At 46.0% G+C, this 237,743-nt stretch overlaps 1 protein-coding gene and 3 non-coding genes across 4 annotated transcripts; 2 read left to right on the top strand and 2 right to left on the bottom strand.

Moving 5' to 3' along the window:
• The first annotated feature begins 49,339 nt into the window (after window positions 1-49,339).
• Window positions 49,340-179,553, top strand: LOC144169258 (calcitonin gene-related peptide type 1 receptor-like). The gene is made up of 17 exons (XM_077698321.1): window positions 49,340-49,661; window positions 141,913-141,967; window positions 145,490-145,625; window positions 149,108-149,218; window positions 153,301-153,386; window positions 154,468-154,630; window positions 154,721-154,840; window positions 156,846-156,952; window positions 158,228-158,319; window positions 165,278-165,404; window positions 165,498-165,651; window positions 166,319-166,385; window positions 167,066-167,132; window positions 167,737-167,822; window positions 168,114-168,246; window positions 173,947-173,988; window positions 177,775-179,553. The coding sequence occupies exons 1-17, from the start codon at window positions 49,648-49,650 to the stop codon at window positions 177,916-177,918; spliced, it is 1,704 nt and encodes a 567-aa protein (XP_077554447.1). The 5' UTR covers window positions 49,340-49,647; the 3' UTR covers window positions 177,919-179,553.
• Trnat-ggu (transfer RNA threonine (anticodon GGU)) lies at window positions 175,951-176,023 on the bottom strand. The gene has a single exon. It is a non-coding gene; the product is annotated as a tRNA-Thr (tRNA).
• Window positions 176,415-176,487, bottom strand: Trnat-ggu (transfer RNA threonine (anticodon GGU)). The gene has a single exon. It is a non-coding gene; the product is annotated as a tRNA-Thr (tRNA).
• On the top strand, window positions 176,968-177,040 carry Trnat-ggu (transfer RNA threonine (anticodon GGU)). The gene has a single exon. It is a non-coding gene; the product is annotated as a tRNA-Thr (tRNA).
• Window positions 179,554-237,743: the final 58,190 nt, after the last annotated feature.

The raw sequence follows: 237,743 nt of genomic DNA, 5'->3' as shown, positions 1-237,743 counted from the left end.
TGTGTGTGTGTGTGTGTGTGTGTGTGAATGTGTGGCAACCGTCTCCCCCTCCTTGTGGATTTGATGCAAATTAGCGGAAAAAGTATTGTGCAGACCGAATAATTTGGGCGAGCAATCAGCGACTCGCTTTTTCCCGGCGACACCGCCGCGTTTAGGTAGTATCACGACCCACAACTCTTACGCAGCCAGCTAACGCCAAGCACGATGCAACTGATGCCGAGAAAAGCCCGCTGTAAATTTATTATGAAAAACTTGTGACGCGAGATGTACGAGACTGTGTGTGCGAGGAAACACCTTGTAAGTGCGATGGCAGTGCGTCGCCCACTTGTAATCTCACCGCGCGTACTGGTCGCCTTGCCTGCTAAGTAAATGACTACGTGAGAACGGCGATCGTATTGCTTCGTAGGACACGCTTGAAAGTGCTGCTATGATGTGCAGTTTGGCTCAAGCTGTTCCTATTACCCGCACAATGTTTTTCATACTTATTTCCGGATTTAATTATTCATCACTGCCGTAGCCTGTGCTCTGCAGGGCTGATATGTTCACTTCTCGCGACAACTTGTCCGCAATGTATGAATGGTATGAACGCGAGGTTTCAATGGCTTCGACGGGGTTTGTACATGGCTAAATTTAGTTTTCATTACGACCTCGGCGTGGCAATGTATAATTGCAACGTGGGCTCTTGTCGGTTTACAATGAGCCTGCGTTTCTCTAGCATCAATTTTGAAACTCACGATTGCTCACAGAAGGCGAGGCTGCGTAAGAGGCAAAACATGTCGTTAATTATATGAGATAATTTGCAGTTTTAGAATCGGAGAACCGAGCGTTGGGGGCCCCCAATAAGTTACGGAAACCCAAACGCAACACGCGAGCGCGTGACGAGAGGGTCTTCTCCTCCAACAGCTCGCCGCCGGCTTCGGATTCACGTAATCGAATGTTTAGAACTTTGGGCTTAGCGTCACGGAAGATATTTAATCACCGTTATCGTTACAGTTGCGAATGACAGTCCCTCATACAAATTTTGTATCACCCCTTTTCTTGTATGTGTAACTTCGTATCCGCGGTGATTTCCGTTTAAGAGATCGATGATCAAGATACCTGTCATGGCATTGGCCGATACTTGCGCGCAGGCATCGCCATCCTTCGACCGCTCGCCGCACCGCGCGTGAACGGACCGGCGGTGCCGGGACCGACTTCCGGGGCCGGTCGGCGTAGATCGCGGCAGATATTTGAGCATCGCAAACGACAGCTGCTGACACTACCTAGCACATTTTTTCACCACATTAACGGCCACCTTCAACAATCGGGAATTGCTTTTCCACGACTAGTGGGATTTAAAAAAGCTGCGACAAGCTGTTGATGCCGCGACCCACGTCGGTTCCAGCTGCTCCGTCGGCCGTGCGGGCAGGCACAGCGGGTGTCTGTGCGGAGTGTTTCTGCGAGCAGTAAACGCTTCATGATTTCCTGCTTTATACATTTGTTGCAAACAAGGGAAATCTAGAAAATTAGCTCGGCGATCTTCGTAGCCTACATTGTTGGTCGGGGAAGCGAGCCACAGCTTACTCTTCGGTCGCATACGTCATACACCGCCAGGCTCAAGTTGTTTGCAGAGAATGTACCACAGTTGATACAGTTATAAAGTACCCATAAGGTCAAACTGCGTTTGACGCACTGAGAATTAACTTCAAACGATGGAAATTAACACGAAAATACTTTTAGAACGCGCTTCCTAACCGAAGTGTCACGCGCTGCAAGCCAACTGTGCAGCAAGATAGGAACGGTGATGCTACAAGTGACGTCAAAACGATCGCAGTGCCGGCGTCTGCAGTGGTGGGCCTCGCCGCCAATACCTCTTAAAACACAACCGAACTGGTATTCACCAATTTAGAAAACGGAGTCCCACTCGTGGCAAGCAGTGCGCAAGAGGTAGCATTTCTCTAGTGGCCAGATGTCTGTCTGTGGTTTGTACATTTTGGTTTCCCGCCCTGTAATCCAATCCTTAACGTATGTTTGCCGTACGACCACTTAATTCCGTCGAGTGCGGGTTATTCTGAAGGTGCTGTCGATCAAGTTAATCAACCCGTGCGAAGGCAGCGCGCAATAGACGCGACGCAGCGCCAAAACAGGCCCAAAACAACCGTCGCTAACACATACGACAAAGACATACCGCCGACGCCGCCGCCGTCGAGCAGGCACTTCCGCACGGGGAACGCAGGGTAAATTCGCCGCGCTATCTACAGTGGGCTCCGCGAGTGAAACCTCTGCCCCACTCCCCCCGCCGCCGCCTCCGCCGCGTCGGGAGTTTGTTGTTCCGCACGCCACGAAGAAACCGTCGGCTGGTAGAGCTAGAAAGCTTTGCTTTGAAAAAGACAATTCCCCACCGATCTACAAAAAATTCGATACCCTTCTCTAAGCGAAATCCTTTGACGTTTCATTAAAAGCGAAAGCGGACCGTAGTTGCTGGCGACTGTACGAATGAAACCAAATTGCGGCTGCTGTAAAAAGACAATAACAGAAGAATATACACGTAAACTTATTTGGGTTTGAATGGGTATGAATTCTGGTCGCCAAGAGCCGCAGCCAGGTGGCCCTACCCTACACCGTGCCTGGATGGAACGAGAATTATCCGGGTGCCTGTCGTGCGACAGGTGAACGGGACCGCCCCGCAAACACGATGCAGCAGTGAGGAAGTCTTCGATAATCGCTGGCTTTCACTTTCAAATCACTTAAGAGACTTAAGTGTCCGATAAACTTTTCCGTTAATACTTAGATGAATATAATTGTGACATGCTGCATCACATAAGTCCCAGAAGAGCTTCCTTTTTTCCCGGAATTTTCCCGGGATTTCGCGTCAAGGCATTGATATCAGGAAGCGTTTCCCTCTCTGCAGATTGCTCGCATCACATCAAATTTCCCATCAGAAGCTGTGTTTGCTTTTTTCAATATTATTCTGGTAGAAAAAAATGTTTTTTCTAGATACTTTTCGTTTTTTTTAACCGCCCACATCTTTGATCTACGCTGTGCAGAGTGGGACTATAGTGCGTGTTTTATGCTTTTCTAAGCGTATGGATGAAGTCGGAGGTGAGAAAGACGCCGGGGAGAACATACGTGACCACACGTACACAGTCATGAATAGATGAGGAATAGGTGAGAATGGTCGTAGCCTCCTGTGGCGGTAATAAAGGAGGCTACGGTACGGTCACTTATACACGTTCGTGCGTGCATGATCATACCTTCACCATCAGGCACAGAGCGTTCTTGCGTACATGCATGCGCACGTCCTTGAGCACGCGTAAGTATGCGAAATTACACGCGTACTGTCAAAGTCGAAAGTCTGGGTGGTCTTTTTTTACAAGGGAAGGCCAGCTTCCCCTCCCCCTCCCCCGGCGGAGGTGCCGTAGCCAGTTTTATTTTTTAGTTGTTGTTTCCGTTCGGCTCAAGACGAAGGAAAAGTCTTAAGAAATCACCTTAAAGACCGACCCCCCACCACGGTCTTCTGCAGCGACCTCTCCTTAACTGCGGAGGAAGCCATGTTGTGGACAAATGATGTATGGAGAGAAGGGTGAAAGCTCATCAATTCAAACTTCAATAATTCCAATCCGAACTGTACGACTTGGACCGTACAAGTCCACGTAGGAGTCTATGTACAAAGAAGGCCGCTAATTGGAACCTCAGTGCGTTCCGCCGCGGATAATTCGAAGTACACATCACCGCGGTGGCGCCTTTGCCCTGGCACACGGCCACAGAAACGCACACTGCGCTTTCCCACGTGGCTGCGTAGAACGGAGGAGGTAAAATACGGTAACGCCAATACAATTGAACATGGCGGACGTTTTTGAAGGTGTATTAGAAGATGTATTGGAAGATGCATTCTTTACGAACTAGGTAAATGAGCACGCGAGTGCAGTGGTGTGTGGTGCGCGGAGAGATAAGAGCATCATACCTCGTGTGAGAGGAGGAGAACCAATGACATTCCAATGACGGCAAGGATACCGAGGACGAAGCATATTGCCGCGACTTTATTATTGTGGGAGCAATCCCCGACCGGCTAACGGGGCTGTTCCTAGTAATGGGTATGTGCTGACTGGTGGACGGAGGAGAAAGAAGTCCAAGCTCGCTTGCTCTAGCTTGCTTGTGGATCGCCAGTGTTTGCCGGCACAAGTTCGCCCTGTTAATAAACGCTTTTACTCTCCTTACTGGAGCTCATCGCTACAATATTGCTTCCGTTGGCTAAGAAACTGGCGTGACAAAATGCCGCCTGTCTCTTCTTCAGTTTTCAAGAAGCGAAGAGGAGGCATTCCTCTACATTCGTTTGTTAGACGAAGAAGTTCTGACTGTCCCCTTTAGGGACAAAAGGCAGGGTGCAGTCACGGAATTTTTTCAAGCATCTAAGTGTTGACATGGCATACGGCTTCGCAATTACAGTGCACTGTTGATATTGTTCCCTTTCATTAGTTTGAACCTTCATTATTTCGAACTTAGATAATTCCCCCTTGTGGTTTGAATTAACGTGCTGTTACTGTATATGAAAAGAAGTAAGACTGAAAAAGTAGAAATCGGGAATCGTACGTCGGCTTTTAACAAGTTTTGCTTTTAGATAATGTTTTATAAAGAAATAAAGTAACCGTAACGGAATTTCCTGTTACAGTTACCGTGTAAGAAGTAACAGTGCTACAGTAACAAGTTCCTGTAACTTAAAAGTAACTAGTTACAGTTACAAAATACCGAAAAAAGTAACTAGTTACAGGTTACGCGTTACTAGTAACTAGTTACTGCGGAAGACTGTCCAAATGTATACCGATATGTGGTTTATGTGATAAACGTATACTATTCTACCACGTCTTCACGATCCAGGCGTGCATTGTCTTGTCTGGAGCGGTTACTTTTTCGCGATTTTCAAGTAACAATTTTGACGCAATCCCGGTTTCACGCACCCGACGTATATACAGAGATCCTATCAGTGCTTTTCGGTCGACCAGTCACTATATAAGGAAATGCATTTGAATAAGAGGCGAAGCCCCTTAAAGGGACCCTGCAACACTCTTCGTGCAGTGCAAGTAAACCTGCGCGACGTTTAGATTAGACTTCCAGGAACCCCCGAGCCAAATATTACACGTGCACGTGAAGCGGTAAGCGCGCAAATCGCCGTGAAAGACGCGGAAAAACCAACCGCCCTCTCTTCAATTCTCCTCATTATGCACCCCTGGCATGGCCTGTGCGACGTCAATCGGGCCATGGCTGTCCTGGCTGTCCTAATTGGCTGGTCAACTTCGCAGCTAAAATCTGGCATTTCCTGTGACGATCAGCCGTCGTCGGCGCTGTGTATGAACCTCTTCTATGTCTGAACCTGCCCGCATGCTTTTGGTGTTTCTTTTGTCTTGAGTGCGCGCGGAGTTTAGTGACATAATAAATATTCCACTTTCAACGAGCCGACTCGACAACAAACGTTTATTGCTCCAAAAACGCCCGTCCAGCCTGAGCGCTTGCTTGCGAGCAGACCACCATGCCTGCTTTTTTGTGGCACCAGACCGGAAATAGACCAGTTCACGTTGCGGGGAAATGGGCAAAACTCCCCGGCCTGTGACATATCGAAGGCCGCCGAACAGAACGCCGCGTGCCGCCCCCCTCTCCGTGAGAGAGTGCCCAGCTTTCGTCGTGTTGTCCGAGGTTGAGTTGAGAGGGAACATTATTGCGCGATTTTTCATCGCGCGTAGTTTCGGTGATAGTGAACGGATTTTCATAATTCTTGCGGGAGGAGATTGCTGGGACAATAGACTTTACCCCAAAATACATTTCGAGTAGTTGATGGTAAGTGTTGCAAGGTCCCTTTAAGGGCTGGGGCTGTTGGCGTCTCCTGTCGCCGTCGTCGTCGCCATCGACGTACGTCCCATGTAATCACGGTACTAAAACACCGGGAAACTCGCCTACTCCACGCGCTAGAACGTAACGCGTACTAAAAAGACACCGGGGCACTCGTTTACGCCTCGCGCTTGAGAGCTTCGTGCTTCAAAGACAGGAGACTTTTACAGCAAAGATGTATACCTGTACCCCCCCAACGCTTTCATCTACGTTGGCAAAAACGCCAAGACGACAAGAATACACTTATACACCGCATGCTTCCCCCGTCACCAGGTTTAAGGTTAGTGGATATACCCGGGATTTTTTTTTAACAGGACAAAATCGGTCCCACTAAGAAAGCTTTCGCTTTAAAAACAACGGATGGTACACTGGACTAGAGGATGGAAACACATCGCTTTGTCTTCTTTTCGTGTCCAAGTCCCAAAGCTCTTGCTGGGAAATTCCAGAGCGAAAATGTACCAATTCACCCCGTATTGCATCTTGCTCCGAGTACGATTCCGCGCCACATGTCTCCTCCGGAATGAACAGAAAAGCCCTGCCGCCATTATCGACCGTCCGGGGCAGATAGCACCAATGCCCTTCCTCTTTTCTCCTTTTTTGTCTTCACAGCTTTATCTGGAATCCAGGCAACGTCAGGTCACACAGGCCCGTATACCGCGTGGTTGCGTCACTTTTCCAGACACAGGAGCGGGCGTGTGTCGGTTAACCATTGACAAGTGGCACGAAAAGAATGGCTCCAAGAGTGCAGCCGCGGTGCTGGGTGGCTGGGCTGTCGCGACCTCGCTATCATGCACTAGCTAATAAAAAGAGAAAAGGAAGCTGCAGGCATCGACCTTGGTTATTTACTGCAACGGTCATCGGAAAAAAATCCCTGCACCCGGCCGGAACAAAACTCGCAAGGCTTCCATTACGATCCAGATGCTGCCGCGCTGAGTGCTTGTGGTGGTTTGTATGGAAGGCACAAAGAAGAGATAACCCGAAAACAAAAAGAAGGCGTAAAGAAAAACGCATTCTTCCAATATGTGTTGCACTAGCCCTGCTGGCGCCGGTATCTGTTTATAATAATTTTTATAAGACCGTATTCTTGATTATTCTATTGGGCGAAGTATATGAGACGGGCAAGAGGTGTACAGGGATAACACTGTTCATTGTGCGGCGCTTGTGGTCTCAGTATTTTCTTCGACTAGCCGAGCTTTCGGTCGGGTGGCTTTCTTCCCAGAATTGCTTAGGCAGGGTGGGAGTTAAGTCAGTTTCATGTAAAAGTATTAACCCGTTTATTACGAGCTGGATAAATACTGTTTTGTAAACGCTGGCCGCTGGAATACAGCATATCTACAGGTTTTTCCGCTCAATTTAATCCAATAGCCATCCACATCCAATTTAATCAAGGCGCCAGCCAATTTAAGTTTAGCGCCATCTAATTTAATCCAAAGTTCATTAATTTAATACAGGCGCGAGCGAATTTAAGCCAGGTGCCAACCAATTTATTCCGGTAGCCAACCAAATTAATCCAGTTCTCAGGAGGTTGTTCAGGAGCGTTTTGTGCGAAATGAGGCGCAGCTTCGATGATTTTATTGCGTGTGGTGTGGTAAAAACGTTGTGTCTGTTGATCCATTATGTTCAGAATATCTTAAACGCACAGCTTAATGGACATTTACTAACACGCGCAGACCAGGACGGCGGTCTTGTTTGATCCATTGGTGCCCTGTTTTGATCAACTGCGAGATCGTCAGAAGTATCGTCGGCTCGTGTACTGTTACGCCAGAAGAATTGCCAGCGTATTCTTACGCGAGCTGACGATACTGTAGACGCGAGCATGCTATATTTCTGACTTGAACAGACGATATTGTAATGTCGAAGTAATACTCAACACTGCAGAAAAACATTCATTTATTGAAAGCCACAATGCAAATGGAATTTATGTAGTGTGTTTTTATTAAAGAAATTTCAGAAGGCATTGTAACGCGAGGAGCAGACAATGCTTTTGACGTGAGTAATCGACGGCGCTCTAGAAAACGATCAGCTCACAGCACGCGGCACCAACTGATCAAAAATGACCGCTCTCTTGGTCTGCGCGTATTAGTGCTTTCTGCGCTAGGTCTGCGCGTATTAGTCCGTTTAGCTGTGCGCATAAGATAGTTTGTACATAATGGATGAAGAACCACCGCGTTTTTACCACACCACGCGCAATAAAGTCCGCATAACGGCGCCTGATTTCGTACAAAGCCTTCCTGAACAAGCTTTTGGCAGATGAATTAATTTGGTTGGCGACAGGATTAAATTGGTTGAGAGAGAGAGAGAACAACATCTTTATTGGCCGACTAAATTAGTCGCAGATACCAGCCTCCTCTCAGTTTGGTTTAATTCGCTAGCACCTGGATTAAATTAGATGGTGCTTGGATTAAATTGGGTGGCCCCTGGTTATATTGTATGGCAATTGGATTAAATTGAATGGGAAAACCTGGGTTTTCCCGCTCAATTTAATCCATACGCCAACGAATTTCATCCAAGCGCGAGCTGATTTAATCCAAGTGCCATCGAAATTAATTTATGGGCCAACGAATTTAATTCACATGCCAGCGAATTTAATCTGGTCGCCAACCAAATTAAACGTGGTGTGGTGAAAAAGTGGTGTTTCTTGATCCGTTATGGGCAAAATATCTTAAGCGCACAGCTTAGGACATTTACTAACACGCGCACCAAGAAAGCGGACCTTTTTGATCTGTTGGTGCCGCGTGCTGTGAGCTGATCGTCTGCGAAAGCTATGTCGATAACTCACGTCAGAAGTATCATCTGCTCCTCGCATAACAATACCTTCAAAAGTTTCTTTGATAAAAAAAAAACATTACTTAAGTGCCCTTGCATTATCATTCTCACTCAATGAATTCTATTATGCAGTATAAGTATTATTTCCAAACTATATTATCGTCTGCTCGCGTCAGAAATACCGCCTGCTTGCGTAACAATGCGCTGGCAATTCTTCAGGCGTAACAATACGTGAGCAGACGATCAACATACGGCACCAACAGACCTAACAAGACCGCTCTCCTGCTCTGTGCGTGTTAGTAAATATTTATTAAGCTTTGTGCATAAGATATTTTGTATATAATGGATTAAGAAACACCAAGTTTTTACCACACCACACGCAGCAAAGTCCCGAAAGCTGCGCCTATTTTCGCGCAGGGCAATCCTGAACAACCCTCTGACAGCGGGATTAATTTGGTTGGCGACCAGATTGAACTTGCTGGAAATTTTAATAAAATCGCTGGCTCCTAGAATAACTTACATGGTACTTGGATTAAATCAGATGGCGTTTGAATTAAAATCGCTGGCGCCTGGATTAAATTGCATGGCGATTGGATTGAATTGAGCCGGAAAACCTGTAGTCTGCTTGTGTGCGTAATCGTATCTTCCAAGGAATCACATGCATCCTCATCCTACGTCTTGGGGAATTAATTGCTTTAAAAGAGAAACTTCACAAAGTTGAAGAAAATTGAAGGAAATTGAAGAAGAAACGAAAACGATGTCGACAAATACACAGGGCCTCAGCATACCGGTTGGTGCCACTCGAGGTTTCGGACGAATTTACCAGCGGAGAAAAGTGGAAAGTTTCGGACCATAAAAAAAAATAATTCAACGGCAGAGCAATATATCTACCGATGCGGAAAAAAGCGAAAGGTGATAGGATCCGTGCCCTGCATCGCAGCACTCCATTAGTCAAGCTACGACAAACCGGGGTATCATTTCCGACAGCTGTTTTCTTTATGTTTCGACTCACCCGCTTACTCACTCGGCTCCTATCACTAAAGTAGGCGAGAAGCTATCTTCCAGGAAAATGATAAGTAGCCCGGAATAAGGCGGTTCCAACCGCACTTTCTAACGCATAAATTCTACTCCGTAAAATAGAATCAACGTGTTTCGCGAAGATGCTTCAGACACAAAAATGGCGATATCTGAACAAGATCCCGCAATATATTCCCATTTCACGTTTTCAAGAAAGTAAAATGTTTTGCATGTCATTCTGAATAAGATTGTGTCTGCTTGCATGCATGCCTGGTACGCACCCTTGAATTTGCGCGCGGTTATTTAAATGTTTGAAGAAGTTTTCATAGATCGATGTTTTTCAGCGGGAAATGACGGACCATGCCTACTGCCATTTCCAATCCGTGTTCTCCTAGGCCTTTCTCTCTCTCTTAGTGATGCGTACGTTATGGAAAGGCGAGTGTCACATTTTCGAAACGGGTCCGACCTAACATCATTAAGGTTTAAACGCTCCATTACGTACAGCGGTGACTCCGCGTTTAAACCATCCGGTTCCCAGAACGGCCACTGTATATTTTCGGCTGACGTTGACATTACAGGCTACAAATCTGACTGTCGTTTTCTAAAATAAATAATGTAAAATGTGTGAAACGGCATGAAGAACGACTTTGGCTTCTCGGCTAAGGCATCAGAAAAAAATGGCGCGTCTTGCATTAGTGCTGCAAGGCTGTAGAAATAGAGGAGCTAGGGGTCGGCCTAGCTTCTTCCGGTTTTGCTAAGTGTTGCTAGGTTTTGCTAAGCTTTGCTAAATTTTGTTAGGTTTTTCGAAGTTCCTGCTAGGCTATGATAAGTGTTGAGGTGTGAGCGCGGTACTTGGAATCTTCCGCTCTTCGTTACCGTTTCAGGCGGGGCGGCTTCGGCGCAGTACTCGGGGTGGGATCGTATACCTGGCGCATATGTTCTCGAGCAGCGACACGACGGCGTTCTTCCTCTGGAGTTAGAAGCTTCCTCGGCCAATCCATGCTGTGCGGGAGTCTAGGCGATGTGCTCGGCGCTTAGTCACGACGCGCTGTATGTCGCGACGCGCGCCACGACGGCGCAGAGACGTCATAGTTAGGAAGGGTTAACTCCGCCTTCGCAGCTGCGCGAAGGTCGTGCCGGGCGCCTCACGCCGGAGGAGTTTTATTAAGCAGAGCTTTCTACCTCTACCAGCCAACGGTTCTTTCGTGGCGTGCGGGACGAGAAACTCCCAACGCGGCTGCGGAGGGAAGGGCGGTTTTCACTCACGCAGCACACTGTAGATGGCGCGGAGAGTTTACCCAGCGTTTCCCGCGCGCTCACGCTGGCGGGCGCATCGGCGCGACCCGGCTTTGTCGTCTCCTTTAGCGACGGTTGTTTTGGGCCTCTTTAGGCGTAGCTTCGCGTCCATTGCGCGCTTCCTTTGCACGGCTTGATTAAATTGTTCGACAGCACCTCGTGAGTAACCCGGACACGACGGCATGAAGTGGTCGTTCGGCAAAGATACGCTAAAGATTGGTTTGCACGGAACGAAAGCAAAATGTAGAGACCCTATACAGACATCTGGCCGCTAAACAAGCCCTACCTTTTGGCACTGCTTGCCTGTAATGCGACTCCGTTTTCTAAGTTGGTGAATACCAATTCGGTGTGTTTTAACAGGTACTGCAAAAGCCGAAAGGAGCAACTAGTTCTGATAAATGGCGATTATAAGAGTTCCCTCAGATTTCTCGCAATTCTGAAACTTACTATACTAACTAGTTTATATCGGCAATAAACTACTTTATATCACTAAGTTTATATATACTAGTTTATATAACTAGTTTATATCAGTAAGCTCACATGCCGAATTGTTTCGGTGTCCGCCCTTGTGTCGCGCGGTGATGCAGCCCTAAGCAAGCAGATAGGATGGCTAGGTTCTGTTGTCTCCCCCTTCGAATGACGCTCCTGACCAGAAATAAAGTTCTCTCTCTCTCTCTCTCTCTCTCTCTCTCTCTCTCTCTCTCTCTCTCTCTCTCTCTCTCTCTCTCTCTCTCGCAGTTTTCTTTCTACGCGGCGGCGTCCGGCTCTCCAGCCCGGCCGTGGCCGACGCTTCTGCGTTCGGGACGCCGCCCCTGCGGATTCTAGGTAACGGCAGGCAGAATCTCAGGTTTCACTCTTTTTAGAACCACGTGTGTGAATTCAAGTGACTTCGCAAGGGCAATTGTTGTGGGTGCCGTTTACAGCTTTGCTTTGCAACCACCTTCACAGCCTGGATTGGAGCCATTTTTTTATTGGTATTTTGTTTGCTAACAACTGCGGACCAAGCTCAAGCTTAAGCACCTCCGCTGTTAAAATTATGGTCTCCTGACGCTGTCGCACTGGGGAAAAATGTAGCGAAACCAGCCTGTAACATTTTTAAATCTCCCATTACGCGCAACTATTATTTGGGGCGTGTTCACACCATACCTTTAAGCACCGGCATTTCTACTCAGCTTGCCAGCGCTTTGTGAAGCTCGTACGCCGAGTTACGGGAGTTGCGTAAACCCCAACGTGGCGGCTGCGGCGGCGCTTACGCAATGTCTACATTGAAATACATAATAAATAAGACGCCGACCACAAGAGAAAATAAAACAATGACGTTTCGGCACCCCGAACGGGAGCCTTGTTCACACTCCCGTTCGGGGTGCCGAAATGTCATTGTTTTATTTTCTGTTGTGGTCGGCGTCCTCTTTATTGTGTATTTCAATGTCATTACCGACCAGGCAGGCGTTCGTCGAAGCCTCGATTGCAATATTTATATATCCACAAGTCCAGATGAGCGATGTTAAGTAGGAAACATGCAACATTGACCCTAAATTGTGCTAAATACGGGAAATCACCCCTCTATTTACGCTACCTGATCAAATTGAAGGATATGCTAAGCTGTAAACAACTCAAACATTGCGTATTACACTTACATCGATGCATACGGGGCTGTCCGGGCAGCTTGCCTCCTCAAGATCAGCATCAGCTGATGCTGGGGCTCTGGAGTTTGGGTCCCACCCTTGGGGTGTACCTTCCAGTGGCGCGATACGGGAGGGGTTTTGGGAGTTGTAATCCCGCCCCCCCCCCCCCCCCCGCAGAAGTGCGTTGACCCAACCCTCCTCTCCCTCTTCCTCCTAACCGAAAACCGAAGTAGACCGTGCGATGTTTGTAGTCCCGGAATCTTCCATGGTTGGACATTCCTAGTTAAACTCTAAAAAGAATATTGTTTTACAGGTACTAAAAAACAAGAGAAAGAAACGGGAGCAGGAGCTTGAATTAATACTATGTGCACTTAAGAGTATGCGGATCAACTTGCGCATAAGTTGAAGTAGTTTAAGAAAAATAACGGGAAAATTTCTTAGTCACAAAAAAAGCGTCCGTGGGTAGGAAATTCCTGAATGCGCAAAAATCCCTGGGGGGGTTTCCATTATTCCGTACCCCCCACCCCCCATCCCCACCCGTACTGCGCGCCTCATAGCCCACGTTAAACGGCAATTACACTTTTTGTAGGGCCACATGATATCACTTTCTGAACTTTTGTGCGCATGTGCAGTCATGAGATTTGAATCGTTCGTCCACTTCAAAAAGGACGCTAAAATTTTCCGTAGGTATTGTCGAGCTCGCCTTTTGACTTCAAAGCAAATCTAACAAGTTCAGATCAAATTTGCATTATTTTATTTGAAAGCTCAAACATCTGTTTTTTAATACTAAGCAGTGTACGAACTGAAATAAGCCTTCCTCTCCCGTTAAATAAAAAGAAGGTTAGGTTTTCCTCTCCATATATCGCCTAAGTTTATAACATCCTACCGTGGAGGCAATGTTTTGTGTGCAGTTAGGAAGACCAGTGACCACGGATAAGAATGATGTGCTGCATATGCTTGCAGAAATATGGGTTAATTCGTCTACCCAGCGCAAATAGTGCCAACGTATACTAACAGACTTGTTTCACTTGCAGGTAGACCGAATTTGCATAAACTTTCCCATTTGGACGCATATTTCATGTTTCGGCTCTATCTTTGTTCCTGAAAACTGGCTTCGCCATGCAAATAATATTTTGCAGTTGTAGAGAGGTGACAGCCTTTTTCTGTTGTACCAAGTATAGCAGCGAACAATAGTAAACGGTACAGCAAAGTCATTCTTTTTCTTTCGGCATTTTTGAAAAAAATAAGGGTCACGAGGAGACTGCACGTGCTTTACGCTTTGCTCGACTTCATCAGAAAAGAAGGAATTCAGGAATGCTTTAAAGGTATTTCTTTCCAAGCTTGATCTGCTATCATGCTTGCGTTCTCACGGAAGCCTATGTACGCATACCCTTTGACAGTTAATGGCGAAAGGGTATCTAATGTGAAGCATCACAAGTTTCTCGGCGTGGTCGTCGACAGAGATCTTTCTTGGAGCCCCCATGTTCGTTTTTTGAAGAAGAGGCTGTCTGCAGTGGCCCACATTCTCCAGTTCATCGGCGGCAAGACGTGGGGAGCATCTATGAAGTCAATGTTTGAGCTGTACGACGCACTATTCTTGGGCTCCCTATGGTACAGCCTGCCTGTACTTTCGGGTACGTGCCGTACCAATATTCAGCAACTGCAAGGCATACAAGCGCAGGCCCTCCGAACTTGCCTTGACCGACCACGGTGCACCTCAACAGCTGCAACCATTGCTGTGGCTCGTGATCACCCCTTACCCACTTACCTGACAATTGAAACACTCAAGGCGCATATTAGGCACCTAACCAGGCTGCCGGATCATCACCTTGCTAGTCTACCATCTAAACGCCCCCATGCGTCTTTCGCAAAGGTTGTAGCTTCCAACATGACCAGCATGCCATCCAACTACACGCCTGCGATGAGGCCGCCACTCCCACTTTGGTGTACGACGCAGCCTCGAGCATGCCTGCATCCTCACTATCCCAGGCTTAACAAAGAAGCAAGATCTTCCAACGCTGGCAGTACAACAGCTAAGTCTCATTTATTTACACGAGCGATACAGTGACTGCACCCATATTTACACCGATGGCTCCGTAACAACATCTAGTTCTGCCGGCGCCGTCGTTATACCACGAATGTCCATGTCCACAGGATTTAAAATAGCCCATCTCACCACTTCCACGGCTGCAGAACTTGCCGCCATCCGTTGTGCCCTTTATACCGTTGAACAAACTTCATGCCGAAGATGGGCGATCTTCTGCGACTCAAAACCTGCGCTTCAATCGCTCCAGTCAGCCCTGTGCCGTGGACCTCATGAACAGCTGCTGGCCGAGATAAGACTATTGTACGACCGTGCCACCCAAACGGGTCATGACATTGCCTTTCAGTGGCTTCCCAGTCATTGCGGCATTGTCGGGAACGAAAGTGCGGACGCTGCCGCACGCTTGGCACACCCAAAAACGGAGACCATATCTATTCCGTTATCCAGGACGGACACCGCTAGGACTCTCCGAAAACTTGCTCGGGAGACCACGCTATCGAAATGGAGCACCCAAGAGTTCACGAGCGCTCGTATCCATGCCCTGGACCCCCATCTTCAGCGCCCACTCCCATTAGGCCTCCCACGATCTGATGCAACCATTCTTTGTCGCCTCTGGCTTGGAGTCGCATTCACAAATGCTTACTCCTATTTGATTGGAATGGCAGCCAGTGAGGCGTGCGAAGTCTGTGGAACACCAGAGACCATATGACATGTCCTCTGCGATTGTCCACGGTTTTCAAGCGAACGCCGCCAGCTCTCTGCGACTGTACGAAAGTTAGACTCTCGGCGCCCGTTCTCTGAGGAGACAATCCTGGGCCACTGGCCTTCTCCGTCGTCTGCGGACAAGGCGACAAAAGCGCTCCTGTGTTTCCTCAAAACGACGGAATTGCACAACAGACTGTAGCGCAAGACTACTCTCTACGAACTGTCTGAACTTTAGACAATGTCTTTAGTGTCCTACCGCTGGGCACACCACTCCACGCTCTGTCCGTACCTTTCCCCTTCTTTTTCTGTTTTCCTCTTTTTCCTCATTGTTCCCCTTTCCCCCGTGCAGGATAGCATACTAGGCCGTAGCCTGGTTAACATTCCTGCCTTTCCTTTACTTTTTCTCTCTCTCTCCCTTCTTTCCCATTCTACTGATAAACTCGGTCGGAGGCTTAGGGCAATGGCTGACTTCCTGTGTATTTTCTTTTTTTGTTATGCACAGGTGTGTCCATTATTATATTTTTCCTGTAGGCGAATTTTATATGTTATGGCGGCGGTTTCGCGTTTAAATTTTTCGTGTGAAAAAAAAGAAAAATTCGACGACTACTCTTCTATAATTTATATCTTTTTATCCTTTAGAATTGTTTTAATGTTTATTGATATTATTTATTGACAGTTACATTTATTTCGCTATATTTTTATTTATATACTATATATATTATATTTCTTGTCGAAATTTGAATCGCCCTCCCCCTTTCTCAGACAAAATTTCTGGGTGCGTTAATGCTACCTTGTTATTACTCTCTTTCCCCAAACTTCTCTCAAATCTTTCTCAGCGAAGGTCTCGCTGTGTCTGTTATATATATAAAAAAATAAATGCGTTCAGTGAGGCCACGACGCTTGATAATGAGCAGTTTGAAACACTAACAATGTTTCCTTCTTGCTCAAGTTGACAAACGCACCACAGCTGCCACCTTTCACGCCCCATCTTTAGACACAAAAAAATCAATGACCTCTGGCTTTGCCGCAGTGATTAAAAAATTGTGTCTCCTGCTCTGGCACGCGTCGCTGAACTGAAGTTCTTTCGGAGTCCAACGGGTAAATGCACGAACTCCAATCCACAACGCCCCTTCCACTCCGAAGTAACGCTATCGCGTCATACATCTTAAAATCTAAACGTAGATGTCACCTGCTATCTTTTAGAATTGAATGCATGTTTGCGTACATGTATATATATATATATACATGTACGCAAGGAGCCTAACAACTAACAAGGAGCCTAACCACACCCCTATGCCTCCTTTGGCGTTGTAGACTGCTGAGCTATCTTTCTGTATTTCCTCAACGAGCCCCTCATTTCCTTACTATATTATTCTGCGAAAGCCTAGCGAGGGTCTCGGTTCTGGCAGCCTTGATGCCTAGGTAGCATAAGAGGGCTTCCCGCCAGTTACCCGCTCATGACAGGCTGTAGACGTTCGAGTCACGCCCCGGGGGTTGAAAAGAAGGTTCCCTTCTCCCCGTGTAGTCAGAGTGGCGCTGGCTACCACCCTCAAGCGTCAGATACAATTCTAGTAAATATAACTAGCCCAGAAAGTGAAGGAGAACACAGTCGCCCAGATAGCCGAATTGGTAAGGCATTCGACATGTAATCGAAAGACGTGGGTTCGGTCCCCACTCTGGGCGCGTGTTTTTCTTTCTTTCTTTCTCACGTAATTAATAATAAAAATAAAAACTAATGTAACGTCACTAACGGTAATAAATCGTCTAACTGTTCCCCTATGCCTTCTTTGGCGTTGTAGACTGCCGGCATTTCTTTCTGTATATATATATATATATATATATATATATATATATATATATATATTTATCTATATATATATATATATATATATATATATATATATATATATATATATATATATATATATATACATGTACGCAACCATGCATTCAATACTAAAAGATAGCAGGTGACATCTACGTTTAGATTTTAAGATGTATGACGCGATAGCGTTATTTCGGCATGGAAGGGGCGTTGTGAATTGGAGTTCGTGCATTTACCCGTTGTGCTCCAGAAGAACTTCAGTTCAGCGACGAGTGCCAGAGCAGGAGACACGATTTTTTAATCACTGCGAAATATATATATATATATATATATATATATATATATATATATATATATATATATATATATATATATATATATATATATATATATATATTTATTTATTTATTTATTTATTTATATATATATAGATCTATATATATCGAATTCGATGAGTTTTGCAACGGGCCAGAGGAAACGTTCAGGTAAAAGATATAAACAACTTTGCGGTTAACTTGTTTCTTATAAATTAGTCCAACAGTTGCGGAAATGGAACTTGCTTCTTCAGGGACAATCTTAGAATGCATTCTAAGATTGACCCTGAAGAAGGAAGTTCCACTTACGAAACTGTTAGACTAATCTATAATAAACAAGTTAACCGCAAAGTTGTTCATATCTTTTACCTATATATATATATATATATATATATATATATATATATATATATATATATATATATATATATATATATATATATATATATATATATATATATATATATATATATATATATATATAGTTTGTCATTATATTTTTATCTTTTGCCTGTATTACATTGCATTGTTTGGGTTTAGTTGTGTGCGTGCACAAATTGTGCACATATTCAGGCGTGCACGATTATGTCAGCGCTTTTATGCTTATATGTTAATACAAGGATTTTGTAACCCCCTCCCCCCCTCTATCAGCCTCACCGGCCAACCGTATGAGTATATCAAAAATTAAAAAAAAAAACACTGACACCGCCCGAAGTCTTCTCGAGTGTTGTGATACCATGCAAGGTGTTGTAGCAATGCTCCATATAGATTTGGAGAAAGGGTTTGAGCAGGTGTCATACGCACTGTGTTTGAAATGTTACAGCACGTAAATGTAGGGGCTGTTATTTTCAAGGGTACACGCATGGCCTATAGTGGGTATGCCACAAAGTCTGCCGTTAATAAGGCGCTGAGTATATGCATTTAAGTTTAACGAGAAGTTCTTCAAGGATGCCCGTTGTCTCGTCTGCTTTTGTGTGTATATATTGAGGCGTTGTGTGTGAGTATGGTTCGGAATGAAAGCGACAATGGCTTTCGCCTAGAGTCATGCAAGGTGCGAGTTTTATAACTTCTTTTTTGGCATTAATCGAAGTAGCATAACAGTGACAATTTAAACACCTTCAAGTAATTTTTCAAATACAATTCCAGTGGGGCTAACTGGCATACATGCTTGGGTTCTTGACATGGCCACTCAGACAATGCTCCAGATGTGTTGGAGTGTGTCAGCTCCAGACGACGCCAGTGAAGTACTTGGGAGTGCATTTAGAAAATAGTAGTGGCAGTGATCCTTACTGGAGCAGGCATGCTGTACAACTGCGAGAAAAGGCCGAAAAATGGAAAGATACGGGCCTTTAATGTTTGCAAGAGCGTCACTGTGCAATGTGCTTTTTAAGAGTAAACTACGGTATATTTTAAGATGTTGTACTGTTCGCGGAAGAACATACAGGCTCTGTAGCGTATTTTTACAGTGTTTATTTGGGAATCAACGTGGGGACAAAGGAGCCGCGCGAACCTGTTTCGGCATGTGTGCCTCGGAGTCTTTTCACTCTCGCGTTTGCTTTTGCAAAAAGTCGTCAGTCGTTTTTTGTTTCTGCGTTTCGTACATGATTCTTTCTTGCGCACTGTGTGTCACATGTGCGCATTAGATGTGCGTGCGCACTGTGTCCCTACCTAACACGCACGCTGTGTGTGTGCTACGTATGGCGCTTCCGGATTTTGTTGGTTGACTTGCGTGTTTTTCATTTGGTGCTCCCAGAGGATTCCGTGAAGTGGATCTGGCAGTCCAGTTTTTACGGGCCCACTTCACGCTCGCATACTTGTCCAGTGTGACGCTGAAAATTCTGTACCAAGCCAGTGCGGATATTGCATTACGTGTTCCGTTGTACAAATCAATGTACCAGGCAGGAGCAGTCCAGGGTGTGCTTAATCATGTCAAAACAATGGCGCTACCGCCATAAGTGAAGACTTCCTTCTTCAGAATTCGCCCTGGTGTGCTAACCGGAAAAACGTGGCAGAAAGGGTTTGTACCTTCAAAAGGCGTTCAGCGTTTCCCGTTCCAGAAGCCGGGGTCAATCGAAGATGTGTTTTTAGAGTGTTGGGATGGGGTGTTTTTCAGGGACGTGCTTCAGCGCACATGAAAGGAGATTTCCTCCCTCTAGACGCACGCGGGATCTGGTTGTTTCCAATCGAGGGTGATGACAATGTACCGTACGACCTCGTCATTCTTCTGGCCCTGAATGGCATTTGGAAGTTTCGTATTGCCATACGCAATCATGATGTTGATGCAAAACGCTCTAAGGAGTATTCTTCTCAGTCCATTAGGCTGATTATCGAAGTATGAAGTACTCAGCCAGGGTCTCCAGAATGGTTGCCTGTAATGGAGCCATTAAGAAGCATGTAACAATCTTAGCCGGTTTTCTTCTACCCAAGTGTCGGATAGCAGTTTTATCAATGTAGTATTTTGTTTGTGGGTGTTTGCATTGTCAAAGTAAGGTAATAAATACAGACTATGATAGTGCAACAGGATGGACGCCGGTTGCATAACGCCACGATCCCAGGTTCGATTCCGACCGCGAGAAGCGTTTTTGAAGGAAAGCTTTCATAATCTCTTTGAGTGGTTTCGCCGTGCCGGAGGATTTGACCTTCATTTGACCGAGGCTGCGCCGTACGTTTCAAAACGCATCACGTGACTCGCCCGGCCGAACTCCGCAAACAACCCGGTTCGCTAGCCGCTGTCGTCGCCGCCCCCGATGTTGGCTTGGTGCATGCGCTCTCCGCAGCTGGGTCACCGCCTGACCACGTGACTCACCGCGTGCATGCGAGCTTGGCCATGAATGAGAGCGGAGCATGGCCGTCTTCTCTTCTCTGAGCGTTGCGCCCTGGCTGGAGGCTTTGAGCCATCGTGTAGAAGCGGCTTCTGAACCCCCATCGGATATCGCCTGCGAGCTGCTTCGCTCGAGAGGCTTCGGAATGCCAAACGCGCGAACTAGCGTTGTAGACGCTAGTTCGATTTATTTATAAAGGGTGTCCGATTTATTTATAACAGCTACGGGCGTACTTCTGTTTCAACCTTGTTATCCAGAGCCAACTTACCACAAATAGCTGAAAGAAACCGTTTAGCCAGGCTAAAATTTCTCTATCAAATAGTCAAAAGCCACTATAAATTAGACATCTCCAACATAATAACATTCTCCTCCGGGTATGGCACACGGCAAAGGCATCAAATGACAATTACTCCTTTTCGTACACGCAACAATACCTTCAAATATTCCTTCTTTCCGCGGACCATTACTGAATGGAACCAGATTACTAGCACCCAAGTACAACAGCCTTCACTTTCCTTGTTTACATCATCTTTTACTTAGTGCTGAAATTATGTCATTTATTCTTTCTTATGCCCCTATGTATGTGTTGTTTGCCTTTTTTTGTGATCTCCTCATCATTTGTACCCTCCTGCCAAATTCCAATGTGGGATTGCAGTATCAATAAATAAAAATAAAATAAAAAAGACTGAGAAAGAGCGAGCCGTTCGGCTCGAAAAACGGATGAAGTGGTACCATTACCGTGGACAAAGGCAGACTTTGGACGAATAGTAAAATAATTACAACTAAATGTGAACCAAGTGAAACCAAGGCTTCAGCAGGCCAAGCCAAGCTTTCTTTTTGCATATCCAGAGTTATCTGAGCTAAGCCGCAGCCATTGTTTTTCTTTACGATTGCGTGCACATGTTATTGTTCCCTGCCGCAGCTAATCCCATGCACCTCGGGCCGTTCGGGTGGCCCAGTGGTTAGGTTCCCGGTTTTCACGGTGTAAAAATCTTGGGTTCGATTGCCGGGACCTCCGGACCCACACATTTTTTCCGCACTTCCAACACTTGCTCGTGGGATCCTTTTCTCCCCTGACACTTCTTGGCCCAGCATTTTTCCCCGCTCCCACTTCGCCGAGCAAAATTTCCTTTAAACGATCCACACGGTCACTAGAAAGCGTCAATAGATCCGCTGTTAAAACTCCGAGGTGGACACGCGGAGCCTGTGGTCAAAAACCACTTTAGAGTCATTTAAAGAAACAGCGCGACATACGGGACAAAGGGAGGAATGATGTACCAACTCGCCCAACTACAAACCCTGCTGCACTATTTTAGATCTTTTAGAGCGGCGCATCTTAAAGAATGGCTTCGTAAAGAACGGTAATATATTTTTAATTGAGTGGACAAGGCCCCTTAAATCAGAACTTTTGTTGTCATTAAAAACAGCAAAATACCGTTCGTTCCTGAAAAATAGGATTTGCTTTTCGTGAAAATTAGCCGCGTGAAACGAAATGACCAACGGCGGAATTCTTTGACCAACAGAGAATTCCGTCTCAAAGGGTTTAATTCATTTGAAAAGTAAAAATTTAATGAAAAAAATGCAACGGGAATTCAATCTAGCATATCTTCGATTTTTCGATACTCAAACCTTCAGTTCTCGGTCAGAGCGTAACAGTTCAGCAGTGAATACAGTTTATGTAGTTTGTTAAGCACTAAACTAGAACATGAACAGAAAAAAGCGTGAGAGGCACTTTAATTAAAGTAGTCCGCAGTTTATGTCGTTTGTTAAGTTTGTTAAGCACTAAACTAGAGCGCGAACAAAAAGAGCGTGAGAGGCACTTTAATTAAAGTAGTCCGAGGTACAAGAAAAGTGTTTGTAGATGAAATTACACCCATATCCGGAGAAAGACATAACTCAGCCTTCTTGTGCCACAACTAAAAGCGGTTTTCGATGCAGCCTGAACGATGGCTCACATTTGGAGCATCCGAACGTCAAAAGAGATTAGCCGGCGAGAAGGCTTCCAGACATCGAGGGACAAGACTGATGAGACATAACGCCAGTGGTGACAGGGCCCTTCGGCATAGAAGCTGCATCGAGCGAAATGCTTGCGTTCAGCAGAGCAAGACAGGGCTGTTATGAACGGCACTGAACGAAGGGCAAACTTTTTCGCCACGAAAGGCGTTAGACGTCTGCCTCGTACGTCTAAGCCCGTGTCAAGTATGTCTGTGAAAATTATTTCGAAGGCTGCGACGTGTACTTAAAAATTTGTATTCGTAATCCTTTTAAAAACGGGGATGTATTTTCTCAGAGATAGCAAAAGAAGTTGGATGACGCCCTCGTAGAAGTGCGCCAGTTGCAGCATTTGCAGGAGCTGCTTGTGATTGATATTTGATATCACTGTTTGATTGAGATGACTTTTTACTTAGGTGTACGTAACGAGACACTGCCGCTTGTTGGACGAAAAACTAAAACAATCATGTAGAAGCCAAGCGTCTTGATAACACAGGTGAAGTAGTTCAAGTGCACAACCCGAGTCCACACACAGTCGTTATGGAGTTCGAGAAGCTACAAAATGCAAATAAATGTAGTAACAAAGCACCTATGCTACGCTTCATAGATATAATACAAGTCATACTAGCTAGAAACGTGTTAGCAATAGCACAATCGCAACAAAACGACGGCTTGGAACATCACAGCGGTAACAATGGCAACGGTAATTAATCCCTGCGATTTAAATATTCAACATCTATTGTATCAAAGCTTCCTTAATAAGGGAAGGGTTGAATAAACAAATAATTGACATTACACATATTTTATCCAACTTTGATTTATTCCAGTAAGCGATTTTGTTCTACAGTGTGGAAATACCAATGTTATGTAGGGATTCAGTGCACGATTGTGTCACAATTGATCGTATATGAATTGAGCAACCTCTTTATTAAAGCGAAACTATCTGGGTCTTCTGATGGCGCGCTCGTAACAAAAACTCACTCCCGGAAAACCAATTTTACACAATGGGTGGACACGTGATGATGATGATGATGATTATGATGATGTCGAAACAAAAAAAAAACGCTTCCCGTGGTAGGAATCGAACCTGGGTACCTCGCGTTGAGAAGCCGACGTTTCTGCGATTGCGCAATCAGCATTTCCTTTGGGTTCGTTGCGCAGGCGTTGGTTTCGGACCTTGGCCGAGTTGAAGTGGACTTTGGCTTTGGACGTTTGCTAAGTTGGAGTGAACTTTGGCTTTGGAGTTTGATCATTGACGCTTCGACTGTCATTTCAGCGGCTTTGACTTTGGCACTCCGCCATTTGATTTCCGCACGCAGGAAAGCTTGGCGTTTTCACCATCGCCCTCTTTAGGAGGAGGGCATTTCGCCGAGAGCCTTATCGGACCCCTGGAGAGAGCCCGAAACCTTTTGGTTTTATAAAGAACATCTCCATACCGTCTCCACACCATAATGGTCGATATCCTCGACCATTGACAATCGCCAGGATTGTGCCTGTTTTCCGCCACCGCATCCATTGCTCTGTCGCAGGCATGCAGTTCTTCTCGGGTACCTTCAAACGCTATGATTCCCCACTCTACACCTTAATATGTCCATCATATATACTGCAGAGTATACAGACGATTGTACCTTCTGTTCCGTAGAACGAGCCTCGCTTCACCACACCATTTGGTCATGCCCAGACATAGCGGTACCGCCAAAAAGAACTCATCCCATCCTTCATAACCTATCATTTTTCACAGAGTGGGATGCTGCCATCTCTAGCCCAACTCCCCTCGTGCTAAAGGCCCTTGCCCAGTTGGCGGGGGACACCGAGCTCCCAAAACGTCGGGAGCCCCGGTGAGTGAATAACTCAGTGGGACAATCACCACAACTTTTGGGCAAAATAAAGTTTTTACTACTACTCTTCGAGCTTCTGTGCCCGCTTCGTCAAGCCCTGGGAGATCCGTTTGGTGGTAAGTGCGGCTTTACTTGTATGTATAAAAAAATTAAACCCGTTCCTCGCAATGTGAAAGCTGTCGGAAGTGCAGAGCAGTGATTCGCCCTAATGGGCCATGGCGCCATTATCCGCGTCCTCTTACACACATCACACTCTTCGCCGCCCTGTCTCATTCCTGTCCTGACTAATTCAACTGTCCTGACTAATTTAATGTCCTGACTGACTAATTCTCATTCCTGTCCTGACTAATTCAACGTCTCATTCCTGTCCTGACTAATTCCTGACTAATGTCCAACGCATTTCAAACTTCCCGCCTTCGTAGTGCTCGCGCGCCCCCTGCCTGAAACTATGCCAGCTGGAGTTCTGTTCTTTTCGCGCTTGCTTTTCCTCCCGCACGTGACGGCGTTGCACTACCACTTTTTGTTCGCTTACTATCGTAAAAACCAACCCACTGAGCGTTCCTAACTCAATGAACGCGGGAGTTGGTGGTTAATTACGTATATTTTGCCTCAAATGCACCGGCAGTTTTCTTTGTTCTGAACATAGGGAAGATGTATGACAAGCGCCACCCGCCGCGGTGGCTCAGTGGCTGAGGCGTTGCGCTGCTGAGCACGAGGTCGCGGGTTCGATTCCCGGCCGCGGCGGCCGCTTTTCTGATGGAGGCGAAAAGCAAAAACGCCCGTGTGTACGAGATTTCGGCGCACGTTAAAGATCCCCAGGTGGTCAAAATTAATCCGGAGCCCTCCACTACGGCGCGCCTCATCATCTGCGTTGCGTCGGCGCGTTAAACCCTACAATCAATCAATCAAATCAATCAATGACAAGCGCCAGCGGTTCAGGAGTTTCGAAGGCTTATGACTATATAAACCGCTTGGATTTCGAAGCCTCTGCGCGACGACAGCCACTACGACGGAACGCCGTGGGGCTTTACTTGGGTCCAGCGAGTGAGCTACGACGACAAGGCGAGCCCATAGAGTGCTCTGCACTTAAAAAATAGGACTACTGTGATACTGTGCGCTGACGCCACACGGTTAAACGGAACGGTGCGCAGTGGGCACATAAAACCCTATTAGGTGGTATTACGGGCACGCTTATGCGCAAAGGACGTTTCCGTGGAAAGCTACGTTGAAAACTACGATTGAATTAAAGCCTAAGAAGGATCTTTTTTTCGCGCTGGGTTACTCATTCATGGAGGGCGAGAAGAGGGTGAGGAAATGTCACCGCATTGTTCATTAGTAAACAAGGCGCCAAGCAAAAAAAGTGGCACTTCTGGCAGTTGTTGCCTTATCAACGTAAATTATAAGGCAGGATGGAAAGAAACCCGTTTGCGTGCAGAAATGTATTACCAGACGCAAAAGGAATAAATAGAGCCACGTATAAATCGTTAGGAAATGATGGTCACGTTTACGATAGCGTGTTTACAATTAGGACATAACCTAGTTGATTAACTACTTCTGATATCGAGTTGTTTATGGTTTTTAACTTTAAGTGAAATATTAGTTATCTAAAACATACACAGGCAGTTTCAAATTTTTCTTACGGCTAGATCCTAATTCGTGCCGCAAAGGTCTAGACTCGAGTGTGGTTGTATGTTTCTACTAGTTTATAAAGTAAGCGTTTTCTTTATCTGCAATGTCTATTGGCAAAACAAAGTAAGTAAAGCTATATACAAGAAGACCGTCCGCGTGAGCCTTTTGAATAAGTGGTGGACGAGTGAAGTAATATAAGTTATATGTAAAAAAACGCCTTTGTTAGCCGCTTATTCTCGTTGGCAACAGTGACGTCAATACAACGAGGTTCTTAAGGTTCCAAGTATCTTGAAGCAGTTCGGAACCAGACTGTCGTCCCTCGCTCGCTTCGTCTTGTTTTAAGAGAATTATTTGTCCTTAACTATCAGTTTCGCCCTCAAGTGGCAACATTGCCGTACGACAGGCAGCAGTAATTTTTCACAACCTTTGGCATTGGATCGTTAAAGTTGGAAATAAAATTTTTGAAGCGAATGACACAACTTGCCCAACGAAGTACCAAATTTTCTTGATTCTAGGTACCTTGAGGGGAGGGGTGCTGTGAAGAGGGATTCTTAGAGACAAAGAACAAGCACCGTAACATGCCAACTATATTTACAACATCTCTTCTAGAGAAAGAAGGTAAGGGGTCTTAAGGGGGGGGGGGGGACGCTTAGCATCGTAAAGCTAAGGTATTTTACGGGTGTAATGTTAGTGCTACTTTCGGAAAACCGACCTAGTTTTGAGAGTTACGCTGAGATTAAACATCGTTCAATAGCAGTGGCAAAAGTAAGGTGGGGCGACAATTGGTTAGAGAGATCCTGCAACACACTTTGAGTAGTGCAAATCTACCTGCGCGATGTTCAGATAACACTGCCCGGAACACATGAGTGAAATATGACACGTGCACAAGAAATGGTGACCCTGCAAATCGCTGTGAAAAACGCAGAGAAACCAACCCGGCTCTCTTCAATTTCCCTCATTATGAACCACTGTAATTTCGTCATTACAGCGGTGGGTGCCCTAATGGCTGCTGCTGGTCAATGTCACGGTTTATTTCTCGCATTTCGTGTGACTATCCGCCGTCGTCGGCGCTGTGCACCAACCTCTTCTATGCCTGAACCTGTACAAAGTGTCTTGGCGTTTTTTTTGTGTGTTTTGAGTGGGCGCAGAGTTTGAGCGACAAGCTCAATACTTCCCTTTCCGGCAGACCACTCCTCAACAAAAGTTTATTGCTTCTAAAACGCCCTGAAAGCCTGAGCTTTCGCTTGCGAGCAGGCATCAATGCCTGCTTTTTTTGCGCCAAGCCGGAAATACACCCTTCTACGTTGCGGCGAAAACGAGGTAATTTCCCGGCCCGTGATATATCAAAGGCCGCAAACAGAACGCCACGAGCCGCCCCCCGCTCCAGGAGAGAGCGCGCAGCTTTCGTCGCGTAGTCCGCGGTCGAGTTGAGAGATAACGATTATGCGCGATTTTTCATCTCGCCCAGCTTCGGAGATTGTGAAGGGATTTCTAAAATTATTGCGGGAGTAGATGGATGGTACAGGGGACTTTACTGAAAAATACCGTATTTTCGCGATTTTAAGCATTCCCCGATTCTAAGCACCCCCTCCCCCGTCTAATTTCAGAAAAGAAATTGGAACAAAAGTTCGCATGTGAATCTAAGCACCCCCTTTTTTGCGAGGAAGCGCGTCGTGCGCAGGCTATAAATTTATACAGCACAGGCCACCAATCGCGCTTTCTTGCTCTATTTTTGAGCCTTTCACTGCACTTGAGTGATTTAAAAGAAATGTTCGACGGACCAAAAGACAACATGGTGTGGGATACTGAGAGCAGCGGCTCAAGCGCTGCTACACATTTGAGTGATATTGAGAGTGACTGACGTCAACGGTGAGTTCATTCTCTGTGCCTACCTTTTTAATGTTTGATGTATAAAACATTATTCTTTGCGCCTGTCTCACCTAGCTACTGCGCGAAAAGTGTGTGTGTATGTGGGAAGCGGGGGGGGGGGGGGGGGGCTCATTTTAGGTTTTTCGAATCTAGGACCAACCCCTCCCCCGCCAGCCTGACTTTGTGCATTTCGATGTTCGAAAAAAGGGGGTGCTTAGTATCAAGTAAATACGGTACAATACGAGCAGTCGGTGATAAGTGCTGCTAGGCCTTTTTAACACACTCGACGATCGATAAATTAATAAAAAGAATTATACATGGCCTGCGCATGCAATGCGAAGAACTGAAAATAGGTGCACCGTCAAGGTAACACATTGTCTACCGAGATACGGTGCTAAAGTAGAGGAAGACCAGTAGGTCGATGGAGAGGGATAGCATCGGAAACTTCGGAGGCAAAGAGCCAAGGGGGAACGGTTGGAGGAATACGGGAGATACCTTTGTCCTGCTGTAGATCTAAACAGGCTGATGATGATGGGGATGATGGTAATGATGATAATATTGCTAGGCCTTCAGGAAGAGACGTCGCTCGCTGAAAGAGCATGAAAGACGGACGCCCTGTATTTGTCGTTCACGCAGTCAAGAGAGCCTAGCGTCAGTAATGATGATAATTATGTACAGGTGAAGATGAAGCGTTGCTAAAGAGGATGACGGGTGATGATGATTACATATAAGCTGGAAATGAGTAAAATATTGTGACGCGGAGAACAACAATGATTACTATATACACATATATATACAGAGGTTGCTCATAGACACCGATAAGGGTGATGTCCCATGTACAGATATTGTTCATAGACACCGTCGTTGCAGGGCGTCTTTTTGCATCTGTGCCGACATGGTGAGCTGTAATCAGGTTCCAAGAGGCAGCGCGAAAGCACAGTTCGGGGTTCCCCGCGATACGTTAGAAAAAAATTGATTTTAGGCGGCGGCGCTACATCTGGGCCATTGAAGCGTCGAAGTGAAAGCTACAGATTGTTTCACACCTCCTTGGAATCATTACCGTACACCAAAATGTGAACTCAGCGATGATTTCCTTTCTAGCCATCGCAAGAAAAATATTTAGTGCCCTTCCACTCTGTGCAGAAGGATGACCTGCAAAGCAGCCCTTCCTCCACGTAGTGCATGAAACAAAACACGTTTGTTTTTAATTTACCACTGAACATACTTCCTAACCAATTACCTGAATGAAATTTGGAAGGACCCGAGCTTTGGCCTAGCGGACAAACGTAGAGCTGTCTCTTTCCCTCCCGTGTCGTACGCATCTTACTGTTTGTGGAACACGCCAACCCAATCCACTCCACCACAGATGACACCGGACCGGTCGCATTGGGCTGTTTGACAGCCACGTTGAGCCTCACGCCAACACAACGCACATGACATAAGTAAGGGTACGAAACCGATATCTGCGCGTGCCCGTCACCCCTTACCACCCTCCCTTCCTAACCCGCGCGCGCATAAACCGGCAACCGGTCATGAGCAGGTGCTTAGAATTGAAAGATGCTGTCGAACATGTCCCTCTGAAAGCGATTTAAGCTGAACGAGTGATATTGGCCCACGTCGGTGTTCCAAGCGGGCCAGTTGCTGTCCATCCGGGAGGGATTCGCAGCTACACGACCAGCTGGAACTTGAGGCTGCAATGACGGTGGCAGCGGCTTTCCGTGGTTTTCGCGCCCATGCACGGTTCTGTTCGCGCTGACGGTTCTGAAGCTTCCGCTCTTCTTCCTCCGAGCGAGCGACATGCGTCCGTTCCATAGCGAGTTAACACCTCGACGGCTTTGACCTCTATACTAGTGGACACACCCGTGGGTGTCCCTCTCGCTGCCCAGTCGTAGGAATCTCATTGTCTGTGCAGCACACCAACCCAGACCCAAACCGCTAGATTGCGTAGGGCAGCTGACTGGACGCATTGAGCCATGAGACTGCCGCGTTTAAATCTCCCACCACCCCAACGGGTAGTCACCGGTAGCGGCATTAAGCCCTGCTGTGCGTGCGTGCCCCCCTCTCCCCCCCCCCCCCCCCAACTCGTCCACGCCTAAACCGGCAACGGGGGAAAGTCGCCTAATTAAACGAGAAATACACCGGCGAATGGAGAGAGATTTTATATCCGACCAGATTAAGATCTATTATTATTGTTCCGCCAGGAGAACTATGACCAGCTGGTCAACGAGGGCCGCCGACGCGACAATGTTGCTCGGAATCGCCTTTAAGCTAAAGAAAGTGATGTGTTCACACCGGCGTTCCAACGGGCAAGTTGCTCTCAACCGGCAGGGGCGCGCAGCTAGTAGGCGAGGTGGAATTTGAAGCGGCAACGGCCAGGGCGACATTCTCGGCGGCGGCGGCGGCGGCTTTCGGGCGTCTTTACACCCATTTGCGCTGGTGTTGATTCTCCGCAGTCATCTGATAACGGCGTTACGGCCGCTGTCAGCCGACTGGGGAAATTGCGAAAGAGGCAGCAGTGGTGGCGAGGGGAACAATGGTTGTGATAACCGTTGTAAAAGAGGGGTCGGCGGTGGCGAGCGGAGCGGCGCCGAGTAAATATGCTTCACCGGAATGAAAACTAAAGTGGTGGAGGTGAGGGGGGAGGGGGTGAGACATACACTGCTTTGCATTAAAACGCCAGCCGCGGTTGGTAATTGCATCCACAAGCTTGCGCGGTGGCAATTAGTTACAATAACCAAAGTTTGGAATGGGGCTAGGGCTGAGAATGGAGCTAAGAATTACACACACAAGTGCGCTTCACTTGTGTAATTCTTCGTCGTTGTCCCGTTAGGCTCCAACAATGTTCCTAGTTAAAATAGTTTAGAAAAAGCCGACTTCAGATGGCCTCAATCTCTGTGCACAAAAAGTCCTTTCCCGTTCCCCAGCTCTCCTGTATCGATTCTTTCATTTGCAGACCAGTCGTGGTTTGCCGTTTCGCTTCCGACGATTTCACATTTACGGGGGGGGGCGACTGCCGGTTGTGCCAGCTACACGATCTCTGCGTTTTCCAGCTCTCGAACAGCTTTCATGTGGCAGAGTGTTGCTTGTGCGCATATACAAGTGCAATGCAAGGAAATCCGCGCATGCACCACACAAACTGTCTGGAAGGATATCACCACCTGATGCATAGCACCAACAATGACAAAGTCGAAAATCTACTAGCTTCTGAGCGCTTTCGAATTTTCTTAGTGCGGAAGGAGGAACACAGACACATACTTCGTCTTCCGAAGGTTTCATGGTTAGGAATAGTGGGGATGGTGGGGAGGGGGGGGGGGGTGTCAGTGGCCTCAAACTCTGGTAAATGCACACGTGCTCGTACCTTGAGATTGGTGTCACGGTTATCAATTGTAACATATTCAGCGCCTTATATTTAGTGCAACGCTTTCCCGAAATCTGAATCATATAGTAAATTTTAAAATTTTGTAAAAATTATTCAAGGACAGGTTGACGTCATTCGAACGAACTATTGTAATCGGAGACGACCCGCCGTAGAAAATAAAACCCGCATAATAGAGCCACTTCCTCCAGGGCGGATAAGTTACAATCGAGGACGGTACATTACACGCGACGAGTCATCTAATCCCGTAATACTTGGCTGGCTGCTATAATAGGAAAGATTCTTCACCAAACACGTCACGGCTCGTGTCCGACAGGAGCAACAAACAAGCATGATCGGTGACACGAAATAAAAGGGAGTCGTCCAACAACTGCAGAGATATTGATTCCGGCAGAGGGGACACTAGTCACGGTACTAATGCAGTGGCCGCGGGATCAGCACGTATACATTCGCACAAGGAGACACGCTTCGCCGCGTGGCTGCCGGTGACAGTCCACAATAAGAGGCTTACACCAAGAGCTACGCTCGGTTTGCTCGGAACAACAGCTTAGCCCTTGTCCGGACTTGGGGCGCCTCTCGAGCAAACACTTATTTCCCAACCTCGTCCCGTCTCGTCGAAAATGCGGTGGTTCCCTAAGCCACCAACGCGACGTTCTATATGCGTGGCCGGCTTCCACTTTGTCTTGCTGTATACCCACAGTGACTGGGACGAAGGGCGCCGGAGACCTTAATTTGCGGCGAGGCGCCCGAAGACGGGCGTGGATAATCTGAAACTGGTCAAACCTTTAGCGAAGATGCGTATATGCGGGCACGTGCATGCCAAGTGAAGTGACGAACATTTGCATAACAAATGCCGGATGTCCGCACAAGGGGTTGCAAATTTCAGCGTTAGTTGAACCTAATTGATTTATTGAAAAAATATGTTGTTATTCATCGACATTTATTCATAGAAGTTTATAATTCAGTGAACAAATCGGTGAAACCCTTGGCGAAGATGCGGATATGCAGCTACGTGCATGCTCAGTGAAGATGACGAACATTTGCTTAACAAATGCCCCATGTCCGCAAAGTTGGTTGCGAATTTTAGTGCCAGTTGAAGTTCATTTGTTTATGGAAATAGTATGTCGTTATTTGTCGCCACATGTTCATCGAAGTTTATAATTCAGTGAACAAATTAATTAATTCGTTGAAATCTATGAATTAATGCGATGATTCTTTTTGCGACAGAGACCTCAGTATTCTATTATAAAGTTCAATTCCATGCTGATACTGTAGCTCTAACGAGATCAAAATTTTCGCTTTCACGTCTGACCGCCAAGCAGGGTGGATGGCTTCCCAGCAATGATTGAATTTAAGCGCGGAAGGAGGGCCCCACTTTAGGGCCTGACCTTGTCATAGCTCGCTATCACAATGTCATGCGACTGCCGGATTCAGGTGGCGCGGTGAGATAACAGACCCAAGTAGAGCCCCAGGGCGTGCCGTAACGGCGTAACACAGAGTCATCAAATGTAGCGCAGCAGAAACACACGGGACGGAAAGAATACACACGGACGAGCGCTATGAATTACCAACTAGCCCAGTCTACAGGTTTACTTAGTAACACAGAGGCTTCGAAAACCGAGTGGTTTACAGAGTCATAACCGTTTAAACTTCTGAACTGCTGGCGCTTGTCATACATTTCCCCGTGTTTAGCGCAGATCAGATCAGATTAAACTTTATTATTGCCACGGGTGGGACCGTTTTCAGGTCGACTTTAGTGTCCTTCCGGCGACGGCAGGATTCATGTAGATCTCTGCGGCGTCTTCGGCCACCTGGGCTAGTGAGACCTGGGTCATAGGGTCTGTGCTGAGCAGCGCGGCCTCCCACTGCTCCTCGTTCGTAATTTGTAATAAAATGGGGTGCTTTTTATGAGTTCGAAGGGGTTTTAAATGCGAATGCATTTTTTAGTCGAGCCATGTCAGGCGCCGTGCGGCGTCCACGCGCCCGCAGGTGTTATCTCTCCGCTCTCACCCCCCCCCTCCCATAGCAACAGCTGCGAGCGCGCGCGTTCCTCCTCTCCCGTAGCAACCGGAGCAGGTGGTGTGGGCGGATCAGCGGCGAGTGAGTGGAGAGGAGGAGCGCGCTCGGGCGTGTGAGGGCGCTCGCATCGCGGGAGCTCGCCGGAGCTCCCGCGTGTGTGGGAAAGTGTAGGCGAGGGTAGGCGCGGTGCTTTGGTGCTTCTCCTCTCGACGCTCGCCCCACTCTCCCGTTCGCTCGGTCGCAAGTATATATAAATGGAATGTCTGCCGGCAACGGTACCTCGAGCAAGAAGTGTAATACAATCCAGTTCGAGCATTACACCTCTCGCTGGAGGTGACGTCACTGTAGTGGCTTCAACGTCATCTTCAACCGGAGGAGAAGAAGAAGCAGAAGACAAGGCTGCGAAGCGAAGAGCGCGTGATGCCGAACGCAAGCGCTTGAAGCGAGCTGCTGACGCCGAACTCCGTGCTCGGGAAGCCGCTGCGAAACGCCAACGCCGAGCCGAAGACTCCGAAATACGTGTTCGACATGTGCATTCGCATTTCCTCACGATTCCCTTCGGGGAGGTGGGGTGAATTTTTTTCTTCACAGTACCAAATCACGTGTGGTAGGTCTGCGTATTGATTGCAAAGAGGGCATCGGTTAGAGTGCGATTCGGGGTAGTAGAGTGATAGGAGGGCAGGGGTGGGAAATGTGGATGTTTGAAGTTGGCGCCATACAACAGCGTGGCGGCGGGAGAGGGAGGGGTCGGGCGGTCGCGCAAAAAAAAAAAAAAAACTGCAGGTACATTTCAGGCAAAATCTGCGTATATAACCAGCAGCCCCAGCGTATATTTAGTTAAGAACGCCCGTTTGGTAGGTTTTTACCATAGCTCGGCAGGCTCACTCACGAGTGCACTCACCCCCCCCCCCAACTCACCACTCATGAGTGAGTGGTGAGTGAGCCTCGCCATCGTTTTGGACTCGCGAGTGTGAGCGCGAGTCAGTGCGAGCCCCACGCGCAGTGAGCCCCGCTCCCCACTCGCGAGTGCGAGCGCCACTCGTAACGAGCCCGACTTACCACTCGCGAGTGCGAGAGTAACTCGCGGAGAGCCTTGCTCACCACTCGCGAGTGCACTCACGCGACTCGCCCCATTTGCGTGGTTTACCGCGGTGAGCGCCACTATTGCGCTTGTACTCGCTGTTGGCTATTCGTCGCAGGACCATAATTCTTTGGTGGCGTGTTGATTTGGGAATATGATTTGGATGGCCTTCTGTCGCCGTAAAGCACTAATACTGTTCGGTTTCATGACTCATAGAGGGTCTGCTGCACACACTCACGCGCGAGGGGAGACGACGAGTGGTGAGCGCGAGCGTGAGTGAGTGCGAGTGGGTGTGAGTGGTGGAAAGCGCGTAGTGAGCGTGAATGCGAAGGAGGGCGAGTGTTGATGGTGACTGGTGAACGTGAGTGTGAGTGAGTGCACGAGGAAAAATTAATTTGCCTGTTTGACTGTGACTGAGTGGCGCCCAGTTTTGCCGAGGTATGGATTTTACGTAAGCGAAAAAAGTGGCCGCCAAGAACGATGCGTTCTATTCTGCGCCGTAAGGCCCAGCCCGTGCGACATAAAAGCAAGCCAAAAAAAAAAGTCAACCCCCGCTTGCGCTGTTCCAGGCACGGTGCGCAGGAGCTCTGTGAAGCCGGAAAATTTTAGTTGCATTGGACAAACTTCTGTTCAATTCATCGTGATTGGAGTGAGATTGGGAGGGCGGGGGGGGGGGGGGTGAAAAGCGCGATGGGTGGTAGCAGTGAGCGGATAACGGCGCCACAGCCCATCATGGCGAATCACTGTTCTGCACTTCCGATAGTTTTCACGTTGAGTGAAACGGCTTTAATTTTTCCTAATAGCCGTTTTAATTTACGTATAGAAATCTCGCTGCGTGGGTTTTGTTCAACGCGGTCGGTATGTTAAATTTCAGCAGTGTGCTGAAGCAGAGAGAAACCATCACACGATCCAGCAATTCGAGCCGAGATAAGCTGCTGCGACGCGATGTTGCCTGCGCCCTCGCACTCTCTATAGTACAGCAAGATAAGGCTGTGGGCACTCACGTAGGCTTTGAAAGAGAGAGAGAGAGAGAGAGAGAGAGAGAGAGAGAGAGAGAGAGAGAGAGAGAGAGAGAGAGAGAGAGAGAGAGAGAGAGGGTGAGAAATAGAATAAGCTCTATTAAATGAAAGCAGCCAAGTGGTCGGTTTCCTCTGTTCAGGACGCCGTTAGAGCGTCCGGCCACGGCTGCTCGATGGAAACATTGTTTCCATCGAGCTGCCGTGGTCCAGCCGTCTCGCACGGTGGATCAGCCCGAACTGTCCAGTTCTCTCTCCAACTGCCCAACCGACGGTTTAGAAATCACGGAAAGCAAAGGGTTGAGCCGGCACTACCATTCAATGTTATACAGAGTGCAGGGCGTTTTGCAGAAACGCCACTGCGAGTCGTATTGGATAGGACAGAGGAAGTGCCGCTTGGTCGGACGGGGAAACGGCGTTCGTTTGTAGGAGACTCCAGATGCGCTCCTCTTTCTTGTGTAGAGAGGGGTGTCCCTTGAGGAACGTAAGCCAGGCTATCGTGTAGTATTGCGTCACCTCCTAAAATAACCTCTCTAGCCAACTCTCTAGCGGCGCTCGGCTAATTAGACCTCGAGCGTCCTCTCCACATTTCCGTCATTTTTACCTCTTGACGTCTCCGTCTAAGCTATGACACAACATACCCTGCTACTTCCCTCATTGCTACTTCTGTAACGAGCACGCACAAATTACTAATTCGCGTATGCCTGAACGCATGCTACTAACACACGTCTGTAAGACGAAATATTAAGTAAAAAAAGCCTTACCAGGGTTAGTTGGTTGAACATACTGAATAATTTGAGGCGCTAAACAACGGGGACCAGGAGAAACAAAAAAAAACTTGTCTGTGTCTACGTGTTTCTTCTGGTACCCGCTGTTTAGAGCCTGAAATTTTTAGGTATTCTCTAAGGCGAAGGCCACAAAGCAATTACTACGTCCACGTTTCGTCCCGTAGAACCACCGAGCTGGGGTGTTGTTGGACCTGTATCTTGTGATTACCGGGGAAGTGTGCGCACAGCGATGACAGTCGCGAACTCTTTCTGCAAATTGGCTGGCGCTGTCATAAAATGGGATAAGACCCTGGGATTTTGGCACAAAAAATTGAGCAACGAGCCAGCCGATTTTCAAAATAAGTGGTTCGAGTCGCCAAACAGATGTGCCGCTTGAGCACTATCGTGAAAATTCAGTTTTGGGAAGAAGAAATACAAAAGGTGAAGGGGAAAGTCAACAAATGGCAAGGTCGGGATCTATCTATGTTCGCACGAGCTACTGTGTGCAATGCTTTTTTGACACTGAAGGTGTGGTATGCTTTGCAGATATCAAGTATGTCGCATGTCAATGTGAAAAGCTGCACAGGTTATTCACGATTTTTATTTCTTCGTCTAGCTTGGAGCAAACTAGTCGAACAAACTTGTTTCGCTCGGTGAAAAGCGGACGTCTGGGGTTGTGTCATTTATTTATAAGACAAGTTGTGTCTATTCCATTCTTGCGCACACTGGTACAAGTCAGAATGAAAATTAACTTGCCTGAGTTTGTTGTATCCTCATGTGATGTATTCTGTCCTGCTGTTCGAGGATACCTTCCGGAAGTTGTACTTGCGTTTCATTTTCTTGAAGTACGTTTTCTAATAAATATTTGCGTTCAGTCACTAAGAAACAATTTTATAAGCATCAACTTGACGCTGTTCTCCCTATCCCACTGTGCAGTTCACTGTACTCGAAATGGTCTGGGTCGGACTTCTTTAAAAATATAAAAAATGCCATAAAACAAAACATTTTTTATTGTTTGTTTTTCATTGTTTTTTCATGGTTTTCATTGTAGAGCACCATTGCAACACTATAATTTGCAAGCTGGTTAGAAAGAAGGCCATGCTTGTGCCATGAACCACGAACTGTAGGCTATGTAAGGTAGGTGAAACCATTGATCATGTATTCATTCATTGCTGGTCCCATATGCTTCATTGGGATATATTAAATCAAACATTGAGAAATTAATTACCAGTCACGCTCCCCGGAATGCGCTTTCTGCCAGTGCTGAATGATGGGGGCGTCCCGTACGACATGATCATGGTTCCAGGTCTCCATAGTATAAGAAAAATAAGAATGGCTGTGAACCATGCTGATGTGAAAGCACCCCCTGTGCGCGAGAACTTAATTGAAAGTGTTGTGTTTCTGCGGGATGTGTATCGCACTCAGGCGGAGCCGCCCGAGTGGTTGCCAGTTCTTCATGAGTTAGTTTCTTTTAAAAAATCATGTATACGCGTCGGTGGAAAAATCACTGATGCGTTCTTTTAGTATTGTGTTGGATACCATCAGTCGTGCCTAATCAACGCCGTCGAATCAGTACAGAACCGCGCAGCCCGCTTCATTACTTCTAAATATGACTGGCATCTCAGCGTCACCGACATAAAAGCGTCCCTCTCCCTCCCCTCCCTGAGAATTAGACGTGAAATTGGACAGATATGCCTCTTCCACAAACTATATTATCACTTTCACCATCTCCGCGCTTCCCTCCTGCTCACACCATCCCGTTACTCACGCGGTCTGTTCAATTCCATGAGCATAGAACGATTGCATGGTTCATCTAATGCATTCAATATGCTATTCCTACCACGTGCCGTCGAAGAATGGAACAAGCTGCCACACTCTGTTGTCCGTGAATGCAATCCGGCCAAATTCAAAAAATTATTGTTATCTCACCTTAGCCAGAGCTGGAAATGGGGCTAGTTGGTTTTTTACTCGGAACATTGCTGGCGCTAGGCGGGACAAGGACGAGGATCTACACACACAAATGAAGCGCACTTTAGCCTTTAATGTATTCCTTAATTAATGTCACCTTAGCCTTTAATTTTATATAATTCCCATGACTTGCTCCTGCTGCCTTTTCCATTTTATTATTATTTTTGGTTGTTAAATTCTCAACTTAATTTTGTTGTAGCATAAATTTTCTAATGAACCATGTATTGCACCGTATTTTTCTTGTACCACATATGTACTACGATGACTCTGCCCCCCCCCCCCCCCTTATGTAATACCCATCTGATGTCTTTCAGGGCTTAATAAATGATGATGATGATGTTGATGTGCACGCGCTAGACCGCGGCAACCGGCTTCGCGAACTCGGCGTCTGTAGCGTGAACTAGGCGTCTGTATTCCACACTTCAGGCGCGAACGCGCGTGAAGTGGCGAGTAGAAGAGAACGCGAGAGGTCATGCCACGAACGCTGGGCAGAGTGTTCTCGAAGGTCGAGCTGGCCATAGAGTTTCATACTAATATATACTAGAGGGAAATCTGGCGCTGCAATCGCAAGCCGCCGTGGGTGGCGCCATTGCAGCTAGCGACGTTCTTCGCCTACTTGGCTTAGCTAGCCGTACGGCTTCTTTTTTGTCTCGAAGCCAGAAAGGTAACATTTTTTTCTTCTGCATCGTGCATAAGGCTTTTAAATAGTTACTGACAGGTAAATCTTTCTGGAAGTTCAATTTTGTAATAACGAAACAAATTTCAATAATCTTCTAGAGTAATATTGTCGCTTTTTTGCAGCCAGAGGCAACTTTTCAGCCTTTTCTGGAGCCATGCTAAGGACAAGTGGAACTTGCCGGCCCGGTACATGACGGCACGCTCGCTGAAGCGCGGCTCCCCTAAACAGTGGCGCCAGATTTCCCTCTAGTGTATATTAGTATGAAACTCTATGGAGCTGGCCGACGCCGGGCGTTCCTCACGAGACGCACGCTCACGTGCGCTGGGGTTGTTTTCTTGTTATTTTTCCTGGTACCGATACGGCGGAACGAAAAGCTTAAATAGCCCTGCTGTCTGTTAACCGGGTGTTTGGAGGTCTTTTCCACCCCTTTTATTACGTTACAACACCCAAATTTGTAGCTTTGCACTCTTTTTGCGTGGCGAAAAACGGTATTGGCCGGCGGCAAGACCCTGGGTTTTCTGTATGGTGTTGAAAATGTGTGGAATGGGTGTTTTGTATTTGATTGCAGTGCTTATTAATACGGTTGTATACGTAGTTTCAAACATTCCCACCTCACCAATTGTGGAAGATATTCAAGTCCACCCCCGTATATCCTTTCGAAAAAGCAAAGCTCCTTTCATATTTTGAACAAAATATTGTTACGTCATCAACAGTTGTTGCGTGATCACTATACAGTACAACATGCAATCGGTGGTAGTCCTCGAAAGTTATATTCTTGTTAGTGCTGATGCAACTTACTAGCGGTGTTATGCGTCAAGCAGAAAATAATGCCGCGAATGCACAAACTAAACTCTTCGCACCTTCTAATACTGTCCAAAAGCCGGTGAAATTGTTGTAATTGGGTTGCAACATTTTTTTATGTTGCTGAACATGCTTGTGCGCATTCCCTAGGTACACCCTAATTCTCTAATAGGTGTGATAGCGTGTTGGGAGGGGGTACATTCTTTTTCTTCCCCAAAACCCTTATTTTAGTTATGGGTGTAATAATGCCCATTCTGTGCAGCCAAACGGGTGGTGGCCGACTTAATACTAAGTTTTTGTTTGGTGATGAAAAACAGGGTGTGATATGGGTGTTCAGCTGTAAATAAATTAGGCACATATGCATCGTTTGAAACATCGTGACGTACAAAGCATTTCCCGCTCGTCGAAAATCTCCAAGTCCCCCCCTGTAGCTCCTCACTCAGAAGTAGTACGGCTCCCTAGAAATCTGGATGAAGTAATCGTTTGCTATGAACAGTTGCTGCGAGATAATCAAACAGCCCACCAATCAGTGTTTCCTCTCCAAAAGGTGCTAGATTCCGCATATTGTGGTCACTTGCGAGTCTCCATCTCGGCTCAGGGGTAGAAAACTCGCCATGCAGCTGCGTCAGAGACCCGTGTAGGCAATCTTTTATAGCGGCAAGCAGACACTCTGAGGTGGGCCCCTGAAACATTCGGTAAAACTTTATTCGTAAGTTCCTGTCCACAGACGATCGAACAACTCAGGACGGTGCCTTTCATTGTCGCTAACGACGGAAGGAGACAATTACGCAACTTCCGGTTAAGTGTGCCAAGTCTGGTCTAAATGCACAAGCAACAAGGGCTTAAATAGGCCCCACAAAAAAAGTAGCATTTCGTCTTTCCTTTGCAACTTATCCCGGGATGATAGAAGATGGCTCAGTGGTATCGTCCACAGGACATGATCAGTTTTAATGTGTGTGTACTTAAGCTCAATTTCCTCGTCCGAGAAAAGGCGAAAAAATGTCACAGTCACAAAACGCTGTTGCTCAAGCCAATGGAGAAGTAAATACGAGTCTTCACTGCACACACAATTGACACGCTGGCAGACGGTTCAAGCGTGAAATTGCTCTCTTGCATATTTTATAAGAAGCTATATGCCTTGGTCTAGCTTTTTTCAACCTGTATTTTCTGGTATTCACTCGGCAAGTTACGGGGTCAATATTTTAATTTCAAGTTATCCGTCTCCAATTTCGGTGCACGTGGCATGAATGTTGAAGTGTGGCTATTCATTTATTACCGTTTACTTCCTCCACACAAAGTATCACAGTGTAATTACAGCAGTTTATATTAAAGTTTTGCCCATTGCGGTAGGCGTTTGCATACACTCGAGCTCGATAAATTATTCCGCTGGAAGTCAGATATTTGTAAATGATATCAAAATCAACCACTTCCTATTACCGCCACTTCAAGCAGTGACTTCTGCGCTAATTATGGCGGCCGCATAAAGTAATGATACGATCAAATGTTTCCTATTGCCGATTAGTACTTTTTCCGTGAAAAAGCTGGTGCGGTCATTTTCATACTAATCTCGCTATTCTACCCAGACAATTTTTCCTTGCCCACAGCGCTGAAGCATGGTGTCGTAGCACGTTGGTACCCCCATAAGCGGCTGAAAAGCATTTTGTACCCATTCTTTTGTAACCAGGGCAACTATTTGCGCAGGACATAATTTAGGTAACTGATCTAATTGCACCTTACTGCATAGAATACTAAGCAGTTAAATCTAGGTACATACGGAATAAACTACATTTTTTTTGAAACGGAACAGTACATCATCAGAGAAAAAGAAAACAATAAAGAATGTGAAACAATTGCTCAACTGCCATGTGTTCAATAGCCCTCATTCCGGTTGTAAAAGAATTGCACAACCACTCTGTACAGCACTAAATAGTTAGGTAATGCATCTCTTCACAGGGCTGGCGTCGCGTTTACTATCCGAAGGCCCTAAAAGTCCTTAAGTGAGGTGTTGCAACAGGATACAGAATCGTTGAAGCGTATTTTACGTGCTCTTGCTTAAGCAGCTCCTTTTATAAAGCAGTCTGTTAATGGTTCAGGGCTTCGGCTTCTATTTCGATCACTTCAGACCCACCATGCATCCTTACACAGCACTTCGGTTGTTTGCGGAATACAATACGTGTGTCAAGCTTCGCAGCTCGCCGGCGAAGCTTCGTAGACGTAAAACGGAAGTTAGCCTCCGCAACCCCGTTTTTAGGTGCCATTACCTCACACTTTTTTTTCGGCTCGTATGGTCAACGTAGGGAGATGGGGAAAGAGAGAGTGGAGTGCAAATTCAGTAAAGAGAGAAGAAAGAATTCAGGCGCGTACTGTTCAAACAGAATTGCGTATTCTGTTCGCTCGCGTTTGCATAATCGACTGGCGTGAACGCGTTAACTTATGCAAAATTGAGCGCGCTTGGAAGTGGATACTTATAATCCTTGCGCAGAATTCTGCAACATGTATCGAAGCTTCGTCGGTTACATCCCCTGTGTTCATAGGCACTCTGCTTTGTGTTACATCGTATCATTATCGCTATCTGTACAAACCGAATACGGTTGAATGACCTCTGAAGTCATCTGGAGTGACCTAATGTGGGGAAGCAGCTCTAACTTGTACGTGTCTAAAAGCTTCATAAGGGGTTGTTTTGAAGTTATGGAACTAACCCAATGTTTTTTCTTTGTTGAAAAGATACAGATGTGCTAGCGCTTTAAAAGAAGGGCTATGTGTGTTTTTAAAAAATCCGAAGAAAATTGCTGTATTGAGGCCGCAAAATTCCGGTTTTCGATTTCAAGCAAAACGTAGGTCTGCCAGGTTGAAAACACGGCCAAACAACTTACGATTGCACCTAAACACTACATTCACTATCTGTAGCAGAGTGATAATGTCTCTCAGGGGGGACATCAGCGGGTAAAGTGGCTTGAGAGTCGCGCCTGTATCCGCTACGCAACATTATAAAACAAATAATTTGAAAAAGCGGCTTTATTTATACCAATGTAGGTGTTGGCTCATAATAAGTAGGCGCGATAGGTCTTGGCCCCATGTTTATATTAAAGGGGATCACTTTTCTCCATCTCTTACCGTGTTTCGTTAAAAATGGGTGCGAAAATAACAAAACATGAATATAACCTACCGAAGTTACGTTTGAAACCCAAAAGCAATCCTCAGGCTTCTCCTTCAAAGTGATTTTCAGATAGAAAGAGACAGAAAGAGAGATATTTTTTTATATGGCTGGCGATTTCATCCCAGCAAAGCAACATAGGTTGTAACGAGAGATGAATGCGGTGACAATGTGATTATAATAGTGCTGATGATGATGAGGGTACACACACTTATTTCAGAGGTCTTATCATGAAGTACGTTTCGTAGGTGTGCCATAAGCGTTTTTGTCGTGCAAGAGGAACGGTTGGGATCCGACCATATGCCTAGTATGGCCCCCATTTGCATCCCACGAAAACGAGGCTAGCCCGAAGACTCTGGGAGGAACACTCGTGGGCTCTGAGAATAGCGTGCATTCACAGATTAGATGCTGAAGGTGTTCGTGTACAACACGATGGGGGCAGAGTGGCGAAAATAACTCATTTAACTTGGAGCGGGATACCAGTGTCGGCGAACTTCAGCAACGTACGAAGTGGCAATACTTCCTCACGCTTGTAGAGCCCATACGGTATCTTTATGTTGCAAATGAGGGTCGATAGATTAAAGGAGCGCGTACAAATGGGGTGCATCTGTGCAGGTTGACGGCTGGGTGCCCCATGCGACGCTGAATGCAAGGACTGACTCATATTACATCAGTACTGGCATTGCTATCACTGCTATCATTGCATCATCGACCTACATGTACCAGAAAATTGTCAGACATTCGAACTGACCAACTTTCTGCTAATATACTCTGCTCTATAGAGAACGTCCTTGTAAGCGCCGTGAAAGGTCTACGAAAGGGTGAAGATTTTAAAAAGCTCGGTTGCTTAATTTGCCCCTTGGACTGTTTCGAAAACTCCTTGAACAAAAGACAACCTCTTCACAGTAACCTGCATTTTGCTTCCAGTTTGCGCATTAATGACGCAACAAACTGGGAACGCCGCTTCGTGAATATTGCGTTCTATCTAGCTTCTTTGACCGAGGAAGCCGACTGTTAAGTCCGGGCCCCTCACTTAGTAATTAAAACCGCCCGGCAACCATATATCTTTCGCAGGGTTTAGCTCGTTTACCTGAAGGCTGTTAGTTTTCACGCCGGCCGAGCGGACTTGGCGTGGGGGGCGTAGGGAGAAACTGCGGAGGCTTTTGTTATTCGCCCCGCTTTTGTGTCCACCAGACGAGCGGGCCCGGAGACGACACATAGAAACGCGTCTCCATTATAGCTGAAAGCACTCCATTATTGCTGAAAGCTATGTAAGCTTTCGAAGAAGGATTTCCTTGCGAGAATCCCCGAAGCGGACGGGAGCTGAAGGTTCATCAAGGGGTGAAACATTGGGTCAGAGTTAGGAAGAGGTAACCAGACGTTCTGTTTGTGATAGTTGCACTGCTCGAAGTGACGGGGTGAAATTTCCGTTAGTCACGCGTCTGAAACTGGTGACGCGGCGGCTGGTATGCGTCAATAGGTAGGCGACCAAGCTTTGTTAGGCGCGCCGCGTGTTAACAAAGGAAGAGAATTCTGGCGGCGCGGAGAACAAACATAGGCGTGCACGGTGTGACAATACTTTAAGACGTCTCGCCCGAGAGCCGATTCCGGGAGTTGGGTCTGCTTTATGTTGGTTGGTTTCCATTTCTGTTGTATTTGTGTTTCGCGGAATACCTTTGGGTTACTGTACGAGAGTGATAGAGGTGGGTCACGTGACTATTTTGAACCCATCTAGCTTTGTCTGTCACGGTGGCCAATCAGTGGCCTAGTTTGGACTAATGAATGAGCCATCCTCACTCTCAAGTAGTGTCGTCCCTTTTGTGGGCGGGGTCTTGTTGGTAAAACCGAGAGTTTGGTGTTTTCAGGGGGGGGATTGAACAGCAGAAACAGAGGAGACGGAGAGGTGGAGAGCGGCGAGCTCCCGCTCGACGCGCGCCTTGCCCGACGTCTTGTTTGCGATCACGAGCGATGAGTTGTAAATACGTAATGTAAATAAAGTGTACGTATTGTACAGTTTGAGTTTACTTGGAGTAGACCGCCGTCGGCTATGTGCCGTCGGCCAACGAGCCAACGAGTCGTCGTTTCATCGCATTGATCATCGATCATCGACATCGGCGACCGATCCACCGACTTGAAGTTTAACTCTGACCAAAACTGCAATTGCCGTTTTTAAATAACTGTTTATTCCATCTGCTCTTGGCATGCTCAAGGCAGCGTGTTTTATTTATTTATTCATAGAAACCTTACAGGCCCTATTGGAGGGCATGGAGTAAGGGGGGCGTGTGAAAACGTAATAACAATACAAAGCATAAATTGAAGACAGGAACATCGTAACAACAAAATGTAAGTGCATTATACATATTTTGAAAGAACAAGGCGATCACTTTTTCACCGTGCATGAACACTTGTGGCCTACAATTTGTGAGAAAAAAAAACACAGACCCACAACATACACGAAAATCCTGGTAATGAGCGTTACACAAAAATATTTTAACAGCATTAAATTGTGTAATTCAGGAGTAGCTGACCGCAAATGCAAGTGTGGGGAGTAATGTTGATATTTGAGAGGGAAGTGAGCAAGTCCCCGATGTAGGAAACGGGTCTAGGTCTTTTCGGTACAGGGCGGTTCGGTACAGGGCGTTTCGGCACGAAAACGAATTCCAGCGAGCGTTGAGGCAGCAAAATTCGCGTGCGTTTTTAACATGGGAGTTGCAACCACGCAAATCAAACCTGTTTCTTAAAGCGGTTGTTGCTCATATTTCCGCGTTATTTTAGGCCACTAAAATTTGTGGCCATGCCAAAAAATGCCTATCTATTTGCGTAACAGTAGTCAGAAAACGTATAGCTCGTTCATTACTTCGTCTCTTTAGCGACAGTATCATCAGGTATTTTCCCTCGCTCATTTTATCAATAATCAGCTACAGTAACTATTTTTTTGCACTTTCCAGAAATTACAATAACAACATGCGAAATTAAGCGCCACCGCAGGGCCAATAGAACCTGTATCTTTCCAACGTAATGACGAAGAAGATTTTAGAATATTTTGGCATTCTGTATTTGTTGGCGTTGCTATCTCCTGATAACGGAATGCACATACCGAGTCATTATCAATTCATTACCGAAGGCACCTGTTGTACACTGTCGCACCCTTCCCACCCGGCCTTATCATCGTTAGCAGTTAATATGCTGGGTTTACTGTTTTTCTGAACTGGAAGTTGAAAAAGCTCTTGTATAATATTCAAAGTTATCTGCAATGTTTTCTGCAACCTATATAGATATATTTTTTGCAAGGACTGGTGGCTTGTGATTTTCAGACGGTTCTGCCCGAAATAATACTTGTCATAATTTGGTCGGGTTTTATTCCTATCAGAGATAAATGGCACTTGAAGCTCCCCACCATCAGTATTTTTTAAAGATGATAGTGTTTCTTGGGCTCATTAAACGCTCCATGCACGATACTTCCCTACTCCACGTGCGTCGAGCGGAATTCGGGGAAGACAGGTGGCTGGCCCCTAGGGCGATGTTCCATCCGGACTCAGCAGCCGCTTCGGTCCAAAATCTCGGTCCGGAATAAAAAATAACGGGTTGTCAGTAAGCGAAAATATAACTTTGTTTTTGTTTTGATTTGCCTTTTGATAGGATATTTAGGATCTATTTTATTAAAGACGGCATCTGCGCTCTTATTTGTGAATATTTAACGCCTACTTGCGAAAGCGATTTCTCCTCAAAACATTTGTTAAGGATAGTTCCTCGATCCCCTTTCATTTGTTTACTTTCGCATAAATGTTTTTTGAATCGATTATTCAATTACTTAGATATTTTGTTAAATTTTTTGGGAGTAGCGAAGTTCTTTTTCACAAAAGTACCGAATGTGAACTTCTGAGGTACCAATGAGCCGCGATCCAATGTCGGTACTATTCGAGGACGCTGCTTTGATGTGCATGATTGCTGTGGAAAATATTGCTTACGTACTAAGCGCTCTCACGTGCTGTTGGACTAAGTAAACACCTATCTTTTAAATAACAAGGAAATGGTTTACAGTGCAGTTAGAAACAGATTATCTGTCGGAATAGTAGCGGTAAAGTTTTACACTGGATTTTTTACTGACATCATCCTACGCGATTTGACTTGCAGCGGCTCATTACAACCTGCAGCATGACTGTTGCTGTCGGCACTTGTTTTTTTTTATATACCATATATAATGGCGCGCCGCCACCTGCTTCTGCGAACATTATTTTACTGGTGTGCGGCTCGAAAAAGTACTGATGATGGTGAGCTGCTGGTGACACTGGTCTCATATCATGACCATAATATGGGAATTATGCTCTGCGGCAAAACGCCAAGAATTACAGATGAGCAGTACTTGCGAAGATGAATAACTCTAAGTATGCTGCAGAAAACTTTGCAGAGTGCTTTCAGCGTCGTTACACAACATTTCCAACTTTTGATTCCCCAACACAATAAATCCGCCTCAGTCCCTGCTAACTACGAATAAGTCGGGACGGAAGCGTGCGGCAAGTTACAATAGCTGCCTTCCGTGATGCATTGCTAATAACGCGTCAAGTACTTGCGTTATCAGAAGAAAGCAACACACACAAATGCAGAATGGCAAGAAATTGGAACCCCTTCATCATTATAAAATCGTCATTTATAAAGTCACAGGTTCCTTTCCCGGTGACGTAGCACTCATTTACGCAGCCGTTATCGTAGGGACTCCCCAAAGTGCAAAAAGTACTCTCACTGATGTTCGAAAAAAAAGCAATTGATAAGAAGTCGTCAAAAAACGAGTGAGAAACACTATACTGTCACTAATTTTTTATATAAAGTACTGGTGATAATAAGTCGCTAAAAACAAAATAATGAACAACTAGGTTTGATAAATGCTAAAAATATCTCAGCTAATATATAACACATAAGCCGACGTTTTCTCGGGCAAGGCCGTATAACCATCTCCTTTCCTAAAATAACGCACAATTGCGTAGAAGAACATATTGCGCGCAGCCTAAAGCGCTCGCCCGAATTCGTCTTTGTACCGAAACACCCGTGTCCCGGAAGGTCCGTGTCCCGAAACGCCCGTGTCCCGAAACACCCATGTTACGAAAGGTCCGTACACCGAAAAAACCGTACCGAAACGCCCTGTACCGAAACCTCCTGTACCGAAAAGACCGGAGCCGGTAGGAAACAACTTACCACAATTCGTTAATTAGGTCATGGTTCTCAGGTCTCAATCAGAATTACTCAGACTTACTCTGTCGACATTATTTCCGCACGAAAAAGAATTCCAAAACGGAAGGAATTACTTACGAAATAGGTTTAAAGTGGTGAACAAGTTTTATGGCATTTTTGTTTGAGAAAAATTGTTGAAACATGATTGAGTTCTACCTGCCAGCTACTTGGAATATGGCGTAGGATCCTCCACTGCCCTTCCACTAAATCATTTTCATTGCCTACTGCTGAAGTTTCTGCTTCAAGCAAAGCTCGCAACAGGTTTCCAAACCGTGTTGTGTGGAGTTAAACTAGGTGTAGCAAGATATGGGTCTGGCTTGCTGCAACAGCCCACAACAAACAACTCCGGCGTTTCTTACGCAAAGAAAGGGCGTGCTCTAAGTGTATTCGCTCCCAATCCTGACGAGGCACAAAAATAAAGTAGCAGAATAAATTCCGTCATTTGGGTTTTGAGATGGACCATGAGCAGCCGGTGGTTCTGCCAGCCTGCCCGCATTACAGCTGGAGTATATTTGGAGCGGAGCAGCGCTAAAGAACAGAAAGCAATTATTTTTGTTAAACTATTTTCGTGCATTGCATTCCGTCAAAGTAAAAAAGCTCGCACACCCAACTGGGAACATGAGGCCTGCATCAATAATTTACCTGCCGTGACGGAAGAGCGATAGTTGTAATTGCAGATGGATGAATAAATTACTGACCTTTATTGGACACCAAGCAGCTTGAATGCGTAATTCATCTATGCTTCGTGTAGCTTTCTTACTCTTGTGCCGAAGTATAAAGGAAAATAAAATTTTTCTGATTTGATTTGAAGTGAATCTCGCTACTTGGCGCATCTGATGCTAAGGCAAGAAGGCTTCAACTATCATGACTGTCAATGAATAGCTCGTGGTTGAATGACGGGAAAATATAACAGAGCAGTCATTTTTGACGTTAAATCCTTTCAATACAGCACGTGAGTCCATTTTCTTAGCAGCATGTAGTGAACCGCTTTGATACAACACCTGGACGGAAGGGTATTCCATGTTGTTAGTTTTCAATTCCAAGTTGTTGCAGTAGGCGTGTTACCTAACGCCTACCAAGCACGTAAGCAGCCGGGAGTGTTCGGGTGTCAACACACCCTCTGCAAATTTCACGGCCTTTCCCAGCGTACACAAGGGGTGGTCGTGGTAGAACCCTCCTACGTCCCCAGCTTCGTCTCTTTTTCGCTGCGTGCCCCTCTGGCGCGTCTCACACCTCCAACAAAGTAATTCCGGATGTGTTAACGCGGCAGATGCTGAAATGTAAAAGCTTCGGTGCCGTGCGGCCTAGGAGAATAGCGCAAGAAGTTCTTTTTGGACAAGCAGCGGCGTCAACGATCTAGGGAGCATCTGCGGACGCCTCGGACTTGCATTCTTTGGCGGCTGGCCTCTCCGCCGCCAGTTGTCGCTGGGGTAGTGACGCCAACGGGGGCGGTCCCAGCCACCGATCGGAGTCGGCGGACACGCGGAGAGAGTTTTAGTTCGCGAGCACCGGTCGAACTAAGTCGAAGGCAGAGTCGAAGAGCGCTAGCGCCCAGCCTGTTTGAGTCCGGATCTGCGCTCTCCGCACTTTGTTTCATTTTTGTCGTTATCGTTTTGTTCTTTTGATGCGATCTCGCTCGTTTTAGGCGACGAGTACACAAAACGGCGGCCCCCGTTATGCCCGGAACTTCGAAAGAAAAACGTACGGATTGAAGGAATTTTTTGTTGCTTGAGTTGCACCCTCTGAGAGGGTCACGGAGCAACGCCAAAGTGTAGCGCTTTGCAGTGAGGTGCGGTTATAACTCTGTTTGTCGAATTACAATTGTTGTTCCTGTTTTAGGAAAAGAAAAGCGCGCGTCTGAGATGTCGTGCGTCTAAGAGTTCGCCGCGTGTTCCCAACAAGGACGGTTGTGCCGGATATGTGAATTTCGACTTTCTACACGACAATGGACACTTGTGGATGACCAGGAAGCTGTAAGTTTCTCTTCATCTTCAACAGCCTATTTTAGTAGACAGCTCCTTAAAACATGAATATGAATAAATCAGGCAATACCTAACAGTGTGTGCTTCCACTTCAAATGCACCACGATTCTTTGCTGTGCCGTGACCCGAAGTTCTCACATGGCCAAACCTAATTAATCAGAAGTTCGCACGCCTAAACCACTTCGCAATTAGGCTGCCTGAACTGCTGTGTTTGTTGACCGATACGTATGAATAGCAGCCTAATGGTTGTTGCCGTAAGAAAATTTAAAATAAGCGTATCGAAAACATTTGTTTTACCCTAACGCTGATTCGAGGCACCCTTTTTCTATTCTGTATAAAATATTTCTCGGTTTCTGCTAGAAACTCACGACCACTTAGTAGACGTATTGCGCTTATTAACCGAGATCTTGTAATTGTACAGACAAAACCTAAACATTAAAAATAAATGTGTGATGCGCAGACAGCGTTGTGCTGCTCGTTGCGCAAAATGACAACAAAGCCTGGTGCGGAGAGAGTACCATACTTGTGGATACTGTTGGCATGCGCTATCAGTGTTAGGTGGATAGTAGTGGCATGTAGGAAGATTAGATAGAGGAATCTTGCTGTAGTTTCGATATTGCTTTAGTCATGTAAGTACGTATGTTGGGCCGCTATTGGTAAGTTTTTCGCACGAAGGGAAGCCAACACGAGAGGAACTGGAATATGAAGGCCGCTAGAGCAACCTTGTGAACAAATCAATTTATGGTATTTGTACATAGTACGTTTGCATGCAGCCAGAAAATACGAGAATGGAATTGTGCAAACTCATTAGCTCTGCCTTTAAAGCGCTATATGGTGTGCCTTGATCATTTCCATCACGCAAAATAGCCTACCAGCAGGCTTCCGCTATCATGTGCGGAATTCAACTGGGTAAGAAAGTATTGCGTTAAGACATCGGCTTTTTTGTGGCATTTTGAACTCGTCAGGTGTTACACTGTGGTATTTTGCGGAATGCTGGCATAATATATATTGGGTACTCTAATTTTTAAAGATTACGTATGTGCTTCTTGCTGCCGTAACGACTAATGTGGCGACTTCCTTGGCTTCTGCGGTATGCCTTGTCCAACCAAAACAGAAAGACCACGTCACCTAGTTGTTGCGATAAAGTAGCAAGAGTAGCTTAAATAGCACGCACCTTCACGGGACAATGTATGATTGATGAATTTAATGCTCCAGTAAAGCCTGCATCGAAGAACGCAAAGATCCGGGTGGATGGTCGCACCGTACATACAACCCTTGCATGTTTGCTCCCACAAAATGATCATGAATGATCCATCACGCGGAAAACGATGTCAGTCTTCTGAATCCTGTGCCACACACACGCGCGTACATACACACCAGAAAGAGCTTGGCCGCGGGTGTCGCACCTCAAAGCGTTCGATTCGTTCGGTGGTATTAGATTAGACAGGCTTCGAGGCAGCTGCCCAGACGTTATTCTCCAGCGAACGACCATCGCCCTATCACAGTTACTTTGTGCGTGAAATAACTCTTCACAGGCGGCTGTTTGGAGACACGTATTTTGGTGCAGGACACTGGGTCAGCTGAGGAACATTTAAAAACTTGGTATCCGTTTGTTGATTCATGATCTGTCATGTTGATGTCACGGATACGTGGAGTCGCTGAGCGGCGGAGTGACAGCACATTCTCTTTACCTTATCTTGACTTTCTTTGGGAATTGCAGTAGCTACCCGCTATTTCTTAAGGTGACGCTGGCGCGAACACAATCACACTAAAACTTGAATTTTCGCTAGTTGGTTGCATGACATCTTGGTGACAGCGCAGGTACTGTGTTATATTTACAGCAGCCCGTAGAAACAGCAATTTTGTTCCCGTTTGCAGGTGGAAATTTCTATGCGGCTGGAGCAACACAAGGTTTTGGAGCAGTGTATATGTCACCTAGATTTACTCGTCTAAACGAGAACCTCCTACAGTTGCGAGTTGATAACGTTGCAAAGACTCGGTAAAGGACACACATCAATCACACAGTTTGAAACTCTCCAGGTTTAGACAACGACACCACTTCAGGAACCTTGGCGATTTTCCAGTGAAAAGAACGCTAAAATTGATAGAAGTTGGTCATTTGTTTTAGCATTTGTGGAACCGTAAACGATACTGTAGGCCTGATAAATTAGGCTGCCGAATCTCCCCAGGCTCTTTTTGTGAAGAGTAACGACTGTTTCGTCCTTTTATCGTGAAATATTTTGGTTGCATCATTCACACGATGATAGCATACGCGTAGGAGTGAGTATATGGTAAAGTTTATGTGTGGGGAGCCTCAATTTTCCAGAGAATGGGCAAATTTGCCCGGGTGAAACCCTGTTTACCATATATGTTTGGCAGCATCTGGAAAACAGAACGTACAAAAAAATCGTGCTTTTATAAAAGGGCGGGAACAACTTGTTTTTGTATTGTCCCTGCTTACTTTAAAGTGAAGGCTTTCTTAGTGGGACCATTGGCGTTCTGTCAGAAAACTAATGCATTTCCCCATAGACCAGTTGGTCGACCGAAAACTGTGATAATATTTCTGGACACTCGGCGCGTGCGTGAAACCGGGCGTCCAGTGTGTGAAAACGGTTACTTGCAACTCGCTAAAAGAACGGTTCCAAATAAGGCAGATCGTTGAGAAGTAGTACTATAGTAAACCTTCATCTCATAAATCACGTATCGGTACTTCTAGCTTTCGCGCTTCTCTTAACTTGCTTCGTAAAGGGACGGTAAATGCTTTGTTGACGCAATTTTTTCCCGTACAGGAAAGTTCAAATAATCGCCCCTTGTCCTGTCAATAAACGAATGGAACGTAAAATAAACGTAATTTAAAACAGGCTCCATCACAGTTAAAAAAGATTGCTTTGACCACTTTAATTCGCCCTAAATTGGAGTATGCTAGCGCCATTTGAGACCCTCATCAAGCCTACATCGTATCAAATATTGAATCCGTGCAAAACCGTGCTGCTCGGTTTATTTACTCTGATTATTCTTCCTTTTCCAGCGTCACTAACTTGAAAAACCGTGCTGAACTAGTTGATTTGGCTCTGCGCCGGAAACATGCGCGCTTATCACTTTTTCACAAGCTTTATAACCACCCGTCACTGCGTGAAAGTTTTTTTGAAAGCCCCTCTGCTCTCTTTCCACGACTCCATCACCCCAATAAAGTTAAACGCCCACAATGTCATTCACTTCGTTTCGCACAATCATTCATACCGCGCACCATTGTTGAGTGGAATGACTTGCCAGCACATGTTGCCACCGAAAAAGATTCTAATAAATTCTTGCAGCTCTTGCACACTACGGTCACTAACTAGCATTTTTTTTTCTGCAGTTTTTACCTCTAGCATAAATTGTGGCAGTAACTTGCATACGTTGCTCTTGCTGCAGGCTATTTCTGCATACGCTGCCACTTGTTATGTTCTCTGTTCTTTGTTTTTGCGTTATATTGTTTTCTTTTTCAGCCAATATTATGGGCGCAATAGTGTCAAGCAAATTCTTGAGGTCTTGCGAGCCATGTTCCCAATTTATCTGATTGTTTAACGATTATACAACGCGGTATGGCTGTAGGTTGTATTTATTGTTTCTTCCCTTCGTTGCGACTAATTACTGGTTATAATGCGTTTTGTATTTTTGTTAGTAATTTCGTATAATGTTGTCTTGCCCCCCTCCCCCCTATGTAATACCCTCGCCAGAGGGCCTTTAGGGGTACACTGAATGAATGAATGAATGAACCAGTTACCAGGTAGTATTGTATCTGTGAGAAATCCATCTTTATTTGAACCCGCTTTACTCAGATACCTTCACGCGGAAAGTGTTGCATAATTTCTTTTATTTTTTTTTCTGAGATGGTTCTTTCCGAAAAATTTGGTCGTACTGTGTTGTTCGCCTTGTTACTGCTTTTGCCCTCTTACTTGCCCATATTTGCATGTACAAATTTGTATGTAGACATTTGTTCCTTTTTTTAAACCTTGCAATTTTGGTTGTATAATCACATCCCCCCCCCCCCTAAGTAATGCCCTGACGGGCATTTAAGGTACTTAAATAAATAAATAAATAAATAAATAAATAAATAAATAAATAAATAATGCTTTGTACGTCGTGTGAAGTTGTCAAAAAGATGAAAGAAACCTTACAGTGTTTTGGGGGATAAAATATAGAACAGGAATGCAATGACCCTATACCAAAATAGCACTGTCCTATGGTGGTTTAAATCATCTCATATCTGAGATTAGGAACACCGACACATACGACCTTCATCGCACTGAGAAGCGTTGTAGAGCGCGTAACTTTTAGCTTTTGGCCCTGCTGTAAATCAGCGCTAATGAGAAAAAATGATTAGCTCTCGCATTATATCACAGATGCGCTCACTCGGTGACTGTGGTTCTCGTCGTCGGCATGTATTGCGTACTTCGTGGAAGCGACCGGACAACGCCGCAGAATTTTATGTGTACTGGTCACTACAAATGCATCAAAAATTTTGTGATGGCTTGCCATGTACACATTTACGTTACGGATCTCCTGCTATGGTACTTCCAAGCCTTAAAAGACCCTTAATATGAGCCGCCAGTCATCTGGCTTTGCTTTGTCGCCACTCGCCGCCCTTCGCGTCGGTTCATCGCCCCAAACAGGTAGAACGTTACTTCTGATCATTTTGTTCGGGCTAAGGAAAGAGTTTCGTAACAAGCGGCAATCGTGAATATTTTCAAGAAGAGGCCCTGGGGAGCTGAATGCTAGTTGTAACACTCGCCGCGCGCGCAAACACAGCTTCCGTCTCTCTCCTTTTGTTAGCTAGCAGAGCTCATTCGTCCTGTAAGACCACGCATTATCTCAAAGTGATACCACGAATTCGTATGGATCATTTTTAGGAGAACGCGAAACCGTCAGCGTAAAAGAGTGTGAAATGCCGTCTAGTATTTATCTTATGAACACGATACGGGAAGTTAAAATTGCACCTCGCTTTGGTATCGGACAACATCCCACGGTGGCTGTTTTTTACATGATCGCAGAGCTCCACGTGCTGTGAGATAGCGTACAGACTTAAATCGATACGGCCAATTCATACAAAATTTGCTTGAGATATATTATCAAGTCGCTTGTATACAAGGAGCTACACAAACCGTCTACTAATCTTTCAGTATAAAATATATACCCATGGCGCTTATAGTTCGCTAGGTTTGCCGGCACCAACCCCCAGTCGACAATAATATGGCCCCTTGAACATCAACTATGGCAGCTCTAAGGCCCCGCAGGGTCTTAAGACGACACCACTACCAGACCTGCAGCTCTTCTTAGCTTACCGCGAAACCACCCGTATATAAAAGCGAGAAGAAAATTCTGAGTTTTGAACTGGTCAACTAGGAATACATTAGAGAGTTTTAGAATAGGGGGCCCGGCACTCTGGGTTCCCCAAGCACCTAGGGGCCTCCAAAATGCGCATGCGCAGAACCCCAGCCGTTCTTGGGGTTTGGGATTTGCGTTTATCGCGGACGATATTTCTCCGAATAGCGGGCGCCCAAGAGAAGCTTGCAGTTCCTTGCGTCCCTCTTACCGCCAGCGAGACAGTGCGTCACCATGGCTGGAGCGAAACGTCCGCCTCGTTTCCCGATACACCCGATCAACCACGACGATCGCTAAGATAAATTTGTAGATTCCATGTGTCATTCGCAAAAAAAACGGATAAAGCAAGAAATCGTGAAGCGTTTTCTGGTGTCGGGCACGGTCCGTGCACACCCCGGCGGCGTCTGCCCGCACGGCCTACGCAGCGGCTCGAACCGGCGCAGTCCACGGTAACGGCAGCTTGTCACTGCTCTGCCAAATCAATCTGATCAATAAAAAGAAGCTCCACATGCGAGGTAGTAGATGTTAGTGCTGTGAAAATTGTGCTAGGGATTGTTATCAATGCTGATTTAAAAGCGGCGATCAGATATCTGCCGCGATGCTAAGCCGTCGCACCCGCTGCGGTGGCTCAGTGGCTAAGGCGTTGCGCTCCTGAGCACGAGGTCGCGGGTTCGATTCCCGGCCGCGGTGGCCGCTTTTCTGATGGAGGCGAAAAGCAAAAACGCCCGTGTGTACGAGATTTCGGCGCACGATAAAGATCCCCAGGTGGTCAAAATTAATCCGGAGCCCTCCACTACGGCGCGCCTCATCGCCTGCGTTGCGTCGGCGCGTTAAACCCTACAATCAATCATGCTAAGCCGTCGCTGAACTGCCGCGGAGATCCGACGGCCGAAACGGCACCGCGGTGCGCGGAGCGGCGAGAAACCGAAGGATGGCGCTATATGCGCGGAAGATAACAGAACACTGCCGACGTCTTCGTCACGGAATGCTCAAATGGCAGTTATCGCGAAAATGAAGTTCCGCATACGAGGTGTGATGAAAAGTGTGATGAGGCCTGATGGTGTGATTAAAAGTTCTGTTAGACAGTCTGATTCGCAGTTGCACAGATAGCAGTGATCAAATATCCGCCACGATGCTAAGCCTAAAGTTCCCAACAACCTAGCCGACCCGAGCAACAGAAGCCCGTTGTGGGCTGTTGGGGAAGCTCCTCTTCTAAAACTGGCCGCGCGCGAGCGCGTTGCGTTTGCGTTCCTCTAAATTCTTAGGGGAGGGGGGGGGGGAGCAACTCCGGGCTCCCTTATTCTAAATCTGCCTGTTTAGTGTAAAAATTAATGCGCAACGCTTTGTTTTTGTGGCGTCCCGAAGATAACCCATGCAGGTACGGAGTGCTGCCTGCTGCCTGCACCGGAGCTAACTATCATCCTGGATACCTAAGAGGCTGAACTTGATACGTGCACCCAACCTAAGAAAGCTCTTTGGAACACAAATAGCAGTCTGTCACCGGAAAAGAATCTGACCACCCTGGTGTAGCAGTTAGCCGCCACCTCCCATGACTGACCAACTAAACTCTCGACCCTCAGTCCCATCAGCTGTAGGGCGCCTGCCCATGGCGGTGGTCAGAACAGCGATACATCACACTGTGCTCAAGAACCTTTGGGTCTGGAGAGGCCACCTTTGGAACATGAACCGGGCAACGTTCAACGCACGGACCCTGTCTAGAGAGGGAAGCTTTGCGGTACTATTTGAAGAGTTCGCGGACATTAGGTGTATATTATAGGGCTAAGCGAGGCTAAACGAACAGGAGAAGGCTTCATAGAGCTGACTAGCAGGCATATTTCGTGCTTACAGAGGAGCTCAAAAAAAAAAGAAAACAAAGAGCGCGGGGTGGGATTCTTAATACACAGAGAAATAGCAGAGAACGCGGTGGAATTCTTCAGCATTGACAAAAGAGTCGCAGCCGTTTGGATCAAGAACACGTATAGTCAATTGCTAAATATGAAAAAAACATATTTTACCTTGAAAGTGTTTAGGCTGCTTGCGAAGAGACTGGTGCCTGTGGGTGTGGTCTTCGCAAAAGTAAAAGAGGATTAGAGCCACCTATGAACAAGCGAAAGAAGTCCCTCGTTCGTGGATGGGCACGATATGCTTTCACACGCCTGATGAAGTCGGTAGATTCACAAGTTTCAACGGTACCTGCGAACCAGCAACTCAGAAAAAACTCCCACCTCCCCTCGCGGGAACCCCTGTGTAGATGCAACGCATAGGCGGAGCGGCGAAGGGATCGCGTTTTATAGCGCGCATAACGTTGAGCGGACTGCGTAAGCCGGTCCCAGTCGATGGCGACGTTGGCGTACTTGTAAAGCGGCGTGGACTGTAGGTGTTTGAGCCAAACGTGGATGTTGCTTCGCCGGAGAACGGCACACCGGTTATATGCGCAGCGCGCCCTAAGGAGAGGAAATCGCGGAAGGAAACATGCGCCGGCCCCAGCGCGTCTGCCGCGGCTATGACGCAACGTGCCGCGGCTATGACGCAACACAATCCAACACAATCCAACACAATTCACTTAAATCCAATCCAATCCAAGCCAATCCAATCCAAGCCAATCCAATCCAATGCCCCTCAAGAGAGAGTGTTCGCTATCGGAGAGGAGAGGGGGTGAGCGGCGGAGAGCGCAGCTGGCGCGGCGAGGAGAATGGGGGAGGGGCGGACAACGCCGACGACGACGACGACGACGACGACGACGCCGGAGGGACAAGGCGAGTGAATACGATGCTCTGCATCTAAAAAGTATGCGTCGCGTAGCCAGCGTCTAACCATTACCGCTTGTTCGTGAAACTAGCATGCTATCTTTTGTGGCTTGGAAAAACAATGTTTGCCGTGTCCAAAGCGTTTGAAGTGATGGCTGCGCGTTGCCAGGACCGCCACGGTAGCAAGGGCGCAGTGCATGCTGGGAGATACGAGAGCAACTTTAAATCCCAACGATAAATGCGCAAGGGGGGTTGTATGCACCTTTCTTGCTAGGTTTCGGGATATCACGCGTTGCTGTGGATGCCGTGGTTTATAGGACGTCCTTTAGGCTATGCCATGACAGCCTTGTTTTCTTTGGTGAAATTTCATTTATTGGTGCAACAGGTGCTATTGTGTCACAGGTGGTATTGTGTGTTCAGGGCAGTTTAACCGCCACTTGTTATCGCGATTAGTCTGCGTGTGTACCTTTCATGTAAGAAGGGGTGAAAAAAGCGCACAAAAGAGAGCTTTACTTTTTCTTTGAACGAAATTCCGGGTCATTTTCGGAATGCTTTGTATGTATTAAAGGTAACCTGCAACACTTACCATCGACTACTGGGAATGTATTTTGGGAGACGTCTCTTGTCCCAGCAGCAACCTCCTCCTGCAAGAATTATGCAAATCCCTTCACTATCACCGAAACTACGCGCCATGAGAAATCGCGCATAATTGCTCCATCTCAACTCGACCGCGGTCAACGCGACGAAAGCTGCGCGCTCTCTCGCGGAGAGGGGGCGGCTCGCGTCATTCTCTTCGGCTGCCTTCGATATATCACACGCCGGGGAGTTTTCTCCTGTTCTCCGCAACGTGGAGGGTCTGGTCTGGTGTGGTGCCACAAAAAAGCAGACATGGCTGCCTGCTCGCAAGCGTGCGCTCAGGCTGGTAGGGTGTTTTTGGAGCAATAAGCGTTTGTTGTCGAGTGGTCTCATTGAAAGGGGGTGTGGAGTTCGTCGCTGAAACTCCACGCGCACTCAAAACACAAACGAAACGCGAAAAGCAAGCGTACAGGCATAGAAGAGGTTGCTACACAGCGCCGACGACGGTGGATAGTCACAGAAAATCCGAGAAATAAGCCGGGAAGTTGACCAGCTCCAGCCAATACGACTGCCATGGTACAAATGATGTCGTTTAGGCCATACCAAAGGTGCACAATGAGGAGAACTGAAGAGAGCGCGGTTGGTTTTTCCGCGTCTTTCACAGCGATTTGCGTGCTTACCGCTTCACGTGCACGTGTAGTATTTGGCTCAGGTATTCCTGGCAGTGTAAGCTAAACGTGGCGCAGGGTTTCTTGCACTGCACCAAGAGTGTTGCAGAGTTCCTTTAAGTTGGAAGGAAGTGGTGATGAGGGATGTAATTACAAGTTGGCCGCGTAACTGCTTGCTTCGTTGCAAATGTCGTTGAAAGACGACGGTACTGTGCCGGTACTGCTACCTTAATTCCTCTTACCGTTTCCTTACCTTTTCTTGGCCTGTGCTGACAAGTATGAATATTGCCTCCAGATTTAGATTTTTAAAAATGGCTTTGCCTATAAAAACGTCTCGTTGAACAACTTCGTTAACTTTGACCGGTTAGCTGCATCAAGGGGCAGACCGACAAGCCTACAGCCAGACCAAAATTTCCGCGCCTAAGTAGTCCAAGAAAGACTATCGTCTTTAAAATAGGTACGCTCATTTCGTCGGGTACTTTTTATTTCAGCTGCGATCCTGTGATGTGCAGGGAAATATTTCGCTCAGCCACAAATGTATAGCCGTGGGCCGGCATTAACTAGGTTTATTTCAGAGTTACTGGAGTTATACTTGAAAACAGAAACATTGTTCACTTGTTTCAAAAGCAAGTAAGATAACTCTCTCGACATCCAACTCGTGGTAGTCTGGGGAAATAAGCAGTCAATGGCGGTGTCTTGCTGTCAAAATTTATTCGGCAGTAAAGGACCCTATATGTAAAAAAACTGGTTGATTCCTCTGTCATTAGAATCGGTAAAACACGAACGTGAAATGTGCAGCAAAATCTGCAGCTGAGCATGATTTGTGGGTCGGCGGTTGTCTTGTGGGTGTGCTTAGCCAGCGATGCCCTGCTGGCGGGCCACTTCGGCAAAGGTGTGCTGACGTCATTTCCATGACGCATATTACATCAGGGAAATCTTGGGGTATCGCGGCATAAAACACCGTCGTGTTAAATATAACAACTGAAAACGAACAACCCTAAGTATAACGCACTGATGATGATGATGATGATGATTGCTATTGGTTTCCCCTTTGAAGCGGGGTGATGACATGTCATGTTACCAAAAAGGACTAATGTAACCATGTTTTACACTATTGGTTTAATACTAGCGCTGCTTAGGGCAGGTACTAAAGCTTATTAGGCCCGAAATACTTTCTTTTCCCTGTTACAGGTGGTAACTGTCCTAGGCAATATTCCCCTCTCTGCTTTTCGTCCACCAGCATTCTAATCTTCTTTCCGTCCCCTCAACAGCCTTGAAGTTAACTTCCTCTCTGATACCCTTAAATCCTAGGGCTTCAGGAAGCCCAATATTCCGTTCATGAAGATTTGGATGGATACCCTCACATTCTAACACTGTGCCGCATAGTTTCTGTTTCTTTTCCGCAGACCACACATACCCCATCATTTTGTGAATACTTCCCCACAAAACTATTAGTTCGCAGGCAACCTGCTCTAGCCTCAAAAAGCAAAGCACTGCCCTGGGAATTATCGTAGAAATTTTCATTTCTGATGTTCATTTTCTCAGCACTGTACATCTCTAACGACGTTTTAGCTTCCATTTTTTCCCTCCATTTATTTGTTTCAATCTGCTTTGCCTCTTTTTTGGTTACCTTTGCTGTTTTGGATTCTCCACTGTTCTTTCCGTATTTCATCGTTAGCCTTCTAGTCTTTCTTAACCACTGCGTGTCCACGCTTTTCAATTATAGGTACCTAAAAACCTTAGCTGCCCACCTTCGTTGATCCATTGCCCTCAACCTCATCTCAAAGCATATTTTACTCTGAGCTTCTCTAACTTCAAACGACGGCCAGCCCATGTCTCCCTGAACTGCTTCGTTAGTTGTTTTTCCATGCGCGCCTAAGGCCAAACGTCCTACCGTTCTCTGGTTTACTTCAAGGCCTGATAGAACGTCTGATTTTAGGCAGAGTACAGCATTCGCAAACGTGAGACCCGCCACCATTACTCCTTTCCACATTCCTCTTACTACTTTATATTTGTTATACCCCCACAGAGCTCTATGCTTCATTATAGCTGCGTTTCGCTTTCCCTTAACCTTAAAGTGCTCCTCGTGAGTTCTTAAGTAGTTATCTCCTTCGTTTATCCACACTCCCAAATATTTATATTCCTTCACACTAGGTAATTCGCCTTGCTGGATAGACACTACGTCGGTGGTAGCGTCATTGAAAACCATTATTCCTGATTTTTCTGCACTGAAATTTAACCCGAGGTCAGTGGCTTCCTGGCCGCTAATGTTTATTAGCCGCTGCATATCGGTTTGGTGATCAGCTAAAAGAACAATGTCGTCTGCGTATAACATTCCCGGAATATGCTGTTGTACCACTTCGCCTTGCAGCATATGGGTTAGGATAAACCCTAAACACTGATGATGATGATGATTCCTATTGGTTTCCCCTTTGAAGCGGGGTGATGACATGTCATCTTACCAAAAAGGACTAATATAACCATGTTTTACACTCTTGGTTTAATACTAGCGCTGCTTAGGGCAGGCACTAACGCTTATTAGGCCCGAAATACTTTATTTTCCCTGTTACAGGTGGTAACTGTCCTAGGCAATATTCCCCTCTCTGCTTTTCGTCCACCAGCATTCTAATCTTCTTTTCGTCCCCTCGACAGCCTTGAAGTTAACTTCCTCTGTGATACCCTTAAATCCTAGGGCTTCTGGAAGCCCAATATTCCCTTCATGTAGATTTGGATGGATACCGTCACATTCTAACACTATGTGCCTCATAGTTTCTGTTTCTTTTCCGCAGACCACACATACCCCATCATTTTGTGAATACTTCCCCACAAAACTCTTAGTTCGCAGGAAACCTGCTCTAGCCTCAAAAAGCAAAGCACTGCCCTGGGAATTATCGTAGAAATTTTCCTTTCTGATGTTCATCTTCTCAGCCCTGTAAATCTCTAATGACGTTTTAGCTTCCATTTTTTCCCTCCATTTATTCGTTTCAATCTGCCTTGCCTCTTTTTTGGTTACCTTGGCTGTTTTGAATTCCCCACTGTTCTTTCCGTATTTCATCGTTAGCCTTCTAGTCTTTCTTAACCACTGCGTGTCCACGCTTTTCAAGTATAGGTACCTAAAAACCTTAGCTGCCCACCTTCGTTGATCCATTGCCCTCAACCTCATCTCAAAGCATATTTTACTCTGAGCTTCTCTAACTTCAAACGAAGCCCAGCCCATATCTCCCTGAACTGCTTCGTTAGTTGTTTTTCCATGCGCGCCTAAGGCCAAACGTCCTACCGTTCTCTGGTTTACTTCAAGGCCTGATAGAACGTCTGATTTTAAGCAGAGTACAGCATTCGCAAACGTGAGACCCGGAACCATTACTCCTTTCCACATTCCTCTTACTACTTCATATTTGTTATACCCCCACAGAGCTCTATGCTTCACACTGTTGATGACTAAAGGTTGCTTCCCCGCAAGAAGGCACTGTGTGCAGGGGTGCACTCTTTACAGGCCTCTTGCGTTGTTGTACTTGCGTCACTTCCGTGACGTATATGACATTAGGGAAATCTTCGTGTATCCGGGAATAAAACACTTTGGTGTTAAAAAATAAACAAAAATTGATCAGCGTGTGTCTGTGCGACTTAGTTTTCAAAAGGACATATTCAAATATGTACTGCATTCTTTCATATGTTTACGTAACATGCGGTATCACACGACTGGCTTGACTGCGATTTCTATTTGTTAAAATTTTTTTCTTGCAGTGTGAAAGTGCGCACGATCGCTTTACCAAGAGTCAAGGTTTATACCCTAAACTTCATCCAACAAAACGTAAGTTAAGGCTCTGTTTTAAACAATAATGTTTTTGAAGCTGTGCACGTTCTTTTTCTTGGCATGCCTAAGTAAATGGAGATAAAAGTTGGCCGTGTTTGGCGTAGCATTGATAGGGTATGGTGCCCTGTACGGGCGTTCAAGATCTGCCCCTGGGCTGTGGCAATGTGTCTTTAACGGCGGCTTCATACGCGTAAACGTCAGCGCAAGCAGCACGCGAATTCCCTAAAGGAAGCTACCGTTGGCTTTTATACAGCATAACTCGAGGCCTTTTAACACGCGTGTCGACGCAAACTATGTATCCGAGCAGCGATCAGGACTCGTGAGTCTGGATAGCTTCAGCGTGATGGCGGAGAAAACCTTTTTTGATGTACAAGAAAAAAAAATATCCTTTTTCTGCATGAGAAGCAGGAGATTAAAGTCAAGTGGCAATAACTACCCGTGGCTGGAGCTAATAGCTGTTCTCCAGCTTTGCAATAAAAATTATTTGCAGAGAAAACCAACAGGCGCAATATAATGTATCCATAATATATGTTTGTATTGAACGAAGGCTGCAGGGGAATTCAAGGTATCATCGGGAGGGGAGGAAAGCGTATTGCGAAAGGGTGAGCAAAGCTTTGGGCTCCACTGATTTTCTCTCGAAATTTCGAACACACGGCTGTTTCCTGTAGTTTAATATTTTGTCTATTCACGGTCGCTTGAGATATAAGTAAGGGGTAAATCAGAGATAAACCAGAAATTTTCTACGGCCGTATATTTCTCCAGTATAATTTCTGAAGGCGTAGACACTGTGCGCGTGTACAAATACCCTCTAGTAAGGGATTTGCAAGTGTTACAGTAAGTGTTTTGGCCCATTCTATCGTGATGACCTGCACAATTTCCATCACAATTTCCGAAAGACTGTTGTCGGCGTATTACATAAGGGACGTTTATACGATAGACCGCAGGCGTTACCAAGGTATGCTTGTTTTTCACATTGGCAACGGCGAAAAGTTTGATTCAACTCAAACGTATTAAAAAACGCCGTTTGAGGCGTGAGAAACATTCTCAGATTACTTTTGAAAAGAGGTACATACCATAATAGAAAGCTTTAAGCTATCAATAAAAAAGTCACTAACTGAAATGATTCTTTGACGCGTAAAATCTGGCCCAGATACACGTTTTCATCAAAGTACACTGATATGACATCACGGTGCCCGCGAAATTGCTTTGTTCCACATTTAGAAGCTGTATGTATGCTGTCTGGTTCGTGTTCACCACTTGTTAATGTTTTCGGCTCTACGTATGGCATGATCGCAGGCTTGCGGTAGTTAGGTGTTGAGCAATGACCTTGGCTCCTCCGGTGCCCATGCCAAAATGTTAATAACCTTGGTTAGCTCAATGCTTACGGAAACACTCATACCTCTGGACGATAAGCACTGCATGAGGTACGTTTGCATTAGAAAACAGAAAACTTGTTCGAGCCACCAAATAGAGATTTCTGCCTTATTTACTGGCACCAGTCAGTATCTTTTTCACTGGAAATCTCATTAGCGTCAACATCCTTACACCTGCAGATTTGGGGTTTTTACTGAAAGCACCCAAACTTTATAGGTTGAATCCTTTCATTCCAAGTGGAGGAGCTCGACATCAGCAAGTTCTCATTGTCGACATTTTAGGCTGTGCGGCGTAGGTCTAAGCATGGAATTTTGGGGTTTATGTGCAGCGGTGAAAATTCGTAGTAGTTTCAGAAAGGCGTTTTAATAAATAGGATGACCGGGTTATGCTTGGAGGCTATTCTTTTGGGAACGCGAAGAAGGTGTCTTTGCGGGGATAGCCGCTGCCATGGCCTTTTGTATTTGGTTCAACGAATTAAGCATTGAAAATGACTTTGAAAATGACTTGTGTCATGCTTTAATACAGAAAACAAACGATCTAAATACCTAAAGCCATTCCAGTCTGTGAAGGGGGGCACCAGTGAAGTTTTGTGGGCCACGACGTAGACTACGGAATTTGGTTAAAATGTATGAGAAAATTTTCACCTGAAAGGAGTAGGTACCAATTAGGAGAACATGCGGAGACCCGCGTCGGTGTAACAAAAAAAAAATGACAGACAGCGCAAAAATGAAAAAGAACAAACAAACAAAACAACATTCAGTAGATGCTTAATCCAAACCAGGCTTCTACAGAATCAGTGTTCAGCCTTGACTTTATTAAACAAAAATGACTCCAGTGAATGCGTTGTCCCGTTCGACAAGTTTGTTAGAGATATGTACTTAGTGATATAGGAGCAATTTAACCATGCTAATTGCAGAAATTGTAATTAGCAAAGCAGGTTTACGCTAGTAGCGCATATCTAGGATTAACAATGGCGAAGAAAAAAAAGCAGACGACAACAATCCTCCAACGTGGGTACTCGCCCGTGACCTACAAGAGATAAAATCGAGAGGCAAAGCGAAAGGCTTTTTAATTGCGAGGACACAATCACAACTTAAAAGGTCTACAGGGGCACACGGATCACGAAAGTAGTAAAGCGTGCCTATCTAAGGTCGGATATGCCGGGCTAGCCAGGATGATCGGCCAAGCCTTTCAGAAATAACGGCAGTGACGAAGGAAATAACGCTAAAAGAAAAAAGATCATAAGAACGGTAATATGACACAATCTCACCTCTAGAGGCCTACATGAGTAATGGGAGCATGCTAATTACAAAAGCAGCAAGGCACGTGTAACATAATACCAAATGTATGCTGCTAAAAGTGTCCATAGCCCAAGCCACTCAGTCATAGCTACACGGAGACAAAATGACGCAACCTAGAAGGGGTAATAACGAAAGAAATGAAAGGACAATCGCAACACCTGATCCGCTTCTGTATATCTGTGCTCTCTCTACGGCCGTGGGCTCTGAATCGTCTACCTCAAGAGCCTATATCAAACGTGTTCGACCACGAATTCATGCCATACTGGGACCAGAGAGGCTCGCTCCAGTTAAAACCATCACCCGCCGACCCAACCGCAACCATTGTGACCCCAAGACTGCACCAAAGATGTAATCTTAGTGTAATCCGAGGTATACCTTGAGGGACGAAGAATTGTCGCGACAGGAGGGGATGCGTAAGCGCGAAAGACCAGCCAATACACACAGAGGATCGCACGTCCTGAAATAAAGCGTAATGCTTTTGCAATACTGAACCTAGCAGTCGTAAGTAAGGCTCTTGTTTCTCTTGCTCATTTACAGCGGTCATTCCTTCCAAACGCGCACACGCATACACGCACACACTTTCATTCTTGCTGTACTGGACTTGAAAACGGCAACTCCTGATAACTGATCGACTCAGAATGCATACTCAAGTGATGACACTATAAGCCTGTGGTTTGAGTTAAGTTTTGATATTGCAAATAGTTTCTGTTATTAACTAAACCTAGCCAAGGTGCACATCTACGTGACTTTGCCGCGTTTGTGCGTGGCCGTCGCCAAAAGGATCTGCCTCGTAAAACGAAGTCTAAATACCGAACGTGGTTTGGAGGCAAGGTAAATTTAAATACCATAGCCGTTTGGCGTGTCGCAAAAGTGGCGATGGCGCCACAGCTGCTATGTAAGCATATAGTCTAGTTTAACAAACAGGTTGCGGAGTGGGACGTCACTGGAAGGGCGTGCGAGAGGACGTCCATCGAGGCAGTCGAGCCAAGACGACGCATAAACTCCTGAAATAAGGGACCACCGGGCACTTTATGCTGAATAACAAAGTCTCTCTCCGGCGCGCCTCATCGCCTGCGTTTCGCCGGCGCGTTAAACCCTGCAATCAATCAAACAAAAAGTATCTCTGTCTCACGCTCTCTCTCAAGTCACCGCGTCAATGAGGCGCTGGACACGCAAAGGTAATACGCCACGTGCTGAGTAACATGAGGAGGAACAGCACGACCGTCGATGACAGGCTGAGGGAGTGTAAGAGACAGGCTAGTCCGGAAGCAAAAAGAGGGAGCGACGCGCCCCAACCGATAGTGCCTATACCTGGTGAATCCCCTACTCATGGGAATAACGAGTCGTCACTGTTTAATAAAATTACATGCGTAATTGGCCCCAAGTGTGGTCAGAGTTAAGTGTAACAAATGTTTCACGTTCGCTGCGCCACTGCCTAGCAATCTGTCATAAAATGTTTTCACCTTAAAGTTCGGTAACAGCGCTAAGACCGGACAAAGAAAAGGCGAGACGAGACTGGGCGCTGACTAACAACGTCTCACCTTCTCTTCGTCCTGTCTTAGAGCTGTTATCTAACATGACACTATATCACCTCTAGATGCCTACATGAGTAATTGGAGCATGCTAATTACAAAAGCAGCAAGGCACGTGTAATATAATACCAAATATATGCTGCTAAAAGTGTCGATAGCCCAAGCCACTCAGTCATAGCTACACGGAGACAAAATGACGCAACCTAGAAGGGGTAATAACAAAAGAAATGACGTGCTCTCAAACAAGCCCGCATTAACATCGTTTTTCAGTTCATATTTTCACCCGCGTGTCCACATAAGAGTGCTTCCTTAAAGGGATCCTGCAACCCTTGAGATTAACGCTTTGCCTCTTTCCTTCGAGTCTGGAAGCATTGTGAAAGCTGTAATTATCAACAGTACGGCACGGCACTGCGTGATTTGTTCGTCGTAGCAGAACTGTCCTCCTTCCGTTTCTGCTTTGCTTTGTGGCTTTTTTCTAAAGTGGCTATCGAATGCGTTTATTGCTGCAACAGACAGGAAGCGACGAATAGCCGCAATATCTCAGTTATGAAAAAAATTAAAGCGCTCAATAAACGCCAAGACTCGGGAAATAGAGAAAAATCTTTTGAGCAGGTTCTTAAGTTATGTGTTGGGCATGGAGCAGAAATTTTTGGCTTAGGTAGATTGTAACGCCATACTCGAAGTACTGCATGTGTTTGTTGACTACGTTCTCAAAGCATTTACATTTAGAAAAACATTGAAAAAAAAGTGTTGCAAGGTTTATGCGGGGTCCCCAATGCGCCTGCCTTCTGCTGAGCCTGCAGGTATAGCGTGGATAGTAACCGGCGTGCCCGCGTACTGGCGGTCAGTCGTGCCAGCGTGCCGGCTGCCTGTAATGGCTCTCTTTCGCACAGGGTACCCCCGAGTATCGAGAAGAGCGAAAAGCGAAGAGCGAAGAATGGCGACCGCGGCCGCCGTGGTTTTATTATTGCTTCGCATTGATGTGGTTGTCCAGGTATTCGTACACTAGACCCATATGCAGGCTGGAGCATTGCATAGCCTGCCTTTATATATATCCTTAGGAAAGTAAAACGGAACAAATTCTCGTAAGCGAAGGGTGGGGGCGATTAAAGCTAAAGCCTGCAGTGCCCCAATGTGCGGAAAACCGGCATTGTTTGTATCGTCCAGTAGAGGATGCGACCGCCGTTGTAAAGAGGAAATAAAAACACATTTAAGTTTGCAAGGGACTTGAACCAGGTATTCAGAGCAGGAGCCATGGGCGCTACCACTACCCCTCTTCAAGACGTTTCCCGCGGCGAAACCAGTGTTAGCCGTGTGCGCGCAGCACGAACGTCTTATCACGTGACAGGTAAACTCTGCGGCTTGTGCGTTGGACAGGTACACCCCAGTCACGGAGAGACCTGATTCTAGGGTAACTGCGGCGGGAAGTGTTGCAAACGACCTCTCCAAGAAATAAGCGCCAAAAGGCGAAGAAACGAAAGCGAAGGATTAGAGAAGCAAACACGATGTACTAGTTAAAAAGTCGTTAATAAGTATGGCTACGAGAAGCCAAAACGCCATAGCACTTAAAGCATGTAAGCTGACTGCGGCGGCAGGGGTTAGAACACTCCGCAGGCACTACATGACAAACCACCAATTGTATAATTGTAGATATCCGCTTCGCTCATATGTGTGTCTCGAACGACTTGTATCGGGTTTACGCTTTACCCGTCTTTTCACAGGATGGCACCTCCGACTCTACTACTAAACTTTTAAATAGTGTTTGGTAATTGCGATTCAACTCAGCCTCCGAGAGTGTAGCCTCATGTTGCCTTGAGAGCCCCAGAAACTCTCTATTGGTATACTGGGGGAAGACGTGACATGTTGAACAAACCGTTGTAGTGCCCACTTCGTTCATCCTCTATCGATTGCCATCTCGCCCGCCCTCGGTTCCCGCGCAGTTCTTACACCATACCGTTGGGACTTTCTACAGATGTACTCGAGCGGTTCGTTGGAGAATGTGAGAATTGGTATTCGTCCCACCGACCTGCTCTCCCACGTCTTCTGCAGCTATCTGAGAACGGTGTAGAAGCAGTATGTTCGGGGGAGACCTAAAAACATTAAAAAAAAATTGGGTATAACGCTCTTCAGCGTACAAATAAGTCCGAACAGGTACGCTGCCTGGTTTCTCTAAGCAAAGCAACGTTTTGTGCTGTGTGAAGAGACGTTCTGGCAATCTTCCTCTCGATGTGACTTCTTTAGCTGAATATTCCATATGAGTTATTGTGCCAACCAGAAAAATGCCAGAATGAGAAAACCCTATCGGTGGAGGAATGAGGTAAAGACGAAACTAAATTCAGTAATGTTAATGATGCGATACAGTGGGTACCCAAATTAGCATAAAAGAAATACTCGCAAATACACCCATCCGGAAAGACAAGTACAATTTCACGGATAACTAATTTGAACCAATCGCAAACAGAAGCATCACATTTATTAGGGGGCTTCGGAAGAAATGAATGAATCTGGCGAACAATATTGGCGTGAAAAGTGGATAAGTTTAGCGAATTTTCGCCGCAACTGCACCCAGCAACATTGCCCTGTTACCCGAGAATGGCTGTACTGTTCTGGAGGTGTGCCTGAGAAGACTTATTCCGCTCCAAGACAGGCACAATCCTGGCACTCTCGGCTAGAGGAAAACTGTCAATTAAACGTGCTTATCGTATTCGCACGATTCTAGCCGACCTCGATTGTAACACACAGGAAAGTTTACTTATAAAAATTCGAAAACAAGTTGGACGCCTATTTTACCACGCAGATGTAAAAGACCGGACACCACGTATACCTTGCAGAATAAATTAAATTTCGCATACGCAACTGTGACATTACTAATTTCTTGTGCTTCATAAAGTAACTTATCCACCTCCTGCGAGCATCAAACCTGAAGCGGGGAACATTTAAAGTTGGTTTAAGCTTTGAGCCTGATTGAACTTACGCGGAAGCAAATTTTTAAGGCTACTTTTAGTGAAAAGAAATTCAGGGAATCTTGCACTTACGCGCAATACTTGAATGGCTAAGATGTTGTAGGTGAGCATTGCCTGACACATAGTTAAGTTTCAGTATCATTCTTTATTTGCCCAGTTGCGGTGCTAGTAATAGTCGTCATGCGCATCGAAGAGGACGTCGTCTTTTCGCGGTGAGTGGTGGATGCAAAGTCCTTCTCAGCATTGTAGACCTCCAGCAGCTCAACTGGGGAAGCTTTCACTAAGTCACCCAAGGCTTGAACCGTAGCGAAGCAGCAGGATTTCTTGAGACGTCAGCACTGAAGGACACATCACCGTGCATCTATAGAAGTTTGAAATTGTTTGTTTACATGTTCTGTGGTTGCTTTCGCTGTGCTAGTATATAGAATTCATTGTCAAATGCATCGATATTGTCGTGTTCCTCATACCAAGCCTTACACTCGCGGTAGCGCTGGACGACAGCGCTGCAGTTTTTCTTTTTTTTTTTTTTGCTAAAGCCACTGCGTGAGCTGACCTGGGACTCGTCGGGTGCAGCGAGGCACGCGCTCACGAGCGCTCCGCATTTGATTAGTATTTTTTTCTTGCGACGCCAACCTCACGGCTTGTACGTACAACAGCTCCACTGCTAAAGCCCGTTCTACATGGAGCGAATTTCGCCTGCGAATCCGCTGGAACGAACATTCGCACTTGCGAAGTTCGCAATGCCTGGAATTGTCGTCTACATGGGGCCTGCGAACGCCGCGATTTTCGCATTTCAGATGCGCTTTGTTGGCAGACTGAATTAAGTTTGCCACCAGCAAAGGTTGTTGTGATTTAACAAGGGTGGTTTTATTTTACTTTCTTTGCAAGTTGTTTCTGCCTGGTTTGCGGTAAATATAAGTTTATTTGCGGTTTTATAGAAATGTGCGCGTTAGAATCGTGCAAATAAGGTATACGCCGCACTCCACGTCCAAACCGACATAACAGATACCAAACCACTCTTACCTACGAAAACATTGCGCAGGATTGAGCTAGCAGAACATGGTAATTTAAAAATCGCCAGTCTAGGAAGAAATACCGGCATTGCTTGCCCTTGAGCCCGAGGCGTTCGCTTCAAAACCTACGACTCTTCCCCTACGCTATTCAGGCGCGAGAGCAGGGCAATTTTTAGCAGTTCCATAAAATAATGGCAGCAGCGTACTAAGCGAAGCACTAGATGGCGCTTAATGCGCTCAAGAAATGCCGGGCTTGTACCCACAACGGAACAGACTCTAACTCCTGATGATTACCAGAGCAAGGCAGAAAATCGACGCATATCTACTTTTCGATATCAGACAGAAGTACCGAATATGCGAACAAGGGACTACAATGAGCGCAAGGATCAGACGGAGAAATAAGGCTACTTGGAAGATAATATTGAGTCCAAGATGCCATCGAAATTCCATTCTTCTTCTTTCCTACCATATTGTTGACGTTAGTGTTGCGTGCAATGCGAAATAGGTACGTTGTGCCGCTATCAGTTATAAAGTAAAGGAAAGTAGGCACAGGTAAAAAAAAAAAAAAATTGACCGTGTATCTGCTTCCTTCGCTGCAGATGTTGAAAGACGATAGTCGTCTGCCGCTCCTGCCACGTAATGCCCCTGTTCTCTTTCCCGCCCACATCTCGCGCTCTTCTCCACCCACCAGTTTCGCTACTCCCGCAATAAACACAGTGGAAGTTTGCTCAAGACAATCCAATTTTGCCGCCTTCCACTGCTCGCCGGCTATCTACCATAACATTCTCTTATTTTTCGACGGCCATGAGAGGGTGCCTCTAGCGCTTTTTGTAGTTTGAGGGGAAGACATATTTCCCAAAGGAAATTTTTTTATTTCCTCTCGCAAAAAGCAAGCAGCCATGTACTTTTAATTAAAGCAACAATACAAATGTCGCTTATACATTGATGCCTTGCCTCAAATGTGCCTAATGTTTTCATTTTGCTCAAAAAATGTTGACAAGTATGAACATTGCCACCAGATTTAGTAGTTTAGGAATCTTTTGCCTGTGTAAACGTCTCGTTCAAGAATCTTTTTTTCAGTTTAGTCCAGGTGGCTACGTTGAGGGACAGACAGACAGATAGACATACATACATATACAACAAATTTTCTCGTTTTAGTAGCCCAAAGAAGAGCGTCGTCTTTGAAAATGCCCCATAGATGTCGTTTTTGGATTAGTAAACGAAATCTGTTTGAACGCTTCATCACTGCTTGGTTATTGGTCTAGTCTCAAATGCACAGTAGAGATATTGCTCCACCCTGCGGTGATCACTCTTGTCTCGGTGGCTCGAGTATGGGTATGGAAGGCATTCAGCGGTGATATGAAGTTGCATTCTAGTTCACTGCTTGACGCTAACGACGTTATAGCAGAACGCGAGCACTGAAACGATGTCTACACACACTGCGATTTCTGGGGAAAACATGCAGCCCGCAGCAATGCGTCATCGTAGTTGTTAAGCGGCAGATGGACGTTGCAAAACCGACGTTTCTGTAGATGCGTCGCCACCGCTGTTGTGCTACATCACCGAAATACCACCCATTTTCTGTACTGCTCAAATTTCTTGTCTCCTCATTTCAAACAATCTACTTCTACGATGCTCAAACCCAGACATCCATTCGTTACTCCCGTTGCCCACATGGCCATCCTCTATCTGGCTCATCAGCCAGCAATTAAGCGCAGGCTAAGTCACAGACCCTCCCATCTTTGTGTGACTGCAAGACTGGAAACGTGCCTACATGGGGGTAATTCCACTAAGTGTCGTACACATCATTATGTACGATGCGGGCGCCATGCTGCTGACAACCACGAAACCCTTTTTGCACTCTCGTAATTGCCCCCATACTTAAAGACGATATCCTAGGAGCCCCGCTAATACGCTCGACTGCGACGGTTTCGTGTTCATCCCCGATTCGGCCCTTGTCACATCGTGTACGAAAGTAGCCGGGTACGTTTTCGCATCTATGACAGCCTACGACGGTTCGTTTCGTCGCGATCACGCCTTGCTCTGCCGGAGTGTCTGCCATGGATTCGCTGTCTGCTGGTCATAGAGACATCTTGTAACGAGATCGCATCGCCAACGCTGGTCTCCCTATCAGTCAAGCTCACAGCGGTAACATGCGGACTAGCGAAACTTTCGTTAACACTAACCGACTTTTTCGCTCGTCACATACCACGGCTCTAGAAAATTACGCTTTGCTACCGATACCAATACCAACTCACTATCAGTTGTATTGCTGCTGCCTTTATGGTATAATTCCTGGCACTTTATTGCGACACTAGACTAGACGAATAAGTCGACTGGCAAGCTCTGTCCTCAAAGAATCGCCCGAAATAGCGGTCATCTGTGCAATCTAGCACCGGTGTTGTTAATCGGAAAGTTGCACCTATTTAAGGTGGCTCAGCGTGCATTTCCTATGCAAGCAGATTTAGTCGTTACGGGGTGTAAGTAAAGGTTATTGGTCGGAGAAAATTAGAGAAAAGATGCCCTAACGGAAACAAAATGTCTATCTTATACATTGCCGTCACGCAACTAAGGAAAACAATAACGGGAAGAAACCGAAACACGAACAGGAAATTCTGAAATGCATCAACCGTGCAGTGGCAGTATTTACAAAAAAAAAAAATTTCGGCGACACCAGCACATTAGATGGGTATAATAGGGAGAAATAGAGATTTGGGGTTCATGACAATCAAGAAGGCAAGAATATTACGTACCGAATGAATTCCAAGGATTGAAATACTGAATCAAAAATGCATAATCCACGGCCCTGAAATAAGGATGACAAGTAAAAATAAACATCAAAACAAGCCAAAACGCGAAATAAAATCGTGAACAATGCACCAACCATGTATACACTCTGTATCTACCGAAAAATGCATAATTGTAAAAATTGACATTCTCACACTTATAATTGTGCAAATACAGATTATTGTTTGAATGACATCTAAAAAAAATCGAAAGAACGACGTCAATGTACACTTACAGAAACTTTACACTTCGATCAACTCCAGGTCCAATCATCGTAACGATGTATTGCTTGAAAATGTGAAGTCTAAAACTAAGAGGTTTTGCATCCGCCTCAGTTTAAAAGAACTGATTCAGCAGCTCAATAAACCAGAAGCACGTGGTCTGAGAAGGACTTACTATGCCACTCGTAAACATCAGTGGCCCTTTCACATTACCACCTCAGAGCGAGGTACATATAGCAGAAATCTGTTGTCTTAATTTTGCAAGGCCGCTTGAAGTTGACGACCGGTTCTTGGCTAGAGACTCCGAAGAGGTTATTAATTTTGGAAGAAACATAGCGGGCGCGCTTTCGGTGGTGTTATGTTTGATGTCAAATATTTATACCATCCCGCCCCCTCCAAAGAAAAAAAATTACGCCCACCTCCCCTCGCGGTAACCCTGGTGTGATGCGACGCTGAGGGGGGTTCAAGCGCAAGCGGAGAGCAACCGTCGACCGAAAGGCCGCCGGAGAGCGGCACACCGGTTATATGCGCAGCACGCCCGAAGGAGCGAGGAGAGAGAGTACTGCACATGCGCAGCACCGCGCGAAGCGCCGCCCACCGGCGGAGTGAGAGCGCGCTGGGCCGCACACCCGCAGATGTTGAGAGAGAGTGTTCGCTCTCACCTGGGCACGCGCCGGCGCCAGTGCGTCTGCCACGGCTATGACGCAACAGAATCCAACACAATCCACTTTAATCCAATCCAATCCAAATCCAAGCCAAGCCAAGCCAAGCCAAGCCAATCCAATCCTATCGAATCCAATACAATGCCCCTCGCGAGAGAGTGTTCGCTATCGGAGAGGAGAGGGGGTGAGCGGAGGAAAGTGCAGACGCCGACGACGACGGACTCACGCAGGAAGGACAGGGCCGCCGACAAGAGATGCTCTCAGCGTCGCATCTAAAAAAAACTACATAGGCGGTGAAGAGAACATCGACATCTTTGGAGCAGTGGCCTTTCAAAACAATGTGAGTGGGGCTACAGGTGGTCTCTTCGAATTGGTTCCTTTAAGCGAAGCTTTTATGGCTGGAATCCACCAATATATGGCGTCCGCGCGCGCCAAGAAAAACGCTTTGGGGGAAAGCCAGCTTACAATAACTAAGTGAGTGAGAGAGAGAAAGAGAAAGAGAGAAAAAAGAGAGCGAAGTACAGAGAGAGGGAGAGAAAAGGGAGGGAGGGAGGGAGGGAGGGAGGGAGGGAGGGAGGAAGAGTTCCTAATTCTGAACAGCACCCGGCAGGCCTTGCTACGCTAGATGGCAATGACTGCGGTGATCTGGGGTGAATGTAGGACATTGCGAAGACAGCAGTGACAGGACAAACAAAAAAGACACAGGGAAATGAGATACAAAACGAAATTGGTAGAGTAATCTGCAGTGTAAAGGTAAATGCTGAATAGAAATACACAGAAAATGGCGCAGAAAAATGGAAGAAGACCAAGCATATCGCCAAAGCAAACGAATATCACCGTTCGCGACGTAGTGTTCGCCTAATAAGAGGACCAAACGCACGGCTTTGGAAGATGAACGTCCCGGTGTGTGCGTAATTAGGATGCGGTCACCGCCAAAGTAGGACCCCGTTGAAAACTTGATTTAGGTTTCAAGCTTATACGCCTTACCATTTGAATGTGCATTTGGAAAGGATGAGTTATTAACAGGCACCATGCAAGGCAAGTAGAATCAAGTAAAAATTCCCCGCATTTCCCCGAGGGGAAGAATGTGAAAGTGCGAATGCACGAGTTGAATTTGCGCGGTTCGGTAAAGTTCGCGAAAGAGAGATCACACACACACACACAACTACAAAGAAAGAAAGATGCATTTATTCACAGACACCTATTTGCGTTGTCGTTGTACTTGATTGCTAGAGCGGATCTCAGCTTTGAAATTTCGTGTCAGTACTCCTTTAAGCGGGTGCATTAGCCCTTCTCACGCCCGATTCCTGGCCAATCCCCCACGTGGGTATGTGCCATGTCAGCGGCCAGGCAGCGCGCGCCCATCTCCCCCCGTTGCTAAGGAAGACGAGGAGCGCGCGCACCCGCAGCTGTTGCTATGCGGACTACGGCGGCGGACGATTCAGGCTCGCTTAAGAAGTGCATTCGCACTTAAAAACCGTGTTTATATACGCATGTGTCTTTCATAGAAATGACCACCTTCCAGGCTCATAGAAATAAAATTTCCTCGTACTGTTCCCGTAAATGTCGTGTCGCATTTTTATGTCGTGTGCAAAGAGCACCTCAGGGCCGGAAACGGCAAGTGGTTTTGTTATTCCATACGGGACGAGGACATGTTCATTTAGAAATGGTGTGCCCACGGAGTAATGCATCTCTGCCATTATAGGCGACTTCGGCATCCAAAAAATAAGAAGGCGCTTTGCTCTTGGAGGCATAAAAAGCCAACATATTCGACTACGTGGATGATTTTGTAATACTTGTAATACTGGAATCGGAGTGAATAGAGCGGTGTCAACCGCACTAACAGTGTTCACAATAACTTTATACTTTGTAATCGCACACGAGATTCCCAGATGTAACAACTTCTTGTTTCTTTCCCACCCGCATGTCTGCTCGGAATAAGAGCGTCGAGCAGACACGTGCCTATTTCAACACTCCTCAGACCGCTATAAACTAATGACACGTGGCATCGCTAAGCCTTTCCTGAAAAATGCGCTTTCAGAAAAGCGCGAGCAGTCTTAGTGCGGCGGCGGACCGTCTTAACAGGCTTGATATACTTCGCCTCACGTTAACTTCGTGGCGAGTAAGTTTCTGGGGGCCTTGAAAAGTTGTCTCACAAATTAGCCACATGATGTTAATGCAGGGACAAGGCGGCAGGAAAAGTTGCACTCTGTTCCGTACAGACCGCACATGCCACACAAACTCATTCAGATCGGAGCACGTAGCAACGTGAAATGGGAATTTTTAGGTCCCGAAAAGCCTTCGAAGCCTTCCAAACGAGCTTCCCCGGGAAAGCTGAAGAGCTCCAAGACAAACCGCAGAAACAAGCTAATGGCGTGTTCCGAAAATGTAGTGCGCGTAATCCCTCGCCCGTTTGGTCGTAAATACGTAGGCCAGACCTCGTTATCTCTAAATCTGCGATTGCCCAAGCACCATTCGAACGTAAAATGCAGACTGTTGTTTTATTATATTTTGTGGCCTTCATTATGTTATTCCGTTAATATCCCGTCGCTATTTCTTGTTCTAAAGCGAGGCTTTAGAACCTTACACTGATGCGCGTGTAACGCGAAACCGCCCTACAGGAAAGCCAACTTTCTCTTACATTGATGATCGTGGGTGAAGTGAAAGAAAAAACTAAAGTCGTTCGACTCAATGTGAAAGCTGCCGAAAGTGCAGAGCAGTGATTCTCCATAATGGGCTGTACAGCTGTTATCCGCTTACATCCGACCACCTCATGCAAATCAAATTTCCCGCCTTCCCACTGCTCGCGCGCCCCCTGCCTGAAACTGCGCCAGTGGGAGTTCTGTTCTCTTTGTGCTTTTCTCCCCGCACGTGCCGGCGTTGCACTGCCCCATTTTGCGCAAGCGCGAGTATTGGCTTGGCTTTGCTTGGCTTCGCTTGGCTTCGCTTGGCTTGGTTTGGCTTGGATTAGTTTGGATTCGATCGGATTGAATTGGATTGAATTTGGATTAGATTTAGAATGGATGATAAGCAGCAGTAAGCACAATAATTAGCTAATCCTAGACTACCAGGAAAGCTAAGAATAACCAGCTGAACCTTAGCTCACGCCAAATATATCCTGATATAGCCGAGCTAAGCCACTGCTAAGCGCCAGCGGTTCACGAGTTTCGAGCGCTTATGACTATATAAACAGCTTGTCTTTCGAAGCCTCTGGGTTACGCCGCGGCGAAGGGACCGTAACAGGCTACACCGTAACGCCGTGGCGATATGCTTGGTTCCAGCTAGCGAGCTAGGACGAAAAGGCGAGCGCCTAAAGTGCTCTGCACTTAAAACGCTTGCGGTGGTCGGACTCGAACCTGAGTCCCCGGTGTTCTGAAGCCGCCGTCTACCCGATTAGTCCATTTTGACATGGTGTAAGCGGTTTGGAAAACTCAGACGACAACCAAGAAATCCGTCACGAGAAAGCTACGCATTCAACCATCGTCGTCGTTAGATGGAGGGGTGCATAGTTTTTCTACATTCAAGCAGAAATTCCTTGTTGTCTCTGTTGTCCGTTGAGCTATCCAACTGTTTTTTTTCTGGTGCATGTAACCTGTAGAAATTATTTAAAGAGCAGCCTCAGAGCCCGCCCTAAGCAACCCTAATGCGGTGAATGTGGATTTGGGAATAAATAGGGTGTTTTTTTCCCAGATTCGTCTCTTTCCTACACCAAAGTGATTTTCGCTCAGAGAAGCTACCCACAAAAAGATCCAGAAACAACTTTAAAATTAGTCTGCGTTAAATAGGAAATTCGCGGGGTAATTTTCTGATATGACCACGTGACCGGACTGATAGAGCCTAAGAGGAGATTACAATGGCCAGCCAAACGGCTGCTTATAGAGGCTTGGAATTTTTGGAGTACATTCCTATTCGACAGTAATTTTAAGAGGGCAACATGTGTTCTAAAAGTCTTATTATACTCTGGGGCTTCCCACGCGTGTACTTTGACCTTGGCAGGGAAGTAGTTATAATTGCAGAAATAAGCGCCCCTGTACCGCAGAGGCGCAGCTGGAATAGCACTCTCTGGCTGTCTCTCCTGTCGCGTTACGCTTCGTCTTGCTTGTCGCCTTCCACGGAAGCAGTGCTAACTGGCACAGTGAGTCACTGGTATGGTGGCACAGCATTCCAGCAGCTGCGGGACTGTTGTCATGTCTTAGTTCGTCCCTTACATAAAAAGAAAGGACACTCAATGTCAACATAAAATTTGGCTTCGCACAATAGTAACACTGAGACTAAACTTGCGGATGAGCCGCGTTTTTAATGTTTAAAATAGGTCTATCACGTATCACGAATAATGTAGGGTTATTTTCAAAAAAACCTTACCATGACTGCGCTTTGCAAAGTGAATACTGTTGTCGATATTTTATATTCGAATTCGCGGCCTTAGACAAGCAACAAGACAAAAATACAAGGTAATTTGAGCCGGATGTGTTAGATATATTGAGATGGCTGTTAGTTGTTTGGTATCTATGTGGTATCTAAAGTGGTCTATGTATCTATGTGGTATCTAAAGTTTAGTATCTAAAGTGGTCGCTGATTGATCCGTTCGGGGACAAGTTTGACTGCGTTGCAATGATATGTGCCGTGGTCGCCTCGAGTGTCGGAAGTCTTTCTTCCTAGTATAAAATCGGTGATTTTAAACGAAACCAAGGATGGCCGTGTCTTAATGAAGCCTAAAAGACATTTGAAGGCCATGTCAGGGCCTGGATAAAGAAACCACGAATACAAAAAGAAGTTTGGTTTATTACCGATACTGTTTTGTCCCAGCGAAAATGATGCCAATTTTATTTAAAACTCGAAGAAATAGTCGACACATGAAGCGGCGGCAACTCCCCAGCCCCCGTCGTGCAATGTCTGAGAAATCGGAAGAGGAGCGGGAGTAATAAATGTGTGTTTGACGAGCGTCGACAATCTTGTTTGTGCGATTGGCACTGGCCTACCAAAGCCACTGCCGAGAACATTGACTGGGCGATTGTGGCGCCTCTATAGCTCCGTCCGCTCGTATAACATGAATGGCATGTTTTCAGTGCTGGCCAATCTACGTCACTCCCAGCAACATTTCTGCACAGCTGCACTGAATTTGATTGTTTTTGAATTTTCCTTGCATTTTTTCCGTTAAACAAAACGTCTTCTAGACAGGAATACGGCGTAACTAGTTACGAAAGGCTCGCTCTTCCGAACTGAACGATGTTGTATTTTGTCTTCATGGCCTCTTTAAATAACAAAGGGCTCAAAATCAACCGTGAGGCCATGACAGCAGCGCGATAAAAAGCCCGCGGGAATCTTGTCTACGTTTAATCCCACGTAATATAATTGAACTGGCGAAGGCGAAAGTTTATGTTGAGCCTAGGTTTTTCCAAATAGTTGCGTGAAGCGGCGGCAAAGATAAACGCAGACTCCGAACGGTTTACTCCCACCTGTGGTTTGTTCCGGGCAGTTCGTGTCGGTCATTAATCATGGCGAGGCTTCCTACATCGCGAACGCTCTGGGTTCACCCAGGAAACAATCCATCGTTGGCGTGTTTCAAAGCTGCACCGACACCGGTCGGCTGTCCATCTATTTCGTGAACACGGCGAGTTCGGACGTGCGCAGTTCGACAGGCTGGATGAGTGTTCTGCGCAAGTTTCACCGGATAAAATTGATCCGTTGTCAACGCTACGGATAAGTTTATTCCAGAAACTAAACTTGGAGCTGTTTCGTTTCTCTAGCGGTAATCGAATGCGACGCTGGAAGAGTGATGACGCTTTGCATTGAACGACACCAAAGTAGTGCTAGAGCTTTGAATTGGCCTCATACCCACCGCGGTGGCTCAATGGCTAATGCGTTGTACTGCCCAGCCCAAGGACGCGGGTTCAATTCCTGGCCGCGGCGGCCAATTCTCTAATGGAGGCAAAAGAGGTAACACCGTGGGTACGAGATTTTGTCGCACGTTAAACATCCCCAGGTGGTTAAAATAAATCTGGAGCCCTCCACTACGGCGCGCCTCATCGCCTGTGAAGCGTCAGCGTGTTAAACCTCATAATCAATCAATCCATTGACTTCTTTGTTTGGAAGAACTAGCTGCCTGCGAAATCAAAGAATATACCGGGTGTTGAAAATTAGGTTTATGGTCTCCTTAAAATTACGCACTAGGAGGCACGCGGCGACCACCTGCGCACATAGCTTATGCGGCCAGAGGGACACAAAGTAAGATAAAAACTATCGCTGTCAGCAGCCCAATTAACTAAAATTGAATAATTAACTTGTTAACAGCAAAGCTGTTTAGCAATTCGTTGATTAGGGCGTTTCGCGAGCGCGCCCAGACCAGCAATAATTCAGCATAACAGTATAAAAAAAATTTCACCATTTTCCCGTAGGCGAACCCTGAGTAGTATGCGAAGCAGCCATGGTGTCGACTCAAGTTCCCATTAATTTTCAGTTCGATCGCGGCGTTGTGGGAAGAGAATGAGGGGAGCGGAGCGCGCGCGCGCGTCATTTATAACGCGGAGCTACAGTAGCGCCCCCAGCGGAGTATGCAGCGGCTACCGTCGCGTCTCTAACCCTAAGCTGCTTCGCATTATCGCGGGCGGAGCCGCAGGTGTTGCCATTCGTTGCGCAATTCCGGAGGGGAGAGGAGCTTTGGAGAGGAGAGGAGGAATGCCGGAGAGGAGAGGAGTGTCGGAGGTGGTTGAACACGAAGCTATCTCGTGAGGGATTCTTTGGTTGGCCAATCCCTAGGGGTATCCTGCCACAATAATCATCAGCGGCGCCTGGCCAGGCATGCGCAGTGGGGGTGCGGACGGCAGACGACAACGACAAGGGAGGGAGGGACACAGCCCCGAGCATGAGGTGCTCCGCATCTAAAAAAAAAAAAAAATCGCCGGCACCGGCAAGACTTGAACCTGTTTCCGGTAGATCAACGGATTAAAGTCAGTCGTCTTACCCACTCGGCTACCACCGTGAGTTAGTATCCGTGAGTCAAACGGCTTACTCATTCGACTGTAACTGTAGAGAGTGTTATCACGCCACCTGCTGGATGCGGACCACGTGATAGGGTACACGTTGCACTGGCGGGCCCCTAGTTTAGGTGTGCGTGCTCCGTTCGCTCGTTCTGCTTCTTCGATTTGCTTCTTCGTCTTCATAGCAACAAAAATGGAGTAAAGGTCGTTGCGGCAGCGCAGAAGCAGCAAATCGGCTGCAGTCCTGGACTTAAACCGTCGTGATGGTCGTTGAGGTTGCGTACAGCTTCGCCACCTTTAAGTCTTACACGTTAGTGGGAACTTCTTTAGTTTTTTTAATTGTCTGCAGCAAGTTGGTATGTTTGTATTGAAAAATTAGAGGCAGTTGTATTTCTACACAGTACGAGCTGGAAAATTTCTTCTGTCCTGTCTGTGCTCTGAGATATCCCGCTCCAACTTTTAATTGTAGTTCGCATGATTATGCATGCAATAAAATTAGGATCGGCGCATACCACCTTTCTGATGTGACGCGGCTGTTGCGTGCGGCGAATTTGCCTCACAACGAAGCGGAGGCATTGGCAAAGATAATTGACACGCTTCTCCTTTCGTCTGGTGAAATCAATACATGACAGTGAAAGAGCAGCCAGAGCCGCGCCACATCACGGAGGAGCTTTGCGCAGATCGTAACTCTCTTACATGCGTAATCATGCGAACAGCCACTAAAATTTGGAATCGGATATCTCAGAGCACAGACACGATAGAAGAATTTTTTCAACTGATACTCAGTAGAAACACCACTGCCTCTAACTTTTCAATACCAACGTATTCCCACTGCAGGCACGGAACCTGCAACACGCGGCACTTGCAACACGCGGCACTTGCACAAAACGGCTGAATTGGCGAATACAACCAGTTGAGTAGCGTACAGGGCGATATTTCGCCAGAGTTATGAAAAATCCAAAATAAGAATACCAGAAATACAAAAAATCAAATTTTACAAAAATGAAAAAAGAACCAAAAACACGCAAAAACCAAAGACTACAGTTTAATGAAATCCTTGAAAAGAACGTTGGAAACAGGAATCAAAATAGCGAAAACTAGAAAGCCTGTAACGCCCTCCATTTTCGGTACGAGGTACTAACTCGATATTACTCCTGCAACCAGTTCAAAGTTCCTGTTGGGAAAAGTAGAACGCTGAGAAAAACAGAAAGGTTCGTGAAGCCGCGAGTGTTCACAAACTACGGGGAAAAAAAAAAGCGAAAGCATTACGTGCCAGAATTTTTAATGCTCCCCGAAACGATTTGTATAATATAAAAACACGGAGGAAAATGTTTAAGAAAATTCGCTGATATTGTGTCTCAGGTAACTCAAATGGGTGAAAAGTGGGATACATTTGTGCTGTCCACAAGTACGTTATTGTTGCTTATATTGTTTTGCAATGCAAAATTCTGCTATGTGATTTTCGAGTAAGAAACATTTTCCATGTTCAAACTTGAGAGTGTGCTTATTCTATTTTGTGTATGTTTACACCAACTGCCTGGAAAGCCAACAAGCATTCGGTGCTTAGGCAGACCGGACAAAAATAACTATGTAAAACAAAGTGAATGAAGAATGAATGAATGAATGAATGAATTCGCCCAAAAATGCAGAATTGATGTCGGTAACACATATTCCTTATAATAGGGCACTTGGAGATGATAGTTCGAATGGAATTTTCAAGGACCAAACAATATAAAAATAAAATAAAATAAACTGTACAAAAATGAACTAAAAAATCACTATTCTGCATCTTGTAGATCTCCTTTTAAAGTGAAACGAAGGATATACTAAAAAGCGGGAAATAACGTTGGAAACAGGAATACAAATAGCGAAAATGAGCCAACATTTTAGACCCCTGCATTTGAACAAAAATGGAGAATTGGCGGAATAACACATTTAATCGCAATAAGAGCGTACTAGTGGCGAAGAGAATTTGAAAAACCAAAAGATACAAAGTATAGAAAATAGAGAAAATCAAAAGTTGCCAGAGATGAAGTAACCAAATACATATTAATCTTAAACACTATCGAAAAACGCCATACAAACATAAAAATGGCGGGAAATAAACCACAGAAATACGAATAAAAACCCTGAAAACCAACAAATCATGAACTGTCTGCCCAAAAACATCCCATTGGTGACGTTAGGTAGTTGCGTAAATGTCAACCACGGGCAACAAGAAACAAAGGAATGCTTTAAAACAATAAAACAACTCAAGGTATTTCGATACTCGTAACGAAATTTGGCTGTAATAGTAGCCCGCAATGGAGATTAGCAGAGCAAAAATGATGCACGTTAGTGATCAAAGTCTGGATTTGTGCACATTTTTTTGTGTTTACTTTTAGGTGGGAGGGGGCAGGAACGTGTTTTGCCACCTCATTTTTTCCGGCAATCATCATCATCATCATCATAATCATCAGCCTATCTACGCCCAATGCAGGGCAAAGGCCTCTCCCATTATTCTCCAATTACCTCGGTCCTGTGCCAACTGTGACCAATTTATTCCTGCAAACTTCTTGATCTCATCTGCCCATCTAACTTTCTGCCGCCCCCTGCAACGCTTGCCTTCTCTAGGGATCCACTCTGTTGCCCTTAATGACCAGCGGTTATCTTGCTTCGCATTACATGCCCTGCCCACGTCCATTTCTTTTTCTTAATCTCTACTAATATGTCTTTAACACGTGTTTGTTCCCTGACCCACGCCGCTCTCTTCTTGTCCCTTAATGTTACACCTATCATTTTCCGCTCCATTGCACGCTGAGTCGTTCTCAATTTAACTTGAACCCTCTTAGTGAGCCTCCAGGTTTCTGCCCCGTAGGTAAGTACCGGTAGAATGCAGCTGTCATACACTTTCTTCTTCAGCGACAATGGTAGGCTGCTATTCATTATCTCAGAATGCCCGAGGAATGCACATGGGAGACGGTCTCCCATGTGCACCCCACCCCATTCTTATCCTTCTAATTATCTCTGCCTCATGGTTGGGATCTGGGGTCACAACTTGGCCTAAGTAGATATATTCGCTTACCAGTTCCGCTGCCTCGCCACCTATCTCAAACCGCCGTGCTGTCCCGAGGTTATTGATCATTACTTTAGTTTTCTGCATATTAATTTCCAGGCCCACGGTTCTACTTTGTTCGTCCAGTGCGGAAAGCATGCTTTGCAATTCGTCACCCGAGTTACTTAGTAAGGCAACGTCATCAGCAAATCTGAGGTTACTGAGGTATTCTCCATTAACCCTTACTCCCACCTGTTCCCAATCCAACGTTCTGAATACTTCTTGTAAACATGCTGTGAATAACATTGGAGAGATTGTGTCTCCTTGTATGACACCCTTCCTTATAGGTATTTTACTGCTCTCCTTATGGAGGATGGTGGTAGCTGTGGACCCAGGCACGCCTCATCGCCTGCGTTGCGTCGGCGCGTTAAACCCTACAAACAACAACAAAAGCTGTGGACCCAGTGTAGATATCCTCTAGTATTCTTACATAATGCTCATCTACCCCCTGGTTCCGTAATGCCTGAATGACTGCTAGGGTTTCGACCGAGTCAAATGCTTTCTCATAATCTATGAAGGCTATATATAGGGGTTCAGTATACTAAGCGCACTTCTCTATCACCTGATTGATCGTGTGAATATGGTCCATTGTTGAATAACCTTTACGGAACCCTGCTTGTTCTTTAGGTTGACTGAAATCTAAGGTTGCAGAAATTCTGTTAGCGATTACCTCCCATGAATACGCCAATTTCCGGCAATATTCCATTACAAAATCGTAGAGTTTTTGGCGCCCAAATACACAGAAAACCCTAGGCGCTGTCCACATGGAGCTTAGTTACAAAGCAGGCTGTTACTGGCTAAAATCATGAGGGTGGGCTATTGTCAGGAAAAAACACATCTCAAGTAATACCCGCCGGACGGCATTCGATAAGCTCTGCGAACCACTTCGACCCCTATGTAACACCCGTAAGGGGCTTTAGTGTAAATTAATAAAAAAAAGTATCGTTTATTACCATTATATTTCCGAGTAAGAGCTACATGCGGCCTACCACCTTCAGCGCATTCCTGTACGGTAATGGTCTTGCCCAGTAACAGAACGAACGAGACATGCTACAAGTCAAGGCCGCATGCACTGCCGATGCCAAGGCCTGGTCACTGCAGGTTTCCTTGAAACAGACACCTAGCACTCAGGTCTTAACGTAAACTCTATTGGCATGGAAACATAATTGGCACGGTCAGCTCATGAATGTCTGTACTGTATGGGCAAGGCCGGTGGTTATTCTCCGTGCCCCAACCTCTCTTTCAACCTTCAGTTTGGCGCCGAACTATTCTGCCGCTGAGGACTCCGTTAACAACACATCCATATAATAGTGATGTTGGCCGCCAGGAAAATCGAGTTCTTCTAATTTTATCGCTGCTAGACCACTGAGTTGAGTCGGACAGTTGTTACAGTTTTTGAGCACATGACACTCCTCGTTCTCTTGGGATGTACAACAGTGGAGGGAAGACAGATCTGACAGTAGCCCTCTAAAGACCACAGGACTTGATACCTGTTTAGAGAACATCATCGCCTGGCCAACTACGATGTTTCCACTGACCAACACGTGTGGCCAGACATGATTCGGTCAGCATCACAGAAGTGCGCGTTCAGTTTCCCAGGAAAGGAACACTTGTGCACGAATGGCTGGGCCTTGTGTATCTTGGAAAATACATCGCCCTAGCCAAGGACGCCGAAGGGCACAGCACGTGTGAGGAAGCGTGCACAGAAACTGTTTGTTGAAGGGGTGAGGAAATGAAATTTTAGCGCCTTAAGTCTTGATCTAGGCTCGACCTCAAGAATAGTCGAGCCACTGCAGGAAGAGGAGGAATGAATGTTCATCTTGAGCAAAATGGGGGATGGTGGAGCCGTTCACTCGAGAGGGATGTTACGAAAAGGGACAGCCTTTGCGGATTAGCAATTTACCGCCAACGTGGTGATGATGACAGAGGCGCCGAGAAGGAAGCGGGCACGTTGCTGGCTGCATCGACAGGCAGGAGCTTCCGCAGATTTTCAAAATGCTTCACCTCGATCACTTTCACAGTGATCGAGGTGAAGCATTTTGAAAATCGTTTTGGTAATTCCGGGAATTACCAAAACCATTCTTGAAAATATCAAGAGCATCTTGATAGCAGGACTCTGTCACTTGCAGACCAGCAACGGCTTCAGCAGCAGCTCCGTCAAGAAGCGAAAGCAAGTAATGAAAGCGGTCAATATTGGACAGCCGGGGATTCTCGTGGACGCAATGTCCAAACATGTCCCAAAAAGGTTGCCACCGCGTTATCGCTCTGTCGAAGCGCAACAGTTCTAGCTTCAGGAGACGTGCTCCAAACTCACGAGTAGATGGCATGGGTCGTCCGCTAGACGTCGCAGCCCGGCGGTCTCCGCTGGCATCTTCCAATGGAGGAGCAGTCTGGAGCGTCGAAGATGACCTCAACACCTCCATGTGATGCTCGAGTAAAGCCAGTGCGCAGGTCGCTGCGTCGTCATACTGCATGACCGAAGCGTAGCCTTCCGCTGCCTGTTCGTCGGTCAGGTGGGCTTCAAGCTCGGCGTTACGTGCGAACAATGCTGCATTGCTCGCTCAAAGACGCCCGTGAAAGACACGAAAGGCGGAAAGGTCCAACTGCTGAGACTGTAGCAGCTGGTCCACCTCGCTGATGATCTTCGTGTTCATAGCCCGCCGTGACGCGCGCTTGTTCTTGATCCGCTCCATGCCGGTCGTAGCTGAAGAAAGGCGTACCCAGCTCGTCAGGAGAAGGCTCGCCGCAACGCGGGCTTGCTTCCCGGATTTTCGGCACCAATGTTACGAAAAGGGATATCCGATCTTCAGCATTTATTGGCGCCGTGAAGAGAGCGACGAAAGGCCGTGCACGGTAGTCCAAGCGCCGCGTCCCGACTCATCCGCGAGCTCCTCGCCGTAGTGCGTGCAAACGTGCTACTTCCTTCTCGGCGCCTCTGTCATCATCACCATGTTGGCGGTGAATTGCTAATCCGCAACACGGGAGATGTCCACAGACCCGGATGTCCTTTGCGCGTGCAGCCAGCAGAGCCCGGGATACGAGCTGAAGCTGATCCTCCATGTGAGAGCGGAGCAGCGGCCCTCCTTTTGCTCTTGGGAAGAGTTTGGGAGAGGAAGCAAAGATGTAGTGTGAGAACACTCTCATACGAGAGCACTCCCATACGATATGGTATAGGGTGCAGGGAGATGAGCGGAATTTGCATATTGGGGTAAACACGGAGAGATAAATCACATGGAGTCGAGTTCGGTGCGGAGAGCTATTTGTCTTGATTTTTCGAAGGTCTGTTTCCTAATTCTAGTCTAGCTGGAGACGAGGGAAGGGCAAAGTGCATCTTTGAGGCGGGATGTCGTCCTATCGAGATGGTATGAAGAAATAAGGTTGTTTATATGCACCCGAGTCAGCAGCTCCCAAGAATGCCCGGAATATGGGCACGTCGGCCAGCGCATCAGCTGCCTCCTCCCTTGGGAGGGATGGAGGCAGCTGAGTCCACACATTGTGAATTTCGGGCATGATGGGTCGTTCGGTGAGGATCTTGAGGGAAACGACAGCGAAGCGGGTCACTTGGTAGAACCACTGCAAAAAAGATCTCCGTTATCTATTTTTCCGAGGTTCCTATGTGACAGCCGCTCTTAAGGGACACTGAAGTGATTTTTGAACATTGTAGAGTTACTTGATCGAATTGTAGTCTGGAGCCCATAGGACATGTTTCGATCACTCTCGCTGCCTTTACGCGACTTTATTTAGTAGAAAATGTAATTTCAAAGAGCTTCCCTTCTCTCTGCATCCACCTTGACGATTTCATATGAACGTTCGTGTGACGCTCACTCGAGATGGCTTGGCTTGACTGCGCAGTAGTACTGCACGGCTCGCCGACCCTCCGACAGAATCAGTCGGCCCAGCGTCTAGTTGGACGGCCGCCAGCGCGTCGTCGTAATTCTTCCTCTTAGATGGAACTAAGCGATGGCACGTTTGTGCCTGTAAGAATGTACCTTTATTTTATTAGTTTGTAGACTGTATCAATCTACGTAAAGTCTATGAAGTGAAAATAGCTACACACAAGTGCACATGCAACGCTTCGCTGACTGTTACACTAGGAGAAAAACCTAAAGCCACTCAAGGGCGGAAGAAGGGTCAGCGAAGTTAATATATGCAACAGGGAATTAAAATAAACCAAACATTTTATCCTGAGGTGTAAGACCAAGGCGTTAAAGCACTTTTAGCGCTGGGTAAACTAGCAGAGCAACCAGCCGCACGATCTCACATTTGTGATCGCTTTTTTACCTAAGAAATGACGTCGCCAGAGATGAGATACTTGCGGAATTTTGGGGACGCTTACTCCACGAGCATTATTCAAGAAATAGTCACCTAAACTGCTGGAAATTATGAAACTATACAAACAGGCTATAAGATGTGTACTTTACAATTCTCTCCCCGACAGCGTTATTTTAATGGCCGAGTGGTCTGGAGCATTGGGTGCATTTTTTTTTTTTTGCAATTCGCACGTTCGAGTCCCAGATAGCGCATGTTTTTTAAGTTCATTTTTTTGGGTAATATTTTCTGTATTGAATTTCCTATTTTGCGCTGCAACAATCGTTTCACCACGATCGAGTTTCCAGAGTGCGTGCAGACTGACACTGCGGTGCTGGCGAGTTCTCGTTGGCGTGTTGTTGACGTAAGCACCAACTGCTTGCGAGAACAGTGCCGAATCAGCCGACTCGGTCTGGTGCGCACACGCCTCTCCAAACACAGGCACGAGCTTCAGGCAAGCTGGAAAGGTGGTGGCAAAGCAACCCGCATTTGAGCGTCGCCTGTGACGGGGTTGGCGTTCATCCACTGCATACGCCTCGGCTAGTGATCGCTAGGATCCTAAGCCGTGCTGGCAGGCCCATCTGACGCAGTTTAATGGGTAAAGTTCTTTGCCGAGCACCCCCACAGCCAGGATGGTGTAACACCCTGCATTTCCAATATAATGCAGATTTCGCGGAAGTGCCGCATTTAATCCCTATAATCATAGGTCGGCGGGCTTACACACCAGGGCACTCACACGCCCCCCCCACTTACCACTCATGAGTGAGCGGTGAGTGAGCCTCGCCATTGGTTTGTGAGTGCGAGTGGGTGCGAGCCCCACGCGCGGTGCGCCCCGCTAACCATTCGCAAGTGCGAGTGCCACTCGCGGCGAGCCCCACTCACCACTCGCGAGTGCGGGAGCAACTCGCAGGGAGCCCCGCTCACCACTCGCGGGTGCACTCGCGCTACTCGCGCCATTTGCAGGACTTACCGCGGTGAGCGCCACTACTGCGCTTGTACTGCTCTTGGCTATTCGTCGCAAGAACCGCTCGCTGCGGCGGTTGATAACGGCGGGATTGCTTCTAGCGTCAGAAATATCTCGTCACTGAGCTCCTGCTACGGGGCACCCTATAATTTTTAAATGCAGAGCATTTCAGTAACTCACGATGTCACCCGCGTTGGCGTTCGTAGTCCGCACCGTCGTTGTCCCTACTATATAAAAAAAATACTATCCGGCGCCCGGTTTCGATCCCTCGACCCTGCGGGCGGAACGCAATGTACATGGTGCTCTACCCACTGCGCCACAAAGCCGACACAGAATGGAACGCTACGAACGCGCCTTATATCGTTGACTCATTCAAATTACTGCTGACGAGCGCTCTCTCGTCAGCAGTTGCCACAAGTGCAACAACGTTAACGTAACGCAAACTACTTAACGTCGTGCGCCCCCGGAAATGCTCTGCATTTGATCGTTCCCCTCGCGAGGGGGATGTTTCACTGCGTCTTCTCTCGGTCGCAGGACCCGTGGCGCCATCTGGCGGAGGCGCGGCACAACTCGTAGCACTTTGAAAAGATGCGGCGCCAGCCAGCTGGGTGTGTGCGTGCCGCACTTCTCTTGCCCAATCATGTCTTGTAAAGGACATGAAATAAACTTTTTTTTTTCTCTGGTGGCGTGTTTATTTAGGAATATGATTTGGATGGACTTCTGACGCCGTAATGCACTAATAATGTTCGGTTTCATGACTCATACAGGGTCTGCTGCACACACTCACGTGTGACGGGAGACTCCGAGTGGTGAGCGCGAGCGCGAGTGAGTGCGAGTGGTGACGGCGAATTGTGAGCGTGAGAGCGAGGGGGTGGGAGTGGTGAAGGGCGCTAAGTGAGCGTGAGTGTCAGTGGTGAGGGTGACTCACGAGCGTGAGTGTGAGTGAGGGCGTGAGGAAACAATACATTTTTCTGTGTGGGCGTGAGTTAGTGGCGCCCAGTGTTGCATAGGCTTCGTTATAAAGAATATGGAGATAATTGTTTCAACAGAATTTCGAAATAAACGAAGCACAAGGAAAAGAAAATATATGAAAAATCTACTGAAAATGGCGAACCGTGCAACGCCCTGCATTTCCGCAAAAATGCACATTTCGCTAAAGTTCTACCTTTATTCGTTATGATAGCGTAAATGGAGATAGTTGGTCGCAAAGAATTTCGGAAAACCGGAGATTAGAAAAATGTGAAAAAAATAGCGAAAATGGTGGACCGTGTAAAACCGTGCGTTATATAAAAATGCAGATTTCGCGGATGTTCCACCTTTAATAGTTATAATAGCGTAAAGGGAGATAACAGGTCGAAGAGATTTCTGAAACATCAATAATAAGAGAAGTGTAAAACGATCTACTGAAAATGGCGAACCCTGTATTTCCGCACAAATGCATATTTCGCTGAAGTTCTGCCTCTAATCATTATAATAGCGTAAATGCGATAATTGGTCGAACAGAATTAAAAAAAAAACAGAAAACAGGAAAAGTAGAAAAAAGTGAAAATGGCGAACCGTGCCACGATTTGTTGCTTTTCCTTCATTTCCACAATAATGCAGATTTCACGGAACTTCCACCTGTAATCGTTAGATAGCGTGAATGAAGATAATTGGTCGAACAGAATTTTGAAAAACCAGAAGATTTGGCTGTGAAGAACTCGTACTTTAGAAAAGCGGCATAAGAATGTTATGCATTATTAGACAATTCTCTGAATTTCTTCGGAATTCTTAGAGCCGACAACGTAGCAGAAGCGCGGTATGTGGATTACTGAGATATCTAGATTGCCCAGCCAATGATAACGTCGGATGCCAAGCATGTTGTTGCACAGAACGGAAAGGAACATTGGTTTGAATTCTAATCTTGGACATCGTCCAATCGCATCGTATCTCGCATGCGCGTCATCGTTGCGGCCGCCGCAAGTGTCACATGGTATTTTTCTTCTTCCAGGCTTTGTAAATAAAATACTGCTTTATTGACCCGATAAACGAATGAAAGTGTGTTTATTTGAGACAGTCTATGCAATGCCAACAAAAACAGAATTTTGACAAATTCGGTTCAGTGTCCCTTTAACAGGTCCACTTTGCTCTACTGTACAGTGATGACACGTGTCTAGGCTCATGGTAATGGCTGAAGAAACTGGGACCGTAGGCAGAGACTGTAATGTAAGAATAAATTTTTCGCAGTTTGTGTAAACAATAGGCGCCTCGTGAAACCAGTCAGTGAAGCTGTCGGCTGTGAGAATATATTTTGTGTGTTTGCTAGCCAACACTTATTTCTACTATCATTTCTTTGCTTCTCGCTTCAACATTATTTCGCCCAATTCCAGCGGCACAGCATAAAGTGTGACAGATGTCACCTCGTGTTTCCGCATCGAACCCTCCGCGGTGGCTCAGTGGCTAAGGCGTTCCGCTGCTGAGCACGAGGTCGCGGGTTCGATTCCCGGCCGCGGCAACCGCCTTTCTGATGGAGGCGAAAAACAAAAACGCCCGTATGTACGAGATTTCGGCGCGCGTTAAAGATCCCCAGGTGGTCGAAATTAATCCGGAGCCCTCCACTATGGCGCGCCTCATCACCTGCGTTGCGTCGGCACGTTAAACAACCAATCAGTGTTTCCGCATCGAGTATTGGTTCGTTCGCCGACAAGCTTGCGAAGGCACAGAAACTTGTACATCACACTTCGTGTGTATAAAATATGAAAATTAGGCCTCTTAAGCACGGCATCAACAAAATCTAAATATTCCAGAAGCATCTGCTGCACAGAAGCTTGTCATATCCCTTTGTGTGGCTGTTAAAGCCTTACACTAGCTGTGCTTCGTAGTGTAGGATAACAAGATCTAGCTCGCTATAACATTGCCTTGTCTCCCAGAGCGCTAACTCTTTCTATTCGTTGCTTTTCAGGCCACTCTTTTTCAGGCATTTTCTTGGGATTTTTTTGTGCAGACATATTGTTCGGTTAAATAAAAAAAGATTAAGATCATAGCATATTGTTCAGAGGCTCCCTTTACAACTAGAAGAGCAACTAGAAGAAGAGAAGAAAGGTTTGTTTATATCACTTATAGTAAAGGATGTGGCTCACAACCTACTCGCGACGAAGACAGGTTGGTGGTCGAGCGTGGTAACTCAGCTTCCGACAGCAGGTTGAAAGGAACGAGGCCGCTGTGGACATCCTTGTGTACACACGGAAACATATCGTGTTGTCGAAGTCAGCCCAGACCCTATCAGACGGGCTCGCCGCACAAGCCGGGTGTTAGAGAATCCTCAAACGAACAATCCTACGCCGGTCTTCACAGACTCTTGCTTGTGTCTGTGTGTGCTACTAATCTAGCCTGCGCACGTGTGTGTGAGTGAGTTCCTCTTCTCTCCTTTGAATAAACGAGAGCGATAAAGCCTAGGGGGAACGATAAGGGTAATGGGGGGGGGGGGTAGCAAAGAAGGTCAAAATTCAAACAATGAGCACAGTTTGTCTTTGGGAACCTAGTTACAAAAAACACACAGTTTAGTCAATCAATGTGACTAAATAGTTCGTCTTTGGGATCCTATTTACAAAGTACACACAGTTTAGTCATTAAATGTGACTAAATATGCGCAGTTCACAATGTAGAAGTTCAAGTTCAGAGGTCATCTTGGTCTCTTGTCCTTGTGAACATTGTGGTGTAGGAGCAGGGATATGAGGAGATTTGGGACTTGGTATGACATCCAACTCTCTTCGCTTGATGGCCAAGAGGATTGTGAGTGCCGTCTGGAAACACCACAAAGATTATGAGGAACCCATTCGCCTTTTTATTAGCACTACGGTTAGAACGATACCTTGATTTGTTGCTTGTCCTTTTAAAAAGGTCGAGGGGAGTGGCATTACGGTGTGGCTCCGGAAACAACTTCTTAATATGCTCAGCAGAGAAAAAACCTGCTCAAATTATTTTTGAATAGTTAGAGCAAGCACGTGCTACGCCACTCAACTCCTTGTAAAACGTTGTTTCGGAAATGTTCTTGTCTCGGGCTATCGGAGGACTGCGTTATGGCTTTGGGGCCTGGTGAGGGCGTTTATATTGCCGACTAGAGACGAGAAGAAGGAAAATAAACGGTTCATTCACGCTATGTACACGCGCGGATAAGAACCTTTGATATAAAGGGTTCATGTGTCGGTGGAAGTGGTGGCGAAGCTGTAACGAAAGCTTACGGTGGTGGAAGATGCGACCTACAGTTCAGCAGAGAATCGGGAGGCCGCGCCCAACACGCGTGTTGGCACTTAGTGGCACTGGACGTGGCAGGAATCGGAGAGGCCCTTAGGCAGTGGCAGCAATTTCGGGCAGGTATGCCAGGCGGGCTGCCGAGTGCACCTTCAATAAATAGGCCCCCTTTTATGGCGGCAGTAATGCGGTCGAAGTAAAAAAGGCGCAGTGTACACTCACTCGCGTGTCTGTGTCCGTAGCGTAGCGCGATGATGCGCAAGCCGCGTAACGACTTCGGGGTTTTTGGCGCCAACTCCTTGCCGCCAAATCTGGCTCGAGGCAACACCTGGAGTGGTCGTAACAACGTCGAGAGGGCTTAGCGCTTCCAGCTAGACTAATCTGGCATTATATTACTTCCATCTGTACGATCACTCGGGGCGGTTTGTACAACACGAATAAAGAATTCCGGCCGACCATCAAAAAGTATTCCCTCATTGCAGATTACCCTCCATAGCTAAGACATGCCACGCTCGCGTTCTGCAGAAGGATGGCCATAAAAGCAAGCAGGAATAAAAGTGCGATCAATTATGGGGTGTCATAAAGCACGGCCGGCTGAGTCTGTATATTTCAACAGACGGAATGTTTCCGGAAGTGATCGCCTGCCTTAGTTAACTAAGCATGATGTTTCGGGCTGGCGATATATTATGCTGTTTTTACTACTACACTTCACTGAATTTATGTTTGGGCATATATAAAGCTACGAAGCATTTAGTTTTTACTGCATCGTGCACCTGATAAGTACCCCCATACGTGGCAGTGGGACATTGCTTTAGGCAGCTAGGCACAAGGTTCTATAGTTGTATTGCTTGCATCCGTGGTGATTTTATATGGACAAGAAAAATGAATTTCTTTGTGCCCACCAGATATTAGAGCTAGAGGAAGGACAGCCGATGACGTAGGTCAACCGGTGCCGCGGCTCACCGATGCACCTCATGGGACAATCAATGGGATTATCCCATGAGGTGAAGCTACAGATACCGCTGAAGATCAAACCTCTCCCGAAGCACATGTACACGGAGCTGATCAAAGGCAGAAAAGTATAGCTGAAGCCGAAGCCATGCTAAAGCAGCACGAACGGTCTGCATGGACGCAGCGGTACACTCCACCAACGGGTATGCGGCTGCTGTAGTCATCATCAACTACCAATTGGAAGAAATGTTTAGCCACCAATCGGTACGAGACACGCCACAGAATCGGAGGAAGCGGACATTGCTTCGGCAGATATGAACTGCACGGCTCAACCAACGTCTCTAACAATATTAACTGACTCAAAGTTAGCTTGCATAAACTATCTTAATAGTAGAGTAGGAAAGCCAGCCGCTAGAGTCATCGACAACACTCCCAAGACTACGTTCACAAAGGAACACGTGTTAGTGTGGTTACTGGTACCAGCCGGAATAGAAGGAAACCCCCGGGCCGACGAGGTGACGTGCTGATACGCTCAGGACAGAGCAACCTCAGATGAAGCCATTGACCTCAACTTCAGCCCAGTACCACTCACTTACACCGACATGCTAAAATACTACAGAGGAACGAGAAAACGATATCCAGAGCCACACAAACAACCAGGCAGACAAGAGGTAGCATGCACAATAATCCAAACGAACTTAAACCCAAACAATGTCCGCGTATCGGCTCCTTTCGTTGCAAATGTCGACAAAAGACGATCGTGGACTGACGCTCCTGCCAAGTATGTGCTTCCCTACTCTTTGCCGCTCACCTCTTATGCTGTTACTGTCCCGTCTCGTTCCTCCTAATATAACAGGCTAGAGATTTGCTCAAGTCAATTTAAATTTGCCGTGTTCTACGGCTCAAAGTCGGGTGCCTCTATGCCAGCGCTGCCGTACGGTGGAGACGCGCGTCAATCGAGGCACCCTACTACGTTTATCGAACCACGTTGCCCTACTCCACGAGCGTTCCAAGCGGAACGTGGGGCCCATGAAGGGAAACCTTTCGTTGCTGCTGCCGTATGATTTCCTAAATGCCGCCAGGAGCCCGTGCAACAGCAGGCGACGGTTTTCTGCAGTTGATGTGGCATTTGATTTGCTGCCGCAAAACCCAAGCATCCAAAATATTTTTAATTAAGAAACACTGCAAATATCACTTATGTACTGATTTTCTGCCTTATATTTGCGTAACGTCTTGTTCTTGTTCAAAAATGTTGACAAGTATGAACACTGACACCGGAATTCGACGTTTAAATTTGACTGTGGGTATATAAGACTATTGCGCAGCTTCTGTTTTACTTTGGGTGGGGGGCTGAATCAAGTCACAGACAGGCGGACATACGGACAGACCAAAATGTCTGTGTTTAAGTAGCCCAAGAAAGACTATCGTCTTTAAAACATATTTCATCAGTAAAATGAACCGAACCAAATCTAAATACCATGGCGCGGAAGCACGCCCACACTAGCTCTCATAGGTTGGGAATGCACCAAAGAAATACTAACCCCACACATACCACACCCAGAACAGCGCGGTGCCAACAGGTGTTGACCAGCGAAGACGACCAGGGCGAACACGCTCAGATACAGCGCGTCAAGCAAGCGGCACAAGCCCGTCACTCCCTGTACTAACAGCCCAACTACCCGTGACAGGGCCACACACGCCTGCTGCGAGAAAACAACGAACATAATAAAGCTCATTGAATTCATTCTTCGCACTCTAAACCGGAAATATGAATTCCATTAAAACGAGTGAAGCCGTTTCTCAGCTGGATTCCAAGTGGCTTTTCAAGTTTAAATTAAGATTTTCCGTACCCGCCGTTTTCCAAATGCCATAATTATTCCTGATTATTTAGCGAGGGTTATTCTTTAGAAGTCTTATTTATTGCAATGATAATGAGGAAGCTGGACGGCGGGTCTCGAAGTAAATCCTGATGTCTATATTCACAGGGCCCCAATTAAGCGGTACGCAAACTTAATATGCAGTGCACTTTCTGAGGCAGATGAGCATGGCAGATGAGCACACGGAATAATGCTCCAGGAAGTTTGACTATACCAATTTGCGCGGATTCAACGGCGGCCATACGGGATTTGCGCGGTGTAGCTTCTAACTCGTCTCTCTCAGAAGATATTCATAAACTAATGGATCCTATCCGGCTGTCATGGATCCGGCGTAATACTATCACCGCGGATATTGCGGCGGATAGTTCCTGTCACCTTACGTTGGTTCCACGCCGGCTATCCTTGCTGACAACTGACTTATATGAACGCTTTGTCAAACTAAAAGAAGATCTGCGTCGCGCCCCACGCGCTCTCATCCCTCCGTGTGGAACAGAACTTCCGAGTGGGCTCGCTCGCTGGGAGGAGGTCCTGCTGCGTAGACTTCGAGTTGGGGTAGTCCTCTCTCCTTCGGTAACCAGGGCGTGGCCGCCTTGATACCATGCCCCGTTTACCACGAACTTCCCCTTCTGTACGGCCCCTGCCGAAGACGCCGGCACTAAACATTTGTTATGGGCGTGCCCTTCCCTGAGTGCAGCGAGATCCCGACACCTACGCTGCACAGGCCTGCATCCTGGGAGACCCCCTGATCTCCAGCAATGGCTGTGGTGGCCCCACCCCCGCTGTCTTCTGGACTTCCTCCGGGAAACGGATGCGAACTTGTACCTTTAGGACTTTATCCCAAAGGGCATACTATAGCAATTAAAAAAATAGAAAATAATGATGTGCGGTCACTACTACGCGAACACAGCGCTATGCGCCACAGTGTGCTTCCCGCGAAGAAGAGGTGGATGGAAATATGTGGTGTGCACCGCTTTCCCATTCTTTACTCTGCAATAAGCTTCTAGTGTTATCTTCAAGCTCAGTTGCGGTTTCCTTGCTAAGAAGAAATCCGGATATCTTTAAACAGCGATAACCAGAGGATGAATTTCTTGCCTCATAAATAAAACGAAAATATTTCACACTGTCTTTGAATTGTATTATAACTCGGTTACGAGGCCAATCATTTTGGTTGTAATAAAAATACCAATCGCACATTTATAAATGTAATGAGTGCTGCGATTTAATCATTTGTGGAGGTAATTTAGCCACGTACAATTACAGCCCAGAAGTTCCATTTTCTACCGGCCACCGTGAAATGTCTGGAAAAAGGTTTGTTCGTTCACGAGAGGCAGCACCACTCGAGCAACCACCCCGTGCCCAAGGCAGCGCTCGAAGCCGCGCCATTCGAGTGCAGGTGTAAATCATCCGGCTGCGGCGAGTACCGACCGAATCATCGTTGTCGGCCTCAACCCACTCCTCTTTCGCGGAAAAAAGCCCACCTGCTTGGTGCAGCAAGATGGCTTACATTGGTTGGACATACGGGGCACGGAAGCTGAACGCAGCACACAACTTTCCCATTCTCCTCTATGCCTAGCAGAATTACGGCAATAAAAGACCGTGAATGAGCCATCTCTGCGCAGGAAGCACTGCGTTGTCTGTGGGTGGTTACGTAATTAAAATAGATTACAACTATACACCTGAAGGTACTTTTTTCCAACCCAATCTACCTTTAATGTGATAGTGTCGGGCGTATGATAAAGGTCGCAAAAGTATTCAAGCTTGTGAGGACCTGTTTGAGCTTCAGTCCCCTCTGGCATCCCGTGTGGGGGCGTGATGTCTCGTTGGAATGTGGCGTGCTCCCGAACAAAGTAGTTACGTGCCGTCCCGACAGAAAACGCTCCGAACGCAAAAATGTTCGGAATCGCACAAATACTAGCCAGGTTTGTCATAGTGCACAGAAGCAGACGAAGCCTCAACGTAATTTATTAAACTTGTGCGGAAATTCCGGGTCGAAAACTCTTCGTGGCCGTAATGTTTCATGCCTTTCCGATATTGTTTTTTTTTTCTTTATCCTTTATTGGGAATTTCATGCTTTTGTGTTTTGGCGCTTAAAACCACCATTTCAATATGTATATATATATATATATATATATATATATATATATATATATATATATATATATATATATATATATATATAGAAACTGAAGCATACTTCAGTTTTAGCGCTACTTGTTGTGTTCCTAATTCATGCAGGCTGCAATGTCGTAGTTACGAAATAAAGTAAACACGTGTTAAAAAGCCTTCAAGCCGTACCGATAAACGCTTTCAGTCTTTCCTTCGTGCCTGGAAGGACATCAAAAGCTGCAATTACCTGCAGCGCAAAGCGGCGCTGCGAATTTCTTTCCCGCAGCAGATACCTGTGGTGGTCTCTGCTTCGGCGTGGTAGTGATTTGCTTTGAAGTGGCTGCCTAATGCTTTTTCTCCTAGCTGCAACTGAAACGAAGCCGTCAAATGGCGGCTATATTCCTTGTGTGACGTCGTTCAAGCATGGAAACTACACCCAGGCCGAGAGGGAGAGAAACATATCTTGAGCGACTTTACAGGTTACCTGGTGTGCAATTGAGCAGCAGTACATGGCTTGGGTTTCTTGTGGCCACCTTTTCGAAGTACTGGACATGATATTATAATGACCACGTTCTAAAAACCTTCGATTTGTTGCAAAAAGCTCGAAAAACATGCTGCCGGGGCCCTTAATATATCGTTATCAGCATTCTGATTTTGCGCATTCCTATAGGGACCGGGCAGCTGGAGGGGTGGCGCCACCACTCGGCGCTCCCCTCGTTAGTGGAATTAGCCGGTGCATTGGTCTACGCAGCCTCCCGTTGTTTTTGCCGTATTTGATTCGGTGCTTTGAATGTTTTGGTAGCGTTGTGGGCGGTGAAACGCCGTTTAGACAGATGTGTCGGGTTCTTAGATGCAATAACAGCCACGTAAACTTTTCGTCCGCTTCTAAAGCTGGCTATGGGCTACAATGACATGAGCGCTATTTTCAGCGATCTTGGCTCCACAAGTTCTGAGTAGCAATAAAACTACTATTATGAGTATTCATTTGTTCTTAAATGCACTAACGGCTACGTAAACTTATTTGACGCTTCTAAGTTTGAGAATGGGCTACATTTACATGAGCACTTCTTGCAGCGCTCTGCGCCTCACTTTGCGTGATCTGGGCAGGAATAAAACTATCAATATTAGTATTCATTTCTGCCACTTTAAATTATGTTTACTGGTTTCAATGAGTACGGTATCTACGCCAGTCTTAACGCTAGGATACCTTGATACGTGTGCTTTGAAGAGAAAGGCCCGTACGAGATCGATTACCGTGTGGCCGTGGAAACGTCGTAGCAGCTTACACTTTTTTTCTGCAACCGTGAATTTCTGCCTTCGGTTTTCTTGAGTGACAGCAAGGGAACCTGATAGCTGAAGCGGAATTCCCACGTTTGTAGTGGTAATTTTACAAAAAGCCAAAGTTATTCAACCACCCAACAGCCCAAGCTATAAGCCATCCCCCTCCTCTTCCCATTTTACCTTCTGCGTGGAATAAAGGCTGCCACCGATATTTTAAAAAAATGTACCAGTGTTATAGCCAGCGTGTGTTTTTTAATGCTTAAGTATTCTTCACTCAGTACATAAAAATGGTGTGATGCCTTTCGAAGAAACCAAATACGCGCGACTAGTTGCCTCAAATAGGGGCGCATCAGCCCGAGTCCTCCAGCACAGACGCATTCCCGACACGCTGGAAGCAGTTATAATTCGGAGAGGGGTGCATGAAGTGATAAAGTAAACAGCAGTCCCCCAGCCCTCCAGATATCCACCCTCCGTTTAATGATGATGATGGTTGAACGCGAAGCTTTCCTTGTGCGAAATCGAATTGGGAATGGTCGAAGTCAAAGACGCCGCGATCAAAATACCAAACTGCGTGCTGGTCAAATTCAAAGTTCGACTAGTCAAAGTTTAAATTTAGAAAACAACCAAGGAAACACACAAGAGAACGCTTTGCAATAAACCATCATCGTCGTTAGACGGAAGAGGGCATGATTTTTCAAGCGTAAGTGGCAGCTTGCAAAACGACCGCAGCATGAAGTTGTGAAACTGAGTACAGGTTTTTAACACCCTCCTTTCTCTCGTCCTTCAGCCACGCAGGCATTGTTTTTTCGAAAACCATTAACCAACTAGCCAGCAATCATTGCAATTCTTGTAAAGCAATGCGTTTCCCCGACAAGCAATAACGTTCAACTATCATGTGAAATTTATTCTGCAAAAGATTCCCGTATTTCTGTGAAATTAAAGACGTTTTTACTGTAGTTAATGAATTTACAGAAGCGGCGTCCATCACAATTTATGTTTTGAGGTAAATCTTAAAAGGCACCTCCCAAATTTGTCTTTCGCTTGTACACGACGTCGTTTCGTCATCAACTGCCATAGGCCAGCACCGCAGAATTCCTGGATCGGGGGCACACGCCGGCTTTGTAGGTGATTTAGCTGCAAAATATTCCTCGATGCGCCAAGCTGCATGCAGGCATAAAAAATGTGAGCGAAGGAACGTACTTGCATTCCAGCTTGACTTCCAGCTTGCCGCATTGAGCGTCGTCTGCTATTTGTATTTATTGACTATGGGAGTAAACCACACACATGGCATTTATAGTAAAGGTTACCTCCAGGCTCAACATTTAATTGTCTGAAAAGAAGTCTTTGTGGTTATCTACGCTGTGCAAGTCGCATAGCAGCAGAACGACCGAAAGCCATGCACAACAACGATGTTCTGACCACCACCGGCATTCCACTGACGAGCGGTTCACCACGGGCGGCGCTGTTCGCTGTAGCGACGGCGGGGCCATACAACGGTCGCCCGGTCCCTACGGGGATTGCCTGTGTGACGTCATTGGTTTCGCGAATGGTTAGCATTCGATTGAATGCTAACAACAACTTTTGGCTTTCTTTTCAGTTGTTTTCTGCGTCGCCTTTCTCTTCCGCATCCAAAACGTCCCGCTATGTCGTAAGCTCACGCGATTCTCTCGGCCCTATACTGAGCGGGGATAAGGGGCTACCGCTTCTGGCCTAGCGAGACTATCGATAGGGCGCACGCGTCCACCTCCAAAGAGAGTTGGAACGAAAACGAAGCTCAATAAATAATGAGCCATTCTAATATCTAGAGGTGAGTGACAATCTAAGCGTTTTAGCTCGTGTCATAGACGTGACACACAACTTAGTTGAAAGGTATGAGTAAATTTTATTTCCCTTGCTCGTTGGCTGTGGTCACTGCTATGAAAACAACATCAATGCGCGCGCACACATTTATTTTGACTCTAGTGACTTTGAAAGCCGTTCCCGTTGATAAATAACCTACTGCAAATGTGCATAGAAGTCATGAGACGTATAAGCTTGACGTCTATGAAGTGCTTAATTAAGCACTTCATAGACGTCATGCTTATGCGTCTTGGAAATGGCGCTTATTGCTAAGATTTTGTAGATGTATATCCAAGCTATGAGACGTATAAGCGTGACGTATAAATCATGGTTTTAACGGTGGACGAATTCAGTGGTAACTGCGTGCTAAAAGCACACACACCGCCTCAACGTTCATTTTTCAACGCCTCATGCTTAAAACAAAGTGGAGCGTCGCAACTTTCGTTCGCACACGTGAAAAATTCATTAAGACATAACCTTGTCAAATGCGCTTAAAACCAGCTTCGCTGGCCTATACCAATAGCGCGCAAGTGGTTCGTCGGTATCGGGCCGGTTCATTTCAGCCTTTCCGCTAGCCTCGGCCACCTTGCGCGTCTAATGCGAATGTCTAGAATTTCAATTGACTTTGACATGTCATTAATAAGCACGTAAAAATTATCTGCATATGTATTCGTATCAAGTCATGAATAAATTTGTAACAATTTAAAGCTGTCGCAGACAATCACACCGCTCAGCGCTGAGTACACAGATACTGCCTCCGTTGTTCACTTTCCGTGCAATCACTTCAAATAACGACGTCAAAATGCACGGAGCTTAAGCTGGGACAAAAGACACTGTCAAGAGCCATACGACCGTTGCCATGTTCCGCAACGCTGCTGCAATGAACGGATGCAGCGTGGCGCCACACGGCCAGTTGCAATTTATTTCTCCGGCTTCGGTGTCGCCGTTACTTTGTTCCCCCGTTCGAGCGACTGGCATGGCGCTTCCTAGCTGACTGACCGACCGGCTGTCGCGCTGTGACATTGGACTTGGAAATCGGTTCCGGAAAGAAACAAAAAAGGAGGCCGTGTCAAGTCGAGTTCGCGTTTCTCGTGTCGCTGAACCTCCTTTGCGTGGCCTTTCGGGCTCTGTCAGCCGTAATAGGCCTGGTACGGCGGCAGCCTGCCGTGCAAGAAAAGGGGGACTGAGGGTATGTAAATTTGACTAAGCGCTGTCTGCTCCAGTGGCTGCCTTGCTTTGAAGTTCGTTTGATTTCTTCCTCTGCCAATCTGTTTTTCGTCCTTTGTGATTCGTTCCGGCCGGGCCACGTTGAGATTGCTGGGAGCTGTCGCTACACCCTTGGCAGTCCTTCTTTCAACTACGACATTTTTCGTACCCTGGGTGCCGGGCCCGCCGTTCCAATTTTTGAAGGCACTTGACGGCCGTTGTGTAATCAGGATAATGCTTGCGCAGACACGTTGTCCACTTAACGACCTTGACGGGTGTTTCTGCGCTGTGGAAAGAGGTATATCGCGTGAGCATCTGCAGAAAAAAAAGGGGGGGAAGGGTCCACAATGAGAAATTGCTTGAAATTCAAGTTGTAAGCGTACGTCTCAGAAGGGGGTAGCGTGACTTGCCAATGAACTTTTTAAAGGTTCTCGTAAAAGGAACTGAGGTCATTTCTTTGAAGTAATTCGAGCGGTAGCGTTGGAGCGGACGAAGCCCCGCCTTCTTATGTTTGTCGTCTTAGTTGTCCGCCAAGAAAACGTTCTGTAGAAGAGAATACATTATCTTCCATTCTTGAAATGTTACTTGCAACGTGTCCGTGACACTTTTATAGATATGGTGGTAGCACGCCATTTCCTCGCTAGTGACTCTGACTATAATGCTGCTGTGCCTAGCACGCCCGTAATGCGGGGCGTTGCCCTGGTACGGTCTTTCTTGCTCCAGCGGTATAATTTCGCTCTGCGATGTGATGTAACTGGCATCACGCTCCGAGAGACTACACACGGGATTACGGGGGAACCTAGCACTTCGGCACTGAACAATTTCTATCGGAGTTATCATGCCGGGAAAACATTTGCCGCTGGCACAGAGTTTCTTAGTAAGTATACTAGAGAGGAAACTGCACCTGGGAAGGCGGCGGCGAACAATTTGACAGCGGCACCTGGTTGAATGTATTGAATGTATTGGGAATGGGTTGAATGTCGGGGTGGGGCGGTTATGGCCTTATGGGAAGACCACAGCTGATGGCTTGGCATGTATATCGAATGCTTGAGCGTCTTCGTGGGTTTGCTTTCTTCGTTATACATTTCTGTTTCTACGAGGAAGCCGCTCAGGCCGAAACGGCAAAAACTCGCTTCGCTTGGAAACTCCAAATTCGTTCCATCAGTTCATGCTAAAACTGTTCTGCTTCATTATAAACAAGTGAGAGGACTTGTGCGGGTGAGCGACCATCAGTAAATACTTACACAAGTACAAGCCCACAATGTAAACGCGCGAGTTTATGGTAAGGTGAATTCACTTCCCGGTTCTTTTTGGCAAGAACAGCACATATGTTAACAGCGGCCGAACATCTTGACTGAGTGGGTGATTTGCTGCCGCTAAAGTTGTATAGCAGCAGGTCTGTTACGAAAACAAGAATAAAACCACCGCGAAGGCGAGGGGCTCGTTTTCATGGATATTCGCGCATAAATGTCTTGCGGGGTTTTCAAACAATTTTTAATTTGAAATGTTCGCAAAATAAATTTATTTAACGACTTTCTCCCAAACTTTACATTATCGTTAGTCCGCAGAGTAGTAGCCATAAAAGTCGGCCAGATTATCAGTAAAAAAATCATGCTTCATTTTGTATTTCTCTAGCTTTTAAACAGCGTGTTTTATTTGATCATTGTATAACTACACACTCTTCCTTGCTTTTCTGTGGCACTGTAATTGAATGTACGGCCAATGAAATGTTTCAATCCAAGCCAATGGTCAAACTAAAGCGAGCGCATGGTGTAATGGCGGCCCATGACGACACAGACGGCCTTGATGTAAGCCGCATAGACGCTAGCGCCAGATTCCTCTCTAGTGTACATGGCCGCTGGCGTCAGTTTTGGCGAGCTGATTTGAACCTCACAAGCCACCTTTGTGAGTTACACCCTTTCTTCTTTGTGAGTTACATCCTTCAAAGCGGGTGCGTGCGTTCCTTCCAGGTGGCCCTCGCTTTGTTCAATAGCATGGTAGCGTTATTAAGGACATGGCACGATTCCCGAGAACTCACTGCCTATGACTCAACCTCTGGCGTAGCTGTCGCTATATCTGGGCGTTATAAACTGAGAGAAGTTGCGAAGTTTCGAGCAAGCAGCACTATGAAATTCTTTGAAAAATCCCGAGAAACGGAACGCGAAAGGTTTATGCGTGCCTATTAGAAGCTATTGCACTGAAGCTGCTAGTCTCTATTCGGTCGGGTTCTTAATGTCCGTCAGGGCACAAAAGCTGACCCAGTGTTACATATGCATATAGCAGCGTATTCACAAAAAAGGTGTATAGGCCAACGGTTTCTAGAGATTTTCTGCATCGTGCGAGTGTCAAAACTTACACAATGCGGCCAAAACAGGTCTTCCAAATAGACATACAGAGCTCATAGTAAACCATTTATCATCCCTGTTTAAAGAAGGTTGCGAGAAGCTCTAAGCTTCGTAGCATCAAAACAGAACCAAGAGTGGCTCAAAACCTTCGCTAAAAGTGCGTCCACTCTTTGCTGAAGGCGCATCCAACCTGTCAACCTTCGAAGTCCCAAAATCGCACAAGAAATACGAACCCATGCGACGATTTTTCGCGCACTCAGTCAACGCATCTAATGGTGATCTAACACTCTATCATGATCATTATCATCATCATCATATTCATCAGCCTACTAAGATCTACTGCAGGACGAAGGAGAGAGAGAGAGAGAGAGAGAGAGAGAGAGAGAGAGAGAGAGAGAGAGAGAGAGAGAATAAACGTTTATTTAAATCAACAGGGGGGATTATGCTGAAGCTTGAAGGAGGCGTCCTCAGTCAAGGATACCTTGAGCGCGGGCAGCATCGACAGCCCTTTGATCCAGCCGAAGCTGGTCGTGCAGGCTGGTGCTCACCAAGGGGCTCTCCCAAAGCTCGACAGTGGAAAGTTGCAGGTTGGGAGGAATCAGTGGAGATTGGTCACATCCTCCGACCATATGGCGTAGCGTTCCGGGTTCTCCGCAAAATCAGCAAAGCGGGGAGTTCTGTCGGTCGAAAAGGTGAAGCCGGATAGGATGGGCGATTGTAGTAGTCTGGAGAGCACGTAAATGACGTTCGTGCTCTCGGGGTAGAGATTTGAAGGGGGGGGGGAGGGGGGGAGCGAGTGTCTGACGCGACAGCTTGTAGTGCTGCGTGATCTCGGCGTAAGAGGTCAAGGGCTGCATGCGCTAGGGTTCGGCAACGCTGCTCTCGGCGCCCGCTCGGTGGGTCAATTCTCGAGCGATGGCGTCCGCCGCCTTGTTTCCAGGGATACCGTGATGTGCCGGAGCCCATACAGTCTTTATTAGCCTCTTCAGGGGCTGCTGCTGAATGATGCGTAGAGTTGTTGTGTGAAGGCGTCCCCTAGCGAAATTCCGACAAGCCTGCTGCGAGTCGGTGACAATGACCGCTGCATTAGTTTGTACGACGGCGAGGGTGATTGCTACTTCCTCTGCTTGCATAGCATTGTCGCCGGCAACCGAGAGGCTGCAACGGTGCTTGTTTTCGACGACTATGGTGGAAACTGCCGCGGACCTACCCGGATAAGACGCCGCGTCCGTATACGCTGTTGTTGGTTGATTGCCATAGATCTTGTATATGGCTTTTGCTCTGGCTTCCCTCCTGTCGACGTGGTACACGGGGTGCATATTACGGGGCAGGGGGTTTACCGTGATGTTTTTACGGACTTCGTGCGGTAGGTTTCCCGTGAGTGCAGGCGGGGGGTCGAGTGGAGCCGAGAGGCTCAGGCGTGAGAGGATCGCCCTCCCCGTTTCCGTAACCCCAGCCTCACTCTTTGGTTGGTTAGATGAGCCTCAATTAGCTCCTCGGCAGTGTTATGAATGCCGAGCCGAAGAAGTCTTTTGGTGGAGGTGGAGACCGGAATTCCGAGTGCTTGTTTATAGGCCTTGCGGATCATCGTGTTGACCTTCTGTGTCTCGGTGATTCTGAGCAGAACGTATGGCAACACGCATATAATCCTCGACACGACAAAGGCCTCGACGAGCCGAAGCAGGTCCACCTCTCCCATGCCACAGGTTTTCGTGGCGATCCGGCGTATCATGTGAGTCACCTGATCGGTCATTGTCTTGAGTTTGGCAGGACGAAGGAAGGCCTTTCTCATTGACCTCCAATCGCTCCTTTCCTACTAATAAAGGTGTACTATCGTACTCATTCTTCATGATCGATGCGTGTGTTTGGCTCATCTAGAACCGTTCCTTTTTCGCGATTTACAAGTAACCGTTTTGACACAAAGGAAGCCCGGTATCATGTACACGCAGTTTGTGCAGAGATCTTAGCAGACCTTCTCGGTCGACCAACCGGTCTACGGGGAAAGGCATTACATTAGTTATTTGACAGGCAGCCATCGGTCTCACCAAGAAAGCTCTCGCTTTAAAACACTTTGCATGGCTGCCACAGGATTATCCACTACGTGTTTTGGATAGATACATTAATAATGGCACGGCGAAACCTGGACAACAGGACTGACTCTTCGCCTTCACGAAAACTAACTTCGTTCTCGGCTGCTACAACGGCCCCAGTCAACCAACCGCGTGGTACCCATCGTGCTTGAATTTCGTCTTGGCCTCATCACGGTGTAACACAGCGACTACAAAACGATTGCCACTGCTTTTACCGGAAATCAATAAAGAATGCATTGTTGGCAATGTCACTATGAACCCTATAAGTGAGCCTAACGTTTTTTAATGGCTTAGCTGGCAATTCGCTTCTCCATGGCCCGAATCACAACTTTTTTGGGCCATCGTTAACACTATCTAATGCAAGGTACAGAAGACAGTGAGCGCACTGTGCGCATGCCCAATATTTCATTGTGCAATGACAGGTAGAGACTTGAACAAGTTCGCTGAAAAAGTTCGGAAGGGTTTACTATGCAAACGGTACAGGATCTCAATTTCGTCCGCGTACATGCATAATGAAGAATGTTTTCGAGCCTTGTTACAGGCGTTAAGTTTTTGTGGCGGTTGCTAATGAAGTTTGGTCATGACTGGATTGTGGTTCCTCGCAGAAATTAGAGAAACGCACTGCTACTGGAGGACCGGTGCTTTTTACGAGGCGACAAACCGGTCTTTTTGGGCAAGCAAATTTCTTCCGTCAACAAAAGTGAGACAATTTAAGTAGCGTAGTGACAAAAAGTGAGGCCAACAGGGGGAAACATAACGATGACGCGACTTCACTGTGTCCCAGAGGGTCTAAAGCATAGGACAAGTAAAGCGCAGAAATACGATCCGCAGGTTTTGAACGCTCGGTGAATGAGAGCCAATCCCGCACAAGCAGCGATTGAATCTGTGAAAATAGCTACCCTTGTCCGTCGACAAGGGTAGCTGCGCTTTTATGGCCGCGTCGCGGGGACAATGTGCCCGCCGAGGTAACGCAAATCAGTTTTTCCTTGAGATTCATCCGGTTTACTCGTATGATTCTCTTTACGGCTTCCCGCCGACCGAATACGGGAAAGTATACTGGGAAGTAACGGGTCGTGAACGCGAACTGCGAAGCAATCTGGAAGGGCGTTTGGGCTGGTATGCTCTAGCTCATGCCTTATAGTCGTCACAGTAACTTTCAGGTACCTTTTGATTTGCCAGTGGCACTTCCTAACGAGTTTGCTTTTTTCATATCTAAGTGTGAAGGTACTTACAACGAAATAAGATAATTACCCCGGAAGTATATAAACACCGTAATGTCTCCATGATTACGCCTGTTACTGCGCAAGCGCACTCGGGAAGCTGCCCGTATTACCGGTGAGTACCTGCATTGCGAATTGCGATCGAAAACAAAACACAAACTACAGTGTCCTAATGTCCTCAGGTACGTTGAAAAACCCGTCAATCTTGTTTAAACAGTAATCCTACATAGACCATCTGTATAACTCTTTCTTCTGTTAACGTCACATTATTCATGATTGCTTGAATGCCTTCTCAAGGGATGCGAAGCATATAGGTGTTCACTTAAGTAAGGGTAACAAGCCCTGAAGGGCAGTAACTTTGCCTCGTTTTAGGTAAAGTGATTTCATATAGAATGGCTATAATAAGTAGATTTCCTTTGAGCCGCCCAAGCACCATTGGTCTGTAAAAGCCTGCGGGAAAATGCCGGTGTTAACAAAGAAAACGGCTTTCCCAAATCGTGAATGAGGGAACTTTTGTGTAGAACTCCATATTGCATTTTTCTCGCCCACCGAAAATCTGTGGGGACAAGCAATAATGTCGCACAAATTAGCGTAGATAAGCTATGGCGAATGTTACGGCTTTTCGGGACAGCAATACATCTCGATTGTGCACACCCCCGTCCCTCTCATATCAATTGTCTAACAGCCCACCCGATTTCAAGGTATCCAAATGAACAAAAGCCCAGTTTAATGTTAAAGTAGAGTTATCGTTGTGGAATTCCAGAAGTATAACAAGACCTGTTGCGTTGTACAGGGCCGGTGAACGACCGACTGCAGCCTACCGCGTTCAATGATCGGACACGAGCTACCGTACCATTAAGAATTCACGTCCAATTCCGTGATGTGATGGCGGAAATCAACTACCCCTATGTCGAAATGAAACCGGTGGGGAACGCGAAGCTTTCCAAAATCAAGTCCAAAACACTAAACGAAATAACCCAGAAACGAAAAGACGCTATGTCCCATTGTTTCTTGTCTGTACGGTTTACTGCACTGCGATTGTGTGCTCTCTAGTGCTATACCGATACTGGCATTCCATAACTGCGTAATTGTGCACGTCCAGGGTCTCCTCTCCATGTGCAAACTGATTCGACCGGTCTGGGACGACGCAATCGGGTAGACGTCGGCTTCATAACGCGAAAGATCCAGTTTGATTCTTGCTACGGGAAGCGTGTTTTTTTTTTCTTCAAAAGACTTCACCCGCGACCACCATCATCGTCAGGTAAAGTTAGAATTCCTGCAGCGCGTATTGGGGTAGACTACAGACGACATCGGTGATAGGCTGAAACCTTCGCTTTAGAAAGAACAACTGCGCATGCGATTTGTAGCATTTCGAAAGGACAGATATGTACGAACGGGGACACGCAGTATAAATTCAGACGGCCGCTTGATTAACGTTAACAGGGCATGACTAAGGGCTAATTAGTGCGGCTTAGCTAGAGTGGAAAGCGCTCAAATTTTGAAAAATGGGAACGAGGACAGCACAAACGGCAAGACAGTACGATAGCGCCATTGGCCGTCGTTGATTTTTTTAAAGCATTCCACTCCTTCCCCACCGTCTTCAACACTTTCTCGTCGACTTATGTTTTAATTTCTTTCGGAAACTCTGCGTTGTCTAGTCTTTTTGCTTGCATGCGAGTGTCCCATGTTCCCCTGTCCCAAGCTTAAGCGCTTCCCACCCTAGCTACACGGTTTGTCTTGCGCTGTGGAGATGTAGTCGTCGGTTTCCTTCTAGCAATAAAAAGAGAGGCAAGCGGGACGTTAGATTGTGAAAAATATTCTTAACTATGGGCCTGATGCACCTACCTAAACAAATATTCAACCTATGAACACGAAGCCTACATGAAAACACTTATGTAGTTGACACGTTTCTACACGGTAGAAACGCTAACTATATGAGTTTGAAAAATAAGTGTTGCTTTTGCTTAGGACAGATGCATTGTGATAAACATTGATGTACTTTGGCATACACCGACCGACAGGTCATGCACGGACAGCAGGCAGAAATAATGCAGTCTCGTTAAATTTGAAAGACAAGAATTACGATCTACTCCAGCGAATGCCCTTTGCTCGCACGGATGCTCCGAATTCCCTGAAAAACTCGCGGAGGAAGCGATTTTTATTCTCGTTTGCTCCGTCTTTATTACACAGGGGGAACGAATCAACGAAGTATGCATTTCTTAGTGTGGAGAAAAGAGCCATAAAATCTATTCAGACGGTAAAGAAGCTAGGCGGAAACCAGAAGCAATGCATATTGGAATGTGACTCCACTTCGCCGTCAATAACTCCCCTCATACAAATATGGTTTTTTTTTAAAGTCTACTCTCAATGTTTCAACTATCCTGGCTGATAGGTAAAGGAGAGCGGTATATTTTTTTTTACATTGCTCATGCAATGCGTTCGTAAGAATGCTCATTTTATGAGGCAATATTTTTGAGGTATCGTGGATATTTACATAGTGCCAATGGCGCTATGTTGGTAGGAAGAGTGTGTTCTGGCGTTCTTGAAGAAACTCGAGGGCGCCTTAAACATGCATTAGGATTAGCTGTAAGAAACGCCCAGGATACTTTGTTATGACTTGCGAATGCGAGAGCATTAATGATCAATTTAATACCACCCAGTGCTGCATGTAGTTTGGCGCTACGACTAATGTTGGCTGTTGCTCCCCTGTCAGTCAGCGGGCCCCATGCTTACATGACCTGCCACTGCCAAACACAACCCAACGCCGCACTCGCACTAACACCTGCAGCTCTTCGCATTCCACGTGGCCCACGCCCAGCATTGCCTACAAGCCTACAAGCGTGGTTGTTTACTTGTGTTTTGGTTATGAGAACGAAGCTCGTGCTGTGGAAAGCTTGCCAGTCACGTGTCAGCCGTTTCTCGGCTTCCAACACCGAAGATAACGCTAACTGCGGCTGCGACAGCATTCCGTTCCTAGATAGGTACAAACACTTCCTGTTAGTAACGAGCACCATTTACCGGTTCGATTGGAAGACTCCTTCTGATCTTTTGAACAGCTGAAGTAGAATCCTGGAGTAGCTTGGATGTAGAGCTGTGCGTTTTGGAGCGGACGGCCTGGGTTCAATCCCCAGCAGTGCTACATTTGTAAGGCAAACTCCATGCCATCAATGGTGCCCTTAGCCATATTTGCTACGAGCTTAATACCCGACCACCAGCCAAAATACGGATTCTAACGGACTCGTTCGAGGCAATTCAATTCGCAAGCTACTTTCACTGAACCTGCTTGGCAACTCTATACCATTACACAAAGAACTCCTCAAAAGCTACAGCCTGCACACCAGAATTGACTGGATTACGGGCGACAAGGAGACTGGCCCAGGGAACCAGTCCACCCACGAGGCGGTACAGGAGCGTTTGAACTTTACGCCTCCACTGGTTCCCCTTTCAGCCTCCACACCCACTCCTCTAGCCCTCCTACTTCTCTGACTAAAGAAACGTAAAAGACAACGTTACCAACAGGTTACACCCCCTGGGTATCTTGCCAACATTGTCTCCTGCAGCAGATCCGAGGAAGTATTCACCAACAAGCTATGCGCAGATGCCGTCTAAACTCCTCACATTACCCAGAAATGGACAAAATGCCTCAACACACACCTACGATGCCCCTACTGCAACACTGATCCAAATTAGATCTGCACCAGCTAGTGTTGGCGTGCCCACACTTCGCCAAACATCGCCCAGAGAGTTTAACAAACATTAATCCCGACAGCCTACAACATGAAGCACATACTGGATAAGACACATCTTTACCACGAACAATTCCCGCTTTTGCAGTTAAGAGTGGTCTGGCGCGAGTAGTTCAACTGGGGCCAACCCCGGTGAAGACTTTCAGGCCCCCGTGACAACCATCCTCTGTTTCAATACGGACCTTGATTAGTAATCCCTAACTTCCATCCCTCTCCCCACTCTACGGCACACGCCTTCCTTGCACCAATAAAAGATCCAATCAATCAATCAATCAATCAATCAATCAATCAATCAATCAATCAATCAATCAATCAATCAATCAATCAATCAATCAATCAATCAATCAATCAATCAATCAATCAATCAATCAATCAATCAATCAATCCCAACGCCCGGGCCGTGTTCTTTTTTACTGTAAAGTGTGCCCTTAGCTCAATTCCAGGCGTCCTTTTCGCTATTAAGCTTGGTTTGGTATCTTTTAGTTTGGCTTAGAAGTGGCACGCAGCATTTCAACACGTTTAGTTCTACATTGCACCACCCGTCGCGGTGGCTCAGTGGCTGAGCGTTGCGCTCTTGAGCACGAGGACGCGGGTTCGATTCCTGGCCGCGGTGGCCGCTTTTCTGATGGAGGCTAAAAGCAAAAACGCCCGTGTGTACGAGATTTGGGCACACGTTAAAGATTCACGGGTGGTCAAAATTAATCCAGAGCCCTCCACTACGGCGTGCCTTATCTCCTACGTTGCGTCGGCGCGTTAAACCATACAATCAAGCAATCTACATTGCACCGGAAGGGCCGGGCTTGTACACATCTCAGAACGCAGTATCGCAAAGCTGGCTTCCTTACCACTTTATGCTTTCGCAATTATAAGTTGCAAATTAGTGTACATCGGATCATCGACTGCGCTTCAGATGCTACGTACTGTACGACCTGTAGTTGCCATCCTATGTAGATACGACATGTAGTTGCCATCCTACCTCCACGAACAGGCGGCGCTACAAGTCTTCAGGTCAGCGGATGGCGTCCAAGTGGTATTTGAGGTCACGGAGGCTAGTTAGAGTACGGTCGGCGAAATTGTACCGATAGCCCCTCCAACGTTGAACACTTCCACTTTCACAACTTAAATGCCCGCAAAGATTGGCTGAGGTGCATCGACTTTTTTCTCACATTCCAGCACCAGTATTGCTGATGTTCCAGCAGAGCACTGAAAGGAATCCTGCCATTCGACGGTTGGGAAACATCGCTTAGCCCTTGCAGTCGCGTACGACGAAATGAAAACATGATGACAGGACACCCTGGCGACGGGCTTAGAAAGACAAGTTAACGGTCTGAGCATGGCAGGGTACGCGCCTCTTCTGCTAGGCAGCAAGGCAGAATCTTTTTGTGCAGGATGAGAATTCTAATGCGGGCCAACAAGAACAACAAAAGAAAAAGGTGCGTCTGAACATTATGACACATGTACACGGAGCGCATAACCGCATGCAGAAGATTACGGACAACCCAGGTGGGTTGTCCGCATTTGAGCTCTTAAAAACCCGGGCACGCAATGCACTGGAGCGATCACAAAAAAAAAAAAAACACACAAAGGCAACATCCTGAGCAGTTCGGGAACTACATGAACATCGTGTTGCCTACAAGAACGGCTTTTATGCGGGCGTACTTACATAGGCCACAATTCTAGGTGTATTGTTGATCGTCTTGGGTAGCACGCCAACTGCATATATATCCGGGCGGGTCGTAAAATAGTAATTCACTGCTGCGAATATTGTTGCTTCTGCAACCTGATAAGGCCCGCGTCTTGAAGTGTTATCGTAAGACGCGTTCCTTTGAGATTTATGACACTTTCATTACGTATAACGGAGAACGGGAAACCGTAAGCTTACGTTCTCGTTTCCTTTTTAAAGGGCAGAGTGCTCCTATGGCAAGATAAAAGTGGTGCACCTCACGCGTTTAACCGACTTTGTTACTTTATGCTAGTATTTTCTATATGCGGCACGAGCCTGTTTCGAGTATTTTGGTTTAGGCCCCTGAACTTGCAATGGTGGCGGAAGCTTGCGCCACGTATTATTTGCACATTTGAAAAGTGTGGTAATACTCCCTTGTTTATAATTAGCGGTTGCGTTGTGCGTGCGTTCTTGTTTCTCACCTTTGCTTGAAGTGCCGCTTTTTTGTTCGATACTTGCGCTTTGCAGTTTCTTTTAATGCGCAAGACTTCTTTGCCGAGTTCCCAAGCAGCAAAAAGTGTAATGCTTGTGTGTGTACGAAATTGAGTAACTGCATAGTTGAGACATTTATTTTTATAATTGTGTAAACGTAGTTTTTTTTTGTCGAACCAAAACAGAGCAGAAAACAAAAAAAAAGGAACAGAAGTAGAAATGAACTAACGAAATCACAAATGTCTATTAGAACCCTGCCAATTTCTATCAGAAAGTTTCGATGACTTGAAACCGAAACTTCTTTATGGGCTGGGGCAACATACCGAGATTTCGACTGCTACAAGCCGGACACCGGCTATTTGAAAATATTGAACTATACGAAAAATTCTGAAAAGTCATACGGTGGAGTTGAAGGACAGTGCATCAAAATTATTCGATGACTTCGCAACACATAGTCGCATTCAACAGTGATGAGGGCTATAATAAATTGATCTTATGAACCCAAAAGCAGAAGGAAATCCGAGGTATTGGAGCCATGTCGCAATGTTTAAAAAAATAAGCATGCTTACCCTTTAGAAATGAAGTTTAGATTTATTATCGTGTAGCTTTTAAAAGAACCTTGCAAGTAAAATATACTTTCCAGAGGGATCCGCGTCAAATTCTCCATGTAGATGTTTCTAACAGAGCCAGGGTGTAAAAACATTTGACGTATTAACAATACACAATGATTAGCATTGCTGCGTATATGTTCAATATGCGAGCATGTGGAATGCCTGTGTTGTATGCACCAACACGTAGTTGTAACGAAACAGAAGTTCACATAATATACCTTAGAAGCCCCGGCACACCTGGAGAGTCAATATAAAGACTTCGCCAATGGCCAAAGCGCGTCACTATCGTTAGCAACTTCAGAAATTATTTTCTCTCGACAGGCGCTGCTACGACACAAGAACAAGCCAAAGTAATGTGCTTCCATTATTTCTTTATGAAGGACTCGCTGGTAATGTCCTTAGCCACGGCCGCTCCATAACAAGAGGGGCCTTTCATGGAGTGGCCATGCCTTAACATTTTGTAAAAATAACCTTGCTTCTTCTAGTTTATTTCAAAAATTTGTAAATTTTGTTTAGATATAGGAAAAGAACCTTCGTTTGTTTCTGTTCTAGAGTCACAAAGAGCAAACACGGTTCAGCTTTCAAAATTGCACACTCTCAATGGTTGAACGTGGCCCAATGGGGTTAAAAACCGTCTTGCGGGTTCTGATGGCGTCATACGTACCCACGGGTGTTGATACTTAAAGGAGTACTGACACCAAATGCAGAAACCTAAAAAAATGATATAATCGGCTTCAGTAATTTGTGAAGATACCTTCGCGCAATTTTTCCAGCCACCCGCGTCGGGAAACACGTCGCGGACCAATTTTAATTGACCCGCACCCAAGCTACCTGATTTTGCCAGCGCCAGCGAAATCGCTATAAGCGTGACGAAAGACGGTTCTCGCACTGGGTAGCAGCCGCTTCTGGGTGACGTCGGGCTTCCGGAAACGGAAACTCTCTCCTGCGCTGCTGTTGGTGGTCTTGTCTCGCCAGGCCCGGTGTCGCAACGACATCGTCAAATTTGCCGAAGTGGCAACAAACTAATGCTATGTTTTTAAGAACCAGTGGAAGGCCAGGATCATGAGCACAAACGAACTCAAAATTAAACTTCAGTTGAAAAGAAACCTAGTAAATAACAACAAATTACACGAATTTTGAAATTACTTTTTTAAATTACCTGCGTCCCGATTGCCGCCGCAAGCTCGGGTGGGAAAATGCTGACTACGTGAGACCACGGCAGAGTATGCCGAAAACGCGTGCGACGGCACGGGTTTTTGATTGACATCACCACTTGCAGATTTGCAGCCAGAACACTGTGACGTAATATTTTTCGGCATTGCCCAGAACAGCCATCTTTGTTGCCGGCCGCTGAAACCAAAACTGGCTGAATAAAAATGCATTGTAACTATTTCTATGCCGACTGCTGACCGATTTTTACTCGATTTTGATTATTTGTGGGCAAATAGGAAGAGTTTACAGCATAAAACCAAAAAAGATAAACTTTGGTGTCAGTACTGTGTTAAGCCGGTTCTGTGGCATCGATTCCTCAAGAGACCATCTCCGTGGCATTCTCTGATGTGCCCCGCATAGGGTTTGCAACGTGTGCTGCTCGGGGAGAGCATTTAAAAGCATGCATTTTCACGGATAGGCCCACCCTGACTTACGTAAGCTCGCCCACTTATCTCTCTGTCTTTCAATCTCACTCTGTGTAGGGCACGTGGATTGCCTAGTTTTAGGCTTCTTAGTAACAAGTGCATGTGTACAAAGAACGTAGCTTTTTAGCCGAATTAAATAATTCGAACTTCTCAGAAACTCCCGGTCGATTTCTCACAGCTCACCGTGATACTATACTTTTATACTCGCTTGAAACGTATTCATATATTCGGAACTCAAATATATCTCATCGGGTAGCCGCCGCTCACTATCACTCTTAAATTGAGTAAAAAAACACAGGAGTAAAAAAATACAAATTGAGTTCAAACACACGAGAATTTCAAACCCGCACATAGGTGGTTGATGACCACTATCAGTATTTTTAATTGCTAAAATTAAGGCGCTACGTTGCTCCGAGGGGGGTTACTGTCATTTTGACAAAATATCGTCATTCTTTTGAAGGAAACGAGTAGAACCCTTCATTGTAGCGTAGCTGTTAGACATTAGGTGAAGTGACATGGGGACAAACCGGTGCCACCTGAGTACAACCGGCAGCTGATAGACAACAACCATTCGCATTAAGGCTCATAACTGTTACAGTACATTCACGTAGAGGAAGGTGAATGATGTAGATGAAGCGCAAGCATCCGCCCAGCAAGACACACTCGATGCCGCGGAGAATAGCGCCTGCTTCGGGGTAGTAACACTGCACAACAGAGCACACTGGCTGCATGCGCGGAGCGTGAAGTTTTGGTGCACTAGCACGCCCGTGCCAGTGATGACGGAAAATACGGTTAGAGGATTTAAACAATAAAAACAGCACCTGAAATATGCGGGTTGCGCCCAAGTAAAGGGCTGCATGTTCATTCACCACCTCGGGTTCTTCACTACGCACCGAGGTCTCCCCCACACTGCAGAATTCGTTTTACGTCTTCGTCATGAAAGCAGCGTTCTTGGTCGAGAGTCGATCGAGACAAGAACCCGCGGCATCGTCCTCGCAAAAGCACTGCCCAACCCAGTGAGCCTGGTGCTGCATACACCGCTGTCATTTACCTTAGTCTAACTCCTGTGAGTGTGCACGGTGGCCGTTGTGTGCGTTTTGTATGGTCGCGTGTTTCGCGGAGTAGCAACACGGAGTAGCTAGCCGGATTTCTACACGGAGTAGCAAGCTAAGCTCAAAGCCAAGCTGACATCTCTAAATAACTAAACTCTCTCTCTTCCCCCGCGTAGTTGGCGGATTTACTTGCTCGAAAGCCAGCAAAATAACCGACACTCGGTCAGCTTCCTTTCTTGCAACTTACGTTCCAGGTGGTTCCGCTCACCATCGAATTTATAATCCACTTAGTGTTAAGGACAACCATGCTCTATATACCAACAGTTTTTTGTCGTCGTTGCGCCAAAGCTTTACGAAGGTTTTCGGCCTTTCTTTCTGTCTACTTTTCGTAGCTTCGACAGCGTTTCGTGGCGCCTTTAGCGCTCTCGTGTCCATTCCTCGTAGCACCGAATTGAAATCCGATAAAAAGAAAAAGGGAAGAAAAACTAAACTGCGACGCTCCTTGCATTTGAATACACCGCAGAATGGCTCACAGGCTCCTTTCTTCTGTAAGGCGCGACTTTACGTTATCTATTTAGGCGTTGCACGCATATATGAATGCGGAAGTGGTCTCTGGCGACTTTGATATGAGTTTCTGGGAACGACAGGGATACTGAGAGCGGCGAATTTGAATTTGTGAGATTCAAAACATATTTCAGAGTAGTTTATAACGTCCTATTCTGTATTGGTTTCGGTTCGCGTTGTGATATTGTTTATGCTTTACTTTGCAGAAACCTCGAAAGAACAAAATGTTCCCACGAATGGCCTTTTTAATTTTGAGGTTTGTACGGTAATTTATCACCCTTACTTTTCCTCCTTGCGTAGTATAAACAGGAGGAACGAGAGAGGGTGGAGGAGGTAAAGCCGTTCCACTCAATGTGAAAGCTGTCGGAAGTGCAGAGCAGTGATTCGCCGTAATGGGCTGCAGCGCCGTTATCCCCTCACTGCTACCACCCATGCATTTCAAATTTCCCGCCTTCGCAGTGCTCGCGCGCCCCCTGCGTGAAACTGCGCCCGCGGGAGTGTTCTCTTTGTGCTTTTCTCCCAGAACGTGCCGGCGTCGCACTCCCACATCGTAAAAACCAACCCAACGGGCGTCCTTAACCAAAATATACGGAAAAATATACGTAATTAATCGGCAGCGCCCGCGGAACGCGGGCGCTGCCGATTAATTACGTATATTTTCCCTCAAATGTACCTATAGTTTTTTTTGCGCTAAAAAACGGGAAGATAAAAGACAAGCGCCAGCGTTTCACGAGTTTCGAGCGCTTGTGACTACATAAACCATTTGGCTTTCGAGGCCTCTGGGGTACGCCGCGAACAACAGCGTTACCCCGGGACGCCGCCTTGGTGCTCTAGAAACTCGGGTCGAGCGAGCAAGCTAGGACGACAAAGCGAGCGCCTAAAGCACTCTGCGCTTAAAACGAAGCTCTGAGCCCACGCGGTGACGTATACAGGCCGCGTACACGCTCGCCGACGCTGAAACTTCAGTCCTTTTCCCAGCGCCGCTGTTGCCCTGTCCCTTCATGCTCCTACGAGCTTCCTTCCTCCTTTCCCTCAACCCTCCGACAGAATTCGGTGGCTGTTTCTTAGAACCCCCCCCCCCCCCCCTGGCCCTGCTGTTTCCCTTTCCCGGCGCGTGCTCGTATTCTCTGAACCTCGAAGCGTGAGCTTTAAACATGGCGATCTGAGGCCTTCGCTTTAAAAAACGCAATACCGAGCTGTGGGACAAGTGACAGCGCGACAGTAGAGGAATACTAATAGCGTACACGGACGGGACTGGCGGGGTAATGTGTTCCCCATCTCAGTACGAACTTGCCAGGAACACAACCTTCTGTGCGATAACGAGACCAACTTCGCCTTTTCGCTTGTTCACAAAACAAAGTGCACAAGTAAACTGCGAAATATTCAGAGGTATGCGAAGCGTACAATGTCTTGATCGCCTGAAGAATACACATACTTATTTTGCCTGGTTTCAAGTGAGGTATTTCTGTGTAAAATGTACCTCCCTCCCCTCAACCGGCCCCATGCGCATCACCGTTGTGCCTGAACACAGATAAGATAAGAAAACGGGCGATAGAAACGCGGTTTTTTAAGGGACTCTGCAAGACTACCGACAAGCATTTTCTCTTTCATTCGTGATCGGAAGCATTGCGATACCTGTACTGTAGAGTCTCATTAATACGGCCCCGTTAACTCGGAAGTTCGGATAAGCCGTCATTCCCACACCCTCCCTTCAAAAATCTGCATAGCCCTATTAGAACAGTCATTGGCTAATTCGATGCAAAATTGCACGCCCACCGGTTAACTCGGACTTGAGGCAAGCCCAGGATGACGGAAATGAAACGAGTTTTTGGATCACGCATCCTTACCGTCTCAACCACCTTCACCCGATTTTAGAGCGACAGCGACCAGCAACCGGTTTTTCTGTCGCGGAGGGGCATCCGTCTCCACTGCTTGCAATCCGTAGACAGCAACGGTGCGCTGTTTAAAGCGACGGTGCGCTGTCGCCGGTCAGCTGACCGCTGACGATATCATCGGCGCTGCCCTCGGTGTGGGGGATGAGGCGTCTGACGAAGAAGACCCGCGCGATGTGCTACGCCCGGTACGTCATTCCGCAAACGAAGCCACGGATGCTCTCGTCGTTCTAGGGGGGTTCTGCTGCGATATTCACGGCCATACGCCTGCGCTAGAGAGACTGTCGCGTACCCGCAAACTAGCCCTTTCCGCTGAGCTGCCCTCAAGAAAACAAAGAAACATCATGTACTTCTTCCCAAAGTAAAAGCATGGAACAAATGAATCCAAATTGCGGATTTTTGCTGTTCATTATTAAGATAATTCGGACAGTGTTTTCACTCCCTCTAGATCCGAATTAACGAGGTTTTACCAGCACGGAGCGGCACTGCGTGATTTGCTCGTCGTAACACATATACGTCTTCCGCTTCCGCTTTGCTTTTGTGCCTTTCTTTGTAAAATGGCTATTGAATGCGTTTTCTGTGCAGCAGAAAGGGAGGGACCAAACGCCACTACATTGCTGCAATGATGTCATTCAAACACTCAAAGAACGTCGAGACTCGGGAAAGAGAGAGAAAAAAAACTTTTGAGCTGGTTTTTATCTCATCCACGCGCCTTATCTCATCCATCATGCGGTTACGATGCCTGTTTTGTGGTTTTTCACGCGGATACTGAGCTCTATGCTTTATGCCTGATTATTCTGACGAATGCGCTCGGCGTCTCGAGCGAGAGCTGCTGGGTCGTGCTTGGGTATTTTGTTTACCGCAGGACCGGGGCGACAAACATTGGTTCGCAAAACACAAGGTGGTATGCTCCAGCTCAATCGGCTCAAAGGGAAATACACCCTTTTTGTACTCGAAAATTTTCCGATTTAGATGCAGTACGACATTTTGTACACGAAATAGCTTCGCTGTGAAAAAATCATACTGAAAATGGCCTCTAACGCGACTCATCATTACGTGTAGTTATATTTACTTGTTGCAATTTGTTCACAGTGTAGTTGTAAACTTCACAGAATACCCGTCTCCTGTCGAGATATGGCGGTCTACGCAGAGTGTGTGGTTAGAGAAAAAGGCTGCAACTCTTGTTTTATAAAAACTGCTCCGAAACAAATTACATGAGAAGTAATTTAAAATTATTTGTAAGGACTTCATGTATACACTTCGTTATTCTACCAATTTAGTAGAGCACACAGCTCAATATAGTTATCGACCAGTACAGCTTCGCTGGTCTTAGATCTGCAGAGTAGTGGAACTGGTATATATTTTGTTATTTGAAGTTCTTTAACACCAGCAGGCAGAAATCTTAGGCATTAGAAAAGAAACTAATGCCGTAAGCGAAATCTAAAAGGGTTAAGCGCCATTGATGACACACGCCATTTTGAGTGTGCCGCTGAATAGCTGCTACGCCTCTTCTATGGGCCTGTATGAAAACTTTGTAACTGGACTCCGTATTCAAGCGCCGCGTGTGAATGCCAAAAAATAAAGAATCTAAACAAGAATCCTCTTCCTGAGGCCCCGAATTATTCAGGCCCGAAATGTGAGCGGGATTGGGGAACAAAAAGGAAAAAGAAACCGAGTCTCTCATCAAGCACGTCGGATTTCTCGGGCTGCAAACGTTTGAGGTGTGAAATGCTTGAGCTTGCAACGGAATTCGAATCGATGAAATGGGTCATATGGCAGCCGGTATTTCCTCGAGTGGTTTGTACAGCGGTGTTGCTAGCCTCCGCGCGTACGGATTTTTCTTGTCCGTTCGTAAAAAGAAAAACAGTCTCGCGCTGCGCAGTGCGTGAGGAGAACTGTTTCACACTAGGCACAACAAAGGTTTTTTCTGGGAAATAAGCGGCGTGGTGTGAATGGGATAGCGTGTATTAACGCAAAAAGGTTACTCGGCTAGGATGGAAGAAAAAAAAAGAGACAGTACAGTAAAAACATGGACGTTACCCAGAGAACTATTGGGTAGGCTACCGTACGCATGGCAAAAAATAAAGGGCTTAAGAGCGAAATAAAGGGTGTTTAAGCAAGAAGAGAGTAGATTGAGGTCCGAAAAAAAGAAAAAAAAGGCAACTGTACACAAAAAAGCATGCACCCCTCCATCTATCGACGACGACGGTTGAACGCGAAGCTTTGTCGAGATGGATTCTTCGGTTAAGCAATCCCACGCTGCGAGTATGTGCTTCTCCGTACGTACGCACCACTGTTGTAGAATACCCACAGCAACTGTCGGGTGCGCACTGCGTAGGCCTAACGTTTGGGTTTGGGGTGTGCTACGTAAATCGCGGTAGCTGCTGCTTGGCGTTCAGTGAGCAATTTTTTTAGTGGGTTCCAGTAAACGTGTTAAGCCCCAAGATGCGGCGTTAGGACTAACGTCCTAAACCTCAAAATGGGAAGTTAGCCCTAACGTAAGGACCCACAGCCTACGGCACTCAGAGCAACGCCATTTTTCTTGTGGCGGATTATTTGGTGGTCGTCTGAGTCTTTCAAACCACGTCGCCCATGCCGAAATGGAAAAATCGGATAGACGCCCGCTTCATATAACGCGAGGAAGCCAGGTTCGATTGCAGCCACGGGAAGCATTTTCTGCTTTCACTTCACGCACGATCACTCATCATCATCGTCACGTAAAGTTGGCTTCCCTCCTGCAGGGTGTATTGGCGTACAACGGCATCAGTGAGGGCACTAAAGCTTAGCCTTCAAAAAAGAACCTGCGCCCATGCGCACTGTACAGACTGTTAACGAGAGAAGCTGTGACGTGCGGCCGTTGCTTTCCGTACGACGCGTGGCTCACCCATTTACACGTAACTCGCGGCCGGTGTTTGTGATGCCGCGCCGACGCAGCTCCGCCCGCAGTCCGTCGCTTTCTCTTGGCAAAAAGAGGGTGTACACCAATCAGGTAAGCCGACCAAATGGGGAAGGACGATTCCTGCTCGTAAAGCCCTGTATACAACTGTTCAGACAAACCTGTGTCCTCCATAAAGGGAAGTAAAGCTGTTGTGTCGTTTTGGAACTGCGACAGGAAACGACTGGGATCCTAAAGTAGGCTGCGCATAAACGCGTAGTTGTCGAGTTTGCGTAGTGCAGACGAGAGCTGCTGCCTCTGCGTCGTGGATCGCGCACAGTGGCAAGAAAGGGATCAATCGTCATTCCAGTGGCAGACACGTCAGAAGCAAGGCTGTTAGCCATGCGGGTAGTGAAAAAGCACGCGTTTGTGAAGGCAAGTCATGGCCACAGGCGACGTAGTAGAATGACGCACCAGCGCTGCATGTAAGGAGATACGTGGCCCTGCAGATCGGGATTCTCTTTAGTAAACGTGAGGTATCAATATTTGTATATTCCACACCGCGAATGCACTTTTGCGGATGAGGGAGTGCATTTACACTTTTAATCTGGATCCACATAAGATCCACTTAATTACAGGAACATTTTTGCGAAAAGGTTCCAGTTATATATTTGGAACCGTGTTTCAATTACTGAAACACTGATCCACGTATATTCGGTGCGCCATTCCAGGTACCTTCAGACCTGCTGTTTATATAAAACAGTGCTCCTATCGACGTTCGGAAGCTGTCTATGGGGCTTCACTTTTCAAATATTTCTGCGTTCCTGTCGGTATAAACCGGGGTCAAGTGCCAAGCTGGCGGATGCATTGGTATAAGCAAACCGCAAGCACCATTTTAACACAACCCTGAAGCTTAAGTGCGCTTCTAAAGGAGCTATGACGCATTGAGTGGGATCAGCCAGGATTAGGAGGGGCTAGAAAAGGTGCAATGGGAAACAACTTCATATGCCGCCCAGTTTCGCTAATGTGCATTGTAAGGGTACACACAGCTTGTCCGAAAAGGATACTGAAAGCCTGTCTTTTTAAATGCACATATATGCAAGAAGACTCAAATTTATAATAATTTGTCCGCATGAATTAGGTTGCTTCAAATTCTTGAAGTTTTACTGTAAATACGACATACCGTATTTACAAATTAGGTTGCAAAATGCCTGCATATTACCCGCGTTACGACGAAGCGGCAAGGAGTCTTACAGTTGTTCTTAAAAACAAATAATAGCATGGAAATGCCCCCATAGGAACGTCGATTGCGAAAACCCACCTCATTGATGAAAATGCCTGATGTCTTTCGCGGATGTCTTGATTGCAATGTTCGCTACTAATGGAACGTGAATCGATAAGACAGCTGTCTGGGGCCACGTGTACATGGTTGCGACAGCCGCACGTCGGAGGGAACTAGCGCAGATGCGACATCACGCGTGCAATCCTGACGAGCGCAGCGCGCCCTTTACATGATGTCGACGCGTCAGAAACTGGGTTCGCAGTGCTTCGGTAGCAACCATGTAAACGCGTCTACCATTACCGTCCGTCAACACGGCCGACTGCGGTCCGATCTGTCTGAGAGCATTCAACATGAGCGTAGCAACAGCTAACTACATAACTGTCGAGAAGAAGGAGAAAGGCGGAAGTCAGCCTCATAAAACCATGCAAACCCACCGCAGCTGGATCGAGGGAATACAGCTTTTGTTCGCTTTATTAATGGGAGGAAGCGAGAGACTCCAGTGGGCAAACTCAGTAGAAAAGAAAAAGAATTATGTTGCGAGTGCTAGAACGAAGAGTAGTAGGGAGCGGTCCCGTCGTTCTCTGTTCCTGCTGTATTTGCTCTTATGTTAGACCGAAGAGATGGAATGCATTTTGAAACCATCAGGATTGACACGGGGCGACCAAAGATAAAAATATCCACCTTTTACTTTTTGTTATTAGCGTTCCCTCTTGCTGGCGGTCATGGTGCAGTAATCCTGGGCCCATCTTTATTTATGAGCGCCTGGACGAGAGAGAGAGATATAGTTTTTACCATGGTTGCAAAAATGTAGCTATGGGGCTGCAATGGCAGCCGAACGGGCATTAGCGGCATGGTGACAGTAGCTTTTTCCTCGTGCCTGCTTCTGGGCCCTATCCGACTGCCGTTAGAGATGAAGCGTTCGCGACCGTGCAGCGTTGGCGACAAGAGTTAAAATAAACGCTCGTAAATTCCTGAAGAACACTTCTGTTTGTTTTCTGTTGCTACTCGCCAGTTGTGCGGGGTACTTTGGCAATCAAGTAATTTGCAGATTATCAAATTCCCGAAAAACGCACCTTACGGCATACTCTGAAATTATCACATAAAAATGTTATTCTGTTTGAGTAGTGTGTTTTGGCACAACGACAAATTGAGCGAAGCGGAACAATTAAAGGCATGTGCAAGTCACCGCCAGGTTTTTTTTTTGTATGGGAAGCGTACCGTCCAAATGCCAGGAAAGAATGAGCAGACACAGTGAAAAAAGAGATTATTTGATTCTGTTGTGTTAGCCGCTATTTTCCGCATGTTTATTCAACCCGGCTCCTTACTGAAACCGGCTTATAAGCTGCAGACACTTTCTGCTTCTCTCACGGGCAACTAAACGTGCCTCTTTGCCTGTCTCTGTATTGCGTGCACTGAGCTGTGCTGCATCCCTTACGCATTGCGCAGGATTTTCAACACCGTTTCTTTTTCGCCGTCGGAGAATCGGCGATGTGAACAGTTTGGGTCCCGGCGTTTCTCAAGTTTTAATGAGAGCTGGCGTGCTTCCGTGAAATTTCTCTTTTCAACAGCTCCGGCGTGTATGCACGCGTATAAAACTTTGCTCGGCCAGACTCTTCCAAGAAGTTTATAAAAAGAAAAACCCAGATCCATGGCTTTTAAAGGAGCCATTGGTGGAAATGCGTCCTCTCCTGAAAGAATGGTGAATGATTTTTAGACACACGAATTTAGAAATTGCAGGGCTTGAAAACAGGGGCCGATTGATCGATAATTCTGTCCGCGTAATGCGTGCCGGCATTCGGTATTTTTTGTTGGCTGCACAGGAACAAAACCTTTGACAATGCTGTGGGAGTTAGTTTGAACTGTGGCACGTATAGGCTTGCCAAATAGTAATTTGGTGCACCATATCTGTACATGATTCGTCCAGTAAGAGACTACGCACTAAAAGTGCCATCTGCGGCAGGCTTGGACCCGAAAAACCATCAGCCTCGACAAACCCCCCAAACAAGCCATTCGCACCTCTTTCTTCTTACTGCAGGCTCTTCTTTAGCCGTTTGTAAATAAACTTGTGGAGCACTTGTAAATACACTTTTCCATTGCGGTCAGGGGGCTTGTAAGCGTCTGAACGATGGGAAGAAGTACCACAAAATCTAGCGCTATGTGCACTTCAATCCCAATAATTACCTCAGTACCTATTCTCATACATCCAATTGAGAAAAAAAGAACATCCATTGTTCTCGCTACCATTTTGTAACTAAACTGATGTACTTCTGTGTGCTCAAAACGCAATTGAAACCATTTTTTTCTTTTTAGCATAAGAAACCGTGCTGTTATTCCCGTTGGAGCAAAGAATTAATTTTAGAACCGAAGCAGCGGTAACCAGTATAACGCCAATGAAAGTTTAATGCGCACAGCACCAACGAATGTAGTGCCTATGGAGGGCCAAACAGATTATGTAACAAGGGTGGCAGGAACCTGTGGTAATCTGTGCGCCTTTTATTACCTTCCACTTCCTGGTAACTGTGAAACTACAGTAACTTCGAAAACAGCGGCAGCGGTACAGCGTAAGGCCCCGTACCAGCGTTTGTGTAAGGGCACTGCATATTTGCCCACAGCAATTTGAAATGCTTAGCAACCTTTTAGTTATTGAAGTGTTTGGAATGTCAGGTTTTGGGGTTTTGAAATGGTTGAAGTTTTGTTAAAAAGAACACTCAGCTTTTGCATCTCCGCATTCAGTCACTGCTAAGCTTGTCTGAATTCCAGGCGCAGTAGCACTCGTGAACTTCCTCATGGTTTTTATAATCCCTCGTTTAGTACCAGTATTACAATTATCAAATATATTTCATTTGCTTTATTTATGTCCGCAATATTTTTTGGAATTTAACACTTCTTTGTTTCTGAAGCAGGACGCCAAGCTCTTTATTTGTGCGCAGACTGTAGAAGGTACTGACGAAGCCAGCGGGATTCATCTGCTTAATCATTGTGCGTTCTTTACCTGTTTCCACTCCTAAAAATTTTCGGCCACCGAACTTTGCATTACAATATGGTTCGACGTATGTTATTCTCCGCAGTGATCAGTTAGGAGTAAGGTAAAACCTGTGCGTATTGTTTGCAATGGGGCTTGAGAGTGAATTTATTGCAAATCCCATCCTCAGGAATTTTTTGCAAAGACATTCTTTCACGTGCTATGAAGACGTGGTTTTGCTGTTTGTGCGGCCTAAAACAAAAGACGAAAATTCCGCATGCTTATATAAATAATGTTGCCTGCTGGGTAAAATGCACAACTCTGCAAAGATTTTTTTCGGGTTCACTTATACAAAGATTGCGTCAAAAGGTGCTTTTATTTCTGTATGTGTGGTATCGATGGTCGCTTTTCGGTGGCAAGACAAGTCGGCGACTTGCTCCAGGTGGTGTTTTTACAATGGAAAGTGCTAGTTTTGTATAGTGTCGTCTTACTGTTAGACAAACGAGTTCTTTCGCGTACCCAATTTGTGTACAGATGGTGTTATGGCAATAAATAGGCTTGCTTACAATTTTTTCTTTACCAGACAACGTCTGCGTTCGCACTTGTGTACTCGCGTTTTGTGGCCAGTTTTATTTAACACCAACAATGCGTCAAAGGCAATTAGCTGCTTATTTAGCCAGAAACAATTTTCCTGAAAGGGTCAGTCGGTGGCTTTTGTGGTCAGAATGACAACCTTGTAGCTGTGGTACCCCTTGGGGTATCGAGGATAAAGCATGTAGTGCCGTTCTGTGGTGCGTTGCGTATATGTTAAAGGGAAAAAATCATGAAACACTTCAAATAAACCACTCTTATTGTGGTAACACCATGTGCGATAAATAGCTACATGCAGGGGGATGAAGCATAAAGTTGTTTGTTTCTTCGCTTGTTGTTAGTATTTGGGTTTTCCTTAGGGGCTCGTACGCTTAAGGGCACGGTGAAGTTTTATACTGACTAGCAGATACGTTCATTTTTAACTGCGCGTATCACTTGCAAGAACAGATTTGGGAGGAACGTGTCTGTATCTAATTGTTTTCTGTTCAGCGAGCCTATTTCTAATATAGAGTGGCCAAATGTGTGTAATGCCGTTATAGTGTCATCTTAAGGAGGCGGGGTGATGCAAATCTTTTCTGGATATTGATCAGTTAGTATGGGAATTAAGATGCACTGCATGAGCTCGTCTTCATATGACTTAAGCGAGGCCCTTTGTCGGAATAGTTGGTTGAACGTCGTTTGTACGTTTGCGCTTCAGGCTAAACCCAAAAACGAACTAGACAGAACACGTACGCTTGACATAGATACTGCGCCCGTTTTTGCAGTGTGTAGGAATTAACAAGAGGAACTGACCTCTTTGTGCCATGATTGGGGATATTAATCATACTCGTAGATACTGGCAACCTAAAACATAGAGAGTATGTAAATCCACATGAGTTTAGATGGAATGAGATAAGGGGCGTACACAGCATTCCACTTCGGGTAGGGCATGCGACAGCTTTTACGAAAGAGAACATTATCAGGATAGAACTAGAGCCAGAAAACAACGGCTACAAACTACCGCAAAAAACACAAGAGCGTCGGTATCAATAAATGTACTCTGCATACCGTACGATTCAGCGTCCCACTACCCTCTGCGCGCGTGCTACAAGGCTGGTGTAGTGCGGGGAAGCTTCATGAGCTTGGAGGCAGAGCCCGCCTTCCTCGAACATGCAACAAGCCGGAATGTTACCGCCGCACGGGTGCTTGCTGCGGTGACTCTCGCCCATGACAGTTGTAAAATGCAAAGCAAAATAATCGACGTGTAGAGACATGCATGTGTGGGATACGCCGCTAGCTAATGTCTCCTCCCCCCCTGTCTTAAACTCAACGTGTTTCGGCTTTCCTGGCACCGGGAGAGAGTGGTCGTGCGTATCTGTACTGTGTTCGAGCCGTGTGCAAAACTGTTTGGCCGTTGGCGCTTCGTATTATAAATAAGCGTTTCTTTCCAGCGAATTTTCATTCGGTCGAGAGCATCGGATCCTGCTGTTGCTCAGTTGTAATGATGCTGCAAGCTCGCCCGGAAGGGTACTATTTTTGTGTCGTCGCTATTCCTCTCGCCATGCAATAAATCAGTTAACTTTGCTCTCGGCTTTTTATTGTCAACACCAAGACAGCACCTCTGCTCGGCGCTCGTTCGCCACGCTAGAATTGCTTGACGGAGGCGACAGAGTTCGGTACGGGGACAACTTCGCTAATGTGACAATACTCTCTCAATTGTTTTGCGCATTTTTATCAGGGGCGCAACGAAAAATGGGTGATTGCAGTAATGACAGCAGTTATCAAAGCAGCCTTACGTATTCGAATCGCATGCTACAGAAATTGAATCACCGGTAGTCGTTGTTAGATGTTAGGCAGTCGGTTATCCCATTCATTACCATTACTCCTTCTTTACCCAATAATTGACCTGTGCACACCGGTGCATGAAATACTGATATGCTATTAGTATTCATTTGATTGTGGAGGGCTTTGTTGAAGAACGGCCCCTACCCCTACCCTATATGCCCCTTTTTCTCTCTTCGCGTCCTGCCACAAACCCTCCATCTCCGCGACTCTCCTCATCTGAAGGCCAAATTTTCCGTTCTCGTCTCTCGTCCTCTCCCCAGTTTTTTTCTTACCCTCTGCTCTTTCTTCCCTCCTTCGCTTGAAGTCCAAACAAGCCCTACCCTGTGAAAATGATAGTACATGGAGTGGAATGCGACAAAGAACTGCCTAGAAGAACGGCATTGTAATAGCAATAACTGAAGAAAAGATGACGAATAAAAAGAATCCTAAAAAAATAAAGGAGAACTTCACAAGCACTGTAGCGTCTATATTTGACATCTGTGGTAATTACGTGAAGAAGATACCGCACGGATAGTTGGTGTAATTAAGGAAGACGTACAAACCCACACCTATAAGACCACTCCATGGCTCACAGTACTGAAGATGCAAGCCGTAGCAAATAGGGCCCTGAAAACCCACCTAAATGTCCGTAAAGATATCCTTATTGACATCCGAGGAGTCATTAGGGGCTACAGGAACGGTGCGTTTTTTAAAACCGGCCCGAGGACATTTACGGACCACATGAGTAAATATCTCTGCAGACAATATGACACAAATTTTGTGCTTAGTTACCTAGTTTCCACAGAATTCAGTAGGGTCTGCGAAGGAGGGTACCCTGTGTCTTTCACCCTACAGGCAGCTAAAGAAGGTACATGCGAGAGAAGGGGAGTTTGGAAAACCGTTCGCAACAAAATGCACAGGTTCATCAATAGTCACCAATCGCTGACGTAGATTGAGTTTAATAAAAAACAATTATGTAGAACACCACGTGCACAGATGCACAGTTGCATACACACGCAATAAGGATCGCTTATACCGGGAATGCACGCTCATTAACATTCGCACTTAACCCCGATCACATTGACACACTCCCAGGCAGCGCAGGACTGTTCGGCCTAAAACAGGCCGGTGTACTTTGGCCGGTGATTTTCTGTCCGGCCGTTTTCCGGCAGCCATGTTCGGCCCATGTCCAAATGTGGGCCTTTTGGCCGTATACGGCCGTACTCCCATGGCTGTCCAACGGCCAGTGTCCGTCGGCCAGTCGACCGGCTTACGGTCATACGGCCAGATTCCAGCCGTAGGGCTCCGGCCATTCCAAAGCCACCCGTGTACGGCCGAAGTACGGCCGCCGGATTACAGCCGAGATGCGGTCGTCGGACTCCAGCCGGACTAAAGCTACCGGAAATACGGCCGTGCTACGGACATTGGAGTTCAGCCAGAGTACGTTAACTGTACTGAGGCCGGTCAATGCATGTCGCGAAAGCAGATGACTCATTCGCGCAGTGCAGAAGCAGCTCAAACCCAGCATTTTGGGTCCAATGCAGCCACATGAAAGTGAGCTCTCGCGCAACCACCAGCCGTCAAGCTTTCAGCGAAGCCTTGCTTAATTACCAGCCTCAGTTGACAGCAAAATTCATTTATTAAACAGTGCTCACAAATTGTCGTTCCTTTAATTGCTGTGCCTCTTTTACTGCCCAACCCAGAAAATATTCAGTTCTTTGTAGAGCTTGAATAGATGTATTGTCCAGGTCCTGATATCCTCTGTGGGGCGGCTTACCTGTAATAAACGGGAAAAGAGGAGAGGGGGGGGGGGCGGCAGAGGGCGCATACTTTAGTGGGTTGAATTTCAGAAGGATAAATTGCGCCGCTTTTAGCCAATTTCTTTTAGGGCAATATTCCGGAACACTTTCATGCTATGACTACATAAACTATTTTTATAACAGTTGCTTGACCAATTTTGCTGTATATAAAACCGGCGTGAATGCCTTTACGAAGCGTTTTGGTTCTCAACAAAACACTCAGGAGCATTTAATATAACTCCTTCACAAAAAAAGTATGTCCAGTTTTTGCCCATTTTTCTTGCAAAGACATTTCTACTCGATCAACTTTTCTGATGATCTTGGGCAGGGCTGATCCTAAGAAGGAGCGAACAGGTACTTTCATTTTCAATCTATTTTAATGTTGTTTTCATGAGTATAGGTCCACACCACGTAATAGTCCAAAAGAACTTAATTTACTTCTAATGTCATACTACGTTCAAAAAATTCTAGACGCGTTGCGAATGACGCCCTGCTTCAGGTGGCTGCAGTTGTATACCTCTGTGATCACGCAAGGAAACGCGTAAAATTAGAGTTACATAATTTGTTTCAAACCAATAACATAGCAATGGTAGCATGCATACAGGAAACCTTGCATACTGCAACGAATAGGGCAATAAATATTTTATTGGTCAAGGTTAAATCCCTAGGGTTCTCAACCCGTCGGAGGCAAACTTGCGCCTCTGGAAGTTTATTTATTTATTTATTTATTTATTTATTTATTTATTTATTTATTTATTTATTTATTTATTTATTTATTTATTTATTTTTATTCATTTATTTATTCGTTGTTTTATTTATTTGTTATTTATTTATTTATTTATTTATATTCATTTATTTATTCATTGTTTTATTTATTTATTTATTTGATGCCTGCTTGCTTTTGCATGCATTACAGAAGGGAGATACATAACACTAAGCATTAAATATGAGACAAAATAACAAAATAATTCTACAAAGCGCGCTGAAAATCGTCAATATAAACAGTTAATGCAATCATAGGTGGAAGATAATTACACTGCAGTATTGATGTAAAATAAAATGAATCGCGCAAGGCGCCACTTTTAAAGGAAATTTAATAATTTGCTTTAAGCTAGCGGTCCAACTTTGCGATATGTAGAATGGCGCTTGGAAATACTTCTCCCCTTCTACTTCAGTTTTCGAATGATAGATATTACGAAAAAAGTTCAACCTGTGGTTTCGTCTGTCATCTTTCACGTCCTGCCATTTTAGTTTACTTTAATTTCTCTCATGCTAAGTTGAGCGTGACAATTACCTAATACGAATCGCACTGACATATTCTGTATGTTTTCGAGCGTATCAACCAGCTCTTTGGTGTAGGGATCCACGAAAACACATGCGTACTCCAAGATTGAGCGCACATGAGTGAAATACGGTTGTTATTTTCAGTTAGATGGAGGTTCACTGAAATTTCGTCTCAGAAAGACAAAAGCATATGCAGCCGTAACGTTTATGGTGTGAACCTGCCTATTTAACCTCTAACCACTCCCTAAATAAACTCCTAGGTATTTACATTCCTCGGCCGTTGTCACAGCAGCATAATTTACGGTATACGTATTCAATTGGAATGAAGGTTTTCTTGTAAAGGTGCCAAGTTAACACACTGTTTAACATCCAAAAACTTTTCTGAATCAGCACACCAGGATGTTATTAAATTCGAATAAAGCTGCAGGTATACGGAATCACGTTCATTCGCTATAGTCCGGTAAACTACACAGTACTTTTTAACAAAGTTATAGGGCCAATAGTAATAATAATGCAAAAACCGATTCATTCAGTTCATAGGACGAAATGTACTACGCAGAAGGGGATATGGAACACCATCATTTCCTTTTTTGCAGTCCAAGAATATACAGTCAACCACTGTAAGCTTATAAGAACCAAATCGTGCGTGAACTCAACAATCTGCGTTGAGCAAGAAAATCCTGACAAAATCCGTGTTTGCTAGGATGCTGGCGATTATGTTTAACCAAATGAGTCATATCCCAAGAGTAGCTAAGCTCGCCTTCAAACATCGGAACTAAATTAACAGCTAGGCTTCGTCAGCTACAAGGCTCTGTTGTTATCGCAAATTTAAAATAGTTTTTTTTTCTAAATAGGCAGTCGTAAAATCCCATGAAGTAACATAGTGCAGGGCATGAAGTTGATCCTACCAATGCGCGAGCGAGTCTCTTCTACGATTATCACCAACAACATAGTGCAACATTGCTTGTCGCAGTTTAATTGTACGCAGAATAACTTGCGCTTTTGCTCGCACTTGCCTTTCTTTGGTGGGGAGTCCTTAACATGGTGGCGTTTTAGCTCCTGCGTGGTGGCCGCTTGCTCGACGCCCTTGAAGGCCAGTTATTCTGGTGAACCATCTTCATCTCGGATCGGACATCTCTGCCGGGTCGATGTCTCCAATGCTCTCCATTTCTTGAGGGGGCGAATATCCTCGAGCTGATGCGTCGACGAAGCCGGCGGCAGAGGCGTCGTAGCGGCGATGACTGGCGAGGCTTAGCTCACCCGTCGGTGTGGCACAGTCTTCTTGTGGCAATAAATGACATTTCGATGGCCTAAAACGTTCCCTGCTAATGTCCAGTGAGTCCTTGCACCTTGCCCGTTCACCGATAACACTCATTACTGTTTGAAAAACGATGTTCGTTCATTTAAAACGTAGAAACACGGAGCGGATGAAAAACGCGCCCCCGTCGTTCGGCTCCCTAACGGCTTTTTCTACCCCCAGGAAAAAACCAGTCGGTCTCCTTCCAAACACGTCTTTGCATGAATTCTCGGCGCCCAGGCGCGTGCCGTTGTTCGGCTGTATGCCGTTTGCCGAAAAAAGGACGTATAACCAGATACCTTACGTAGGCCGGTCTCCTCTTGAACACCGGTTGCCAAATATTCTGTTGCCATTCGCTTGCCGGAATTCGGCCGAGGGCAGCTAACCGAATGCAAAACGTATATTCTGGGGCCGTACGTCCGCCGGACGCACGGTTCACCGTTGAAACAACGAATGCACGGCAGCCGCGCTTCGGCCGGTCTCCTTTCGAACACCAACTGCCGCAAGAATACGCATATTCTGTGGCCGGTCGCCTGCCGTGCTTCGGCCGATTACCGCTTCCCGAAGAAAAAACGGATGCCCTAAGGCCGTACTTCGGCCGTTCTCTTTCTCAACATCGGCAGCCGTAAGAGAACTGAATATCTGGCAGCCGGTTAGGTGCCGTTGTGCGTCCGGACACGGGCGGACGGAAAAATACCGAAGCGCTGGCTGCCGAATGTTGGCCGTCCAACGCATGATCAGTGGCTGCCAGAAGCTGGATGCTGGCCGGACATGCCAGAAAGCGGCCATAGACGGGCCGGTCTTGGGGCACACTTTCTGTGCCGCCTGGGCTTTCACTGCATTAAAATAAACAATAAAGCGACGTCCCCTGGTCATTCCAGTTTAGCAAAATGCTTGTCATCGAAGCATTCAGCCCTATTTTAACAGCGGAGTGCTTTAGCCCGAGCCTTTTCCATCCATCGCAACAGAAGACCCCAAAGCTTAAAAAAAATGTGGTTAGCGAATTCCTGGGAATAGAACCCGGGACCTTGACCGGCAACAGTAACCACTGGGACACCCCAAAGGCCCGAGGGGTACGGGGCTAGCTGACGCGGGAAACAACAAGATGTGCAGCCAATTGGAAAGGAAGAAAAGCGTGTCCAGTGGTCGGAACCGCACCAACGTCACTCGCCTTATAAAAGCGGCGTATATACGATTGAGCTATCATCGCATTTTGGGTGCGCAGCATTTCCTTTCGGTTCGTAGCACGGGCATTGGCTTTGCACTTAACCACGGGTTCTAGCACGTGCTAACGCGGTTCACTTTGGGAGAAATTTGAGAACCTGTGGACGAAACGATCCGGGCGTGCTGTCAGTCCCGGAGAAGTTTAAGGGGCAAGTTGAGAAATGTGAAGTGCAAAACCGGGGTCCCCGACGAAGGCAGAGGGGCGGCCAGCTCTACTGTTTCTGCAGCCTTGCACCACTAGTTCAAGCTGCGCCAATTTTCATATGTAAAATGTTTATGAAGAAGCAAGTACCCAAAAACCCTTTGAGTATACTGCTTCCGAGGAAGTATGAAAGCTGCCAATGGCACTTCTTATATGACGCACTAATGATCAAAGTGGTCTACAGGAACGGAGGGTATCGCATCATGTGTGGGCGTGACAAATCTGAAATTAACGTCGCTTTCGATTGGTTTTTGGCGATATTTTCTACACAAATTGAACTGTGGACATTTGTACAATAAAAAGGTAATACAACCTATTTTTGTACTATTCACTAGCGAGATTGAAGTCGGAAATGACAAGAATAACCTTTAATTGAATTGTCGTGAAGAAAGCTTATATAAATTGTGCAGTGCAGGATACAGGAACATAACAATCGTAAAAGGGAATATTGTGTGCCTGGCGAATCGTTTCTGAACGGCGCCATGACGTGTATATCAAATGTTTCTTGTCACAGTAGAGCACACCAAGGACAACACTTGTTACAGTACAGCGCACCGTTACAGTACACCAAGCTTGTGGCTCCCCTTATTTTTTAGGGAAGCACTAGGTGGGTCAAGAACAAGAAGTCGCTGTGCGCACTTTGAAACCCAGCACAATGATGCATAGCAACGTAGACGCATATAACCGCAGAGATGAATTGTACAACGCCTTGTAAATCAGCTAATTCACTCAACTGAATAATTTCAGTTATTCAACATGTTCAATCAATCAATCAATCAATCAATCAATCAATCAATCAATCAATCAATCAATCAATCAATCAATCAATCAATCAATCAATCAATCAATCAATTAATCAATCAATCAATCAATCAATCAAATAGTCAAACAATCAATCAACTAACGAACCGATCGTTATATACATCCAATTAGACATTTAAATTAATTAACTAATTTATAATGTGTCTCCCATTGCAAATTTGCGTTCGCACATTGCAGCCTAGCACATTGTACATTCTGCCCGCTGAGGACCAATATCCGTAGGTGTGTATGGCCATTGCGATGCAAGCAGACTTCTGTGCTCGGCATGATGCACACATCGGAAAGGGCATGTCCATTTGAGCACACTTTAAAACGCAAATGAGTCCTAAAAATCTTAAACCTAAGTGAATGTGCACCAAATCGTCTCCTAGTTTATTGCGTGGCATTTTTTTTCCGAATGTCCTCCCAGCCGGGACTGTGTAAGGCCTTGCATTTGCACAAAAACGATGAATTGGAGGAAGTAAGAATTTTGATCGTTATAATAGCGTAAATGGGGTTAACTGGTCGAAATAAACTATCATAAACCAAGGAATACAAAAGACAGAGAACTAAAACTTCACAAACTGATCAGACGAAATACCGTATAAACCAGATTATAGGTCGACCCGGTATATAGGTCGACCCCCTACCTTGAGGTGGGAAAAGTTGACAAAAAAAATAATTTCGCACAGAAGCGCACTCGCAATGTCTATATTTATTTTCGACGCCCGTCTGTCACTCCCACTCACTATGCCTGCCGAAGTCACTAGTCCGAAATGTCAGAGTCGTCCGAGGATGAATGCTTCGGACTGTCATCTTCCATGCCATCAGGCGCGTTGCTGATGGAGCACTTCCTGAACGCTCGTGTACCCATGTCGTCGGGCAGCGACTGCCCAGAGAAGGACACCCAGCTTGACACGGTCGCAACCGGCCCGTATAGGTCTTTTTGTTGTCGCCGGCTATCCACTCATTGTACAGTTCGCGGAGCCGGTCCGCGCATGGCCTCCGGAGCGATCGTGAGCGAAGCTCCCGGACGAAGTCCGCCACTTTGTTCTCCAACTCGGGGTGCACCGCTTGACGTCCACAGAACGATCGGTTTCGGGGGTTGCACGCGCACAGCTTAGCTTTCTGGCTCCGCCAGTACCGCACACTTTTCTCTGAAACGCCTAACTGGCGTTACGCCGCCGTATTCCCATTCTGCTCGGTGACGCAATCGCCGCCAGCTTGAACGCCGCGGTGAACTGGCGTCGACTGCCGCCACTCATCTCGGAACAGAGACGTACAGAAATGTACGCACGCACGCGTAATAGACGAGTAAAAGACGAAAAACTAGAGAAAAGCGAAATAAATCAGACAACGATTTACATTCTGCCAATGACCGCTATATAAGACGAGGGGTGACTTTTGTGCGGATTTTTTTGGAAAAAAACTCGACCTATATTCCGGTTTATACGGTACGTCCCCTCCGAAAAACGAATTCTAAGTTGAATACGTTCGGGAAAGAATTTGCGAGTGCAAATGAACGAAAGGAAGTAAAATGTGTAACGCCAAATAAGTGCGCGATCGGGGGAAATAGCACATTTAATCGTTATATAATAACGTAAAAAAATGAATGGTTGAACAGAAATGTGTTAAGCCAAAAATGCAAAAATACAGTAAATAATTTTACAAAACGAACTGACGAAATCAAAAATATGCATCTTCCAATTTCTTCCTACATACGAAGACTAAATTAAAAACGCCTTGAAAAGAACGTTGGAAATGCGAATCGAAAATAGAGAAAATGAGCACACCGTGTAATGGCCTGCCTTTTCACAAAAAATTAACAATTGGTGGTTATAACACCGTAAATATCAATACCTATTTAAGAAAATTTTGCTAGAAGAAGAAATAAAAAATTGAAGTTTTCTTTAGCAAAAGTGAAACGGCGAAATTAAAAATATGCGCCTTGTACATCTCAACGGAAAAACCAACAATAATTAAAAAAACAAAGGAAATAATATTGAAAATACGAATAAAACAATCGCGAAAACTCGCCAACCCTGCACTACAACAAAAAAGATAATATCGAAATGAAGGCAGGTAATCGCTACAATAATGTATGTTTACATCATTGGACAGAAGAAATAAACGAAAGCTTCAAAACAATGAAATATTCCAACGTATTTGGCTACTAATAACCACATATGACTGAAGAACTCACAATGTATACAAGCGGCGTAAGAATGCTACGTATTAGTAGACAACTCGCCGAATTTCTGAAGATTTTGTTTCACTGAAAGTACTGCAGCCACGATAGGTATCAAATGAGTGGAATCCCAGTGACGGCGACTCGGTCGTTGCTTTGATGGGTTCCGGTGGATATCGATCAGCGTATTACTCAGCCTTACCATACACACAGGCAATACATTCAGCTATCATCCCATTTCGGGGTCGCTGTATTGAATGCGTTCTTTACTATGGTGCGATTACAACCTACTGGTAACAGCATTTTAATTAACGAGTGTTACTGAGGTCGTGCTTATGCCTTGATTGTTCCGGAACTCACTGGGGTGGCTGGTTAACCAATGCGGTGAGCTATTAAACCCGAGGCTGCAAGGTTGATTTCTGATGTCGCCAAGTATTTCTCTGGGATGGACCCGAAGAAAAAATAACGCCAATGCAGAGGGCCCTTCGATTTTCACTAATGAAGGCAACGTCATCAAATTTGATCCATGCACTTCCGCTACGGTGGGCTGAATCATATATAACTTTAATTTGAAAATATATGGTCATTGTACCGGAGTGTCCAATTTCCTTGAATGCAGCTTTTTGCCGCTTAGTTCTGGGCAATAAGAATATGAGAGATGTGTGGTATTGAGCTTAGTATCCCGGTAATGCTATTCAGAAGCTTCGCAGCATATATAGTGGTTGTAGAGAGGGCTAACAGTAACTCAAGGCACTTTCGCAAGCTACGTCTTTGCTGCACCGTGCTCGTATTTTGTACCACAAAACGTACTTTCAGATGAACAACTTTTTTGGATCTAAGATGTATATTAGCTAATCGACGAGCTACTTATTGTTACATGGCTGGTTCGGCTATTCGCCATGATCAACCCCTCGAACGGTCTTTTCACTTAGATTTTTGGTGATTCCATCGGAGTTATTTATTCATGTTGAGTGTGCAGCAGTTACGTATCACTCTTTCTCCTTAAAGGGACACTAAAGGCTGTATTAAATTTTGTCTTAACCCAACGATCATACGTTTCGTAGCTCTCTCTGCTTTTGTTGGACGAGCAACAATGAGTTATTTCCAGAGAAATATTAAATCAAGCTGGTAGTTCTCTGTACCCTTTCGATGTCATTTTTGGGAAGTATCCATTGCGTCACAAACTAGGAGCGAGGCACATGTGCGGTCCAGGCACTCTTACGCTGGCAACGCTATCTTTTACGTCTGCATGCCATGGCCGACGCCGAAATTGTTTCTTTGCTGAGGGGGCTGGCTTAGACTTCTACGATTTGACCCCGATGGTACAAGAAATGCTTTGTTACATCAGTGATGCCTATGGCAACAACACCGCATCAACCGCTGCCAAAGGCCACACACCTCAGAGGTGATACGTTAAACGGGTACGGAGCGCGAGCTTTCTCCGACGCCGCTCTAGCGAGCTCCCGCGCTGGCACTTTACCGGCGCGGTAAAGAGTGTGTTAGTGAAATGCGATCAGTTGCGACTGCGCTTTCCGCTTCGAGCAGTCGAACTCCTTATAAGCTGACAGTGAAGATTTGTTTTTGTACCCTCTTTGAATAAACCAACGGCCCCATATTACTTCCTGTGAACATTAAAATTTAGGAGTTCTGCCCGGCTCGTCCGGGCCCAAGCGTAGAGATATGCGACGTTTAGGGGTTATTCAGAGCGGCTTGCGGCGAATGAAAAATTCGCAAGGTAATTATTCCTCTACTTTCCACGGGTGATAAGTTTGGAACCGGGCGCGGGCACGCTTTACCGACAGAAACATCCGCGCACCGAGAACGAGAGATTAGAAGCTCACGCGGGTCGCTTAAACACCTTGTTCCTTGTGCCGCTTTCTGCCAGAGGTATTGCTTGCAGAAGCTCCAATGTTTACCGTGGTAGATTATTGACTTCGCTAAGTGCGCACCGACGTAAAGCTGGTCTTTTCCTTATCGAAACTGAAAACATGGTGGGCGACTCTAAAGAGTGAGTAAAGCGGCCCGTCTCGGAACGTGTAAAAGCTGTAGCCAGTGTGTTTAAGTGAGGTGAGCTCACGTTAAGTTTTGATTTACATTTATTTCACGTTCTGAACCTCCTAAGAACTGTTTATGTGAGGAAAACATTTATAGATGCATCTTCAGTGAGCTCTCGCCGTTCAGAACTTTCGTGACGTCACAAACCGTAGTACTCAAAACACGTAGGAAGGGGACATCCGTTAGCACATTTCTGGCATTTTCTGTTTTTATAACAACTGCAACTGGCTAGAATGGTGTATTTACATTCTCCGCACCGTAATCTATCGGTACAGGCCAACTTGTTTTTTACCCTTTAGTGTTCCTTTAACGTGTCTGAAGCTGGTGTAATCGCACATTCTTTGCAACAAGTTATACTTGCGACATATGAAACAAAATGACTACATGACCCTTGTTGCTTTTATTTGTTGAGGTGATCTTCGTTGGAGGTTTCTGAACACGCAGATTGTGCACTGAGTCATTCACTGATAGCAAATATCTTGCCTGGACACAGTCGTAAAAAACATTCATAATTTAGAAAAACAAAAGGTTTTAAAATGAATTGCGTAAAATAAAAAAGCGATAAAAGCCACAAATGAATGTTTGGATTCAGTGATTGTTCTTTCTTCTGTCTGTGCGTAGGGTTTTGTCGAACGTACAGTGGCTGTCTTTTCGCGTAATACCCCCTTTAAACGTGACGCGCTGAAACAGATGTGAATCTTATTTCGTGCAGATTTTCTGAGTGCTTCTTGGAAATGACCGGACATTGTTGCTCACCGCTCTCACTGGTAAGACAATATCTCGAGTTTTTTGTACAATTAGATAACCCCAGAAAAATATGCAGAGTGAAAGGGACCTTATAGGCAACGTACAACGTCTCCCCAGTCAAAAGAGTACGTTCGCGAAAAGTGTTCACGGGAATTGATACGCGAAATTCAACCAGATGGACTCTATAAAAAGAGAACAAGAGAAGGATGATGATTCAATAAAAACATTTTCGAACTTGTGACATCGTAAGAATGATGGTGTGATCGGGTTGTGGCGACAATGCAATGCCAATAAAATGATTTTTTGTACTCTACTGCCTGCTCGTCGTGGGTAAAATTTTAAAATATGTATTTTCATGTTCTAGTTACCAAGTGATTAAGAAAAGCCTACCGAGAAAGAAGGTTTCTGGCCGTCCCTAAGTGTATTGTTATAGGATAAAAGCGGAAGAGTTTATTTTGGCTACGTTTTTCACAAGTGTTTTGATGATGCCGACTATAGCAAACAAACTTCGACATCGGTAAGCTACAATCAGCAGCTACTTCTTGCAGAATCACTTCTCATACTGGCTCCAGAAAAATCTCAAGGGCAACCCAGAATGCGACCGAGATTTCTGCTACAACGCGCAATTTTTTTGTGTGTTTTATTTTTGTAGTGCGCGCTGTGTCGAACGCGTAGCAACCAGTGAGAGTCAGCGCACGTAAAGTGCTTGTTTGTGTTTTTGATAGCTCAGGTGCACGATTTATAACAGCGTACGCTGAGTGTTTCTTTGTATTTTATTTTTCTGATGAACGAGCCGCTAAGAAATGCGCTGCAGGTAATGGGTATGGAGCGCACGACGAGGGTTAGGTGCTTAGTAGGCTTTTTAGGGACGCTGGCAGGGCGCGCCTTATATGGACGCCAGCCGGGTGTGCCCTTTGGCCAAAATAGCAAATGAACTCCGCTCAAACTCAAACTCAAACTCAAACTCAAACTCAAACTCAAACTCCGAAAAATAAGAGAAGTCGGACGAGAGGACAGCGAACGCAGAGGACACTGCGTCGTCTGTGAGTGGATGTGTAACAGTGCGGACACATTCGAAACGAGAAATTTTCTAAAAAGACCGTGCCCACAGATTTCCCAGCGGCGCACTGATGGTTTATTTGAGGTCATGCCATCCAATTCCAGTGAGTATCACTGCCATATGTAGGAGGAATAAATAGCACTATGAAAAACCATGATAGGTTTCATAAAGTTCTATAGTTTGTTCCCAACGTGAGGTTTCTGCAAGACGGCATTGATGCAGTGTACTTCCCAATTTGGCTTCTCACCAAAGTGCATCATACGGCTTTTAGCCTTCATACCATGGGGGACGAAGCGGGGAATGTTTGACACCCGATGTTTTCCTGGGAATGTTTTACACCAAGAAAGAGTTTTGCATCAACCGATAACTAATCCTGTGCATTAAAACCTGGCATCTACTTATTCCTGGCCCGCAAAAACAGGACTAAATCTTCGCTCAACGAAGCTAGGCCTAAATTTGACTCCCTTGCGCAGTGAAAGGCGACGCAACTCACGATCCATTTTCAGTTTATTTATCGAAACCTACCAACGTTGCAACCACACTGATGCGAAGCAATTGCCAGATCATAACACCCTTTACTGGCCTGTAGTAGAAGTTTGTTGTTCTAAAAAAAACCGTGAAACTAGAGCACATAAGCGGTTCTAAAAGGAAACAGTGACACTATATATAGAGCAGTCACAGGGCCGCTACCCCATAATTCAAGCGCCGTACTTTGAGCACGGCGCGGCATTGGACAGTGTTTCGTTGAATCGCGCACTGTAAAGACATGAAACCTAATAAAGCAATTGAAAATGGTATTCTGCTACCTAGCTTTGCGCAGGAAAAGCGCCTGTAGTGACAGTAATTAGAAAAAACAGTCAGAGAGGCTGAGAGAGAAAAGAACTGAATTTCCCTTCCTGAAATCGGCTCGGCATCACAAGATGCGGGACTCTTGCTCCTATCTATTTACGAGCACGCTCCTGACGTCCTGCAGAAAGGTAGGGCTCTTCTATTAGTATTAATGAGGTCGCTGAGTGGCTGATGAGGACCCGTCCCGGCCGCCTCTCTTCATGAGCGCGCGGAATGCGAGTTTACGCTTCCACTGTGTGCTCTCGAGTGATCGAGCCACTCCTTCCAAGTGGCCGGGCGAGAACAAAGCGTTTCGATGCGCGCGTGGGTACTTAGCAGGACGTGAGCCCAGCCCCGCATACAATTCCTGTTGCCACGTGGGCGACGCCACAGCGGAAAAAGTGAGTGTCGCGTCGCCTTCCATATATAGTAGTCGATGTGAGAAAGAAGAAAATGTGGCGCAAACTAGACGGGGACGACGAAAACAAGGTAGCTCTCGCTCTATGCAAAGTACCGCAGCATGTATCAAAAATCATCATATTATCTGATTCGATGGCAGTTATATCGGCGTTAACTTCCTCTTCGGACTCTCCATTGTACCGCACACTATTATTTTTTGTTCCCAGGCACGTGAAGGAGGTACGCTTGTCTTGGGTCCCTGGCCATACGGACATCAGGGGCAACGAGCAAGCGGACCATTTAGCTAATCTCGCCGTCACAGCTCCCATTCAATTCGGAATTCCTAATCTGGCTCTATTTGCATCTGCGAGACTAAGACGATATTGGCATTTAGACGCCACCCGTTCCGATTCACTCTTATCATTTGAAGAGTTCCAACATTTAAAGTACGGGTGGAATGTTCATTTTTGTGGCTCTCGGCAATGCGAGGTGACCTTCACCGAGCTGCGCTGCAGGGTTCCAAGGCTGAATTTCTATCTGTTCAGATCGGAACTTTCACCTACAGAACTATGTGTGCGGTGCCAGGTCCCCGAAACAATCGATCATTTTTTCCTCGACTGTCGCCGTTTCTCAACAGCTAGACAACTGTTTTTGAAGGAGCCGATTGAGCGGTTGGGGTTGACTTTATCGATAACACTTATATTATCTATTGGCGCATCAAAGCTGGGATTTGCAAGAAGGGATATATATAATTGCATTCAAAATTTTCTCTCTGCCTCAGGTCGTTTGAACTGCTAAGCGGTGCTGATTAATGGGTAATTCGGGTTTCATTCACATCTAAGTTTCCTTTTTCCAGAAATAAGCATTTTGAAGTCCCACGTTTTTAACCGGTTTAGCCCTGGCCAATCCCCCCTTGTGGGTACGTGCCAAAAAATTTGAGGACATCATCATCATTATCAACAAGGTAACGCATATACAGGCGCTTACCTTGTTTTCTTCCTCCCCGTCTAGTTTGGACCACGTTTTTTTCTTTCTTAAAGTATGTACCGACTAGCTCAGCAAAAAGTTTTGTTAACCGATGTTGGAAGTTCTAGCTCATCGCGGCGGATGCACACATAAAAAAAAGGAACAGCGCGAATTTAAAATTGGTGTTCTCTTCGCGAGGGTTCTTGAATGACGCCAAAAAATGATGGTCACATGTTCACATTAGTTGTAAGATTAGTTGTTGTGTGGTGGTCGTTCTAAATCGATGCAGATTCTGGCAGTCTGTCTGCTGTTGGGAAGCAGCAGCAGCGCGACCTCCTCCCGCGCGGAGCGCGTGTTCGCCCAGTTGAAAGCGCTGCGCGAATGCGAGCAGAAAGCAGTCTTCGACGTGGAGGGAAACGATACTGGTAAGTCATCACTGTGCCTAGCATGCCGACACTGTAGGGGTTGTGTTCCACTGATAAATAGCAAGGGCGGTCATTTTGTGGGTATCGAGACTGCTTTGCAAGGATGAACTGTGCAAGAAATCCGAGCATTCACATGCTCAGTTGGATAAAACAAGGAAAAGCATCGCGAAATTAAAAAACAACAAATTAAGCGTGATCTCAGGAGTAAATGTCGCACTTGTTTCCCGCTAAAACAATGGTTTTCCTAGACTTCGATAGAAACATACTTACACCTCGGCAGTACCGCGACTATTTTATATATATAGGGCTTTTTGTTTAAGTTCAGCATATTCGGCAAGTATATTCAGTGGTCCGGTGTAGATTTAGTGCAATGATGTTTATATTAAAGGGAAGCTTTCTGCCTCTAATTGATGCTGTCTGCACGGGAAAACGCACTGCATGAAAGCCAGCTTTTTCTGACGGTGATGAAAATTGTAAGTGAAGTATAGAAAAAGTAAAACGCAGTCTTACCTGCGAAGCTTGATGAATATTCGTCAGGCCCCCTCCGCAGTAGGCATATGCGCAGTGATATTCCGTCCTTGAGAGAAAACATTATATTTTTAGGTTCAGAAATCCTCTAATTTTATTAACTTTTCCCTACAGGTTTCTCAAGAATTCCCTACAAATTTTCCTGCGTTCTCTTTTTTGCAGCTAATAGATTTTTATGTGGTTTCATGTTTGGTTTCGGGCGTTAGCCAGCCCCACCTATGTCTGCTTCGCGTAGCCATCCGGGTACAGACGCCCTTCAAAGAATGAGTTTCAGCGTGCACTAAATTTGACATCTTTGTTCAGCGGCATTTGACTATGCATTCGACGTACTGTATCACAAAGCATACATTGCGTGTTAACGTATAAGTTGAATCCGCCCGCATGAGAAAGAATAGAATGATAGATTGGTAACGGCGGTACTTTAGCTCAGTGCCTGGAGAGCTGATGCCATATCTTATTGACCGCACGTGGAGTAAGGCGCACCCGAAATACTTTTTGTGCATTTCGCAGGAATACATGCGAACAGCTCCAGCGTCTTCAGCTGCCGCTGCCTCACGATTTACTGGCTCTTTCTCTTGGAGTATTCTTTTCTCGGTGGTACCTCCTGTTATAAGAACTGGATTAGAAACGCTCTCGGGTGTTTGTGGCTTGAGCGAACATGACAGCGGATATCTGAACGTGAATCGGATGAAGTGATAAAGGAACTGTTCAAGATAAAACAAAGTAATAATTGATACGATTTCCGGTACACTGACAATAATTTCACTTTTTACTCCACGAATCCTAAAACTCCATACATTTATCAAAGATTCCCTTTTTCTTTTTTGGCCACACTTACAACCGAAAATTCCCCGAAAAAGAGAAAATTCCCAGCGCGGAACATCACTGCTAATGCGCAGCACGCTTGCGGAGGTGGCGCAGACGTGCGACATGGCGACGTATATAGGCCTAACGCTATCTTTCGAGGTGAACGTCGACGACTTTTACCCACACAGATGGACGTACAGTGAGAATGTTGTTACTCTGCATGCCGTAAGCCGAAGGACATTAGCCCTAACGTCACATTTAGAGGTTTAGGACGTCAAGCCTAACCGACCAGATTTAGGGGAAATCGAGTTATTGATCAATTCGCTCTCACGCTACAAACGTGTAGCCTCCTGGTTAGCTCAGTTGGTAGAGTGACTGCTCCGGTTAAGCGGTGGTCCCGGGTTCGAATCCTGGACCAGGACCAATTTTTCTTCAACTGCGAAGTTTCAGAGAAAGCTGTTTAGCTTTCCTTTGCAGCCGGATGGCTGCATTTAGGTGGATGTCAAACTTTCCTTTGACGTCAGACCTAACGTCACATTTTGAAATTTAGCACCTTCAACCAACGCACACTCGAAAAAGTACTCACTTTACGCCAAGCAGCAGGTACGGAATATTAGGCCTACGGACTGCACAATAGAGAGTTGCTATGGGTATTTTCGAAAATCGGTCCGTACCTCCAAAGGTGCCCATACTCGCAGCGTGGTATTGGCCAACCAAGGAATCCATCACGGGAAGGCGTTCAAGACGGAGGCCGGGGGGGGGATTTTTTTTTCAATGATTTCTTTGCGCACTTGTATGAAGATTTTTTAACTCCACAAACGTGTAAATTAATTGTTTTCGTGGCTTCTTTTCGAATTATAAACTAACCGACGCACGCTAGTCCGCCGCTTGCACAGCCGCCGCATAATGGTCCTGCGCAGATTTACGACATTCACTTTTGTATTTGCAGAAGTTGCGGACGCACATAGAGAAAATGTACTCTCAATAAAGCTCTTTATTTTTCGGTTTTCGCTTTTTTATGTAGAATTACAGTTAATCAAGGAAGAATCGAAAACAGTGTGAGTAGTTGATTTTATGGCACCAAGCGTAAAAATCTGCAGAAATTCAGACAATAGCCTAGTAATGGATTGCTTTTATTTTTGATTTTTAAATTTATTGTTTAAATTTTTCTCTTCTTTATTTCCGCTATTTGTCGCCAGGGACCTCTACTTTGCCAATTATGTATTGTTTTGAGCAGATGCAAAGCATAGTCCAGGGTTGGACTGTTTTCGCTTTTTTTATTCGTACTTCCAACCTTCTTTCGGCACAGTTTTAGTCTGGTATTCGTGTTTTGCAGGACGTGTAAAAGATGTGTGTTTTTGATTTCTTCAGATCATTTTTGTTAAATTATTATTTTTCTTAATTCTTAGGGTTTTCAAAATTTCGGTAAGCGATTACCTAATTTAGGCTTTTATGTCAACAAAATGTGTTGCTTCCGCCTGTTATGCATTTTTGTTGTAATGGAGAGCATTACACGACTTGGTCATTTTCGCTATTTTTTTGTTTTATTTGTGTTTAGAACGTTCTTTTGTGGGCTTTTTTTTGGTCTTCGGTTTTGGAGGGAGATGTATAGGATGCGTATTTTTGATTCCGTCCTGACATGACATGACAAAGACTTTATTATATCGCCTGCAGTAGGCATCCCGTTGCCGGGATACCTACACGTGGCCTAACGTCGGTCCTGTCTGGACCCTCGACTCGTCAGCGTCCTCGCTACTCGCCCCTGGGCTAGTCGCCGTTACCCCGAGGGGTGGCTGACGCCTCGCAGCTTTCACTCGGCCGCTGTCTTTCGAGGGCCTCCAGGATCTGCTGGACGGCCAGGAGTTGGTCTTCCTTCTTATAGCTCCACGCCGCGTCTTGAAGCCACGGCGGCAGATCATGTTTCTGCAATTTTTATTTTTCTGTATTTCCATTGTTCAAAATTACGTTCGACGAATTATCTCCATCTAGGCTATTATAACAAATAAATGTGTTACTTCTGCGAGTTCTGCATTACGGTGGAAGTGCGGGGCGTTACACGGTCCTGGCTGTAGGGGTACTTGGCAGAGAATGCTTCGCATTAGGAGAGCTCTAATAAATATGCTATCGTGTCCTCCACTCGCACTCAGATGCCTGCGGCTGGGAGTTTGATGGCTGGCAATGCTGGCCGCCGACACCTCCTGGAACTGTGGCCAGGGCACCTTGCCCAAGTCTTCTTCCAGGTGACACCAACTCTTCAGGTCAGTTGCCGGGGTGGCGCAGTTCTAGAGCGCTCTTTGTAATCATAACTGGGCTGCAAGTTTTCGTAGCAGTTAAAGGCGACCCAGAAGATAACGTTATGTGCTTCTGCGTTTCATTCTTTTGCCGGTTCTTTGTACCCTTTGTTGACGCTACAGGGGAACGAAGAAAATTTTGGACGCTGGCATTACAGCTTTGGAAGTTCCCCATTTTTCGAACAAAATAACTGAACACGGTATGATTTGAAAGGATGACACTCGAATGGTGAAGTATGCTGCGAAAGGGTAACTGCCAAGGGTAATGATGTGTGCGTATTAGTCACCGTCTACTATAGCGGCTCTGTAATGAACGAAGAGGGGCAATATGACTGCCCTTTTCATTCCTGTCACACCTCGTTTGGAGCGAAAGCACCTTCACTGTCCCGTAGGAGGCAGGGGAATTAATGCCTGTTTTCACCATGCTCCTTACGCTAGTTAAGGGTGGCATGCAACAGGGTCGTCCCTCAAGGAACCAAGATCCTGCTTTTCATTCAATGAGATCGCATGTCGCTCTCCATATGGAACAGGAGGGTGACGCTTCGTATCCCCATACCCGTACTCAAATAAGGTGGGGGAGGCAAAGTACGCAGATGTACCCATTAAAACAACAGGTACAAAGGTCACTACGGGCTGATCTATGCATAAAGTAGCGCCACCGCGTCCAGGCTTAATGCTATAGCGACCACCTTTCAAATGAAATCCGAGAATAAAAAGTAAGGAAAATCATCTTACAAAGTTCATATTTTACGCAGTAGTCGGGGTGAAAGCGACTGCCAATGTTCACTGAGATTTATATTGTTACACGGTAACATGACCATGTGTGGTGAGGATAAAGATGTATTTAGAAAATGTACACTGTAAGCGACGGATAGAGAGGCCCTTCGTGGCTCGCATCCTGTCTACTCCATGTCCGAGAGTTCTCCTCATTCTCTTCTTGCAGCCGCGGTTACCTCTGAGCTTAAGGGGCATGGTAACACGTATCCACATAGAGAGAGATTGGCCATACCTCGGGTCCAATATGCTCGGCGGGGTAGCTTGCACTATTTCCTGGACCTAATTTTCGCAGAAAGCTGCTGAAGGTCCACGAAAATATAAAAACAGAAAACATCAAAAGTGATGATACCTTGTGGGATGCGGCTTGATGTAGTCCCAGGAAATAATAAATTGGTGTTGTTTTAACTCTGTTTACGTTTTGTTATGGAGTCGTGGCACGCATACATTTCTCAGTCCAGGTACTGTGATAAACTGTAATCACTGTTAATGGTACTCTAGTCGGTGAACGCAACAAAATGTCGTTACTTAATACTTAAAAAGTAAACGTTCGTAGAGGAGACAGCGGCTTAGATGTGTCCATATATGCATCGTACGAGTGAAACTCAGTTTGAATTTGTGTGCTTGAGAGACCGTGTGCACCTTTTGCTGGTGAATGAGTGCGCGAGTGATTTTTTTTTGCCTACAAACGTGTTGTCGCAGTGTTATGATTTAGTGCTCCCCATAATAAAATTGTTTCACGTCACGTCACATTCTTAACTCATCCGCCTATTTTTTTAAAAAGAATTGCGGATCTTGCACTAGTTGTGCAACGCTGGAGAAACAGCAGAGCTGGTGTCCTCACTCCCTTCGTCGAAGACCCGGCTGTTGCACCTCGCATGGATTTCAGAACTTCCCGCTGAAAGATCTCTATGACTGGCCGGTCCGGATCACTTTGCCGGCAGGCTTTCACATCTCTTCCAAATTGGACCGTGAGCACGCGCTAGAACCCGCGGCAAACGGCTTCACGAACTCACCGTCTGTGCTCCCCCCTTAAGGCGTGAACGCACGTGAACTGGCGAGGAGAACAGTACGCGAGAGATCACGCTATGAACGCATATAAAAGCCGGTTTTATAAGGCGAGGGATCCAGGTTAGATTGCGACCACGGGAGGCGTTTTTTCCCATGGTTTGTCTTCTCGTTTCATGCGGCGGCGGTCTTTTACTTGTTTTCTGTTGTGCTTAATTTTGGAGTTCGGTTATCGTTTTTCTTTTGTTCTTTTAAGTTGTTTCAAACGTCCCAAAGCTATTTGTGAATTTGCCTTCCCGTCTCGTAATGAGGCGGTCTTGGAAGGCGAGATGGAAATGTTTTCTCATGCTATGGGTGCATAAATCTGTTTTTTGGTTAATTTAATTTATTACGCTTCAAAATTAATTAAATCATCTGACTGTAATTGTTGTTGAAATTTCTATGTGGGCTTTTTGATGCCTGCCAACACAACCTTGTTTTTTTCTAATTGGCTGCACATGTCGTTGTTCCCTGACGCTGGTAACGCCATACCCCTCGGCTAATAATTAGTATCTTCACTGATGTCGTTGTATGGCAATACGCCGTGCAGGAAAGCCAAATTTTTATGACTTTGATGATGAATGATCGTGTGTTAAGGAAAAGAAAAAAAAAACGCGTCATGGGCAGGAATCAAACCACAGAGATGTTGCTTGCCACAGAGATGTTGCGCTCAGCTTTCATTGCTTTGTTGCGGCGACAGGCCGGCTGCCCTGCTAGAGAGCTATTTCTTCATTCGTGATTTTATTCCTGACTATTCTGTTATATCGCAAGATTTCTTTTAGATGCAGAGCATCTCATTCACTCGCCTTGTCCCTCCGGCGTCGTCGTCGTCGGCGTTGTCCGCCCCTCCCCCATTCTCCTCACCGCGCCAGCTGCGCTCTCCGCCGCTCACCCCCTCTTCTCTCCGATAGCGAACACTCTCTCGCGAGGGGCATTGGATTGGATTCGATTGGATTGGCTTGGATTGGCTTGGCTTGGCTTGGCTTGGCTTGGCTTGGCTTGGCTTGGCTTGGATTGGATTTGGATTGGATTAAAGTGGATTGTGTTGGATTGTGTTGTGTCATAGCCGCGGCACGTTGCGTCATAGCCGCGGCAGACGCGCTGGAGCCGGCGCATGTGCAGCACTCTCTCTTCCGCGGTTTCCTCTCCTTCGGGCGCGCTGCGCATGTAACCGGTGTGCCGTTCTCCGGCGAAGCAATATCCACGGTTGGCTCAGACACCTAGAGTCCACGCCGCTTTACAAGTACGCCAACGTCGTCATCGACTGGGACTGGCTTACGCAGTACCCTCAACGTTATGCGCGCTATAAAACGCGGTCCCTTCGCCGCTCCGCCTATGCGTCGCATCTACACAGGGGTTCACGCGAGGGGAGGTGTGAGTTTTTTATTGTCTCATTCTTTTTCTGTTTCTTCGTTCTGTTTTTTCTTTAAAATAAGTCTGGTCACCGTCTAATCCTTACAGGCAGCTTCTTGGCCGATCCCCCACGTGGGTATTGCGCCATGATTCAAGGGTGTCACCAACCAACCAATCAACCAACCAATCAACCATTCAACCAACCAACCAACCTGGGTCCCTCGCGTTTGGGGTTTCACATCTTGAGGTTTTACACCTCAAACCAGTACCCACTCAAAACATTGTTCACTAAACGTCACGCAGCAGGTGCGGGATTGGCGGCGTGCACCCCAAACCCAAATGTTAGGCCTACAGAGTGCACACCCGAGAGTTACAGCGGCTATTCTAGAAAAGTGTTGTGTACCTCCAGAGTAGCCCATACTCGCAGTGTGAGATTGGCCCATCAAAGAATTCATAACAAGAAAGCTTCGCGTTCAACCATCTTTGTCGTTAGGTGGAGGGCTTCCCGACTTTGGGGGGAGGCCCAGGGGTTGTTACGATGCCGGTTCCACAGCGTAAAGGTTCGATTCCCGGGACTTCGCTACCCCCATTTTTTGTTGATGCGCGCTCTCACGGGGTCATGGGCTTCTTGCCTCCTCGCTACTTTTCCCCACACTTCTTGGCCTAGCATTTTCACCGTCTCCACTTCGCCGATGGTGATATTTTTCTGGTAACGCTCCGTGGCGGAACTAAAAGCTTCCACAACTCCGCAGTTAAAGCTGTTCAAAATTTTGGCGGTGCAGTCGAATTCAAGTGTGGAGTGTTATCGTTCTCTCATTACAAGTGATATTTTGCGCTTGTGTTTGCGGCTCTTGCTGTTCTTGACATCGGCGCAGCTCTGGCAGCGTTCGAGTGCTTCTCCAACGGCTCCTGGGACGGTGACAGAGCGAACTACAGCGCTTGTACCACCTCACCGCCTCAGGTGAGCTTGTTGAGCAACATAAGAAAGCTACATTCAAGAATTAGCCCTTGCCCACATTGCGCTGTTTACGACTGAGACAAGGTCATGTCAAAAAGCGCCAACATCGTTTCTTTAAACGCACAACAAAGTGCTAAATTGCCGTCCACGATTGCACTTTCGACAAAAAAAAGGCAAATTTCCTGGTTACCCTTTCATTGAGTCGCACCGTGAAATAGCTGCAATTACCAGTGTCATCGGTTCAATCCCCCACCCATGATAATTTTATCACCTGGCGTACATGAAAACAAAAAAATAAATAAAATTAAACGGGGCAACGAAAATACCTTCGCTGCAAGTACTTTGTTGCTTGGATATATACCCGATTCCCGATACATACATTAATTAGCCGGTATAGCCCTACAACGAGAGAGAAGGGTTTTTATATTACCTCACTTATACATGGCTCGTCTAGCGGTCATCTGCTTCGAACATAATCTGCGCATGATTTGCCATTGTTCTAACATTGACCGCCCACGGCGACCTGCCGACTGACCTCGCGTTGCGCTAGTTTTCAGGGGATGAAAAAAATCTCTTTCGTAGAAACTTACTTGAGCTTGAAGGTTCTACCAAAACTCGTCTAGTACTCGTTTCACAATTCGAGTTGTCGACTGATACGCTGTCATGATAATATTTACACGGCGTATCGAAGACAAGTTTCATTGCCGGACGCTAAAAGCAATCCTCCAGGTAGGGTGCAGTTGAATCCATTGGCATGATCGATAATCCGTCCGTCCTATTGCGTATCTGGTCACTCCTTCAGTAGACCGCAAAAGTACATGCAACACCCAGGTTCAGTGAACGCGATGCTAATCGCATGATTGGGTTGGGATGAACGCGCATTGACACACCTTATCCCTAAGTTGCCCCATATTTTCACTCTTCGCTGGCCACAGAGGATAGCGGTGGATCTTATCGGGTGTGCTATATAGATTGGCTCGGGTGTGGATGTGTGGCTACCTAGTTCAAAACGTCGTTTTGAACATTGGGGTGCTTCTCAAAGAGAGGCGGGGGAACCTAAAAAGTCTTGGGTTTCGTGTTTCAGGATCCAGAATTGAACCTTCTACGGAGCATAGCGCAGCAAATCAGCGAGTATACTCCTTGGGAGCAGAGCTCGGTGCTTGGTGAAAACTGGATGTGGCGGGAAAAAATAGACCATTTCAAGGACTGCCTCGACCGAGTACTGCTGAGGCCGCTGCCTGAGCTTGGTGAGCTCGCTCACATATTTCATGGCTCTTCTGGTGAATAATTTGGAGCATGCTCACGCGATGTTGTCGCTAATTAATATCCTACTCCAGGAGGGAACGAGTCGATGTGCCCGCGAACGTGGGACGGCTGGAACTGTTGGGATGACACGCCTTCGGGGCACACTGTGTACGCGCCTTGTCCGCAGTTCGTAGCTGGATTTCTTTCGTCCAGTGAGTGATGATCTTTCATGCTGAATGTATGTACGCAAAACCATTTTATTGAGATACTCTCTGCATGAAGCGAAGCCCTGCGTTAGGCCCAATTTTTTTTCGAAATTTGAACGTAAACTTCTTAGCACACGCGTCGGTACACAGGCCTCATTCTCTCGCTCACTCGCTAAAGTGGGCTGGGAAGGGAATGTGACGGATGGAGGGAGCCGTGTTCTGAGCAGGTTGATTAAAGCGTTGCATGCACGCTACCCGCGTAGTAGCCGTGATTGCGGTAACGCCGCAGCCGCTCACGTAGACCGGGAGCCATCCGGAAATGTAAGCTTAAAGGGGCTACCAGCTACGCCTGGGCTGAGCTGCCCATGAAGGAGATAGATGACTGAACCATTGTTTAGCGACACTTTTCGTAGTGCCGCGCCCCCGTTACAGGAAGTCGCCAGAGGCGCAACTCCGGCTACTGGTGCATGTACTGTTGAATGCACCGAAAAAATGGTACTAAAGTTTTTAAACGCTCTTTCATGTGGTTTCATGTAGTACATACGGAAAACAGCAGATTTTTAAGTAAACGTAATTTTCTTGCTAAGCCTAAAACAACGACATATAAATGCAACCGCCATAACTGGCCTCCTTTGAGCTAGAGTGTTTTGTGAAAAATTATAGACAAGAAAAATGACGTGTTACGGGCACGTAAGACGAAGGTTAGCATGTGTAGTTAGAGCCTGGTTGACTGATTTGCCCAGGTGCCCATAAAGCTAGGTTGAAGCAATTTGTTTATAATCCCATTCGTGGCTGCACTGTGAGGCTTGTCCCATGTAATTGAACACTTAAATGTTTACTGATAATCTAGAGCCCCATATTACCTGCAAACGTCAGCCGAAGAAACAAAACACTGCGGGTGTTCGCTGTCATTGCACAAACTAACCCAATGGCGTCACCATAAGATTGCAATGAAATCCTGTGCTATTTCAGAAATTAGGACTTTGATTTTAACTTATTTCGTCGTCTATAACGACTTCTTGGGTATTCGCTCGCAAAGCGCGTAAGTTAGACGTGCTACTAATGTGCTAAACGTAGCCTCCTGGATTTGTCCAGGTCGCCACAACCGACGTCTGAGGAATCGGTGAGAAAAACGGCTTGGGGGTAAAAACTATTCAGAGGCATTTTTTCAAAGTGAAAATATTGTTACGTGGCGGCAGGACAGAGCTGACACGAACCATGGTAGATGATGAAGGCGAACAATCTATTTACATTATATACAAGCGGCGAAGACATAGTGCACGTAGGCTGCATACCAGCCACCTCTTCATCGTCGTCGTCGCCCCGTTGTCGTGGGTGGTGGGCTTTGGCCCCATGGGGCATTGTCTGCAATGGCCGTAATAACATGTTTAATTTCACCTAACAATATAGAAAAGGGGCAAGGGGTACTGGGCCTAAAATTTGTAGGTTAATGAGAAGGTGCTTGCTACTGTAGGTAGTGTTTTTTTACAGCACTGTATTTTCTTGCGCAAAAAAATATGGCCGCAGTATTTTTAATGTAAGAATATTACTTCCTTGTTAGACTATACTGTATCACTTGACTGCAACTCCAATATTATGTGTATTTTTTGTAAATATGGCATTCATATTCCAATTTGTGAATAGATGAGAGGTGTACTCATTGTTGTTCTTAGTGTTCGTTCTTCTTAGGGTCATCTATTTTGTCTTTGGTTTTTATCAATCATTCCCTGTATTATGCTGGGTGTTTATTCGCTGATATTGTGTTCTAGTGTTACTTACTATTTATTCATTTTTTACGACCATCAGGGGAGGTGCTGTCCGCGATATTTACCAGGGGACCGCCCAGTGCCTCTGTACTCATTGACGTTTCATGTTCATGCATTGCAAATAAAATTCAATTCAATTCAATCCAAACATGTGCCGCCACATTGAAACGGCGAGTTTCTGGAAAGAAAAAAAGTGCGCGTGTAGCAGAATGCCTTTGACAATTAGTTTTTTCCCCCACACGCAGGACAAGCTCACAAGGTCTGCACGTCTAATGGAACTTGGTTTCGTCACCCGATAACCGGGCACATATGGTCAAACTATACGGCCTGCGTAGACACTCAAGACTTGGAGGTTAGTCTCATGAAGTTCAACATTAATTTGGCAATAAAAGCCACCTTCCTAAACACGTAACAGTTAATTTTTAGACTTTCCAAACTATGTCATCTTCCATTGCATACTTAATTACCATCGAAATAAGGTATATATCGTAGAACTGTGAAAAAGGGTGGGATATTCACGGGTATGAATTCATCCGAAAAATCGAGACTGTGGGTGCTTCTGGAAATGCGACTTTGTTTCACTTACGGCTTGCGTGTTGCAAACAAAAATAAACGCAATAGAATCAAATTTACGTTAAAGCTCGCCTTCGAAAGTACTACTAGATTTTATGGCTTCAGAAATTGTGGTGACTTCGTTAAAGAGAACGCACGGCTTGCGAGATTTTCTTGAGCATATGTTTTTCTTATACAGAAATGACCCAAAGTGAATATTTTTGAACACTTTGCTCCCTTTGAGCTCACAAAGAGTTGGTATCAAGAGCAAAAGTAGGATCAAATATTTGGGATGACTTCGCAACAGGCAGCCGCAACAAGCAGGCGCAACAGGATGACTTCGCAACAGGCAGCACTATAAATATATTGCGCTTCGATTCCGAAGCCGGTGGTACTATAACTTATATTGAGAGAAAAAAAACAACAAAAAAAACATGCAAATAAAACTTGATGTGCGAAAATTCCTCACACTTTTTGTATTGATCAATTATTGTGCTGAAGTTTAACCGTTCTTTTTTGGGAGCTGAATGAACTCGGTGTGATAGCAGATTACGCAAATTATTCTCTACAACATTTGTTGCCACAGAAATGAACAACTGTTAAATATGAGTACTAAAGAAAACAAAACAAGGAGAAACCAGAGATGGTTTCGTCGCCCAGCCTTTGCGCGGGTGGTTTTTAAAAAAGCTACAGCCCACATCGACATATTTTGCAGCCGTCTATGTTCCTGTCTGATAACATACACTGATTAAAAATGTCGTTGTCCTACGCTATCGCACCCTAGCTGAGCACAATGTAGCGACTACGACACAGTGTTCAAAGTATAAAGTTGGACGTGTTTATTTTTCTGCTTGTTAAAGTAATTGTTAGCTAATTTCAGTGTTTAATTAGAATCACAAAAGTTAGGGATATGCGTGAAACATACTGTTATTTGAAAAAAAGTATGGGTAGCGTTTGTACTCTATGACCTTAGGTTCATGTTTGTTTCGGTTGTATTGCGGATCCAGTATCTTTTTCAGGTTAATAATGATTCCTTCCTTCGTTTCCTTCACATGCAAACGTCGTTTTGTTTCAGTTTCGGAACCTGGTGAACGCATTGTACGTCACAGGGTATTCAGTATCATTGGTCGCACTGCTGGTGTCGCTGTTCATATTTTCCTACTTCAGGTGAGTGTTCATTTCCTTGTTTATTTCTCTTAGCCACATGAGAATAAGAGGCTCGTGATAAGGGTCATCAGAGAAAGGCCGAAACAGTTAACGGCGATAAAGCAGAGAGGAAGCTTTTTATTACCTGCTTCAAGCGCGAAAACCTATAGGCATAGGTAAGAATTAAAAAAATAACAAAGCTAGATTCCTTGGGATTACCGGAGCTTCGGAACTAATAAATTCTGGTCTTATAGTGACCACACACACATTACACTGAAAGAAGTTTCATTCTCTGAACGTGTTTTAGCCCTCACATCTTGCTCACAGTCTAGATTTAAACGTCGTATTCACGCTCACTTTTAGTGTACCATGGACCCTAATCATCCATCGATGGCACTGGACACTCGAAGGAGTCATGTACCATTCAGATAATTTTCCTCTTTTCATAAATTTGTCGGTCTTAAAATAGCGCCCAGGAGAAACAGAAAGCCACATTACCTTGGAACGACTTTTCAACACTTCAGGAAAACATAAAAAGAAAGCTCAACGGAAGAATGCTAAAGAAGTTGTAGCATGGTTTTGCAAGTGTTTGCAAACAGAAATAGTGGAGTGGAGCAGCCTATCTTTCATCGCTCTCGCAGCAGTACAAGTTTAAATTATGCCTATGAGCTTATACGGCAGTATCGGCAACTGAGAATCAACCGAACAATGTCGTGAAACATTTCAACGTAAGTGGCTGAGCCGGCCATAATTTTAGAGATGGCGACTCGAGCGCAGCGCGCTGAATTCCTTACATTAAACAGAAAGACTAAAAAAACACACAAGGACAAAATGATGCAAAACATGTGTTAGTTCACCTTATAACATAGTGCTGTTAAGTGCAGATTTTGGTGAAATACTAATATTTAGTACTGATGCCTTAAAAAGAACACGAGTAAAAAAGGCAGTCGTTTTCGTTAAGAACGAATTTACGTTCCGTGGAATCGACCACTACCCGCCACTTGTGAAACCATTCCCTAATAACTTAACATACTGGATATCATGACAATTGTACAAACGGTTTTCGCACACCCTTGTTCTATCTTGTGCTTGTCTGCCCTCCGTGACTTTTCGACATCGCCGTGGTCGGCGATTTATCGATTTGTTTGAGATTGTAGAGATGCATTCAGTACCCTTTTTTGCCGTTCTGGTCGGCAGAACATCGTTCGCAATCTCTATGGTTTGCAACTTGAGGACATTTTCGTTTTTACAATTGTTCAGTTGAATGAATAGCCGACAAAAATACTTTAAAATATAAATCTTCCGCAAAAATGAATGTACGACACACCATTTTACTTTCAAATGATAGTGTATTTTTCGTCCTTTCTTCCCTTCGGAGTGTAACAATAGTGTACAGTAGCTATTCATTTTCCAAGCTAGACACTGATCGGTACACTTAAAAGTCTTAAAGCAGTCTGCAAACACCTACGTGGAGCATTTCGTGCTTTTTGAGTTTGCGCAAAATTTTTTTTGCGATTTTCATGTGTCCCACAGGACAATTTACGTTGTTATGAAGGGTACTATAGTGTATTAAAGCTGATACGTCTTCCTAAGAAACTTTCACTTCACTGTTCCCAAAAAATCATGCTACTCCGGAGGCAAAAAGGGGTATACTTTGCACACAAACATGTGACTCTAGGATAAAGCATTAAAGTATGAAGGCGTTGGGAAAATGTGAAGAGCCTCTTTTTATAAAACCCAAAATGCTTCAGATAGCTCTGCGGCCTGGCCTCACCTGGCCTCACCTGCGGCCTGGCCTGGCCTCACGCTGTAGATAAGTGCCTTTAAAAAAAGAAGAAATGTTTTATTCATTACGCTGCTCGACAACGGATGCGATAGTCGGGAGGTAATTTGATTTCATGTAATTTGGTAATTGAGGATCGAGAAATGCGGAGACGAGTAAAGATGTGAGCATGTTTTGTGTATTTTTACAAATAATCATAGCGGATTCATGTACATAATATCAGATTTAGTTTGCAGAAAAAGATTCATAAAGAAACTAATACCGCCAAAGAAGGCTGTTTTGGGAGTTGTAAATAGTTATGTGACCATTTTACGCAGCAAATCGGAACAGAACGACTATAAATTGCTTCAAATACGCTACTACACTTACTTGCAGGTTCTAGTAGACGTTTTTATAGAACGTAAACAGTTTTAAGATATCTGTGTTTTGTCTCGACTACTCTAATAATTAGTTTCAGTAAATAACTTCGAGGTATAGTTTTTAATGTTGGTAAACCAAATACGTACACGCATAGAGCAACGTGAACGCAAATGCAATTTTTCCGGCTGTATGACAAACTAGGATACATTTCAAGCAAAAATTTATAGTCACTCACCAATGCCTAACGTAGTCTCATACAATACATAGACTTTTCTGAGACCAAGAACTCTTCACAACGCGGTCGCATCACGAAAGCGTGGATTCTGCGTTAACTCAAAGTACCTCGTTTACAATTTTGGACTGCATCTGAGGTACAAGAAAAAAAGGATACTAGACTCTTCCAGTGTCATATTTAAACTCAGATAGATTTGAATAAGTGCAGTTCGGCTGCTTAATGTTCCGAAAATGGTATGACGTTCTGAGGCAATGACACAAGAGAGGAATGTTTTGTAGAACCTACACAGAAAAACACCCGATTTTTTCGGGAAGTCATATTGCAGTTCCAAGAAAATGACACGAGGGTCATATATTGGCAAATATGTCTTTAGAATTCACGAAAGCAGCATCAATTAGGTTTTACAGCAATGAAATACACAGTTGAATTACTCAGTCGATGTTGTGGAGGTGGTTTTTGCAGCAAACGAATTATAGGGCGCATATCGGATAATGAGCGAAAACATGCTACCTTTACTAAATCCGGGCATACGGCACATAAATCATAATAACGCGTGTAATTTCGGGCGTTTAGCCGTGTAAATAACCAGAATAAATGGTTTCAACGTTGTTCAAATACGGTAGAGCCCGTTTTTACGACTTTCTCGGGACCGTGAAAAAGCATTTCAAAATGCGAGCGTCGTAAAATCTAAACAACGACAATTACGTTTATAAATACAGTTTCGTGTGACGGATTTCAATGTAAACTACAAATAAACTTCTATGTAAACTACAAACCAATGCTTTACAGGGCTCGGAAAACCCAATTAGTACAAAAATATCAGCGAAAAAAATAATGCAGTGCAGGTGCCAATCACGCTGTAATAATTCAAACCTCGCACGCAGTCCACTGCCACGATCCCCTACAACCAGTGCGGGTCATGGCATACACGATCCCGGGAAACACACGTGGAAGCCTAACCCCGTCACCGTAGGAGAAGGATAAATATCTTTAATGTTGGCAAAATGTGCATGGAGTCTTCAGGAAATGAAGTCCTCAGTCTAGGACCGCATATGTCTTGCCAGCCGCTACAGCCCGCTCCACCAGCCGAAGCTGTTCGCACATGCGTGAGCTGGACAGGGCGCGCCTCCTGAGCTCAGGAGAGCAAAGGATTTGGTTTGGCGAGAGGGAGAGGGGGGCATCCACCAACCATGTAGAAAAGAGTGCAGTCTGCTCCGCAGAAGGGGCTGCTAGGGGGGTAATTTGTTCCGAGTAGTGGCACACCATTTTAGGGTAAGGAAAGGTGTTTGTTTGCAAGGCACGGTAGCGGTGTGCCTGCTCGATAGATAGGTGTCCCGGTAAGGAAGGGGGGGGGGGGGGAGGGTGCGTCGGGCCAGGCGTAGATGTTAGATAATTTCTGTGTATGTTAGGAGGAGAGTAAAGCGCGAGACACATGCATGACGGAGCCGTCCGATGCCACGACTAGCCGCACGTTTGAATTTGAGACATATGCTCCGGTGCGGGCGTGCGATGCGTCATGGGCGTCGCCCGTCCACTGTTTTCGCTTTATGGTTGCCTTCCTGTTTAGGCGCTCTCCGGCCGATTTATATATGTGCAAGTGAAATCAGAGCAGGAAAAGAAAACATTGTCAACTTGAAGTAAAAATGAATATTTTATACCCTGCTTCGTTTAAGAATATTTTATACCCTGAATACGTTACACCCTGCTTCATGTATGTTCAGTATAGCGGTGTGGGTCTGTTTAGCACTGACGATTCCGGTCGCCGATGCTGTTGGCACCGCTGGCAACATGTGTCTACCAGCTATCTGTATTGTTGCTGTTCATGCATGACACCTGCCGCGTTATCTCTTTTTTCTGTACTACTTTCAGCTTTTTGTGATCGCCATCTTCGCGCAGCCATGAGCCGTCTAACCCACTAAGAAAAACCACTTCCAAAAAATGTATAGCAAGCAAAAAAATGCTTCTTCCTTCACAGAAGCGAGTCGGCGGAGACCGCGCGAGCGCACACCGTGCTGCTTCCCTCAAAATACCCTGAACTGCCACTAGAGCCTCACTGTTGCTTCGAAAGAAGCTTTTACAGTGACGCAATTATGGCGATACCTTCGTGCTGTCATTGGCTGCGGCCGTACTACGGTCGCAACGATCGTACGATTGTATCTGGCTCGCCAGTCGCACGCCACGAGGCTCGTACGACTAGCACACGACGCGTAAACCAGTCCTGAACGACCGTCGTACCGATCAGTCGCATGCCAATCGTCTGCTCTGGTCGTGCACGTGTCTCGCGCTTGAATCTCTTCGAGGCGGGGTTTTCTTCGCTCCTCCTGCGGCGTGTCATTTCTCGCACGAGTTCGTGCGCCATCTTGTTCCCTTTCCTTCCCAGATGGGCTGGAGTCCATATGATCTGAATCTGTCGCTGCGCGGGGTGACGGAGTAGCTTTGCGCGGGCTGCAGCGTGAATCGTTCCGGCATGGAAGTACCGGCAGGCTTGGGGGCTGTCCGTTACTACAGTAGTATCCTCGGTAGAGCAGATGACAAGGGCGACTGCCGCCTCTTCAGCATTAGCTGGTAAGAGTGTTTTGCCAGAGGCAGTGACACCCTGTCCTTCTTGGGCCCGGCTTACTGCCAAGACGAACGCTGTATAGGAGGGGTATGCTGCCGTGTCTGTGAAGACCGCGTCAGCATCTTGACTGTACTGTCGTGAGATGTCCCCGCGTGAGCCTTACACCGTTCACTGTGGTGTTCAGGGTGCATGTTACGCGGTAAGGTTGTACTTTCATGAGCTCTTGAGTAGGTAGGGGGAGGGACTCTATAAGTGGGCCGTTGTAGCCCGGTGTATTTATTCCCTATTCTGAAAGGACCCGGCGGTCCGCCTTGGTGACAGAAAGCCGTTGCTATTGCTGTAAGAGATGTCCTTCAACTAGTTCAGGCTACGTATTCAGGATACTGATTTGAAGGAGTAGCATGGTCGATGTGTTTGTGAGAAGGCACAGTGCGCGCTTGTGTGATCTTCCGGTTATGGTATTGGCGTTTTCTTCTTTGTGCTTATTGAGTAGAGCACATGAGACTGTGTACTTGACGCGGGAAATAATGAAGGCGTACACGAGATATAGCGCCGCATTCTCCTCAAAGACGCGTTGTTCGTGATCGTTCGGAGCAGCATATAGGACACGTGGTCCGTACCGTGCTTTAGCCGAGTTATGAGGGTGAAGTTCCGTTTACTGCCTGGAAGATCATCCCAAGCATCTCGATTTGCGGAGTTGGGCGAATAGTGTAGCCTTTGAGGTGTATTTCGACCGGCAACCAAAGTAGCCTAGCTGGCGATTCACCGCTGAGTAGGAGAAATGAGCCCTTGCGCGTTGCCTCCGCGACCTCTGCGCAACAAGAGGAGACGCCAACGAGGCGAGGAGGAAAGCGATTGTGCAGAAGAGTGGGTTGCTGCTTGAGGGGAGGGAAACGAAATATGAGACGGAGAAAAAAGCTCTGCCGGACAGAGCCGATTCAGTGGGCTTAAGGTCCACAGAACAGGCCCACAGCGCTTTCATTTCGTCCGCCGGTCAGTTACTCGCTGCGCGTCGCTCGCCGGATAACGCGGGTGAAGCAATAAATCGCGTTGGAAAACCAAGGTTTTAATGCTCATTTTCTACGGGGACTTTGCCGGGAGTCGATATGTTTGTCGTGAAACCCGGGGACCTTACCGGGGTTCCACTGTACTTACCCTGGTATTCTGAATTCCTCCTAGACTCGGGCCTCCAATGGAGGATAAACTTGGAAGCGATGTTCGCATCCAAAAGCATTTCAGCATTCTCCACTCGACCGAGTCGAGGAGACGCGTGTAATGTTGGAGATACTCGGAATTAGTCTCTTGTGAAATCCTTTTGTTTGCGAAAAGGATGACAGTAAATGGTACTCATTTATATATGGCAGAGTAAAAATTTGCAGGAACACATGTACCTGTTGCGCCATGAACATGTGATGTTGAAGTTTCATCTATGGAAACTATTCGATAGCACACTTGCTTTCTACGATTTTCGTTAACACGCTGGCAGCAATCTGCACCACGGGTTATTGACATGCACAAAAACTAACGAACAGCTTTATCTATTCCTTTCCTATAATAGTTATGCCTAAGCTGTTCAAAGTTTTCATTATAACGAACACTAGTCTTTGTGAAACTGGAATGAATTTACGCAGACCACAACTTGCGTGTGATATCCTCTAAAACTAACTGCTTAAAGCGGAAGATTATCTTGCAGCTTTCAGCCACTGGAGTTTGAAGTTGTAAGTTCGAAGTTGCAAAGGAAAAACTTTGGGGTTCAGTGGGCGTACGCAACAAACCCTTCATAATATTTTGTTCATTTTCGTTTTTATTAGAGAATATCGCGAGTGTCGTGAGCTTTATGCACAGCTTGTGGCAGACGAATAGTTATAGGAGTCGCCATATAAAGAGAGGCAGAATCAGTCGCCTCGTCGATTCCCCCATCCCGCCACACCGAAAATTTCGACCGGGGTCGCGGCCCCTCCCGGCTCCCCCTTGCTTATGCTCGTGCCTTGACGATATACGGCCCGCTGAGGATTTGCAATAGAAATTACTCTTCTTACAGGTCACTCCGCTGCAGGCGAATCACAATCCATAAAAACCTCTTCACGTCGTTCATCATCAATAATTTGTGTTGGATACTGTGGTACATCCACGTCATTGCTCAACCCCTGGTGATAGAAGAGAATCCGGTAAGAATCACCGATAAACATGCGGCTCACATTCACGAGTACCTACCAAGTGAGGGCCTGCATCACCCTCCATTTTGTTTCTTCCCTTTGCAGACATGGTGTCAAGTTCTGCACGTAGTGACGCAGTACTTCCTCCTGTGCAACTACCTGTGGATGTTCTGCGAAGGCCTTTACCTTCACACGCTTCTTGTGCTTGCATTCATCGCGGAGAACAAGATACTAAAGTGGTTTCTGCTCGTGGGTTGGGGTGCGTGGTTAACTTCATGGCCTCAGCGTGTAATCGTTTGTTAGTACAAGTTGAATCATTACTAGGCAACTCAAGGTTTTTTAAAGCCTACACAATGCGGCATGTAAGTAGGGCTTGCGGAATTCAATGTTTACAGCTTCAATTTATGCAGCAGAAGGTTTTGTACTGAGTCAACGTGCCTGGTATACATAACCATTCTTCGCAGATGAAAAGTTCTGTTGCATGTTGATCATGTCTAGAATAATGCAGCTGAGTTAGCACAAACTGTGGCTCCTCCAATATGGATAGTGAATCACAAAACGTGTCTTTGTGTGCCAGCACTTTGACGAAGTGTTTAACGTCCTGCTACCATTAGTGTTGGCATGTGTATAACAATGTCTAATTTACTAGTCATGCTGTTTAATTCAGCTAAAAGTGTTCGTTGATGCATTACTACTCAAGATGTAGGATCAAAGCGCTGCTCGCTTTACTCTCTGGGCGCGCAAACATCATTGCGTAATTTACAAAATTTAGGGCACGAAATACCAAGATTTATTAAGGCATGACGTTTGCACTGGTCACCTGTTTCCTTCTGTGTCGAGTTCAGCCATAGCCTAATTGCGAGTTGCAAACAAAAAACGTGTTCATCCTCTCAGTGCAATATATTAAAAACCATTGTCCTTTGCAGGTTTCCCGTTGCTTCCAAGTATAGGCTACGCCATACTTCGAGGCATAGACCTTGAAGCATCGCGGATGTAAGCACTACATCCGCACATGATTGTTTATGTCCTTTGGAATGTCACTGATTCTAATATAGTACTGTTATCATGCAGTTTTCTTGTCGACTTTCAAGTGTCTTGTATGCGGGTAATGCTTATGCTAAAGCAATTTACTTCGTTCACGTAGATAGCTCGCGCAAAGGTACCGACGTGTTTTCTATAATAATTAGACCATTAAAACGATAGTAGCATTAAGTGCCTAAAACTGTGTAGGACGCCTGTACCGTGCCCTCAACGTTTTTGGAAAGTGATTCCGTATTTTAAATTTAGTAGTGAAACAGCCTAAAATAAAACGACGACCAGATAGAGCATACAGCTACAGTTCGCCGGTGTTTATGCTCTCGTGTGTAGTCTTGTGTTTTTTCGAGCTGTTTCCCGCTCAGATATGTACCACCGTGCCGGCGCACAATCTGTGTTTTTAAAGTTTTTTGAAGTGAATACCGACAGGGAGACTGAAGTAGCGTATGTGGAACGTAATTGCTAGGGAGTCTGACAACGCAGATGCCAACGTTACGAACGTTAATTTCTCTCTCGTAAAAATGAATAACTCTACATTTAGTGCAGGCGTCTGCCGTGCCTCGTATTTAACAGAGCAGGAACTAGCATTATATTGATTCCGGTCATGTTTCTTATACTGATGCCTGTTGTGTTTTTAGGTGCTGGGTGGAGCACGAGGTCTGGTACACTTACGTGCTCAGCGTTCCTGTTTGCTTCTCTATACTGGTAAAAATTTTACCTTTTTGATTGTCTTGCAAGCGTGTTTATGCGATGCGATAATAAGTACAGTGCGAGTAGTTTTAACTACATGTAATTATTTATTAAAGGATAAAACACGTTTTCAGATGTGTATAAAACAAAACAGGAGAGCGTTGAGAAGTCTTTATAATCGCTAATTTAGAGCTGCGGAGACCAGTTATTGTTAACGGATAATATATAGTACTCTAACATAGGTAACAAGAATATTTCCACTGTGAGAATAAAAAAATCCTAGCATATTTGGTCACGCCTTTGCCGCATTATATAAGATGCTTGTAGTGTCATAGCCATTCATACCAGCAGCATGTTAGTAGAAGTCCACACAAGAGACAACCACAGTGGGGGAAACAAGAACGTTTTGTATTTCTATGCGAGTAAATACGTCACCAGGTCTCAAGCTGCAAATTATTCTAACTGGAAATTCACGCAGGTACCCACGACCATGAACCGCCCATGTGATGTGTTCGCGAACAGCAATAGACGGTTAATATAACTGGTCTGTCCTTGACATCAATTTTTTCTTTCTAAAAGAAAAATTATTGGCGCTGTTCTTTTTTGCTTTCTTTTGCAGCTTAGTTTTGCATTCCTCGTGAACATTGTACGGGTCCTGGTCACCAAGCTTCGAGCTGAGAATTCTCCCGACAATGAAAGCACACGGTACGCCTACAAGTTTGGAGACTTAGCAGAGAATGTTGCTTTAAGAGCGGTTATCGGTAAAGATTCTAGGAAGCGCATCCAGGATAGCATTATTAGCGCGAAGCAACCGGGGCAGCCTGCATAAATTATATTTATGGTTATTGTAATATTTTGTTTCCAGAAAAAAAAAAAGTTTTCGCCGGTGAATACTAGTGCAAACATTTAGCTGTGATGTGAATTTAGCACTTTATATGAATACTTGGGCAAACTTTTCAATTTAACACCTCGTTCTATTTCTTGTCTTCCGAACAGGAAAGCCGTTCGGGCCACTGTGATCTTGCTCCCTCTCTTAGGCCTGCACTACGTGGTAACTCCGTTCAGGCCTGATAAAGGCTCCATGTTCCTCGCCTACGAGATCGTTTCAGCGTTAGTGACGTCATTACAGGTGACTGAATGTGCTTTCTTGGTGTGTTCAAAAGCTGATTTTACAATGACTCGCAGGCGAAATGCGATTTTGCGGAAAAGGTAGCGGAAATGCTCCACTGCATTTTGACTTAATAGATAGGGGCAAGATATTTATTTACTGGAAATTACTTTACGTCATCAGTCAGGCATTAGTACGATGGTTACATACATGGAATTAATCACTGAAACTGACAATGGTTGTGCAGAGGCCGCGTCCTCAAGTTTTACCGCCCCTGTCGGCATAAACCACATTGTGCCTTCATCATCAGCAGCAGCATAACCCGCGTGTGCAAGCCAGGCCATGTGACAGGAGAGAACAATCACCGTGGCGAGCCTGGACGTGCGCACTTATTGGTGGCTTTATTTTATATAGCTGCGCTTCAGAGCCTCGAACAAATGTAAGAGGCTACAGGTTCACCCACGTCCCCAACCTACAAGTGGAAACCTGTGCCTTGTTAACCGGCTAGCAGCCGAAATTATTTTCAGGTTCCACCACGCATCCTGGGGTCCCATACATGCTATTTTAGAGCAACGTTAACAAAGCTCGGGGGCACCTTCTGGCTTAACCTTTCATCCATTGAAGCCAGGGACGTGTTGAATGCAGCTGCGTCGTCGGCATGCCGCCATTCAGATCAACACCCTACGTATAGATGGTATTCATTGAAACGTTTAGCTGTCAATTTCCTCACTTGGCAACACTGGAAAAAGACACGAGCATGGCCGAAGCGCCACGGACATGGCGTGGCTTGTGCCGCTGGGCCCGCACGGTGAAGAAGAAAGAAAAAAAATTACACCATCTCCCCGAAGGGAACTATGTGGTGATGCAAAGCAGAATTGTTGGCGTCCATTCAGCTCATCGGACGGTGCAGCGTGTCTCAACTGAAGCAGCAACTGAGGAAGCGGCGCGCGGACCGGGTTTATTATATAGAGCAGATGGAGTGGAGAGGAGGAGATGAGAGAGGAGACGCGCATGCGCGCTTATCGCGCAGCTGGCGTGTTGCCGTTATGTTGAGTGATCTGGTGTTTAGTAGCGCCAGCGGGAATTCCACGTCGGGGTCCACACCGGTGGCAAAGGCACGCAAGTACTGTTGTGTTACTGTGAGTAGGCAGTGGTGCTCGAGGCGCCGAAACTCGTCCATCATGTTCTTGTCGATGTTGTCGTCTCTGTAGTAGAATCGGTAGTCTCCGTCAGCGTTGGTGAGGTAAAGGTTGTTGACGTTGGTGCACCGGCTGAGAGCAATGTACACGCCCTCGTCTTCGCAGCTTCGTCTTCTTCTTCTTCAGCGGTTCCCCTACGGGAAGATGACGGCGGTGGTTGAAAGCGAAGCTATCTCGTGATGGATTCTTTGGTTGGCCAATCCCTAGGGGCATCCTGCCAAAATCATCATCAGAAGCGCTGCGAACGGGGTGAGAGCAACGTACACACCCTCCTCTTCGCAGCTTCGTCTTCTCCTTCTTCGTCTTCAGCGGTTCCCCTACGGGAAGATGACGACGGTGGTTGAACGCGAAGCTATCTCGTGATGGATTCTTTGGTTGGCCAGTCCCTAAGGGCATCCTGCCACAATCATCATCACGGGCGCTGCGGACGGGGCACGGACGCGGGACATCCCCCCGAGCAAGAGACGATAACATCCTCCTTTAAAGTTTTCAATTTGTCGTTTCTATTGACGTTCAGCTTCGCGTGCCTTCGTTGTATCAGTAGCTTCTTGACGTAGTTTGAATGAGTCAAGGACGTAAGGCGCGCTCGTAGCACTTGCTCCTGTCTCGGTTTTGTAGCGCAGTGGGAAGAGCGCCGCGTACCTCCCGTTGCGGCCAGATAGGCGTGGTATCAAAACCGGACGCCGCTAACTATTTCTTTTTTTTATTGTGTAGGGGGAGAGGTGCGGTCAACGAACGGACGCCGGACATAGCCCCGAGCAAGAGATGCTTTGCATCTAAAACACCGGCGTGCGTCGGCTCCTCCGTTTCAACCCGATTCTCAACGGAAGTGCCAATATAGATGTTAATAATCGCACTCAAATTGGAGTCGAGGCATTACTTTGCGTTCGGTGGGGTAGACCTTGGAACGTCCAACCCAAATCATGTGCTAAGGACTGTGGTCTCTCTACTTCACAATATGCCTAACCCTAGCATTGCATAAGGCATGCACTCATGCACACTCCGAGGAACCACCGTCGGTTCGAGCTAACTGAGCATGCTCACGGTACTGAAACGCCGTCGCAACACCTCAAGACCGCCTTTATTGGGCAGGTGGTGTAGGGGCGACGAAGGAATATGCCCTGGGTACGGAGGGAAGCCGTTTATTTCACACCAACGTCCCAATTACATTATTTACACGGGCGGTACGCACTTTTCTTTAGGTGATAGGGGCGATGGGGCGCCACGCGCAAGTGTGCGCGCGTCGTCGGCGCAGAGCCAGTGGGCTCTTCGGTCAGGGCAAAATCCGGGGCGCGGCGGAACCGTTGTCCGCGCGCATCGCCGTGCTGGCCAGATCGCCTCGCCGCAGCGAGGAAGACGCGGCGCATTCGCTCACAGGCGCGTACCGCACGGCGTGTTCGTCGAGAGGTAGGTACGGCCTTACTATACGCAAGCGTAGGGACAACAGGAACAACCTAAGGCACGGGCCGGCAGCCGGGAGGGCCGGTGGGCTTTCGCCGGCGCAACAGAGTTGCAGCCGGCTGCTAAAGAAAGCGTCACATACCTTCGGCCAATGCCTTCGGCGTCCTCGAAGCGTCTCCCCGAACGGACCCCTGCGCAGGGCGCGCGTTCGTGTGCCAGCTAGAGGGGGAGTCGGGAATCGTTCAAACGGGCCAATGAAGTGAGGTTAGGTCCGCTACCAGGGCGGAGCACCTGCTGCGTGACAGTGTTTTATCGCCGCAACGGTCGCTGCAGCCTTCATCTCAGGCAGGAGTTTGAGAAGACGGCTCGGCTCTACACAGCTGCGCCGAGACGAGCCGGCATTTCGAGGAGAGAGGGGAAAAGCGCCGCGCCATGGCACAAACCTAGCGATCGCGCAATGGCTCGGGCGCCAGGATCCCAACAGCACGGACAACTACAGCCATCCCGCGGAGCCTGACGTAACCAGTGACGGCGCACTCACATGGTTGCCTGCATGTATGCCCCGCTAGTGAATACAAGTTATACATATACCACTGGCTCAGGAGCGAGTCGCACTACCTTGAAGCGTGGTAGCTACCCACATGACCTTCGAAATCTGCATTGCTGCACGTGGTACCTTCTGCCTGAATCCCAGCGTCACCATCCCCTCACACTGACCACCCTGACGTAAGCGAACCTTCACGGACGTTGAAAATTCTCCGAACACTGCTGCAAATGATGTCGTCACTGACGCCCACCGGCACTACCCGGCCTCAACACTCATGATAATCAGCGTTAACAAGCCGGTGAGTCATGTTGCACCGTTAAAGCAGCAATATTTGAAGCTTCGTCCCCCGCTACATTGCAGTTTTACGTAAAAGATTACCGATGTTGAGAGTGCCGGACACCACGCCAGTATTCACGTGAAACGCACAAGGCACGCATCGTGGCACTCTGTTCCAACCATAACGAATTTAAGTCTGAAGCTCAGCCATTTCTGCTTCTGTACTCACATCCTAGCGGGCGTAGTACCCCCAGCCACACAGGTTACGTTCAGGCCCAGACATTTTCCCTCAATACGACGTCGACAAAGCGCCCATGACGGCTGTTATGACTTTGCAGCGCTATGAGAGCCCTGCTTTTGCTTCAGCATTAAGAGCCGTTGTAACTGGCACTTCTACTCTCTCAAGAGCTAAGGCCAACAATTTCACAACCGAAAAGGAATTCTTTGCCGCAATATAAGTCGCTACAAAAACCCGAGATACCTGCATGTAAAGCCACTTCGGCTTGCAAACTTCAAACAGCTTTCACGGCGGCTGGCGTGAAGCTACTGTTAAGCGTGAAGCTACTCCGAAGCTACTGTTGTCTAAGGCATCAACAGTACGACGCGACGAACGTCTACAATTAGGAAAGACTCCACCTCAATGCTCACTAGCAACCACGGGTCCCTTGCAGCGGTATCCTGCTGACTCGGAAGGTACGACCGCTCTGATAGGAGCATTGGAGGAGCGAGTTCTTACTCGGGAACCGAAAAAGGATACGAAAGTTCGGTCACCGCTGAGCAATTAATGGCCAGGGCTCAAATCGTTGAGGATTTTTTATGCACTCCCTCTCATTGTTTCCTCTTCGATGGGTTTGTCTACAAAGACCATTTGACCCTATCATGGCTACTTGGTTGCTTGCTGTACCACCGCTGCTGTGCCATTAATTCTGCGTGCTTCTACGGCGTTCCTTCCTATGGGCGCCTGAGTTTTACCCGCACACTGGCACGCTTTCGAGTTTACTGGCAGAATGTTTCTGCGGCAATCAAGCTGCACATGAGTACGTGTGGTGACTGCCTCAGGTGAAGACACCGCCTACTCTTCAGCCCCTTGATCCACCGAATTTGGATAATTCTTCGTATCGAAATGTATCTTCTGGGGCGGTTTTTTTGCGTCATAAGATGCAAATTGGGAGATGGTTGTTTGCACTGACCATCCCATCCAGTACTGTGCCAACAGGCGTTACCTAGACAAACATGGACTGACATTTCAAGGGATTTCGTCCCCAACATACTGCTTCGCCAAGCTGCACTATCAGTTGCGACACCCGTCAGATGCGCAGTGTTCAAAACAGAATCTACCGAATAGGGACAGGAACTACGTTGCTTCGAAACGATTGACTGCTTATGATCCGCAGAGACCAGAGATAAATGGCTTACCAAGACTAGACCATCGCTGAAATAAACACGTGACCAAGCTCACGTACGGAGACATCTGCGGCTTCGAAGACGTTCCGAAAAAAATTTACGCCGCTATTTTAGTCCTTTTGAGGTGGTGCTCCACATAAAGGACGTCAACTGCAAATTTTCCCAGAAGGAACTCGCCGCTTATTTAACTGGAGGGCATTTACTGAAGTGGTTCGGGAGGCCAGAATAAAGCCGGACCACACGCTTTGACGCTTAAGTCATGGAACGGCTTTTTGTGTACAGAAAATATTCTAACTGCGTGGCTCTTATTTCTTTCTAAATGGTACTTTTACATTCTATCCAATTTTAATCAAGGCTTCCTTGGACATTTTTCGTAAGCTTCGAAACGATGCCATGTAAGACCGAGGGGGTATGGCCACGCCCGCACATTACATCCGCGTGGCCGCGAAGATGATACTAATACCGTAAGCGAGTTTCTGTGACTCCGAAGTGACAAATAGGGTTGGAGAAAAGCGCACCTTGGCCCGTTTGGCTATGTGATTTCTTCGTTCTCACCGTTCCAGGTTCTGCTTCGCCTAATAAACTTATTGTTACCGGGGATCCGAATTTTCTTCTGACAAAGCTTTCAATGTATGGGCAAGTGGTAATTAGGTTGCTTACCGTTTGCAGTCAATCATGCTCATTGGTACAACAAATAATCCCATTTTCACCGTTCGGCTAAATAATGGCCATATTGTGGCCTACAGGCACAATCACTCCGTTTATTTGTTGACATAGGCGATTAAGTGCGGTAAATGAATTGCTCGATATCAACTAAATTGTAAAATACTGCAAATAATTTTTCATCCTAAGAAGACTATGTGTTGTGTACATTGGTCTTTTTCTTTCTTTCAGGGCCTCTGTGTGGCACTTCTGTTTTGTTTCTTCAATGGAGAGGTAAGTTTAGCGAGAAGTTGTGATTGATGTGCAGAGTGATTTTTTTTCTAAAATAAGGAGAAGCATTACCAGTATTACCACAGTCCTTCAATGCTTTTCAAGGACTCTGCTATTACTGATACAAGACATAGTTTCGTAGTAACATTGCTAAGACGTAGAGAACTAGCGTCTCACACCGATGCACGATCTGTACGGTACTATAAAGCGTGTAATTACAGGCTTCATGGTTTTATTGTTAGGAAAAAGCGTCGCCCGTCACGTATCAGGAGACATATTTGTGGGGGGGCCCTTCTGCACGATATCGATAGATAATGAGTGTCCATCAGCTATCCCGGCTCTTGTGTACGAATTTGATTACGCGTTTTCAAGCTATTGTGTGGGTTCGTCTTGAACGTTAGCCTAGGAAAAAGCATTAGGTCGTAACATCTCCAGCATTGCACAAATGCTAACGTTACAAAATCAATTTCAGAAAGACAAAAAAGGTCGAGTTCGGCAAGCAATGAGGTAATGGAAAGGAACAAAAATAAGATAAGAATTGTGAAATCGATTTTTGGGTTCATATACAGGGTGAAGAGAGGTCAACACTACGCGTTAAGTTCAGACTGGGAAGAAGGGATGAATTTAACGCAAAGGAAAGGGGTGGCACAAAATGAAGGGGGATGGGAGGGAAACTGCCGTGACCCGACGCGGCGTTCGCATCATCACTTAAACCTCACATTCAGAGCGAGCACGCGACATTCGCCGCTTTTACTCTTGAATGCCGGATGACCTATGCGACCTATGCAAATACAACTACGGTTGTGTTTCGTGTTATAGCGCTTGAGCTCTTGAGGCTGCGTGAAAACCGCGTGGCGTGCTCTGGTACTATTAGTGCCAAAGGAATAGTGGAAGATTGCAATTCGCTGATCGATAGCAGAGTGCAAGCTTGAGTGTAGTGCGTGCACAGCTGGGGGAAATGTCGTGACAAATATGTGCACGGAACCAGGTAAAGTTCACCCCTTGTATGATTGCTTCGTTGAAAAGGTGTGAAAAACGATAGTGTTCTGACAGCTCTGTCATGCAATACCCTCTTCCCTCTACACCTGATCGTCACGCTCCCCGCATGATGAATGTTCGTAAGGTTCTCTGAATTCAACTCATTTTGCCGTCATTCGCATTCCTCGCGCGAGGTCTGGTGGGATTTTTTTGTTTCTGGTGTGCTTATAATAGCACCAGCTCTCAGCACTTTGTGTTTGATTTCTACTCGCCTCTCTTCGCCATCGTGTTAATGCGTTGTTTAATTTTAACTTTTTCCTGCCTTGAAGCAACTCGAACTCATCTTCCTAACTAAAAGATTGCTGTACTTTCCGTTTTGCAACTACATTTTGCAACAAATGTGTCTGACGTTTTCTTCGCTCCCGAGCACCGGAGACAAATATGAGCCATCCGAACCGTTTCAGAGGTTTAGGACAGCCTTCCCTAGAAACCATTCTTGCAGCTGCAGCTGTTTGTTGGCCAGCCGGTTGAATCCAGTGACAGACAAACGGACAGACCAAAATTTCCGCGTTCATAACCCCAAGAAAGATTGTCGCCTTTAAAGTAGTCCCATGTGCGGAGCGGGCTTGTGGGTGCAGCCTGACCGCCTTTATGCTGGATACGATGCGCAAGCCTAAAACAAAAGTGCACAGACATGCACACGCAATTTGTAACAGGAACCTGAAGAAGCCATATGTCACTACTAATTTCGCACGCACACACACACACACATACACGCATATATATATATATATATATATATATATATATATATATATATATATATATATATATATATATATATATATATATATATATATATATATATATATATAGAAAATAAGGGTTGGCAGTCAAGAAAACCTCGGAAAGCAAAGGGGAGGTTGTGGTGGGTCATAGAAAGAGATGAAGAATTTTTTGAGTCGAAAAGAAAGTGGTGAAAAAATGCCCGCCGGGTGGGATCCGAACCCACGACCTCCAGAATACCGGTCTGGTGCGATAACCACTACGCTACCGGCGGGGCTGTTTCCCCAGCACTTTCTCGGGTATTTATGTTAAGTAATTTTTGTTTCCTGCACTTGGGGGTGGTAGCCAGCGCCACTCGGACTACTCGGGGTGAAGGGGACCTTCTTTTTAACCCCCGGGCCGTGACTCGAGTGTCTACGACATGTCGAGAGTGGTCGACCAGCGTTGAACCCTCTTAAGCTCCCTTTGGCACCAAGACTGCCAGAACAGAGGCCCTCGCCAAGCATGTAGCGAATCAGAAAATGGGAAATGAGGGGCTCCGTGAAATAAGACAGAAAATAAGGGTTGGCAGTCAAGAAAACCTCGGAAAGCAAAGGGGAGGTTGTGGTGGGTCATAGAAAGAGATGAAGAATTTTTTGAGTCGAAAAGAAAGTGGTGAAAAAATGCCCGCCGGGTGGGATCCGAACCCACGACCTCCAGAATACCGGTCTGGTGCGATAACCACTACGCTACCGGCGGGGCTGTTTCCCCAGCACTTTCTCGGGTATTTATGTTAAGTAATTTTTGTTTCCTGCACTTGGGGGTGGTAGCCAGCGCCACTCGGACTACTCGGGGTGAAGGGGACCTTCTTTTTAACCCCCGGGCCGTGACTCGAGTGTCTACGACATGTCGAGAGTGGTCGACCAGCGTTGAACCCTCTGAAGCTCCCTTTGGCACCAAGACTGCCAGAACAGAGGCCCTCGCCAAGCATGTAGCGAATCAGAAAATGGGAAATGAGGGGCTCCGTGAAATAAGACAGAAAATAAGGGTTGGCAGTCAAGAAAACCTCGGAAAGCAAAGGGGAGGTTGTGGTGGGTCATAGAAAGAGATGAAGAATTTTTTGAGTCGAAAAGAAAGTGGTGAAAAAATGTAGTCCGAGTGGCGCTGGCTACCACCCCCAAGTGCAGGAAACAAAAATTACTTAACATAAATACCCGAGAAAGTGCTGGGGAAACAGCCCCGCCGGTAGCGTAGTGGTTATCGCACCAGACCGGTATTCTGGAGGTCGTGGGTTCGGATCCCACCCGGCGGGCATTTTTTCACCACTTTCTTTTCGACTCAAAAAATTCTTCATCTCTTTCTATGACCCACCACAACCTCCCCTTTGCTTTCCGAGGTTTTCTTGACTGCCAACCCTTATTTTCTGTCTTATTTCACGGAGCCCCTCATTTCCTATATATATATATATATATATATATATATATATATACTTATTTATAAACATGGTGAGTCCTGTAGTAGATTCAACTTATGCTTACCGCAACAAGCCGGGCTGTCAAGAACTTTGCACTGAAATGCCACATGTTTAAGCCGTGCCTTGGTTGCACGCGAGATGCGTACTAGCGCTTTGGTGCCTGCCGAGGGCTTTTTTTTGTGATTGCACCTCTTTCCAGGTTACATAGGGCTTGGAATTTGAACAGAGCCTTCCTGTAGTTTGCATTCGTGATGAATAAAGAATGCCTTCTGCAAGAAATAACAATAAGCAAAGAAGCACAATTATTCAAACTTGGTCGCGTCCGCAGTGAGCGAAGTTACTGCGTTGAGGCTTTTTTCAAGACGAACGTTTAGCAATCAAGTAACTTGCCAATTAAGAAGTCGTAATGAAATTTGTCGAATTCATGCAAGATTTGTTAGTACTGAAAATACCGCTTATAAATTTAAGTGTGGAGATTTGAGAAGTGCTAAAGTTTGTATAGGAACGAAAGATATATGCATATTGCCTAATGAAGGACGTTCATGACAGTTGTAACGTGTTTCTTTCACCAGGTACTCGGCGTCCTACGGAAGTCCCTGTCGAAAACCTCTTGCTTCAAGAAGGAAGGCCGTCGAGTGTCTTACGCAAACAACAGCATCAGCGTAGGTCATTTCAGAAAGCCTTCACAGAAGTGTAACTGCGTGACGGTTATATAAAAATAATTGAAATGCGTGGGCTGCTGTAAGTAATTTGTAAAAATTCTTTCTGCTGAAGGCCGCAATGTTTGCTTTTTGGGATTGCGAGTGCATCATCCCGTTTTACTGAGGTTGTTCTTGGTTTTGTTGGCCGCAGGCAAATAACGCATCAATTGTTTGCGATACGTCTTGGCCTACATAAACAGTAGTTTATTGCTGTGAACCGTTTGGTAGGTGTGAGAGGTTGTAATGAGGGCGGGTCAGTGTTTCTTGTATCAGTATTTTTCAGCAATAGTTCAGCTTACTTTACGTATAGACCTTAAACCAAATCCGAGGGCTGAGTTTGAACACCGCAAATATTCCCTGTCCTGAACTCTTGTTGCGTTAAGATGAAATTTTTGCCATGATCTCTTCTTGTTACGCGTTTCCTGTCTTAATTCACACCGTTTTCTACCTTAAGTCACCACCCATAGTATTGTGCCGTCTGAGAAACTTCTTTCCTATCACCTTCATATTGCACTGTTTCATTGCATTGCATTCTCATCGTACCTTGTGTTACAATACATTTGCGATTGTTCTGCGGTTGTTAAAATATAATCTCTGCTATTTTTGTACCTTTAGTGCTGAGAATAAACCTTTTACCTTAGGGGAAAAAAAAGATTGGTGCAATGTGCTTGCAAGTTTGCATCGTGCTAATTTTTCGTAAATGATGTTTTTGTGGAAATGAAAGTTTCTGTGTCAACTAGGAGATAACAATTCGGTTTGCTGCATTGCGGGGTTACGTAGCTCGTCCATTTACAGTCGCCACAACAAACCCGCCGCATTGTGGAGTTACAGATCACCGTGACAGCCCCTGTACGGCAAACAATTGTTTCCCAAATTGCACGAAAGGGTCTCTTGCTGAACTTCATCTTGCATGATTGTCCCATAAGTATGGAAATTAGAAAAGTAGACAGGCTTTCGTGGAAACTGGCATTTCTGACTCATTTGTAGTTAGGACGAGTTTCGGGTGACTAATGCTTACAATCGAGACTTCATCTGTATTATTTTAGAAAAGCCGTCTTATTGTGAGATTTACTTACGACCCGCAGTGTGGGACCATCTATCCCTGGGAAAGTATACTAAGACTATGGTGTTTCAAGTATCGGGTTCAGGTAATAGGTAGATGCTGCTCATTTTTGTCCGCTTAGAAGTGCTTAGCGTGTTTATTTCCGTTTACAAGTTTCAGTTATTCTTGGACTTTGCTGTAGTCTGTCAAAACATTCGTTCTCCCTTTACCAATGACAATCTCGCCGTTCTTGAAAAGATGCTTTCAAGGGAATGTTTCAATGATGGTGTACTTGGTCGCAGCTACGGGCTTTCCGTTCAAGATATCAGTGCAAAAACGACCATTCGACGTTCGATCCGGATGAAGAAAACCCAGCAGGGGCTATACGAAACGTAAAGGGCAGACCACACCAGGACGGGAATAGGATGGAAGTGCGTCGTTTCAAACATTATGAACAGAAGCAGGATATATTGGGTCACAGTCGAGCTAGTCACTCAAAGCTTTAGAAAATGCAGCGCTAGTGCAAAAGAATATTAACCAAAACTTTTTCTTTAAAACTGGTTTGGAAGGCACTCAACAAAGAAAAATAGTCACAGAATACGTTAACTGTATTTACAAATAAATAAATAAATAAATAAATAAATAAATAAATAAATAAATAAATAAATAAATAAATAAATAAATAAATAAATAAATAAATAAATAAATAAATATTTATGATATGTTTCATCACCTATAGGCCTCCTAAGGAAGCTGCTCGTTGCAATATAGTGCGTTTTAACAGTTGGACAAGGCGCACTGATATGTTGTTTCGCTCTACCCATCACTTACCCCTTAAAGATAACGAAAGGATAGATTTCACTCCGATTAGTAGCCACTGCTGCCCTACAAGTCAGGCCACTTTCAAGTTACGCTAGTCCAAACCGAAAGAAATTTTTTTGAGACATTGAGATCTGTGTATTTCCTCCAATTTGGGTAAACCAACACTGAAGCATGAACTTCGAGAAGGTGGCAGTGTTATTCGCTAGAACGTTGTAGGAAAGCACAACAGAAATCGCGCTGTTTTGCCTGTTATTTTCTGGGCCCCGTCCTGGCTTTTAGGGAGTTCGCGAAGTTTCGTCGGTAATTTTAGCGAAAGTACTTATTCAGTCCCTTAACTTGCTTTTATCTTTTTCTCTGCAAGTCAATGTTACGAATTATGTTATGCAATTAGTGGGAAATAGCGAACAAAGTTAATATATTGAAATGTATGCGGAGAAAAAGGTTTCAGGTGCCTTCGAATAGGATGCATTTATGAGGCAGATATTAAATTCGCTTGAGAAACTGAGGCCTAAACAGAAATGAAGGTTGGGTGAGCCGACGCGCAATACAGAGCAATCTGATAATGACGTTTTATAAGGGGTGTGTACGCCCTGCGGAGAGGAATTCCAAAGAGCCTTTAAATTTTACAGTGCAATATTTGGGGGATATCACTTGTCTCAAATAACATCGTGGGAGTGATGATGTGGATTGAAAACGCTGTTCTAGCTGGCTGGAGCTACCAGGTGCTGTTTTCTGTATAAATAAGGCTGAGATAACCACGTGTTTTGTGTATTGGTGCAACCCTTAACGTCTTGGTAATTTTGAACAAAGTTTGAATTTGACAAGGGTTCATGCGAGTCACACATGTACATCGCTGTATCTTTACGTAGTTCATAGTGTTGCCACAAGACGCGCTGTGTACAACATCGGATATTTTGCCCTAAAAGCGTCTTAAAGGACGTGGTTTAGAGATTTTACAAGGTGTCATCTGTACAAAGTGTCGTGTGCCAAACATGTCAAATAAACATAAAAATGTAGTTATTGTTGTTATGAGGGCTTGTGGAGAAATCACAGCACAATAAAATGGTTAAGTACCAGGATTGTCCAGTTGTTCATGTGTCTAGTAAACAAAAAAACAAAACAACGTCAAGGGCATTAGCTCGGTTCTCTGCTCATACGCACAAAAGTTCTGGGTTTTCTTTGTTTGAGGTTGTTTGCAGCATTGCACGAACCCACCGGCTTTCTTGTATGTTTTATGTGGTTGTGGCATAGAAGCCATGTAATGTGTTGCATCTGTTTCCAGATCTCAATAAAACATTACCATTGTTGGCGTCGTATGTATAAAGAGCAACTAAGTGAAACAAAATAATTAACGCCAAAATAAAGTGGTCTATATGTTACTTACAGAGCCATATCAGCGCACTGTACTAGGAGCACTCAAGTGTCTCAAAAACGTTTCATCCGAACGATTTAAAAATCCATAAAAATGAGCTGAGAAAAGGCAAACCTCAAAACTTATGTATTTAAGAGCTGCATTGGTAGTGTGCATCCGTTTAGGGTGTTGACTCAATGACACGATTGCTACCTACGAGCAGTGGGAGAGTGAGCTTGCCAGCCCTGGTCCGAATAAGCAGTTGTGGCTGACCGAAAGGGCGGAGACAGAGGGTAGAACCGACGGAATCATGGACGAAATACCCCGACCACCTTCCAGGTCTTCATTCGAACAAAGTTTTTCCTCCTCATCTTCCTCCATAAAACATTTTAAAGTTTTTTTGCCATACGTAAATTCTGTTTTCCTTGTAGCACGTCTACTTCGATTTGTTTTATTTCCTAACAACTCCTCACCATGAACGCGCAGTTTTTACAGCCTCTGAATATGCACCCCTCCCCATGAAATATAGAGTTTGATGTATATAATATATGCGGGGTTTTCTATCACGTAACAAGTCATGCAATATTGTCAGTTCCTATAGATTTTGATCATCTGCCTTTCAGAAGTAAATTATTTTGTAGATGTCTTCACTTGATTTATTTCGCTCGTCCGGATAGTTCCAGCGTCGGACTACAGTTTCTAGTGCTCTTTCGCACTGTTTTAGTCTTCGCTAAGCGATCAATACATTTTTACAAGCAAAACATTACAAAAACCACCACATACGAGTGAATAAAATTTAAGCCTTCTTTCTGTCGCAAAACAAAAAAAAACATACGCCGTGGCCCTTGGTCAACAAGAGTCATGCTGCCAGGCAGTGAGAGAAAAAAACCAACTTTCATCACAGTGGAACTTCGTAGTAGTAGCACAAGTGCCGTAGAACTTGGGCACAAAAGAAAACACGATTGATATGTCGCCTAAAGAGACACTAAAGGATGACTGAAATTTTGTTTTATGCGAAAAAGTATGCGTTTCTTAGCTCTCTCAATTTTTGCTCAACGAAATACGATGATTATTTGCTGAGAAATAAGTAAATAAAGGTGACATTTCTCGCTCCTGTTACATTTTTATTTCTTCATGACGTAGCAATTACGTCCCACAGTTGGAGCGAGGTGCCGATGCGGTCTAGGCGCTCTCACGCTGGCAATGATAGCTTTTGCGTCTCCAAGCCATGAGTCTCTAAGCACTTTGCGCCTCCAAGCACTCCGTCGACCAATCGTCATTTGCACACTGATGGGCTGCGAACAGGCTGCCTGTTTGGCCTTTCAGACGATGTCTAATGGTTTGTGACCGAAAAGGAACATTCATATCCCTCGGTGCCTGTATATAACGGTTATCCCCTCCTTCAGCGTGATCCCACGCGCTTTAGGGGTGGTAATAGATGCAAAATTTAAAATTCAGACACCCTATTATTGCCACTTACACAAGCATTTTCTTGCAATCTCGAGCACGTGTTATGACTAGAATTAAACTCAGTATTGCAGCTGCGATTGATCTGTCTAATGAATTGTCCATAGCCAGCTAAGCCATCACAACGTGTGGAAATTCGGGTAGAAGTAACCTTATACCGTAAAAAGACATAAAAAAGGGGCTTCGCATAAAAACACTTTAGTTACGAATATAGCCAACTCGGGCACCTTTCAATAACTTAATGTCTTACCGATATGTGAGATGTATTTTTATAAAGCTGGAATTTTATTTTTTGTGCAACTACAGCACAGTGTTTTATTTATTATTTATTTATTTACAGATACCTTACAGGCCCTTGGCGAGGGCATTGATTAAGGGGGGCTAACAAAAGTATGAGTACAATTTTAACAAATACCACAAGTAAATGCGTAAAAGGAGCCAGCAAACAAGCTCGAAACATAACATGGAAACTAGAACTAAATATCTATAAGTGAACATGACATATAATCACCGAACCACATAAACGTAAACTCAGCTATTTCACGCACGATGAGCTATATAATCATAATTGGATAAAATTTTCTGCTACAAATAATTGGTTCTACGCAAGGTAAATATTGTTCATGTAAATCTAACCGAATTTTTCCCGCAATGTCCATGTGCCGTGATCCGCCACTCTAATTAAAAAACTTGTTCGATGCAGCGGTTGGAAATACACTTGGAAATGCCCTTAGCCATGAACAACTAAGAAAAACCTAAGGTATTAGAAGCGTGGCACTTTTCAATTTTTGTAATGTCTCCAGCCTTCGGAGAATGTACTTTCATAAAAAAACCACAGAAAACGTTGTATCCTATACAAAGAAATTGCAACACATACATTTATTTGTTGCATTTTTAGAGAATTTCGGTAACGGGAACAGGTCTTATTCACAATTTTGTTGGTTATTTTTTTACTGTTTCGCATCTCTAATAGAACAAACATAAGAGGTGACGTATAAATTTGCGCTCGTTGGATCATAACTTTCAAAATGTAGCGGAAACCATGTACAAAGGACGAGTAGAAACACACAGCTCTGTGTGTGTGAGCTCGTTCTTTGTCCCACCGAATTGCCACAACAGTTTGAAAAATAGTAGGTGTTCCTGAGATAATTTAAGCTCGGAATCTCTTGTTCCCTGCTGCACAGACGTAAGCATACTTTTGTATTTTTGTGAATGAATTCGATAAACGCTCCCATTAGAGGCTGGTTAATGCGTGCCAGCCACCGTAGGATACGTTTATACGTATAGTACGATATGCTGTGATATGAAATAACGTTTATTGGAGCGAACGTCTGCTCTGCAATAAACTAGACGAAAAGGGCGGGCGTCGAATACGCATTCAGTAATGGGTCCTGCACAGACGATCGTCGGCGAATAGAATGCCGTGGCGTTTGCTCTGCACTTATTTATGGCGAAGCTCCCTCCTCTCCAGAAGCATCCAACCAGAATGTTAACATTCTAGATCAAACGAGAACAGCTTACGTGAGAGATCATATGGTTCCACCCTTTTGATATCGGACAAGATGGCAGGCCGCGATATACGACAGACGGAGCAACCGCAAGCCCAGTTGCAACACAGGACAAGATTGTCGTGCGCTGCCAGGCGGAACAAATATACACAAGCAAGACACAGTTTCAAAAAATATTTTATTTTTCAGGGGCAACACTGCTGTTATATTTCTCTAAAATGTTCCTCTACCGCTCTAAAATTGTTGTTATGGAATGTCTCCGGTTATTCGGCCTGCGGGAGTGGAATGAATGCCTATTATATTTGGGATGACTTCATCATCATCATCTTCATCATCATCATTATCAGCCTGCTCAGGTCCACTGCAGGACGAAGGCCTCTCCCACTGTTCCTGTTCTTCGCCATTCGAGTCCGTAGTTTACCCTAGAACATAAAAATTCCCTCGCACTTCCCCGATGGGGAGAGTGTGTAAGTGCGAATGCACGGTTGTTGATTGCGCGATTACGGTCGATATCGTGATCTTGGAGTGGAGAGGAGGCGCCCAACAGCCGCAGTCACTGAGCAGAGAGAGGAGGAGGAGAGTAGCGCCCGCCGTTACGGCGAGGGCTACACGAGCGCCCTCACGCGTCGGAATGCGGAGCGCCCGCTACGCGAGCGAGAGCTCTCCCGCCCGAAGTGGAGAGGAGGCGCCCAACACCCGCAGTCACTGAGCGGAGAGAGGAGGAGAAGAGTAGCGCGCGCCCATCTCCCCCCGTTGCTAGGGAAGACGAGGAGCGCGCGCACCCGCAGCTGTTGCTATGCGGACTACGGCGGCGGACGATTCAGGCTCGCTTAAGAAGTGCATTCGCACTTAATACTTGAGAGTATGCGGACACTTGCCACAAGGGTCCCTTGAAGAGTGAACTGGTCATAAAAATCTTCCTTTTCACTACCAGAAAACGTTCAGGGAAGCTTGTACCACGCGCAGGATTTGAATGGCGGAACTGTTGTAGCTGAGCGTTACCGGACACATAGTTACGTTTCACTATCATGGTTTATTTGAATAGTTGCGCTGCTAGTAATCGTTGTTATGTACATCGAAGAGGTCGTCGGCTTCTTGCGTCGAGTGATGGATGCAAAGTTATCCCCAGCACTATAGACTTTCTGGATTTTCACCAGCTCTTTGTCATCGACTCGAGGCAGCGGTGGCGGGATCTGCAAGTCGTCTAGGGGAGAAGGGGCACACTTCTAGCTATGTCTCCAATTATCCATGAAGGCTTCTTGGTAATGCGATGGCCGAGGTGATATCTTCAAAGCAGTAACTGTTGAACTTAGCATTAGCGCTGGAGTTTCTTCTTAGATGTGCGGTAAATCTTGACGACAGCGCTACAGTTCTTGTTTTTTTTTTGTAAAGCCACAGCGTGAGCCGGGGAGCCATGTTTAACTACATTCTAAGAAGGTGAAGTATACATTGCGTGACATAGCCGTGCTCGCGCCAAGATGGCTGACGGCTATTAAAGCATCGCCTCATGAATCGTGGTTCGTCTCATCGTTGTACCGCTACGTAACATCATATGTGTGCAACCTGCTGGCGAAACAGCCGTATTCAGCACGTTTATTAAGACTTGGACAAGGAAGTTTCGATGTGACAACATGCACATGAATTGTCCGGCTAAGTACGCATTGCGAGGGGTTTACGCGACAAAAACACAAACTCGGCTGTGAGGCGCGTCGTACTACATATGAGACACTTTTAGTTTCACGTACGTAAACACTTCACGTGCGTAAAGTTTTCGCAGATGACGAGTGCACATGCGGAGAACGCAAAGGATCGCCTTACGTCTCACGGACGTGGGTAAGATTCGAATTTTTACGTTGCGGTCCTTACGTTGCTTCGGTAGGTAGACTTGACCAACACGGCAGAGCCCTGCCCTCCCGCTTTGCAGCGTGAGAGAGAGACAGAGAGAGAGAGAGAGAGAGAGAGAGAGAGAGAGACGTATATTTGAACTTTCTGAAGTGGGAGTGGTTCCCTAGTGCGGGAATCCATGAGGTGAGCGGAGAGCCTTCGTTCTGGATGCCAGGAGTTGCTGTACGTCCAGATGGCTGCTGGCAACCAGGTTCTCCCACAGCTCAGGGATAGGAAGAGGGGATCGGAGAGGTGGAAGTTTGGCATTGCGCTCACACTGTATTATAATATGAGGTAGAGTTTCGGGTTGTGAACAAAACTGGCATTTAGCAAAGTACTGAGTTGGAAACATACGATACCGGCGAATTGGGTGAGGAAAGGTATTAGTTTGTAGTCTGCGCAGCAGCTTCGTCGCTAATCCCTATGTGCGATATCGTGTTTCAAGCTGTTGATTTCGCCTGAAATTTGTCTCACCCAAAGTTTCAATCGCAAAACAGCTTTTGGTTTTCGTATAGACGGGCAATTTTTCAGTTGTTAAGCCTGAAGAAGAGGCGCTTGTCATCGTCACAGCAACGGGCTCGCCTGATCCCGAGTGACTACATCAGTGTCTGCGTCTGTTAGCAGATGGAGCTAGGAATAACGCGCGACAAAGGGGATGCCGCCAGCAACCAAAGGAATAAACCGGCAAGTCGTTTGCTGACAACTAACGTGCCGATTTAAAGGGAGGGCCACTAATCATCATCATTCTCATCATGATAATCACTTGGGTGGAGAGCGCGCGCATCCAGGAGCCCTGCGCGAGCTGCGTCGCGTTCGTGTAACTACAAGGGTTTTAAACTACATGCGCATGAGCTACGTATATTTTTCACGTTTGCGTACCTGAACTTTGTACGCACGTGAAACTGAAGCTGTCTATTAATGAAGACCACGTTGGCATCTGTAACGTGGGCCGACATCTGAACCCCTGTCATCCCATATTGCATGCTTACTAATTCCTTCAAAAAAGGCAGTACGCATTTTTTCTGTGGACCTTCCGCAGCTCATTACAACAAGGAATCTACCTGTCCTCAGAAGAACAGATGAAGATACACAAAAGCATTGAAATAACACTATCACAGTAAGAATTCTTCGTGATATCATCAAACATGTTTCGTGTGGTCAGTACTGCTCGGATGTGCATGAGATGAAGGCAAGTGCGTCCAAGAAAAAGAATGTGCGGGTGACATTCCAGCTCTTTTTAATTAGTGGAGTTCTTGGTGTCACGTGAACGGATGGTGGGGTGGTCTTTACCAGCTTGGAGCAATGGACACAGGGAAGCCGTTGGCGAGTTTGACATAACACACATTTATTGCACACACAAAAAAACCCTCAGGCAAAGCACTCAATATTTAAACTACACACAAACGATAAACACTCAAACCTCTACAATCCCAAAATACAAGTCGCATACAAACCCCTAACTTAACAGCTCAATATACAATTCAAATCAAAACTCAAAAGACTCTACAATGAAGTTCTACACCTTCAGTCCAAATTCACTCATTACGTCAAGTCCTACTTCATCTCTTTCTCACTACAACTCCCTTGTTGTATCCTACGAATATGTTCGTAATGGACTGGCCTATCCCACTGTCGTCGGCGCTGACGTGTCGCACCCGTTGCGTGGCCGCGACCCGGTGGTAGCCATCCACGTCTCGCTTCGGTGCCGGCGTTCGATGCGCGCGGTCACTCCTTGGACGGCGTGGGCTCCGCGAGTCCTGACGTTTCCTCTGCGGCTACTCCCTGGTATCCGCTCCCGCTGGATGTCCTTGATGCCGGCGTTCGATGCGCGCGGTCATCCCTTCGGCGGCGTGCTTCCTCGGTGGCTACCCCCTGGTAGCCGCTGCCGCTGGAGGTCTCAGGTAGGCTTGGCACGAACGTCGCCTTTCGGGGCCGTCGAGACGAACGTAGACGGAGCGTGGACGCTGGCCGCTGGTGCCCGACCGATGCCGCTGGGGCCACGAAGACACAGGTTCGTGGTGCACCTAGGATGACGGTGCCAATGCGAAGTCGGCCCGCTCCCGCCCAGGCTCGGATGGCGTGGTCGATGGCCTGGCCGCGTCCCCCTGGCTCGTTCCGCGAAGCTCACGTGCTCCGGCCGCCTCCTGGTTGTCTTCGGTTTGTTGCCTCCCGTTGTCTTGCCTCCCCATTCTCTTTGTGCGCCCCGCTTTTATACCCTCTGGGCTCTCCCGTGGCGCACTCCCATTGGCTCTTCGCCTCTTGTATGTCCTTATATGGCCATCTCGCCACTTGTCCCATGCGCGGCCTTCCCTGATTGGCCGACCAGTGCGCTGCCACCTTTGCCCATGATTCCTTGGTGCGTCGGCGCTGGCGCTTGCTGACTGGCGCGCTCCTGGCGCAAACTTCAACTGGCCGTTCCTTTGTTCTTTTCTTTCCTGTTTTTCGGGGGTTCTCATGCATCCCCTCTCGGGGGGGTGCCCTGACACATGACACTTGGTTACCGAGGGCATACAAAACCGGTGCAGAGAAGCTTCGCCAAAATTTCGGGGGCAGCCCTTATCCTTATACTCTCCCTTCTGGCGAAAATTGTGTAGGACCTGCTGTTTGCATCACCCATCGGGGGAGGAGCTGCATGGCAATAGGACGGATAACTTCCGAAGGTGTTCGTTTCGGAAACAGGGCGAGTCCTCTCCTGGTGGCCGAAATTCTAAGAACTGCTCAAAGCAACTGGAACGTATCGCTCAAATAAATGACTCTATACGTCGGTGATGGTGCTCAGCTTAGTGCAGCTGCTTTTCTCTGATGTTGTTGAAACAAAAATAAAGGGTCCTTGCTAAAGCATAAGGCGTAATTGGTTTAACCAACAAGAATGGAGGCTTTGCGTATATGTTCCTCTTGTGATTTTGCCGCATTGTACCGGCGTAGGCTGGCGTTGAAGCGCAGCTAAGCAGTAATAATCAACCACTTTCTTTGCCGCGTGTAACAAGCCATACGTTTAGTTACCGCACCTATTAAAGATTTCTTCTCTCTCTCCCACACGTACTTCTCATCCCAGTTCCAACAAAGAAACGAAGTAACGGAAATGTTTGTTCTTCTTTATCGTAATAAGAAACATTTATTCTCCGCTGAATGTGCTGCTCTAAAGAAATTAATGGAGACGAAACTCTCAAAGCTCACGCTCGTTGCTTTGTAGGAAGGAAAAATGGCTTTTGTGCTTCTATGTTGGTCGTAAATACATGTGTGCTGTACGAGAAAATCTCGAAAGTGCGAGGAAAGGCCTCGACTAAAAGAAAACGGTTTTCATACAACGCGTCTTGTCCTGAGGCTACCAATTGATCAACTGTTTTATATTTATTTGTTAATTTTGTGCAAGCACGTCGTTCTCAGTCGTCTTCGTTCGCCCTGCTGTCTCGTAGAAATTTGGGCAGCCCTAAAAGCGCTCCTATATTATTCATGCTCACCAGGCGTTGCCCAGTGCAGCATGCGAACGAGGTGGGCCACGCTTAAAAGGTTTGTTTTTGTTATCTGAGTGGTAGGCTTTCAAAAAATTGACTTTTTTCAAACTAAATATGAATTTTTTACAAGTTGCGATGCAGGAAAGTTTTAAACGGCGAAAGTTTTCACATTCGTTGCCTTTGTTTGGCCGGCTAGAATTCAACGCTTAGTAGCCGTGCCCGGCTGCTCGTTCATGTGTATGCTCTCTTCTTCCGTGTCGCCTTTTATCATCCGTTGCCAGGAGACAAGGGAAATTTCAGTTTTTATGTAGTTCAAGTAGCAGAGCAAAAAATTGTGTATTGCCGCCTGCACTAAACAAAGAGTAGTTAGGCCTTTCGCTGGCATGCCTGGGAGGGGCAGATAAAGACAAATGTTTTAAAACACGGAGCAAGAGATTTGTAGAGCCATGATCTCATTTTATTAAAATATGCACCAAACGACCCCATCTGAGCTGTGTATGTGAAGGTATGCATGCGTGTATGTACCTACGTATGTATGTATGTATGTATGTATGTATGTATGTATGTATGTATGTATGTATGTATGTATGTATGTATGTACAGCCACGATCAAAAGTTTACGGAACAGGGAAATGACAATTTCAGGTTATTTGTATTCCTTTAACAGCCCGACAAACTGTCGAATGCATGCGAGATGTTGTACAAACAGTTAACTAATGAAAACTACGGCACACAGTACTTCGGGCAGCCGTGCGGCAGAGAAATAACTTAAAATTGCAGCTTTAATGGTCCGTAAACTTTTGCACTTGTGTGTATGTATGTATGTATGTATGTATGTATGTATGTATGTATGTACGTACGTATGTATGTATGTACACGTGCATGCATGTACAATCATGGACACCGTCGCGGTGGCCTAGTGGCTAAGGCGTTGTGCTGCTGAGCACGGTGACGCGGGTTCAATTCCCGGCCGCGGCGGCCACTTTTCAAATAAAGGCTAAATGCAAAAACGCCCGTATGTACGAGATTTCAGCGGACGTTAAAGATCCCCAGGTGGTCAAAATTAATCCGGAGCCCTCCACTACGGCGCGCCTCAGCGCCTGCATTGAGTCGGCGCGTTGAACCCTACAATCAATCAACAATCGTGGACAATTGAAATACGAACCGCGGAACACCCAGCTGAAGACACGGGTGCCGTCACCTTGCAGCGGCCGTGAAAAAGGCAGGTACATGCGCAGTAGAGATGTCGGGAGCAAGGGTGCGTGTCCCACTGCGACGTGTTGCCCTCTTCTCGCTCGCATGCTTGCCTTGTTGCCATGCGTTGTCGTTGAGATAGGCAATCTCTTTCGCGTGTAAGAAAACACAAGCCTGACTAAAGCGTTCGTGATATGGAATGGTTCAGCTGTTTCCCTGGCATTTGGTGCGCATGCTTGAACACAATCTTGGTTTTACGGGTTCTTCCGCGACTCTTGTGGGACCGTCCTCTGAGATGACATATTCATCCAATTTTTCGGATAATTTACTAACTTCACCACGTGGCGTCACCCATCGTTTCCCAGACAGAGCTCGCGTGGGTGATAAAGCTGCAAAAAATTCAAGGCTGAGGATGTACTATCGTGATAAGTTTAAATACGAAAAACGAAGCGCGTGGCTTTCAGTACATTGTTCCGCATCCTGGCGACAGGCCGCGTATGCGCTGTGCGAACAACTTGCGACAGTTAGTGTCCAATGGTCTTTCTACTGTTATGGAAAGACCATTGTATTTTCATCGTCCGTTGGGCGCTCAGCACTAAATAAAAAATAACCGAATATAGCTGTGATTATGGTTAGGTGGGACTCTCACAAGCCTGCCGATATTACCTCCAGGGAAGAGTACCCCCGGGGGCGCTCAAGCTCCTGAAAGCCATTCGCGACCAACCTACAATAACAATCGTGTGGACCCCGGGACACGCCTCACTCCCTGGGAATGAAGCAGCACATGCTGCAACCCGCGAGCTTCACTTCCGGGCGTTTCCTACAGGGCCAGGCGGCTCGGACTCTATGACGGCCACTATCCATCCTCTTCCACCCTGTTTCACCGACATCTTATCCCACTACCGCCACGCTCGCCGAAAATATCCTCCGCTCCACCCTACCCTGTCCGTCGGAGAATCACGAATCTGGCGCAGACTACAAACTGGCACATACTATAACTCCACCATCCTCTCCCACATCTCCCCCTCACGATTGGAGTACAACTGCCCGGACTGTCAAGTTCCAGCCACCACTGCCACCTTGTCTTCCTGTGCCCTCAACACCCTGTTCCTCTCCCTTCCCCTACCCCCGAGCAGTGGGAATGCGCGTTGACCAGCTCGGACCTGCAGGAGCAGCTCAGCCTGATCCAGCGGGCCACGCGAGCAGCGGCGGCGCGCGGCCTCCTGAACTGAGGACGCCACCCACCGTTTTTTTTTTCTCAATAAACTTTTAAATGCAGAGCATTTCTTAGCCTCGCCTGTTCCTGCGTCGGACGGCGTCCACTGCTCCGCGTCCGCAGCAGGTGCGCGCATGCGTCGTAGTCAGCCCGTTCGCTCCGTCGCAGTCTCTGCGTAACAGGTGCGTGATAGCAGCGCGGTGGCGCGTGGAAGGGCGCGCGCTGCTTGAGCATGCGCGCTCTCTCCCCGTACAGCTCTCCCTATACTGCGCGCGCTGCAAATATAAAGTGGCTAGCGGACGCTCGTGCTTCAGTCACTGCGTTGCTCCTTCCTTCCTTGGTTGACGCTCGCTTCCACGTTTACTCGTGCCTGCTACTCCAGCATCACGGAAGAAGCGATGGAAGCAACACTGCCTTCAACCAGTACTGAGGCCCCAATGCTCTGCATTTACTCGTGTTCCCCTCGCGGGAAGGCGCGGGAATTTTTTTTTGCCTCCTCCTCCTCCGAATATAGCTGCTTGCTCTGTGTTCACTTATCGCTAGATAGCGCTTGCACGAACGGGCGCCGAACGCGGTGGAAAGACAAACAAAAATGCTCACGCACCGAACGACAGTGTTTCAATATCAACGTTGGACACAAACTCTGGTAAGGTGTTCGCAGTGCGCATACGCGGCCCGTCGCCGCGATGCGTCGCATGTACTGAAAGTCACGCGCTCCGTTATTCGTATTTGAATTTATCACGATACTACACTTTAAAGGGGCATGCAGAGGAAATACAAGTTTGTTTTACTCGATAGATTTCGTGTTCTGTAGTTCCCCCAGCGCTTGTCCGGAAGCAAGAGAAAATGCTTTATTTACTGCGAAATTATAAATTTAAGCTAAATTTTGATGCTTGCACCAAAACATGTGTTCGAACGATGTTTGCAATGACATCATTAGAACAAGTCTTACAGCTAAACTTGGTGTGGAGCGGAGACTTGCTCGCTGTTAGTCAAACTATATGGCGCTACCACACCGCGGCAAGCCGTTTTCTGCCTTTGGTTTGTTTGTAACCGTATTTAAACCAGGCTTGTTTTTGTTCATGCAGAAAATATTCGTTTCGTGAAACATGGTGCTCGCTCGAAAAATATGGTCACGTAAACACCTTCGCTTGCATCAATCGGCCAGTGTCGTCTGAGACATCCCCAAAGCCCCGCAGTGCTGTGCATCTAAGCGAAGCATAGTGCGCGCAGGGCCAACGGCAGTACGCATCTGTACTTTTATGTTCACGTGTGTTTTCTTAACTTCCACTGTTTGTTCCACCATTCTTACAGTTATAAAAATAATGTGCCCTAAATTCAGGCACAAATAGCTCGTTCGGTAAGCTTATAAATTCTCCTTATTTGCGTTTGCTTCTTTTTCCGGCGTTCGCCAATCGCAGAGCTGGCCGGTATGACATCATAGGCTCTGTTGCGTGAATGAGCTAGTGGGTCGTATGGCCATCTATTTTTTTCCTATTATACACTTTATTTGAGCGAAGTTTACGCTAAAAGTCGTGTCAGCACGATTCTAACCATGCAATCTTTTGAATGAATAAAACTTGCATCTTGCATTTTGCCTTCATGGCCCCTTTAAGCATTCTTACTAGAAAAGTGCTTTCGGAATTCTTGCAGTTAGACGCCATAGCCACACGAAGACGCCATATAACCGCAGAGATGGCTCAGAGCTACAGCGCTCGCCTTGCATGCGGGAGATACCGGGCTCGAATCCTGGTACCACCGGACAACCACCGGCTTTTTTAATGGGTACAGGCGTCCCTTGTCGAGTGCGTACCCTTGATGGGGAAACTCACTCCTGGAAAGCTGCCATTACCCTTGAGAGGGGCCCGGAACCTTATCCACCTGGCGGGGCCCCCGGCCATCATACCGCTTGCTGCATTGCCGGGTGTGAAAGAGTCTGGCGGCATGTCCTGCCACAGGCGGTTGCTAGTTAAGCGTCCACCGTGGCTGGTGAGGTCGCCATGTGCATTCGAGTGCCTTGGCACGCATGGCACCTGCCGGTAAAATCCGTACAAGCACTCTCCGACCTTGCGCTCGGCCCTTGTGTGGGACTACAACGCTTGGAAAGTCCACCCGGCTGGTACGGGAAATCGTCCCTGTGGAATGGTTCGGCTGAAAAAATGCACGAACTTTTTTTTATTAAGACCCATTTTACTTCAGTTGTGGTCACAGTCTAGGCCTTCCTTGGTTTTTGAGAGCGTGGCGTTAATATTTCGTCCCTTTTTTGGCCCAGGTACGTAACGTTGACACCGGCCTCAGTTCCAATGGGAGAAGCGCTGCTTTGGGGCCATATTCTGGACTTTGTGAATGCTCCGTATATTTATAAATTTTCCAGAAGCTTTGTCTGATTGGCTTTTTGTTTTTTCACATCCTTGAGGCTGACAAAATGGGTGTGCGTGCTCTTGTCATTTTGACGTTTCATGACCTTTAACGACACCGCTTCTATAGCTAACCTTTTTCTGCCTACTAAAGGTGCGTAATTCTTGAGTGGCATTGAATAACTGCACGAAATGCAGCAAACATGACGAAAACGTAGGCCTGTTTTTGCAATCCAACAACAATACCGCTTATAGACCACGGCCTCTTTGTGACTGGCTTAAAGTACGTGAGAAATTATAAACACTAGGCCTGGACGTGAACGTCACACATTGACAACTTTATCCTGCGGACAAGTTACGTGATTCTGCTGAAGACCTTGCAAATAGCGGTTACCATCGCCCCGAAAGGAGTGGAACATTTTACGGGCCTTCGGCGCCATGAAATCTCCTCGAATTTGCAAGATGTACAATTTCGCCCGAGTCTCGGTTTAAAACAGTCTTCTAGCGAAAGATATGTTAATATTGACTGCATGAAAGTCAGCGATAATAGCTCATAAAAATAGCGTCCGGTTTTTGTTTTTACACCATGAAATAAACTTTCGTTGTTAGGAGTAGCAGCCACACAAGCAATGACGTCTCTGCATCTCTTAAGAGGATTATCTGATAGCTTGGTAGGGATCTTTGTAAGCTAAGCGTCAAATTACACCCTATATGGTCAGAGGTATACGTGCGCAAGCCACTGACAGCTTGCGTTTTGTCTGTGCAAAAGATATTGTGCTTTCTTGGCGAATTCACGAAGTCGAGAATAAAGCCGCTGGTGGGACGGCGTAAGTTGTGTCCTCGAATGGCTACCTGCTCTGCCGAGCATGCGACTACAGACGGGGCGTAGAAGTGACTGCACCGCGTAGGCAGGGCGCCTGCTGAAATCACGCACTTTTTTTGTCGTCTCCACCGTAGTATCTGCTACTCCTTTCCCCACTGAAGGTGCCTATGTGCCGTATTCAATTATCAGGCCAGCCGCTGTATGTGGCGCCCTTATCCGTGGCTTCCGGCTGACAGGGATGACGTACTTCCGTGGACATTTGATGAGCACGGCTAATGGCGGACGGCTAGCACTAACGAAAAAATGTGAAAATGAGGCTAATTACGCTACCGCATTGTAACAAAAAATAAACTTCGTTGAGATTTACAAGGCCTTTCTTATGTCAGATATGACCACAGTACCTTGGGGTTAACGGGGCGGGGCATTCGCTATCATTTCGGTTATCTCGAGAAACAATCCGCAAACGGGCGTCGGCCAGTCACCAACTGCTGTCCCAATATCTTAGACACGGACAGTGTTGCAAATGTGGATCCTACTTCTAAAATATCCTCCTGGAATCTAAACATTATTATATGCTTTGAAGGTGAAAGCCTGGTGAAACATTATCCAGGACCTATTCACTTCTTTCTCGTAATTGTTTTTTTTTCGCTTTCGTTCTTTGTGTTTTGACTCGAAGGGGATTACTTCCACGGAGAGGAAGAGAAATGGACAGGAGAGGTCAGCCAGGCTAGCTTCCCGACCTAATACGCCATCGTTTGTGAAGACGATATAAAAAGATCTTTCACGTACACATAACTGCACGGACACACAAAAATTACATGCACACAATCAGGCGAAACGGTCATTTGTCCAACATTTCACAGCTCACTCGGCGCTTTACTGTTACATCGTGTTTGCCCTCGCTTTCTCCGGCCCAGTTAGGTGAAAATAATTCCAACGATCAGAGAGGCAACCCAGGCCACAGCTTCCTCTGAATCAGAGTTCTGCGCGTCGGGACTGCCCCTGTTCTAGACACGTGCCGTTACGTTCACGTCAAAGCGGCAAACTTTATACTTTAGGACAAAAGCCTTAAGTGCCCCATTGTAAGAAAAAGCACCCTTATATTTGTAGTCCGGGGCCCTATTCTCGACTGAACCAATTGCCGGCAATTCTGGAAATTTGCTGGAAGTCTTTTCTCATTGGCTTTCAATTTTGGTCACGTGCTTCCGGATGACGAAGCGGTTGTGTGTGCTGTCGTCATTTTGACGTTTTATGACGCGTACGGGCACCAGTTCTGAAGTTTGCCTTATTTCGCTTTACTGAAAGCGCATAATTCTTGGCCGGCAATGAAAAACCAGACTAAAAGCACTAGAAATGGCAACGTAGGCCTGCCTTTGCTATTCAACAACAATAATGCCTGTTATACACACGCCCTTTCTGTGATTGGCTGAGATGGCATGACGTAATTTAAACAGTTAACGCGAACGATTGCGTCATGCATTGGCAACTTCAACCTGCGTAAAAGTGGCGTAACGCTACGTAACAGCTTACAAATGGCGGCTGTTTTTGTCGCAAAATACGAGCAAAATAGGGCAAAAAATTGCCCCGGCTTACAACGCCGCGAAATGTGCGGCAATTTGCAGCAGGCGCAGTTGCGCATGCGCGCTGTTTATAGCATGTTTCCTACCTACCTACCTAAAAGTCAGCGATCATGGAGCATACAAATAACGTGCAGTATTTTGCTTTTATGTTTCGCAATAAAATAAAAATTATTTGTTTGGCGTAACCGCAACATAAGAGGGCAGCTCAAGCCTCTCCATGACAAAGACAACCCAATGCATGGCATTTGTCCACACTCGTCCTAGTAACCTGTTGGGTCACATGATCGAACTCAAGAGAAAAATAACAAAGAAAAGTGCCTGTTTTGTTCATTACAGCGCTGATTAAAGTCGAGCTTGAGGAATGAGTGAATCGGCGACATCGGTGCGCTCCGCGGTTATCAGGCGTAGCGCTTCGCTGCTCTTATGTGTCATAGAAGCGATGGTCGCGGCCGTCGTTTTGTGTGATCACGCCATAAACTTGTAACAACGCAGCAGACGATGGCGTACGTGGCGGCGGTGGCGGCAGAGAAGGTGATAACGCAACAAAGCTTGCATTGAAGCAGAGAGCCCAGCTATGTTACTAAAAGCGATTGAAAGAAATATATAGATACGGTAAAAAAATTGTGTGATGTTCTTTAGCTCGACATCCGCCTTGCGCTCTCTTTTGGATCAACGTTACTCGATCGCCTTGTGGTGTTGACGCCAAATTTGACCTCCAGAAATGTGTTTTTCTTGTCAGCCTCAGCTACCGTCTTAATTTTTAAAGTACATGCCCAGTGTTTTTATATCTTTCTTGCACAATATTTGATACCTTGGTAGCGATCTTTATGAAAGACTCGTCAAATTGCACTGCATGTCGTCATAGCTATAGGTGCAGCACGTCACTGATTGCTTACGTCGTGCTTACGCAAAAAAACATGGGGAATTGCCGGAAATTTGTTCATTCGAGAATAGGGCCCGCGGTCAATAAATGACCACCGCTATAAAGAGTAAACAAAAAACTCGTTTGATCCGATGTGATTCCAACCAGTGCCTGCTCAGCAGCAGCCCAGAGCTCTACGAACTGTGTTCGTAAGTTCTGTTAAAAATTCTGCAGAAATTCAGATAATTATGTACTAATGCGTAGCATTCTTAGGCCGCTTGTCCTGAACGTGAGATGTTTCTAGCCACATTTTTTGGTTTCTCTAAATCCCCTGAAATTATCTCCATTTACGCTATTATAATGATTAGAAGCGGCACTTTAGCGAAATCTGCATTACTTTGGAAATGCAGGGCGTTACACGGTTTGCCATTTCCTGTATTATTTATTATTTGTCTTATTTTTAATGTTTCAAAATTTCGTTTTTCCAATTATCTTATTTACGCTATTATAACAAATTTAGGTGGAACTTCATGAAATCGGCATTATTTTGGAAATGCAGGTTGTTTTAGGATACGTTGTTTTCCGTATTTTTGATATTTCTGTTATTTATTATTTTTTCAAAATTCCGTCCGACCAATTATCTCCATTTACGTTATTACAACAATAACATTTGGGACTTTCCCTAAATCTGCATTGTCGTGGAAATGCAGGGCGTTACACGGTTCGCCAGTTTCCCTAATTATTTTAAAATTTTCTTATTTTCTCAGTTTTTCAGAATTTCGTTCGACCAATCATCTCCATTTATGCTTAATGATTACAGCTGAAACATTGCGAAGTGTGCATTATTTTGGAAAGGCCATACGTTATACGTTCTGGCATTTTCCGCAATTTTTAAAATATTTTTTGTATTTTTTAGTTTTTCAAAATTGCGTCCGACCAAATATCTCCATTTACTTTATAACAACGATAACATTTGAAACTTTCCCCAAAATCTGCATTGTTGTAGAAATGTAGGGCGTTACACGGTTCATCAGCTTCCGTAATTACATTAAAATTTTCTCAGTTTTTTAGTTTTCAAAATTTCGTTCGACCAATCATCTCCATTTACGCTACTATAACGATTACAGCTGAAACTTTTGCGAAATTTCGTTATTGGGGAAATGCGATGCATTAAACGTTTTGGCATTTCCCGTGTTTTTAAATATTTTTCTTATTTTGAGTTTTTCAAAATTTTGTTATCTTCATTTACTTTAGTTTAAGGATTACATTTGGAACTTTTGCGAAATCCGCATCATTGTGAGAATGCAGAGAATAGTACGGTTCGCCATTTTCAGAAGGTATTTTATATTGTTCTTATTTCTTAGTTTTTCAGAATTTCCTTCGAACAATTATCTCGATGTACGCTATTCTAACGATTACAAGTAGAACTGTTGCGAAATCTGCATTATCGTGGAAATGCCATGCGTATTACCTTTCGACATTTTCCTCAATTTTCTTGTCTTTTTTTTTTCTTTTTTTGCTTCTAGTTCTTCAAAATTTTGTTCCACTTCTAAAAATTACGTTCACTTCACGTAATTTATATACGCTATTATACCGATTACAGGCGGTACTTCCGAGAAATCTGCATTATTGTGGAAATGTAGGGCGTTGCTCGTTTCGCCACTTTCCGTAATTTTTCTATATTTTTCTTATTTTTGAGTTTTTCGTAATTTAATGCGACAAGTTATCTCCATTTACACCATTGTAGTGAGCAAAAGTGGAACTTCCGCGATGTCTGCATTTTAAGTGCGAATGCACTTTATAAGCGACCCCGAACCTTCCGCCGTCCGCATAGCAACAGCTGCGGGTGCGCGCGCTTTTCATCTTCCTTAGCAACGGGGGGAGATGGGCGCGCGCTGCCTGGCCGCTGACATGGCACATACCCACGTGGGAGATTGGCCAGGAATAAGTGCGAATGCACTTCTTAAGCGAGCCTGAATCGTCGCGCTCGCATAGCGCCTCCTCTCCCCCCTCGCCTACTCTCCTAAAGCCCCTTTACTACTCTCCAGCTCGCAACACCCTCTCTCGGCGCGCCAGCCAGGCCACTACACTATATAAAAAAAAACAGCATCCGGCGCCAGGTTTCGATCTGCGAACTTTGCGGCCGCAGCGCGACGCTCTACCGACTAAGCCACGGACGCGACGTTGATATCATTGTTAGTAACGCGCCATATATCTTTAACGCATTCAAACTACGTCGTCAGCGGCGTGCGTTGGCGACTCAGCGGCGTTATAGCGGCTTGATAACTGCGTGGTGTACACGTGATACTACAAACCCGCTAGTTCTGCATTCTCTCACGTGACTGCGCCTCCTCTCCCTTCACTCCGCTCGGCGCTTCGCAGCTGCGGTGCGCTGCGGTGCGGTGCGCTCCTCCTCTCGAACATCCACGTTAATTCACCAAGATTTCCGCAGAGGGACAAACGAGGCGTGTTAAGCCGAACGTGATCACGAGGGGGTGTTAAGGTAACTAACGGGCAAAATGCCACCAAACTTCAACAAACTCCCCCTCATAGCATCACCCCGTGCTTCGCACTTCCTCATACTCCCCTTCGGGGAAATGCGGGGGAATTTTTTTGTGGAAATGCACGGCGTTACACGGTCCTGGCTGTGGGGGTAATCGGAAAAGAATGGTACGCACTTATAACAGTTGCACACTGGCCCTTGCGAGCCTGGGCTGGCAACCGGAGCTCACCTCGGAGAGGCAGAATATTCCCCATTTAATGGAGTTGCAATGCAGCCGACTATGTGCGGAGATGGTATGCACATGGACGCTTTGGTTGGAAACCTGACTGCAGCAAAGCAAGGCGCCAGTATCGGTACCTTAGGAGATCTTTAAGAGCGTTTTGTTTGATAGCGACTGCGATAAAGTCACTAAGAAATTCAATGAGAGGGCTTGCCCGGAAGCACCATAAGGGAATCCCAAAATGCTGCACTGAGGAGATTCTTTCCCTCTTCCTCTAAATCGGGCCTTCCTATAATACGCTCTTGCTTTGCTCATATACGAAGCCATATCGGCGTGAAAGGACCCAGGATAGTACGCAGCAGGAATAAATATAGCATACAGGTTCGCACAATCCTAGCATACAGGTAAAGCGATCTAATTTCTTTTCCCCATCGATCAAACGAAAAATCGCTCTCAGAGATGAACGACCAGATGTGCGTCTCACATGCCTCTGCTATTCGTCTTAACTTCTACCCCGCCCGATCCGCGCAGGGCATGTGAAGGGAACAAAAGGGAGCAGTACGCGTCAGCGGCGTCCCCCCATCTTTCTGAGCCATATGAGCGCAATAATGCCATGATCGGGCTCCCTCAAATAAGGAATAAAACATGGTCATGAGCGGTGCTAGAGGCCTCGTTTTGTCTTGGAGCTTTCACTACGAATGCGTTCTGACAGCATGTTCTCGAAATCAGGACCAATTTCTTTCAGCAGCGTTACCGACGAAAAAGGAAAGGCGCACAGTAATTGTGCGCTGCTAGCGCTGCGCCTTTCACTTTCGAGATTTTACCAACTATGCATACTTTTCAATGTGCTGGATGTGTAAGGCGCGACGTTACACCTGGATTACCAGGTGCACCGTTGTAGAGTGCTCCGGATAAAGTTTGATCACCGAGGTATCTTTCTGTATTCCAATATCTCAACATAGAAGCGTTTTCGCTTCTTGCCTCCACCTGAAAAGACGCCACCGCGTCATAGATCGAACTCATGTCCTTCGGCTTAGCAGCACAAAACCTCAGCCACTGCGCCACCACGAGGGGTTTTGTAGTGCACTGGAGGCTAGCGTTTGCGTACATTGGTCAACTTACACACTCCCCAAAACAATGAAGCGACGTAGAGACATACATGGCGGGTTGTCTTCGAACCTCTAAACTGTATGCTACTATCTCAGTTCGCGCGCTTTCACTAATAAAAGTCCCTTGTGTTTTTTTGGATGTATAGGACGTTGCGCCTCCGAAACCTCGGAGGGATAAATAACTGAACGTAGGCAGAGCTGTGCATCCTCTTCTGTAATGATGTTAGAACGATGTTTCAAAAGTTTGCGGACCGGAAGCACAGAAGTCGACCGTAAGGTTCCCTGTGTACAGGACACTTTGGAAGGAGCCCCTGTATGTGTAACTAAGGGCCGTATTCTGAGTCCCTCCTCCACTCCATTTGCTCCCTCCACTCGGCTGAGGAGAGGATTCCGGAATGCTAATGCATGGGCAAATAGATTTCAAGGATCCCCTCCACTGGAGGGTCAGGTAAAGGAAGGACTCAGAATACCAGGGTAAGTGTTTTTAAGATTTTAGTGTGCATAAACGTGTGCAGGTATGCACGTTGCTTGAATGCATTTACAATGCCTACGCCTACGCGCTTGTACAAGTTCCTGGCATGAATTGAGTGAGCAAGCGCGCATGAAGGCGTACGTTTAATCTACATGTATGTATGTATGTATGTATGTATGTATGTATGTATGTATGTATGTATGTATGTATGTATGTATGTATGTATGTATGTATTTATGCATCTGTGTATGTATGTATGTATGTATGTATGTATGTATGTATGTATGTATGTGCATGCAGGCATGTATGCATGTATGCAGTTCGTATGTGCATTTGTATATTTGGTTTCATTCATGCTATCAGGAAGTTTGGACAGAAAGGCATGTAAGACAAATTCCAACAGTAAATACAGCCAAATCTCGTTTCTACGAAGCTCGAATTTCTCAAGTTTAAGAATGTTTCAAGAATCCCCAACAGATCGCCTATATTTTAAATGTAAAAATATTTCAGAACTACGAATATCAATATTGAGCATATTTCACAATAACGCACATATTTCCGGATTACACTCGAGGAACATCACTATTACGGATCCAGCTAGTTAAAAGTAACGGCGCCGCAACTCTGGAGTGAAACAGAAACGGCCGTTTCCTTGTGTTCTCCCCGAGTGCAGTAGCTATCATCATCGCCATGTCAAGTACCAGCAGCTAGCGCCCCCACAAAGCTGTGGTTTATTGTTCAGTAGCCCAGGAGGCCTACCCGCGTTAGCCTCTTTTCTCTCTCGTTGTGTTGGGTGTCGGTGGCCGGGCGGTCGTTCGCCAGGATAATCACGTGTGCGGGCATGTATTTGTTGTAATTTTGGTGTGAAGTTCGCGCGAGATCCAAACATGAATGCAGCTCGCCACAAAGCAAAGAAGAAGCAAGAGCAGTCATCATGTGTAGTGACGATGACGACGCTAACGAAGACGACTGTGGTTCACCGAACACGGAAGAAGATGAGATCGTTTCGAACGTTGACGTTTTAGTGCCCATGAACAAATTTCGCACTTCCATAGCTGTTTGAAATGACGTACCCGGTGAGGTATTGTGCAAGGTGGAAGATGTACAGGCATTCCTTATCGGTTTGCGTGCTGCACGGGCCAGAAAAAAATAGCAATTTTTTTCAAATAAAGCAGCTTTGAAGTGAGTGCAACATTTCTATTAAGTGCAGAGCACTTTATGGGCTCGCCTTGTCGTCGTAGCTCGCTAACGGTCGATGTCAAGCGACTGCCGGAATCAGGCGGCGCAGCAAGATAACGGACCCAAGTGGAGCCTGGTGTGCTGTCATCAGGCAATCACGCCGAGGCTTCGAAATCACGCGGTTTAAATAGTCTTAACCGTTCGAACCTCATGAACCGCTGACGCTTGCCATACATTTCCCCGTTGTTTAGCGCAAATAAAACTGAAGGCACATTTCAGGCAAAATCGGTGTATATAACCGGCATCCCCCGCGTTCATTTAGTTAGGAAGGCTCATTGGGTAGGTGTTTACGGTAGTAAGCGAAAAACGCGGCCGTGAAAGAAAAACATGCCGCGTTCAAAATGACGCAGAAAGGTTCCAGCCGCGCAAGAAAAAAATGGCGCATTCGAAATGACGCAAAACTGCTCTAGCATACGAAATAAAGCAAGCAGAAAAAGAACAGAACTCCCGCTGGCGCAGTTTCAGGCAGGGGGCACGCGAGCACTACGATGGCGGGAAATTTGAATTGCATATTGATCAAGAGAGGAGTGAGACAGGACGGCGAAGAGCGTGATGGGTGGTAGCCAACACCCATTATGCCAACACGGCGCCAACACCCATTATGGCGAATCACTGCTCTGCACTTCCGACAGATTTTGCATTGAGTGGAACGGCTTTAATTTTTGAGAGTTTGCCTGTCTGAATACGTGCCTACAGCTAGCATACGTCGTTTTCAATCCTATGTTTGAGCACTAGCTTATAACCGCAAGGTTTTGATTACATTGATATTTCAAAATAATGAACGATTTTTGGCGCCCCGCGTGATTCGTTACATCGAGATTTGACTGTATACAGAAAATGCATTGCAGTTACAAAAATGAAACGTAGTCCCATGACCACATCCATTTTAAATTTACGACACTACATAGGAACACCCGTGTGAGTTAACGAGAAAAATTCAGCGAGAAAAATTCAGCTATTTTTAAAAGAATAATTTGTACACTACTATATGTAATATGTAGTGTAAAGATTATTGTGGAAGCGTAGAAAGGGGTTGATATTTCCCTGGTGGTTGTGTTACATAGAATGCACGAAACACCATCTTGAATCATCCGTGTATTCACGGTTGTGTAAAATTCGGGAATGTTTAGCAAAAACGAAACACGGAAGAATATGTTAAATAGTGGTAGTATATGCATTTAGGGGAATACATTTTACGCGTAAGCACATGGCTGGGGAGTACAAGAAATTCGCAATCATGAAGAGAAAATAGGCAGCTATAACTGAATCTGGTACCTGGGAGGGGCAACATTCTGAAATTACAAGTTTTTATCCAGCTGCCAAGTTTTCATTTAACGTGTATGGAATTACAGCTGGAGACGTCGGAAGCAGTGTTTATTGTAAAGAACAAATTACCACAAATTATAAGATACCGCGCTGAAAAAGGGCTCTCTTTTTGTCAAATACGGTGTGAAAGGAAACGCCGTGTGAAGAGCTGGACGTTTTCTCAAAAGACAGGAATACGCAAATAACACGAGAGTGAAGCTTAATCACAAAGGCATTTTTCGTCCCTGCATTAAGTGAATAATTTCTCCTCTAATCCCAGTAGAGGTTTTAGATACAGCTGTCTGACGAAGCAAGCACGAAAGTACGTACTATTCATCCGGCATGGCATTAAAAACAGTACCAAAGAAGAGCGGACGCGCTAATTTAGGGCGACATTTAGCAGCGGTGGAAGGTATAAATTCTGGCTGGATGAATTCCTTTAAAAAAGAGAAAAACGAAAATCCTCAAAAGACAAAAATCGCGTTTTTCCGCTTAAAGTGACTATTCACGAGTGGCTTCCTTCGCAGGCACTGTTTTTTGTTGTTTCTATGGCAAGTCGACTCGCCCCTGCCGCTTTCATCCCACGCGGGAAGAAAAACTTCGGTAATCTGAGGCCCGCTCTGGCGCTGTGAATTTCGACACTCGAGCAGCGCCAGCTGCGGACGCATAAAAATAGAACTTCTATAAATAATTCGGGGTCGCTCTTCTATCGACCATGGAGTGAACGCTCCAGACCCCGATTTGCGTAGAGAGGGTTTGGTCGAAATAGTCCCGAATATAAGAAATGCTTGCACCTAAAGATGTCCATGAAATTGCACGCACATTTTACACTGCCGCTCTAACCCGCCGGTACCGTGGAAAGAAGTTTTACATTTTCAATTTAAAAAAGCTGAAATCAAGGCATTGGGTGTGATTTTTTGTGCCACAGTCGCTGGCGCACTTATTGATATGAGCGTTTTCCTACTTGAAAGTTTAGTAAAAACTGTGCCAGCTGTAAACCTTATGAGACAAGAAGTTTGTGTTGGAAAAGGAGTATTTTGTAGGGTGGAAGAAAAACAGCGTTTTTGAGATGTATTACTTGCGTGCAGCAGCGAAGTTTTGTTGATGTGTACCAATTCACAAGCGTAATCGTAATAAGTGGTTTAAATGGATGTTAAATTTAGCAGATAGTTTGTAACAAGCTAGGTACACAACTCGAAACATAAATGTTAGTGCGAAAGTACTATTGTACAATGCTTTGAAGTCTAACGTTGTCGTGCGCTTCGCAGCTCGATGTAGATCAACTGTGACCTTGCTTGGCATACGTATGACCTTGCTATGACCTGGCTTGACATGTCGTAGTTCTCAACTTGAGCGCTACCTAACGTTAGGTCCGACGTATCGCTTGGGAGTACGGCCTCCTTAACAGCTGCCCATTGGGAAAATGTAGTCGTTTTGCTCATTCTACTTAATTATGCGAGGACTAGCTGCGGCCGCAAAACCTCAAAGCGTAATTTTAAGCCCAAGTTGCGCGCCTACCAGACAGCCGCTGCTCTTATTCTCGAAAAAGGTCACACACCCAGAGAGTAGCCCACACCGGCCATTGTGTATTGAAAAACGCTTATAGCAAGAATGTGTGCGTGTTTTTGCCCCCTTTCAAAATTTCCGAGAGATAACGAACGAAGCTGCCAGCTGTATTATTACATAACCACTTCAATTTCTTTCAGACGAACCGGGAACAAAACTGACCCTGATGGCAGCTGATGACATCATTGATATCACGAGCATAGTATAAACGAGTCTCTATACGCCGAATTTAAAATTTGAATTTTCCCCAGACGTAGGCAAGGGGCAAGTTTCCACAGGTTTCACTACTCATTATCACCCAACTCTTACATCACGCCAAAATCGCATGCTTTAACTCACACCAAAAAGGAACATTAATATTCATACCCTTGCCCACGCACCAACACGTTATCACAATCATTTTTTCTTCGCTCAGCGAAAGATTGGAACGATATTCCCAATCGCTTGGTATAGACCAAAGACCTTGACCTGTTTAAACCCAATGCTCACGGCGCCCGGAATTGTACAATGTGCTTATAAGGCGTTGCGCCGCTCAGCACGAGGTCCTGGGTTCGATTCACGGCCGCGGAGGCCGCTTTTCTGATGGAGGCGGAAAGCAAAAACGCCCGTGTGTACGACATTTCGGCGGACGTTAAAGATCCCAAAGTGGTCGAACTTAATCCGGAGCCCTCCGCTACGGCGAGCCTCATCGCCTGCGTTGCGCCGTGGCGTTAAACCCTATAATCAATGAATCAATGAATCAATGACTCAATGAATGAACCAATACATGAATCAATCAATGAATCAATCAATCAATGTGCTTATGGGTTTTTTTTCTGTTTGTTTTTTTCCTTTAGTTGTTTTGCTTTCCCTTTTTTGACTTATTTTATGGTTCTTTTTCTTCTTGACTTCCTTGTACTCAGTGCAGGCGGAGTACTGGAGTGTTGCATACTAACATTATATTTTGTTCTTTTTCGGCCGGATTTATAGCTACACAGCTCGTTGCCGTTGTTTGCATCTGACTTGTATCTATGCTTGCACCATTGTACTGCTGTGGTGCACGGTTAATCGAGCAGCTTAAGCACTGATTAGGTCGCGATGCAAAGCCTGTAGCATGCCCGGCCCTGTAGTGTTGTTTTATGCAATTTCACTCATTTATTCTTCTATCGGTCTTGTATACAGTTATGTAGTAGAACCTCCCCCCCCCTCCTACCGTCGTTCTTTGTACAAGTCTGCCATTGTTCCACCCCTCATGTAACACCTCCTTCTTGGAGGCCCTTGAGGTACGCAAATAAATCAATCAATAAATAAAGTATCCTGCTAGTTTCACCATAATTTCACACTTCACTTTCGGTCCTACTTTACTCAGTGGCGATATTAACTCTGACACTCCACCAAATCGAGCCCCTGGTCCAGGCATCAGAACACCTAACAAAAAACCGGGAAGGTGGCAGATAGCTGGCGGAACAAACTCTTTAAAAGCTGCCATTATAATGCACCCAGTTCTACATTTTGGTTATACCGATGAGGTTGATGATAATGCGGATGCACTAAATTAGGTATGACGAACTAAACAATGTTCTTGCAGTAGCATTTTCCCTTGGCCCACATCGTCTTTAATTATAAATGTGAATGGATGGTGCCGACGCGGGACAGTTAGGTGGAATGATTTCTTAATCTCACTTAAGGCTCAGCTGCAGTCTCAGCCGCACTCATCCTCAAACTCGCCAGCTGAGGTTAAGGTGGAGAACCCGATCACTATTCATTAGCATGTTAGTGCCTTACTCGCAGCGTTGGCTCAGTGGCTAAGGCGTGGCGCTGCTGAGCAACAGGACGCGGGTTCAATTCTCGGCCGCGGCGACCGCTTTTCTGATGGACGCGAAAAGCAAAAACACCCGTGTGTACGAGATTTCGGCGCACGTTAAAGATCCCTAGGTGGTCAAAATAATGCGGAGCCCTTCACTACGGCGCGCCTCAACGCCTGCGCTGCGTCATGCGTCAGCGCTTTAAACCCTTCAATCAATCATGGTAGGGCCTTGGACTTCACCTAGATTAGAATTCCCATGGTGAGGTTCGGGTTAATCTTAGCTTCAGTCGACTTTATAAATATACTGAGTGGCGCAAATACACAAAATACAAGAAGGAAGACACGGACAGGCGCTCAGTATGTTCGTAAACCTAAACCAACACGCCCAGCAACACGTTCTCTTGAAATGACTTCATGAAGTCTTAACTCTATGAGGTTGGCCACTCCTGGTCCTCAGCTGTACCTCGCAGCCGTCCTGGCGGTGCTGAAAAAAGTGTGATTGAAAGTATTTCTTGCTTAACCATTCTCATCCAATTTTAACTTTTGCTTGTGATGAGCATACCGAACTTTCGTTTTCTATTCGCCGGATGAAAAGCCAGAGAATCGTTACACACAGTAACCAGGGGCCTGTGCACGCGCAAACACTGGACTCGGAGCTTCGGAAAAGCTAAAGTCGCAGCGGGTTTATCAATTACTATTCTTCCATGTAGACGTTTCCCGAAGAAATCTGAATGTGATATAATCGAGCGAACGTAGAAGCAAAATCTTCTGAAGCGAAATGCTATGCTGAAGCCTTGCCAACGCAGGGTTAGCATTGCACATAAACCTTGAAGCGAAAAAAAAACAACGTATCGCTTATTCATAACTGTGACGTTTCAAAATAATTATCACACGAATGTTAACTATCATTTTAAAGTACTAATGATGATAAGAAGAAAAATAGGCGAGAAAACGCCTGGGGCGACTTAATTGTGCTGACTCTGCTGGGAAGGCGAAAGCCTGGAGATGTTTATATTTTGTTGCTGCTAGACTGTATTTTTGCCTCTTTCTTCGCTGCCATTTCCTTGCATTTTGGAACGAATTATTTCAACCGCGTTCTTTTCTGCAACACTCTGTTTGCCTCCCCACCGCTTTGGTTTCTCATCTTGCTGTGCGAATTACGCCAGCAAGCAGACTGGCACACGCCGCGTCCTCTTTTGGAATCAGGGTTCTGCGCGGCTAGTGGGCACCGGTTCTTATCACTTTTAATTACGTTCAGGTGCCACAATGCACGCCCTATTCTGCACTATTTACTTTTCTAATTCCTAGTTTCATGAATATTGGGTACCGGGTCAATTTGCCCCATGAAACTCTAGGTTCCTGATGAATCCCTCAATTGCGTATGGGCCACCAAGAAAGGAACAGCGACTAATCACATTCCTACATTTGCAACGCGAAGAGATAGGGTACTTGGTAGCGCATTGGGTTTCTAAACCTCGGCGACAGTGATGTAAATCACATCGGATCACACACGTATTTTTCAAGTATTTACTTACTAGAGCGGCAGCCATTTTCTTGACCGGAAAATAATTGCTGCGGCAACAACGACGGTTTTTTTGCGAAATGGGGCACCTAAGGCTTTCGTCTCCGTAAAGGATTCTAAACAGCCACTGCGTTTTCCTGCTACTGCGCCTCCACGACGACTAGATTGTGTTAGTGGCTGTCGCTGACGATAGCCGTCGAAAAAAACGCGATTCGGTGGTAGTAGTACAGCCTCTGGTTTCAGGTCACCACGCCAATGCAATGTCACCATTGGCTTTCTTACTAAACCAGCTGGGCATCATTGTTCACATTGCGGCGCCCAACATTTCAACGTTTCAATGTTTGTCAATTACATTCATACCGCTTTTCTGTGAAAAATCCTTTCAGATCTGGAGTATATTCTAGAATGTCATCTTTCGAATAAACGTGCGTCAATGTTATTTGCGTAGCCCTCTATGTGATTAGCTGTAAGCGCCCGCACTGAGAAATTTTGGGAACAGTACTGCGTTGCGCGCAAAACAGGCACCTTCCATCAGTCGTCTGGGTGGAGTCGACCGAGGAACGCTAGTCGATCGATGCACTAGAAACCAGGAGTTGTTGGCTGGCGGGCACACAATCCCACATCACGGTACGGCGGCAGGCAGCGCTATACGGCGGCAGGCACCGTTACTAACGACTGGGAGAAAAACGATAGAAAGCCCAAATGGGCGATCTTTTCATTTGTGACAGCTGAGTTTATATACACGAAGTTTGCTGGAGGACCTTGTTAAAGTGGCAGCATGCTGTATAGATGACATCACCAGGTATTTGCGCTAGTTAATAGAACGTCAAATATCTGACGCAGTGTGAATGACGTGGTTACGCTTCTCGGAGTTTTTCTGTTACTGTAACCGGAGTCTCTTCATGTCAGTCTTTTCTGTTAGCATGTCTCGCAATCAGCAAGCTCCTCAATTCGCACCATAAGTTTGTTTAATAGGCTGCAGTAAATAAATAAAATTTCATATTCGCGAAATATTTTCTGTTCGAATAATTTACTTTACATTATTTACTTTACAAAATATTTACTTTACATTACATATCATTACAGGAGCGTTATCACCACGCTTTCTTTGTCTAGGTGTATTTTTCATTTGCAGGCACTACAGTACAACCCTTGCGGGTGGCTTATATGCATGAGGCCGAGATAGAAAGACCCCGATTTCTTCCACATTGCGTGGCGACAACTAATGTAAAAAAATATTTCCCTTGAATTTACATCTCAACAAGCAAGGATCAAGGAAAGACAAGACACACAGGGTCTGAACTCTCAGTAAAGTTCGTTGCTGTGAAACCTATTATATATACAAAACAGCAAATATAATGGGAACAAAAAATGAAAAATGAAACGTAGTCCGCGACGATTCGATGCAACTGTCATTGCAGCACTGTCATCATTCGATTACAAGGCGTCCGCATCTGAACATCTAAGTGAAGCGATCCCAGCAGAAACCAGAACACTTTCTAGAGCATGGTGAGGTTTAAAAAAAACCAAACGTGACAGCTTAAATATTTCTATTCTTGCGCCTTGCCGCGTTGACAAATCAACCTGGGTCGTTGGCCCTGTTTTATAGCGTTTCATGCCTTGTTGAACCCTATCTTTGCTTCGATTTGTTTGCTGTCTGTGGCTCAATGGGAGAGAGCCTCATCGTCCAGAATATTAAATTTTCTGAGGAGACAGTGTTTACTCAAGCAGTAGGTTATTTTAGTCACAGCGTAGCCTAGCGCTCCGGTTGCCAAGCTTGGATTAAACTTGTGCGCTCTTCGGTCATAGAAGATGCTCGGAATCAAGCTGCTTTCGGCGTTAGCCTAGACCACAACGTAAAGAGTTCGTGCTTGTGGTGAAAACGTCAATTGTGGAGGTAAACATTGAGAGCAAACAAGAAATGGGGAAACTTTGAAAACGCTGGGACGGCCTTGAGTAAGTTCATCGGCTTGCAGCAAAAGCAGTTTTCAGTTCTGAGATTTATTTGCACGGCTGGAGACGTTCGTATTTTCACATGCTCGTGAGTGCGTTCATTTTACTTGCTATATATAAGGGTTGGCAGTGACAAAAACCTCGGAAAGCCAAGGGGAGAATGTGGTAGGTCATTGAAAGAGATAAAGTATTTGGAAATAACGAAAGAATGTGGAGAAAAAATACCCGCCGGGTGGGATCCGAACCCACTCCACTTTCTTTCTGTCTCTCCAAATTCTTTATCTGTTTCAATCACCTACCACATTCTCCCCTTTGCTTTCCGAGGTTTTCTGGACTGTTAACCCTTAGTTCCGTCTTAATTCAACGAGCCCCTCATTTCCTATTCTGATTCGCTACACACACACACACACACATATATATATATATATATATATATATATATATATATATATATATATATATATATATATAGTATTGTTTTTGGTATCTTGAAACTGGATGCGTTCGACATATATTATTCATTATTCCACAGAAGATTGCTAAGCGTCTTTTGACCTGTCTTTTTTAGACACAGAAGTTGTTTTGCTACAGCAGCCGTAGCATTTGGCAGTGCTGACTGCAGAGAGAAAAACCACGAGTGCGCGACATCTACAAATTAATTTAGCAACTTGTCAACCAAATAAGCAAGGAAGTGATTGTTAAAAGGGGAAGCTTGGTCGAGTTGATGCCGGCATAAAAACGTCTATCCCGATTGTCCTGATTTGCTCCTAGGACAGCACCCCTGAAGCGTATCCTGTGCGATTGCTCATCGCTTTGACACTCAGGACCTCATGCGTGGCTGCGGATCCGAATTTAAATGATGTGAGGGCGTTAGGGGTCACAGGGATCGGCTTCGGCGGAAGTTCTTGGTGCCTTTGAGGCAGCAATATGTTGACCACGTCTGATGTGAAGCCATAGGTTAAAGTAAGATATTAGGGTTCTTGGATCAAAACCTTGCTCGGTTTGCACGTTAAATCTGTGCATATATATCGTACCGATGTTTTGAACTGTTCATTTATTTTTCTCAAAAATGTTGATTACGCGAACACATTTAACTGTTACGATTAGTAAGAAGTCGGCGCTGTGTGTGTCTTTCTTCGTCTGGTCTTCCTTCGGTTCCGCGGCTCCATCTTAAAAAAAAAAGCAAGGTACCTGGCAGGTGGCTGGCTGAGTGGCAGTCAAGCAGCGACTGAAATTGCGGTAACAAGCAGAGAATCGACCCAGAAACCAGGACGTACCAGGAATTAAACAAAATACCCGTACGCCAATAACTCATTTTTCATTGGTTGTGCATCATGGGACCATGTGGCTATGAGCCTTGGATATTTTTGTTGGCACAAGATCAGGCGAGCCGCCAAGTTCCTACATGAATTATGTGAGTACTGTTTCTTGGCCTACCTCTCCGCATGCCTATGCTCTATGGAGGAGCAGATGTGTGCCAGGCACGTTTTTTTCAAATCTTATTGTCATGAGCTGAAAAAGTGTGTTATGTGTTGGTGCGGGCTTGTTGGTACATAACTGAATATGGAAAAACAGCGCTAAAACGGGACAAAGAACGTGACAAGACTGGGCGCTGTCTTGTCCCAGCGCCCAGTCTTGTCACGTTCTTTGTCCCGTTTTAGCGCTGTTTTTCCATATTCCCTTATTGTCATGTTATTTCAAAGTTATCATGATGTAGGCGCATGTTTTTTGTCATTTCTGATTGTTCTCAATGCAGTGTCTTGAACACTACGAGTATTTATTCTTTTTATCCGGGACTTCACGACAGCAAATAAACTTTGTACACGTAGACTGCTGTAGCGATTCCGCAATAGCAGTCGGTTGCGTCCCGGTAGTTTTGAGTCCCTTATCAGAAGAGACGGGGGAAGGATTCTGTGGCCACAATCTACGAACGTAATTTTTGAAACCTTGGTAAATGCGTTCATGCAAGAACGCACGCATGAGAACCCCGACCAAACTGACAAGATTTCTTAACTCGTAAAAGAATGTTACTGTGAATATTTGATCCAATTTCAATTTATGAAACGGACTTCTTGCAAACATACATACGTAGCCGCTTAGGGAGAGGCCTGCACCTACTACTCTGCGCGACGGCGCAGAGATAGCGTTGCATTAAGAGGAGGTAGCGACTTGTGCCAAGACTGCGATGACTGCGAAACGTGCTTACGGAGTTTGCGCACGGCGATGGTTCGGACCGTTGTGAAAGAGCATTATTTGCAATCTTGCGACCATTATTTACAGTTTCCTTTAGTTTATTTACAAAGTGGGAAATAGGTCTTCACAGGAGTTCCGGCATACTGCTTCCTACATAAGGAGCACCTTTGCGGAGTGTATACAGTAACTGTAGTCTCTGTACACCCCAGTCTCTGTAACCTGTAGCAGAAAGCCTTTCGTCATAGAATTTCGGGTGTTCAATAGTTCACATAGGTGTGGGTGGGCACCTTGCATGGTGGTACGTGTAGAAACTATCTGCTAATGTTAACAAATTCTCCGTATGGCTCTTCGACCGCTTCTATAGGCAGACAGGATGGACACCACTCTGAAGTAATTTACTGCGCTGAAGTATTTACATGCGACAAAAATTATATGCTTATTGGAAAAGTATTAGCTTTTTCTGTTCCACATTTTTCGCCCAGAAAATGACCAGACGAATTTGCACCCATATTGGATGCACACGAGGTCTCCTAATATGCGGTGTCCTTATGGCCCGCGAAAGATTTTGACACAGCGACGGTTCCTGGCAGGGCACTGGTTTCTCCCTGTTCTTATATTGAGGACGTCGCCATGAAAAATAAAGAGCTGTGCCTACAGTTACCAGAAACTTCCATTCATTTTCTACAAATGCTTGCTTCGTGGCAGGCATAAATGTACGGTGTAAAATTTTACAGCGCAGCTGTTAGCTTCGTGTTGGTCTGAAAATTCCTTGTTGTAAACAAAAAAAAAACACCAGTTCTCGCCGAAGACACCGAGCGCATGCGTCAGGATCATAGAGTTTCATATTAATATATACTAGAGGGAAATCTGGCGCTGCATTCGCGGGCCGCCGTGGGCGGCGCCATTGCAGCCAGCGACGTTCCTCGCCTCCTTGGCTTGGTTAGCCACATGGCTTCTTTATCGTCTTGAAGCCAAAAGGGGTAACATTATTTTTTGTTCATCTTCCATGAAGCTGCTAAATAATCCCTGACAAATAAATCTTTCTGGAGCTTTAATTTTATAATAACAAAACAAATTCAAATAATCTTGTGCGGTAATAATGTTGCATTTTTGCAGCCAAAGCCAACTTTTCAGCCTGTTCGTGAGCCATGCCAAGGACAAGTGGAACGTGCCTGCCCGGTACATGACGGCACGCTCGCTGAAGCGTGGCTCCCCTAGACAGTGGCGCCAGATTTCCCTCTAGTATATATTAGTATGAAACTCTATGGTCAGGATAATGGGGCGTGCGGCATATAGCTCAGTATTTCTTTGAATAAAGAAAACCAGAAAACCAACACCAAACAGCGTGATGAATGAAAAGGCCCTTTGAATAGTGGGAACAACCCCTACCCCCTCGAGTTCCCGCTAATGATTAATTTGCAGCTACTTTCGAAAGGGCCCATTGACGTCATTGGAAGCCCTCGTGTGATGTGCAGACTGCATAAACCCATTCAGTACATTCCAAGACTACCATGAGTAGATGGTCGCGGAACCAGTAACGGTCTACCACAGCGACCACAAGGCCATTATCACTGCCATTACCGTAAAGTAATAATAAAATATATCCCCATCGTTATGTGCATGTGTGGTGTTTGACACAGCTTCGATGGACATTCACGTCCGGAGGGCGGGATGGCGACCAATTCTTTTGCTTTTTTTTTCATTTCAGAACAGGCAGTGGAGAACCATTCATAAGAAGCCTCAAGTTGGGTATCTGCGCGATAATATTAGATACCCCGTGTAGTTTGTAATGAAGGCTTCCGTTTCAGCTGCCATAACTAACATTTAGCCCATCTGTGCTTCCTATATGCGTCCTAAATGTTTAAAAACAACAATGAAAGGGCTAGTATTTAAAGTGCACTTAAGAGAGTTACACTGATCTTTCTCATGTAAAATTTGATACACATTTCAAGACTGCACATGTGTTTTGGCGCCAGTAAGTAAAGTTAAGTAAAGTGCAAGGAGAGCAATACATCTTTAAGCGCCATCTAAAATACCAACACCCTGTTTTTAGTCGGTTATTTTGAATGCAGCCTGGAAAAGTTAGAATAAAGTTTGACTGCGCCATCACATTTTGTTGAAAAGTCCAACTCCACTGAAAACTGTCAAGCACGATGTTACATAATCAAAACTGTCGCATTCGCTGTTGTAATCACGTCACTTTAATGAATTGCGTGCAGTGCATCATAAAAAAACTACTGCACATAAGCTGACGAAAACACAGACCAAATATATACTCATTGACTGCGTACTACCAATTACGAACTGTCCATAAACGGTAAAGGCACCCGGCTGCTGTCAGTTTTAATTTGCGGTGGGGCATTGCCAGACATTTCGCGTGTGTCGACCCCGTAAGAGAAAGGCTCTAGTTGACGCGGCAAACGAACCCCGGTCTCGTGTCAGACAGACGTTTCTGCTTGTTCAGCAAAAGATTGGATTGCGACAGGGCTTGTTCTGAAGGCAGAGAAAAAAGTCTGGGTAAACTTGCGTGTCACTGTTTGTCACGCGCTTTACTAGCAGCTTAGACATTTAGGACTGATAACTGGTCGTTAGGAATCTCGAAGTGCACTAAACCGAATGTATGTCCTTATAAGCACTACACAGAGCTTTTCTTACGCTTCAATGGTAAACATTCACAGTCTACGAAAAAAATAATTCAAAATAATTAAGAAGCATTGCGACGTTTTTAGAACGCACGTCCCTAATGCGTTGTTCTTTGCAGTAGAATGGGTTGGGACGCAATGTTTACGGCTATATAAAATTGTTTCACTAAATTTCCTCGTCTGCTTTTATGTAATTCGTGAACCACCGGAAATAATGTAAAGGAGTGTCCTGGAAACTGCCCGATGGAGTGAATAACTATGCCGCAGATGTACTACTAGCCACACGTTTGACTCCTCCGCCCTTTCCCAGCTATAATCTATGATAAAACAACGTGCGAAGAGCGAAAACGATGACTAAAAAAATAATCGATCATTCCTGAAAAACAAAGAACGTTTAAATCTGCTCGGACAAGACCTAATCCTACTACCCGGAACACACGTTGTCCACATGAAACATTTGTCAATTTTTCGCAAGTTCCATGGTTTGAGAAGTCGTGACCGGGATGATCGGCCCAATGCCCCTCAGGCCGGCTGCATGTCAATGGTCGATGAGATTGATATTATGAAAAAGAAAAGAAAACAGAGGTCAGTGAGTCTTTGTAACTTGATATTGCCGCTTGCCGTAGACGCGAAAAGATATTGTGTCCACTTGGTCTCTTCCTGGTCTTCTTGGATCGGGAGGAAATGTGACCTGGAAGAGACGAAGGGGGCGCATGCTGCCATGTTTGCCCACCTTCGAAGAAGATGCCGCACATCGTGTGACATAGCCGTGCTCGTGCCAAGATGGTTGACGCCCATTAAATCACCGCCTAACCAATCATGGTTAGTCTCATCGTTACTCAGGCACGTAACAATATATTTACAATATATATACAGCAGAAGAAGCACCGCGGCAGTAGGCACCGGCGCAGCTGAAACCACCATTCTAAATTTCAGGTTCTTTCTCCTTTTTTTCCTGGGATCCTGTCGTCTGTCATCATTGTGGGCGTTGACAGTTTTAACACTCCCCGGCGGAGCAAACGCCGTCTCGGCGCTGGCTGTAACGGTGGAACGTACGTTGAGTGATGTAGCTTAAGTCGTGTAATGGGCACGATGTCATTGCGTGCAGCGACACTTGAGGTGGATGGACCTACAGAGGAAATCTACTACGTCACATAAGTCACCCCGCGCAGTATCGCTTCGAGCTTCGCGATGGCTACGTCGCCTGCCGCCGCTTCTCCGCGGCACCTCTATACGGGGTGAGAGCTTCGGGCGAATAGGGCATCATGCAGTGTTTTGGTTCTGTTCCGCTCCTTTTTGCCTTTCCGCGCCCTAAACAACTTTTTATGGTGATGCCTGTTAGCAAATAGTACGTTCAACAAACAGCTGCGTCTTGGTAGAGTGGTCGAACGCCAACAAGAGCTATCCGGGTACGCGGTTCTGCGCGCATCTCGGCCGCTCTTACGGACGTCGGCGACAGCAGCAACATGTCACCACTGTTACTTCCGAAGCCGTCAGGCACTAGTAAATTCTATTGTCGCCTCGTTTATACCTTATAATGACACAGTAAGAAGCGAATTTTGTTTTTCAGCGCTGATAACAAATGCGGCTTCATTTCGGATAATATTAGAAAAATATTGTGATTACCCAATATCTGACTTGTGCCCTGTGCCTTTCAGGGGAATATAAACAACGCGAAAATGTGAAGTATATTCCAAAGCTGTGTTTGGTTAAATATAGGCCCACTCACGCTTATAAGAAAGACCAAGAAAAGTTAATGAAACCACGGCAAAATAAATGCTCTTCAAAGTCCAGCTGGTACAGGAACGAAAAAACCCAGTGCAGCTTCGGAAATGCTAAAGACGTTCGTCAAAACTTAAGCTAGGTAGGACACTCCTACCTAGCTGGTTTTTTAATACGTCAGATTTGTGGTTAAAATATCTATGAGATGAGTATGGTATTTCCTAAAGGTGCTCCGTATAAGTGTTTAGAAAGTCTTTAGACTAAAACGGGAAACCTCTCCTAATGGCGTATGAAGGGGACGATGGTTGGGCCTGACGGCGCCTGGAGCTTCACAGCGTGATACGCGAGTGAGGCTCCCTGTGTGCACATAGGAATCATCAGGACCTTTCTTAATGCGGAGACGGTCTGATGTCAGGCGCCATACGAGGTGTGCTTTAAAAAGCGGATATTTGCAGGATAAGTTAATATACGCCTGTTTGGAAACTTCGGTTGGTCTGCGAAAAGCAGTGAAAGGAGTACTGGGATTTTGTAGGTGTAAATGTCAAGGAAGTGTCACCGTCTGGCTTCATCGAATGATGTGCGCTCAAGTAACACGCGTAGTAAAGAAAGGCCTTCCCCTTATTTGCCGAAAACTGTGGTTGTCAGCCAATCAAAATGTATGAATCTCCTGCGTGAATGTGGCCTATGCGAATCCGACATAGAAACATTTATCTGTATCAAATCTGCTTGTCTGTACTGTATCTACCTATTCGTGGGCGTATATTATGTGTTTGTAACCCGTTTGAGTCTCCAAGATTCCTTGCCACCGTTGTAAGAGTAGCCCTTTTACAGTGGTTTCAAGGCCTAAAATTGAACTTGTGTGCTATCTATCTAACTGTGGAGGGCGAACAGGGTAGGATTATGGCCTCAGTTTTTTGCCCAAAATGCCGTTGTGCCCAGAAACACAGCACACTATACTATTGTTGTGTTTTTAGTACGCTCCGGCACTATAGTTTCGATGGGGTAATTTAAACGAATGTTGCTATTATAGTTTAGACAGACAGACAGACAGACAGAAAGACAACAGACAGATAGACACTTTAGCTTTCTTCACCGTGGTGAGGCGCTGATCTGCCAATCGGTCCACCAAAAAGGGATATCAATAAAAATCCGGGGTGCTGTATTTTACCACTGAACACAGAGTTCTTCTTCCTAGTTAGAGAAGATTATTCGTAAGCGGAATATGAAATTTTATTAGTGGAGCGTTAAGTGTCTTCGGTGTATCTATAATGTCTTCAACTATCTCTTGCATGTTTCTGCCGCGAAGAAGTCAGAAAATTGATGTCATCGTCTCACCCGCTAAACGAAAACAAAAAGCGGGGGAACAAAACACAGCCAGGCGCCGTGTGGCTTAACTTTCCAGCTGAGATTTTTCTGAAACTACCAGAGACCGCAACTGAGGCTGTTCGCTGGAACGAAGGAAAGTGTAGGGAGAGACCCAATCACGCAGCCCAGGAACCCGGCGCACAGTTTTGCAATATTGAATTCCGCAGTCTGCTGCGTTCGAGTTGGCGGAGTGTGAATCGGTACGCCGCATTCTTTACTCAGTTTCGAATGGTTGCCCAGACCTTGAAATTAGCTTTTGGAACTCAACATCTGCACCCCGTAGTATATTGCAAATGTTAGGGGTCAATGACCGAACACGAGGCGAGCGGTCTATGCTGCGTGACGATCGATATTGGACAGTGACCTGCCGGTATATTGCGGTGGAAAGGGTGCGAGTACAAATACAGCAAAGCGCCAATTTCGGACTCCAAACCACACAAGTCGAGTGCGGGTGAAATTTAGCGTAAATAAAGGCTCAAGCTCCACTTCGCTTTGCCCTGTAGCCAAAGAGCTGAAAATGCTCCGTGTCTGGAAGATAGACGCCAATAGATATGAACTTTAAGCTTGGTTTGTGTGCGATCACGGCGAAAGCGTTTTAGGACGGTTAACTCATTCGTTCACTTGGCTTTAGATATTTGTTGCACCACAGTTCTTCAGTTTGCCTAAAAAACGCCACATTTAACTGCGCCCTATTAACGTTGTTAGACGTATCCGTTCTTCCATGATGCTTTGACGGCATCTGCATATTTTCCAGTCGCAAACACGCTGGCAAGTTCAATGTACTTAATGCACAATTGCTTCGTAGATTACGAGGTGTCTTTATGGCTCCTGCATCGAAACCACTGTGGCCACCTGGACTCACTACTTGATGTGGTGTTCTGTTGATACACTTTTAGTGCGCTGCACTTGAGCGTCAGCTACTGTGGTTCGGTGGCTTTGCCTGCCTCATAACGAATCGAACAAAGGAAGCAGCGAAGACAGAAGAAAAATGGAGGATGAAAGTGTGGCGAAAGTGTGGAGTTTGTTTCCCGAGGTGGAGTCACAGAAGCCAAGCACCCGCTGCGTTATACGCGTACGTAGGTACCTCGACGTCCTCCTCGTTGTTCCTTTCTCTTCCAAAAAAGCAACTCTCTCTCTTCTCTTCGTTCCTTGGCTCATTGGAACCACGTGACATTTGCGTGGGAGGTTCGAAGGCGACTGACAACAACATGGTCGACAGCGGCGACGCTCTGCGCGATAACGGCAGAGTAGCGTGCACCGCCGTGTGTTCGCTGATCAGGTGATCACTTCCTGTGACGCAGCAGCTATGTGCCGCCACCGAAAAGACTGAAGTTTGCACTGCGCACAAATTTTCGCAGTAGTTAGTATAGTAATCCTCAAATATTTTTTTAAGCAGAGCTGGTTAGGCCGACACAAATCCGTCTTGCGTGGACAGAAAACTCAGATCGCACGTGAGTGCGTGCCTCGCGCGGAGCGCCCGGCGTCCCTAGCTCGAGGTGCCGGGCACCCACTTCACGCAGTGGCTTTGGCAAAATAAATCCCCAAGCTGGCGTGAGCGCGTGCCTTGCGGCGACCACCCGGCGTCGTCCAGGCTTGCGCGTGGGCTAACGCCACATGAGGCGCTCCCGCCTTCGTCGTCGTCGTCGTCCAGCGACCGACGCTCAACAGGTCCACCGCGCTGAAGACGATGACGAGGAGTCCGTCAGACCATCCCTACACAATCCACACGTGGAGACTGCCAGCGGGCCAGCTGACGAAGTGGAGGTTTATTGAGGCGAGGACGCGCTACAAGACTATTTACCCTACGCACTTGTGCCGTAGGAAGAAGAAGACGACGGAAAGGATGACGACGATTGCTACTGAGTAAAACACTGTACATACTTTGAGGGTTTATGTTTCACATTGTCGTCAAAACGGCATTGCACTGCTGTGGTCTATCTGCTCCCTCTCTCTTGCGGTCCACTGTCAGTGTGGGGAAAAGCTAGGTAGATTCCCTCCCTCACCCTCCTCTGCTGCTTTTCCAGCCTTGCACAACTAGCGCAAGCTGCTCCAATTTCTTCGCATGCCAGAGAAGTGACCACTACTTGATGCTTTCTTCCTCCGTGTAAAAATAATGACTTAACGATTATTAGATTATTTGCATGAGTATTCAGATATTAAAGACACTCGGTCTTGGCTTTCGGCAACGCTTGCTTTTTTCTGCGATTTCCACGTCTTTATTCTTAAAAAAAACACGAAAGTCACTTAACCTCCCCCCAAAATATTGACACTTTTATTAGCTGGTATCCTCTTTTAAGCTGAACGCTATTTCATTGTTACTCACACCAGGTTCATTCGATTTATCTCTACCATGAGGTTTATTATAACTTTCGGGTAGCCTTTCAGGAATGCAGCGTGTTCGTGCGTTCGAAATATACTGCGTCGCTCAACAGGATGACAATTGGCCTCGTAAATAACTTGTATAGAACAGACAGTGGGGTTAAAAGCCCGTAATTCTTAGGCTCTTGAACTTCACCCTTCTTGCAATTCAGACATATATACCCCTTTTCCATGCTCGACGCGCGCTGCCGTTGGCATCTGTGAGCGTAGACGTATTCCTAGAGCAAAATTCAAAACGATCGCGTTGGCGCGACATTCAATAGTGTCTCTAGAATGGATTTCGGTAAGTAAAACTAAAGAGAAAGAAGGCGTTCATTTTCATTTTCCTTGTATCAAATGCATCGTTGCGAACAGAAGCGATGAAATATATTTATTGCAACAAAAAGTGCGCTCTTTATAACGGAAAGGTGGATACAAGCTAAAGCGTTGTACTCGTTAGAGCTCACCCATACTTCCTATTCTCCCTTGAATAGCCGGATGATTCCCCAGCAAGACCACACGCACCACTGTTACTCCTAAAAAAATGTAACAGTTCTCTTTACCCTTAATGGGGGCGAGACCGCTATTCAAAAGGCTTCTTATTAGCAGTGCAGTAAAGACTAAATTTCTCGGGGGACGGCCAGGTCAGCCCCGAACGTCGCTGTAGAGGCTGCGAGTGGCAGCGTTTTAGAAGGGCGACATTCGTGTGTCTTGCCGGAAGGTCGGTTGGGTGATTTAAGTTGAGTAATAAATATTTCCCTTCATTGCGTCGTCGATGAATACGAAAGAATATTTGGATCACGACAAAAACTTCTTATAGAGCTTGCGCTTCTTAATTTAGAGTCCAGAATCACACGCAACTTGCAAGAATTCTTGACAGTTCTTGCTACTTAGACGGAAATGCCAAATGCGGATTGAGCGCTGGGAGGAAGAACTGACCGCTCCAAATACGGGAACCACCTTCGGCTGATTATACAAGTGTAGGTGCCAGCGAGGTTTAAAATGTTTCTGGAATAGGCTCTTCGCCCACGTAATGCTTTCATGTCATTGAAGTTTACTTTCTCTCCTCTCTCTCTCGTAGAGCACTTTGGCGGAAGCCTGTAAGTTCAATGTGCGAGGGCTAGCACATCCAAGGGCTTATTCTGCAAGGCAGCTAGGCATATATATTTGAAAAAATTCGCCCTGATAAGGCAAAGTATAACATCTCCGAATACCAGCAAAGGCTACACAAGACAGGTGAACCCGTACGAGGAATATTCCCTGTGACACAGACAGCATACCTCACCTGGACAAGAGTGGCCATTCTGGTGTAATATTAAGATAAATCCTCTCACTTCGAAAGAAGCCTTACTCCCGCAGTGGAGCTTAACAGGGTGATGATGATACGGACATACACACATACATACATACATACATACATACATACATACATACATACATACATACATACATACATACATACATACATACATACATACATACATACATACATACATACATACATACATACATACAGTGCAATCTTGATGATAGGATTCTGGGTGATACGAATTTCGGGATGATACCAGTTTCTGAAAAATCCCGGCGAAATTGCATTGTTTGCAATGGGAAAAATTTCGGCTGTTACGAACGGACCTGCGCGGACCGGCGGATGATACGAACGAGCCGGCGAGGCGACCAACTGCCGAGCGAGCAAGTTACGGCGACGTACGGGCTCTCTCTCCGCTCTTTGTCACTCTTTCTCCATACACGGCCGGGCTGATGTTCTGATTTCGAAAACGCGCCGCGCACGCCTCAGGCGCGCTGACTCCACCGCGGAACCACCCGCACGCTGCGCGCGGTGCGGCCGGCGGCGGCAACTTGGCGGCGGCTTCACCCGCGAAGTGGCGTGGGCGCTCGAGCGACCGCTTCTAATCACTCTTTGAAATGCCGCTCAAGGGAGACACGAAGTTGCTTGTGCAGCAAAGGAGCTGATAACGCTGGCTAAAACGCTACTATAAAACATCACCCGCTCCGCTAGAGAAAGTGCGCGTGAAATATTTGCCTGGGTGCTAAGCCTAAACATCTCGGGCGGAGCCGGCCGGTTGTCTCGAGCGCTTCGCAAGTCGTCAGGCTCCTCCTACTGCCGCGCGCGGCGCGCGTCATCTTCTGACCGAAGTAGGAGCTACTGCGGGGGCAAAATTGTCGATGCGGGCGTGAAAATACAGCGCGCGCAAAGTGGAGGCTCGCGAATAGCGTGTAAAAATGCACCATGCGGTTCACGCTTGACTGTTGCGATGTTTAGCGAGCTTGGGCACCGCGAGTGACGAGACGAGTGCGAAACTTTACGAGCTTCAGAAAGGACTGCTTGGCGACATGGAAAAAAATCACGGATTTCCTCACGCGAAAGTAAGAAAAAAATAAATGAAAACTTTTTTTAGCACTGAATTTTTTGGTCTGTGTTGGTTCATACGAATTTCGGATGATACGAATATTTTTCGCGGTCCTGCGAGATTCGTATCATCGAGATTTTACTGTACATACATACATACATACATACATACATACATACATACATACATACATACATACAGTCAAACCCGATTATAACGAACCAGGATAGAGCGAATTATGCAATATATCGAACAAAGAAAGATCAGTTACGGCAATACACGCGAACCATATTCCTTATAACGAAGTTCACATCTCATATATCGAAGTCGGCGCGCCAATAATTGCCGTCAAAATGCATGCTCTCGGAGCGGCTATCGAAATGTTGATTGGCTGCGATGGAGATGTTGAGCCTCCCATGGAGCGACGTGACTCCCGGCACTTTCCGTAACTGTTAACGACGCGACTGACACGCGATTAAACCCTTCCAGTCAGCGAGTCCGGACCAAGATGGAAGCATCGGCGAACTGTGGGAGGAGCTCGCCAACGTTCCAGATGTTGTGCTGAAAGGGGTGCCCTTCGAGGATTGCCTGAGTGTCGACAACGGCTTTGCCCTCACTGTGAGCCCCTCGGACGCCGACACCGTCGCCGATGTCATGGCTGCTGGCACTGCTGAAGCACCGAAGAGGCGGGGATGTCGCGAGCGGAAGCCGTCCGATGCTTAATGAAGTGCTTTCGGCAGTCAATGTGCTCCACCAATATTGTTTCGATATTGAAGGACACGGACTGCAACTGATGCAAATGATGTCTCATGTAGAGAATGCTGGGCTAGTTGTCACCACCAAAACGAAAGTGAAAACAAGAATAACTGCTTTTTGGGAAAGTAGGTAGTTACAGCAGAAAGTAGCTTTATTGCTTGCAATAAAGATACTTTTCTGTATGGTAATGGCATAATTTATTATGTTCGTTTCTGCATACGGGGATGGTAGGAGGAGGGGCGGGGGGTAGGGGGGTCCCGCATACTGCGAAATCGTCACAAAGAACTTGTTATGGGCGGGTTCGGCTATTTCGAACTATTGGATATACCGAACTAATCGTGGCTCATATTTCAGTTCGCTATAACCGGGTTTGACTGTACATACATACATACATACATACATACATACATACATACATACATACATACATACATACATACATACATACATACATACATACAACAGATTGGAGCGTCTCTGAGTGTGTGTGCATGCGTGTGTGTGCGTGTGGGAGCGTGTGTGCGTGTGTGTGCATGCGTGTGCGTGTGCATGCGTGCGTGTGCGCGTGCAGTGTGTGTTTGTGTGTATGTGTGCGTGTGTGTAGAGTTCGGCGCAACAGCAGCCGACACTGAGTCCCTTTCATTGCGTGAATCAATGCTTCCAGCGTTTCTTAGCACCTGTGTTGAGAAAGGCGAACACGCCCGACGCATTTCAAAAAGCGCAACTTGTTTTAAACTTGTAACCTCCCTTTTTCAGACCTCAAGCGCAATTTTGAGAAATTTATGCGAGGCATTCAAGCAGACATGGGATTTGTCGTAAGAAATGCCGTAATAAAATCTATAAAATCAATTTTTTTACTTTTTTGGGTTGCAGAAATGTCACTACCTGAGAAAAAACGAGCACATAATGCTGCCTGCAAGAAGCCGGGATCTCCAAGCACGGCAAAGACAAGCGCGTGGGTGCATTTATTTGCGGTGTCACCGAACGTAACGACCAGCTTTTCCGTGGTTGCAATAATTCTGGCTTCACTACGGACATGAGAATAATTTCGGATCGTTTATCATGTAGACAGTGAGGCGACGTAAATGTTTGGCATCACATTCTTGCTTCACCGGTGAATATACGAACGAGCGCCCAATACCTACGGACTATGTTGTACTGGGACAAGGATTACATGCCTGCAGACTATTTTGGCTGGTTCTTACCTAACTTGAGGCAGGATGAAAAAGTGTCCAGAAAATGGCGTTTCTTTCAGTGACCCACAGGGTTTTATCGGCCACTGGCGCGCCTTGAGGTCTTTCCGCCTCTTCGGGGCGATATATGAGTGTCACGAAGCACAGGACACCGCAAATATGGAAGGCTCGTTGGAAGAAATATGGTCAGGATTTAAGACGCATATTGGATACTGTAGTGGAGTTGTGAGTTTCCTATTGCTTGTAAGGAATTTAGAAGCAAGCCACGTAGAGCGAAAACTTAAGATTTTGTCAGGGATTGCTGTTGTATTTTATTGTAAGCAGCCGCAGTAAACGCGAAAGACAAGACAAGAAAAGAATATCACCGGCGCCATACGTAAAGCGAATCTGAATCACGGGTGAGCTTTCCTTTCTTTAGTGTTCTGCAGGAGGACGTTAGTTACCGTCGGTCGACGCCTACGGCGATTGCCATTAGCGCCTTCAGTGGAGCCTCGTTCAATCCGAGGTCCGTGTGGACCGGGGTTCAGTGGGGCCTCGTTAGAAGGGCGTCTGTTGCCCTTGATGACGGCACCGCACTGTTTATGTACTGTGACCTGAGGGGCTATTGTGTGGTGTTGTGGGCGGAGTGCTTCTTCAAAGACTAGGAAATGTGGAAGCTTCTTCGCCGCCTGCTGCGAACGAACGCTTGGATTGTGATTGGATGGCTGCAGCAACCCTTCCGGTTACTTTATGTACTTCTATTTCCCTCTGTATGGACACTGCCAATAAAGCCAGCCTGAAAGCAGAGCCGAACGTCGAATCATCTTTTGCTTGGGACTCCTTGCTACCCCTAACGATAGGCGCAGCAAAGTCGTAGCTGGTTTGCAAATAGAGTATATATACCCCGAACTAGTCATCCGTACGCTCGCAATTCCAAGAAAAATGAAAGAACGAAAAAAAAATTACACCATCTTCCCGTGAGGAACCCTGATGAGGATGCGAAGCATCGTGGCGGTTCCGTGTGGTTCCATTGTGTTGCCGTTATGTTGAGTGATCTGGTTTTCACTAGCGCCAGAGGGAATTCCGCGTCCGGGTCCACACCGGTGGCAAAGGCACGCAAGTGCTGTTGTGTTACGGTGAGTAGGCGGTGGTTCTCCAGGCGCCGAACTCGTCCATCATGTTCTTGTCGATGTTGTCTCTGTGGTAGAATCGGTAGTCTCCGTCAGCTTTGGTGAGGTAAAGGTTGTTGACATTGGTGCACCGGCTGAGAGCAATGTACACACCCTCCTCTTCGCAGCTTTGTTGTTGTTGTTGTTGCGCCTTTAGGTATGGCACATACGCAATCAGGGGATCGGCCAATCAACAGAGGATGGTTAAAATGAGTGGAATTCTTATCTAATCACGAGACGCTTAGGAAAGATAATTTAGACCGGTTGGAAAAATTTTTGAGAAAAAAAAAGAAAAAAAAATCCTGAAAAATCAAAGCGAGGGTGACCAATCGCAATCATAAAGAGAATCGTTTTGAATTTTCAATGTAGCGCAGGAGGGCAGGGCATACATCCTGGCGGTAGAACCCCGTTTCGGATGCCCCGAACGATAGAATAGCCGGCACTGTTAGGGATATCCCCAAACTGTAAAGCGGCACCTCCAGGGACTGCCGTCTCAGTCGGGAAAAACGTCGGCATGTCAAAAGGTAGTGTTCCACAGACTCGTCTTCGTTGCAATAGCTGCACAGAGCTGTTGGCGCCAGACGAGACTTGTGCAAATACCTATTTAACTTGGGTACTCGACAACGTAAGGCTGTAATAACCACCTCTAAGTTGCGTGAAGGGCACCATTCAGGTTTCCATGACAATTTAAGATGATTAAAATCCCTTAATGATAATAAAACCGATTCTTGCTGTACTTGGAGTTTCAGCATCCTACGGTACCTAGCTGCTGTTATTACATGTGTCGGCTATACGACGCCTACTACAGGCCCAGAAAGTGCTATCCTTGCTAGAGAGTCGGCAGTCTCGTTGAATGTGATCCCTGCATGACCAGGAACCCAAAGAAGGTGAATTTCAGTGAAATGAGGTGGTAGGAGTGACCGAAACGTCCGCAGAAGGGGAGTGTCTTTAGGGGAAGAAAGGGCTAGGCATACAGAAAAAGAATAGGAAATTATCATTGGAGATGTAATTGATACATCCAGCTTTCGTAGCGCCAGGACAATTGCCAGGAATTCCGCAAAGAATATGGAGACAAAATCACGCAGACGAACCGAAAAGGTCCAGTTAAGGGAAAGGGAAAATATTGCGATACCGGATTTTTCTTCTCGTTGAGAGGCATCTGTATATATTATAGCACCTAGCTGCATAGAGGCTAAATAATCTTCGAGAAGACGATTGAGCAGCCGGGCTGGTAAAAGTTTAGCATTTTTGGGGAAAATGCTCCGGAAATTGATAGAAAGTGGTGAATTCCTGTCAGTATATGGAATAATCTGATTTATTGCTACACCCAATGGAGAAAGGAAGCTCTGTACCAAAGTGCTTTGTGGACATAAGGACCTGGGCCATTGGTTCACCATAAACGCACTTGGTTCTGCAATAAAGATAAACTGCTCCCTGTTCACCTCAGAGCTATAAGCTCTCAAAAAAGTTTCAACAGCCGGAATCCGGAACCTATTAATCAGAGGAGGAACGCGCGCTTCCAAGTAAGCTTCTGCATTTTCTGCATTCTTAGGCAACCCTAAACAGCAGCGAAGAGCCTGGCGCTCCAGAATAACCAGACGATGAAGCTTATACGCGGCGCACCCAGAGAATAACACGCACCCACACTCTAAAATGGGGCGAACGTACATTCTGTATACCATAAGAACGGTCTCTCTGCGCATGCCCTTCTTTCTATGACTGAGACTTCTCAACATCCCAACAGCACGTGCACCTTTGGCCTCAATGAGGGCTATATGTGGGGTCCAGTCAAGTTCACTGGTGTAAATAATCCCGAGGTACTTTAAAGAAGGAACCTGAGGAATTATGCACTGTCGGTAACTGAGAGTAATGTTAACAGGACCTGAGATTGGAAAAACTAATAAGGAACATTTGTTCACATTCATAGAGAGACAAATACTGTCCAACCAGGAGGCAATAATGTTCAGATAAGACTGCAATAATTTGTAAAGAGATTGAATGTCAGGTGCTGATGCAAAAAACGCAATATCGTCGGCATATACATATGTAGAAACACCAGAAACCACCGGAATAGCGCTTACAAGGATGTTAAAAAGAACAGGGGAAAGGACCGCCCCTTGCGGCACGCCCCTAGACTGTGGCCGCTGTGAGGAGGTAACATTAAATTTTACACAACTGAACTGCCTGTCTCTCAGAAATTCACAAATCCAAGCTATGATATACCTTGGGAAGTTTAAGTCTTGTAACCGGGACAACAACACAGGGTATTCGACGCTATCAAAAGCTTTTGCTGCATCTAGGGTTACTAGGGCCGAAAACTGGTTAGTGCTACGGGCTAGTTTATTCCGGCTTTCAAGGTCCATATGCGCACTCCAAATCGAACACCCAGGGCGGAAACCAATTTGTCTTGGGCTAAAGATTCTAGAAGTGGACACCAATTGCATTATGCGGTGCTGCAAAATCCGCTCGATTAATTTAACCACGTTAGATGTAAACGCAATAGGCCTGACGTTTTCAATCAAGAGGCCCTGACCAGCATTCTTAAGTACCGGAAGTATTTTGGCGAGACGCCAGACATCGGGGATCCATGCATGTCTAATAGAATAATTGATCATGTTAAGTAATTGATTGGGAGCCTCGTCAAATAATAATTTCAGCATTTCAGTTGTAATGCCATCTGGGCCAGGAGCTGCAGCAGTCAATTTAGTCATGACGTCAGCGAGCTCTGATAGCGTTACCTCTATGAAGTCGTCTACCACGTCTGGCGGAGTAAATGACATCGCTAAGGAAGACGAAAAACGAGCTTGAAGCCCATCAGCTATCGACTCTAGGGACTCTGAGAGTTCACCTGAAGATAGCACCACAGAGTCTGTGTTATCTGGAGAGGGTACTGCTTTGCTCGATCGAAGAAAGCGAAAAAGCACACGCTTATTGTTGGGCTTGGAGAGACACAAAGATCGATCTGTGTCATAAGTCTGTTTAGCATTAGAAACAGCGAGTTTGAATACCGCTGAAAAATATTTGTAGTTGCACCAGTTAAGCGGGGATAGGTTATGGCAAAGTTTCTGCCAGGCCGCCTTTCTACGTCTAAAGCTGCGCGAACATTCTTCGTCCCACCAGGGAATCGGCAATACTGACTTCTTCGACATCACTTCAAATAATGACGACTGAGCTGAAGTGGAAAGGGCGGAACAAAGGCCTGTCGCACCTTCAGCTTCATTTTGTGTGACCAGAGAGGACAGGGACTCCTTCAGAGAGGTTTGAAACCTTTTATAGTTAACAAAAGAACGGCTCTGGCGGTTAACGAAACGGATGGGACACCCAACGTCAAAAACTATTGGGATGTGGTCACTACTCGACCCGCCATCAACGGTCGACCATGAAGGCACTGAAACACCTCGAGAAGATATAGTTAAATCTAAAACAGATTGCGTTTTCCCGTTATAGTAGGTTGGAGAATCCGAATTTATGCATGTTAACTTGTTATCTGTAATCCAATCCAACAAGCAATTACCGCAAGAATCCGTCCGGAAGCCCCAAGTAACGTGGTGGGAATTAAAGTCTTCTGCAAAGATAATGGGAGGTACAGCCGAAGCAATAGCGAAATCAAGTGGTTCGGAATCAACGAAGCCACTAGGAAAGTACACGTTGGCCAATGAGAAGGGGAGGCAACCAGGTAGCTTTAATTCCAGCACTAAAATTTCACAGTATGGGCGTTGAAGTTGGAAGCACACCTTCGCGGTGTGGGCAAAATTTGTAGATATCAAACTTAACAGACCGCCACCTCGGGTTGGCCTGTCTTCTCGTTCTTCTTCTTCTTCGGCGGTTCCCCTACGGGAAGATGATGACGGTGGTTGAACGCGAACCTATCTCGTGATGGATTCTTTGATGGGCCAATCCCTAGGGGCATCCTGCCACAATCAGCATCAGAGGCGCGGCGGACGGGGCTGGTTGAGCAGCAAGGCGCGTGGCGCTTCCCGCCAAAGCTTTCCCACGGGAAATTCAGCATCCCCCTCTAAACTTTTCAGTTCGTCGTTTCCGTTGACGTTCAGCTTCGCGTGCCTTCGTTGTATCAGTAGCTTCTTGACGTAGTTTGAATGAGTCAAGGACATAAGGCGCGTTCGTAGCACTTGCTCCTGTCCCGGATTTGTAGCGTAGTGGGAAGAGCACCGCGTACCTCCCGTTGCGGCCAGAGAGTCGTGGGATCGAAACCGGGTGCCGCTAACTATTTCTTTTTTTTATAGTGTAGTATCGCGGAGCTGTGGGTGCAAGGAGGAGAGTTGTGCATGCGCAGTGAGCGTATGGACGGCGCCGCCATCAACGACGCAGGACCAGGCGAGCCTAAGAAATGCTCCGCATTTAAAAAATAAATCTTTGATCGTGTTTTTTTTTCTGTTGGATGACTGACACGGCTTACGTTGCTATTGTGGTGCATGGATGACGAACAGCATGTGCATGTGTCTGATGTGCATATTGGATTTGAGCTAATATATAGACATGTGCAGTAAAAATGCTGACACTTAGGTGTGCTGGGCATTGTGCAGGCGGTATTTATGTGGTTGCTGCACGACTTCCATCGTACTGCCTTGGCTTTGATTTACAAATATGTCGTACTACTGCGTTCCATTAATTTAGACCCGTGTCTTGAATTTGGTTTGTGCAGTGAATACAGTAGTGAATGCGTGGTGCTGTGAAATCATTTCCTACATTGGTGTTAACAAACGTGACAACGTTATTTTTGCATCCAGCGTGAAGTGTTTTCTTCGTCTTTGTTCTTCTCGTGTTTCTGCCGTGCGGCCCATGAACAGAGACGTGAAGAACTAAAAATAAAAAGATGGAGGCAAGAAATTAAGGGACGGACTTAGGTGGGAACATCAAAAATAGTAAGAAAAGTAAGAAAGGTGGTCCAGTGGGAGCACGGGTATATTTGAAACGGTACTCAAGATATTTACATTTATGGCAATTGTTTTGATTCGGTACAATTTCAGCTTCTAAACTTTTCCTTTTGAAATCAAGCGACGGACATTGGCCTGACAACGTTACCGTATCTAGTTCCATTTTTTCTTTCTGAAGGAGATTCGGGACGCTACAAGTATTCCGCTACGCCAGTTCAAGGCATGGGTCGTATAACCGCATTGCCGTTACAGTTCATGGGTCGTATAACCGCATTGCCGTTACAGTAGTTCGCGGAGAAGACTGCATAGCCCACCAAAAAATTAGCCGCGTATGTGCTCACTTCGTTGCAAAATCACTGAAAGACGACAGTCGACTGGTGTCCCTGCCAAGTAAATGCTTCCCTTCCCTTTCCCGCTCAACTCTCATGATGTTGCTCTCCGGTCTCACTGCTTCCAAGATATACACGTTAGAGGTTCGCTCAAGTAACTTTAAATTTACCGCGTTCACCTTCTCCACGTTGCGAGCGTCTATGCCAGCGCCGCCGTACGACGGAGACACGCGCGAATCCAGGCACCGAACCTTCAGGATAAAAAACCCTAAGGCTCCATGCTAGGGTGCCTCAATTCCAGCGCCGCCGTACGGGGTGCAGACACCTTTTTAGTAATCCCGTGCCGCCGTTATTGGGTCAAAGTGCTCAACGCATAGTTGTACGGGTACCACGCGACCCAGCAACGCGAAATAGATAAGATGATTATGATGTCACAATGAAACAGCCTTTCAGAGAAAATTATAGCATCGTATTGCTACAGTGACTTGCTGCGGTGGTGAGCGAGTGACCCAAAATGGCGGCGCCAGCGTATACGTGCCTCCAACATGTACCGCGGAGAAGCCGTACATGTACATGATGGAGGAACGTTGAGACCTTGGTGGAGTCGCATTGGAGTCTGTTGGAACCTTTCGTTACTGCTTCAGCCTCGGGCAGCCGCTTTAGTATTTTTCTGAGTGTATTTTTTCTTAAATCAAGCATCCATGCATTTTTAATAAAGGGACCCCCCGCAAATGCCGTTTATGTATTGCTGTATTGCCTCAGATATGCGTAATGTTCTGCTTTTGCTCAACAATTTTGTCAAGTATGAACATTGCCACCAGACTTAGATGTTTAGATATGGCTTTGGGCATATAAACGTATCGTGAAAACTCGGTATTAACTTTGTCCGGGCTGCTGCATCGAATGACAGACAGACAGGCAGACCAAAATTTCCGCGCTCAAGCAGCCAAAGAAAGACGGTCGTCGTTAAAACTTAGGCTAAGCGTTGACATGGGCGGGCTATTTAAAATTTTATAACGCAGTGTTTAGCGTTGAGCCTGCATATAAAGCCGCCGCGACGATGGATACGTTAACTTGCCAACGATTTGCCTCCTGCTATAAAAGCACACGTTTCCCTACGGGATTTTTTACCGAAATTTCAAATCCGGGCTGAGAAAACGTATTAGCTTCATTTTAATTCCGACTGACGCGAGGCATAGTTTACACCGACTTTTAAAACAATGTTAACGATACGCTCATCTGCCTATTAGTCGATGAGATAGATTACGCTTCAAATGATGAACTGTTCATACCAAGAGTATTATGCGGAATGAAATGAAAAGCTAAGCTTGTTAAAATAAACACCGCACGGGAAAAATTTTCCAACTCATACAGCACAAATGATACTTCCGAATCTTGGCGGGAGGTTTCGAATCAAGGAACCTTTACTACAGTTGATATTCCCGCCCACAATGACGGCGGTCAATCTTTAACTTTGTTCTTTTATGACACTTCGCTGCAGACTGCTTTATCTCTCCAGGTCTATGCGCAAGTCGACGCCAGATACATCAAAACTGTGATGACTGGTTACAGTCATCCATCCGGAAAATTCATTTCGCGGGAGACAAGGAGTGACGTGCCGTATTTCTGTCGCAATCCGCATGGAAGTCCCGATACTCCTTTTCCAAAGATGGGTAAAATCTCTAGGGGCAGCGACAGACATGTAGCTTAAGTACGTAAATGTTTTTAGGTGGGCTCAATTTTATACAGTGGTGATATGCACATACATTACAGCTGTGGGGTTCGAAGAAGATTTCTGACAATTTTGAGACAGTTTTTTTACTCCTGTACCTAAGAAGTCTGACACAAATTGTTTTTCTACTACTTGTTTTAGACATTTCTATCACGTTCGTGGCTCCTTTCCGTTTTGGCAAGGAAATTACGAAAACGCTGGGATAGACTTCATTCGGAGCTATAACACAGAAAAAAAGAGACCAGCATCTCAGCCTAGATTTGGGCTTTATAAAGAATACATACAAACTTTTTATACGTAAAGTGTTTAAAATTATTACCAATTTTAACGTCGCGTAAGCAGCGAAATATGGTATTTATTACATCTTGAGCCAAAGCAATTTTTATGTGTGATGCTTTTTTGATTGACGTTCCAACGTTGTATCTCGTCTTCTTTGTCCTGAGGTCAGCTTTAAATTAAGGAGTTCAAAACAACGTGCCTTTTTGTTTCTTTATATTCTTTTATTCTTGATCCGCGCTGATTCGGTGGTTTCCTTACTTAATTATACAACCTCAGAAGGTCGTGTAATAAAAACATGTAAAAAATTACATTTCAGAAAAGTCGAAGATGCAAGGTGTCAGGATCATTCAGGGAGCAATTATCTGAATTTCTAAATCACCTATACGAGCTTATTTGCAGGTTGAGATTGCCTACGTGTCGCACTGCTATGGGTTCTCCATTAGGTTGACGAAAACGCGAAGCGCAGGCTTATTATGTACTATGCCAACCCAAAAATACGATGTGACAAAGCTGCGATGTCAGAAAAATGTTACCCGTATTTTATGTCTCTCAGCATGGATACCTTTTTCTGTCAATTAATTTCGCCGCGGTAGGCTGGGTCACTGGAGCGGGGACAAATAAGAAAACCTTGGAGGATATCTTCTTGCGGACACAAGGAAAATTTTGCGTGCCCATGTTTCTTATGGTATACGTTCTTCCGCTTGGGCGCTTTCCCAGCACACGATGCGGGGCCACCCAACTGCAGAAGGCGACAGCTGCAGTCCTTTCGGTTAATGTATAACGCCGAGTAACTCGAACGCCATAGTTTTAAACGAAGCGAAAATTGAAGAGAAAATACCTCTGTTTTTGCTGTTCCTGCATAAGCGTTTGTAGACCTATCATTTTCGGTGATCGCGTGGTTTAACTGAGGGTGTGTGAGGTCGTGTGTGCGTGATGCGAACCAGGTAGCTCAAACTTGTTTGATTGTACACGCCCTAAAGCTTCACTGAACGTTTTCCGTGCGCCGTGCAGTCATCTACATCGCCCCTATCAAACTATTACTGCACGATGTCAATAGGGTTCACATTTGAGAATACTGGGTCTGGGTGCAAAAAGGCCATCTGTCGATTGTGATCAATCTGCAGTCGGTGAACTCATTTTTAAGACGCGCGCTCGCGATGAGTGTGCACGGTCAGCGAAAATTTGATTAACCTTGAGGACATGCTTCTGCTATCTTTTAAAGATGATAGCCTTTCGTGGGCTACTTAAACCAAGAAATTTTGGTCTGTCTGTCTGTCTGTCTGTCTGTCTGTCTGTCTGTCTGTCTGTCTGTCTGTCTGTCTGTCTGTCTGTCTGTCTGTCTGTCTGTCTGTCTGTCTGTCTGTCTGTCTGTCTGTCTGTCTGTCTGTCTGTCTGTCTGTCTGTCTGTCTGTCTGTCTGTCTGTCTGTCTGTCTGTCTGTCTGTCTGTCTGTCTGTCTGTCTGTCTGTCTGTCTGTCTGTCTGTCTGTCTGTCTGTCTGTCTGTCTGTCTGTCTGTCTGTCTGTCTGTCTGTCTGTCTGTCTGTCTGTCTGTCTGTCTGTCTGTCTGTCTGTCTGTCTGTCTGTCTGTCTGTCTGTCTGTCTGTCTGTCTGTCTGTCTGTCTGTCTGTCTGTCTGTCTGTCTGTCTGTCTGTCTGTCTGTCTGTCTGTCTGTCTGTCTGTCTGTCTGTCTGTCTGTCTGTCTGTCTGTCTGTCTGTCTGTCTGTCTGTCTGTCTGTCTGTCTGTCTGTCTGTCTGTCTGTCTGTCTGTCTGTCTGTCTGTCTGTCTGTCTGTCTGTCTGTCTGTCTGTCTGTCTGTCTGTCTGTCTGTCTGTCTGTCTGTCTGTCTGTCTGTCTGTCTGTCTGTCTGTCTGTCTGTCTGTCTGTCTGTCTGTCTGTCTGTCGGTTACTCGATTCAACCACCCGGCCAAAGTAAAATGTATACTGCGCAATAGTCGCAAAATTTAGCAGTGCAATAGTTAGCAATAGTCGCAAAATTTATTCTGCGCAAAAATTAGCAGTGGATTAGCTCGGCTGTGCCAGGATATATGTAGCGTGAGCTAAGGTTCGGCTGGTTATTCTTAGCCTTCCTGGTTGTCTATGATTAGCTTAATTATCATGCTTACTGCTGCTTCAATGACACACACACGGTATACGCATTATGTGACACATGTATATTTATCAAGCGGCCCCGGCGCAGCGTCACGAATCACCTCAGAGCTAACCTGGTTCTACAGGCGCGCGCGGGTGTTGCTTGGACGCACGACCCATCGGTTCCACACCCGGCCACCCTCGCATGACCATCAAGTGGACTGGGCCGCCACGTGCGGAACGGAGGTAGGCGAAGACGCTGGGTGCGTGGGGTGTGTGAGAGACGCCGGGCAGCGAGCAATGTTCTGTGCGCCATGTGACGTCACCGCTCTTCGCGCATGCGCAGCCCGGCTCTTCAGGATACACGCGAAACTGCTCAACCCCGGCCAGTGTAGCTCACGCTATAAAAGCAACCACCAAACTAAAGAATCCTAGGAAAGATCGATGGCAATTAAAAAAAAAACAGCACGAACGAGCCAACCCTGCCCTTGGTCTTGCATCCGCGGAAAAATGCTTAATTAGCAACAAAAAAAACTTAATCGCTATACTGGAGTAAATTTGCATCAGTAGAGAAAAGAAACAAAACAATACTTCATAACAATAAAGTAACAGATTTTTCGGCCATTAGTTGGCAGCATGCGGCGATCAAAACAAAGCTTTCTTGTTCGGACTCATGCATGGGGCTCTCTCAAAAAATCAGTGCACTTCCCCATAGACCGTTTGGTCGACCGAGACGCTTTCATAACATCTCTGCACACAGTGCGTGCGTGAATCCGGGCTTCAGTTGTGTCAAGACGGTTAATTTAAAATCGCGAAAAAGGAACGGATCTAGATAAGACAATACACTTATAGATAATGAAGCAGTACAATAGCATACCTTTATGTTATCAACTGCGTCTCGGTACATATTTATATTGTCCGTCCATGCGTTTACGCAGTGCGCGAAAAATGGTCGCATGGGGTCTTTCTTCTTTCGTGATTTGGACGTTTAAAGGTTTGAAGATCGATTCGACGGAGCTTTTGCGCTTCTCTCAACTTTGTATAGCGACGGATAGCAATTTTTTGTCGCTTTATCTCATTGTTTAACCAGCAGGGGATGGCAGAAGTGGGCGAGGGAACGCGGCCACAGCGTGCCTTCAAGAATGAGAAAATTTTTAGATGCACTAACGGCCAGAGTAGAGGACACGGCAAAGCGGGTCTTCTGCAGGAGGTATCAGCGTTATAAATATGTGATTACCGAAAAAAAAGATCCTTCACCCCTCGTCCTAACGACGACGATGGTTGAACGCGATGCTTCCTGATGATAGATTCTGTGGTTGGCCAATCCCACAGGATCGGCCGGGATTGGAAGGGAAGCGCTCCATCCCGTTGTGTTTGTTCTCCTGGTTCTCGTTTTTCGCGCTCCGTTTCACCTGCACCCTTGCCAACTCGCCCAGCTTTTTTTTTGTCCCACACTGCGAGTATGTTCAACTCTGGAAGTACTTTTAGAAAAACGGCAGCAACTCTGGGGTATGCATTCTGTAGGCCTAATG

The sequence above is a fragment of the Haemaphysalis longicornis genome, unplaced genomic scaffold (assembly GCF_048455015.1).
Source record: "Haemaphysalis longicornis isolate Haplotype H1 unplaced genomic scaffold, Haemaphysalis longicornis Haplotype H1 scaffold_2, whole genome shotgun sequence".
NCBI classification, from domain to species: domain Eukaryota; kingdom Metazoa; phylum Arthropoda; class Arachnida; order Ixodida; family Ixodidae; genus Haemaphysalis; species Haemaphysalis longicornis.
This window is presented reverse-complemented; position numbering and strand designations above follow the sequence as displayed.

What these genes read in the sequence shown, in the direction of transcription:
- LOC144169258 (XM_077698321.1), top strand. An exon ending in GACCTTGAAGCATCGCGGAT is followed by an intron (nt 166,386 to 167,065) that starts GTAAGCACTACA and finishes TTGTGTTTTTAG; the next exon opens with GTGCTGGGTGGAGCACGAGG. An exon ending in CTGTTTGCTTCTCTATACTG is followed by an intron (nt 167,133 to 167,736) that starts GTAAAAATTTTA and finishes TTTCTTTTGCAG; the next exon opens with CTTAGTTTTGCATTCCTCGT.